Here is a 288,358-nt window from a genome sequence, read left to right as displayed (position 1 = left end):
CAAATGTCTGGCATTTTAAGTTGGTCCACATTAACTGAGCATGGTGATAATCTTCATCAGTAATTTCGGATGCCCTGAGTTCACTATAGAATGCTTTTTGTGGTGGCAAAGAACACTCATCAAATTTAGAAAAATCAGTAACATAGTCATATGGGTATACACTTTTCGCCTAATTAATTTCAAGTCCTGATTTGGAAACATGTTACAAGTAATTTTAAATTGATCATCAGATAATTGTCTGGCCAGAGTAGCCAAGCTAGCCGACAAAATTCTGTATGAATCAAGAAATCTTAAGTGAATAGGAACACCATTAACTTTAATTATCTTGCTAATAACTATATATTTCTTATCATTTTATGCTAAAATATTTAAATTCTGCTTGTCAAACCCCTCGTACCTGATCAGATGATGAAAATCATAATTAGATGCACCATGGCAAAATATCGGGACAAATTTTGGTCTCTGGATCTTAATATTACAGTTATTACACAGAGCCATTAAAAATTTACCATTTGTATGGGAATGGTGTTTTACCTTGATATTTGTATCTGAAAATTTAAAATCACATACCAGACATTTTTTTGCATTTTTAAAATTTTCAATTTGTTCTTCTGTTAAAGACATCATAGGCCTTGATTTTAATAAAATATTAGATGCTATATTATGGCACTCATTTTCAATTCTATGTGCAAATTCTTTGATGGCATTTGGTCCCATGTATAAGTGTGGTTCACTAGCTACACCATCCCGTATAATTATATAACAAAAACTAGAAGGTTCATGTAATTGATATGATGTACTTGAAGATTCCTCAGGATCTGGGCTACAGAATGCAAGAGGTTTCAGGTTTGACTCAAAATCACAGACTATATATGCTGGGTGTTCCAACAAAGCTTCAAATTTTTTGAATCTGGCATTTCAACTTGGCATAGGCATAAGCATATGAACAGGTTTATGATTCCCACAATATTTTAAATGTTCAACTAACTTGTTTTTAGCAATTTCTGCATTCTCTTTACGAACACCATTTACTATTTTTTGACCATCAAATACAGTTAAACATCTTCGGCACAACTTAAATATTGTATTAGATTTATTTATTTGTTTTCTTACTAAAGCTTCAAGATTGCGTATTAAAGTGTAATGGTATGTACCATCCCCTTCAATTAAAAGCAAATCAATCGGAACAGCAAAATCGTCATCAAGTGCACTAATTCTCAGAGGTTCTATCAAGCAATTCCCAGCATCAGTGGAACAAATAAATACATTAATAGATAATGGTTTACCATTGATATCTCTGGCCTTTTTTCAAATTTATCAATATTTTGAACAGACATTGGATATTCTAAGCCCTCCATAGCGTCATCAAAATCGTGTTCATATTTTTTATAATTACTTATTCTTTTTGGATTATCTGAAACTGGATACAAAGCAGCTAAAATACACCACAGAAAACATTTGTCATCATTATTTTCTATGTTAATCACGGCTCTTTTGTTTTTAATATTAGCAGGTAATGGCACATATGTCGAACCTTGTAGTGGGTTAAATTTAGAAATATTAATATATAACTTGTGTGGAGATCCACATAAACTCCATCCGGATTCTTTTGCGGCAAATTCAGAGTGTTTAATAATTAATTGCTCTATCAAATTACTTATTATTTCGTCTAAATTTGTATTTGAATATATAACTACAGTTTCTGTTATGTGTGGGTGTGTAAATTTCGTTCCATTTGGCTTCTTATATTGTACAAATAATTTGAAAGACAGTTTATAAGAGTTATTTTGTACATTTAGAATAGCTTGCATATCAGGATTTATATTGTTTAAAAAATTCTCAATATCACATTTTGGAGCTGATATAAAACGGTAATCACTTAGTTGGCTATTAAAACTACTATGAATAGGTGTATAGCGTGGCTGCTTTGCAGGTTTATAATTAATAGGGGTTTCAAGTTTTCTTTTTAATCCAGATGAAGATGTAGATGGATGTGATAAAGTAGAAAACTGTGCAGAACAATTATTTTTATGTTTATATAAGAAATATTCCAGACTATATTTTCTATGACATTTAGGGCAAATTTTCGTTGGAGTTCTATATTTGTCGGGATTACAATTTTTTTGGTGTCTAGTCCAATTATGGCTAGATATATTTTTATTGCATTGTTTACAATATTTTTGATTTGGCATTTTTGTTATTAGTTATAAAATTTCTTGGGGTTTAAATTAAAACTCTATATTTAATATAAAATATGAATTGGGTTCAGCAGTGTACTTTGTATAATTATTGTATATATTTAATATGTTAATATTATTAATTTTTATCCTAGGTTTATTATATCAGATTTCTCGGGATTTAAATTAAAATTTTATACTTAATAAAACTATCGCAAATTATAATGCCAATGGCTTACGTGCACGAAGGTGGAATAATTATTGATCCACAGGAAAACAGCGACCTTCCTCAATTGCGTGTTAGTACAGGCACGTCGGTGGCAGTGACCCAATAGCGTGTGCTATGTATCGCTTCTGTGGGTCAGTAATTCCGTGGATCAATAATTTGGCAGAGCTTGGTAGAGCTATGTTCTATCCCTCGGTTCCTCTGCTAATCTAGCAAAAGTAGGAAATCCGCACTGTGCTCTGATTTATATAGATTTATAGAGCTAATAGAAATCTTGCTTACTTAAACCAATCAGAAGACACCACGTATAAATTATTAGCCAATCAAAATCTCTGTTTTTTAGCTATCATATTAAAAAAATGCAAAATATCCCAGTTTCAATTCAACCGACAATTCACAAATCCCCATATCACCGTATCTTACCCTATTAGCCTCTTTTGCTGTTGTGCTCAATTAGTTTTCACTAATTGGCGGTCTAATAGAGCAAGATACGGCGGTATGAGACATATGTGAATTAAAGATATTTTAGCAATATACGACGTCTTAAGAAAGGTATATTCGGCTCCAAAGTACTTTGTCTAACGCTTACTACCAATCCCTATTGCTGGCAGAGAGAGTTCAAAATGATGATGTATTGAAAAAAGTTGACTTGTTCCCAAGTGTTCACCGAGTTCAGACATTTGTTCATAGATGGCTCTGTTGAAAGCACAGAGACCCATGTTTGTCATCAACACCTCAAAAAGAAAACAAGTTGTGGTTAATGACAGGACAAACATTAAAATAATCTGTGAATTCCATGATACACTTCCTGATGACACCATATGTAGTGTTATTCTTATAGGTGAAAAATCATATGTTTATGATGTAAGAAATGAGAGAGTCACAGAGCAATTCTAGAAGAGTTTTGCATATTATATTGTGTTTAGTATTAGATAAACAAGTTGAGCCTGGTCTTGAATTAAAATATTTAGAATGTTACAAGTCAACATATTAACATAATAATATAAAAATATTTTGAATAAGTACGAGTAAGTAACATTATATTACAATGTACTACTGTATAATCAAAAAACTCTTAAGAGCATCTTGGATTAGTTTTAAGTGATGCCAAAACAATATCGAGAAAAGCCATATTTTTAACAAATTTATAAACAGCAATTTTAGCAAATTCAGGTTTTGTCACATCAATTTGAGGGGGTCCTCTTTTCTCGGAAGCTTTTTTTTAAAAAAATCGTAGGTTTTACACAGTAACAATAAAATTTTATAGACATTTTGCCTTAGTTTTAAGTATTTCTATTCAGTCAAAACACCTCCTCATTTATCGATTTTATAATACCGTATTTTACACTACTTATGTATGTATGTGTGTGTGTGTGTCCGTTTTGAGAAATTTAGGGTGGAAGGATGTTCCTTCTGACAACTAAATTGTAATTATGAAATTTGCGCCACATTGTGCAGCTTCTGTAGCAGCCTAAAGTTTGTATTTATAGCTTAAATGCTTTCGGAGTCATGGCAGAAATATGCAAATAAAAGCAATGAACATAAAAAAAGCAAAATTCTTAATTGGAAAGCATCGAGTTTCAGGAAAATAGGAAGTTGCTTCACTACTAACAGCTTACGTCAGCATTAATTTTCATTCACACTCATAGATGGCGCATATATACTTGCTTAGCATTAAGGGTAAAATAATTTTCTAATTTCTGACAGCTTGAAACTGCATTTTCAGATCGTGTGACAAATTAATAAAAGGAATAAGATGTTATGTAAATTTGAAAATTGTAATGTATACTGGCGTCATACCAAGCTCATAATTCTTAAAAATTCATGAAATGTTAATGTGGTCTTTAATTTATATTCAACAATGCTATGAAACATTCAAATCCATTTTTATTCTGAGTGTGGGGCTCTCATAATCTCTGTTGCAACCAACACGGGAGTACGTAAATAGTGAAAAAATATCGACGTTTCTCTTCTAGATCCTTCCTCTCTTTGTATCGTTTTGTTCCACTTGAACCGCCGTTGACCCAGACGTGGTATCTCATTAGCGAAGTACACGAGTGCCAGGTCATGAACGAGCCTTACATTCGTAATTAAGAATCAAAAGATGTACTCAGGGGCTGCGTAATGCGCTGGAATCCAGAAGGCATTAAGATTTCCAGAGTAGATTGGTTTCCAGGAAATTTCTCACATAGGCCGCATTGAAACTGGCCGGAGTAGCAACGTTAGGCCAATTAACTCTTGATATCTCAGAATTTGCTTCGGGTATAACTAGTGGCGTGGCCATGAATTTCATTAGGGGGTATTCCGCCCCTCATTTTAGCAGTCAGTCTAAATCTTGACAGTTTCTCGCTTGGCAAAAAGGAAGGCAAGGATTGAGCAGTACTCGGGTACGCTACTTCGTGTAACATTCCAATGTTCCAAGCAGAGGCAAGGGTATAATAAGGATTTGATTTTGGGGATAGCTAAACTTCGACAAATTTCTCAGGTACAAATGTCTTTGACCGCTTCGCAGAAATTTGTTTTAAAAATAGTTGGATTTATTGTTGACAAGCATTCATTGAAGTTACTGCTGTATAACACAATAAGTACATATACTGCAAAATCATGTAGCAATTTAAGCGAAGAGATGTCATTATGTAGGTAGTAAATAACACATACCTACAATAAATATGTTCTTTAACAATAACGCTGACAGTATTTTTAAATAATTTAAATAAGGCTATTTTACGTCATTGAAACCATAAATACATAACATGATGACAGAGGCGGGCGGCGATTGGGTTCCAAAAGTAGGGGGGGCAAGGTGCCAAAACTTTGGGGGTGGGGGGCAAGGACAATTTACATTCCCTTGTTAGATAAGTTAGATAGCATAGTTAGGGAGCTAAAGTGGCAAAAATTGGGAGGGTAAGTGCCCCCACGCCCCCGCCTAATCGCCGCCACTGAACTTCGCTTTTGTGCCACTTTTGGCTAATTTGCGAAGATGGAGATGAGTGATGAGATGATGAAATTGATGAATGGACACTCACAAACATCCACGCCCAGGCCAGGATTCGAACCCGAGACCCCTGGCGTCGTAGCGCGATGTGCTAACCACTCCGCCACGGGGGCCGGCGGGTATGGGATTCAGAGCTGATTTTGGAAGACTTTCTAAGAAACGAAAATTGTTACAAAGAAAACCGATTCAATTTTGACGTCCCTCATCTGCTAATATCATAATCAAGGCCTTAAAATTTGTGTGGGGAGTTCTTCACATCTAATCTTTGTTTCGGAAACAGAACGCTGCAACGTCCATGTCCGCGAAACTCGTGTAACTGCTTTTTTGTCCCCCTTGCGGACACTTCTGGTACTAAAGGAATGGTCATTCGGTGCCAAAGTTATCGCCAGTTTAGAAACTACCACATGGCCTGTAGCGGGAACGTAGATAATTCATCACGGAGTTCAGTTGCAGAAGAAAGAGCTGTTACCTTACCGACAGTAGAAGCTATTAATTACAGCGCAACTGGATCGAGTACTCAGGCCAAGAGTTTTGTCTTGTATTGGAAAAGCTTGTAGTGCAGCTGAAAGCTTACTCAACCTGTTGCCGAGGACAACAATTGGTATTCATCGCGACAATCCCGGTTCACATTGACATTCTTGCATGTAGGCCAGACGAGACTCATTTTGGGATAACTGCATTTGTTCAGTGATGACGCCGACGATTTTCCAATTAAAATGTTGTTGACATTCATGGTTCGAAATGGATGCAATCATGATTTTTCGCTTTAACAAGAGTTAAGGGATTTTTTGGTTCTCGTTGTATGAGAATCGAGCACATAAACTTTCTCGTAAATAAATGCCTATCTGCAATACAGGACATTTTCTAGTCATCTCTGTGGGAAGTTTACTGTTGCTTCTTACATTGGATTCTATTTCTTGACTAATCTTAAGCGGTGTTTGAAGTAATTCGTTACAAAAAACGCTTACTTATTAGAGTAATCTAACTAGTTACTTTTAAAACTAAGTAGCTGTAATAGGGTTACTTTTTGAAGTAAAATTATCAACAGAACATACAGTTCGGTAACGCAATTTTGGCCGTTGTTCCAAAGTTGGCCCAACATGTGCTTCTTGCGTTGGGCCAACATGTGGTTATACGTTAGGCCAATATACTGAAAACTTAAGTATAGCTAGGTTTGTGTTCTGTATACATTATTGTGAAGCCAAATATAAACTCCAGTAGAAAACATTTGTATAAAATATTTTTTTAAAAAATACTCCACTTTCTCATTCACATGGTATCATTGTTTCCATGGTACCTTCAAGTGGCAGTGCAAGACACTTTTTAAAGTTTACATAGCTTCCCCCTTTTCATGGAATTTAGTGTGCACATAATATAGATTTTGAACCACAACAAAAATACTTGTAAGAATGTTCTTCTTCTGCTACAACCAGTGATGTGCGTCTACGCGTAAACAACGATAGTCTACATTCTACACGTAGACTATTTTATACACGTAGATTACTTAACCTATGTAAACAACATGGCGAAAGGTGATAACTTAGCAAAGGGCGTCGTGGAATTAAAGGAAAATTATACTGCGTAACAGTTTCTGATATGTGAGGAGAACTTTTCATACTCTTTCTTCCAAATTCGAACAATTTCTCACCTAGGAAGAAACCTAATATAGGAAATATTCTAGTGTTTTATGGGAAAAAGACCACTATTGCCTCAAGACTGCCATCTGTTGTCTTTTTTGCATACTATATATCTTCATTAACAAAATATTATAATTCCAATATACTGTGACTGAAATATTGAAGGAAAAAAACAGTTACATGTCACTTATTTTACACTCTAGAATTTACAGCATACTCTTGAAAGTTTCCTTAATATGAGAAAAAGTTTTTAAAACTGATTTTGACTCACATTTTCATGGTTGGGCAAACGTTAGCCCAACGTAAAACCAACTTGAATTTGCCAACCAATGTGAATCCAACCTTTCTCACGTAAGTCCTGCAGTTGGCCCAACGGTTGTGGTTACTTGGGTTAGCCGCATGCTAAATTTAAAACTTCCACGCTTAATACCAATTCATTGCTAATTGGGCGCGAAATCTTCAGTCTTTTGTTTGAATTGTTGCATTCACTTGGAACATAGTAGACGAGCTAGAAGGAAGTCATTGTCGAGGGAATTGACTCTTTGTTCCATCAATTATCTGTTGTAATAATATAAATATATGAAGACATATTATATAACACAAACATAAATAAAACACATGAAAGTTTTTATATATGAATTTGATTTATAGTGTGTAACTCATTCGCACGAAAGAAAATTTCCAGTGAAAGTTACTGTAAAAGTAGCTGTAACCGAGTTACTTTTTAACATGAGTAACTAAGTGCAACTCAGTTACTTTCTGAACCAAATAATTGTAACTCACTTACTTTTAAAAAGGAACTTTTCCAACACTAAACTTAAGCAATAAACATTGCCACACTACTCTAGTAGCACGATTCCCAAATCGTAGGTTTGCCAGAGACGTTCTGCATTCTACAATTTGTTTTTATGTCTTGTGAAAGATTGTTATTCCAATGTAATATGTCATTTAACGTGTATTTGAATATATAAAATACATCACCGTTTTGTGCTAGTACATAAAATCTATTTTTACGTTGAGTGTTGTCTATTGGCAAGGCAGAAATGTGGCAACGCTACAAAACTGCCCGCTCTTCTTTGTTGTACTAATAGTCAAAAGTGGAAAAGAGGGCGCGTGGTATACTGAAAGACTATTTTTGAAATTAAAATTTTAGAAGCTCTACGTTTCAATCTTGTTTTCCGTGAAATAGAGCAGATTATTGAATTTTAATGAGTGCATCTTTCAAATTTTATTTTAAATTGCCAGAAAATGTATATTTTTATACAATACACCTGCAACACACTAATGAAAATTAAGAAAGTTTCGTAATAACTAAGTTTTAAGCAAGAAAATTTAAAAACAAAATTGCAGGTTATCTTCGCAGCAATTGTTAATAGGTGTTTAGGCCTTAAAAAAATTAAATGGATCATATTTTCGCGGGTATAACGTCCACCTTTTCCAAAAGTCTATTTAAAAATGGCCTACGGTGCCTGTTATTCATGGAATAAAGCCGACAGCTACGTGAAACTACAAGTAAATGCATGTTTAACGCGAATTTTCACCTTCTTTCGGAGTTTTTTGCGTTACCGAGCAAAACGGTGAAGTTCTGGCGGGAGATCGAAATGCGCACCTACCGTCACCCGGGAACCGTAACATGGGTACTTGTGAGAAATTGTAAAAAAACATCCTCAAAATTAGTTTCCAATATGTGAATCGCGAACAGGCGTAGAACATCTGACTTACAAATTAAAATACTAGTTTTTAAGCACAATGAAGGTATAATTTTAAATATACTTGCCAGAAAAACGTGAATTTTGTGGGAAGTAACACTGAAAAATCGAGGTCTCTATAACTATTTCCCGACTATCTGTGGAGGAAGTGAACGGAAACAAGTCTGCGCAAATAGTGACGCGTTACGGCTCCACCAATGAACACGTGAGAGGGAACTGGATTGCGTAGAGGGGGAGTGTGACTGCAGCCTTTCCAGCAGATTGTACTGCTTCGCTCTGCTCACTCGATCGCTCCCCACCCTTCTCTGCCGTTATGCGCGTCTCTGCTCCAGAGATAACCGTGTTTTTTTGTTGTTTTTTTGCAGAGGAGAGGGATGAGTTGACCTTCATACTTCTTTTACATATTTGGTGACAAAGATGTTCCAGAGGCTAAAAATTGACAGTACGTTCGAGGCAACAAGAGGATCAGCTTCTTTCCGTTGCAAATTAGAATTGCAAGCATCAGATCATAATTACGCGTCCACAACAAAATTTGCACGAACTGAACATGCAATAACTAAAAAAGGCGTTGATAATCTGGTCACACAGCACGTACCGTCCTTCATTACAGTTGCTCAGACCTTGTACCTTTGCGCTGCCCTTCCGCCTACAGAGGGGTCAGGCAGAGGGCTCTAACCCCATCCTCCGTGAGAGCGGCATCACGCGCGGCAGTCGTGAATCTGCGAAAGGGTCACGTCAAAATGATCTGCATTAGGGAAGTCGCCAATCATGTTCGGAGATGGGTAAAAAAACTAGAGGTAGCCACTTATTTATTCTTCATGTTGAGGTGGTTAGGTTCAACTAGCAGGGTGTAATTTCAGTGTTTCCAACTTTTATAACCAAAAAAACACTGTGCGATCAGTGAATCTGATTGAAAGATGGAGCTCTGTTAGCAGTTTTGAGAAAGCTTTCATACCAAAACGACAAGCCACGTGCGACACATGTCGCTTGGGAACGACCTAATCAACATCAACGTTTCACACCGCAGTGACATGACGAGCCACACAAGCTTGGGTTCGGTTGGTGAAATCCTCAAGCGTTGCCTGTCGCTTCTGTGTGAATTCTCACGTTGGAAGATTTCACACCGAAGCGACAAGCGCAACGCGAAAAGCTGCACGTGTCGCTCGTCGCTCGGACTAGGTCGTTTTCTCAATACCGTACATCGTGTCGCTTCTGTCTGTTGGCTAATGCGCGATGAATGTTTTGCGTTAGGAAGATTTCGGACAAGCGGCAGGCGACAAGCGACACGAGAGATGAAGATTTCACACAGAAGCGACAAGAGACATGGGCCCCTCCAGCCTAATGCAAAACATTCACCGCACATGAGCGAACAAAGTTTTCTCTAAACTCTTGAGTAAAAAGAGCTTAGAGAGAAGGAGACTTAGATATTAGTTTATGTATAACATGTAATGATGTGTCGTACCATACACCATACAACATATATAAACATTTATTTTCGCCGATATCAGGCATATGACAGTTTACACACACAGGCACACACAGATACACACAATCTAATTTTAGTTTACAATATCCATTTTCGTTTAAAAATACAACCTTTAACTTTAACTCAGTTTTGCAATAAATTGGTAAAAGATCTTCGCGGTTAGCAACACTGTTAATGAGCATGTTTTGCGCGAAGGTGTGTTTCCTATCATTACTAAACAGGTCAACTCGAATACAGCGTGCAAGAAACACTTTAAGAAAACACTAGGAAGCAAAGATGATAAATCCCCTTGCTTACCTATAAGAAAAAGAGGAATTTTCCAGCGGCCGTTATAATCCAAGGAAAAAGTGTGGATGCAAAAAAAAAAAAAAATGCACTTGTTCGGAACATGGGAGTCCATTCAATATAACGGTTGGGTGTCATAGTTCTTCCTGGCGTTTGTTTAGAGGGGAAAGGGGGGGGTGTCTAGCCGCAGTGATGAAACCAGGGGGTGACCCGAAGGGGAAATCCCCTCCGGAAATAGAAAAGTCCCCCCAGTTAAAACAATAACCTGGTACATATGTAATTCGGAAAATGGCTCAGAAATTTGGCAGCCATGTGTGAGTTTCTTTAATTTGCTATAATTTAATGTACTTTTTTTTTTCGCTTTTCGTAATAATAAGCACCGATTCAATCCTCTTCAGGCCCGTAGCTAGAATTGATCTCTGGGGGGGGGGGGGGTTCACGGGTTGTCAGGGGGTGGCTTTGTAGACCAAGTCCATTTTCAAAAGTTTAACAGTATTAAATGAAGGCAAATTATGTGTGTGTGTTTAGGTGAGGGGGCTCATTAAGTTATATAAAATTTAGAAATATCATACAAATACTACATTTTTCTGTATCTTTCTAAACATCGCTTGCAGTGTTAATTGGCTGCTGCTGAAATCATCCCTTTCTACACACGCCTGATGATACAGATATTTATATAATGCAAGAAAATATTGCACAATATTCAATCATAGTGCCTACAGTACATTCCACCCCCGGTCAAAGCAATGAAACTCCCCTTCGTTCCCAAAACTTGGGAGCTGCTGTTGACCTTTCACGCAGATGCGGAGGGAATTTGCATGATGACGTCCAAGTCACAGATTTCTGTCGAAGCGGGAGATCACAACAGGGGAAGCGAAGAAGCTTTCCTAAAGAACTTTCTTCTAAAGTCCAGAGAATCTTCTAAATTTTTCCATCACTTAGACTTCTGCTCATGGACAAGATGAACGAATGCAATAGGTGCTGTTCATGTTCTGTGAATTTATCCTACACTAGAGTTGTGAGCGGAACGTGATGGTTCCGAGCAAAATTTTCCGTCTAACAGTTTTCCTTCTTATACAGGGTTGACTTTAAATACAGTATAGAGCGCTGCAGGAAATAATGGAAAGACAGATTTACATTTCGCATTACTTATAATGTAGAGTACTAATGCATGTACGTACATGAATAAAAATGCGATACAGTCGCAATAAGCATAGCAGAGATTACAATTATGTAACTACACAACATGTTGGTACACTTTTTACAGTATTGTAAGAACGTACAGTATGTACTTATGTATCTTTTCGAACCCGGGACCCCTGGCGTCGTAGCGCGATGTGCATAGAGGGAAAGAGAAAGATTGAAAGATGGAATATGAGAGGTGAAGAAAGATTGAGATAAAAGTGAAGAAAAAGAAAGACACAAAGAGAGATAACAAGAAAAATAGAAAGATGACGAAAGAACAGAGGAGAAATAGACAAAGAAAAGTGGAGAAAGAGGGTAAGAGATGAAAGAAAGAAACGGAATCGTAACAGCTATGAGTATTGTAGCGCATTCTTTCATATCGTCAATGTTACCGATAAGCGAGTGGCAACAGAGGCGTGTTCCACTTACAGTATTGCATTGTTTTCTTGCTAGCGAAAGAAATAAAATAAGACATTTCCGTCTTACTGAGAATAGAAACATCTCGTTGGTCTTTAAATGGTGTTCCGTTTCCGCGTTAAGAAGGTTTCCGCCTTAAGCAGGTCACCCCCCGGAAGAAAGTGGCTGGATTGAACACTGTCCAGGCACCCCCTCCTCACCGAAAGACTTATCAAGTTTATATTAAATAAGCAAGATGCTTGTTTACTTTTGTAGTATGAAGGTGATTTATTTCCGTATACCTTACATAAGGATTAAATTGTGATTATACAGCTTTGCGTTGACATTGTCTGCGAAACTCACTACTAATAATAATGCACATAAAGATAATGATAGGGACTTTAATCTTCATCAGCTGGACCTAACAATCTTTCTGGTATTCAATAAATATTCAATTTTAAAAATGTTTTCGCATTCATTTATTTGATAGGACGGCTGTTTTTTTACACAAATTTTAGTAGTCTTGATTATATAATGAATAAGTGCTGTTACATCCCTAGTATTTTTATGTGATTTTTTACATGTTCAGGTAATCATATTGACAATAGTAATAAATATTGACATATTTTAATAACACTATTATTGTTATTATTACATGTGCGACACTTGGTTCGACTCCCGGAGTGGGTGATCTGAGGTGGTAGTTTCCATTGCGCATTGCCGTGAAGGCGCACGGATGGATGTATAGGTGGGGCCCCACACGATCTTGGCGATTTGTGAAAGTGTTGTGATCAGCAACACGCTCTGGCCACCTTTACAGCCACAGGTTTACCCCAAGATAACCCATTTAATTAGAGTCTGGGTGAACTCCAGAGCTGGAAAAGTTACCACTTGAAATCACCACCTGCAAGTCGAACTCGGGTCTCCCGCGTGGCAGTCAGACGCCCTATCATTCCTTGCTATTCCCAGCTGTTCTTTCCTTTCGCGAGTTCCTTGATGTTGCTTTATATTGGTCCTCACTTATCACATACATTGGCGCTCATTTTTACCAGTTTGTGAACCGTTAATGCCTATCCGGACCCAAAAAATATAATTATTGTCTTTTTCGGTAACCACGTGCTTATATGAAGCCATTTAGCCAGAAGCAAGGTGAGCGGAATTTCGAATTCCTCGCTTCGAATTCGCAGGGGAAAGCGCTCATTAGATCTGTTAAGTGTAACTCTTTCACTTCTTCCGTTCCACCGAAAGTGCACGTTGCAGAAATAGCGGTAAATGTATTTGCATTCATCAGTGATGTGCGTCTACGCGTAAACAACGATAGTCTACATTCTACACGTAGACTATTTTATACACGTAGATTACGTAATCTATGTAATCAACATGTCGAAAGGTGATAACTTATCAAAGGGCACCATGGAATTAAAAGAAAATGATGTGTGAGGAGAACTTTTCATACTCTTTCTTCCAAACTCGAACAATAGCTCACCTAGGAAGAAACTTAACATAGGAAATATTCTAGTGTTTTATGGGGAAAAGGCCACTCTTCCCTCACGACTGCCATCTGTTGTTGTTTTTCTCATACTATTTATCTTCTTCCGTAGTTGTTAATAGAAGAGAACAAAAATTTTGTTGTAAATAGGGTTATTTTCATTTCGTTAGGAACCAATATAGTTGAAAATGTCACTTTGTTTCCATGAAAGCCTTTAAAAATTAATTTTAATGCACTTTGAATTGTCTACGTAGTCTATGTAAACTAGAACCCTATGTAATCTACGCGTAGATTACGTGTAGACAACGCATGTAGACGTAAACTTATAGTCTACTGCACATCACTGGCATTCATGAGGCAGTTTTCTTGGTTACAGTCCGATGAGAAACACTTTTCTTTTCGCGCTGCATTCCAAACGAAAGCAAAACTGCAAGTGATTCACAAGTCGATCAACTCTGATAGTTAATGACATGGATACCTCAAGAGTACATGCACGCGGTGTGTCTTTGCTCTAATAAGTCTTGTAGATAAAGGAAATTATTAAATAGTTTACTTTGTCGGACAGGACAGGCATTCGTACGTACGTAACCCTTCAAAGCAGTGATGAATTCGGGGGGAATCCCATCCGGGAATAGAAAAGCACCCCCCCCCCCTTCTCCCCGAAAATTTCAATAACGTGACAGAGCATTTGGAAAATAGCTAAGAAATTTGGTAACAATGTTCACTTTAATTTAACGTAGAACATACTTTTTCTGGCTTTTTCGTAACAATATGCACTGATTCAGTCCACTTTATAATTAAAGTCAAAATAATGAACGAATTTAAGTTGTCCGTTTTAAAAACGGCTAACTTCCAAAATGTAATAAAATTCCATTTCGTTGAAGCTCAACAATGGACACTCGTAGAACATCAGGGCTGGTGCAATGTAAGGTTCCATTGTAATAAGGAATTTCAAATTCTTGAAGGTATCTTAAAATAACTAATTAAATTAATTAAAAATAAATAAATTAATGGTTAGTCAATCACCAGTTTGCTTTGGAATGGTGGTGACGTGTTTGTGTAGTCTTATCGAAATTTACACCTAATTTAATTTAATTTAGTTACATATCAAAGGTAAGATCCAATTAAAAAGATATTAGCATTGTTTTTTATTAGCATTATAATTTGATGTCTATGACCCCCCAACCCGTGAAGTTTGATATCACTCCCCGGAGGAAAGTACCTGGATTCAACCAAAGTACAGAGTAAAGTGCGATTCACAAGTATTACAAGGCAAATTGTGCATGACTACATTCATTAATTTTTCTCTCATCGTGTACTTGATTTTAAGTACTGGATTTGTGCTATGTTAATGCACAGGATGTCAGCAGCTCTTTTTGGGCTTTTCTTCTCAATTCTTGAAGTTCTTATTGTGTAAAACAAAGAGAACAAACATTGTGATCGATAATTTCGGTAATATTTATACATTTCACACTACTGTTTTGAATTTGAAATAGAACATCCAAACTCTTTGAAAGTTAATAACTTTGTAGCTCATTAGATGTCACTGGTGACTACTTTAGGTAAAATGATGTCACTCAACTGTTATGCTTAATAAATGTGAAACGAACAAATGTATATTAATAGACTTATTGATCATTGTTTTAAAATTTCCAATGGATACAAAATCAAATCCATGTGTATTCATGTTCAGATCCCTCTACTTGTAGATTTAGTAACTTTTTTGTTTACGCGAGAACTTGGTGATTTTCGTTGTTGAGAACGCCAAGATAGGAGTTAGCACACTGTTTAGTTAGCGATATTTTTATGTTCGATAAAAATAGTGCTTACTTGTCTTGCATTACACGTCTACGTGTATTTATACTTGTAAAACATAGTAGATTGCGTTCAATAATGTTATAATAACGTATTTTAGTCACAATACTGTAAGAAATTGCAGAATAGAATTCCACTATTCATATTCATCCCGAAGTTGGCAGATCCGTTGTTGAAAAATCGTCATTGAAATATTAAGCGACCATTTTAAAACAGGTAAGCTAGCTGTGCATCCATTATATATGAAGTGAATCTTTCAGAAGACAGCATGTCAGTTATTCATTTTATGATACTGTGAAAAACTACGCCTCATTGAAGAGCAATCTTATTGAATAGATTAAAGATAACGATGTTCGTAAAATTATTATCATAAATTAGCTCAAGGTCATAGGTTTGAACACTCCCTTCGAAAGAGGGCTAGCGGAACCTACAGAACAACCCTTTCATATTTATAGTATGTAAGAATGTATTTAGGAGTGCGTGCGTGAGTGTAGTGACAGACACATGAGAGATGCTCAATATTCCGTAACTGATATTATTAACCAATCCTGAAAGAGTTTTCATGTTTTTTTCTTTTTTTCGAATTTCATACTCTCCCCTCGAGTACAGAACAATGTTTTACTTCACAATAGTTACATGAAACTTAGTGTGCTAGTACAAATTGTTATTATGCGAGCGAGGCGAGCCAAGAAAATTTTTATTACATTTGTTTATTCGAAAACTGACAATAATATTTTTAAATATTTTTCAAAATAAAAATAATATTTCAAAAACAGTTTACGTTTCCTTGGTTCGTCACCCTAAACGCCACCACTGCTTTCGTTTGACAGCCAATGAATGGTGCAACAAGACACCAATAAGGTGCTGAAAAACACTAATTTCACCTGAACACCGAAAGATGGTGCTCTGTTATACCAACTTTGATTATATTTGTAAGACCTCCCTTGCTGTTACTTCGCACCACATTTTTTATCATGAAAGTTTAAATAGTAGAGATGTTAATATTGACTATTGCGATTAAAACTTTCATTTCATTTTCTTAACAGATGGTAATCCATAATATCGTAACTTCCTATATCAAACTAAATATTGTCTAGCCCTTTCTAAGACATTGCTATATATCTCTAGAACGTCCTTTGCGTTTCACCAAATTCTTACTGTCTCTTACAAGGATTATTCAAATTACAAAGAAGCTTCTGTTCTTCCTTGTTTTTAGACTGTTTCCAAAACATTCGTTACAACATGAAGGTCCGAAAGTAAGAGCAATAAGGAATTAGAACAAGTCGGTTCTCTCTTTGGGACTCCTTGGGTTTAAAAATTGAAACGCAGCTCAAGTGCACCTTTCACTGTTTTTAAGTGAAAATTCGTGCAACTTTCGGAGACACGAACGTTGAATATTCACGGATATCGTGTCTTTACCCTGCCACTGCTTGCGTGAAAAATTACACCTGTTTTTTCTTGAGTTGGAAACAGAAGGTGTGGCTCTAGATGAAGAATTGCCTCAGATAATAAAGTACAGAATCTAGTGCCAAACTAAATTGCGTTACTGGTCTGTTTCCGTGCCAAGTGAACCGCATAGGAAGGTTATGGAGAATATATTCTTTGTCGGTGTAAGGATTTTGCTTTTTGGAGGGGAGGGGGTTATAAAATTTGGGCCTCTGGGCAATCCTTTGTTTTGGACCCTGCCGTTACTAATATCATTATCATCAACAGTTTTGTTATCATGGTACGTCACTTCCATTGTAAACTTTAAAATATAGACATCTGATTAAAAATTTGACTTAATCTTAAACTTGAACTGTGGTTAAACTTCATACGGTACTGAAAATAGGGTTATGACATAAGAAGTTTTTTAAACTCGAAGAAACCATTCTTCTATCTTCTATCAAGAAATAAGTAAGTAAAAGGACTTGACATGTTGGTTTTTTTGCTATTATCACAATATTAAGGAATTTTAATAGTCTATGGTTTTTGTCATTTCTGGCCAAGTGCGACTGCAGGGGGGGGGGGGGGGCAGGGGAACTTGCCTCCTGAGATATCTAGAAAGACTTCATATACGGTAATTTAAATGGTGAAAGTGTAGTGTGAAAGCACGGGCAAAGGGTACCGTGACTGACAACAGATTAAGTGCCCGTGCAATATATCGTAGTGCTGGGGATGACTTATGAGACTTCTCTTAAGTGGGGGAAAGCAACACTTCACGCCCCCCCCCATTTCAAGCACTGCTCCCCCCTCGCCCAAGAAAAATCCTGGGGGCGGCCTTGCTTGGCAGCCGTCTTGGACTTGTGGCCCTAGGCGATACCCTAGTGGCAAATCCTCTCTTGTCATACATTACTATATTCGGGTGTAAACAGGAAATGTAATACCTTGAACTTCCTATTCGGGAGTAAAAATGAAATGTAATACGTTTCTAGATTGGAGTGCAAATAAGAAATGCTTACGTTAAAAAAAAATGGCACAGGAGAATTGGGGTACAATTGATGTTTATGATATGTTTTGAAAGGTATTCAAACGTGAGCAGAAAATTAGTGGAATAAGACCTACGACAGCGCCACATCGACCTACGGCAAACTTCTCAAGCGTCATATCCACAATGCCATGATGATGATCATTAAAGTGCATCCTGATGTGGTCACTCTTGCAAGTTCAAGCGTTACGTCACCGATTCACGTGTATCGTCTGTAATTTCGTGTTCGGCGACGACTCTTTCCGCAGGAGGAGGGGAAGGTGGAGGGAGCTGGATGCAACTAAAAATTGCCTCGACTGGTTCCTGCCGCCAGCACCGTTGTTTGCGTTCCGCCCATTAGGGTAACTGTTCTCGGCGAAATCGTGACGAGGACAGAGGCAGAAATGCTAGTTTGGAATCCACGACAGGTGTCAATGCACACAATCGATGAAAGCCTGTTGCAAATTCGCGGTAAATTGACTTCAAATTCAATTCCCGATTCGTCACGATTCACGGAAAATGAGTGCCTTCCAATCGACACGTCGGTACTTACTGGTGTCATAGCATAACCTCAAATTTTAGCTTGAGGTAAAATCAAGTTAAAATTGTTCACATTATATGCAATGTTATCAATGATTCCTGGAAGATGGCGCATTAGCTAGCGGCAATAGTTACATGGCAATTTAAGCGGTTTTCTAATAGTAGAGATAATTGATAGTTAATAAAATAATGTTAATTAATATGAGATTTATTATTTTAAATCCTTTGTGCAAATATAACAAGCACAGTGTATATTGTTGTGAATAACTCACATTGTTGCATAATGAATTGGGTTCGTTTCATTTATAAAATTCTTACAAGTGTCTTTATAACAGGTTATTTCATTTGAACTCTCCAGCCTAACTATTGCCTATTTCTGTGGGAGTAGGAAAAGGTTTATTATCCCTTTGCTTTGACTCATCTCACCCAACAGGTCGCTAGGTGCCAGGGCTTCCCCCGAGTTGATAGATGAGGCCTGCTTGAAAAGGTTTATTATCTATTTTATCATACTTGAAAAAAAATTGAAAAAAAATAGAGATGGAAGAGGCGGTAGAGACTGAGAGAAAGAAATATAATTGAAGAGACCTTTTTCCTCGTTCTTTATCTCTCTCGTCATTCTCTCTCTCTATCTCTCTCTCTCAGAGGGGGCAAATAGAAGTACGAAAAGCAGACAGAAGGGTTATAGAAGTTCAAGAAGCAGGGAGAGGGGGAAAATAGGTTTCTCAAAAAAAGCTGATAGTACGAAAGTTAATACTCTTAGCCAAATGACATGCATTATTTTCACAGTTAGAATTCTATATTAATGGAGTAATAAAGCCTACGTTGTTAGGAGGCCAGGCTTGGGGCTGTTAGAAACCCATTTTCGCGACGTTAGCAGCTAGGTTTTCCCCGCACCGGTCAAATGGACTCCATCCGTCAGGTGCAGAGATCGTAGAATTCGAAGTGCAGCAACAAGGGCTGAAAGTTGCAGAGAAGGGTTCTCTTGTAGTTAGAGGGGTGCGAGAAGTAATGTAAAATTCAAATTCAGAGAATTTGAGAGACGGTCCACAGTAGATAAGGATTAATCCTACCCTTCTCCCAAAAATAAGCTGGAACTGAACTGGATAGTTTAATCAACGAGACAACTATTGAACATACATTCGATTACCAAAAACTATCCCACAAAATCTTAATTAGCTTACCTATTTTCAATCGACTGCGGGATTCCGAACTCAACATAAACTTTGTGAAACTTTTTTTATAAAAAAATGTATGAAAACATTTGCTTGGATATACCAGTTCATAATAATAACAATTGAAGAAATAACAATACCATACGACTGCTTCATCAAACACAATTGTGTGCTAACATTCAAACCTTGTATGGTGGCGCCACAGAGTAGTGAAAAGTCAAATGAAAACTAGAGGCATGTAGGTTTCGTAACAATTTTGTATTATTCATGATCAAATAGACATATATTTTGTTTATCCCCCTATTATGGAGACAATTTTCTTTCGGGTGGGATCATATCCAGAAGTGAAGTAAAATTTTCAAGAATCAAGTCAAACTTTTCTTTTTAAGTCTGCTTCATGCTTAGACTGGAGCTGCAGTGAGATCCGAATCACTGTGCAATGTGCATCCACCGAGGATCGAGTCCAGGACCCCTCGGTTTGCTTTGATGGTCATTGTTCCATATCCCTTCATTCTCTTCAAGGGCGTCCGCACTGGGGGAGGGGGAAGGGGGAACTTGCCCCCCCCCCTGAGACTTCACGAAATCCGAATGGTGAAATTGTAGCGTGAAGATATGGACGAGGTATGCCGTGAAGGACAGTGGTGTGGATGCTTCATGAGAAATATCTTAACTGGGGAAAGCATCGCCTCAGTCCTCCCACTTTGAGCACCGCTGCCCGCTCCCCCGCCCCGCCCTTGAGGAAAAAATCTGCGGGAGGTCTTGTTTCTCTCAAGTGCCATCCCGATGGCTAAATGGCAAGTTTGTCGCCTTATCAAGAGGTCGCGAGTTCGATCCCCGGTTGAGGATATTATGCAATCTTATCGAGATAGTAAACCCAGTAAGTCCACCCTCTTCTGACAAAATCACAAATCGCACCCTGCCGTAAATAATTTCGAGATTTTTTTTTGTATATTTTGGCGGGCAGGAGCCCACCGCTGTCCACACAGTGAGGACGCCACTGTCCCAGAAATTACTTTTACGCTGAGACTCAGTGGCGGCAATTGGGTTCGAAAACTAGGGCGGCAAAGTGCCAAAACTGGGGGGGGGGGGGGTACAAAGGCAGTTTACTTTCCCTCGTGGCTATATAAGGTTTTTCATAGTGTGGGAGCCAAAGTGGCAAGAAGTGGAAGGGGTAACAGCCCCTACGCCTTTCCCTAATCGCCGCCACTACTGAGACCAGTGATGTGCGTCTACGTGTAAAGAACGATAGTCTACATTCTACACGTAGACTATTTTATACACATATATTACGTAATCTATGTAAACAACATGGCGAAAGATGCTAACTTAGCAAAGGGCGCCGTGGAATAAAATGAAAATTATACTGCGTATCAGTTCCTGATGTGTAAGGATAACTTTTCATACTCTTTCTTCCAAATTCGAACAATTTCTCACCTAAGAAGAAACCTAATATAGGAAATATTCTAGTATTTTAGATGGAAAAGACAACTCTTGACTCAGGACTGCCATCTGTTGTTGTTTTTTGCATACTATTTATCTTCTTCCATAGTTGATAATAGAAGAGAAGAGAAATTTTGTTGTAAGTAGAATTCTTTTCATTTCGTTAGGAACCAATATAGTTGAAAATGTCAATTTCCTTTCATGAAACCCTTGAAAATTAATTTTTATGTACTTTAGATTCTCTACGTAGTCTATGTAAACTACAACCCAATGTAATCTACGCGTAGATTACGTGTAGACAACGCATGTAGACGTAATTTTATAGTCTGCAGCACATCACTGACTGAGACTCATCACTCGATTTGGGTGTTCTGCTTCCTTACAATATCTACAACCTCACTGGAATTACTAGCTTAACCTTCAGTAATCATATAACTGCAGTTTATATAGGCAGCATAATAGAAACACGACATTGAACTCACTCTTAGCTATTAATGTCATAAATTAGGGTTTGAGGAATAGCATTATAATAAAATAAAAACTTGTCAATGAAACTATGTTGAAGATTTATTAATCGCTTAGCTCCCTACCTCTTTCGTATTAGCTCCGAGGCAAATGACCTACACCTTCAGAGCGATAGAACATTCAGGACAGGAACGAGTTTATTTTTTGCAGACAAAATTAACACAGTGTTAGTGAAACCGTTTCGTGTTGGCTAATGGGTCTGCATAATTCATTCGCACTGTTATTTTGTTGATTATTCTCAGCAGTGTTGCTCAAGCGATGATTGGGGATTTGTCGTTGTGATGTGTTTGTTAGTGTCTCTGTACAGTGGCGCCAGCTTGTGAGAAACACTGGGTGGGCTCAGTTCGGAGTTTTGTCAACTAATGTATGTCATACATAGGCGCCGACTCCATGGGGCTTGGGGGGCTCGAGCTCCCCCCCCCCAATGTTATCGATGTGGAGGCAGAGCCCCCAAATAATTTTGCTTAAGAGAATCTAATGTATTATTTTGCTTCTCTTGTAAAGTTTACTCTGAATTGTGCCACATGAACTTAACTTTAAATACACATTTGAAATGTTCTAGAGCACAACTTTGGGGGGGGGGGGCTATGACCAGAGACAGCAAAACACATGACTTATTACTATATACTAAGTATATAATTATGAGTATTGTTAAAATTTTTACTAAAAAGAGTTTCAAAAGACGATGTGCATGAACTAGGGGAGTGGATGGGACGTTCGGGCTACAAATGGCTCTCATATGACATTCAGAACGAGATCATTGATATATTAGGGAGATCTCTTTTGCGTTCCGTGGTAGCAGATATCAGATATTAAAAGTCGGGAATATTTTGCTATTATGGTTGACGAAATGTGTGACATATCCATCCGTAAACAATTGACATTTTGCATTCAAACTGTAAATGAAAATTTTAATATTTTTGAGGAACTCATGGGCTTTTACGAGATTCCGAACACTGAGGCCAAAACTTAAAAAAGGGAGGGAGTGAGTCATTCATTAATTTATTTCAGTGATCAGAGCCCCCCCTCCCCAATAATTATAACAAGTCGGCGCCCCTGATGTCATATGAACGCTATGAATTTGCCCTAAAATGACTTACTTTGGTTCCTTGGCCACAAAATGTAGGCTTTTTATGTTTAAAAAATATTTATCTGTGTTAGCCATTCGGAATAATGCTGTTCACAGTAATGTGAACCTTGTACGCAGTAACCTGATAAAAAGTATGTGAACTAATTGTACTTTTTGAAGGTAACTTGTCCTATAGTTGCAGTAACGTCTCTGGCTTATTCACATAAACCAATGACTTCAAATATCCCCAAAGGGAAAAATCTGGAGCGGTTAAATCGGGTGACCTGGCCCGCCATGGCAAATCACCAAAACGGGATATTACTTTGTCCGGAAAAGTGTCACGCAATATTGTCACAATTTCTCCACGTTCTTTTGGGGTGTACTTATTCATTTTCGCACACAATAAATTTCAAGAATATCTTCTATTTAACTGACAAAACACTGCTGATATAAACAACAAGATGTCAAAATAAAGGTCAGTCCAAATAGGATGATGACTTTTGCGGCACCCTTTATATTAAGGCACTACCTTTTTGAAAATCTTTCCATTAGAATAGTTATAAAACGTAGCAACGCCCTTTCTTGCAAATTTCAAATATGTTTCCTTGAAATAGATATTATTATTATTATTATCATTATTGTAATGTGTGATTGCTGATATCAATTTTTAATTTCAAAAACGTTAACGGAAAAAACTGTTTTTAAATTCGAATAGTACAGTATGGTGAGATAACTCGCGTCTTAAATTCAGCATACCCCATTGCGATGTACTACAAAATCTGTCACAGAAGTCAGTTTTGTGACGCGTATTTACAATCTCCGTATTTACAATCTCTATAGTGCTGCAGAACCAGAAGTATATAACGCTTTCTTATTGGCTGTGTGCACCGGAAGTGTTTATGTTCCGTGTCCATTGTTCCTTGCTTCTTCATTTACAGCAAAAGTATGGAAAAATAAGCCTTGTGAATATATAGTAATAAAGTTTGTAATCAGATTGTCGAAATTATGTTAAGAAATATACGTTTATATAATAAAATATAATGTTTAAAATGCTATACGTAGGATATACATAATTTTCTCAATAGTCATTGGTAGTTACAATGTTTGCACTGATGTGACTTTAAATAGAAAAATCATTCACTTCAAGAAGAGTTCTGATTTCTGTCTTCTAAAACATTAATTTAAATAATTTTGCTAAAAAATGAACCTTAGTGTAAATGGGTTTCTTATCTAGTTGGGATGGATATCTGAAATCTAAAATCTAAAATCGGCGAAAGGTACACAATCTCACCCTTCTCTATAGGGCAATCAGTTCAAAGGAACCGGCTTATCTCTCGAGCAGATTCTCAATGCTTTCCGAATCACACAGCCTTGACACCAGATCGCGAGGGAGAACTCAACTACTCATCCCACTTCATAACTCAAATTTTTATTCAAAATCTTTCACCGTTTCTACTTCTCGTCTTTGGAACTCACTGCCCCTCGAAATCCGAAACTCATCTTCAGTATATGTCTTTAAGACGCAATTAAAACATTTTTTATTGGGCACAAATAGTTAGCACATTATATTTTAGTGATAAATTGCATACAGTTAAGCGCAGAACAACACTGAAAATCCTTATTCACCTTAATATTTCAAATCCCTGACTACTGTCATGAATATCTGATTGTGTGTGTGTGTGTATGTGTGTGTTTTGTTGTATGTTCGTGTGTATATGTTAGGATTTTATTCCCGTATGTATTTTTTTCTTATCATTTTTTTCTGTATTTTTTTCTTTGTAATTTTATATTTCTCTTTTTATATTTTAAAAATTTACCTTTCTATGTAATGGTTTAAATGTTGTTGTAAACATGGTTAAGTGGTAGAAAAGGCTACAAAGCCTTAACTTCGCCATGGTAAACAAGACGCAATAAATAAATAAATAAAATAAACTGTTATTTCGAACCCTGCCATCTAGCGTTAACTTGAAGGAACGCTGCATCAACTTCCGGAATGGCAGCCAATCAGTAGCCAAATATCGTTGGAGGTTCTGCAGTACTATACGGTTTGTAAATAGGCATACGGGACCTCTGTGAGCAAAAATACCATTGCGCGATTTTCACATGCTTAATCTAAACTTAATGTTATCTAACAGACCTGTCAGACAACCAATCCAGGCTATAACAGTACACAAAGGCCAGTCGAAGTAACTCCCTTGCTAACTGAAGCGTAAATGGTAACGTAATGAGCTCGCCACGCATTTGCATAAAATATCAGGTCATCGTGGGCTTTTTTTATCCTCAATAAAAAGCAAGAGCAACAGGAGAAAGTAGATTTTTATGGAGGAATAATTGATCATTGGTTTCAAGGACTGGATATCTTTCAGTTTTCTCAGCCTCTTATTTATCAGACCATGAAATTATATTTGGGTAACGGCAGGATGTGCTAATGGGTCACTGGCCATGCATTTGGGACATGCGCTATTGTTCTTTCAGTTGCTGCATTGTTCTTCTTTCTGTCTGTATTTATGTTATTCCTTCAGTCTTTGAAATTTTATTCTTTCAGTCCACGCACTGTCCTTCATTCAGATATTTCGGATTCTTATTTCAGTTCTGCATTGTTTCTCTTTCAGACTTGCACTGCTCTTCTCACAGGTACGCACTGCTGTTGTTTTTAAGATTTGCTCTGCTGTCATTTCAGTCCTCAACTGTTGTTCTTTCAGATTTTTACTTTTGTTATTTTGTTTTTATTATTATTACTACCTGATTACCCGTTATTGCCCGGGTATTTATTTATCCCAATCTTCTATTAAAGTTGTCCGTGGGAGAAACATGGCGATCTTAAATGCACTCCGCAGTGATCGAGAAATCAAGTCTCCGTCTCTCTCTCTCTCTCTCTCTCTCTCTCTCTCTCTCTCTCTCTCTCAAATGTCATCGTGAATGTCACCAATTAGCTTAGCGACTCCGAAAACTATGGGTTCGACACTAATGTAGGTCATTTTTTTACATTTTATTTTTCACCCCCTATGCCGATAGGTGATGAACGTGGAGTTGAACGGCATTCGGAGTTCCACCATTCATCTTAGCGACCCGAAAACTATGGATTCCACAGTAATATCGGTCGTTTTCGATTATTTTTACATGTCACCCCTTTCCACCCCCATCCCTAGGGGTGCCAGGGGTGTCTTAGCCCCACAGTATTTCTTTCCAGATTGTAAGTCATGTGTGTACCAAGTTTGGTTGAAATCGCTCCAGGCGTTCGAGAGTTATGCCGGAACAAACATACGTATATACATACACACATACATACATACATCCATTTTTATATATTAGAAGATAGACTACAATATTGAGGAAGCTAATATCAAGTATATTACTAAAAAATCTATGCATATAATATGCTATTTAACTTCAGCATATTTATAATTTCCTTGTCTCTCTCAATAAGTTGCGTTGTGCAATTACCTTAGTATAAGGACATTTTTTGGAGAAGCGCCTCCCCAATGATGTACTGGTAACGTCGTTCCCTTGTAATAAAGAGGTACCGGGTTCGATTTCCCGGTGGTGGCACATAGTGATTCGGATCCCACTTTAAACTATAAGTCCAATCCCGATTAGCCTTTTTGTGCATAAAGTAGACTTCAAGAAGCAAGAATTCAAACTATTTGGAATAGCTACCAATTACATTCCAGATTCCTTCTGACACGTACAAGCCGCCGCAACCGAATTGCGCACACTTTGGATCCAGAATTGCGCACAAAATCTCACTGGCCTGTTTTGCGCACAGATTTTGATTCTTTAGACAAGAAGAGAGAGCGAAAGGTTTGATTAGGTTATTTTAAACACAAGGTTAGGTTAGGTTAGGTTAAACACAAGGTTAGGTTAGGTTAGGTTAGGTTAAACACAAGGATAGGTTAGGTTCGGTTATTTTAAACACTAGGTTAGGTTAGGTTAGGTTAAACACAAGGTTAGGTTAGGTTAGGTTAAACACAAGGTAAGGTTAGGTTAGGTTAAACACAAGGATAGGTTAGGTTCGGTTAGGTTAAACACAATGTAAGGTTAGGTTAGGTTAAACACAAGGTTAGGTTAGGTTCGATTAGGTTAAACACAAGGTTAGGTTAGGTTAGGTTAAACACAAGGATAGGTTAGGTTCGGTTAGGTTAAACACAATGTAAGGTTGGGTTAGGTTAAACACAAGGTTAGGTTAGGTTTGGTTAGGTTAAACACAAGGTAAGGTTGGGTTAGGTTAAACACAAGGTTAGGTTAGGTTCGATTAGGTTAAACACAAGGTTAGGTTAGGTTCGGTTAGGTTAAACACAATGTAAGGTTAGGTTAGGTTAAACACAAGGTTAGGTTAGGTTCGATTAGGTTAAACACAAGGTTAGGTTAGGTTAGGTTAAACACAAGGATAGGTTAGGTTCGGTTAGGTTAAACACAATGTAAGGTTGGGTTAGGTTAAACACAAGGTTAGGTTAGGTTTGGTTAGGTTAAACACAAGGTAAGGTTGGGTTAGGTTAAACACAAGGATAGGTTAGGTTCGATTAGGTTAAACACAAGGTTAGGTTAGGTTCGGTTAGGTTAAACACAATGTAAGGTTAGGTTAGGTTAAACACAAGGTTAGGTTAGGTTAGGTTAGGTTAAAATAACAGAAGTGAGAACGGCTTGAGAACATTTTACATCTGACAACATCGCCTCATTTTTTGTGCGCAATCCTGTACATTGTGACAGCTTGTCAACGGCTTTTCAGATACCACTGATAAAACCGGAAAAGTGTGCGCAATCCCGCTGTAGCCCGTACAAGCTAGGGAACTCTTTGGGTAGGAGAAACATGTTCAGACATTTGAAAATTACTTTTAGGAATGACGTCCCCATTGGACGTCCCCACCTTGTAGGCAAACTCTTCCGCGAATAGAATTAATAGGATGTCATGCTTAATCCTCAAGATGATATCCCGACCGCCTACATCAACCAGTTGACCAAGAAGCGGGCAAAACACGTATGTAGATTGTCGGGACTTTCGCAGAATCAGGAATGTCAGGAACGTGCCTGGATTACAGGAGCAGAGGCAGAAAAACCGGAAGTTAGTCTTGTAACATCGTGACAAGACCTTTACGGTAACAGGACAGCAAAACATTTCGGATCATGTAACACATTTCCATTCATACAGCACATGGTGACGGGCTCAGAATAAGAAATCAGCTCGACGAAACTTGTTATTATGTTGGCAATGGATTAAATTGCATTCAATGTAGTTTTGGCTGCTTCGTTGTGTTCTTCTTCATCTTTCGGTCAATCGAGGGGATGAACGATGATCCATTCATCATTGATCGAGTTGGGATTCAAACGATAACCTTCGAAGGTGAGGTCATGATGTCTGACACAAACACCCAACTCGCTCGCCCCGTCTACTGTCGGATTAAAAATTATAGATACTCGAGTTTGGACTTCGATTAAAAATTAACCAGTAGACCTACAAACAAGGCGTATATAAAATTCACATAAGAGGGGTGGGGATTACTTTTGTTATGATTAGGGTTGCTTTATTCCATAAGTAAAATCCAGGGCACTTCTGACTGGAAGCTTTTTGCGGAGAGGGGGTGGGGGCGGGGTATTGGACCCAACAAAGTTGTGTGTATGTAGTCACTAAGTCACGCTGCTTAGTATTGATACTTTTCTGTTGATCTTGTGTAAAATAACTTGAGAATGTTAACGATGTTTACCTGGTATTTTTTGCACTGTGTTTTCAAAAACCGTATTTCTTTTAGAAGACTCGAGGGGAAAACATTATAACTTATTTGACAGTGCTAATGTAGTTTCTTATCGCAGATATTCCGAAACGTTCAGGAAATTGTAGACATTTGATCTGCAGTCCCATCTGGTGTGTGGAATTACGTAATTTCCTTCCCATCCATACCTTGTCATACACGTCTCGAATTTAGGAAAATAAAAATAAGTCCGAAGAAATTTTTATTAATAAGCGGATACAACAGGTAATCTGGTAATTTTGCTGAACCAAAGAGGGGGGGTTGGACCCGTTTAGCCCCCCCTTAAATACGCCCATAGTTACACCAAAATTTAGCTAATTCAATTCTGCGTTAATCTATGGTAACTAAGTTTTTCTCGAGTCTGCCTTCTACTCTTTATCATCGTGAGAACAAAATAAGCAGGGGGCCCACAGGGGGGGATTATGGCGCAGATTGCGCCATCGAGATTGGGGGGGGGGATTTTTTACCTTCAAATAATACAAAAATCAACATTTATATATTTTCCAAAATATATGTAAAAATTGTACACCTTAAATGCACCATATTTAATCCATTAGATGAAGAAAAGAAAGTGTTCAAGGGTATTATCGAATGGGTATTAGGCCTTAATTGACACGTGGATTCTGGGGGATCCTGAATTAAACGCTGGGGGGGGGGGGAGGCAGTATACAATTATAGGTCTTAGATTATGGTGGATATTTTAGTTAGCATTAAATTGAAGGGAATATCCAATTCTTGTGTATTACTATTGTCTCTTACTTTGCGAAAATTCTGGTGTGGAGACTGAGAATTAATTTTTTTGAGGAGGCAATATCCACTCTTCAATATCAACAGTAGTCTAAAATAGGAATGGAAATTTTTGTGGGAAGATTGAGTATTAAATTTAAAGGGAAGATAGGAAGATCTTGATAAAGTGTTAAATCTTAGATTGTAAAGGGATTTCTGTAGTGGAGAGAGTGTTCGAACATTAAATTTTGGAGACTGTATTTAGCGATATGGTATCCACATTTTTTCGACCCGGAACGTGTCAAAAGAGAAGATGGAAAATACTAGGTTAAATATCTCTGGATCCTAAGAAAGTATTGACACCCATTAAATTAATATTCTTGAAGGCCTGCAAAGAAATGGATGTAATAATTTTCTTGCTCGCTTCGCTCGCAATAATGGGTTCCGTGAATGCGTGTTTGGCGCAATACTAAAGTGAATGTGAAGTTTTATACTATAACTGCATTACAAGACATAAGCAATATTCTCGGTGTTAATTAATAACATCACTTCTTAAGATATAATGCTTTGGTTAGTATGCTGCTTAGTTTATAGCAGGTGCATCATCGAATCCGCATTTCTAACTTCATGTCACAGGAAAATTTTACTTTAACAAGTTACATTTGCACTGAAGATAAAATCCGCTTAATTATTGTTATGAGTTACTAAAATATATTTACCCCAAGAAAATGAGGGTGAGGGGGGGGATGAGTTCTTTGAAAGAAAAACCGTATTATGTTATTGCCCTGAGCTTAAGAATTTCTAGCTAGGGTTCTGTAATTTCTTCCGAAATCGAATCGGTCATGCGGCTGGAGCATGTTATTTGGTTTGCCAAGGTTGAATTGGAACAAGTTGCGTTAAATACTTCAATTGTGAGTTTTATTAACCCACTCACATACACTATTTATTAGCATACTAGCTGATTACCCTCCTCTCACCCCCCCGCCGATAGGTGATGAACTCGGAGTTGAACCACATTGGGAGTGTCACGAAAATTATGGATTCCATTCGCAACACAGCCTGAATGTTAGACAACCCGAGAGACACTATCGTTGTGCGGATTGCATAGAGTCACGGATGTCCGTTTGTGCGGAATTTAATATCGGTGGTTCTCGACTATTTTTACATGTCACCCCTTCCCACACCACCCTTAGGGGTGCCAGGAGTGTCTTACCCCTACAGTATTTATTTCCAGCTTGCAAGTGATGCGTGTACCAAGTTTGGTTGAAATTGCTACAGGCGTTCGAGAGTTATGCCGGAACAAACAAATATACACACCCACATACACACACACACACACACGCATACATCCATTTTTATATATATATAAAAATAGAAATTTACATTTAATTTACTACATTTAACCAATCAATGTGGGGGCCTCCCCCATGGCGCAGTGGTAGCGTCATTGCCTTGTAATCAAGGGGTCCCGGGTTCGATACCCGGTGGAGGCACAAGTGGTTCGGATCCCACTTTAAACTGTAGGTCCAGTCCCGATTAGCCTTACTGTGCATAAAGTGGACTTAAAACACCAAATCAAACCAAACCAATCAATGTGTTAGCTTTAAGTTTTTCGAAAATCGAACAATAAAAAAATATGGACAGTTCAACATGGTATTTCATTCAAATAAACATAATTTATTATGTATTCAACAAAAATATTTTGTGGGGATTACGCTGTCGTAATTAAATACTCTGTGGGGATTAGGATATGGTTTGAGTGCATGAATGATATGATTTTTGCGGTGGGGGAGACACATGATATGATTTGGGGGGATCGCATGACATGATTTTTGGGGGGATTAGTCATTGACCTTGGGGGGATGGACACCTTTGAAAATAAGTGCCGTTTTTTAGTTTAGCAAACGATTGCTCTTTTGGAAATCCTATAAATAAAAAAACAGGTTTTTCGATCGTGATGAAATTTTAATACGGTGCAGGCAGAAATTCTTAATTTTCATATTTTTAAAATTTGTGAAAAAAAACGTTCTTATCAAATTTCCCTTGGTATTGGGTAGTCCTACAAATACGATGTTGGCCTTGTTTTGAAGCTCTTTAAATCTGTTTTTATAATCCATTGTCATTGTCAATTCATATTGAGAGACCGAGTTTTTACAGATTTTTATACGTTGGAGTAAAGATCTACGTGAAACGTGGCAACGCAGCACGCACTGACTCGCAGTGACAACCCGCAGTTTCCACGGTTCAACGGATATCGCTGTGTGCCGTATTGAAGTGGAAATATTCTGATTAATTGGAATTTTTCTGACCGAAATGGAACATGCCAATGAAAATCAGCGCTAACGAAATTAATGATATTGGCCAAGGGAAATTAAAAGATTCCTTTAGAGTCAGTCCTTGTCATCTAATTTAAACCAAATTTATATTTGTCAACGAGCTTATAATCGAACTAATTATGTCATAATTCATTTATTAATATTACTACATTTCAAAGGTACATATTAATTAACGTATAAAGTTTTGCAAAAAAATGTGAAGCTATTTAAGTGTAATATTGTTGGGATCGGCGCATCGACTTAAAAAAATGAATTTACAGGGTCGCGAGCTCACGAAGGTTGAGAACCACTTGTCTAAGGCTACGGGACTCGTGCAGGTTCTAGTCTCCTGGGGAAAGCGTAACAACTCTTCTCCTGAGATTTCGGTCTGCGTATGGGACCACGCACCATCGTGAGGAAATTGGGAAGCTAGGAATTAGTAGCGTAACCCGGTCACGGAAACATACAACAACGACCGGGGGTTCGTCGTGCTGACCACACGTCACCCTGTAACTGGTTGGATGATCCCCCGCCTCTGCATGTGGGAGTGAGGGGGCAGTCGGGCCTTTGCCCTCAAGGGCTGTTGCGCCACGAGTTATTTTTTGGAAAAATCTAACTTATCGGGACAGTAACACTATGTAACATAGTCACTTGGTAGCAAGTTCCATACAGTTACCTGGTAATTACTCAGCCACAAGTTGGAGCATGACTTTTCTTCCATCTCACTGTCAGCTTTCTCCCACCACTCCCTTCGTCCAACACAATTGTGGTTTGGCTTTCAGTGCATTCACATCTCATGTTATCTTCACATGTGATCCACTTACATACAATTAAACTCTACCACACACGCGGTCCCGGTGTCGTTGTCTTCTCACAGGGTCTAGGTCACGTGATGACGGTACACGGAGCCATAACCTTGCCTCCAACATTGGAAAGCAGGCGTTATGGCGCTATTGAACGTTTTATTATGGCTGTTGACAAGGTTTAGATCTGAAGGCTTTTCCAGTTTCCCACAAGAAGGCGAATTTGCATGCAGTTCTTGGAAATTCCAAGTGGAATTAATTTCCACGCGAAAACAACATTGCATCTTTCTTTTCTTTTTCGTTACACTTGCATCGATATGTGCAATCATGTCTCACGAAATACATGACAAAGGTTATTTCACGTCGCTTTTCTACCTATTGTGATAATCGCGTCAAAGAGGATGACTTGCTGAAATAGACAATGGGGCAAATACAAATACAAACACACATCGACCAGGGTTCGAACATAGGACCTCTCATTTCGTAGAGCGTTGCGCTTAACACTCTGATTGGAGTTGAGTTTGTGTTTTATGTCCGCTTTATGCACAGTAAGGCTAATCCGGATCCGAACTTCCATGTGCTTCCACCGGGAATCGAACCCGGGACCTCTTGATTACAAGGCGGCGACGCTACCACTGCGCCATCAGGGAGGCAACCGACTGATTGAAATTGAAAAGAACATTACATCATTTGGTGGGTTCTAAACAGATATATAATTTTTCATAAGATTAGACAAGAAATGAAACTTTCTCAGGAAGTTCGAAGTATTTGAATGGAGCAGACATAAATTAAACTTTTCACCGTATTGAGTCAGAGGAAATATAAAATATTGATGGCGCTGAACAAAAAAATTGAAAATAAAAAAATCATTTGTAATCAGAATAAATTCAAACATTTGATTAGAATAAGCATAAATGAAACCATTTTGGTGGTTTTGAATCGGATAAAATACAAAACTTTGATCGGATGGACAAAAAGTAAACGGTTAACGATTTGTAATAGTGTCAAATTCAATTTATTTGGGTGCCGATCTCCGTGGTGAAGTGGTTAGCACATCGTGCTACGACGCCAGGGCTCACGATTCGGCCAATGAGTGGACCTTTATAATTTTCAACACAGATGTCCTCATCGTCGCGATTAGCCTAAAGTAGCAGAAAAGCGAAGTAAAATAAAATAAGTTAATTGCTAAATATACAGAAAAGTGAAATTGTTGTTCATTATTTATAACTGAAATAAATACGAAAGTTTTGTAGAAAAATATAAAATTTTACATGATTTTCACTGTGAACAAAGATGAAACTTCGATAGGAGTACATGAAATGAAACTTATTCATGATTTTTGAGACGAAAGAAGATAGGAGTACATGAAATGAAACTTATTCATTATTTTGAGACAAATTAAGATAGGAGTACATGAAATGAAACTTATTCATGATTTTGAGACGAAAGAAGATAGGAGTACATGAAATGAAACTTATTCATGATTTTGAGACGAAATAAATAATTTCTTTGTAATAAAGTTAGAGGTAAATATAATATTTATATAATTTGCAATAAATATTTAAATAATATTTTTCAGAATACGTATTTTAAGTTGCGTTAGGTGCTCGAAGTGTGGGGAACGTGGGGGCTCTTTCCTCCAGTTAAGAAAATTGTCATAAAGTTTCACCCCGCAGGATAATTTGCATGAGCATACCGCACCTACTGCATTGGCTACATTGCATGTTAATCCATACAAGCACCCCTCCATCCTATCCCCAACTTGACCAAGCATCACCCCAGCTAGGAATTTCCACTTTGAGCACCGATTACGTTTGTAAATCTTTGATTTGTAGCTGTGAGTTAGTCTGGAAGATCTCAACGTATCCACAGAGGTGCAAGCACGATTTTTTTCTGGGGGGGGGTGCGAGCACCAGAATAAACGTATCGATAATCTAATAATAATAACAAAAACAACAATAATGACACTATTATTATTATTATTACTACTACTAGTAGTAGTAGTATCAAAGACGTTATTATCCTCATAAATTACGGTGCTAAAGCATTTTGTTTGGAACAAACTATTTGAAATATTTTTTCAACACGTTCAATTTCACATTAGCTAATAATGGAAAACAAGCACACAAACTATATTTTTGAATGGCAGAAAATGAATGATTGATTGGTGTTTTAAGTCCACTTTATGCACAGTAAGGCTAATCGGGACGGGGCCTACAGTTTAAAGTGGGATCCGAACCACTATGCGCCTCTACCGGGTATCGAACCCGGGACCTCTGGATTACAAGGCGACGACACTACCACTGCGCCATCGGGGAGGCCCTAGAAAATGAATGATAAATGCATTTCGAAGATAATTACTTTCGTACATATAACATGTATAAGTTTCATGTACATACGAGATATGTTTTACACATAGCTATGCAACATGGAGCGACATAAAATAAGAAACTACATATGCAACATGCTAAAATTAAGTTCTGTACGTATTCAAAGTTTATTCAGTACATATATACAACACATATTATTTAAATACATTACAAAAAATAATTAAATGTATTGGGAGAAAAGCGAGCAAGAACATTTTTAGATTCAATTTTTGCAACTGAAAGCAATATTGATTTAATAGGGCGCAAATAATATCGCGGGGCGCCATGGCATTCTCTCTTTTACAACTTTTTAAATTTATATCGCTCGGCATTTATGGCCGACTCCCACTGCTCCCTAGCTACGGCTCTGAATTTGATGATACTGAGAAAATTTTACAAAGTGCATTTTTATTTGCATAAAATTTGAAATGGTGGGGGGCAATTGTTCATATGTGCCCTCCTTGCAGGTGCCCTTGCCCGTCAACGTTTGCCCCCCCTAGAATTGACTTCCGTCGAAGGTTGAGGGAAGCAATCCCCCCTGCCCCCCTGTGGTTGCGCCACTGCGTACCCATCAATGTCCATATACCTATCGTAGAAGCAGTATACACAGTGGAAACCGGTTACATCCTTGCTTATGACACTACAATACTTAACAATACAGTTATAAATATTGAATTTATAATAAATGGGTTCTAGTAATAACATTTTAAACATCATATACGCCAAGATGTTAATGTAAGTTGACAGGGCTTGCAATATTGCCTCTGTACTAATCTTTATAATAACCGCAATATCTTTATTGCACATTTCTAGCCTTTGTTTTAAAACAATTCGTGCTCAAGTCATCAGATTTATGTTGTTAATGCAATCATAACAAATATTGGTTTATTTCCTTATTCTTCACGAAAGCAGTTCCTTTCGAGATAAACTTGCTTTGTTATATAACTGTTTATTTTAGACTTCCTCTTTGTGCATGGTGAAATTAGAAAGGGGAATTAATTTCATGTGAGATTGATGCTTGAAATATATTCTATCGTTTATTACCTGAACTATCTTATGATTTGAGATTTGTTTGTATGGAAATCGTACAACGGTCAGCAGAGAAATTAGGTATACCAAGATTCTGATATATTTTGTTTACGTCTTTTTGGTATCTACGAGGGGCGGTCAAAAATAAACTTACTGGCTATTTATATTACGCAATATACCCGGGCAGGGAAATGTAGTGTCCAATATATCGAATTTACAGAAGAGAGGGGCAAATACAGAATATTTCCCTTTGTAGATAAGATTTAGCATAGTGCAGGAGCAAAAGTGGCGAAAATGGGAAAGGGGCAACTGCCCCACCCGCCCCCCGCCATAATCGCCGCCACTGAGTGGAGGTATGTCTATCTGACTATAAACAGAGCTCTTCAGAGGAGATACATTAAAGAAAACCGAAAACAGCATTTTGGAGTTTTGTTCCGTTGGTTCGTAGTTTGGTGGTTATACGACATGTGCTCTGTTTATGGCTTCAATGTGAATAGTTGAGCTGGAATACCCCATCGAGGCTCCGGGTTCGATTCCCAGGGCAGATGATCTAATACAAGTATTTTTTTATATTAATGCTCTTGCATAAGCTGTTCTGGGGCTTATACAGCCTATATCACTGAGTACTGTTGGTAATACTGAGGAGTGAAACGTGACACTGATCACATCATTTTTCATCATGGCTCTGATCGCAAATATATGGGGAGTTGTGTCATCTTGTAGCAATTTTAACTATATTTTGCCATATTTTTCTGCTTTCTAGTACGGTAAATGCCCAAAAGAGGGCAGGACAACAGCGAAAACTTTGAGTAGGAAATAGACTACGGTGTTGTGTGACATTTTTTGGGTTCTATCTACTTTCAATGACGCATATTTCTGTTGTACATTTTAGTATTGCATGCGTATAAAGTTGTGTACTCAAATATCATTCATGGATTTTCAACGACACACCTTCACACGCAAAATATCAAGATAAATGTAACAATTTCCAACAACGCGTTCCTGTGAAAGGTTCATACGAGTGCTAACTTGACGATCAACTAATAACGAAACTGCATAAGTCATCCAATGTGAAGTCAGCCACGGAACGGATCACAGAGATGCTTACTTCGTCACAGTAAGATAAATGTGAATATTTCCAACAACGCGTTCCTGTGAAAGGTTCATACGAGTGCTAACTTGACGATCAACTAATAATGAAACTGCATAAGTCATCCAATGTGAAGTCAGCCACGAAACGGATCACAGAGATGCTTACTTCGTCACAGTTCTGTCGGTTGACGAGGACTCGAGGAGCGTTTCAGAGAGAAACAAAAACAAAAGAGCATCGCGTTACGCAACGAGCAAAGGGAAGCTGAAAGAAAAGAACCATTTTCGTTACCACTTTACCAAGAGACTTACGGAACAACAACGTCATTGTTTACAGCGAAAGTGAAACTCGTTAGGCATTTCTGGCTGCTGGATCTAAATACCAGGGAGTTACAGAAAAATGGATGGTCGTGGACAAAAAAATTCAAATCTCTTGCAACAAAAGACACGGAAGATGCTCAATTGTTCTCTGTTTGTAATGTTGGTTTCATTTTCAAGTGATAGCCTAATTACCCTCTCTGCAATTGCTGTCACGTGCTAACGTAAGCACGTCTGTGTTTGAATTCAAGCTAAAGCAAGCACTCAGAGAGTGTTTATGATATATTCTTTGAGGAGATCGCTTGTTTGTGCAAAGGAGTTTAAACAAAGGTTCGCAAAGAGACAGGAGAAGTGACTAATAAAACAGTAAAATACTATACAGCAACAGAGTATACGGAGATGAAGGAAAATACAAAGTCATATGTAGAGAGAAATAAAATTTGGGTATCGTATTAGATAAACAAACTATGGATGTGCGTTTAAATCGGGATTAAAATATATCCAAATTCGATTTCTCTTGATCCAATATTCGAGTACAGACCTAGGAAACATCGAATTCTGGATACGATATCCGAATCGTAGATTCAATAAGCCTATACGTACACTGGATACTACATCTGAATTTGTTATGGATAAGGTCAGTAACGGCAGGATAAGAATTTAGATATATATTCCTGCCTAGCAAATAGCCAGAAAATGTAAGGAACGAACTGTATAATATCCATGACTAGCAAGTAGCCAGGAAACGCAAGGTACTGTCTGACGAATATTCCTGACTACCATATAGCCACTAAGGTATAAGGTACGGACTGAAAAATATCTCTTTACTAGCAGATAGTCAGGAAACAGCTAAAGACTGAAGAATATACCTGACTATGAAATAGCTACGAAACGTAAGGCACGTGCCAAGAAACGTAAAGTATGGACTGGATAATATCCCTGACTAGAAAGTAGCCAGTAAGTTCAAGGTACCCACTGAAGAATATTACTAACAAGCAGAAAACGGACGGCACGGATTCAAGAAACCATGGGTATTCATACAAGCCAGATCGCCATGTGAGTTCATTTCCCAACAAGAAGTCAGTGACGAACCATACTTACAAAATGCATTTTTCTCGTGAAAAACAATTAAGTGTCAATGTTCTACTTCAAAATTAACAAGCTAGTTTTAAAGTAAAGACTGTGCATATCGTTACTTTTCGAACGCAGGAAAACTTTTCCAATATCGGGCCGAAACAAGTAGCTGCGATCAATACATACCTCGAACAGGCTTCCCAGGGTTCAAAGCTCACTTATCTAAAAATAAGGTGAAATTACAATGTTCAAAACTAGTGGAAATTTAATGTCCTATGAAGTATCTAAACTTATATTATGGCGAGAAGCCCACAAGTGAGAAAATACACAACTGAAATTACTTCAACAGAAATTCCGCCTATTAATAGGGTAAGTCTGGGAGAGATGAATCCTTTTTAAGAATTGCTACAAGTTTGTTATTTGTGGCAATACTGGTGAGAAAATTTAACTACAGTATTTTGGCGACATATGTTAACAATAAGTAATGTTTAAATGTGAAAGGACAAGAAATATTTTTTTAAAATAAAAAAAGTATATGTCAGTGGTCCATCTATCCCATATGCTCTACCGGAGATATGGATAACCGAAAAGTTACAGCAGGAATAGAACTATTAATATCAGTATAGTAGAGTTGAGGTATTTCCTCCACAGAAAATAAAATCTTTGTGACAAAATACAATAGTATGGTCACAATTTTCTGTACATTTGAATTATTTTAGTTATTAAGATTTAGATTCCTTCTTTGCACACAAGTCACATTTATTTTCATACTTTGTGTAATGGACTTAAAGCCGAACGGAACGAACCCATTTTTCAGTGGTACGCAAATATATATACACACACACAAACACGTATTTTATATACACAGAGAAACACATGCGCAAGCGGGCATCCTCCATAGACAGATTAAAGTTATCTTATTATAGAAGACCTTAGACGAACTGTATTACCGAAGTACGTCTCCTGAAAATATACAATTATTATTAATTTGCCGAAAGCTGACTTCTTATGCATATACCAAAAGCACTAAAGGCAAGAGTGCTAACCATCTGCGACCCCAAGTGGGAAAAAACTGGAGTAAAATAAAACAAATGAATCAGGCATCTCTAGCTTAGAACAATAAATCCTGAAACATCATACGTCAGCGCTTGATAAAGCGTTTCACAAGAGCTGTTAATGATACCAAAACGTATTACGCACATTGCTGGTGCATTAGATAGGAATTCCAGAAATGCACAGTGTACTTCATGACGTAAACACTTAATAAATCCCCACCCAGAGTGGCATGGTGACAGTTCTGATAATAGAAGTCTCCAGGACATTTACGCACAATGCGTGCAGTTCCTCATTCCTCTGGAGAAAGGCGGATTGCAGGCAGATGCGTCTGGAGTATTGTATTCTCTACAATTTCACTTCTTTCCTCCATGTTTCGGTTTATCTTAAACATATTCAGTCGCTGCTTCTCCGTCCGACTTTCTACCTTCAACGGACCATTTCGAAGTAGGCCGACTCCCAGTTTTATGGGGGACATTGGAATTCCAAAATATTCATGACATGCGGCTGGAAACAGGGTAAGCGAAATGGTCACCTGACGCTAGCCACAGAAAGTCGAAGGTTAGCTTTTCACCAAAAATGTTCGACTGGGTGAAACGTAACAATTTATACACGCTTTACCACGGCCACTCCATTAATTAAACAATGGCCAGCTTTTTCGTTTACACACAATCGGGTTATTCCATACCAAATCATCCAATGAAGGTTGCATGTCTGTTTTAGAAATATTTCATATTTAGTACATACGTTGGTACATGTTTCTAGATATCAAAACCAATGTTCAAAGAAAAATATTGTCTTCAGTTCTCCTGGGGCATCCAATTTTTTAACTATTGTTAATCAAATTTCTACCATAATTTTTCTTCTTAGGATGAAATTTTGAGCAAAACATACTTGAATATCCTAGAAAGTATGCTTCACTAGCTACGAAATGAATTTTGTTTCAGGTCTCTAGCTCTAATGGTTTTTGACATATTGATGTTTCTGTAAACGGCTATATGAGTAAAAGAAGCCATGCGCCATGTTGGAAAAATGGCTGCCGCAGGAGAATTAAAGGCAATAAATATTTTTGAACATTGGTTTTGATATCTAGAAACATGCACAAACATATGTACTAAAATTATATTTTTTCTAAAATGGTCATGCAACCAATTATTTTAAAGTTGGTTGATTTGGCATGGAATGATCCAATCATTTAGTTCACTAACTTACATCCTTCTATATGTAGTAGTTTCCGAGCACTAGCGTACACAGATTCCGGAGAGGGGTTCAATTACAGCAAAGTTTGCAGCAACGTTTTACATGTTGAGAGCCAAACATACGCGCAGAAAATAGTCCCGCTGAGATGGGTTTTATTCCGATCCAACTGTCTACTTGCAAAATATGAGTTATTTAATGATTGATTGATTGAATTTCAAATTTTGGGTGCGTCAGCACTTAGGCTATTTTGCACCCGTCACGTTATATGGGGTCCAGCCCCTTATCATAACTGAAATATAACTAATAAAACATAACGTAATGTCGAGGGATTAAAACATTCTTCCTTGTGTTAAAAGCTGAGGCTGTGAAGGCACTTAGCACACGTAAAGACAAAACACAGGACAGCACACGCAATCATTTAGTTCACTAAATTTCATCCTTCTATATGTAGTGGTTTCCGAGCACTAGCGTACACAGATTCCCGAGAGGATTATACTGGCCGTAGGTCCAGACGCCAGGTCCTCGTTAGTCTGCAAAATACAGTCCAGCGTGTACTACGTGGAAAGGTAGCTCCTTTGAATCCTACAAATTTGTCAACAGAAAACAAGAGTGCGCGTCAAATCTCCTGCATATGGCGATAGCCAATAGCAGCGCACTGCAGCGGTGCCATATCTTACACGGAAAAGAGACAGCGTGTTTGAGCGAAACGCCTTGTCACGGAGAGCACGAAACTAGGCAACGCCGCACGTCTGTGATTCGCTGGTGCTGCTCAGCCTTTCAAGGCCATATGCAGGAGATTTGACGTGCACTCTAGATATTTCTGTATTCTACACTTGTACGCAGTACATAACTTTTACAAATTGTTTACTGTATTCGATAGTAAGTTATTTCTTTTTAGACATGTACGGTCATAAATTCGTGTTACAAAGTTATCATAACTTAACATAACACAACATTGTAACTTCTGTGCTCGTCACACCTTACATCCCATTATCAGTTATTTGATTTGTAATGTAAAGGCAGATTAAAGCTGTCTATTTCGTCAGCTCGATACGAAATGCATTGTTCTATGGTTCAGGCATGGGCGTCGCCAGAAATTTTTGCAGGGGGGGCAAATTATAAAAGTTGAATATAGAAGAAGAATAAGTATTATTACCACGGTTATAAATGTTATTATACAATAGTAATAAGTATAAACTAACAAAAATAAATTTTATTCGAAATAATATTAATAATAATAATAATAAGGCTTTAAATGTTAGGAGGATTTTCTTTCATAGAATTTGTTGTGTGACCTCTCACCTACAACTGTAATTATTAGAATTTTAAAAACTTTTGAACCAATTGATCTTTGCATGAAATGGTAGAATATAACCTTGTTCGTGTATTTTTCACTCAATGTTTTCGATCCAATGCATTTTTACTTTGATTATTCTGTTCGAATACTAACTAAATGAACTTTATTTCTGTTCTTAACAACAAGAGTAACAACGTTTCGGCTTTCTTGTATCTTTGAATGAACGATGTCAATTTCCAGGGGGGCCCACCAAGCCGTTCGACCCCCCCCCCCTCCCGACGCCCATGGGTTCAGGTACTACTGACAGGAGAGTTGTGCCCCTTTCCGCGCGGATTAATACATAAAGGACTGCTGCAAAGTTAACCTATCTCGGGCTTTGCTGAAAATGTTTCGTAGTTTCCACTAAACTTCATTTTAAAAGTAGTTCCAAGACAAAAATTGTGATGAGGGTACTTTTAAAAGGGTTTCCATTTACCAGTTAGATTTTTTCACGAGTTCTTCACTGCATTATTTGAAAATTTGTATTTTCCAAAAATTTCGTCCCCTTCAACTCCCCTCTGCGTACGCCAATGTTTCCGAACAATTGAGAGACGATGGATAACGTAATGAGAGAAATTCATAGACCGCATTGTTAGAAGCTACCGTAAAAGAATTTACAATATTTTACCGTTAAAATTTAACAGCCTACTTGTTAATCTACAAAAACGGAACGAAAGTGTATTTTTCGTAAGCGCATGCGCATTTATGACGTTACTTCTCTGTTTTGTGGCTAGAATGAGAAGTATAGATGGCATTGGGAACCGATTAAATTATTAAGCAATACATATTCACACATACATGTTTTTAATTATTTGAATGTAAAGATTTTATGTGGAATAATGATAGTAAATTAATATTTATTGTAGTTAGTACAACCAAGATTCAATTTTGCAGATAAACAAAGCTCTGACTTCTGGACATACAGCCAATCCTCTGGGGGACAAGTTAATAGACATCGGCTTTGTATACATGGTGAAGTTAAGGCTTTAATCAATGCATTTTCTTCTACTTAATTATCTGTTTACATCTGTTTTAACTAGTTTTTAACTTACTGATAAAGGAATAAATATTTGTAGAATACATTCTAACGGTTTTTGTGGCCAGTCAACCGTTTTGGAGACAGAACCATTTGCAGTTTTAAGGTGAAATATGGAAACCATTTTGGGTTCTATAACTCACAGAGCATCTTTTATTAACACGAAGAGATGGCACCACTGTTCAAGAATACACTATGGGAGTCATTTTCGACAGACATAGAAAGTTCCTTCCTAATTTTTGGAATAACTAAAAGGTTTTGCTGTTAATTTTTCACTGCAATTTTTAATGTATTTAATAAAACGTGAACACAAAACTCTTTGTTATGCTTAATTTCAAGTATGGGGCTAGAAAATTTTATCGACACAAGTTCAAAGACCAATTTGAAGTATACTACGCTTAATTTAGGTACACGATCTTTAATGGCCAGTAATTACTAAATGTACAAATAAGATGTAGCGAAGTAAACCTACATTTATTCTTCAGTTTTATCATGAGAAGGGAAGAAAAAGGAATTTCAAATGCGAGAAGAAACAGAGGAAAAAACCACAAAACCGCAAATTCTCAGTTTCATTTTGGAACGTGCTTTCAGCTTGCTTGAAGGTATTCCGAACTTCACAGTAATTCTCGAAAGAGTTCGGGTGTTATTCATGTATTCTATACGAGACACATCACAAGTTGTATGTTGGCACATTCATCATATTGAAGTATGTGCCTTGGACCCTATGTTTTGTTTCAAACTCCAATTCAGCCAATTTGAAAACAAAGCAACTTTTGGCAAATTTTGTTCACAGTTACATATTCTAACATTACACTTCGACAGTAACCCTTCTCATATAAACATAGTGTTAGTGAAGGATAAAGTAGACAGTATTAAGACTGCATGATAATAATAAAGCATCATCTCTGAATTTCCGACAGTTTACATTACTATTCATTATTTTTCCAAAGGTAATCTCCTAAGGGATATAGATCTCTGCTAAACTTTTGGCTCCAGAACTACGTGGATCTCATATCAGCGTAGTGGCTACAAGATTGTGTTGACCACGTATCAATCTAGTGGCTACAGGACTGTGGATCACATATCGGCCTAGAGGCCACAAGACTCTGTGGATCACCTATCATCCTAGTGGCTCTAGGACTCTGTGGATCACTTATAAGCCTAGTGGCTACAGGACTCCGTGGATCACCTATCGGCTTAGTGGCTACAAGACTCTGTGGATAACCTATTAGACTAATGGCTACAGGATTCTGTGAATCGTTTATCAGCCTAGTGGCTACAAGACTCTGTGCATCAGATATCAGCCTAATAGCTACAAGACTCTGTGGATCACTTATCCGCCTAATGGCTACAATACTCTGTGGATCACCTATCAGCCTATTGGCTACAGGACACTGTTCATTTTCTATCATTCTAGTGGCTAACAAGATTCTGTGGATCACCTATAGGACAAGTGGCTACAGGACCCTGTGGATTACCTATCATTCTAGTGGCTCTCTGAGACTCTGTGGATCACCTATCAGCCTAGCGGCTACATGACTCTGTATATCACCTATCAGTCTAGTGGCTACAAGAGTCTGTGGATCACCTACCAGCCTAGTGGCTACAAGACTCTTTGGATTACCTATCAGCCTAATGGCTACAGGACTCTGTGGATCACCTATGAGTCTATTGGCTACAGGACTCTGTTGAGTTTCTATCAGTCTAGTGGCTACACGATTCTGTGGATCACCTATTAGTCTAGTGGCTACAGGACTTTGTAGATCACCTATCAGTCTAGTGGCTACAGGACTCTGTGGATCACCTATCGGCTTAGTGGCTACAGAACTCTGTGGATCACCTATCGTCTAGTGGCCACAAAACTCTGTGGATCACCTATCAGCCTAGTGGCTACAGGACTTCGTTGATGTTCTATCAGTCTAGTGGCTACAAGATTCTGTGGATCATCTATCAGTCTAGTGGCTACAGGAGTTTGGATCACCTATCGCCCTAGTGACTACAGGACTCTGTGGATTACTTATCGTCCTAGTGGCTGCAGGACTCTGTGGATAACCGATGATCATAGTTGCTACGGGACTGTGGATCAACCTATCGGCCTAGTAGCTACAGGACTCTATTGATTTTTTATCAGTCTAATGGCTACAAGATTCTGTGGATCACCTATCAGCCTAGTGGTCACAGGACTGTGGATCACCTATCCGCTTAGTGGCTACAAAACTCTGTGGATCACCTATCAGCCTAGTGGTTACAGGACTGTGGATCACCTTTCGTCCAAGTAGCCACAGGACTCTGTGGATCACCTATCCGCTTAGTGGCTACAAAACTCTGTGGATCACCTATCAGCCTAGTGGCTACAGGACTGTGGATCACCTTTCGTCCAAGTGGCCACAGGACTCTGTGGATCACCTATCCGCTTAGTGGCTACAAAACTCTGTGAATCACCTATCAGCCTAGTGGCTACAGGACTGTGGATCACCTTTCGTCCAAGTGGCAACAGGACTCTGTGGATCACCTATCCGCTTAGTGGCTACAAAACTCTGTGGATCACCTATCAGCCTAGTGGCTGCAGGACTGTGGATCACCTTTCGTCCAAGTGGCCACAGGACTCTGTGGATCACCTATCCGCTTAGTGGCTACAAAACTCTGTGGATCACCTATCCGCTTAGTGGCTACAAAACTCTGTGGATCACCTATCAGCCTAGTGGCTACAGGACTTCGTTGATGTTCTATCAGTCTAGTGGCTACAAGATTCTATGGATTGTCTATCAGTCTAGTGGCTACAGGAGTTTGGATCACCTATCGCCCTAGTGACTACAGGACTCTGTGGATTACTTATCGTCCTAGTGGCTGCAGGACTCTGTGGGTGGATAACCGATGATCATAGTTGCTACGGGACTGTGGATCAACCTATCGGCCTAGTAGCTACAGGACTCTATTGATTTTTTATCAGTCTAATGGCTACAAGATTCTGTGGATCACCTATCAGCCTAGTGGCCACAGGACTGTGGATCACCTATCCGCTTAGTGGCTACAAAACTCTGTGGATCACCTATCAGCCTAGTGGCTACAGGACTGTGGGTCACCTTTCGTCCAAGTGGCCACAGGACTCTGTGGATCACCTATCCGCTTAGTGGCTACAAAACTCTGTGGATCACCTATCAGCCTAGTGGCTACAGGACTGTGGATCACCTTTCGTCCAATTGGCCACAGGACTCTGTGGATCACCTATCGGCCTAGTGGCTACAAAACTCTGTGGATCACCTATCAGCCTAGTGGCTACAGGACTCTGTGATCACCTATCAGCCTAGTGGCTACAGGACTCTATTGATTTTCTGTCAGTCTAGTGGCTACAAGATTCTGTGGATCGATCACCTATCAGTCTAGTGGCCACAGGACTGTGGATCACCTATCGGCCTAGTGACTACAGGACTCTGTGCACTCACATTATTTTCTGACATCCTTACGGCCTTACGATTCATGTTACTCTCCTATCACTCTATTGGCCGTACGTCTCCATGTATACCATGGCAGCTATTAGCTTCAGGTCTGTCTCCTTACCGCCTCGTGACACTGTTGCTCTCTTAACCCAGTGAAAAACTAATAGCTGTAACACTCTGTGATCTTCGGGCAGCCTAGTCTACTTTGAGTCTATACGCTACAGAAATATTAAAAACACAGTAATTGAATTTTTAATAGAGATAGACTACCGAAAATATTACCTTGTTCCTGCTCAAAAGGTTAATTTTTAAGAGGATAGACAGAGTCTGGCGCTAGTGTACGGACACTAAATGCTTCCTCAGATTTAATTTACGAATTGTAGGACTCCACCAGCTCTTGTAAAGCACACAATCTGTAAGACTATCATTTGCATCAACACTTTTCCTTTGCGTAACTCACTTAGGAACTTGCAGAGTTTATCACTGCATTGTTGCCAAGGGAAGTTAATTGTTTAGCACGATATGACTGGCATCTTCACGAGATGCGGTCTTTAAAGCATAAAATTAGAGGCAACCAACTCTTTCCCCTACTCTCCTAGCGACAAGAAACTTTCCATCTCGTTGCTGAAGCTCGCAAAAACAAGAGGTACTGTTTCACAATTCAGGCCTTTCAAGCAACGAATGTCTGCATCGTCTGTGAACGTCTACGCTGTAAAGATGACATAAAATATTTTTGGCTAACAAGGAGAGCGCTCGGCTAGGGAAATTGAGTTTGGGACGGGACTTCGTGTAGTTGTATGGTACCCTGTAGGTACTGATATGCCCTTCAAAGTTATCCATTAGCAGCCTCATTTGGCGAATATATTGTCCGACTGCCAAGTAGCCAGGTGGTAGCGCATCAGGTTCTGGGTTCGATTCCCGTTTGGTTGTCCATGCTTTCGCCCCTTTTTTATTTATTATATTATATTTATAATCCACACAGAGTATAAGCGTAAAAGGAACATTCGCAACAGGGAGTAACTGCAACAGAGACATCCGCTACAGGGAATAAGTGCGATAGGAAAATCCGCTACAGGGAATAAGTGCGATAAGAAAATCCGCTACAGCGAAAAAGTGCGATAGGAAAATCCGCTACAGGGAATAAGTGCGATAAGAAAATCCGCTACAGGGAATAAGTGCGATAGGAAAATCCGCTATAGGGATACGTGCGACAAGAAAATCCGCTACAGGGAATAAGTGCGATAGAAAATCCGCTACAGGGAATAAGTGCGATAGGAAAATCCGCTACAGGGAATAAGTGCGATAGAAAAATCCGCTACAGGAAATAAGTGCGATAGGAAAATCCGCTACAGGAAATAAGTGCGATAGAAAAATCCGCTACAGGAAATAATTGCGATAGGAAAATCCGCTACAGGGAATAAGTGCGATAGAAAAATCCGCTACAGGGAATAAGTGCTATAGGAAAATCCGCTACTGGGAATAAGTGCGATAGGAAAATCCGCTACAGAGAATAAGTGCGATATAAAAATTCGGTACAGGAAATAAGTGCGATAGGAAAATCCGATACAGGGAATAAGTGCGATAGAAAAATCCGCTACAGTAAAATAAGTGCGATAGGAAAATCTTCTACAGGGAATAAGTGCGATAGAAAAATCCGCTACAGGAAATAAGTGCGATAGGAAAATCCGCTACAGTAAATAAGTGCGATAGGAAAATCTTCTACAGGGAATAAGTGCGATAGGAAAATCCGCTACATGTAATAAGTGCGATAGAAAAATTCGCTACAGTAAATAATTGCTATAGGAAAATCTTCTACAGGGAATAAGTGCGATAGAAAAATCCGCTACAGTAAATAAGTGCTATAGGAAAATCTTCTACAGGGAATAAGTGCGATAGAAAAATCCGCTACAGGAAATAAGTGCGATAGGAAAATCCGCTACAAGGAATAAGTGCGATCGAAAAATTCGCTACAGGGAATAAGTGCGATAGGAAAATCCACTACAGAGAATAAGCGCGAATGGAACATTCGCAATAGAGAATAAGAGTGAAAGAAACATCCACAGCAGGAAATATGCAATATACCCATAACAGGAAATAAGGGCAAAGAAACATCATGAACAAGAAAAAAACAAAAGAGAAACGGAACATCTACATCGAGAAGTAAACGAGGAAGCAAAACTCACACCACGATAACCCATCCCCCACAAGCGATCGTCCACCGCCAAATATTTTCCCGCCAGAGGTCAGCCGTGCGACCGTAGCTCCTTCCGAAGGTCACAGCGGCGCGGGTAAAGAACCTAAAACATCTCCTCAGGTGAAAAGAGGAGAGGGAGAGATGTTACAGGTTTCAGAAGTAGGGGAGGTAACCGTGAAAGAGAGAGAGGGGGGAGAGAATGTCACGGTTCCTGGCTACGCGCTCACCACAGTCAGTTGTTTTGGTTTCACCAGTGATTCGGCTGCATTCTCGCGTTCCTCCACTTCAACGTCACCGAACCACGAGTGTTGCCAGCAACGTTTTCAAATATTGAATCTTCAATCAGTCCCAATTCTTCAGATCTATTCAGACCGGAACCGGTGCTCGGACTTTGCTTGTAATTTGTGCTAGTTTTACAGCATGTGAACACGGCTCATGTAGAAAGTGATTCCTGCGTAACTTTTTCGATGGTGTATCACATTAACAATGAGACTTTGTGATAAAATACTTGTGTGAAGTGATAGTTCGTGTACAAGCCATAGTTTTTGCTGTTGAAATTAACAATAGAGGGCGCTCTGCCTTCAAGACAATAAAACATTCATTTATAAAGGTAAGTACTTACTTTTTTAAAACAATTATTCGTAAGACTATTGTAAATATGTATTTCTTCTTATCGTAATATTTATTGTTAGCTATAGTTGAGTACTTCCAACACAATCTAGCCTCTTTACAAGTTCTTGCAATCGAACACAAATTATAGCTTTACATATTGGTGACTTATTAAACTTTATTCTGTGGACTGAATTACCCTGCTGGTTTGAACTGAATATCCACCCAGTGCTTTATGTCCAAAATGTAACAAGATACACGATCTGGACAAGACAGGACAATTCACAAAGTTCTATGGGCCTTTCTAAACAAAGTCCTCGAACATGGCAAAGGGAGGTAATCAAAATTGACTTCTTTTCTTAAGTTTTAGTAACTACTTCGGGCATTTTAACTCAGTATTTTGCCATTTCTCTATCACGTTAAGTCCTCCTTCCACAATGAGTGGATTAAGCGTTAAAGATAAAACGTCAATTAGAATGAGATTAAATAAGGACCACCCTCTTAGACATAAAAACGAAACCTCCTTAAAATTATGCGAGGGCTAACTAAAAACCAAACAACAAACTTTGAATGATCCTAGAGATCCTGGACGGAAAGAGGGACCGGGAACCCCCAAACAAAAGAGGTCATTGATCCGCCATTGCCATCTAGGAATAGGTATCATAAGTTTTATCGTTTGATGATATTTCCAGTGGGGCCACAGCCCGATTGTCCATCCTTAAATACGCCAACGAATCTGACCCTAACAGGAACATAATTGATTAATGTTCCGAATGTGCAGAAATTTGCTGAAAACGCCATGGAATGCAGTAGCACAACCTATTGATTCAAAAATTAAGCAGGTTGGGGATGTGCTTGCTAAGTAACTATGCATAACATTGACATATCATCCAGTTTAGCGGTTGAAGATTTATTTACGAAACTGTAACGAGATATAAAAATAAATTGTAAGCAAATGCACTTAAGTATTGTTCATTTCGTTTATTTTACTTCGCTTTTCTTCCACTTTTGGCTAATCGCGAATATGAGGATGAGTGGTATGAAATTTATGAAGGACACTTTCAAGGCCGAGATTCGAACCAGGGACACCTGGCGTCGTAGCATACTGTACTAACCACTTTGCCATGGAGGTCTTCGGCTCATTTTTTAAAAATTATCTTAATCGCAATTTCTCGCACAAAATTTATATACTTTTATCTGTAGGTCAGCTACAATATCGTTTCATATCATTTTTGAAATCCATAGAGACACACGAATTGCAGTTCTTTTAGTTCATGAAGTTCTATCTTTGTATCCATACTGGTTTCCGAGTAATCGCTATCAATATAAGTTTGCTTTTAACTAACTAACTCTCTAGCCTTCGTGAACCCGAAGGTTCATGGCTGCAGCAACACAGGCCTTCCATCTGTCCCTATCTTGAGCAAGATCTATACACTCTTTTCCACCCCTACCGATTTCCTTTGGGTCCATCTCAACATTATCGCTCCATCTTCATCTTGGTCTTTCTACTGGTCTCTTACCATCATGTTTCCAAACAAGACTCCTGTAAACTCTTCTTTCCTGTCCCATTCGTGCCACATGGCCAGCCCACCTAAGTCTTCTTGATTTAGGCATTCTAATAATATCTGGACATGAGTACAAATTATGTAGTTCTAAATTGTGTAACCTTCTCCACTCGCCTGTCTCCTCATCCCTCTTAGGCCCAAATATTTTCATAAGGATCTTATTTTCAAATAAGTTTGCTTTTAGGCTCACTATATACGCATATAGGCTAATCGGGACTGGACCTACAGTTCAAAGCGGGATCTGAAGCACTATGTACCTCCACCGGGTATCGAAGCCCGGGACCTTCTGATTACAAGGCGACGACGTTTACATTACGTCATCGGGTGGCCCCACGAAACGGAGATCGCGTGGTTTTAATGTTGACGTTTTGTAGAATCCCTATTGATATTTAATACAGTAAAACCTCGTTAACACGAATCCCAAGGGACCGAAAAATCAAGAGTTAGTGCTAAAAAAAATCGTGCTAACTAGGGACTCAAATTTTATTGTTGCAATACAGTTCCTTCTACACATTAACCATTTACAATACGTATTATGTATGTCATCATAGAAAACAGTACTACAGTAATTAACTTTTTTAAAGAAAAAAGTACTAACAGATCATTTTCTGGTGAAAAACAGTTCAGTATGTGTTGTGATGACACAGATTCCCAGGATGCGGCGATAGCTTTTATTGTATCAAGCACACTCCTACTTGGGGTTTCAGTCTTCTACGTTTTAAAGAATAGAAAAACACATCTGAACACACAACTTAATTTGTTGGTTAAATAAGTATAAGCTCATTGTTGACGAGGTGATCGCGATTGTTGAGCAATTGCACCCAAGTTTTAATCTTGATGTTACTCGTACTGGCTATGTTTTAAAGAATAGAAAAAACACCTTTGAACACATTGCGATCTGAATCTGTTGGTTACAATACTGTATAAGTTGATTGTTGACAAGATGATAGAGATTGTTGAGCGATTTCTTACATACCTAGCAGAGGAAACGTTCTATAAGATATAATACATCCCTGCCGGGACCAACATTTTGTTCATGTTAACCGAGTCTTCGTCTTAAGCGAGTTTGTGTTAACGAGGGTTTACTCTATATCATTCAGAACACTAAATTACGTATTTTATTTCCTTCTAAGATATGAAAAGGTTAGGCATATTTCAGTTATTGACTTCTGATTCGTAGAGAGCTATGGACACACACACACACAGACACACACTCTGATCAGATCTGTATGATACATTACGTTAGTGTTAGATGTATTTGTCCACCAATGTAGCCACCTTCAGTGCTTTCAGAGTAACCTCTTTGTCTTTATTGACTTCGACTGTTGATCAGAACATTACCAGTTGCGAATATGGCATCAAGTTGATATTTCGGAGGTCCCTTACCTTACCAAATTTCATATTTATAGCAAAAATGGTGTCTGAGATATAGCACGGTTAAGAATTGCCGACTTACACTTGTTTGACCACCATACACATAGAGAACTAAATGCATCATATCGATTGCTGGGGGAAACCCTGGGGGGTAAAGGCGGTCAGGGGCGTGATGCTGATCACATCACCCCCACTCACGACCGGATCAAGAAAGTGTGGGGCGTTACCCCCACACCCCCTATACGCCTTCATGGCGTGGTGCTATGCACAGGGGAACACTTTACCTTTACACCAGAACGCATCCATTGATGCACTAAAGTGTGTTTTATGGCCTCTGCGAAGAATCAGATTCACATTTGATGCATTTGGGTGCATTTTTATATGTCGTAAAAGAAACACCAAAGTGCATCATGTGATGCAAATGAGGATTTCTTTCAGTCGAGATGCACTTTAATGCGTCCGTTGATGCGTTTTGATGCACCTTCATGCATCATCTATAAAGATGCAGGAAGGTGCATCAACGGATGCATTTAAGTGTATCTCGACTGAAAGAAATCCTCATTTGCATCACATGATGCACTTTGGTGTTTCTTTTACGACATATAAAAATGCACCCAAATGCATCAAATGTGAATCTGATTCTTCGCAGAGGCCATAAAACATACTTTACTGCATCAATGGATTCTTTCTCCTGCTTCAATCGATATGATGCATTTAGTTCTCTGTACACAGATGGTCACACATAAATTATATCGCGTGACAATAGCATTAGTCACGTCATGAAATAAAGAAAATATCACATCTTCATATTCACTATTTTCCGATATATCGACAGGACACTTTAATCATAGTTATTTTCCACCCACTGCAAGAGCATCGTCGTATGTTAAGTGGGTCTCCGAAGTGAAAGGTTAGATGAAAACGATATTGGGCCAGAATCTACACGTAATGGACTAACAATTATTTTTGACTGGGCTAACACGGTTTCCGAGATATTCGGTTTCAAAAAATTGAGGGGGGGCAACTTGAGGCGAGCTCCCCAAATGAATGGACTACCAAAACTAAAGAATGGGCTGGATTCTATGTTGAATGAAAGGAATGGGCTAACAAAAATTTTCCATTCGGCTAACACGGTTTTCGAGATATTCGGTTTCAAAAATTCGGGCGTCAAGTTGGTCCTCTATTTTTGGAAACCGAATATCTCGTAAACAGTGTTAGACCAATCAGAAATAATTGTTAGCCCATTACTTGTAGATTCTGGGCCAATATATTTTCCATCTAGCCCATTCACTTGGGGGACCAACTTGACATACGCAGAGCAACGTTAACGTAAACAAAATCTCATGACTTCATGACTTCTTCCGAGAAATACGTAGTTCCTCTATTGCGTGTTATTTCAGGAGTTGCATTGCCAATTGTTAGTAATTGTACAGTTCATGGTAACACTTTACTATAGGGGTGACGGATTTCTTACTTTTTACAGGAGAAAGTACTTACGCAAATCATTTTCTTTAGGGTTGTGGAAGTTCGTGAATGTAGTTTTGATCCATTTCAATGCGAATGCATGTTGTTTTCTGCGAAAATCTCTTTCCTGTCCAACACGCTGTTTCTGCTGCCGCCATTTGCTTTCTGCACGAGAGCACAATGTTCCGTGTGTTAGATAACGTAAACCCCGTAGTCAGTGTTTCAAACTCGCCGTGTTTCACTATAACATGACGTGTCGAGTATTTTTAATTTCTTAATTTTTTTAACTATGCTTGCCTAACCTAACCTAACCTAACCTTACGGAAAATGGTTTGTGGGGTAACGTGAATGTTATTTGGGGCTAACGTCAATGGTTTGTGAGGCTAACATCAATGTTCCGCATTCCAGAATAGTACGTTAGCAATGTAAAAAATTGCGAAATAAATGATTTATAGGTGTCGCCCCTATAGTAAAGTAGTGCCGTTTGGCCTTAGTACGTCCATTGTATTACCACGCGTAATATTCCTCCTTAGCCACCATTAGAACAACCAATACGATTTCTCAGAAACTCTCTCTCTACAGTTGCCATTAATTTGCTTCCTGAAGTAACACGTTACCTTCACTTCACTATAAAGTAAGGACATCTAGCAGTTAACTCAAACATCACAACTGTTCACTGTGGAGCATTGTTTTCTCAGCGTACCATTTCATGCAAAAGTTTCAAACAACACAATTTATTTTAAATTGATGGGGGTAACAAGTGAAGTAACGCAAAGTATCGACGTATATGCAATTACTCATGTATTTTTTGTAACAAGTTACGTTATTTCTTTAGTTGAGCTATTGTAATTTCTGACATGCCGACAGATGGTTCTGCCTTTGCACAAAGAAAATTTTTAACATTCACTAATTATTACTCTGTATTTAGTTAATCTATGCAATAGATAATTTGCAATTTAATTGTTTGTGAAAACACTCAAGACACAAATGTTCCTATGATGTAGACATTAATATAGTATCCTTCTAATTAAGGAGGCCAGGGTTAGATTTTCGGTGAATGCACATTTCAATGGTTCAAATTTTATTTGAAGCTAATCCATTCTATCACACATACTAGAGTTTGGTCCCAAAAAAATTCCCCACCCAAACGTTTTATTGAAAGCACATGAGAATGAAAACTAACCTAATTTAACCAAGAATTTTGAAGTTTACTAATAGAGAATTGCCTATACTTTGTCTTGGGAATACGTGGAGCAAGACCATGTGGTAGTGAAGGTGAGAAAGCGAGTGGACAGAGCAAAGCAGTGCGCGCTGACGCAAACGGATGGTAGCTGCAGACGCACTTTTCCCTCCATGCCATCGCTTCCACTATCATGCGTTAATTGATCAAGTCGGTACTTGTCCAGATGCATGTACACATGCAAGAAAATTACTCTGAGGTGTTGAAATAAAATTGTTTGGCAGAAATAAAAAGCAGAACAACATTGCCATCAAACATGTACGTAATGAAATACAATTCAATTCTTGTGTATGTATGATGTAATTCACGTCGATTATGTGTGTGAAAGGATGTCAATAATAGGCATTCTTATCTACAGTCACCAGTTAATTGATACTTGTTTCTAAATAATATTGGCGTTCCTATGACATTGAAACAGATTTATGTTGAAATATATGAAGAAACAAACATTTATTGCAAGTGGGGATATTTTTTTTGGACCAAACTGTATTTTGATTTTTCGTGATTTTTCTTCGGTTTGATAGTTCTAGTTTGATTTAGCTGTAGGTTTGTATACGTTGGTTTGGTAACACTGTGACCATGGCTAATATAGGAGAAGGTCTAAATATGGGCGAAGGTTTAAATATGGGTTTTGGAGCTATCAGCGCTCCCGGGTGCTGCAGCCTGGTGGTTAGTTTCGGCCTTGGACGCTGTTATAGAATTGCGACCTCCGAAAACTTTTTGCAGGTAAGTTTTAACTCAGCATTTTCTGAATTCTCATCTGCTTTGTATAGGTTATGATATTAGCGGTACATAAAACAAATGTGGGCTTTTATAATGCCATGATTTGTTTGTGAAATATGTACCACAGAGAGCGAAAATAAATTGAAGAAAAAAAATATAATGATGGTCTAAATATGGGCTATGACATGAGGTCTAATGTTGAGATCACATTTTCAACAAATATTTGGATGTTTTTCTTAATTTCGATTTTTCCAATTCCGCGTGATTTTCAAAACAACAGATTATTCATAAATATGAATTTTATAATGTTTTACCGATAAATTACTGTTTTTTTAAAAAAAATAATTGCTTTTTGTGATATTGCCACTAGTAGCCCATATTTAGACCACAATATTGAAATACATCATTTTACCATTTTTTGGAAATTGCTTTTTTTTAAAAAAAAATGGAGACCTTATATACTGTAACATGCTATTACATGCTATTATATATTTCATAGATATGCATTTTAAAGGCAAGTGCTTGATATATTTTTTTTCCTCCGAAAATGACAACATAAAGAGGGGAGGCCCATATTTAGACCTTTTCCTCTAATATAATGTCTCTCTTCTTCTCCATTTCTCTCTCTCTGTGTCTTCTCTCTTTCTTGCATCTCTCTTATACCTATATTTATTTCGATCCTCTTCATCTCCGCCCCACTCCATCTTTTTTCAGGCGAAGGGGGCTCTGGCACCTGGATCACCTGCGGGATAATTCTCTGTGGGGATTTGTGATTTGTCCTGTCTATGTGTTCGTGATTGTCATTTATTTAAAATAATATTGTCACCCGTCATTTCCATCGTCGCGACCTTCCATATTATATATTCTTCACATCTCTATTCCTCCTCTCTATTGCTTTATTTGAATTTGTTCTCTTTCGTTCGTCTATATCTTTTCTCTCCATTTCCCTTTGGTCTCTATCGTTTCTCGGTTTTTCTATTTCTTTGTCTCTCTCTTTTCCGCTCTCTTTTCCCTATTCCTATCGTTTCTCTTCATGCTTCTTTCCTTCTTTTTTTCTTTTTTTCTCTATCTTTTTGTCATATTTTTCTCCCACCTTCCCTTCATTCCCTTTGTTTATCTCTGTCTTCTACGTGTGCCTCTATTATTTAGTTTCGTAAATTTCTCATAGCTATTCGGGTGAACCAGGACAATTTCGCTCATCCTCATTCGTCCAGTACCTTGACGTCACACTCCTCGTTCGAAATTCCAGACGCAGTGAACAAACTTTCATATCATGTTAACTTACCTTGTGGAAAATGGTTTTCAAAATCAAGTCAATGTTTACCTCATTGTCATTCTTTTGAACTATTTTCCTATTATAATGTCAATACCAGAATCGTTCCTTTGAAGTTTAACTGTACAATGGGTGTATTTTATTTCTCGCACTTCCTTTACGAAAAGGCAATTTTCAGAGTGGCCAACTCCAATAGGTTACAAATGCGTGTACATAACGTCAAAGTTCACGAGATGTCGCTGGAAATAACACACTGCAGGTGAGCTTAATATACGCGAAACCACCTGCCGTTGGGAGTGTATTCCCTTTTCGCCTAATGGCTTATCAGTACGCAATAATATGATTTATGACTTATCGCCACTTTAGGCGGAACGGGAATTTCTGTTTCGCCTATTCCCCATCTCCCTTAGTTTAAGCTGAAAGAAAAATACTTGAAGTGAGTTAATTTTGGGAAAACTTGTAGACATAATAAATTGTTCTTTTGAATTTCTTTTTTAATTTTACACTAATAATTGTGTCATGACTGTCAGTTTTTAATACCTAGCAAGAGATTTGTGTATATACACTCACCGGCAATAAAAATGGGACACATATCCTGAAATACTCGCTTCCCTGCAAAGCGTTGTGTGTGTTGCCTAACTCTAAGGGGATAAGTGGATTTTAATAGCAATTATTCAATGGCAACTTCTAACACCGCCATAGGGTGCCACACAGCCACTGTCCGAGACGTAGATGTGTACAATGATATGAAAATAACTGCATAATTGCTACATAATTTTGCAATATACGATTATGTTACGCAGTAACTTCGATAAATCCAATAACAACGAAGCCCCTATCCCACTCACTCATTCACTGACATAGGCGTAACTTAGCGGGGGCAAGTTACCCACCCCCAAAATTTTCGGGTTTATTAAAATTTACAAGCTAGGGTACCTGAGGACCAAAGTAAAAAAGAGTAATATTTGTGATTTCTCAAACGTCACAGTTATTTAGCAAATATTCCTGGATGCTATTTTTATGGGATGGAAAACTTTTCGAGTCTCTTCCCCCACAGTTAGGCCTCAAAATTAGGCCCCATTTAATTCTTCCCCCTCAAAATAAGGCATAGTTTGATTCTGCCTCCCTCAAAATTAGGCCCAGTTTAATTCTGTCCCCTCAAAATTAGGCCCACGTTTAATTTTGCCCCTTCAAAATTAGGCCAACTTTAATTCTGTACTCTCAAAATTAGGCCCAAGTCTGATTCTTCCCCCTCAAAATTAGGCCTAGTTTAATTCTGTCCTCTCAAAATTAGGCCCAAGTTTAATTTTGCCCCTTCAAAATTAGGCCCAAGTTTAATTTTGCCTCTTCAAAATTAGGCCCAAGTTTAATTCTGTCCTCTCAAAATTAGGCCCAAGTTTAATTCTGTCCCCTCAAAATTAGGCCTAGTTTAATTCTGTCCTCTCAAATTTAGGCCCAAGTTTAATTTTGCCCCTTCAAAATTAGGCCCAAGTTTAATTTTGCCTCTTCAAAATTAGGACCAAGTTTAATTCTGTCCTCTCAAAATTAGGCCCAAGTTTAATTCTGTCCCCTCAAAATTAGGCCTACTTTAATTCTGTCCCCTCAAAATTATGCCGTTTAATTCTTCCCTCTCAAAATTAGGCCCAAGTTTAGTTCTGTCCCCTCAAAATTAGGCCCAAGTTTAATTTTGCCCCTTCAAAATTAGGCCTACTTTAATTCTGTCCTCTCAAAAATAGGCCCGTCTGATTCTTCCCCCTCAAAATTATGCCGTTTAATTCTCCCCTCTCAAAATTGGGCCCAGTTTAATTCTCCCCCCTCAAAATTAGGCCCAAGTTTAATTTTTTCCCCTCAAAATTAGGCCTAGTTTAATTCTGTCCCCTCAAAATAAGGACGGTCTGATTCTTCCCCCTCAAAATTAGACCCAGTTTAATTCTGTCCCCTCAGAATTAGGCCCAAGTTTAAATTTGCCCCCTCAAAATTAGGCCCAAGTGTGATTCTTCCCCCTCAAAATTAGGCCCAGTTTAATTCTGCCCCCCTCAAAGTTAGGTCCGAAGTTACGCCCATGTTCACTGACATAAATGTTCTCCATGAAGGAAGCCCAGCAGGCAAAAGAAGCCCCATTACGACTCACCATGAATGCATCGCAGGACAAAGAAAAACATTCAAAAATCACCCCTTTTTTAAGGATGAAAATGCCCTTCTTATATGTCCGTTTCCAGAGGCTAAAATCCGACAATGTTTCTCACAGATCAATAACACATAGATGAATCAACTCCTGGTTAGGAAAGGTGCTTCAAACAACAGTGACATCTACATAAGAAGATTCAGTCCAGATATAGATATCGGTACTCAATACGAAAATATCTACATCGTGCCTGTCTTAATAAAATGCTTAGAGGTACAACAATTATATCGAGTTTTGCCGTGTTTGTTGACCATGGAAACGGACGTTGCTAGGGAACTCAAAGATAGGTTATTTTGGCCCCAGAAACTACGGTGAGTGAGTTATACTTGAATTTTCGTATTTTAAAATTATGAATGACCGGAATGGGGGGGAATCCAATTAAGATTAGAAACGTGAAAATGACAAAATAAGTAAATATTGCTTTTCCAATTTAGTGTCCCTATTGAATTCGTTTACATAAGACATCTATCTACCTATTTTGATACGGATATTATATACCCGGTTTATTATTAGGAAAATAGACAATAATATTTTGAATATTTGTACAATATTAGAGCCTGTGCAGACATAACGTTACGCTCAAAACTTTTGAAATAAGCGAACGTATTTGCTCGTTTCCATTCCTCCAATAATACTAGCGGATATTTTCAAAGGCATTAAGAGTATTGAGGATCCCAAAACGAGGCAAAGGCCACACCGAAAGTGCGCGAATCTTTGTCTACAAAAGTAAAAATCCTTTAAAAACCAATAGACACGCTTTTGTAATCATAAATACGGTTTTGCCGCCCCTCAAGGATGGCGCCCCGGTCGTTCTGGCCTTAAGCCGGCCTTGGAAATGTAACTTGGACAAAAACGCTGTATATTGAAGCGCTACTACATGAAGCCAGTGTACTCCTTTTGCCAAGATCGCTGGACAAGACGTAAAAAGTGAAAGGTTGGAGAAGGAACTGGGGTGTGAATAATATATTGCAATGACTTTCTACCTAATGTGGCACCTCGTGCGTTACACACAACGCTTTATGCGGAAAATGAGAATTGATTGTATAAAGAAGTGGAAAGAAGAAAAGTGCAGCGTCCACGTTGGAAAGTCAGCGAGCCTGTAATTTGATGATTCTTTAAGATAAAGAAGCGTGAGATTCGCTTCTGCCGCCGCACCGCCTACTGTGAAAGCCCAATAAATATACCCACAATGCCTGATTATCACAAATTAACAAGTCTCATTTATTTCAAATCGCAGTTGGTTCCTTGGAGCGCTGTTTTAATTGCGGAACAGTAGGTTTTCACAGCCAATTAGAAGGCAGTAATCTGATGGGGCTACTAGAGTATCGTAGGGATAGTATACGGTGGCGTTTTTAAAAATTTGACCTGCTTTACCGCAACAATGGTTTATTCGCTGTAGTGTAGTCGGTATTGCGTCTGACTAACACACGGGAGACCTGGGTTCGGTTCTTGGGACGAGTGATCCATGCTCGGAATTTTCCCGGCCTTGTCCCTGCATAAAGCTGCTCTGGGACTCACCCAGCCTCAAATCAATGGGTACCTGGGGGCAACCCTGAGGTGTAAAGGCGGCCGGATGGTGCTGATCACATCACCTCCAAAATAGCCGAGATCGAGAATGTGTGGGTTCCCACCCCCACATCCTCTAAATGTACCTTCATGGTACTGTGGTATATGCACGGGGAACTTCATCTTTACCCCTCATGTAGCAACACTGCCTCTGCCAAGCAAGAGATAGAGGGAGAGAAGGGGAATAAAGAAAACAAGAAATATATGGAGGGAGAAAGAAAAATAAAGAAACAAGACTGAAAAAGAAGTTGAAAGAAAGAGAACAAGAAATAGATGGAGAGATAAAGAGAAATAAAGGAACAAGACTGAAAAAGGAGAAAAAATAGATGGAGAGAGAAAGAGAAATAAAGGAACAAGACTGAAAAAGGAGAAAAAAATAGATGGAGAGATAAAGAGAAATAAAGGAACAAGACTGAAAAAGGGGGAAAAATAGATGGAGAGATAAAGAGAAATAAAGGAACAAGACTGAAAAAGGAGAAAAAATAGATGGAGATATAAAGAGAAATAAAGGAACAAGACTGAAAAAGGAGAAAAAATAGATGGAGAGAGAAAGAGAAATAAAGGAACAAGACTAAAAAAAGAGAAAAAAGAAAACAAGAAATAGATGGAGAGAGACAGAGAAATAAAGGAACAAGACTGAAAAAGAAGTTTTAAGAAGGAGAACAAGAAATAGATGGAGAGAGAAAGGTAAGTCAAGAAACAAAACTGAAATAGGAGAGAAAAGAAATAGATGGAGAGAGAAAGAAAAATAAAGGAACAAGACTGAAAAAGGAGAAAAAGAAAATAAGAAATAGATGGAGAAAAAGAGAAAAGAAACAAGACTGAAAAAAGGAAAAAGGAATGAAACAAGGAATAGACGAGGAGAGAGAAAGAGAAATATAGAAACTAGACTGACAAAGAGGGAGAGAAAGAAAACAAGAAATAGATTTATTTATTTCCTTCAACAGAGAAATTATCTCCTTTTACAGAAGGTTGCCAAAAAAAGAAAGAAACACATAATATAATACAGTGAGACAACACAAGTAGAACACATACACAAATATAATGTAATATAAATTACTAAACTATACTATAGAATATTACAAGACCCAATTAGCAATTTAGAAGCGCTGTAGAGAGAGAGAGAGAGAGAGAGAGAGAGAAGAGAGAGAGAGAGAGAGATAAATGAAGGAACAACACTGACAAAATAGGAAGAAAGAAGAGAAACAAGATAAGTGGAGAGAGAGAAAAACAAATCAAGGAACTAGACAAAAAGAGGAAGAGAGAAAGAAAGAAAACAAGGAACGGAAATAAAGATTCAAGACTGAGAAAGAGGGAGAGAGAAAGAGAACAAGAAATATATTAAGAGAGAGAAAAGAAATAAAGAAACAAGACTGAAAAGGAGAGAGAATGAAAGAAAACAAGAAATAGAGAAAGAGACATGGGCGTCCGGAAGGATGGGGGACAAGGGGGGGCCGTGGCCAACCCTGGAAAACGAAAGTCAACCAAAAAATTATATATTTCACACATATAATTTCAGTTCAGCCACAATAATGTGTTGCACGAACATGATAAATTCAAATTTTAGCAATGTTTTTTGAGGGAAGAACAATATTATAGGGGAAAATATGTCATGTTGCTTCCCCTGGAAAAAATACCTTCCTTGCCCCTCCCTGGAAAAAATCCTGCGGACGTTCCTGGAAAGAGATATAAAGGAACAAGACAGACATGTGGACAGAAACACAAAATAAGAGAGAGAGAGAGGAGAGGAAAAGAAATGAAGAAGCAAAACACACACAGAGAGAAACTAAGCAACTATGGCGAGAGAAAGAAGATTCAGAGACACAAAGAGAATGAAATGAGTAAAGATAAGAGAGAATCACAAGAAAAAATTAACAATCAAGGAGTAGGTAAGAAGATAAGAAAATATGCTAGAAAGAAGATTCAATAAATGAACGAAAACTGTCAATCGATGTTAAATAACTAAGTATACAAACAAATATTCAAATAAGGCAAGTAGAACTTACAAGGGAGGTTATCTAAGTGTCCCCCTCCGATTTCCATGAAACTTGGCAGGTGTATAGTGGGGCCCAAAGGAAGAAATACGTGTTTTTTTTTGTTTCGGCTAAAAAACTGTTCTAGTGGGCAACCCCCCCCCCCCTGAAATGTCAAGATGAGGACAAATTGAAGTGGGGATCTGTGTCCCCCTCCGATTTCCATGAAACGTGGCAGGTGTATAGAGGGGCCCAAAGGAAGAAATACGTGTTTTATTTGTTTCGGCTAAAAAACTATTTTAGGGGGCAAAAACCGCCTCAAATGTCAAGATGAGGACAAATGGACGTGAAAATCTGACCCCTGTGTCCCCCTCCAATTTCCATGAAATTCAGGAGGTGTATAGAGGGGCCTATGCCCCCTCTTTCTTCCTATGCCATATTTACATGGTTTCGGGGTCAGATCCCCACTTCAGTTTCTCCTCATCTTGACATTTGAGGGGGGCGGTTGCCCCCCAAAACCGTGTTTTAGCTGAAACACAAGAACACGTATTTTTTTTTACCTTGCGCCCATCTATACAGCTGCCAAGTTTCATGGAAATCGGAGTGGGACACAGGGGTCAGATCCCCGCGTCAATTTGTCTTCATCTTGACATTAGAGGGGGGGAGTTGCCCCCTAAAACAGTTTTTTTTAAGCTGAAACACAGAAACACGTATTTCATCCTTTGGGCCCCTCTATACACCTGCCAAGTTCCATGGAAATCGGAGGGGGACACATGGGTCAGATCCCCACTTCAATTTGTCCTCATCTTGACATTTCAGGGGGGGGGGGTTGCCCACTAGAACAGTTTTTTAGCCGAAACAAAAAAAACACGTATTTCTTCCTTTGGACCCCTCTATACACCTGCCAAGTTTCGTGGATATCGGGGGGGGGGGACACTAAGCGAAATAACACAAAACGTTATAGCTACCTAATGGGTTCAGAATGACAATTTGTAGTTTTCATGAGAAATGCATGTCGAAGGTGTTAACGAACTACCTCACCTCCAAGGTAGTCTCGCGGGGGAAATTGCCTTTTCTGCATTGCATAACGGTGCCTCAAGGTTACCCAATATGCATTTTGTAACAGGTTCCCTCGGCAGGAAAGTCTGCCCTAACCTTGTTAGGAAGGAAATGGATAACATGATCCTCGTAAAGATATGGATTGACACGTTCCGATCGAGCCAACCGCGCATTATGATTCGTGCGCAACAATCACGCTCATTGTTTCTTCATTGTTGTTTATTTCTACAGCAACTGCAACAATAGATGTGATTGTTTTAGGTTGAGTTCTGTGATGCACGTGGAAAAAAGTGGCATGTATACAAAATAATACAGTTTTATTCTTGTAGTATACTGACGCCCTTGCCGGCCTCCGTGGTGTAGTAGTTAGCATAGCGTGTCACGACACGGGTTCGAATCCGACCTGGGCGTTCTTTGTTAGTGAATGAATGAATGACTTAATTAACATTGTTGCAGTGTGGGAAGAGGCCAGCTCTTCTCAAGAAGGTAAGAACATTAGGGAGAACACGTTCGTTATTTCCGAACATGGATGATAAACAGTCGGGAAGATTAACAACAGTTGCTGAATCATGTAGGCCTACAGCTCAATAAACTCTAGAGGAATCATGGCTTCATGTCAATCATTGGCGTACTCAGAAGGGGGCTTATGGGGCTACCCCTTCCGAAATTATGAGAAAAACCATACTTTCTTAGAGAAAGCAGAAAAGAACTCGTGAAAAGATTGTTAAATGCAACCCCCTTAAAGTGAGCTGCAATTACCATTTTGTGTCTTTGAACAACTTTTATAACAAAGATTAAAAATAGTATTTTATTGTAATCCCTTCCCCTCCAGAAAGCCATGTAGTGTCCACCTTTACAACTCCAGCAGCGTAACTTTTGAGAGGGCAGAAAATGAACCTCAGATCCCATAAGGTTAAAACAATACCATTAAAAGGTACATTTTAATAAACCTGCCAATTTTAGGGGGTGAGTTCCGCTTTCCCCGCCAAGCTACGCCTATGGCAGCGCAGTTGTGAAAGAAATCCTGCATACGCTAGTGTTGTCAGCAGTACAAGAAATGTAGTGTATTAAACACCATTGATGCAAAATCGGAATAATGAACAATAAGATAAATCAATGTGGCTAGGAATGTACAGACGCGCAACACATAATGCTGGAATGCCGAAAAAAATGTACAAAGCTTTACATGAACAAAAGGTACAGTTTCCCATAAATTTATAAAGTTTGTTGGTGAATTCAAATATTCAACTAGAATATACAGTGCGTTCGTTTTGGCACTGGTCCCAGATAGCGCATGAACAACTTTGAACAATTCTTATAACACAGTTAGTACTCGTTATGCAATATAAATAGAATTGTCTGCATACGGGACCAAAATGCCGGCATCTGCTAGATGTCACGCGCTATCTCGGCCCAGAGCCAAAACGAAAGCACTATAGTTCGTAAAATGCGGATAACGTTTATATTATTTGGTCTGAATAGGCTTGCTATGACTTCTGTGAAACAAAGATGTAAGAATATATTTACGTAAAACAACGTTGTATTTTCCAAGATGGAAAAGTCCATGGACATGGTTTTCTAAAATTGAAGAAACAATGAATGCCTGGACATATGTGCTTAGTCTAGGAACGAAAAAATTATTCAAATCTCAAAATCTGTAACAATCAAATTCCTTAAAATATGCACTTCTCTTAAAAGTTAAGAAAAAATAGATATATCTGTGGTAAAAGTTGCCCTAAAATTCGAATTTTGCGAAATAATTGTGATTAGACATATTATCCCCTAATTACACTTAAAGAAAAATGCTCCTTAGAAATGTGCTCTTTCAGCTACAGCATGTATTTGCTGAATTATGATTCTAGCACCATCTATTGTCGCGCTTTGAAAACACCGGATCGGCAATGAGTTTAGGATTACTCTCTTGTTTATGTAAGTAAATTGTTAGCGCTTTGCATTGGTGCGAGCGACCCAGGGTTCGATTCCCGCTGGTGACCTCCAAAGTGCAGCGTCCTGAGGATAATTGAGGATATACTTGAAAAGATGTAGCGTGCTCCTGTCTCGAAAGCCAGAAAACAGCGGCGATGGGACTCAATGCGCTGACCGCATGTCAACCAACAAACAGCTGCTTGGCAAGCCCTTTTGCGCTGTTAGGATTTTTTTTTGTTCCGTGCTCTAAACCAAGGAGAAACAAGGACATATTTAATGGGGGTCAAGGTGGCCCTGACCCCCGCCAGAAAGACTTACCAAATACCAAAATTAAATAATGAACATATACTTGTTTAGTTGTAAATCGATGGTTATTAATTTCCACCGAACTTATTGCAAGGCAGGGATTAGATTGGGATCATACGACTTTGAATGGCAGTACCAAATAAGGTTAATGGACAGTGCTACTTGTAATAATATGCATAACATATTAATCGGGAACTTTATTTTTCGTCAACTGGATCTGACATTCTATTATATTATTCAACAAATATTCAATTATTTATCTTTTTTACATGAATTTCTTTGCCAGGACCTTTCTTAACCACACATAAAAGATAAAGACAACGTTCCCCGTGCTGAGTGAACCCCAGAGCCACTTTATGCTAGGAAAAGGCTGAAAGAAACTCCCACCTCATATCACCCAACCCGGAAAACGAACCTGGGTCCCCCGCGGTAGTCAGACTAGAACACCGAGGCTACTAACCACATATAAGCTAGAAAATGAATACGTGCTGTTACATCTATATTCTTATATCGTCTTTTTAAATATTCATGTAATAATAATAAATTAATAACTAATTTACATATTACGAATAGACCTATAAATTATATTAACATATTACTTTAAACATTGTTATTATTATTATTATTTCTGAGATGATTAGTTCGGTCCTCCGTCGAAATATACCGGGCGTTCCAGAAGTCTTTCCCTGATTACAAACTTTATTCATATCCGCTGTATGCAAGGTAGAGATGTGAAAGTGGTGCCAAAATGTCGGAAAACTAACCAAGTTTTTTGTTGTAGGTTTGAGTAACGTGGATGTATTGTAGCTGTGTCAGTGGCCAGAAAACCGGAAATATTCACAAATCAGGAAAAAGCTCAGCATGTCCTCTGGTATCACGAGACCCGGTCACCAATAACAGTGCAGAGGAACTTTCAAATGTACAGAATTCTTTCGTCTAGAATATCTGCCATCAATAAGTTGGTATTTAAAAAATGGAATTTATCTTCATTCCCAAATCCTGTCAAGTCCAAGAAACATTGTATGGAAAGATGCCACCCGATGTCAAGAGCATTAATTCTGGATTCCTTGGCACTGACACTGCTACACTACAGCCACATTACTGAAACATGCAACAGATAAACTTGGTTAGTTTTACAACATTCTGGCACCACTTTCACATCCCTACATTGCATATAGCGGATATGAATAAAGTTTGTAATCAGGGGAAGACTTCTGGGACACCCGGAATTTCTAGATACGTGCCCTGAGGAGAATATATTACTACCCACTCAAATATCCTCATGGTGTTACTAGCCAGAATCGAGCCCTAGATTCACATGGCACCGTGGTTCGGATCCCACTTTAAATCGTAGATCCAGTCCCGATTAGCCTTAATGTGCATAAAGTGGACTTAAAACACCAACTCAAACTCGAGCCGCAGACCGCAAGATAGTAGGCAGGAAGTTGCTTCAGGAGGCATCGTGGTGAGTTAAAAGAACGTCACCCAAATACGCACTCGCACGCATCTGGAAAGAACAGGTGTTGAAGCCCTCGACCGTTAATCTCTCGATTTACTACACAAGAGCCTGCGAACCTTCTACCTTTCAGAGCAAGTTGAGACGTGAAAAAGATAGTCCAGACATGTTGTCGCACCTGTTACTTTCCCTCACACGAGATGGCGCATACCGCTCTACAACCACCATCTCGTTTCGTTCTGCAAACCTTTTATTAATGCGGCGAAGTTACTCGTAATAAAAACGAACAAGCGTTGTCTTAAGCTCGACTGTGGCATCCGGAAGCTTGCAATTAACAGACGAAACGTGGTATTACGAAAGTTGACCTACCTCACGGTGTAAAAAATCTTCAAGTACATCTATACAGGATGTAAGGTAACATCCTCGCTTAAAGTGGCGGAGTTAGAAGTTACAAATAATGTGCAGACATTGCCACATGTTCATGTGTTCGTGTGTAAATTATGTATTTCCTGCAGCAACAATTGCACGCATATAATACGATTTATACCACACTGAGGATGTCTCGATTCAGGATCTGTGGAAATTCCATTGAAAATTGTTTCGATTGGGGATGTGTTCTGTGAACCGGTTTGCTAAAGATTTGAGGTTTTCCTAACTCAGAAAGTCTTCTTGACTGGAGCCCTAGAGTGGGAGTGACTCATAGGGTAGACATTCCACCGCTTGAACATGCACGTGAATGGGAGGTAGCAATAGAACTATATGATTCCCCCCATCCTCCCTAAACTTGTCATGGACCTGTCTTTTGGATCTGATTTTCACTTACATGGAAATTCAGACTACTAATCACTTGTGATTGAGTCCTGCTAGAAGATGGATTACTTGAAGACTGAACGTGGTCGCCCTGCTCTAGTTCACGAAGGCCGTTCCTTCCTAACATAACATAACCTAACCAAGCAATTTTATCTTTTCAAGGTGATTGGGACTATGATCTCCCCTTGTTCCTAAACTTTTACCTTAACTCATGCTCAAATTTACATGACAGAAAGGAGAGGGATGCGTCATCAAGTATATTTTCTGAACTTAGATTAAGCTCGCAGTCAAATTTAGTGACAAAACAACGTTAATGTGCAAATGATTAATTGTTAACGCGTCACGAAAGTCTTCGTACTGCTCTCGTTAATAAATACCTAGAGTATATAGTAAGTGGCTCGCTCTCTCGGTGAAAATCTGAAAGAATGACTTGCACCTTTCCACGAACTGGTAGCTAAAAGGCATATCTTGTTTATTGATTTAGGAACACCACGTGTTGAAGAAGCAATGAATGGGTGTATAATTAAGGCCACATACTGACACCTTAAAGCGACTTGCATGCTGGGAAGAGCGATCAGCCATTCCTTTGCATCATTCATGTATCAGCTAGTTAAATGGCTCAGTGGGGTGTTAATGGCTTAAGAAAGCATTTGACTACAGTGACGCCGACGTGGTTCAATTCTGCAATTATTCTTATTTCAGAGTAGCAGTGGTGTATATTGAGAGGCAGAACAGGTCAAAATCAGAATAATGCTATGTACTGAGAGACAGAAGAAGTGTAAATCAGAATCATGAAATATATGCTGAGAGGCAGAACAAGGGAAAATCAGAATCATGATATATATGCTGAGAGCGAGAACATAGTAAAATCAGAATCGTGATATATACTGAGAGCCAGAACATGGTAAAATCAGAATCATGATATATACTGAGAACCAGAACATGGTAAAATCAGAATCGTGATATATACTGAGAGCCAGAACATGGTAAAATCAGAATCATGATATATACTGAGAGCCAGAACATGGTAAAATCAGAATCATGATATATACTGAGAGCCAGAACAAGGGAAAATCAGAATCATGATATATATGCTGAGAACGAGAACATAGTAAAATCAGAATCGTGATATATACTGAGAGCCAGAACATGGTAAAATCAGAATCATGATATATACTGAGAGCCAGAACATGATAAAATCAGAATCGTGATATATACTGAGAGCCAGAACATGGTAAAATCAGAATCGTGATATACACTGAGAGCCAGAACATGGTAAAATCAGAATCATGATATATACTGAGAGCCAGAACATGGTAAAATCAGAATCGTGATATATACTGAGAGCCAGAACATGGTAAAATCAGAATCATGATATATACTGAGGCAGAGGAAATAAAAATCAGATCCGTGCTACAAACTGAAAGTGAAAATGAAAATCATACTGTATACTGAGAAGAAAAAAACATGAAAAATCAGGATCGTCCTTTATGCTGAGAGGCAGAAGAAAAGAAAATCAGAAGTGCGCTCTATACTGAGAAGAAAAACGAGTAAGAATCAGAATTGTGCTTCATACTGTGGGGCCGGAACAAGTGAAAATCAGAATCGCGCTATGTACAAGTAGTTAGGAGTTGAGCGAGAAAAATCAGAATCGTGCTATAAACTGAGGACATAACAAGTTAAAATGTGTTATGTAATGAAGGTAAGGAGTCAGAGTGAGTAGAATAATAGCAATCATACTCAATATGTATCATTGATGTTACGTTACATGGATCTGTAAGAAACAACCAATGTTTTCACAGCATTAGAACCTCGGTATATACACATTAAGAACCAGCTCATGCCTGTGTCCCAGGTCATCGTAGCTCTCAACTTCTCAAACAAACCTCTTGACGAAGGTTATTCATTCAATGAGCATAAATCCTCAATTCTGTCCCTGCTTGAATCTAAGCGGAGACCAAACAGCTCGTTTTCGCACAGCCGAAAGCACGGGGAAAGACTTACTGTTAATAAATCGCCATCTTCCGGCGTTCGAAGGGACATCCCGCTATGCAGAGAACAGGTCTCTGCAGATTCCCCTCGGGCCATCTGCTACCAAAGAATAATATGCATCTTCTTCTTCTTGCTTCTTTGCCCTCTGGCGATGTGTGGCGTTATTTTTATTTTATGCTCTTAAGTACGCCTTTATGTCCTTTTTCCGTTGCCTTACTCCAGGCCTTGGAAGCACAGAATGTAAATTGCTCCATAGAATTTCCGTACCGAGCATCAGGAATTTCTCACTCCTTGTAAGGGCCAATCAGAAAAGTACCTTGATGTGGACATCGTGCCTATCAGTGTCAGTTATCTGGTTAATTGATTGATTTGATTTGTTTTACTTCGCTTTTCTGGGTAATTGCAAGGATGCAACTGATGGAGGAACACTAATGACCAGGTTGGGATTCGTACCCTGGACCCCTGGTGCCGTAGCGCGCTGTGCCAGCCACGGAGGTCGGCAGGTGCCAATTACGTGATTTCATTCGTTACTTTTTCTGCACTTCGTTAACAGTGGCGACGAGGATGAGTGATGATATAATGAAACTGATGAAGAGACACAAAGTAGCAAATTTACAATACCGGAAGTATCTCCAATTGCTTTGAAATTCGGCATACTCGCTAATTTTGGCCTCGCAATCACGAATCTACACCTTTTGTTTATGAAGAAAACAACTATTTTTTGCAATGATTAGCTTTTAAAAACTATGTTTACGATGACCCTTAATTTTAACTATGCTCGCCTAACCTAACCTTATCGTGATTGGTTCGTTGGGCAAACATGATTTCTTCCACCTTTACGCAAGACGCCATTTCCTCGCATGCAAATGAACGCTCCATGCAACGGGTCTCACTTATTGCACAACACTTGAGCAACGTTGTGTTATGACTACGGTAGCAAGACCGTTGTGCGGAAAGGAAGACGTCTCCGGTTTCCATGTTAGTTTATGGAGAATCATAGCGGTAATTGACAAGCTTATTTTGCAACTTCTAGACTGCAGATTCGTGATTACGAGGCCAAAATTAGTGAGTATGCCGAATTTGAAAGCAATTGGAGATAATTCCGGTATTCTCAATATACGTATACCGACACAAAAATAACACCCATGCTCAGACCGGTATTCGATCCCACGACCATTCTTTCCCGTTCCATTTCGCAGTTGTTCCATTCTTACTCCTTCCATATCGCAGTTATTCCACCGTTGCTCGTTCCATTTCGCGGTCGTTTCTTTTCCCCCCGTTCCATTTCGCAGTTGTTTCATTCTTCCCTGTTCCATTTTGCGGTCGTTCATTTTCCCCCCGTTCCATTTCGCAGTTGTTTCATTCTTCCCCGTTCCATTTCGCAGTTGTTCCATCCTTTCTCCTTCCATTTCGAAGTTATATCATTTTCCCCGTTCCATTTTGCAGTTGTTCCATCCTTGCTCGTTCCATTCAGCGGTCGTTCCCTTTTCCTCGTTCCATTTCGCAGTTGCTTCATTCTTCACTGTTCCATTTCGCAGTTGATCCATCCCCTCTCCTTCCATTTCAAAGTTACTTCACTCTTCCCATTATTTTCGCAGTTCTTCCATCCTTGCTCGTTCGATTTCGCAGTTATTGCACCGTTGTTAGTTCCATTTCGCAGTTCATTCATTCTTCCCTGTTCCATTTCGTGGTTATTCCATTCTTCACGGTTCCATTTCGCAGTTGTTTCATCCTTGCTTGTTCCATTTCGCGATCATTCCTTTTTCCTCGTTTCATTTCGCGTTCGTCCCTTTTTCCTCGTTCCATTTCGCAGTTGTTTCATTCTTCCCCGTTCCATTTCGTAGTTGTTCCATCCTTTCTCCTTCCATTTCGAAGTTATATCATTTTCCCCCGTTCCATTTCGCAATTGTTCCATCCTTGCTCGTTCCATTTAGCGGTCGTTCCCTTTTCCTTGTTCCATTTCGCAGTTGTTTCATTCTTTCCCGTTCCATTTTGCAGTTGTTCCATCCTTGCTCCTTCCATTTCGCAGTTGTGTTCAGGCAATCCAGCCAGTTATCTGTACAGTAGTCATTGTGTTGGCACATGAAAGACTTTCTTCCGTTTTGACGCGCCGGTCGTCGAACTTGGGAAGGCGGCAAAACTGGGTTTGTAGGTTTTTGTCCTCAGAAAGGAAGAAGTCGTTTCTCCATTTTCACCCGCAACACCCGAAAGTGGAGGGGATATCCTGCGTACACCCGATACCATCTGTCCTTGCGTGTTTTTCTGCGTGAACAAAAGCCTGCTAATTGGCAGCATCAGGTCGAGAAAGTGTTTACTCACTTCGTCGCTGCCATCACGAATTACATCAGCTCGATTTCAGCACTTGCAGAGAAGGCAATGTATTTGAGTAAGAGTCAAGGACACATCATAGTTTAGGGCACATTACTTACTTAAAAAAGTAACCGAGTTACAGTTACTTACTTCAAAAAGTAACCGAGTTAGTTACTTATTTTACAAAGTAACTCAAGTTACAGTTACTTATTTTACAAAGTAACTCAAGTATAGTTACTTATTTTACAAAGTAACTAAATTATAGTTAGTTATTTTACAAAGTAACTCAGTTACAGTTACTGGTGCTTGTAAAGTAACTGTAAATTACTTTTAGTTATTTTTTTGAAAAAAAATTTTTACAAGCAACTTACACACAATGATCATTAATTAATAAATGTATGACGACTTATTTAATGATTCTCCTACATAATATAAGTATATTCATATATTTACAATATTACAAGTAATGATACAATAAGGGGTTAGATTTCCTTGCATGATGACTGAATTTACAATTTACAACGAAACAAGTGTTGCGAGTTAACTGTTGATAACGTTATTTTTATTGCAAAAAAAGTATCTCTGTTACAGTAAGAGCTACTTACTTTCAAAAGTAGCTAGTTACATCTAGAATTTCTAAAAAAAAAGTAACATTACTTGCAACTGCATTACAAAACAGATGAAAAGTAACAATAAGCGAATAGCATATTGTTTTTTTGGTTATTTGATGGGAAATATTCAATTCAATTTCTTTTGTCTTCAAAATGTTTGACTACGCGTCACCCAAAGGATAGCTCTTGGTCCTCATTGATTGTTGCACAACAGAGTTTAATTTTACTAATTAGCTGCATCCAAATCTTCTTTCTTCTGGTATTCGCGACTCAGTGGTAAGCTAATGCGTTTGAAAGTCAGAGGTCCCAGGTTTGAAACCTGGATAAGGCATTGGTTGATCATAATATCCATTTGTGTCAAATAGAAAATGTTCGTGGGCCACTGACAGTTGACCAAAGTAATCTGTAGTTTCACTTATCTCACCAAACTCAAACATCTTCTTGGACAAGCGCCGAATTTAATCTTCTGACGTCAGGCTAAATGCTTTCGTTATTATTCTAAATGTAGTGTGTTTATGCTAAGTGATTTAATCCTAACAAACCCAACCTAACCACGAAATCATTTAGCCTGACTTCAGAAGATGAAATACGGCGCTTGACCAAGAAGGTGTTTGAATTTGGTGCGATGAGCCATACCCCAGTAACTGTGATAAGAAAGCATTGTCCGAATTGTCCACCACCGCACATCCCAGTCGTGTTTGGAAAACAAAAATATAGACATTCGAGTAAAGGAAAATTAGGGAAAAACTTTTAACCGAAGACTCTGTACTCAGAATATAATATAATGCAAGTTAATTTTTTAAAAAAATAGGTAATTATATTGCTGTTACAGTACTGGAATTAATGTAACACATGCAACGGAACAACAACACTAGCGCCACCGTGGTAGGTATTCCAACATTAACTTTCGTAGTTTCAGCATTGAGAGAAAGCACTTGAGGCCTATTAATAGAAAGAATATAATATCGTGACGCTCGAATAGCCACAATGAGACACCTCACCCTCCATGGTCACGTAGTTACCCTTGAGAGACCAATCTTGTTTTTATGTCTCCAGATTCGTGCTTACCTCGTTGCCCGGAAGATGTCTCTGGCATAATTTTTAAAGCCCACGCTAAGGGACAATCTCTGGCTTCTTAATACGCTCACAGTATCACGCACATAAGAGTTTGTTTTTGAAAGTAAACATTTTGTAGACGCTAAACTGTGTTTTCTGGTACCTAAAGACAAGGTAAGGGCAATATCGTGCCATAATTCGATGCTTTTTTGTTCCCACAATTTGTCTCTACGTAGAACCGGAAGCTTTAGAGAGGAGCAGTAAGGTAGTGGATTGTGATTTGAATGTAAATAATGGTGCGTAGATGTCGGAGGAAAGGAAAACTCGTCGCTGGAATGTAAGTGCAGTGGCCATGGAACTTTAATCAGACGAAGGATCTCGTTTTAAGTCTTACATCTGCACACGTGTTTACGGAATTGTGTTTTCAGGGCCCAAAGCAAAAAAACTACATGGCGATATGTGAAATTTAACATGTACAACAAGTTTTTATGGAAATAACATGCTATACGGGTATACTTATGGACGGTACGTGTAATTTCCTTTTAGACACGAATTCGGCAACTGGTAAGAAAGCAAAGCATCACTTCAACGTGAGCTCAAGGTAAAAGTTTTATCCGGACGAGGTGTGTTTTTGGCGCCATCCCTAATTTCTACTCTGCCATCCCCTAACTTTGCACCCTGGTGCCTCTATTAACTACCACCCATCAATAAAAAACGATCATGTTATATATTTGCTTTTTTAACGAAGTAAAATAATAGCCCTTTTAAAAATCTTTTAAGTGTTATTATTAAAGGACACGTTTATAGTATACATGTATTTATTTAATAACTACACAATTACATATTGATATGTAATCTCTTAGCATAAATTGCTATGTGATTTTGAAGTATACTTATTATGTTAAGCAGAAGCAGTAACTTTAATTATTTTTTCGCTACACAGATCAAACTATTTCTAAAACAAATGGCTATGCTGATATAATCAGAAATAAGGTTTTGGCGCTCTCGAGAGGAACTTTTGTGCGTTAAGAGTCCTGTGTAAGATTTTCACAAAACACCTAGCGTGATGATATGTTTACAAAACCTGTTAATTTTTAATAATTTCAATGAATTCACAAGTTAGAGTGTCAACTTCTCTGATAAAAGATGGCAACACTGTATGATAATATCAGTAACATTAAAACCATATCAATCAGAAAATGAATGTTTTACGTCTTGTACAATCTTTATGTACGGTTTTTAAGTAAAGAAAGATGTAACAAAGATATAAGTTTTTAACATGCATGTATATTATTATTAAAACTAACAATCAGACAGAGGACAAGGGACACGGAGATTCACATCGAAGGACGCAGCAGTCTTACTGCGCATGCGCAAGCACAAGACGATGACGACACGATGCACGATATAGACAGTCCTAGCGGCGTGTGCAACTTGTCGCGTGACTTCGGTAGGAAAGGTTGCATATTTATTCTGAAGATTGATTTCCAGATGAAACGTGTAACTTCGGTCTGAAAGTTCTTTAAGTAACGCTGCGAAATTGATTAAAGGGAAACCAAAATCCAAAAGAATAACATCAATGTAAATTAAACCGCGAAAAAACATACTTCGCACGTCAATTCCAGCTCCCTCTCCTCCCCGACAAGAACTTCAGTTACATAATTTCTCAGACATCTACTATTTTTATGTATAAACTCATTTTAGACGAAATTGTGCAGTATATAACAGAAAGTCAGTAAAGTATATAAATAACAAACAATAGATGTCGCCAGCCTTTCAAATTTATTGAAAAACATATTTTGGAAAGTAAATGAGTTACACTAACTTTGCTTGTAAATTAACTTAGCTTTAGTTTGATAGTTCTGTAAGTTTGTCTGTTATAGTTACTCTAAATAATATTTTTAAAGTTATTTTATTCCAAATTCTCTATTAATCGTAGGAGGTGTTTAATGTAAGAAATATGAGTGGGCTGTCATTTCTGTACTGTTGATCCCAAGTAATTATACCACCATTGCTTCGTCTAAACAATCCATGTGTTCAAATAGGGAAATTTGGAGATATAAAAATGCTATCCTGCAATCTGTGGAGCAAGGCTGCGCAAAACGGAATAGAAGGGGAGAAAGCGAGTTGGCGGAGCAAAGCTGTGCGCACTGTAGGAAACGGCTGGTAGCTGCATTCACTTTCCTTCTCGCGATTTCATTTGTCGAGCCCTCTCAAGTCACCACTTGCACAGAGACTTGTTTCGTTCGTTCGCTCACATATAGGGAAATTTCCCTATTTACAAGGAAATTTGAAAAAAAAAACCTAACAATTTCAGGGAAATCTGAAGACTTCAGGCTCAAAATTAGTAAAGAATATGTTAAATTTCATTTTCAGTTAATCCTTTGAGTAGAAGCATATATATTTATATTCTTGTTTTGTTTAATGTGCATCGTTTACTTGCATCTTCGGAAATAGCAGCCACGAGGATGAACTATTAATGCCTGGTCAGGGTTCGATGAAGCAGATATATTTGTAATTAACTTGTTTAACATTTTTCATTCATATGCACATGGAACAACGAATGTTGTAGTCGTACTAATACTACTACTACCAGTGGCGGCGATTGGGTTCCAAAACAAGGGGGGCAAAGACTGTATATTTCCCTTTGTAGATAAGGTTTAGCATAGTGCGGGGCAAATGTGGCGAAAAGTGAGGGGCAACTGCTCCTCTCGCCCACCATCTAATCGCCGCAACTGACGACTACTACTAATTATAATTATGATTTCTTTAGGTGAAGGGAAAAATTGATCCAAAAAGGGAAATGTTGCCCCTTGGAAAGGGAAATTATCCCCTCAGGTTATGGCAACACTGCTCCTGAGATTCCCAGAACAGAATATAGACTGGCAAAATCAGCTCCGAACATAATTCGATTCTGTTACTTTATGAAGGACACAGGATGACGCTGCTCTATCAGCAAATAGGAAGTCAGCATTTAGTTCGAAATTACGCTGCCCTTTCCAATACAAGCGAACATAATAAACATGTCTATTTCCTACTTCCTATCTCGCAGACTGGGGCAGAGGGAAAAGTAAAACTGCTTTATTGTCAACAGACGGGCTGGCCGACAGGCGGGCTATGTACAACAAGCACGAAGGAGCAGGAATTAAATCTTTTTGTAAACGTTTGTCGGGGGAAAGGGGGCTGTACAGTACCGAAGCGTGTGAAACGCCGGTGAAGGGAGCTGCCAGGGAAAAACGTGATGTGAAAACGATAGATTTGTTGAAGCGTTTCCCTCTAGTGGTCTATTATGTAGTTTTGTCGTCATGTTGTGAGGTATTCTTGAGAAATCCAGATCGGGAAGCTAAATGGCTCATGCTTCGGGGAGTAACAATGTGAAGTATTGTTGCTGATCAGCCTGTGGGCGCGCAGAAAAGAGGGGTTGGGGAATTGTCACGTCATGTTTGAGTATTGTCATGAGAAAGAGTTTTAGAGAAGGCCCTCAAGATGATGTAGTGACCTTGTTTTCAAGGGACCCCGGATTCGATCCTCGGTGAACGCACATTGCTATGTGTTTCAGACATCACTTTATAAACTGTAGACTCAGTCCTGATTAGTCTATCTGTGGATAAAGTGCGCTTACAACAAAAATTCATATATTATTTACATTTTTTTGAAATTCTCGACGAGACCAAGGCGACATCGGGGAGATAAGAAGCGATTAATAATAATGTAACAAGGAAAGGAAGAGGAATTAAGAAGCCACACATACACACAGAGTGAGAGAGAGACAGAAAGGAAGCTAAGAAAGAGAGTGGAGAAGAAAATAGAAGAGAAATAGCCAGAAAGAGAGAATAAAAGGAGAATTAAGAATGAGAAAGACGGAGAAGAAACTAGAAGATAAACAAAGTGTCAGGCGCAGAGATGGAGATAGAGATAAAAGAAAGGGGAAAAGAGAGAAGGAAGTGGAAGGAAATAGCGAGAGAGGTAAAAAAACGAAGAAAGATAGGCAGGAAGAATCAAATGGAAAAACAAAGAAGTCAGACACAGGAACAGAGGGAAAAAGAAAAATGACAGAGACAAGGAAGAGAAATAGCGAGATAGAGGGAAGAGAAAGGGACGAAAGAGAGAAGGAAAAGCAAATATAGCCTGACAAGTTAAGTCCCGATATGCGCAGATCGCTGCAGAGCACTTCCTATTACGTCATCCGCCCCACCACTCTTCTACGCACTGGTCTGGCCTTGAGAGTACGAGTGGTGCCAACTCAGCAAAATTAAGCTAAAACAAATATGACAAACTATTTTCACTGTCGGTGCCGGCTCATATCAGTTTATTAGTGGCTCATTTGATTTAATCCGGTCTTTGAAAATGCGTGCAGTGCGCGGATCGTAAACTGGTATTACGCATGCGCGTTAACATTTATAACGAGGAGAAACTACTGGGCGAAAGGCTTCATTTTCTGAATGCGACATCGAGAAGTGGCCTGTTTTTTTTGTTGTCGAGTCCACAAGCGCCGCCACGGGAGTATCTAAATGGATGGTTCCTCAAGCATTAAAATAATTATATTGGATTGATTTAGTATTTTAAGTCCACTTTATGCACAGTAAGGCTAATCAGGACTGGACCTACAGTTTAAAGTGGGATCCGAACCACTATGTGCCTCCACAGGGAATCGAACCTGGGACCCCTTGATTACAAGGCGACGAAGCTACCACTGCGCCATTGGGGAGGCCAAGTTTTAAAGAAGGAAAAGAGTCGTTGGCGAAAGGTGAGCTGAATTTCTGTACTCCGACAGGTAGAAAACAGCCCAGGAAAAAGCGAATACAAGTTTCGTTGAAAATCCTCAGACCATTCTGCTCCCTCGAGGTTCCAACACTGCGAACCAACGTTGCTGCGGAGAATGGAGTGGGGAAATGTGGTGTGAGCTGCGCAACAACTATTTGCAGCGTCTTGTTTTTAACTTTGTCAAGTTATAGAAGAGAAATAAAGCAGTCAGGACACACAGAGAGGGAGGAATGACGAAAGGAAAATAGGAACGAAGAAAGAGAGAGACGGAGAAGGAAATATAAGAGAAATAAAGAAACTGCACACGCGCGCGCATACACACACACAAAAGAGAGAGAGGGACAGATTGAAGGGGAAAAGAAGGAAAATAAAGAAACGAGAAAGGTAAGAGACGAAGAGAAATAACAAAAGCACACTGAAAAAACAGGCAAGAATAAAGAGAGAATAAATAAGAAAATGATACGGTTAACAGGAAGAAAAACATTTATAGAAATACTCAAGGAAAGGAAGTAAGTAGTCCCAAAGGAGATTTACACTAAGGAAAGACGTGCAAGAATAGAAAAAGAGGTGCAAATAAATAAGTAAGAAGGGAGCATTTCTTATTGCAAGGGGGCAAAGACCCAAATGACCCTATCTGCTTGTGCCAATGCACTAGTATTCTACCGTAACTAAATTTGATTAATTAGGAACATTGACAATTTAATGAGATCAGAATACGATTAACCTTAAATTGAAGAGAAACCTGTTTTTGTTAGTCTAAACTGTGACATAACATGCACAAAAACATTTCAATAATAATTAACTTCTTTCACATCCGGAATGACTTGAGAAATATTTCTGTAATTAAGAATCGGTTTTTGACAGGTAACTTTTTCATGTGTTTCTTGCAACCACATTAGATTGCCAAAGTTGCACAAGATGGTTGGAGTTGTCAAAGCACATCGCCCCTGTTGCTTACATGTTGAAAAGCGCTCAGCTGCGCTTCGTAACTGTTACGGCACTGTGTCACGGCAAGAAAAACTGTCGGCGTGACAGGAAGCTGAAAGTGTCACTCTCCATGGTGTAATGGTTAGGGTGTTGTCCTAGGCAGGCCGGGATTTACGTATTTTGAAGTTCTAGGGCCAGTAACATCTCGAAACACAGAAATATATGTGTTTTGGTTGATTCATTTGGTTTATTTTACTTCGCATTTCTGCCAGTCTTGGCTAATCGTGACGGGGATGAGTGACGAGATGATGAAATGGATTAAGACACACAAAGAACGCCCATGTCCACGCTGGGCGACGAAGCCGGGAACTCTTCTCTGGTACCGTAGCCAAGGGCGTATCCAGAAATAAAATTTGGGAGGATTCAGCCAGGGGTGTCCAACCCCCAGGTCCAATGGCACGTCCCCCTCTGTAATAGTAGGAGGAAGGTTATCTCGTTTTTCATTTGTTTTTTTTTGTTGGTTGTTATCGTAATTTCAGAATTGAATGTCTGTTGAAGCTTTTCAGGAGCATTTTGAAATATTTGGCTGTACTCTTCGTCTGAAATCACAGTTCTGTAATGTCTCTTGGGTAAGAAAGAGCAGAGGCTAAATTGTGATGAGGACTCTAAATACGTTGAAAACTGTACAGTAAAACTGAAAACGTTTCACAGAAAAAGAGTACAATTATGAAAGTCCTCGTGAAGTGAAGAATGTTTTTCTAGAAATCGAGTTTCACACACTGACAATAGTTTGTTTTCACAGTCTGGTACATAATGCAATATATTTGTTTTTAGTATTTCACCTCTGCATGTATTATTTCTAAAACGAAAAATACTTCACTTACTGTACCAAAACAGGTTCTCACTAAAAAAAATGAGTGGATGTTATTTTCAGAATCCACAAACCGTGCACACAGAGAGAATTTTCTATACCTGCCACATCAAGTGTCTCATCGGAAAGTATGCTGAATCTACGATAGTATTTTAAAAAAGAAGAAGGGAAATGGGGGGGGGGGGTCCTGGACCCCCCGGGCCCATCCCTCGATACGCCCTTCGCCGTAGCCAATGTAAATTGACCACTCGCACACATACCTTGACTGTCTCTCGGTCTTAATTTATGTACACTTTATGCACAGATAGAGAAATCGGGGCTGGACCTACAGTTTAAAGTGGGATCCGAAGCACTGTGCAATGTGCCTCCACCGGAGATCTAACCCGTGAACCCTTGATTACAAGGGGACAGAGCTAGCATTACGGCATAGGGGAGGAGCTTCTGATGTAAAGGAATCAAGTATATGTCAGCTTCCTACTAGGTATGGACTATATCGGTAATTTGATATCGCGATATATAGTCACAGACGATACGATATTTTTTCCGTATCGTGATATCGGCAATATATCCTATCCACGATATATCGTCTATAACCTGTCCCAGCTAACTGTAGAGCAAGGGCCGCTCTTGCCGACAGAGGAGGATGAGAGAAATCGAGTGGTGAAAGCAGACCTTAGTCCGTACGCTAAATGCACGGCTTGTGAAAATTTGCTCTTGCAGTTTTATCCCTAATATTTCGTTAAGAAATTCCAATCGTACGGACCTGGAGACAAAAATACGGTCCGTTTGCCATATGCGTTCGGTATTATCGGTTTCAAAAGTTTGCAACGCTGACAGGGTGAAGCAGGGAAATCGGGTAACTCCCGTCGCCCATTACGCAATCCCGTTTCTCTCACTGTTCATTGGTGGAGCCGTCTCGCGTCACTACTTGCGCAGACACTTGTTCTCGTTCATCTGGTCTACAGATAGCTGGTACAGGGTTATAGTTGATATCTCCTGGACGATATTTTTAATATCGCGATATATCGTCTGGACACATGGACGTCCGCAGGAGGGGCAAGCAAGGTCTTTTTTTCCCAGGGGAGGCAAACGCGGCACATTTCCTCCCATAATAGTACTATCCCCTCAAAAAACATTGCTTCAATTTGAAGTTATCATGTTTATGCAATAATTAAAATATAATCTTCTGTCAGAGATGAAATTATTTTTGAAATATATAATTTTTGGTTGACTTTCGTTTTCCAGGGTGGCGGGACCCCCTTGCCCCCCCCCCCCCTTCCGGACGTTCATGTCTGGACAGTATGTCGCCCAAAACTACTGACATTTTGTGTCATTATGTCATCATCAAATTCATTAGTCCACAATACATTATCATGCGCGATTAACTTGCGAAGGAAGAAAGGTGACGCTTAATAACATATGACGTGTGCACCTGCATGATATTACTCTATTATATCTTAGCCGTCAGCTATCAATGTGACGCACATAAAGTCTGATTTCTCCATGAAGACAAGTTACTGTAAATTACCGGACTCATATGTTTTACCTTGTCAAACAAAATTACCCCCACGTCACCCTCCAATTAGCTGAAAGGCATAAACCAGTTTCGCATGTTCTTGCTAAATGCATTTCCCTCTTTCTCCGGGCAAAGATGTATTTCATACTTGCTCTGCATTAAAATTCACTTTCGTTTATTCATATCTGTCATGCAAGAAACAAGATCAGGATGCGTACAGAAAATGAGAGCGGCAAAGTTGACATGGAGATGTAAATATTAGAAAAATGTCGAGAGTTTTTGAACTGTGAAACCGTACAAAGTTTTGAAAATTAAGGAAAAAAGTATTAAAATTTTAGAATTATTATTATTATTACTGCTGGCAAGGAGTTATTTAAGGGGGTCCATGGGGGTCCGAAGCCCCCCCCGAAAAACTTACTAATTACAGAAATTGTATAATGAAATAATAAAATAACTAATATTACGTGTAAATAATGAAAATATTCTTTAATCGATGTTTATTAATTAACTTTCGTCAACGGATCCAAGAACCTGTTTTATATATTTAATACATATTCAGTTCTTTATCTATTTGACATTAATTTCCTTGGTAGGGCAGTTTTTTTGTACAAATTTTCTCGACCTTAACAACACGTAAGCTAGATTAATAAATACGTGCTGTTATATCACCATTCTTACACCATCCCTTTACCTATTCATCTAATAAAAATATATTAATTAATTGGAATATTTAATTAATACAATTTTAATTAATTTAATATAATTTTTATTTTTGTTAAAACATTATTATTATTATTTTGAGACACTTGGTTCGAACCTCCCCCCCAGAAAAACATTTCTAGATACGTGCCTGACTGCTGGCTATATGGCGGAGTGGTTAGTCCAGCACGCTGCGACGTCTAAAGTGTCGGGTTCGAATCCCGGCATGAACATTGATGTTCTTTGTGATTTTTCCTTCAACAGTTTCATCATATCCTCCTTCGTCCTCATATCCACGACTAAACAAAAGTGGCAGAAAAGGGACGTAAAATAAACCAAATCAATCTTTTCTATACACTTCCATGCTTTGTAGAATAAAATACCAACAAATATAGACACAGTTTCCGACAATCGTGAAAAAAGTATAGTAAAACCTCGATAATTCGGACTAATGCGAGGGGGGGATAAGTTGACCAGTTTTACGAAAGTCCAGATTATCTGAAATAACCGAAAAGAACAGTACAAAGTGCATTAAAACTCCTTTTACAGCAACAAAACAAGTATATTATGGTGTATTTAAAGGGCATAGGCCTAAATGCACTATACAGTACAGTAAGATGTAAAGCAATACTGTACATAGAATGCAGTACGTACGACGAATGCGATTTTTCACTTCTAGTCACATTTATAACCTTGAATTCTGCTTTTTTTCTTGTCTTTTGCCTGTCCGAATTAAGCAAAGTCCGGCTAATCGTTGTACGAATTAATGAGGTTTTACTGTATATGAATTTTGTTTCCTGTAGCGTCTTGTTTCTTGTTGTTGCTTTTACTGCTGTTGCAGTTTCAGTATAAAACGGTTGTTCGGTACCGTATCCGAAACAGGCTTGCCAACTTCAACGAATAGAATTCCGGGAGATTTCATTGCAGCCTTCAAAGCCTTTACATTAAAATATTCAGCAATTAATGAATCTAGGACAATTGCGTGGGCGTACAATTGCGATGAAGCCAAAATCGCGGACAATTGTGATGATTTGGCCTACCGACGGCTCAGTGGTAGCATGGTCGCATTGCAATCAAGACGTCCCACTTTAAACTGTAGGTCCAATCCCGATTAGTCCTAATGCGCATAGAGTGGACTTTAAGCAACAAATCAACCGTTTGCGGTGATTTTGGCGGTGAAGGTCATTTTAAAGTTAATAGTAGCACAATTGCGACGATCAGGATGACAGGTGCACCTAACCTTACATAGGTCGTAATGCAAGCACGTTTACAAGCTATCTTCAGTCTCCCCGATGGCGCAGTGGTAGCGTCAGTGCCTTGTAAGCAAGGGGTCCCAGGTTCGATACCCGGTGGAGACTCATAGTGGTTCGGATCCCACTTTAGACTGTAGGATCAGTCCCGGTTAGATTTTCTGTGCGTAAAGTGGACTTAAAACAATAATTCAATCAATCAATACAAGCTACCTTATCAGTCTCAAGCCTGGAGAAAGTGTGTGAGGAATCAGTGTTCTATTCGAAAATATCAATAATTCACATAATTCTCTTGTAAGAGGTATTGTACGGCGTGTTAAGTCACCCTTCAATTTGATAGAATATTTAAAATGCCATCGCAATTGTCCACGATCTTTCACTTCAATGTTCATCGCAATTGTCCACCCGCCCTTTCACTTCTATGTTCATCGCAATTGTCCACCGGCCCTTTCACTTCTATGTTCACCGCAATTGTCCACCCGCCCTTTCACTTCTATGTATATTGCAATTGTCCACCCGCCCATTCACTTCTATGTTCAACGCAATTGTCTACCCGACCTTTCACTTCTGTGTTCACCGCAATTGTCCATCCGCCCTTTCACTTCTATGTTCATCGCCTTTGTCCACCCGCCCATTCACTTCTAACTATGTTCAACGCAATTTTCTACCCGCCCTTTCACTTCTATGTTCATCGCAATTGTCCACCGGCCCTTTCACTTCTATGTTCACCGCAATTGTCCACCCGCCCTTTCACCTCTATGTTCTCGCAATTGTGAACCCGCCCATTCACTTCTATGTTCACCGCAATTGTCCACCCGCCCTTTCACTTCTGTGTTCATCACAATTAACCGCCATCACAATTGTCCGGCTACCTTCCTAAATACAGTCGTTATCTGATTGTGGTCTTGCTACTATGGATACAAAATTGAATCGATAAAAAAACGATCACAATTTTGTAATTACACAAAACAAAATCAATATTCAGATAACATAGACTATTCTGAAGCTGTAATACTGGAAGAAGATTCTTCAAAATGAAATGCAATACGTTTATTTACACTTAAAATTCAAATTAAAAATTAGCATTTGACTTAATACCTGTACATGAATACTGAAACTCACACAATCCCACTGTAAAATATTACAAGTCAAATCTTTATAATGAAGCAAAATTTGGGGGGGGGGGGATAAAGAAGTCACGAAACTTTGATGTAACAATGCCTTTGTTTTCGTTTTCTGCAGCTCTTGTGTAGCTTCTGGGCAACAATGTATTGCAACAATCCTATTTCCTCTCCTCTTCCAAAACAATGACTCATTTTTCACGAGTCTCCGAAAATAATATTGTGATGTTTAATTGTTTGGTTTGCTGCAACAGTTCTTCGCTCGGTAATTGGACACCGATAGAAAATTAAAATGTAATAATAATAAAATAAAAATAATAATAAATCTTGCTATTCCGGGAGATAACAAACTTCGTTCTGGAGTGTGAGATCAATTCCAGGAAGATCCTAATTTGAAACTAGTGGCGCCAATGATATGAGCCTGTGGGGCTCGAGCCCATCTGATTAATTTGTCTATTCTTACATTTTATGAAATAAAGTCCCAGCACTTAAGAAAACATAATGCATCATCATTATACACATAAAGATTGAGTGTTATCGATTGATTGGGTGTTTTAAGTCCATTTTATGCACAGAAAGGCTAATTGAGACTGGACCTACAGTTTAAAGTGGGATCCGAACCACTATGTATCGAACTCGGAACCCCTTGAGGAGGTCTGGGAGGCCTGGAATGAATGTTATCAAAATATTTCATAATGATTTGTTGCATCTCCAATATTATACTTTTCAGTACCCTATCTATTATTTACGGTATTCGTGCTCACATCTTTATTAGGAAAGAAGTTATGGCATGAATGCACAATATAGACAATGTCTCCAATTTCTTTCCTACTTCTTATACTCACTAAATATGCAGTCATGGTAACGTATCTGGAGTTATGATTTGGGTGTCACGTGTAAAAATTGTACACTTACGTCTATATATGTTGCAAAATTACATTCTTCATTACCGCGATCATGTTTGATGATATGAACAAGTGACGTTCGGCATTCGTTGCGCTGTCTTCAGCGTTGCCACAATGTTCCTTCGTTACTTGGAAAGCATTAGTTGCTGCTTCGTTGAAGAATGGCAATTGTGGACTTTGATTAGAGGTAGGTTTGGCAACGGTGTTCGAGCGTTCTTCTAGAAAAATGGCGTTTTGTGGAGTGAGGAAGCTCGTGCTACAAAACTTATATTTTGTGAAAATATGTGCTCATTGGGTAAAGATTTAACTGATGTCCCCACGAAACTATTTCCGGTAAGGTTAGGGTAAGAAGTATCTTGATTTTCGTTAATATTTGGTAGATTAACTAATTTTGGCCTTCTGAGCGGTACATTATGAACGGGTAGCCCCACAAACCATTGACGGATAGCCCCACAAACCATTGACGGATAGTCCCACAAACCATTGACGGATAGCCCCACAAGCCATTGACGGATAGGTCCACAAACCATTGACGGATAGCCCCACAAACCATTGACGGATAGCCCCACAAACCATTGACGGATAGCCCCACGAACCATTGACGGATAGCCCCACAAACCATTGACGGATAGCCCCACAAACCATTGACGGATAGCCCCACAAACCATTGACAGATAGCCCCACGAACCATTGACGGATAGCCCCACGAACCATTCACAGATAACCCCACGAACCATTTCTGGTAAGGTTAGGTTAGGTTAGGTTAAGCAAGCTTAGTTAAAATTTTGTTCGTAAAACAATGCGATTCAGCTTTAAAAAAGAAAAAAAATCTCAACTTATATCAGCTTTTTTCGCGATTTCCAGACGTGACCCCCGAATTTTAACAACACATTCGTGATTAGAAGGCCAAATTTAGTTAGTATACCAAATATTAACGAAATTGGAGACATTCTCCATATTCTGCATTCGCTCCGAAGTTATAACTATGATATGAATAGAGAGGTAATAAAACCTCTCAAAACGAAGGCAAAACACATAAAATACTAAATAGGCACTTAAATTGATAAACATTGGCAGATTTTTCGTCATTTTCCAAAATTAGGCCTGCTAGAAGCCATTATCTTCCAAATAGGCACTTATGACTAAGAGAACAGAAACAGGCACTATAAAAATTCATAAATGGCCTGAAAGAGATTTCAAAAACACTACATTTTCTGACCATGGAACAAAGAGGAATTTTAGTGCAAATCCTCAGCCTACTTGTGGCATATATTATTGCATAAAATTGCCGACCTCCGAGGCGGAGTGGTTAGCACAGCGTTCAGAGGTCCTGGGTTCGAATCTCGGCCATGGCATGGTGTCCTGTGTGATTGTAGTAGCGTACGCAGGATTTTATCAAGGAGGGTTATTTCTAAAACTTTCTCCAAATTCACATTAACATTGTTTTATTATAATTAAATAATAATACTCATAATTAATTAATTAACTGAATTACTACAAACAATACTACTAATACCACTACTCCTATTAAGTAGTAGAGATCTACATAAGTATAGTATTTATGAAAGCAATAGAACGAAATTACTTTCTAGTCATTCGATTTTTATCAAATTCTGGGAGCATTTTTTTTATTTTTGTTACGAAATAATTGTCTGGTCAACGAGGTGAGACATCAATAAAGAACAAGAAGATCAATAAATACAAGAAAATATATAAAAATAAATTGAAATAATCAAAGTATGGAACTCATCCAAGGAGCTGCGATGGTCTGGTCAGTAGAGCGTCTAACAATCACGCGGGAGATCCGGGTTCGATTCACGAAATTGGTTGGAATTTTTCCGGCTTCTTCCCCAAATAAATGCCCCATATAATTCACATCTGGAGTGTCTCGTTGTTCTTACCAACAAAACATTTTACAATAGTTTATCTTATTGTCGTTCGAATAATTGTCTAGTCAACAAGGTGAGACATTCAAACGTGCTGCGGTGAACAATGGGAAGGCGGACTGGTGACTGTTCTTGTCCGCCTAGCCTTGTCTATACATTAGCCACTTACAACGAACCAATAACTTTATTTAGTTAATTCTCATTGTTCACACACACAAAAAAATACATGTTCATTGAACACTGGCTTACGTAGAGGGGTGGCTGATGGGGTTACAGCCCGTACCGAAATTTTGAGAAAATCAGAATTTTCAAATAAAAATCCGTTAAGAACTTTAAAAAATCAAAATGTGTAAATGCGAAACCTCTTTTAAAGTGAGTCCCGATTACCATTTTTGTCTTTCAATACAATTTTAATCGACTAAAAAGCTCCAAAAATACGAAATATTTTATTATGCATCCTTCCTTCCAAAACGAAGCCATGTGCTATCCACATTTACTATTCCAGCCCCTCCAGAAGAAAAAATCCTACGTACTCCAGTGTATTGAACACTGTTGCAACTGAGATAGAAAACAACTTTTTTCTCTTTTAAATCATAATTGCCCTCATATTTTTGGAATGCTGTGCTTTTCTCCGTGCTGCATGGAAATAATAATTCAAATTAATATTATTATTATTATTTGTAATGTTAGTAGTAGTAGTAATAATAGTAATTGTATTGTCCCAGATCTTTGACTGTGATAAATTGGCCATTTAAATTCTTTTTCCATAGCATTTTTCATAATATTTCACAAGCGCAAGGGGGGTTTAAACCCCGTAATCCCCCCTTTGTGTACGCCACTGTCACACATCCTCATCTTTGCGATTAGCCAAAAGTAGCAGAAAAGCAAAGTAAAATAAATCAAATTAATCATTTAATATTGCATAAAATCACAAAAAAAAAAGAAAACACATCACTGTCTGAAACTTTACGTAAATAAATTAAAAACACATAAGTTTATGCACAACAATTAGTATCTGGGAATGTACAAGGGCGACGAGGAAAGTTCAACGGTGACTTCTTTCTCACTGTGGGAACGCCAACAGTACATGTTGCACAATGCTCGCTTCTTAACTGTCGCAATTAGTCAAAGCTTACGGCTTACTGTCACTGAATGGATGTCGGAAGTAGGCACAAGTGCTAATTGTCTTGTCTATAATGCGCCTCTCTGCCTCAGCCGGTGCTAGCGGTTTCCAATGAAAGTGTGGGAAAAGAAACAGTTGACCTTGAACTCAACTCTACTCTCACCGGCTGAAATCTCCCGTTCCCGTCTCGCGACGAGTGTTATTTACACAGTCACTTACAGGAACGACAGGCTAAATGATAATTAGTTCCATTCCAAGTGTACCAAAATGTTTTTAAGACAGAGCTCTAAGGAAGTGTTTGTGAAGAGCAACAATGTATGTTTACAGCTCCAAAAGATAAGGGATAAAAATAACTGATATAAGCTAACAATAGTGGGTTTTATAATCATGATTATTTGGGGTTCTCTGTGCAATTTTTGGATGGTAGTGATTGCTGCTACAACAGTTCCAAGCATTCCCATTGGCTGGTAGCTTTTTGGGGGTGGTAAATAATCTGTGGTGGTTAGGTTAGGCTTGCTGGACGACGAAAAATGGTTGTAGCCAGGCCAGTACCCAGGGGAGGGGCCATACGGGCCATGCCCCCCCTCTCGAACCATGTAATATTTAAATATGAACCTATAAAATGGTACGAAAATAACATTCAGGATTTTAGAAATTTGAAAAAAAATAAATTTTGTTCTTGCATAAATGAATGTGTTTGTTATGTAGAGAGGCTAACAGAAGTCTGCAATGTGCAATATAGCGTAGTTTTAGTTCTATAACCATTGATGCAAGGCTACCAGACGTCGCATTCACCGATTTAGTCAGAACAGTCCATTACTTTAATCCCTGTCTCGCCTTTCCTCGAACTGCTGTCGTGATGCGAAAATGTCTCTTTATTATTATTATGTGATAACTCACATTTAGAGATGTTCTTTATTGTAATAGTAATTGCGAATGCATAACATTTAATTTATAAATATATTACTTTCTAAACATAAAAATATCATGATTCGTCAATGGCGCTGGTACAAGAAAATTAAAGGAAATTTGAAAACATTGTAATTTGCGGAACACTGAACTATTTGAGCTATTTTGTAACACTATATGCACATTTTCGGATCTGGCCCCTCCTGGGTACGGGCCTGCTTGTAGCAGCAATACCGACCTTTTGTAATAGATGTGAACAAAAGAATCACAGGGAACCATCAGTTATACAACGTTGTATGAAAGAGCGTAACAAAGAAACTGTAAAATGAAAAGGACAGGAGCGACTCAAGATAAAATTTTCACTGTCGAAGTGGGGTTTTGCCCCCTTTCCCCTAATTTCTACCCCACCACCCTCCTAATTTGCCACACTAGTACCCCTACTTTCTACCTCCTCTCAATAAAATATATATTTACGGTTTCGACCAGGAAAAACAATAGCCTTATAATTATTTCTATAATGCCTTGAATATTACTGTTAACGTATCTTGATTGATTGATTGATTTAGTTTATCATACTTCGATTTTTGTGCCAATTTTGGCTAATTTGCGAAGATGGGGATGAAATTGATTAATGGACACTCACAAATCGATGCCCAGGCCGGGATTCGAACCCGGGACCCTTGGCGTCGTAGCGCGAAGTGTTAACCACTCCGCTGTTAATGTAGCTATGTACTTATTAATAACTACATAGTAATCTATTAGCTTAAATGAGCTCACCGATGGCGAAGTGGCAGCGTCGTCGCCTTGTAATCAAGGGGGTCCCAAGTTCGATGCCCAGTGGAGGCAAATAGTGGTTCGGATCCCACTTTAAACTTTAGGTCCAGTCCCAATTAGTCTTTCTGTGTACTAAGTGGAGTTAAAATAAAACAAAAGCCATCTTAGCTTAAATTGCTACATGATTTTGCAGTAGCAGTAACTTCAATTAATTCTCATTTACACGAATTCAATTCTTTTAAAACAAATAAGCACGCTTATACGTATAATCAAAATGAGATTTTGGTGCTACTCAAGAAGGACTCCGCGATTTGGTGCCCCCCCGAAAGCGGCGTGCAGGGCCGCCTCTGAAAGAGGAAAGGTCCTGGTGTAGAAGTGAAGATCGCGTCAAAAGATCACAAGGAACTTAGCAACATTTTACAACGCTGTATGAAATAGCGTAACAAACAAAGTTCAAAAGAAAGGAGGAAGAAGAAATGCCAAGTTGAAGAGAGAGAGCGCTCATCAAAAAGATCATCACACCATAGTATTTAGTTTCTCTCATTTGACACTATTTCATATTCGTTCTTCATACTTTACACTTTAGAACAAACACTAAAGAAAATAATAATATTAATAATTTTAACAACTTGTCTTGAGTTACAATTGCCAGAATTCCACAAACTTTATTAAACTTTTGATCAGCAAACACTTTTTTCCAGTAACCTAAATTCTCCAGGTGAGTCCATAACCGCTAATTTCGGCACATAGGCTACTAGGATTGACGTCATAATACAATAACAATATTTTATTTTAATCCTAGCATTTTCAATGTCCTACTACTCAATGTAACAAATTTTTTGGCCCGAAAAGGACGTTAAAACACCAAAGCCTTTACTCAGAATTTCGGTAACGTAGGAAATGTATAATTTTGTCATATTATCTTAATGTTCTGCACGACATTAAAACTATGTTGAATGGAGGTGGGAAGATATTTTTTTCATTGTATTGTTAGTGACAACGGTAAGAGAAGGAGAGTATAATGAGGTTTAAGATAAGAAGGGAAGAAGAGAAGATCATTACGAGAAAATCTCACCATTTCTCTCAAGGAAGTTGGAGGAAGGAACGAGCATGAAAGATTACATTACAGATGACAGAGTACAATGATAACGGGTTTCCTGTGTTACTGCTATTAATCGAGCTATGTAATGTGTGCGTGTGTCTCTATGTAGAAAGTAATTAACCGTGACAAAAACCCCGTTTGTGAAGTATAGTGTTTCAAAGTTAACAATGTTCTCAGAATTTGACTTCGTCTTCAGTTATTTGGTTTGAATTTCAAGACAACTTTATGTATAAATGGGCTAATGCAGTTTAAATAAGATCCGAACCACTTTGTGAGTCCCAAGCGTATGGAACCCTGGAGCCTTTGATTAGAAAGTGACGGCGCTTCCACTACGCCATAGGTGAGACAGCCTAATCGGGACTGGACCCAGTGATGTGCCGTAGACTATAAGTTTACGTCTACATGCGTTGTCTACACGTAATCTACGCGTAGATTACATAGGGTTGTAGTTTCCATAGACTACGTAGACAATCTAAATTGCACTAAAATTAATTTTCAAGGCTTTCATGAAAGGAAAGTGACATTTTCAACTATATTGGTTCCTAACGAAATGAAAAGAACCCTATTTACAACAAAATTTATCTTCTCTTCTATTACCAACTATGGAAGAAGATGAATAGTATGCAAAAAACAACAACAGATGGCAGTCGTGAGGCAAGAGTGTTCTTTTTCCCATAAAACACTAGAATATTTTCTATATTAGGTTTCTTCCTAGGTGAGAAACTGTTCGAATTTGGAAGAAATAGCGTAACAATCCCTAAGATTGTATGTTTATTTTATTAAGTCTCTCTGAACGCTTCATGTTGACCAGGGCATTCACTTGTTTTTCTCAGCTGTCTCAAGCCTCTTAGGCATGTTTACAATGCATTGTGTTGTGCCATGCAAACCTCCTGAGCATTCAGAAACAGGTAATACTTCTGGTTATGGTGTCAGCGGTTTGAATGGCAGCAATTATATTAAACACACGATTCGGCGATTCGGCATTGAGGAAGAGCTCGATGGCCAGGGAATATAGAGGTGAGACAAGCTGGGAGGTGACTGACTTTGGGGATTGAGTGGAGAGAGAGAAGGTGGTCAGCAAGGCAGTAGGTGAAGAGTAGAACAACGCTCTGGTCGACAAATAGGAGAGAAGCTTACAGAGGACTTCGCTATTTTCATTCAGCTAAAGACTTCAGATAGACAGGTAATTATCCTGCACCCAGCCATGATACAGGTTCAACGGTTCACAAAACCCAACGAGTGACCATTGTCTTTTCAGTAGTTTAATTCCTTTGTGTAATTTGTACCTTTCGCATGCCAAGCGATAACTCGTCATGTCAATGACGAGTGGTCTCATCAAGAGGATGAATGATGAGTAGTTTATATCACCCCATTAATTAACTGGTTAACCTTCTAGGTATTCTTAAGATCCCACGAACTTTAAGGTTCGTTACGTGGTGGAGGTGCGGGGCAACGATCCCAGTACCTCTCGCAAGCCAAGCGAGTCGCCGAATCGTGTGTTTAATATAATTGCTGCCATGCAAACCGCTGACACCATAACCAGAAGTATTACCTGTTTCCTGAATGCTCAGGAGGTTTGCATGGCACAACACCATGCATTGTAAACATGCCTAAGAGGCTTGAGACAGCTGAGAAAAACAAGTGAATGCCCTGGTCAACATGAAGCGTTCAGAGAGACTTAATAAAATAAACATACAATCTTAGGGATTGTTACGATATTCTTACACATCAGCAACTGATACGCAGTATAATTTTTTTTAATTCCACGGCGCCCTTTGCTAAGTTATCAACTTTCGCCATGTTGTTTACATAGATTACGTAATCTACGTGTATAAAATAGTCTATACGTAGAATGTAGACTATCGTTGTTTACGCGTAGACGCACATCACTGACTGGACCTACAGTTTAAAGTGAGATCTGAACCACTATATGCCTACAATTGGTACCGAGCCCGGGACATCTTGATTACAAGGCAACATCATTACCACTACGCTATCGGAGAGCCCTTATGTTCAATTATATACGTACGTAACTATGGTTATAAATGTAATAGATAATGGATTGTTTAGATGCAACGTTTATAAAGACACAGACATATACTGTACATACCAATACAAACACACACACACACACACACACACACACACACACACACACACACACACACACTCATATATATGATTTTGTAATTTAGCGTCACTTTTCTTCTACTGTTTGGCTAATCGCGACGTTGAGAATGAGTGATGAAGGGTCATTCACAAGGAACACCCATGCCCAGGTCGGAGATTGAACCCGAGACTCCTGGCGTCGTAGCGCGCTGTGCTAACCACTCCGCCAAGGAGGTCAGCTTATACAGGGTGTCTCAAAAGTAATAGCGGAAACTGACACAGGTGAAAGTACACGATAATAGAAGCAAAAAAGTCTCAGTAAACATGGGTCTGCAAACGAGCCGTTTTCGAGATAATCGCGAATGTGTGATTACAAGCCGCCACTGACTTCATTGTTTGTAAACATCGTCCTAGTTGGTAAAATGCTAATAATGTGTGCGAATGCGTGGTTAGAAACCGTCACTGATTGCATTTTGTAAACACCGAGTGCTTTACTCCTTGCGCGTGCCGAGGTTTGATCTTTGTTTACAAAACAGAACATTTCCGAGAGATGGCGTTGTAATCAAACAGAACACTTCCGAGAGATGGCGTTGCAATGCAATCAATGACGGCTTGTAGCCACACATTCGCACACATTATTAGCAGTTTACCAACTAAGACGACGTTTACAAAGAAAGAAGTCTGTGGCGGCTTGTAATCACACATTCGCAATTATCTCGAAAACGGCTCGTTTGCAGACCCATGCTTACTGAGACTTTTTTTGCTTCTATTATCGTGCACTTTCACCTGTGTCAGTTTGCGCAATTACTTATGAGACACCCTGTATAGCTATATAATGTTTGTTCACAGAATGGATCGAACTCCACTAGGATTCGTTTCCAGCAAATAGCTACTGTACATATCTACCCATCACGAGTTCATGAAATGACGTAGAAATACTCATTAGCTACAACTAACTTACGTTCTAATAAAGTGTTCTGCAAGAATATTGTCGGTTTCCTTCAAAGGCACATGAGCTAGGACTAATATATCTTCCCCACTCCATCGGCATTAGTGGTCATTTTGCGGTTTCCGTAGAAATTAACAAAGAATGCGGATGGCTACGTCGGAACAATGCTCCATTGAAGATTATTGCAGGGAAACAAAAAATTAAGCGCTTCTTCACGGAACAAGAAATTCTCATGTTCTTGGAATGATCGTTGCTGAATAGTTCCGTTTTCAGAGTGAGTTTTTTTTGTTCATTTCTTTAATGGAAATAGTTGGTTGATCTTAGTGGACATTAACTTCATATGGAACCGTTTTGTTGGATGCAATCGCTCGCGGGCAATTATTGAACACATTCCCGTTGAAACCTGTTCTTGTGGTGTGCAGTCACTGGCGTACGTAGGGGGGAGCTGATGGGGCTACAGCTCCTACAGAAAAAAAGCAAAATGTTTCAATGAAAGCAGAGGAACTCGGGCAAAATCGAAGAGAGGTAAATACAAGCTTCTTGACCTTAAAATCACCCCAATTACTACTTTTGTCTTTGAACAACTTTTAAAACGAAGGCTTAACCCTAGCTTAGCCGTGGCGTGCGAGAAACTTACTTACCTGAGGGAGGGGGGGGTCAGGCTCTCACTTTTTTTATCACTAAGATTCAATGAACCATTTTGTTATTGAATCACTGCTTTTTTGTTGATTCCATAATTGTTCAATTATTTATTAATTATAATGATTACAAAAAAATACTGTCATTAATAAAAAAATATAACCAATTATTGCACGAGTGTCACACACATATTTTACCATTCAATAAAGTTACAAAAGCAATAATAATTTCTTCATTAATACTTTTCTGTTTATAGAGGTGTAGTTATGTATTAATTATAATGATTACAAAAATTACCATCATTACCAGCCAATTGTACACTGGCATTGGTATGAGCAGTGGCGGCGAATGGGTTCCAAAACCGGGGGGCGGCAAGATGCTAAAACTGGGGGCAAAGAGAGTATATTTCCCTTTATATATAAGGTTTACCATAATGCAGGTGCAAAAGTAGCGACAATTGAGGGGGCGGGGGTAACTGCCCCCCTCGCCCTCCCTAATCGCCGCAACTGAGCATGAGTGTGTTGAACGACACACATTCAAAGATGGCGCCTAATAGGCCAACAAGTGCATTTTGCCTCCTCTGTACGTTACATTTATGTTTTTATGAGCAAAAGTAACAGAAATATTGGCAACACCTTAGGGAACAATGTAATTTATTTTAAATTTTCTATAAAGAAAGTCAGAGTTGAAAAATCAAAAAAACTGACAGCTCCCCGAGGGTTAAAACAATAATTATTAAATATTTTATACCGTATCCCCTACCACTAAGAATGCAGCTATACAATTTCCATCTTTACAATTCCAGCCCACCCCCTACAAATATTCCTGCGTACGCCAGTGGACACAGGTGTGTCGATACTTTTTTGTGCAGACTTGCCTTCATTATAAATTGGTATTTTTAAATGGGTTAATATGGTGTAATTTTCCAGAATTTCCAATCTAGAATGAGAGTGGACAGTTAAAAGGTTGTAGAGGGGATAAAAAAAATAATATAGCAACGAAGTGCTGATGAAAACAAAACACAGGGAATGCAATCCCGGGATCCGGCTTCACTGCCGTCCCGAAATTCCGGGATTTTAGCAGAATTTGCTTCATTTTCAATTATTGAATTTGAGTATAAGTCTACAGACAGGCTAACGGGGACTGGACCTACATTTGAATGTAAGATCCGATTCACCAAGTATCGAACCCTGGACTTCTTGATTACAAGAGAACGACGTTACCATTAAGCTATCGGGGAGACTCTAGCATAAAATATTTACTTAATACAGTATGACGAAAGGGCGCTGGAATATGCTTTGCAGGAACAATAGCAGTTTGTAACTCTGTCCCTAGATGGCAACCGATATTACAAAAAAAGAGAACTTGATTTTCTTGATTGTAGAAGCTTGAAACTGGTGTCATTATCTTCTTTTCAATTTGAGGAATCTAAAGTCAAGATGACAGCCATTAAGAAACAAAATCGAGTTGGCTAAATTCGGCGTATGGGCTATTTAAAAGCATGTTTCCTGAGTTGAGACACTGCAAAAAGGGCATTACCTTAACCAGGCTAAAATTTGCGTTTGAAAAGGAGCGGTTTTACCCTCATTAAGATTTTTATTTGTGTCATATTTTTTGTCCCATTCCAGAATATCTACAGAGCGTTCCCTGACATTCGCTGCGAGACTTGGCGGCAACCTGCCCGGCATCAGAGCTTGTCTTTCCCGGTGAAAGCTTGAAATTAAGAAAATAGAAATTTTTGTTAAACGAAAAAACCCTGCCACAAGGCGGGGTAAGAAGAAATCTAAAGCCGTACTTTAAGAAGAGATTTAAAGTCGCTTTAATTATTAATGCATGCAAATATTAATTAATGCCCCAGACTTTATTCTGAATGGGGAATGGCCACATTACTTTATTTAATAGTTTTAGAAAACTTCACGCATACAAGAATTTAATTCTTAAGTAACAAAGTGAAGAAATCGTAACCAGAACTCAGTGCAATGTTAGATTCGCAAATATTCAATTTTATCAAATCTCAGTACAGGTATAGCTATAACAATGTAAATTCACTATACTGTACAAAAACATTAAAAAATCTTGCCCACAAGCCTTGACCTATCTGTTTCTTGACTTTTTCTTGACATTCTTGGTTGGTAGACACCCTGTCTTACCGATTCCCAGCGAGACCGAAAATATTGATTACCACTCAAATTATAAGTATCAGTTTACGATAATTTTACCAGAAAATATTTCAAAATTACATGAGAATGTAAAAAAAAAAACCTATTATGTAATCACAAAATACAATATATTTTATATAAGATTTATGCATAGTGAATGTAAACTTCAAGTTTGGCATAACATCCGGCAATAGCAGCGATTAGGGGGGAGTGGTGGGCAGTTGCCCCCCACTTTTTGTCACTCTTGCCCCCTCCCTAGTTTTCGAAGCTAATCGCCGCCACTGCTTCCGGGATAATTACACTTCTCGAAAGTGTCGCGCGCCATCTTTTGAGGATCCCGCGAACGAACAAAACGCCAGCAAGGTGTTGGTAAAAAAGCCAATCTTAACTTTCCGATGTCAATGTATCTACCTTTTTTTACATTTTTCGGCCCTTTCCCGTCCCAGTCAAGATGGGAGCCTGGGGCTGCGGCGGCCCCCTTAATTCTGCACCTCTACATAGCAGACATCAACATTCAATATGGTTGCCAAAAGCGCGTAGGCAACAAAAGAAAGGTGAGAGTGGTTTGAACTCGAAGCCTTTCGAGTGAGAGTGTGGAACATGCAAAGTCACGGCAAAAGAAATGGAAGAAAATTCCGGCAGACAATTGCACACGATTTTACCGGAAGTGCAAGGCTTTTGTCGTCCTAGGAGAAAATGATAATGTCATCAGGCAAATCATGACAGCGAAGGAGTCATTAATGATTATAGACGGCGATGTCCGTGCTGAAATTTCAGTCACGGTAGGCGAATGGCTGAAATCTGCTTCGTCATTTTTACCTACGATGGATCCCAATTGCTTTTCGAGTCAATTGTTGGGAGTACGTTTTGTTTGGACGTCTGGAACAGTGTTGCCAATTTCTCCAACACGTACAAATCGTAGAAATCAAAGGGACCTATTTTTTGTCTCCTGTGCCCCGCAAGTGCATTTTAAGGTTTCCCGTACATGGTCATGTGCGTAACAATAGGTAATTGTGTTCTACGTGGATTGTTGCAGTTTATGTTTTGTGCGGAGCCCAACAATTGTGTCATAGGGAATGTTACTACTTTGATTTCTAGTTTTTCTTGTGTTGGAATAAGTTCATTGCTGACATTTTTTTTATAAGTTGGCAGGAAATTCTGATGCTCATTCACAATATCAGTCCTTTCGCCTCCCAGATCAATATTTGCATGTCAATGCTAATTTATTTCAATATGTCTCTACGATCTACTGTATGTCCGTACGGAAAACGAAGTTATCGTAGATGTACGATAAGGATCCTGCAGTTGGCAACGTTGATATCGCTCCGGAAGACCACAAACTCGTGCGTATAAAATCCTCTTTAAACCATGATTAACCGCAAAGTTTTTATTTGCGTAACGCAAATGGATGAATTGCTTTAAGATGAAAAACTAATTATGCTGACCAAGGCAGTAATTTATTTTATTAAAAACATAAACTAACGTAACGTTTCAACCTTCTAGCAAGGTCTTCTTTATCAAGTACAAAAGTCTTTTGTACTTGATACAGAGTCTGAAGAAGACCTTGCTAGAAGGTTGAAACGTTACGTTAGTTTATGTTTTTAATAAAATAAATTACTGCCTTGGTCAGCATAATTAGTTTTTCATAATCATGGAAACGAGGCTTAATGTTTTAAGATACATATTAACTGTCAAAGACGTAACACACAACATGCGCCATACATACACAGGAAAAAATGCATCAAGTTTAATTTATTCGCATCAAATGCATAAATGGATACACTTCTTGGTTTGTCGTTGATAGAAACATCTGATCTGATGAATTTTGAATGCATCAAGAGAAGAAAAGGTGTTAATATGAATCAAGCGAAACACTGGAATTATCTCTGAATTGAAACTCAATGTATTTTATTGCATTTATGCATTTTAATGCATCATTAGGTGATACGACTGAAGAACTGTATATTTCGAGAGCTAGAATTTTGTTATGTCCGGAAGCAATTACAATCATTCGAGAGATAACGTAAAACTCATATCTTCAGACCTGAAGTAAAAGCCTTCAGTTCACTGAAGACGAGAGTAGCCGTGAAATGCCTGTAACCTCTTCTTTCTGTCCTGACAATCGCATAAGTCTTCTTCATAATTCATTTAGTGGACATCGCTTACCCAATACCTGAACATGATGCATTGGAGAAAGAAGCATATGCTCATATCCTTTCTCCGCATGTCTACAGTGTCCAATATTTGCCTTTCTTTTTTGACATGGAGAAGAAGAATGGGCCATTCTGGTCTCCAGCGTTCTACTTGCCTGGAGACTCCAGGTCCAGAAGGTTTCTTGACAGCGAGTTTGACCACTCTGGAAGCTGCAGTAATTTGCCGGTGAATGTGCACCTGTCACTAGTTACTTTCACTCGCCAATTATCTGCACAACTTCCCTGATTTTCTGACTTTTAAATCCCTGCCTTTGCAACTGACTCTAAGAGGAAATTAACTGTGTCAACTTCACGTCTTTTTATTCTAACTATAATGGTATTAACCATGAGGGTACAATTATGAAGCAAATACAAAATTTGAAATAGTGTCTTCCTGTAAGAAATATGTACAGGAGTCGCTACTGCCCATACATCTTATGAACAGATATAGCGGTACTACATGACCGTCGAGGAGAAACAAAAGATAGAGATATAGGTGAAAACAAAGAATAAACTAGGTAGAAGCAGAGAAGGAGAAGTTGAGATGTTGACACAAGAAGAGATAGAGGGGCAAAATATAGAGACGGGGAGGGAAGAAATATACAAGAAGAGAAGCCGTGGACGAAATATAGATTTAATTGATCATTGATTTGGTGTTTTAAGTCCACTTTATGCACAGTAAGGCTAATTGGGACTGGACCTACAGTTTAAAGTGGGATCCGAACCACTATGTGCCTACATGATTACAGGGCGACGACGCTACCACTGCGCCATCGGGGAGGCCCTACGAAATATAGAAATAGAGAGTTAAGAAATATTGATACAAAGCTAGAGAGAGGGGGGTCGAAATAAGGACATGAAGACAGAGAGGACGAAGTATAGAAATAAGGGGGAGAGAGAGAGAGAGAGAGAGAGAGAGAGGGGGGGGGGTACAAAATAGCTATAGGCATAAGAGAAAACAAAAGAGAAAGGACGAAATATAGATATGGAAGAATAGAGATAGATAGAGAGAGGGAGAGAGAGAGAGAGAGAGAGAGAGAGAGGGAGGGTACAAAATATAGGCATAAGAGAAAACAAAAGAGAAAGGACGAAATATAGATATGGAAGAATAGAGATAGATAGAGAGAAGGAGAGAGAGAGAGTGTACAAACAGAAATAGAGATAGATAGAGAGAGAGAGAGTACAAACAGAAATAGAGATAGATAGAGAGAGAGAGAAAGAGAGAGAGAGAGAGGACAAAATGTAGAAATTGAAATAGAGAGAGAAAGGGAGAGGACAAAACGTAGAAATAGAGAGAGAGAGAGGACAAAACATAGAAATAGAGAGAGAGAGAGAGGACAAAACATAGAAATAGAGAAAGGACAAAACGTAGAATTAGAGATAGAGAGAGAGAGAGTACAAAACAGAAATAGAGATAGATAGATAGATAGAGAGAGAGAGAGAGAGAGAGAGAGAGAGTACAAACAGAAATAGAGATAGCTAGAGAGAGAGAGAGGACAAAACGTAGAAATTGAAATAGAGAGAGAAAGGGAGAGGACAAAACATAGAAATAGAGAGAGAGAGAGAGAGAGAGAGTGAGGACAAAACATAGAAATAGAAATAGAGAGAGAGAGGACAAAACATAGAAATAGAGATAGAGGACAAAATATAGAAATAGAGAGAGGGAGAGAGAGAGAGAGACAGACAGACAGACAGAGAGAGAGAGGACAAAACGTAGAAATAGAAAGCGAGAGAGAGGACAAAACGTAGAAATAGAAATAGAGAGAGAGAGGACAAAACGTAGAAATAGAGATAGAGAGAGGACAAAACATAGAAATAGAGAGAGAGAGAGGACAAAACAGAAATAGAGAGAGAGAGAGAGAGGACAAAACAGAAATAGAGTGAGAGAGAGAGAGAGATATATATAAAAGAGAGACAGCGAAATAAAGACACAAAGGGAAGACGAAATATAGAAATAAGAGAGCACGAACCATAGACATAAAGAGAGTAAGAGCGATATACAGATACAAGGAGGAACGGAACAGAAAGAAATATAAGCAAAAAGAGATGGGCAGAGAAACAGATGGAGACGGAGATAGCAGGAGAGAGAGAGAGAGAGAGAGAGAGAGAGAGGCAGGAAAATGAGGGCAGGACATACATTAATTTAAGTTGTGTGTGTATATCGTCCTTCATAAATTTACTTGTAGGCATTTTGTAAACATTTTACATGAACAATATTACTTATTATTTCAGTTAAAGCTATATTTTTTATTTTAAGGAGAAAAGTGTGGCAAAAATAGAGGAAATTCTATCGCACAGAACAAGGGGCTGAAGTTTCATTACGTTTCATTCATGTTACATTAGTACAAATTTATTCCAAAAATATTTTTTCCGCGCTAATATTAGTTTACATGCAAGGAGCATTCCACAAAAAGTGGTCACGTGTAAAGAACAAGATGAGTGAATCTTGAAACTATTATTGTTTTTAATTGAATTAATGTTTAGATGTTCACGACTGCATATAATTTGCAAATTTCACACAAATAAATTATTAGCATCTGTAACCTATATGCTTCATAGGACAATTGGAATGAAAAAAATTGCAGACACCACAGAGTATATCATACGAGGGTTGGTATTTATGTATCCGGAATAACAAACAAACAAAAAATATGTATCATTGAAAATGGTTTTATTGTTTTTCAAAATATTCTCCATGATGATCGATGCACTTTTGCATACGTTTGAACCAATTCTCATAGCACTTTGTCCATTCCGATCGAGGTATCTCGAAAACATGCATTTTGAACGCATCAATCGCTTCTTCTGGCGTCGAAAATCGTTGACCACGTAGCTTATTCTTCACGTACGGGAACAAAAAGAAATCATTGGGTGCTAAGTCATGGCTATACGGCGGATGACCCATCAATTCAATGTTTTCACCGGTCAAATACTGAGTTGTTTGGACCGATGTGTGACAACTCGCATTGTCATGGTGAAGAATGATCTTGCATCGCTGGTTGTTTTTCTGATTTCCCCAAAAGACGTCTGGCAAACAAATTGTTGTGTACCATTCAGAATTGACACATGTCCATTTCCCCCAAAAAAACAGGCGACCATTTGCTTCGAAGTGCTTCTTGCACGAACAACTTTTGTTGGGTTTAGCTCATCTTGGAACACCCACACCGTCGACTGCTGTTTGCTTTCGGGCTCATATGCATAGATCCAAGATTCGTCACCTGTACAGATGTTATACACGGCTTTTGAAGCACCACGATTGTGTTTTGTGAGTATTTGTTTGCACCAATCGACACGAGCCATTTTTTGAGCGATTGTCAAATTATGCGGGATCCAACGCGAACAAATCTTCTTCACGGCTAAATGTTAATGCAATATCTTATGTATGCTAGTCATACTAATGCGCAGGGATGCTTCAATCTCACGATATGTCACATGACGATCTTGCATTATCAGTTTTCGCACAGCATCAATGTTTTCTGGCACAACAATCGATTTTGGACGGCCTTCTTTAGATTCGTCCGTGAGCGAACGACGGCCACGATTGAATTCACTAAACAAGTGATACACACTGCTTTTAGATGGTGTTTCATCACCAAAAGTCGAAGTGAGTTGATCGATGAACTGTTTTTGAGATAATCCATGTCGAAAGCCGTAGAAAATCATTGATCGAAAATGTTCTCGAGTTAATTCCATTGTTGGCACCCGATGAAATTTTCAAGTCCCTGTAACAAACAAAAATAGCATCCTTAAGCAGAACGTTCTGGGTACATATACCATAGAAATGTCCAACTTTACGATGGATATATTAGATGTTACCTAGCAACATTAGTGTTGCCAGTTCCGGATACATAAATAGCAACCTATGTAATTCCATGAAATCAGTTCATTATGAATATTTTAATCCAATCTCATGTCTAGAACCTTGTATTTTGTGTGTGAATGTGACACACGTAACTCTTTAATGCCTCAAAACTGACTTGCTAACCTTAGTATAATGCATTTCTCATATTTTATTTACAGGTAAGGCCAGTCTATCGTCATACAATAACTTGCGTAATGAAGAGACAACAGGTGGTAAGTATATCAACATATTCTTCCATTACCAAAACTTTCCCGCGAGAAAATTGTTTGTTTGTTGGTTAATGCCGTTTCTTGACGGCATTATTCCAAAGGTGAAATGTTCATTACAGCCTATTTACAGGCAACTAACAGTAAAAATTCACCATGTCCCCATAATTAGCACTGCACAATGCATATTCGCAAGGTAACACGGCATTTGAAAGACAAGTCTGGTCAAGCAGGAAAATGCAGTTTAACTGTTGTAAAATCCCATGAATGTGGTCGTTAGGGCGTTATTGCATTGCGCCCTAGCGTTTCCGTGGTGCATTAATGACAAGGCGCGAAGCACCATGGTACTTAGCGCTTTTTAATGAATGGCTTCCACAGTAACCGAACAATGCATCCAGTACTTATTCCCTTTCATTGTTTTTGGGAGGGACATGTGCTGTTCCACAGACTGATTTTTAAAGAGTAAGAGAACACACAGTCCATGGATTATACAGTTTCAAGCAAAGTAAATTTAGAGTAATCAATTTCTTTTAAGGTAATTATAAATTAGACAATTTCCATAGTTATTGTTGTTGAGTTGGATTTTCAAAGTAGCTGCTCCTTAGTTGAATTTTCAAAATGGCTAGCTGTAGCTAAATTGCATTTTCGAAATGGCTAGCTGTAGCCTAATTGCATTTTCAAAATGGCTAGCTGTAGCTTAATTGCATTTTGGAAATGGCTAGCTGTAGCTTAATTGCATTTTGAAAATGGCTAGCTGTAGCTTAATTGCATTTTCAAAATGGCTAGCTGTAGCTTAATTGCATTTTCAAAATGGCTAGCTGTAGCGTAATTGCATTTTCAAAATGGCTAGCTGTAGGTTAATTACATTTTTAAAATGACTAGTTGTAGCTTAGTTGCATTTTCAAAATAGCTAGCTGTAGCGTAATTGCATTTTCAAAATGGCTAGCTGTAGCTTAATTGCATTTTTAAAATGACTAGTTGTAGCTTAGTTGCATTTTCAAAATAGCTAGCTGTAGCTTAATTGTATTTTCAAAATGACTAGTTGTAACTTAGTTGCATTTTCAAAATAGCTAGCTGTAGCGTAATTGCATTTTCAAAATAGCTAGCTGTAGCTTAACTGCATTTTCAAAATGACTAGTTGTAGTTTAGTTGCATTTTCAAAATAGCTAGCTGTAGTGTAATTGCATTTTCAAAATGGCTAGCTGTAGCTTAATTGCATTTTCAAAATGACTAGTTGTAGCTTAGTTAATTTTCAAAATGGCTGGCTGTAGCTTAATTGCATTTTCAAAATGACTAGTTGTAGCTCAGCTGAAATTACAAAGTGACTAGATGCAGCTCAGTTGCATTAAAAGGACAATGTAGCTTAGTTTCATTTAAAAAATACTAACAAAATAATGATTGATTGATTTGCTTCATTTTACTTCGCTTTTGTGCCACTTTTGACTAATTTGCGAACATGGGGATGAGTGATGGTATGATGAATTTGATGAATGGACACTCACAAACATCCATGCTCAGGCCAAAATTCGAACTCCGGGACCCCTGGCGTTGTAGCGCGATGCGATAACCAATCCGCCACGGGGACCGGCTAAGTGAATAATGAGTGGTATTTTCAAAATATGTAAGTATAGCTAAGTTACACTTAAAAAAATGGTGGAATCTTATGAATGGATTTACAAATATTATCATTTTACAATTATTGCAGAATTAGTATGTATATTGAGGGAACGAACCCCCCTCCCTTTTCGTCCTCTTACCCTCTCGAAACGTCATAATTACCAAATAATTATATTTGCACCAAATTTATTTTTTAAAGATCATAATTTTATTTTTCGGTTCATAGATGGTGCTTTAACAAAATACAAGTATATAATGGAAGAATGAATGATAAAAGTATTAATTACATTTCATTCTATTCTCTTTCTTACGCAGTTATTAAATGTTATAATAATGCATTTCCTGATGAGGTAATCTTCAAAGAAATACTTTTTTATTTGATAATTAACTGACTCTGACATTAATTTATATTATGATACAAATTTTATAACAAAGACAAATTTGTTTGGGTCAAAATGTTTGGAAATCATTTGAATAGCGATCATGATGAAAAAGGACTTGTAATTTCTCTTTGAAATTAAAATTAAAGCTGAACAACTAGTTTTGCTTTTAATCTGTATGTCCAGGGTAAGTAGTTCTGCGTTTCACTAGCTTTTACTCTCCAAAACATTTTTTGTGGTTATTGATACACTGCTGCTCTTCCCTTCTTCACCTAATTTTTTGTTGATCTCCATTAAAAGATTCAACATGATAGTCAACATTAGAGAAATAGTGAGGACATAAGTGAATTCTCTTTAAATAAAACCACTTGTGCAGCATCTAAACTTTCTCTTTAAATACGGAACGAGCTTGCTAAATATCAATGTGGCAACACTGAAATGAAACGTGCTGCTAACACCTTCCTCAATTAATATTAGTATTAATAACAATAATAAAATCGTGGGAGACCCGGGCTCGATTCCCGGAGTGTGTGATGTAAGGTCGGAATTTTTCCGGTCTTGCTCTGGAGCTCACCCAGCCTCAAATCAATGGGTAATTGGGGCAACCCTGCGGGTAGAGACGGCCGGAGCGTGGTGCTGATCACATCACCTCCAAAATGGCCGAGATCGAGAATGTGTGGGGCCCTTACGCACATCCCCTATATGTGCCTTCATGGCACAGTGCTATATGCACGGAGAACTTTACCTTTAATAATAATAATAATAATGGTAATAAATTCCGTTCTTACAATAGACCCTTGTCTGGGTGATTATTGCAATGAAAAAATGTAATATGTTATAGCCGACCTTCGTGGTTCCGGGGTCGAATCCCGGCCTGGGCATAGGTGTTCATTGTGAGTGTTCCTTCATCAATTTCATCATATCATCACTCATCCTCATCTTCTCGATTATCCAAGAGTGACAGAAAAGCGCAGTAAAATAACCAAATCAATCAATCAAATCTCTACGTCGAAATTAGGAACACGTTATAAGAGTGCTGTAGACACAGAAAGTAAATGCAACATATGCATGAAGTCTCTCAGTTCAAACATTTGAGAGCATAGTCGAGAAAGATGAATTAAAAGTGCATCAATCGATGCATTAATGTAATGTATTTGCATAATACGGTGCACTTTGGCATTACCTTTGCAGACGATATACAAAAATGCATCTAAACTTTAGACCCGACTCTTGACAAGGTATTTTTACATGTACATGAGCAGTCGCCCATCTGTGCCCACTCTTGTCGCAGTCTACACTGCTACCAGTATATAACTTCCATGTTACGAAAGCCGTCCCTATAACTGATAGTGTGTACCAGGGCATCAGTTCGTCTTGTTACTACTAGATGGCATGACGTGAAGAACTTACTACATAGGATATATATAAAATGAAAGATTTTATAGGAAAGTAAATAAACAAACACTTTAGTGCATCAATCTATGAGTTTCGTGTATCAAATTGATTTGATGCATTATGTCTTCTTTGTGTATCACCAAAGTGAAATAACAGAAAGTAATGCACGAGATATTTTTCAGGAATTTCCTTGTAATAAAACGTACCTAATTTATAAACTGATAATTTCTTCATGAAAACCGTATAATTGCATAATTTGTGCACTTTACACGGAACCCAGAATGTTTCAGTTCACAAAAATAGTACACAGTAGCACATTAAAGTGCTAATAATGCATTAAAAATTCATCACAACAATCCAAGTATCTATTTTTCCCCATTATGTAGCACTTTTTCCAAGCAATTTGCTCCGGTTATAGCCTGGAGCTGCAGCCCATCAAGCCCCCTAGAAAGCCTGATCTAATCTTGATCATACTCCATATAATTTTTTCCCTCCTAAGCCTATTAGCTGCTTCTAAATATTATAGATCACAGTTTTTCTTTCAAGAGCTCTGGATATTCGTTCCGCTTTCCAGTTATGGAAGTTGAAAGAAAATCTTGAATTAATTTTATTCAACAGGAAGTTTGCTGAAAATTTCGTAAACTTACTCACTACACGAGTGTTTCCACAAGTAATAGCAAACCTTATTGTGGGAAATAACTTGTGAACTTTACTAGTATCGACAATGCACATGTAAAATGTACATGTATTTAAGACCAGAATATACGTACATATCTATTGAACCAATCACATTTCACTAAGCTTACTACATTTATTGAGTTTGTTCGGGTGAGCAAACTGGGGAACAGGAATTTGAGGGAGAGGCATTCGCCCATCTGTGCCCACTTTTGTTGCCGTCTACACTGCTACCAGTATATAACTTCCATGTTACGAAAGCTGTCCCTATAAGTGATAGTGTGTACCATGGCATCAGTTCGTCTTGTTACTACTAGATGGCATGACGTGAGGAACTTACTATATAGGATATATAAAATGAAAGATTTTATAGGAAAGTAATCTGAAATTATACTATGTTCTTGTATTTAGTACAAAACATATAAATGTACAACCTTCAACCTTACTTCATATCAAAAATGTTTCCACTTGTCATATATATTTAGTTCTAAGCATACTTTTATTTGGGGAAGAAGTTTATATTTTCTGTTAGGTAAAATTAAACACGCCAAATTCTTTTGCCGAATTTATAATCATTGACTTTTTGGAGAAGGGATACCTGATGTCCCTTGTTAAAATAATTAATAATTCGAAACGAATGTTTCACGAGATATTTCCATTAGCCAGCGCACTAGCCAACATACATTAAGTCAATTAAAAATCTTCCCGCATAGATTCACATGGACACATGTGTTCATCAACCTATTGTAAGTGGATATTAAAATAGTCTATTGTAATGTTTCACTTAAGACACCTGCCTAAGTAGAGGAAGTAGGAGTTTCGGGTTCGAATCCCGAGCTGGGCATGGGTGTTCATTGTATCTCTTCATCAACTTCATCATATCATCACTCATCCTCATCTTCGCGATTAGCCAAAAGTTGCAGAAGAGAGAAGTGAAATTAACCTAATTAGTCCCGATTAGTCACTATGAACGGGAAGTGTACTTGAAACAAATTTTTGCATATCGAAGTCAATTTGTAGTAAACATTTTAAATATTTCTCACAAAGTTTGACGCAGGGCACCTGTATTAGCCAGTGTTCATAAAATGAATTACAAACCATTCTCGCAATGTTTCACACAGAACACCTGTATTAACTCTTGTTCACAAAGAAGTGGATTTAAAACCATTCTCAAAATGATTCAAGCAAAACACCTGTATTAGCCGGTGTTCATAAAGTGAATTAATAACCTTTCTCACAATGTTTCACACAGACACCTGTATTGGAAACTAAATATGCTGACCAAGGCAGAAATTATTATAAAACATATATAAAATGTCTTGACATTTACACTTGATGCAGAGTCTGAAGAAGACCTTGCTAGAAGGTTGAAACGTTACGTTTAGTTTATGTTTTATAATAAAATAAATTTCTGCTTTGGTCAGCATATTTAGTTTTTATATCATGGAAGCAAGGCTTAATGGTGTTATACCTGTATTAGCTATTGTTCATAAAGTGAATTAAAAACCTTTTTCACAATGTTGCACACAGGACATCTGTACTAAGCTATTGCCCATAAAGTGAATTAAAAACCTTTTTCACAATGTTTCACACAGGACATCTGTATTAAGCTATTGTCCATAAAGTGAATTGAAAACCATTCTCGCAATGTTTTACACAGACACCTGTATTAGCTATTGTTCATAAAGTAGATTATAAATCATTCTCACAACGTTTCACACAGGACACCTGTATTAACTCTTGTTCACAATGAAGTGGAATTAAAACCTTTCTCAAAATGTTTCAAACGGGACACCTGTATTAGCCAGTGTTTGTAAAGTGAATTAAAAATCTTTTTCACAATGTTTCACGCAGACACCTGTATTAGCTATTGTTCATAAACTGGATTACAAACAATCCTCACAATATTTCACACTGGACACCTGCATTAGCTATTGTTCATAAAGTGGATTTAAAACGTTTATCAAAATGTTTCACACAACACACCTGTATTAACTCTTGTTCACAATGAAGTGGAATTAAAACCTTTCTCAAAATGTTTCAAACGGGACACCTGTATTAGCCAGTGTTTGTAAAGTGAATTAAAAATATTTTTTTACAATGTTTCACGCAGACACCTGTATTAGCTATTGTTCATAAAGTGGATTTAAAACGTTTATCAAAATGTTTCACACAACACACCTGTATTAACTCTTCTTCACAATGAAGTGGAATTAAAACCTTTCTCAAAATGTTTCAAACAGGATACCTGTATCAGTCAGTGTTCATAGAGTGAATTAAAAATATTTTTTTACAATGTTTCACGCAGACACCTGTATTAGCTATTGTTCATAAAGTGGATTACAAACAATTCTCACAATGTTTCACACAGAACACTTGCATTAGCTATTGTTCATGAAGTGGATTACAAAAAAAATCCCACAATGTTTCACACAGGACACCTGTATTAGCCAGCATACATACAGTTCCACAGAGGACTCTCGCCTACTCAAGTGTGTCATTATTACGATTCGGAATTTATATTTCCGCCATCTTTGCCTGAGCAATAACTCACGAATCAAGTCTCTTAGAATCAGCATATTCGTGTCCTGGCATCAAAGCGTAGCAATGCACAGAGTTTTACCAAAGTAATCTCACTTTCCCTCCGTCGCAATTATTTATTTTGCAGTCACGCCGAAGTGGGGCGGGTCTCTTGGAAATACAAAGCATTCAGAGAAAGAAAAAGACAGCTAAAAGTTTGATGGGCTATGAAATTTTAATATCGAAATATGAATGCAAAGAGCTAGCATGTACTTTACGCATGATTGCCAGATAAAAATGAAAGCAACGAGCATTTAATTGTTCATTCGCCGTGTTAATTGAGGTCTTCATTTTGATGGACAATTTGATTGAGTTTTCAGGTTGAGGATTATGACAGGGTTGCCACATAGCAATACTAATGTCTAAATTTCGAAACATGTTTTTAATAAACTCTCGTAGGTATTGTGTCTTAGTAAAAACTTAGGTTATTTGATTAAAAAATTAAATCGTTGCAAAAATAGACGCACTTCCAAAAAATAACAAATACAATGAATATTCAATTCCATTTGCTTGTGTGTGTTGACAAAGAGAAACAGGTTATCAGGTAACAACATATCGACGTGTGTATATATCAGTTTATTGGGGAAATGTCCATAATATTACCTAATGGATAGTATTAACGGTATTTAGCAGCTTCAAGCAGTGTCCACAATTAGGGGCGACGTGCCCACTCTCCCCCCCCCCTTACTATGCTAAGCCTTATATAACAAGAGAAATTAAACTGTTCTTGACCCCTAAAAACCCAATCTCCGCCACTGGCTTCAACTATATATTGCAGTCAGAATAATTTATAAAGAAAGTGAATATGTAATGGGGTTATTTCTTGCATCCTGCCAATCAGTTCATTTCTAATTATTATTAAGTTTTTATTTTAGAATTTTAGCAAATGTTAATATTCAATTTGAAAATATATAGACCATAATCTGAATGTAATATGGAATTATCTAACGTCACTATCTTTCGGGCCAAATTAATGGTCTATGTGGCATATCTCGATACACCAAACATAAATTTGAACCAGTCTACAAGCTGGAGGTCAACGTTACGCATGTTACGGTATATGAAAAAGAAGTTTACATTTGTTCCACAGTAAAAGCGTACTGAAAGAACACTTGAGAATAGGTAAGATAAGCACTGACGCAACAATGAGGTTAACAATCACCATCGTAATGACAAAAAAAGAGAGAGACAAGAATTGGTAATTCACTCCGAGTTCTTAACAATGAAACAAGTTCAATTGGTCTGTTTGTTTTGTCTGGGTCTCGCAATTGTTTGAAATTTATAAACTGGCCAGAGAGAGGGGTAATTCGGTGACCTGTCCATTGTCCGTGACGTCACGTAAAACAATGCGGATTACGCGTAGAGTTTCTAAAAGCTAAGTAGCTATCAAAGCAAGCACAAATATTGCCGCAAAGAAAGAAATGACCAGGAAGTCGTACAAATATATTAAAATTGTTCATAAGGGGAACAGATATTACGTACGTTTTTAGCATTACTTACAGGCACGTAAAGATGTTCTTGCGTGACTTTGTCTTAACTGTTACCCAGTGATGTGCGTCTACGCGTAAACAACGATAGTCTACATTCTACACGTAGACTATTTTATACACGTAGATTACGTAATCTATGTAAACAACATGGCGAAAGGTGATAACTTAGCAAAGGCCTCAGTGGAATTCAAAGAAAATTATACTGCGTATCAGTTGCTGATGTGTAAGAATAACTTTTCATACTCTTTCTTCTAAATTCGAACAATTTCTCACCTAGGAAGAAAACTAATATAGGAAATATTCTAGTGTTTTATGGGGAAAATACCACTCTTGGCTCACGACTGCCATCTGTTGTTGTTTTTTGCATACTATTTATCTTCATCCATAGTTGGTAATAGAAGTGACGAGAAATTTTATTGTAAATAGAGTTCTTTTCATTTCGTTAGGAACCAATATAGTTGAAAATGTCACTTTCCTTTCATGAAATCCTTCAAAATTAATTTTAATGCACTTTAGATTGTCTGCGTAGCTGATGTAAACTACAAATCAATGTAATCTACACGTAGATTACGTGTAGACAACGCATGTAGACGTAAACTTATAGTCTATGGCACATCACTGCTGTTACCTCAACATTTGTCTCTGAATTGAACAATGCGATGCACGATTTTGAATATTTCATATTTAGAGAGTGTAATGAAGTCAGAAAATAAAATTCTTTCTAATATATAGCAACTTTCTTTTAATGGAATTTATTAAAACAATAGTGAAGCTAAAGAAGGGAATCAATTCAATTTTTTGCTTTCGAAAATTACCTTCTATCATCTGTGTTTACCCGATAAAATTATAAAAGGTTTTTTCTCTGAAAGCAAGAGCCATCTATTGGGTGATTTGTTTCTCTTTTGTTTTTAAACTACGTTGTTTCTTTTAGCTTATTTCGACGATGAGGATTAATGGTGATTAGAGCACCCATACCCTGAACAGGACTCGAATCACAACCAAACAATTCATGGTCTAATCTCCAACGATTCGTGCTTCTGGTCACGGTTAGGCCCTCGACGTTACATGGCTTTTGTTCTTAAAGTGTAAATCACCAACCCTGAGATCGTCTGTAAACAAACCGTCTCACCCATTTGATGTATCACTGAACACGGAGACCTTCCCGCACGCATAGAACTCGCCATGTTGAAAGTGGCACTACTTCCTTGCTGTTCACATGATTATTTTTAGAAAATAACCAATGTTATAAAATATCATTATGTACACAAATCTCTACGCTCTATGAAAGTTACAATGCATATTCCTACAAAATGTTCACACTTATCTTGCCTTGCCATGTCACCAAGTTATTTTACGAAGTGCACTATATTTGGCGGAACAAAAATTGTTATTAACATGCTTGTCAAAGTTTCCAACCGCAATAAATTTACGAACTTTCTCTGTCTTGTTTTGATCATCATCATCAATATATTTATTGGACTCACAGCATTGCATATGGCTGTTTATGCATTTTATTCACATAAGATACAATTTAACATAAAATCTACATTCAAATTTCAAATACACTCCTCTCTATATCAAACCTTAGAAATATACATTACCATGTTATATCATTTTGTCTAAGAAAAATGCAAGTAAAATATATTTATTGAATTCGCATGCAAGAAAGAAGCCAAATTTATGGGAAATGATTACTGGTGCAAAGAGTTGACCATAAAGGTGAAGCAGTAAGTACAAAAGAAAGAGCATTGGGTTTAAAGTGAGACGTCATTTGCGGCAGCGTATCCCATAGTACAAATTGGCCGTTGTTTTACCTTACGTAATGAATCCTGTAACAACCCTTGATTTTCGTGTTGATTATTTTACTTCTATGAGTTTGCAATGCTTTCTGCATGCAGGTGGTTTTGTTTACAGAAGGTCTCAGGGTTGGTGATTTGAACTTTAGTTAATTCTTCATTCATCTTCATCGCAGAAACTAATCTTTAGAGGCTAGAAGTAACGTCAAATAACCAAAATAGAATACAAATTTATTGTCGTGTTAGTTCCTCCTATTGCTTTCAATTCTTATTTTACTCCTTTCGTGTTCATTTCTTGTCTTGTATTGCCTAATTTCATTTCTTTATCGTTGCCTGTAACACCTCATTTGCATCTTTCAGTGCCTATTTCGCCACTTTTGTGCCCCCCCCCCTTACAGTGCTGATTTCCCTCCTTGGTTATTTTTCTCTTTGTGCTTTCTCACTTGTTTTATGGTCATTTTCCCTCTTTCTGCCCTTATTCAGCTTATTTTTTGTATATATTCGATGTCAATACCTAGTTCACGCCTCATGTGTTCATTATTTCGATCCTTTGTGTTGATTTTTTTCCTTTCTAAGCTTATTTCTGACTTCTTTTGTATTCATTTCCCTCCTCCTATGCTCATTTTGCTCCTTTGTATTCATTTCAACTCTTTCAGCGCCTATCGTGCTTCATTTGTGTTCTTTTAACGACTATTATGCTCCTATTATGTAATTTCACATCCTTCAGCTACTATTTTTCTCGTACTATGTTCATTTCACTTCCTTCAGCTCCTGTTTTGCTCCAATTATGTTCATTTCACTTCCTTCAGTTACTTTTTGCTTTTATTATGTTCATTTCACTTTCTTCAGCGCCTGATTTGCTCCGATTATCTTAATTTCAATTCCTTCCGCTTCTACTTTGCTTCTATTATGTTAATTTCACTTCATTCAGCTTCTACTTTGTTCATATTATGTTCATTTCACTTCCTTCAGCTCCTGTTTTGCTCCTATTATGTTCATTTCACTTCCTTCAGCTACTGTTTTCCTCCTATTATGTTCATTTCACTTCCTTCAGCTCCTGTTTTGCTCCTATTATGTTAATTTCACTTCCTTCAGCTCCTGTTTTGCTCCTATTATGTTTATTTTACTTCCTTCAGCGCCTGATTTGCTCCTATTGTGTTCACTTCACACCCTTCAGCACGTATTTTGCTCCTATTATGCCCATTTCACTTCCTTCAGCGCCTTTAATGTTTATTTTGCCTCCCCGAGCCTGAAAAGCAAAGTAATGAGTATTTCTTGTAATTTCACAAATCTAACAGTTATTTTGCAAACTAATCCTGGATGATATTTTTATGGGATACGTTAGGTTAGGTTAGCCCCCAAGTTCGATTCTGTCTCCCAAACTTAGGTTGCAAGTTACGTCCATGCTCTGGGGAGAGCTCTTGGGTTTATAGAAGGCTTCTACTTATCAATATCAGCAAATGCAATCTGGTTGTGTGTCATGAACAACCCGCCATCTTAGCCAGATAGCGAGGATGGTAGAAGCTTAAAACCATTCACATTCCCGTCGTAAGCAACAACAATCGGCGCTGCTTTATGGTCGTGTGGTTTCACGCCAAGATAGTGTGGTTGGTACGCAACACACCCACGAGGCGTGGTGGTTTTATGGTGAGCATGCACTCACCGGTGGGAAGGGGGGCCACGCAACGGTGGTCGATTTAAATGGCGAGAATTGGAAAGGATCCTCGCTGCGTAGAAGACAATCGAAGCTTGCGGAAGTGGCACTCATTTACCGTTCATGATGCTCAAATGGACGCTCGTTAGGCCGAGCATGCTTCAGGTGATGCATTAGCATAATTTCCAGATTTGTTACCCTCTTGTGTGGGAAAATGCACTTTTACTTCAGGTATTCAGTCAGTGTCCGTTATTTTATGCTGCTTTCACATTTGTAGAATAGCGTCTTGGAATATGTTGAAGCTGCGGGATGTTGGTAACTTGGGACCTAACGTTGAGGGAAAGGAGGAGAATTATAACAGTTTTTGATCCCATAAAAATAGCGTCCAGGATTATTTTGCTAAGTAAGTACAGTAAATCCTCGTTAATCCGGTCCCCGATAAGCCAGACTTCGCTTAATCCGGACAGGCAAAAGGCAAAAAATAAAAAAAAAAAAAAATGCAAGGTTTTAAATGTGGCTAGAAGTCAACAAGAGAACTTCCCAAAGAAAAGGCAGTTAACCACTGATGAAATTCTGTTTCCCGCAGACTTTGTACTGTACTGTATAGTGTATTTAGGCCTATGCCCTTTAAATACACCATAATAAACGTGTTTTGTTGCTAAAAATTGAGTTTTAATGCACTTTCTAATGTTATTTTAGGTTATTTCAGTTAATCCGGACTTCCGTTAAACCGCTCAACTTACCCCCCCCCATTAGTCCTGATTAACGAGGTTTTACTGTAGTACTTTGCTCCTCAAGCCTCATAAGAGGCACGTATCTAGAGAACTATATTTCGAAAGGAGTCCGAACCGATTGTCTCACATGTAGTAGTAGTAGAAATAATTATAATACCACAGATAAGATTGCTGAATAATTTAATAAGATTGATATGTATATTAATAATAATATTAAACAGAGTAAATTAATAATATTTATTGTTATTATAATTATTATTGCATGCATGGACATGTGCTCAAAATCAAGACCAAGACAGAAAATAATAATAATAATAACAACAGTTACGGGGTAATATGTAGTTAGCACGACGAACCTCCAGTCGTTGTAGGTTTCCATGACCGGGTTACGCTACTCACTCGTAGCTCCCCAATATCCTCATGATGGTGGTTGGCCACCGGTCCCATACACTGGCCGAAATCTCAGGAGAGAAGTTGTTTCGCTTCCCCCAGGAGACTCGATCCAGGGCGCGTCCCGTAGCCCGAGCCAGGGAATTAGAACATACCGAATGGGGCGAGACACGGAATTGCATGGATGGATACCACCGGATAGAAACATTCCAAGCACACTGTGAAATTTCTTACTGGGCTGGAAACTAACTATTGTTGATTTATTACATCCTATGAAACATATATACAATAATAATTTCCTGGCGTGTAGGTATATTTAATACTGTATCACGCTATCTTCAGTTCTCTTAAACAACCTTGACATAAAGAATGATGGATTGCAAGACAATAAATAATAACACAACAATAATTGTTAACGATAACCTAATTTTCTTTCCGATTATTCTAATTGCGAGGATAGTTTACTAAATAACTTGCATGTTGAGCATACAAATTGGGGTCTTGGGAAAGAGGAAGTTAGTTGCATAACCCTTATGCAAATTATGAGAAGTCCATTGCAGGAAACATGTTATTAAGCCGAATGGTGAGGTGTGAAAGGTCAGAGGAAGAACAATGAGACCGCGTAACTCGATTGTTGCGGCCACATCGGCTGTCCAAAACATAATCTCTGCTGGCTTGCGTTACAGTCCTTCGATTTGTATTCCTCATTCAGCTTTCTACTACATTTCATGTCAATCTGATACAACAACCGAAGGTCACGTTGGATGTTAAGAATTGCTTATGAATGGAAAGTGACTCACCACTCTGCCGTGCTGGTGAGTTAAGCGAGGAGAATAAATTTTGCTCGGTTGGTTTAAAGTTATGTGTGCTGTCGTAGCTCCCGGAAAGTTAGCGCTATGGTGCCGGGTTCGATCCCGGTGGGAGATTCAAATTTCGGTGTTGACAATTTGGGAGCAATTTGTAAAGAAGCAGCGTATACATCGTAAAAAGTTTATTGTAGAATGATGGCCTAAGACTGGCAATTGCCGCTGTCTTCCAGCTGTGTAATAAAATGGTCATGACAGTTTTAAAAATATTAACGGATATTACATAATTAACTATAACTAATGTAATAATAATGATTCAGTTTATAAAAATATAGTGCACACAACTGCAATTTATAACCATTATCTATCTTTATGCACAATAAAATATTCAAATTTAAATTGAAAAATGTTTTCTTAAATGTCTCAGTGCCGTGGTATAGATCTACATGCACACACACACACACACATGCTTACTGTCTATATCCTGCGATCACGAAAAAAATAATGTAGCATCCCTTTTTGGTAACTTAATAGGCATCATGTTAAATTCTACGGTAAATTTTATTTAACATTGTGGATGCTTCTCTGAAACGAATAACTTAATCCTTATGAAGTTATTCATTTCAGAGAAGCATCCACACTGTTAAGGGTTACCGTAAAATTTAACAGTGTGGATGCCTATTAATTTACAAAAAACGGAAAGTAAGATATGAGAGTAATGACCTGGTAATCTATCTGTGCGGGCTTAAAAAAAACAGACTTACTTGAAGTTTTTGCAGAAAAATCTGGTACTAAACAATATTTTTTACAAGAAAGTATTTAAAATATATTATTGTATTATGCCCATAAATCGTACTTAACTGTGTTTATAATTATTAGCCACAAGAGTGACATCTATGTTTGAAATTTTAAGATATATCTCAACATCAGAACACAGGATCCGCAGAATTACCAGCAAAGTCAATATTGAACGTAGAAGGACTTTCTCCACATATTTAAGAGAAAGCGTGCAGAACTGCTCACAAACTGAGATTCTTTAAATCAATTCCCCATCAGGTCAGCAACCTGTCGTAAACCAACACTCGCCATTGAAGAACCATAGGAAAACAATAGCTAATAGAAAAAAGAACTGTCATGGAAAGAAAACTACAGGATTTTTGGAATTGAAAGTGAAAGTCCCGTCCACCCCACACAACAAACAGTTCAATGGCTGCCATAATCTTGTGACGTTACTGGAGCGTGCCTGGAAGATGGACATTGCTTCTTCTGTTTAGTCACACTGGAGTGGCACGTTTGAATCATCCGTCTTGCCTTCCAGTTCCTGGTGGTTCTCTGTGTGTGCCTGAGTGCAGTGATCGGAACTGCTGCTCTGTGCACAGACAATACCTGGCTTCTTTTTACTCTGCCTTTAAGTGAAGAATAAGAAAACAATAAACAAGCAACTTCCGCATCTAGGTCGTTCCAATTGCACAAAAAGCTGTTTCAGTCGAAAATCAAAAAGGCTTGTTTCATGTACCCACTCCTTACTGCCTACAAAATCGTTGATTGAAATTAAATTTCTGATTGCGTTGACACTTAGGCTATTTGCTCCCTCATATCGTACAAAGATGGTTAAACATGGTGGAGATAATATGATTATCAAAAACCAAAACGTTATCTGAGATCTAAAATCTTATGCTTGCAAATGTACTAAAATTTGCATACTTTTTTTACGTCATTTGCAATTTTAACAATTTGAGTGCTTTACTGTTGAGAATTGCTTTGTTAAAAAATAATACATAATAATTCCGTACGACTGTAATTTTATTTTCATAGTTGGCATTAAAACCGACTTTTTTACGTGATATCTACATGGTTAGTTAAAATGGTCCTGCATTTTATACATATACATTTATCGTGAAGATTAGCGATCTATAAAATATTTTCTTCTCCTTTACGGCTGGCAACTTATAGAACGTTCCCATTTCCAGGAAAAATAATTTTAAAGTTTTGTAACAAAGAAAAGTGGACGAAATTACAAGGGGAAATGCATACTTAATACAATGAAAACATATGCGAACATTATCTGAGAGGGCATAGTGTATAATAATAAATATCATATATCATTAATACGAGGGTTGTTCGGAAAGTACACTCTATCTGGATTATTTTAATAGCACCAGTAAAGAACAAAGCGCAGTGTCTAATTTAATTGTTTCGTTTTGTGAACCCACAGCAACTGGGAACGACCTAAATGACACCAAGTTTAGTGCACTTTGTGCATAACATACGCTATTTACTTCGTTTAAGTTACCCTGCTGTTACGAATTTAATGTATTAATTCTTAGCTTCACAATTATGTTATTTTCGGAAACTTATGACTCTCTACATTATCCAAAAGGTTTACGTAACATATTTATATTATCGATTTGTACCTGAAACTCTTCACTACGGTGAAAATAACATTTGGATAGCACAGTAAATAGCGATCCAATGTAATGCTTCGGGGAACAATATGAAGAACGAAATTCCTTGCTGACGTCACCACCGGAAAAGTTTGGCAGTGACCAACCCATTGAACGAGCGGCTCGTGACAGGCATAGCAACTTGGAGATACATGCTAAAAGCACCAAACCTGACCTGCCTAACCTACTCACGCACGTTTCTAATAGAAGAAATAAACAAAACCTAACCTACTCACGTGTTTGTCTAATAGAAGAAATAAACAAAACCTAACCTACTCACGTGTTTGTCTAATAGAAGAAATAAACAGAACCTAACCTACTCACGTGTTTGTCTAATAGAAGAAATAAACAGAACTTAACCTTATATGTATATTTCTGCTACTAGATGAATATGTGGGTAGATTAGGCAGATCAGGTTTGGTTCTGTAAGCAGAGGCGCAACCACGAATTTTTGTTTGAGGGATGGGGGGCAAGTACCAGGACGATAAACATGCCAATAATAATAATGATGACATTATATTATTATTATTTACATTTTCTGGTATTTTTTCAACACGTTCCATTTCACATTAGCTAATAATGGAAAAGAAGCACACAAGCTGTATTTTTGTAAGACAAAAATGACGAATATAACTCTTTTTGTACATATAACATGTGTAACTATCATGTAGAACATATGTTTCACGCATATTCAACATGGAGCGACGTAAAATAAGAAAATACATATGCAACATGTTAACACAAAATTGTGCACATATTCAATGTTTCTTTAGTACATATAATATATTTTTAAGTACATTACATAATCAATTCATCCGCCTCATAACAAACCAACCGCAAAAATGATATAAATTGTCACATGTTTGTGCTGATTGTCCTCAAAACAATTGTTCATGCAATTAAAACAAGACTGTTTACCAGCAAAGCAACACTCTGAAGTACATATTTGGTCTTACTTCTTTTTCTAGTAATTTACAATGCATTACAGAAAAGAATGATATTACGAGCGAAGCGAGCAAGAAAATCTTTAGATACAATTTTTGCAAGCTGAAAACAATATCGATTTAATAGGGCGCAAATAATTTCACGGGGCGCCATAGCATTCTCTCTTTTTTAACTTTTTAAATTTAGATCGTTCGGTGCCCAGGTCCGACTCCTACCGTCCCTTGGCTATGGCTCTGAACTTGATGAGACTAAGAAAAGCAGGTATTGCGAGCGAAGCGAGCAAGAACATTTTGCGAAACTTATTTTTAATTGCATAAAATTTGAAATCGAAGGGTTTCAATTGCCCCATCTGTGGCCCCCTGCCGGTGCTCTTGGCCGTGTGGAAGAAAAATGCAAGAAATACATGAAAACTAATTCCTCCTTGAGTATCATTTTGTCCTGCTACCCTTAGATCTATTTATTTATTATCCTGCGCACAACAGGCATCTGCCCTTTTACAGTGCACAATAAATGTCTTACATTTGAGGATTTATACACATAAAAATAATATTTATACACATTTTCAGATACAAAAAAATACATATAGAGGTTATATATATATCATCCTTATACATTACCGCGGATAAAAAATGAATCAAATCTTACACAATTACATTCATATATGTATGGGTATATATATACACATATAGAAGGTAAAATAATAATAATAATAAAAAAACATTAAGTAAGAATGTTGTCCATTAAATAGCGTTTATACTCAGAAAATTTAGCAAACATGTCCAACTGTACACCCCTCTCTAACCATTCAGTATGCAAGCTACACATTCTTCGCAGGGGAGTCATTTCTGCGGATTTTGTACGGGTGTGGGAAATTGTAAAGAGTTGCTTTCTTGATCGCAACTTTGGATGGGGGACATAGAAAGCTATTTTTGAAAGCAGAGAGGAAGAATCCAATTTGTCGTTAAGAAGTTTGAAAAGAAAAAGGAGCTGATGTATGGTTCTTCTCTTTGCAAGGGAAGTAATGTCTAATTTAATTAGTAATTCGTTATAAGGTGTCATCTTTGGATATGCACCATCTATCCTAAAAACTATATAACGAGAGAATTTATTTTGAACTTTGTCAATAAGATCAATTTGTTTACTGGTTTCTTTACTTCAATGTTTGCCCTCCCACCCCCCACCCCCACCTTGCCCCTCCTAGAATTGGTTTTAGCCCAAAGTTGGGGGCGATGTCCCTTCTGTGGTTGCACCACTGGCTGTTAGCATATATGTTTAAGTTTCTATAGACGTCGCTAGGCTCCTCGCCCCCATAGAAGGTGAAAGGGAATCAACCACGATATAACAAAAATTTCATAGCGCCATTGTGTAAAGTTTAGAACAAAGAAGCCAAAGGACACAGCGTGATAGCCACCAAGATAATAGGACAGCAATCTTCAATTTCCATGCTTCATTGACATCCGATCTATCCGAAGCCTTTGACTCGTAGAAGGCAAACGGATACGCGCCATTATCCATAACCCCTGTCACCTCATGGCACGATGATGTCGCCGTTGTTATGGCGATTGGCGTGAAGGCTAGAGGAAACGGAAAAGATCTTCCAGGCTTCTTCCTTTCGCTTTCGGTGGTCCCAGCCTCCTCTCAAGTCAGGCAGAAAGCTCTTCATTCTCCTCAAGATTGCTCTATTAGGATCGTTTACAAGCGGGCGAAATACTTTCACCGATGTCATTCAGTGTTTGGACAGCCTTATGCATAGAGAGGAGCTGGGTGTGTCCGCGATTCCTACAGGCGGACGGGACGGATGCCTGGAGTTACCAAGATATTCTTTTCCGTGAGTACCTCAGTTGTTTTACTCAACTTCTATCTATGCTGGTATTTATGAGGATTCTTCGCATACGTTGATAATGATCGATGGGTATACATATACAAATATTACTGATCTAGTCGAAAATCCAGTCACAACCAGAGAACGAACTCGGTGCCTTGTATAAGTCCTATTGCTCCAACCATTGACCTCTCGAGCCAACCCTAGATGTCACAGGTTTTCTTGCTTTCGCCGTTTCCTTTGCGAGGAGTAATATTAACAAGAAATATTTCCTCCGAACTCTGCTGCCTTAAACACGGATATTTCAACCGTCTCTGTTGCCTTAATCGCGGATATTGCAACGATCTTGCTTACTTAACCAGGAATTTTACAACCGTCTCTGCTGTCTTAATCACAGATATTTCAACCGTCTCTGTTGCCTTAAACACGGATCTTTTAACAGTCTCTGTCGCCTTGATCACGGATATTGCAACCGTCTCTACTGCCTTAATCACGGATTTTGCAACCGTCTCTGTTGCCTTAATCACAGATATTGAAACCGCCTTTGTTGCCTTAATCGCGGACATTGCAACCGTTCTTGCTTTCTTAACCAGGAATAAATATTGCAACAGTCTCTGCTGCCTTAATCACAGATATTGCAACCTCCTTTGTTGCATTAATCGCGGATATTGCAACCGCTCTTGCTTCCTTAACCAGGAATATTACAATCGTCTCTGCTGCGTTAATCACGGATATTGCAACCGACTCTGCTGCCTTAAACACGGATATTTCAACCGTCTCTGTTGGCTTAATCACGGATATTTCAACCGTCTCTGTTGCCTTAAACACGTATCTTTTAACAGACTCTGTCGCCTTAATCACGGATATTGCAACCGTCTCTGCTGCCTTAATCACGGATATTTCAACCGTCTCTGTTGCCTTAAACACGGATTTTTTTTAACAGTCTCTGCTGTCTTAGTCACGGATATTTCAACCGTCTTTGTTGCCTTAATCGCGGATATTGCCACCGTACTTGCTTCCTTAACCAGGAATATTACAACCGTCTCTGCTGCGTTAATCACGGATATTACAACCGACCTTGCTTCCTTAACCAGGAATATTGCAACCGTCTCTGCTGCCTTAATCACGGATATTGCAACAGTCTCTGCTGCCTTAATCACGGATATTGCAACCGCCTTTGTTGCCTTAATCGAGGATATTGCAACCGTTCTTGCTTCCTTAACCAGGAATATTACAACCGTCTCTGCTGCCTTATTCACGGATATTTCAACCGTCTCTGTTGCCTTAAACACGGATATTTCAACCGTCTCTGTTGCCTTAATCACGGATCTTTTAACAGTCTCGGCTGTCTTAATCACGGATATTTCAACCGTCTTTGTTGCCTTAATCGTGGATATTGCAACCGCGTTTGTTGACTTAATCATGGATATTGGAACAGTTTTTGCTTCCTTAAGCAGGAATACTGCTACCGACTCAACTTATTTATGCAGGAAGAGGTTTCGACTGGGACAACTGAAAATATCCCGGTAACACTCTGCCTCCCTAAGGTCGCATACATTAATAACCCTTGCCACAAGAATACCCTAGTTTGTAATCTGTAACTAACATATGCAAATGTTTCTATTTTTATTCATAGATGGCACTGCAACATAATAATTTTTATTTTTATTACAAAGGTCGCGTAAAGCTAGAAATCATAGTTTAATATACTTGTATAAATGGTAATTCATCTCAAAAAATGTTATGTAAAATTAATTTGAAAACAATAATTTCAGTTTTAATCCAGCTCTTGTGAGTGAGCAATGTCTCACGAGTTCATTAAACAATTTCTGATATATGAGAGGGGTCAGTAAAGTGATCAATCGACGATTAACGGATAACCTCATTTTAAATTAGGTCGGACATTTTAATCACCCTGTATAAACTGACCCTGATTAAAAACTAATGCAACGTTCAAGAACGAAGCAACTCCGCGGTGCAGTGGTTAGCACAGTGCGATACGACACCACGGGTCTCAGACTCGAATCCCAGCTTCGACATTGGTGAAGTTTAAGGTTTGATTTTAACTCCACTTTATTCACAGGAAGGCTAACCAGGACTGGACCTACAGTTTAAAGTGGGATCCGAGCCACTATGTGCCTCCGCCGGGCATCGAACCTGGGATCCCTTGATTACAAGACGACAACGTGGACATCAGTGTTCTTTGATAGTGTCCCTTAATCAATTTTGTCATACCATCACTCATTTTCTTCGCGAATGGCCAAAGGTGACAGACATTGGTGTGCCCAAGGGGAGGGGTTGGGGGTTATACCCCCCTTTTGGCCTAATATTCCTAAAAAAAGAACGTCAAAATATGACAAAATGAGGGCTGACTACCAATAAAAAGTGTAATACGTAACCCCTCCCTTTCGAAAATCTTGAGCACGCCTCTGGTGACAGAAAAGGAAAGTAAAAATGAACAAAATCAGTAAAACAACCAATAAATCAAGAAGAACGAAGCGAAACGTGCTATTCTATCATTCGCCGGTTGTAATGTTACGAAGGAGCATAACTACACAGAACATGATCCACGGGCTGTAAATCAGTGGCAATTGTTCTGATTGGATCTGAGTGTTTCCCGATTGCCTGGCGTATCTCATGCATCTTGTGTTTCGCCAAAGGATTTTTTACGGCCGCGTTGAGAATTTGGGCAGGCCCAGCTAGGCTGAGCGTTAGCAGTTCGTTGACCTCAGAGGCACGAATAGTACTTACTCAGGGACTGGTTTTTCGGCAGGCGACAAGTGCGCATTTATTTCGGTGCTACAAAGAATCGCAAGTCGGCTTAAGTACCGCAGATAAGCTGAATATCACAGAGACAAAAACTGGCAGAATTTGCATCTGGCTTCGAGCTGGGAAATACGCAAGGGAATAACATCGCTTCACGCTTCAACAGTCATGACCAAGTAATTGAAGAATTCACAAGGAGGAATTCAATTACAGTTTATATTGAAATAATAGTTATATATCAAAGGAGAAGCATAAGAATGTTTCACACCTAAAATGTACAATATTGTATTACCTGCATCTTGTTTCGTAACTGTTTCAGTTAATTGATTTAATTTATGTTATCGCCTGCCCCCGTGGCGAAGTGGTTAGGACATTGCGGTACGAATCCCGATCTGGGGTATGGATGTTTGCGAGTGTTCATTCATCAATTTCATCATATCATCACTCATCCCCATCTTCGCAAATTAGCCAAAAGTGGCACAAGAAGCGAAGTAAAAATAAAGCAAATCAATCAATTTAATTTATGTTATTGGCGTCGCATTTCTGCTACCTTTGACTAACGCCGATGGGGATTGTTATGTATTCAAGCACACGCAGATTTTGCACTCAAGGTGTCGAGTTGATTTTAAAAGATATGCACCTCGTAATCCAACATTATTTATTTTCCACCAAATTGCCACTTAATAATTTACAACGACCTCAATGTATAAAAGACAAAACACAATCTGTTAGTATGAACATATTTACAATTCATACGCGGCGTCACACACGACAGGGATGTTTCATGACATGATGAAATTGATGAAAGGAGACTCGCAAAGTACACCCATGCCCAAGCCGGGATTTTAACCAGAGACCTCTAGCGTCGTAGCGCGCTGTGCTAACCACTCTACCACAGACGCCGGCTGTCTTGTAACTGCAATATGTACAGTGTGCATTTTCGCAAATGGTCTAGTCGGTAGGGTGCTAACACGTGGGAGACCCGGGTTCGATTCGCTGTGATCTAAGATTGGAACATTTCTGACTTTGTTCCTGTACAAAGCCACTCTGCGATTCAACCAACCTCAAATAAATGGGTACCTTTGGGGTAAAGGTGCTAAAAGCGTAGTGCTGGTCACATCACCTCCAAAAACTGACTTGATCGAGAATGTGTGGACCTTTACCAGTTTATTGTTACCGATAATAATTGCACAGTCATTAAGGGAAACAATTTTTCTTGATAACGTTCTTTTTTTCTTACGCCTTTTTTCAACGCAAAGAGCCTTCCTCACCGGCAATAAATATAGGACGCCTAGAGCCTGAAATACTAACTTCAGTGCAGGGCGTTATCTGTGTTGCCTAACTCTGCGTTGATAAGTGGATTTTAATAGAACATTTTCAGTGGCAACTTATAACATCGACGCAGTGTTAGGCAACACACATAGTGCCTTACAGAGAAGCGTGTATTTCAGGATCTAGGCGTTCAATTTTTATCGCAGATGACTGAACATGTTAACGTCACAACTAGCAGATTTGATTTGATTTTTTAAAGTCTACTTTATACATCAACATTTTTAACCCACACGTATTGTACTCGTTCTTCTTCAGAAATAGAATGGAAATTTTAACTTGGCGAGAGCTCGAACTCGACTGCGTCTGGAGTATTGTGGAAGCGCTATATTCACACAGATATAAGTGAATGCATCAGCTGAAACAAAAATATGCATGGTCTGCAGCTCAGACCAAATTCTTAAGTACATCATTGAGAAAGTTGTATTAATGTACATCTCGACATACGCAGAAAGACATACCCACTTGCATCATGTCATGCACCTTGGCGTTACCTTTACAAACGATAGTGCTACCTCTATTTGGTGGAAGGTGCATAAATCTTAATCTTAAACCACAGTTAGAATATCTACAGGGTAGGATACATTTTAGACAACGAAACCAGACAGGACGCCTTTCAATGGAGACTTTTAAACGAATATATTATATAAACAAGGATACATGGAAATAGAATATTTACATAATGAGCTACTTTTCTCTATAATCCTCATTTACAGTCAATTTTTATCTTTATATATATTTTATTATTATTTCCTTCAATTTGTATATTCTTCTATATGAACATGCTTCTTAATGAACGGTCTGGATCTGGACTTCCCTCTTAATGGACGGTCTGCATATGGACTTCCTTCTGTATTTTCGCTTTTTGAATTGCTATATCTTTTTTCCAACTTTTTCCTTAAGCTTTGGGAATTATACTAATATCTCCCTTGCGGCTGCGATTGAAACGCGACAACACTAATTATGTGCAACAATGTGTATACTTGGTGCCAAACGACTGACACGCGCATCCAAGTAGGTGCTACGGTTGAAACGCGCAACCAAAAGTGTTGTGGGGCATCGACTGGAACGCGCCGCCACTGATGTAAACAAAATTTCCACTATGGGAATGGTAAATGAATCAGACAGATGCAAGATCTGTTAAAGGACAAACTTGTATCAGTGCTTTGACTTCTTTAAGTTTCTTATTAACTTACATATGATCACTGATTTGATTTATCGAATATATACATAATTTATTTCCTTTATATTTATTCTTTATCTTCTTATATTAGATTTTATTGTTTTTCATCTTTCCCATTCGTTTTATTCTTATTTATTTAGTTATTCACGTATATTATGTTCATTCTTAATCTTGCATGCCTGGTGCTGCCATCTCTATTCCGCTTTTGCAAACTATTTACATTATTTGGTCCTATTGGGTACGTAACAATACACAAAATGCACGAAACTATAAACTCGATTCTCGGCCAAGTCCCAAACAAACACACGTTAGTGCGTTAATCGATGCATTTCGTTTTCTGTGTGTACCTATGCGGGACACACCCAGCTTCTACCAAACACTAAAACTAAATGTTAAGAACTCTAAACCTGATCCTCCTAAACTAAACGGAATTGTAGTTTAGGAAGGCCAGGTTTAGACCTTTTAGCATTTAGTATGGGCGTTTGTTGCAAGCTGAGTGTGGCCCGCACTAGACCCACACCTCTGCCCGTCAACCCGTGAGCTTGATAAACATTCTTGAATTAATCCTGATCATTCATCCACGTAATTCTTTCGCACTCTGAACCTACCACACCTCATCTCCATGTCACATAAACCAGATCTACCGGAATATCAAGCTCTCTCTTATTCTCATCTTATTCGAAGTGACAACCGTGATGCATTGGAGCTGTTTAAAACGAATCGAACATTTTTTCCCCTGGATGTGTACAGCGCCATCTAGTAGGTCAAGTGTAAACCGATTGTGTCAGAATTCCGAAGACTGCTCCGTTACTTGCGACATGTTTTTCGTTGCAAACATCTGAATGTTGCGATTCGCACAAGAAGGTTTATACGATTCTGGATATGCAGGAAGTGCGGCTTCCATTTCTGCTTTCTAATAGTCGATTTGTTTTGACTGCTTCTTCATGCTTTGTTGACTTCTGTTTCTTCCGAAACGAGGACATGTGAAAAACTGAAGCGACATGAGTGACGACTGTATATGACACTTGGTTGGGTTGCTTATTTCTATGTGTGAGGAGTACGGTTCCGTGTGGATTAACTGTGTATATCTAAGGAACTATAAACGTACACAACAAGAAGTGCCGGTTCGGTGACCTAGGGGGTTAAATTGTAGACTATCGACCTCGCCACCGAAAGTTCCGGGTTCGAATCCCGGCGTGGGTGTTATTTTGCTCCTTCATCTTATCATAGGTCATCGTCATCGTTGCGATTAGCCAAAATCTGCACAAAGCGACCTAAAATGGCAAGAAATAACTTGATTTCTGTTATGGGCTAGAATAATAATAAGGTTTTTGCAGTTATTTTAAGTTATTTATTTATTGAGATTCAACAGAGATCAGAGATGAACCTCCAATTACAGAAGGTCAAATAATTATATTTTGCACCCCCCCCTCTCTCTCTCTCTCTCTCTCTCTCTGCGTGTGTCTGTCTTTTCTCTCTCCCTCACCGTGTGCCTCTATTTGCCTTCTTTTGTGTGTATGTTAACGGATATTCGGATAATCCGCACATATCGGATATAAGAATATCTGATATCCGGATATTTAAAATCAGGATGGACAATTATCCAATATCCGAATAGGTACGATAATCGTATTATCCGGATTTGGCCATGCCTAGTGCATGTCTATCTCCATCTCTCTCTTAGACTATATCTGCTTGCTTTCTTTCTTTTTTATTTCTGTGTATGTTTTCTCTCTTTTTCTGTATTGTGTATCTGTCTGTCTGTCTCTCTCTCTTTCTCTCCCAGTCCCTGGTTCGATATCCGGTGGAGGCACATAGTGGTTCGGATTCCACTTTAAATTGTAGGTCCAGTCCCGAATAGCCTTGCTGTGCATAAATTGGACTTATGACACTAAATCAACCAACCAACTCTCCTTTTTTCTCTCTCCCTCTCTTACCCTCTCCTTTTCTCTCTCTTTCTCTCTCCCTCTCTTTTTCTCTCTCTCCCTCTCTTTTCTCTCTTTCCCTCTCCTTTTCTCTCTCTTTCTCTCTCCCCCTCTCTTTTTCACTCTCTCTTTCTCTCTCTCTCTTTCCCCCCCTCTCTCTCTCTCTCTTTCTTACCCTCTATTTTTCTCTCTCTCTTTCTCTCTCTTTTTCTCTCCTCTTTCTCTCTCTCTCTCTCTCGATTGTTTATCTACATGTCACTTAGTCTCTCTGTGTAACTATCTTGTATTTCTCTCTCTCTCTCTCTCTCCCCCCGGATGTTTATCTATATTTCACTTCGTCTCTCTCTGTAACTATCTTGTATCTTTATCTTTGTGTGGCTATCTCCCTCTCTGTCTCTGTCTTTCTGTGTGTGTCTCTCTCTCTCTCTCTCTCTCTCTCTCTCTCTTAGTATCGCTCTGTCTCTATCTTCGTTTCCCTCGTCTCTCTCTCTCTCTCTCTCTGTTTATATCTCTTTCCTTCTCGTCTCTCTTATTCTATTTGCGTCTCTCTGTGTGTGCCTCTATCTCTGAGCCTCTGCCTCTCTCTATCTCTTTCCTCTCCTCACACGCACGCACGCATTCACATATATAAAGTATACACACATCTATATTGCTTCACGGTATCGTACGTACTGTAATTTACAATGAACGACACCCTTTCTCTTAAACAACCATCCTTTCTATTCCGAATGACCATTTTTGGGAAATACTCCTCAGCACATCTCGCACCTAAACGGAAAAACAATTATCTCTTAGGAATTTCATCGTGTCTGTTTCTCACCCACCGCACACACATTCTTCCAAGATAACCGTGGACGTTGACCAAGATCAGGAACTCGTGACTGCCATGATGTACACCCGCGGAGGTGAAAGGTCGCCGAAGACCAAATGCCTCGAAGGCACCGACTGGTATCTGTCCCACCTTTGTGTGCCTCCGCGCCGGTTGAAGAGTTCAGCGACCTCCAAATATGGGTCCTTCTGGCTCCAGTGCCGCCTTCACATACCACAAACTCCATTAAAAACTGCTTCCGAAAAGGGACAAACTTGTTCAACAGCTTAGGAGTGTGGTCATGGAGTTTCTTGTTATAAGTTAGCCATGTGTGTTTTCGTTTTCGATTATCTATGTACTAACTCTATAAACAGTGTCCGAATTGAACTTTTTGATTGGTTTATTGACTTGGGTTGTTCTAATTTCAACTTTTCTGCCATTTTTGGTTAATCGTCTTGGAGGTGACGTGATCAGCACCACGTTCCTACCTCCTTTACCTTCCAAAGGGACATACTCAATTATCTGACGCTGGGTGAATCTCAAGAGTTTCTCTATGCTATGCAGCGACATTGCGGGGGAAATCCCCACTTAAAATCACTCACCCCGGGAATCAAACCCGGGTCTCGTGCGTGGCAGTCAGACGCCTTACCGACCACCGCAGGTCTTAAAATACCCTCATAAACGTGCATCCAAATTATCGTGAAAATAGTTTTTCAGCATAAAAAATGCACACACACATTTTCCCGTCATAAACAAAAATACACACTCGCGCGTGCATACAAAATAAACCATGAGAACCTCCCCCCCATAAACAAAAGTACACACACACACACGTGCATGCAAAATCAATCGTGAACAATCATTGTTCTCCTCATAAACAAGCCACTACAGCACACCTTCTGCAAATCTTCCTACTGGAATGTCTAGGGACATTTAAGTCCATTCACAGAACAACAATGCAACAAAAAGCAAGTAATTGTTGAGCTCGTTGGAGTGTCAAATCATTTCTCAGCCTCATTTCAGTTCAAGTTCTCTTATTTTACACTGTTGCATTCCAGTCCCCTCGGCTGATTGGGCAAAATTTACGTCCATTCGTTCTCGGTACTGTTACGCCGAAATGTCCTCTGGCAGCGTAACCCAAGGGGAGGAATCTACACGCACATTTATAGCCAAAGAAATTACTCCAATCAGGGTTGCCACGAGCAGGAAAATTATCGAAAAAATTATATATTTTTGATCCTCAAAATGTAAATAGTTCCTCAACCCGCACACACGCAACTATTATCTGCGATGTCATTTTCCAAGGGCTGCTTATTTGATTTGGTGTTTTAAGTCCATTTTATGCACATTAAGGCTATTCGGGACTGGACCTACAGTTTAATGTAGGATCCGAACCACTTATGTGCCTCCACCGGGTATCGAACCCGGACCCCTTGATTACAGGTCGATGACGCTACCACTGCGCTATTTGGGAGGCCCTCATTTCCCAAGGGAAATATATATATTGTGCTTAAATTCTCTATAAGGCTCTTTATTTATATGTGGGTTACATGCTTAAATCAATATTTCGCTATAATGTTACGTTATTTAAGCACAATGTTAATTTATGTTACAAGGTGTCATTTTGTGGAAAATATTTTAAAAAGTTAAGCCGATCTCCTTGGCGGAATGGTTAGCACAGCGCTATGATGTCAGGGTTCGAATTCTGGCCTAGATATTCAAATATTCAAAATGATATTGTGAAGAAGTAGGGGCGAGGAGGGGCTGTTGCCCTACCACTTTCTGCCTATTTTTCTCCCGCGCTATGCTAAACCATATGTACCAAGGAAAGTAAAATGTCGTTTCCCCCCCTCCCCCCTTTTGGAACCCAATCGCCGGCACTGCAAGTGAATATTGTATTTTTCTATTTCCAGAACAAGGTTATGCACATTTTATTTTAAAAATTTACACCCGTACTTAAACATAGACACACTAAAAAATGCATTACCTGTTGTCGATCGGCCGAACACCTCTCACTCGTTTATATCGTCACATTTTGCATTCGTACTTACCTATTGTGCATTGCGAAAGATTGTTTCAGGTGTGGTTTTGCTTTTCTGACGGAAATAATGTCAATAACAGTAATTATTGTTCGTCCATCTTTCGCTTGCTTAAGACACAATATGGCGGGTGCAGCTTCAGTAGCGTCGATGATTAGTGGGTTTACAGTGTTTCCAACCTTCTTAACCGAAAAATGCCCCACGAACCATTCACGGATAGCCCCAATAACCATTCCCGGATAGCCCCACAAACCATTCACGGTAAGGTTAGGTTAGGTTTGGCAAATATAGTTAAAATTTGGGGTCGTAGTAATATCGGGAATGTATATTTCGTTTTTTCATCCTCTTGGAAAACAAGCGCGTCGTTGGAAACACTGACAGGACGTTACGTCATCAACATCCGGTTTACGTTTTTCGTGAAAAACACATGATTTTCCGCTCCAGTAGATTCTACGATGACAGAAAATACTTCCACGAAGTATCCAAATGCTAAAAGAAACTCATTCCAGTAATTACCAAAAATTCATATATATATAGAGACGCATTAATGTGTATTTGAAGGTTGAACTTTGTACACCCCAGATCAAAAACGTTCCTGCGCCACTGAATGCGAGAGTACTACACTGAAGGCTTTCCTCTGTTTGGTTGTAGGCATTACCATCATCTTGCCATTACCCATAAACCCCTTTTCACCATCAACAAACATTCAGGGGGAAAATAATCCTTATAAAATAAAATGACAAAATTTGTTAGCCACAATGAATTTACACGACTGGCAACATTGTATTCAATGTCCTGGTAGATAGGCACTGCTACAATTAAAAAGTACTTACAAGATTCGCGTTTATAGTAGATACCCAATTGCAATGACCTAGAGGCAGCAGTTGATTTTACGAATAGCAACTGCAATAAGATACATACCGTTAAAGCATTTTTATGCACTACATCTATGATTGTCTTAACAGGATAGGAAAAACACGCATGGCTGAAAGGTACCTCGAGACTAATAAACACACAATCTAATTATGTGTATCAATTTGTTCAAAGTATTGCTAGTGTAATGGTAGCTTGTTTCCAAAGAGGATGCCTCAGGCTTCAACCTCTGTAATATGTGTGAGTGTCTTGGACCGAACGTGGTACTTGGAGGTCAACCTTTATAACAAAAAGCGAGCTAATAAAGAGAATGATGGAATTGAAAAGAGTAGGGAATGGATGAGATGAGGTGGGAAAGGATGGTAAAATGACGAAATGACAAGAGGCGAGAGTGTAAAGAATGGATGAGATGGGAAGAGAAGATAAAAGAAGAGATGAGAAGAAGAGAATGGATGAGATGAAATAGGAAAAGAAGAAATAAGAGATGGAGAGAAGTGTAGAAAGTGAATAAGATGAGACAGAAAGTGAAGAGGAAAGAAGAGATGCGATGGGAAGGGAAGAAAAGAGGAGAGAATGTGTGAGATCAGATGGAAGGAAGTAGAAATGAAGACTTGGTAAGAGAAGATATCACAAGCAAAGAGAAGAGAATGTCTGAGATGAAATAAACTGCATGTGAAGCAGTAAGCTGCATGTAAAATTATACAAATTGTACTTGTGAGAGATACACAAAATTAAATGAATACACAAAGGTTTAACTACAAATACAAAACACAAAACACAGATGGGAAATGAAGAGCAAAGAAGAAAGGGGATGGGATTAGGAAGGGAAAGGAAGAGATGTAATGAGTTAGAAACAGAAGGAAAGAGATGATAAGCAAAAAAATAGGAAGAAAGGAGATGAGATTAGATGGGGAGAAAATGAAATGTAAGAGGAAGGAAACAGAACAGAGGGTAAGGGAAGAATAAGGATGGGTGTGAGAGGATAAGAAAGCAGAGAAGAGAAATGAAAGGGTAGAATAGGATCGGGGAGTGGAGGAGAAGATGAGTATTCGTATGAGGAAAGAAGGAGAAGAGAAAAGAAGAGTTGGGAAGGAAGAACAGGAGAGTGGAATAGTAGAAGGGAGGAGAGAAGGGGAAGACAATTAGAAGTGGAAAGAGAATACAAGTTCTAGGGAACCGTACAAAATCCACTCACCTCCTTCTTTGTAACGTACATGTAGCGTCCCTTTTCCGATATGATCAAGATTGGGATTCGATGCATTGAAAATCTCAAATTTCAAATGTTGTAGACACGGTCAAAATTGTGAGATGCTGTTGGACATGCAGATTTTTTTCAGAATAGTTCTCGCAAATAATTTTCTACATTTTCGGTGATTTTTGAAAACGAGGTTTTCTTACAAAATATATTTTTCTATATATTCTGGCCAATGAAACCCTCAGAAATTAAGGGAAGGTTTGAATGGAAGCAGTTTGACACAGAAGCTAAAGGAACTATAGATATTGGACGTAATATAATCGAAAAAAATGAATAAAATTTATGAAAATTGAAAATGTGATATAGTAAATTTTTGTTATAACTGTGTAAAGTATTTTGCTGAATCTATTTTAAAACAATACAGTTTTATTTTCAACTTTGAAGTTACTATAGCTTAAGTACTGGATCTAAGAGCGCTTACTGGACGAGATGGACTGATTATATAAATAGAACTAGTTTAATTTAATAGAACATGGTGACAGGAGCGGCAAAAATGGAATTGGGGAATATGTGGAATTTTATACCTCAAACAGTTTCTAATATTGTCAATAGATGGAGCTATTCTACTACTTCATTGAATGGACGATTTAACCAGTACAGGTAATTTTGTGATTATCTGCTGTTGTTTTTATACTGTCATTTTTATTATTTCTAAACAACATTGATTATTTGTAACAACAGGAATTGAATGGCAATACAATTTATCATTAAATTGTATTTGCCTCATTTCGATTATTATTCAGTTGTAACTTAACTGAAGAATACAATGTGTAGATGTATAGACTCAAAATAAAAATCAGAAGTTACATTCAATGCTGACAATGAGTTTATACGCCTACAGGACGCTATAAACCTTTTCGAGCAGGCCTCATCTCCAGTTGAGATAGTGATGGGTCATGGCAGTTCCTTTTCGGGAAGCAGTTCACCGGAGCTCGCTCACCGGAAGTCATTCAAAGGAACTACAAAGCCACGGAGCATGCTCTCGGACGAGGCAGTTCACTGGAACTTGCTCGTTGAAGGAGTCGTTCACAGGAGGAGCTACCATACCAACACAGCTCGAAGTTGGTTTCGTTGGGTGGAGGAGGGGATGTGGGAGATTGCTTCTGGAGTGGGTGAAAATAATTAGAGGGGAGGAATCCGCCTTCGCGCACATATTAAACAGCTAATGTATCGACTGACCGACCGAGGTTCGGGAGCTGCTTTCAGGGTGGGGGTGAATGAAAATACATTTTATTGGATTGAACTTTAGCGGACAAAAAGTCCTCATCGGAAAGGAAAAGTTGGACAAGTTATATTCTCCCCTCTTCCTTTCCAAAAATGAATTCCTATCCCTTGTTGCCGCAGTGCATTACAGCGCCTGGTGATAGATGAGGAAAAATAATTGTAAATATTTTAAACATGGACGTCCGCTGTATTTTTTCCAGGGAAGAGCAAACAAGGTATTTTTCCAAGGTGTCAAACGAGGCATATTTTCTTCCAAAATAGTATAATCTACTAAAAAACTTCAGTGTGAAGTTAGCATGCGCCTGTAACGCCCTTCTAAAAATTAACAAATTGAGATTGAAATTAAATCATACATATGTGTAAAATGTACAAATTTTAGGTTGAAATTTATTTTCTAGGGTGGCCTTCGCGGCGTCGCCCCTCCCCACCTTTTCAGACTTTCATGCAATTAAATGGATACATGGTCAAACAAACACCCGTAAGAGAATGGAAGAGAGGACGCTAAATCTTTGACTACGAAGAATGCATTCGTATTTTTCAAGCTCTCTCCGCCTCCCGGCCCCACTTATACTTTGAGAAAATGGAAGAGCACGGAAACGGAACGTTGTCGTAAGTTTGATATGATGATCTTATATCTATCAAGTTCCTTCTACAGTTCCTTGCAATGCGATTTGCGAAAACATGCCACAAAAAGGATTAAAGGTGAATTACTTGCCTATCCCTCCCTCATTGTTGAGCTTCTGCAGCATTACTGTAAACAGAGTTGCACGCATAGCTACGCGGAAAACCGCCACTATCAACAATCGGCAACAAAAGACGGGACCTTGCGGTCTCTCTCTCTCGATGGTTCGTAGGAGTGAGTCATCGACTGGGAGCGTTGGCAACATACAAGCAAAGCTCGCGACTTCTGAGGAACTACCATGGGTCATGACAGTTCCTTTTCGGGAAGCACTTCACCGGAGCTCGCTCACTCAAGCAGCCATTCAAAGGAACGACCAACTCCTCCCGATGTTGGTTTCGTGCAGCTGAAGTGAAGGGGGTGGGGGAGGACTTGCTGGAGTTAGCTTGAGTGAAAAGGATTAGGAGAGAGGGAACTACGCTTACTACTCGACTTCCCACAAGAAAACCAGAGAACATACACAGCAGTAACAATACACGCATAGCTCACGACTCCTGGAATGAGGAACTACCACAGAGGAACTGCTCGTTCACTCCAAAGGAGCGAGCACTTCACAGTTCCCAAGAGGGAGTAGTTCAAAAGGAACGGTTCGTTCACGAACGACCCATCACTACGTTGAGATGAGGCCTGCTCGAAAAGGTTTATAGTATCCTGTAGGCGTATAGACTCATTGTCAGCATTGAATGTAACTTTCTATTTTTATTCCTGGAGATGAGACCCGTTCGAAAAGGTTTATAGTATCCTGTAGGCGAGGCGTATACACTCATTGTCAGCATTAAAGATAACTTTCTATTTCTTTTTTTTAACTTTAGTATACTTCGACACGTTCGGAGCTTGTGCGGTCCACATCCAGCTGTTAACAGTTACTAAAACTTATTCTTAAGAGTTCTAAACCTGGCTCTCCTAACCGAACCACATTTGCATTTTTAGAACTCGGCGGAATTGTAGGTTAGGAATTGTTTAGCTTGAGAGGGTTAAGGTTTAGAGCTCTTAGCAGTTAGTTTTAGTGAGTGTTAGCAGCTGGATGTGCCCCGTACCTTGAAATTAAAAAAAACTACAATAAACAAATTATCGTATAATCATAAGGAGTAATAGTTCGATAATGTCTAGGCTTGTTGAGAAATATAAGTGTTAATAAAAATTATTAAGCAAACTAAAAGTGATCAATTTGTTTACCAGTTTCATACACACGAACATGGACCAATTAAAATATTGCTATTAATATACAATTTATTTTCATAAAGAGAGAAACTGAACGAAAGCGGGAAATTTTGTCACTTGCAAAAGGAAATTTCGCCAGTAGCAAAGAGAAATTTCGCCAGTAGCAAAGGGAAATTTCGCCAGTAGCAAAGGGAAATTTCGTCAGTAGCAAAGGGAAATTTCGCCAGAGCAAAAAGAAATTGTGCTACTTGCAACGGGAATTTTGCCACTAGCAATGGGGAATTTTGCCATTTGTAAAGGGAAATTTTGCTATTAGTAAAAGGGAAATTTTACCACCTCCGAAGGGAAATTTTGTTCTCGGAATGTGATTCAGCCTGGCTATCCTCTGTAACCAGGAATCTGTGGAGCAAGACCGCGCTTAGCATCAGAGAAGCGAGGGACATCGAGTAGGCAGAGCGAAGCAGTACACACTGCTGGGATGGCTGGTAACGGCAGTCGCTTTTCCCCCTCCACGCAATCCCGTTCCCTTGCTTGCTTTCGTTCGCCTGCTCCAGAGTTTTCCGTGACAGGGTATAGTATATATTTTGTGGGATCCAGGAGGTTGCCAGGTGCTTGTGCTTGGCAAGTGTTGATGGCCTCCCATGGAATAAACCCTGGGCATGATACTGTGTTAACATAATGTCTTGCTTACCTACCACGTGACTCAAATAGACAGCTTTAAAGGAAGACTTTTCGCGTCTTATCATCTAACCATATTACCTCCTACACACACACACACATGGTCACCCACATATGACATCTCGAGTCACGGTCTCTCATTAATTATTATAATATCTCCACGAATCTCCATTTCACTTTTTTTTTCATGGAATTTTTTAGACATGCAGCGATGGACACACTGTTTCCCAATGACCTAGAAAATGAGAAAGAGTCATAATCACACTTTTCACGCTACGGGCAACAAAGCACTGCATTTCTCTTTGCAATTGCACCTCTTATTGCCTGGCAACAATAAAAATAGGGTTTGGGAAGGTGGGAGTCATTCTTACAATCGTTCTCACAGCTATTTGCACCTTCATTGTTAAAGTACAATAGAGGTGTGAAGTGCAGTACTGAATTGAAAGTACTTACTGTTGGGTGTACATTAGTATATGCACTTGCATTGTGAATACAGATAAGGTGTCACAAATGAGTATGTTGCTTGTTAATTGTTAGGCCAATGGGAAAGTGCAGCAGGACCACAGGAAAGTCCTGACCGAATCATAGTTGGGAATTGTGTTGTAACTCTTCCATTATGCCAAATGTAACTGTAACAAACAAACAAAAAACGCTCAATATGTTGCTTCAAAACAGGCATTTGAATTAAGAAGTGCCTGTTGTACACTCCCTCAAAGTTACTCGATAAAATTCTTGCGTGTGTTTCTTTTTCGTCCTTCTCTCTCTTTTTCCAATTTTCTCTCTTTTTCTATTTCCATTTCTATTTTCCTCTCCGCCATCTTTCGCCAACTCGTTTCCCTTTCATTTTCACATACTCCGTTTCTTTTCTTTACCACTCCTCAAGTTGTTTTTTTTTTAACCTTCTTCTATCTGTTTCTTTCCCTTTTCATATTTTTCATCTATGTTTTCGTTTAATCTTCATCTGTCCGTTTCGGTTTTCAAATCTTTCATTTTGTTTTCCTCCCCATTTCCTCTCTTTTCTATCCCTCCATCTCTCTCTGTTTTACTCTTTTCCACTTCGTTTTTCCTATTTTCCTCTCCGTCTCTCACACTCTCCCCATTTTTCTGCTTTCCTCTTTGTCACTCTTTCTGTTTTCTTCTTCTTCTCTCTCTCTCTCTCCCTCTCTCTCTGTATCTTTCACATATCTTACCCCAATTTTCATCTTTACTCCTCTTTACTTCTCTCTTCTTCAGCAATATCTGTTGTCTCTCTTTCTCTCCACCTTCTGTATGTTTTCCTTTATCTCCCTCTATATGTTTCTGTTTATCTTTTCATGTCTTTCACTCTATTTTCCTTTTCATTTCCTCGCTGTTCCGTTTTGCACCATCTTCTCATCCCTCGGTTTCTTTCTCAATCTCGTCTCTAGTTTCCTCTACTCTTTCACTTTTCTTTCTCTTTGTGTATTTCTTCCCTCTCCTCCTTCTTTCCTTTCATGCATTCCAACAGATAAGGAAACTCAGCTTAAGCTTTATCTTAGATCTTTATTCATCCCATCTGAAATGGTATGTACTGAAGAGGGCTTCCTGTTTTAATGTGAAAGCTTTATACACTATATTCTTCCACTCATTTCTTTACAAGGTGACCACTGAGTTATCTGAAAGTCTTAAAAGAGTGTTATACGAAACATTCCTCCAGCTTTAAGCTAAAGATTGCAGGTAGCGGAGAACAATGCCTACTCAACATCTTCCTGCGCAAAGAACCTTGTCATTTCCCCAAGTGACAAGTCAAAAAGTGAAGATGCAATCTGTCCACCGTGAGATTAACGCTTGGCTGGCTGTTTGCAGCATGTCACTTACTCCGCACCTTGGGGCAGAAAAAGCGAAACCGGAAGAGCCGTTGCAAATCCCAAATGAAGCGCCATGATTTGGATGAAGGGTGAATCTTCATCTTTTTTATCAGATCGAAGTGCGAAGGTGCGAACTGTTACTTTCTGTGTGATGACTGTCATCTTCGCTTAAAGCCACCGGAATTTTTTGTCGAATACAGGAAGCCACGAAATGGAAAGCAAGTTTTTGAACTTTACAAACCCAGCGATCGTGCAACCTATTTTGCTTTTCATCTTACGTAAAGGTTATATTCTTAAAATTAAATAATAGTTAAGTCAGATTTGTGAAGGAAGCTACTTGTATTGTACCGTGCGTCCATTTCGATCTTCAGCCGAGAGATCGGGAGAAGCGTGGCGGGCGGCGCTGACGGAGCCTGTAATGCCCGCTTATTTTTATGGACATATGCAGACATTTATATAAATATTGCAAAACGAGCAGTAACCTGTGTTATAAGAGTACGGTTTTAATTTTAGTAGCTTAGTGGCTGTATGTTCTGATGATTTTGACACGCCCATCTCCTGTGAAACACAGCGTCGAGGTTTGTTTGGAGAACGTTCTAACGCTGCACCAATATCATCGAGTTTTGCTTCGGTTAGAATCCGTAGTTTTTGCTTAGGTGTTTTAAAATTTAACGATCCAGTTTCTCGTAATTTAAGGACAAGATGTCTAACCGTATCTCTATGTGGAGTTGAAACGCCTGGGAATTTCTGTACAAATTTCCTATACACGTATCGACACGAGTCTGTTTTCAGGTACGTGTCATACATAATAAATCTTTGTTCTAACGTGAACCTTGCGGCTGGCATTCCAATCGTCTCACTGACACAACACACATACACACTGCAATAACACAAACAAGTAACTGCAAGTAACCAAGAATAACACTCTTGCGCACAGTACGAAATTAACACGCTCTTGGTTTAGATTGCTCGCCACTATATTCACAGCTCTGTCTTCATCTAGTCGCGAAGGAACAAAAAAACTCGAGCTCTGAGATTTCGGATTGCAAGGAAGCTCACGAAAACCATTGACTTTTAACGGTTTCGTCTACAGCGTAATCTTGATACAGTGTTGCACATTCGAAACCTCCAAACGATTCCTATCGCCACAAAACTCTTTCAAGGATATAAACTTAAGCAGGACGTTACTGGTCAAAACTATGATTAAAATGTTTTATTATCTGTGGCTCTTAACATCGTTTCTAAAGCGTATTTTTTTGTGTATATAAGGGCAGAACTTGGATGAATTACAGATGATAAATTATAACACAGGTTAGTGCTCGTTTTCCAATATTTATATAAATGTCTGCATATGTCCATAAAAATAAGCGGGCAGGCCGCAAATGTCGGCAAATGTCGCCACGCTTCCCGCCACGCTTCTCCCGATCTCTCGGCTGAAGATCGAAATGGACGCACTGTATTTTTACCATAGCCAGGCTTGGCCTACTTTAAAGTAAGTCATGAAGCTTTCCTGGCGACGAATGATGAAGACATTCTCCCGGGCTATCGACCAGGTGAGTTCTGGAGAGGTTTCCAAGCTTTCGAGAGCTAACGCCACTCCTATCTTCAGGGTAGAAGTGAAGATGACAGTGACGCTAGCTCTCGAAAGTTTGAAAACTTCACAACGTGCCTTGTCAATACCCCAGGGAATATATATTATCGTTTTCCTATTTTGTTCTCGTGAAATCATTCTAGACCTAGTGCCACTTCGGTGGCAGAGCGCTTCGAGTGGTCGCTTCTCGATCTCGCCACCGAAGTTAACGGGTTTGAGTCCCGGCTTGGCAATGGGTATCCTTTGTGAATGCCCCTTCATCAATTTCACCGTATTACTATAGATCAACATCGTCGCGATTAGCCAAGAAAGGAAGAAATGAGACGTTTGATTTGATTTGATTTTTGCTATTTAACGTCTTTTCTCTCCCACTTTTTGCTAATCGCGACGATGAGGATGCGTGATGACACGGTGATATTGATGAAGGGACATTCACAAAGAACTCACATGTACAGGTTGGGTTCCGAACCTGGGATCTCTGGTGCCGTGGCGCGCTGTGCTAATCACTCCACCACGGTGGTCGTCGAATTGCGAAGTAAAATATCAAAAATACACATACAAAAGCACCTAGTATTAGTGCGTATAGGTACTAAAATGCTTGTAAAAGTGGCAGGGAATGGTTTTGCAAATGTAAGAAATTTGTTTCCTATTCTGTAGCTCAGGTTTTCGTAAAGATGTTACCGGGATGGACTTGTATAAATCGAGAGGAGACAGACCCTTAGATATTTATACGGATATTAACAAAAATTCCATGTTGGCAAATGACTCATCAACGAACAGCTTAAACCCATCGATCCAGATACCTGAAAGAATAGGGTGGTCTTCCTCTAATGACGTAAGCATCCACTAAATATGCAATTAGTCCTAGAACAGGAAAATACTTAATTATATTCTCAACAGATGGCGCTGTATGTATATACATCTCGATATGATGGCGAAGATCTATATAAACAAGCAAATATGCACATCAAATACATGAAAATAAAACATATACTGCAAAAATTGGTGTCAAAGGGACATGGACATTGGCCCCACGAGATCAACACCATATTTCGGTCAATGTTTAACCTCACTGGTGTTAAGATGGTGATATCAATATTAATACTACACAGAATAGGGTCACGTGATTAACAGTACCATTAAACAGATTGTCCGCCCTTTTTACGACCACAATTTGGTAGAACCACAACAGTGGCAGGAGTTATAGAAGATACAGTACATCAAGCAATTCACGTTAATAGTTACTTCCGCACAATACCAATAGAAGTCAGGCTATAATGTGACACTTCAAAAACCAACACTCAAACATGAATGAATTAATGGTCCCATGAGGTCTACACCGCATTTTGGTCAAGTTAACCGCAGTGGCGTTAAAAGAACACCATTTTGATATCAATGATGGTAAAGCTGACCAAACTGTAGTGTGGATCTCCTGAAACTATTGCCTATGCCGGTGTTCATCAATGTGTGTTTAACGTGAGACCAGCGGCTCTCGGTTTTCAAGTGTTTGGGCGTGATTAGTGTCTGTACATTATATACATATAAATAATAATTTCATTTTTAACATCACATACATTTCTCAATTGCGAAATATTTAGCTTTCCTTTCTTGTAAAATTACATCACGTGCGTAACACAAATTTCAATAAATTTGAATACAATTTCTATTTCCATCCTTGCAAAGGAATTAGAAAATGTCTGTCTTTTCTCAATTGCTGCCCCAATTAGTTTGCAGCTTTCTGCAAATATAAACAACCCTAACAGAAGAGCATCGAGCGAAACGAAGAATTCGGAAAGGATTTCTCTTTATCGTCAGCACAAAGTATTTTCTTTCTTCTTTTCGGCTGAAAATCCGTTTGCAAATAATGTACCTTCTTCGTTAAAATAGGAAAAACGAAAGTGCAATGAGTCTGCGTCTTTTTAGCTTTCGGTGCTTATGACTAGAGTTGAAGCATGTTTTACTTTCATTGCAAAATGCTTTCTTCTTGGATGAAGTGAAGGGGAAATATTCTGTGATTTCAGCAACTGTGATTTTAGCGCCATCATGCGGAAAAAGGCGTAAGTAAACTGCCCAAGATTCACTATCTATCACGGTTGGTTGTGCTTCACTTACATAAATAACAATCACCAGCACATGACAATGTAGAATCCGTAAATTAATTAAAATTTATGGTTAATTCGGAACTTAAACATATAGGCTATGCAGTATGCACCTATTAAAAATTTGGAGAACGTCCCCTTCAAATGATTCCAGTTTTATTTAAATGTGTAGGGCGTGAATAGCTCTACACAAAACAAACGTAACGCAATAACGGTGTGCCAATACCAAATCATATTTCTTATTCTCAAGGACGTATTTAAGGGGGGCAGGGGGTCCGGACCCCCCGAAAGACTTATTAAGTATAAAAATCAAATAATGAAAATAATGAAAAAAATAAAATTACTAAAATTAAATAATCAAAATATACTTGTTGTTTAATAAAGGGTTATTAGATTCCGCCAAATTCAATGGAAGGCAAGGATTACATTGTGAACATACGACTTTGAATGACACTACCAAAGCAGCTTTATGCAAGATTTATTACTACTTATAACATAACATTTATATAATATCAACAGGAACTTTACATTTCGTCAACTCAATCGAACATCCTATTTTCATATTCAATAAATATTATTATTTTTATTTATTTGACAATTTCCTTGTCAGGGCAGCTTTCTTAATTATTTTTTTTAACAAATTTTGCCGACCTTAACTACATCTAAGCTAGATACTAATGAATACGTGTTGGGAAATCATTATTCTTATACCGACCATTAACCAATTTATGTAATAAAAATATAATTAAAAAATTTGGAAATAATTAATTTGAATATTTTAATTTCAACTATTTTAATTAATTTAGTATAATTATATTTATTTTATTTTAAACATTATTATCATTACTATTATATTATTAATAATAATTTGAGACACTTGGTTCTGATTCCCTCCCGCGAAACCTATTTCTAGATACGTGCCTGCTTATTCTCTATTGTTGTGTAACTTTTCTTCCACTTTTCTTTTCTCTCTCTATTTTCCTATATTTTTCTCTTCCGTTTACTTTGTTTAATTTCTTTTTCTTTATTTCCTTCTCTTCCTCTTTCCTTTCTCTCTTCCGTTTTTCCCGTTTTCTCTCTTTTACTTCTTTCTTTTCCTTTTATCTATTTTCTATTTCTTCTGTCCTTTCCAATCTTTCCTTTTTATTTCTTACTTATTTATTTACTTAAAGTTTCAGATACAGTACTGAAATACCATTTTATACTGAAACTGTAGCAACAAGAAAAAATAAAAATAACAACAACAAAACAAGATGGCAGACGAAAAAAAAGAAATTGTTACATGTACATTCTTCGTGATTGTCGGAAACTGTGTTCTGACAAGAAAATATCAACATTTACAGATAGGTTATTATACAGGGTGTACACAAAAGACTATCCGAATTTTAAATTTATGTAATTCCTCTTGTTTGCTGTATACAATAATAAACCTTACATGAGATGGAAGAATAAGTGCACAAGATTATACAACACCTACTACACACACTACAAGTACTCAATGTGAACACCTTTTTTTACACGGCATACATCCAACCGATAAAGTTCTTCCCACATTCTGGTCAGCTTCTCCGGTTTAACGGATCCAACAGCCTGTACAGTCACGGACATTGCTGGGTTGTAACGATTCCATTGAAAATGAATATATTCATTACAACCCGGCAATGTCCGTGTACAATCCTTCGTCTCAAGCCCCAATGGTCTGATCGCTGGCTGTACTTGCTCGCAAGCTACAGTACACAAACAGATTTCCGCTGAGGAGTCGCCATCATGAACACTGGTGCTGTCACGCGGCAGGGTGAGGAAACAGCTTTTCAGTGTTGCCAGAGAAAACTTCCACAGTTGTTCTTTCATTATATTTAAGCTATAAAAGCGTTCGTTGGCTTTCATAGCTATACGAACTACTTATATCTACGATATTCTTTTGTATACACCCTGGGGAGTCTATAGTAAACACACCGCTGTTGGAGGGAGAGCCTTATAGCGGGAATGTGAAAGAGCTTTAAGTTGCGGGTTGGCCGTGCGGGTACTCGTAGATTAAATTGGTTGACAAGGAATTCGGTTCTAATTTTGCCATTATGATTTTATGCAAATATTTCATGTCTGCTAGTGCGTGACGAGTGTGTGGTGACTGGATGTTCAAAATAGACATAATATCTGTTTTATGGAGGTGTCTGAGAGAAGGAATTCTATGGCTGAGGACAGAATCAATCCTGGAAAGATTAGTTTTAGAGGTTTTGAAGGGAGAGCAGTATTCAAGAATGGGAGAGACAAAGGATTTGAAAAATATGCTAATCGCTGATTGGTTTTGGATTTCAGGGAACCTATACAGCATACCAAGAAGACGCATGGCTCGTTTAGTAGTATAATGTGGTCATTGAAGTTTAGCTTTTCGTCGACGATAGCACCAAGATCTTTTTGAGAGGAAGCCTTTTTGATGGGACTATTTTCGAGCGTATAAAAGGAGAGCACTTTGTTTCTTTTTTAAGGAAGTCATCGGCAAAGAGGAGTACATTTATGGGAAGAGAAGACAGTCTGTCGGGAAGATCATCCATGTAAAGAAGGAACAAAAATGGGCCTAAGACACTCCCCTGGGGGACAGGATGGGTAGAAAGCTGGAAGAGGAGCCAGAGAGGATATCACGCTGCTCTCGTGCGGGCAGATAGTCTTTTAACAAGGATAGAAGTTTGCCATGTATGTGAAATCTGGATTGTCATTTATGAAGAAGGAGATTTATCTTTCCTTCTATTTCTCTCGTTTCCACTCTTTCCATTCTCTTTCTTACATTTCTCTTTCAATTTTCTTCTCTTCGTTTTTATTTTTCTCTCCTTTCTTTTCCGATTTTCATTTTATTTCTTTCCCCTTTTCCTCTTCCGCTTTTTCATAGTCTCTTTCTATCGTTTCTTTTCCATTTTCTTCTTTCTTAACATCTCTTCCCTTTTTCTTTCATTTGTGTTCCCTTTTTCTATATTCTCTTCCCTCCCTTTTCTCTTCACTTCTCTTTATTGTTTTACTCTTCCCTTGTCTTTCTTTTCATCTTCCTCAGCTCTATTTCTTGTCCTCTTTTTACTTTTTCTTCCTTCTTTCTGTGCGCCGAACGTCTCCTCAGCTTACTAGTGCAGCCCCTCCGCAGCAAAAGGGAAACTGTTGCAACAAAATGGATCTTTGAACCAAATATACATTCTTGTATGCTATATAGGTGCATACTAAAAATTAATGTCCCCAAAAATATATCCCACCGACACTGTCCTTCACTACACTAAACTTTATGCAATAAGCCTAATAGATTTTGAACAATATTTGCCGTTTAGAGCACTTAGAATAACTGGAAATCAAATTTTGATACAGTTGCTACGTATCTATTACATTGAAGAACAAACTCACGCCATAGGCATTGCAGGATCTCTTGAAGCAATCTTCCAAAAAGATTGTCCGCCCTGAAGCTTTCAGCCGTCTCTCTTCACGCTTCGCTTTCTCGCGGTTACCAAGCCAACGTAACAACCCCGCTCGCGCCAACAATGCACATCATCGTTCCACCTGGCAACAACGGGCAGACAACAATCACCAGAAACAGAGACAACAATCACACTTTCGCTCTTGTTACAGGACTCGACAAAACGGACATTGAATTTCCTTGTATTGCTTCGATTATGTATGCAGATCTTTTTTTTGTTGAATTTTCGCCAGATCCACGAATTTTTCTTGATGGTTTCTGCTTGAGACGGTCTTAAGATTAAATTGACTTAAAGAGGGTTTTTTTGGAGAAAGTTCAAACTTTCACAATTTAATAAAGAAGGCGGATACATCTGGGATGATATTGTTTAAAGAGAAAGGCTAATTGTTAAGATTCTATCAGCATTGTTTGTTATCTTATCAGAAACTGAATTTCGATTTAGACGAATAACCACAATTTTGAGCTCTTAGATTCTTCAGCGGTAGTAAGATTGTCCACCGACAGAGGGCAGTCACAACACTCATCTTAAAGTTAATGTCTTTTCAGTCTACGGAGAGTTATTCATCTTCTTTTAACTCAGGTATAGTTGTGTTTACTTCAAAGTTATATTTTGTTCACGTTGCGTAACCATTAACACATTCATGCAACAATTGCACACTAGTTTGACAACACTAATCTATTAACAAATACTTGAATTTCTTTCTTTTAAAAAAGTACTGAATTCTAGCTAGTGTGAATAATTTAAATTCATACCAGATTTGAACAAGAACAGTGACAGTCAAACATCGTACACATTCCCTGATGACATGGTGGTTAGGTCATCGCCTAGTAATCAAAAGGTTTCGGGCTCGATGGTGTAGATACCAGCTGAAAATGTTGTTGTATACGTACGGTTCGAATGTGACGTCAGGACGTCAGCATGATTTCACATTCCAGACTTTGAAATCTTGTTCCCTCCTCTTACAGATAGAAATTGTACATGATTATGATTTTACTCCTTCACTGATAAAATTTAAAACGTATTATAGCCTACCTATAGTTTATAATTCGATATCAATCTCGGAAAACATTTTTGCAGGAATTTCACCTGGAAAAGCCAGAACTTCACTTGCAAAACACAGATAAAAGTTAATTCAGTGCATAATTTTTTGATACATTCTTCACAGATTAATAATTTGTTACTTATAATTAAAAGGTAAATTGATATTTCAATTTTTTCAAACTTTCATATGGGACTGAAATAAAGAGGTTTATGCTCTGCCATCTATGGACAATACAGATAAGTTCAAGATTGTAAAAGCGTATATATTTTGTGTAGCTATAAATATGATCGGTTTGGTTAACTGATTTCTTAATCTCGTACAAGGTAGAAGTTACAGGAACACTGAGAGTGTTGTCTAAATACTGGTTAATTTAGTTGTAATGAATACATTTATGAGAGTCTGACTATTGAAGGTTGTGATTGAGCTTAGGACAACTGGTTTCTTACATTCCGATTGACTGTTTCTTCACGATTGCTGAACTGAAGTTTAAAACCAAATCATGTATTAGAACATTTTGCACATCCAAGTAAAGTAGTGCCTAACTATTTTATGGTGGATTGTCTATTTCACCGTCCGCCATGAAATAGTTAGGCAAAATTTCATATTCAATTTTCTCCGACAGGCCTTTTCGCCACTCTACCTAGTTTTCTAGGATCAGCCCAGCAATATCTTATCAAAAGAGTAGTAGATAACTCAGAATACACTGAAATATTGGTATCAAGTTCATTATTTCCCTGTTCTAATGCCATACTCTTTCCTTTCCAGCAATGACGAATAGGAGTGTGCCAGTTTTATGACATTTGGGGACAATGAGGAAGCGACATTTTGCCCAGCTGGTTCTGGTCCTAGCGTTAATTTCCTCATCACTAGGTAAGTCCTACAGAATTATCAGTTACATGTTAGGTTAGTGGTTACTGTAACAGGTTTGCATGTGGCATGTTCCAACGCAACGTTCGTCAGTCCTGCATGGGGTTAAGTAGTATCATGAAATCACGCGACGTTCATTGTTGACACAACGGCAGACGGACAGCGATCGAGATAGAATTTGATGGGTTTATGTGTCCGTCAAGATTTACGGTTGTATCTTTGTTAGTTTCTAAGATTATTGATTGCTGATGAGCAATCAATACCATCCTCCTTTTAAAAGCTCATCAGCGTTGAGAGCTGATAAAGATTATATTTTATGGACAATAGTCCGCCTACTTGTCAGTTCGCGAGACACGATATTGGTACAAAGTAAGTAGATTTTAACTGGGAAAGTTAAGGGTTTGTGAGGATAAAAGTTAAGGAAGAATAGATTAAAATTATTGTGGAAAGCAATGGATGTGTGTCCTATTCTTTGTACGAGTAGAGATATTCGTCCTAATTTCTCATTTCTGGCATCTCTTTGTCTGGGCTTGCTTCCTCTGTTGATATTTTAAATATTTCCTTCATGTGTAAAGTGTTCTCTTCTTCTATTTCTCTGCTTCTATCTATCTCTCTCTCTCTCTCTCTCTCTCTCTCTCTGTGTGTGTATGTGTCGGTATTCTGTTACATATTTTCATTCCTCTATCTTTCTTTCCTTCTGTCTCGCTTCTACATTTATATCCCTTCGTATCTTCTATTCCCCATCTGTCTGTCTCATTTTTAAAATTCTTCCTCTTTTCTTCCCTCTTGCTGCTGTATCTCCTTCATTTATTATATATATATATACATACATACATACTTCTCGTTGCTACATTTCGTTCATTCTTTCCTCTTTTCTCCCCCCCCCCCTTCCTCTCTGTGTGCTGGTCTGTCCTCTTTGGTCAGTATCATTACTTTCTTTCTTCTTTCCCTCTCTGTTATATTACTTTTGTCCTTTCTCTTCCCCTCCTTCTCTCTCTCTGGATGTGTATATGTATCTGTCAATCTTTTGTTGCCCCCTTTCATATGTTTCATTCCTTTTTTTCCGCCTATCGCCACTACATTTCTCTCATTCATTCATTCTCTTTCACACTCTTTCTCTATTTCTCTTCCTTTGTATTCTTTCGACATTGTCTCATTTCTTTCTTCTCTCTCTCTCTCTCTCTCTCTCTCTGCTTCTTTCTTCTCTCCCTGTCCCTTCTTTGTTCCTCTTCTTCTCCCTGTCTGTGTGTGCCTTTCATCTTCATTTCCCTTTCTTCCTATGTCCACAGCTTATTTAATTCTCTTCGTTTATTTCGTTCCCTCAGCCTCTTTCGTATCCTTACTCTGTCTCTAAAAACATTTCTTTCTCATGACTGGGGCGTGCTTCAGTCACTCACATCTCGCTCTAAATTGTCTCATTAATCCCTTACGCGTACAAAGCAGACCAAAACTGAATTCAAGACGTGCATTCGTTCAAAGTTTTTTCTGCGATGTCTTACAATGACGAATGCACCCTTAACCACTATAACGAACAATATTTACTTTCTCCTCGAAGAACTGGAGAAGACCCGTAACTGCACTTAGAACCAAATTTCTACAGATCTCTTCAGGGCAGATGATCCCTAACGGATTGATGCAGTCTTGCACGCTTTCAATGTGTCAAACACCATAAAAATTTCTCCAGGTTTTGGAACTGGAAGGTGGACGATACGGGTTCCATCAGTTGGAACGCTGGGTAGCGAGGCTTGAAAAACTTTGGTTCTACTCGAAAGAGAATTTGCTATCCTGTTCCATCCATTCTTTGCAAATGGACATGTCCAATATCAGATGGAGGGAAATTGAGGTTAAGCGTTTGTGTCTCCCTAGTCGTTTCACACACTTTTTAACTGAAACTGATTCATCTGTATACCGGTAATAATCTGTGATAATTTTCAATGAGATATTTAATTACTGTTCTGCAGAATGAAGGATTCTTTTATGATTGATATTTTTAAAAAGAAAGCGCATTGCCTTCCAAATATTCATACGAAGTTATTATACAGTACTGATCTGCCTAGGGTGAAGAAGAAAATATTGAATGACTGATTTGATTGGTGTCGACATGATCTTGTAATAGTTGGAGAATCATGCAGACCATTTGCTGAATTTAAGCTACACAAATTATAGTTTCATAACGTCAGTGGTACGAGAAATGTAATTGTATTAATTAACATACTGAGATTGGAACATTTATGTACTAGGCAACATTTATTCAAAATTGGAATAACGAACAATAAGACATATTAGTGTAGCTGGGAAAATGCTGAAGTGAAACATATAATACCGGAATACCCAAAATATAATAGGTAGAGAAATACCTCACATAAAATTTTATGTAACTTAAAGGTTTAATTTCCAATTAATTTGTCAAGTTTCGTGGTGAATCTTAAGAAAATGTACCATCCAGTTGTAAAGGAAACCTTTTATATTTTTGTCTACATTTCCCTGTGAAATAAAGGGTGAAAAGATGTAACGAAATTTATAGTGTAAAACACTGGCGTACGCAGACGGGGGCTGAAAGGGACATTAGCCCCTCCGAAATTTTGAGAAACATTTTCAAACAAAAGCATCCGAGGAAGAAACAGAGTGGCAAATTCAAATTCCCTCGATTGCTATTCCTTGAAAGCGGATAGTTTGTAATATGCGAAATGTCTTATTGTTCATGGACAAAAAACATCCTTAAAGCTATTAGGTCCAAAATAAATGAATGAAGGAAAAATGGAAGATTTTTATGATTTATATATTGATAATAACTAACAGGAATTGTTTCGATATCTTAAATATTACGAATTGTAAAGTATTATAAGATGTAACAATGTAAATGTACAAATCTTCCGTGGAGAGAAACTAGCGTCATCTAGGTTATGCAAGCTCTGGGGACCCTTTTCTGGTTCCCTTATGGATCAAAGAAAGGCGGGAAAACTTCTAAACGGTTACCGAAAGATTGGATCCTGTTTATTGACAAAAGAAAAGGGTTATAAGCCTAAGGAGAGTTAATAGGCCTTGGCCTATAAACTCTATCTGATTGAAAGTCTGATAAAAGTATTTGCATATCATGAAACAGCCAATCCATAACCAAGTGATAATACCACTTCAGCAAGTAAAGTTAGTCCAAATACTATTTAAAGAGCATTAAACTGAAGCTTAAAGCCTATATTTTGATGAACTAATCTAAAAATGTTTTAAATTTGCAAATATGCTTAAGTTTTAAGCAAGCCCTCAAGGGACTTTCATGTACCAAAAAGTGGTTAGTTGGAAACACTATCAGGGAACAGCTGAGCAGCTGTTTCCTGCCACAAAAATATAGTGGCAAGAAGCAGCTGATGTGAAATTTCATTTCCTCTTTATTTTGTTTGCAAAATTCATTGTAGTAATCTTTGAATTAAAGCGCTTTGAAGTGCTTGATCACACCCGGAACCAAATTTCTCTTGAAATTTCATTTAAATGATTGGTTGATTTGGTGTTTTTAAGTCCACTTTATGCACAGTAAGGCTAATCGGGACTGGACCTACAGTTTAAAGTGGGATTCGAATAACTATGTGCCCCCAACGGGTATCGAACCCAGGACCCCTTGCTTACAAGGCGACGACGCTACCACCGCGCCATCGGAAGGCCCTGAAAACTAGTAATCAGTTTAAAACCAAATTACATACGAATCAGTGTTATAACTCCCCCCAACATTACTCAAGGCCTATCCATTCTTTGTAGTTAGTTTTAACTGTAAAATAAGGGTTCCTCGTGTGACAAAAATGTATTGTTCCTGGTGTGACTTAACTTCCTTCGGGTTGATTCAATGGCTACATACAAAAAAATTAAACTAACTGGTATATCAATGACAGTAATACTAAGTTCAAAATTTCGACTAGCCAAGATAACTATTTTCTTATTCACAGATGGTTAAAAACTAGTTATACAAATTCCTAATGAAATTCTGCTTACAGTTCTAATTAAGTAAAAGTTTCAGCTTTCGTAGCATCAAATTACATGAAAATTGACTTTTTTACCTCATTGTAAGCATTAATTTGGCATACGAGTATTATATATTCAGAACAACGATACCATATGTCACTGAAAATGGTATAATAGCTTGTATCAGCTTGATTAGAAAGAGAATTTAAAAGCATCAAAGCCTGCAGAGATTATTATCAAGTGTGATATGAACTAAATACAGAAACTATAAAATAGTCATGTCTCAGTCTTGGATACTGCAGATGCTTTTTTTCTCATTCTGAATAAGAATCAGATGATGATGAATCTTATTTTAAGTTCCCAGGTATTGAACCAGATGAAAAAGTGTTGCAGACAGGTGTGTCTATGATCGTTGAATTGATTAGTGTCTTTGTCAGACCAAAAATTTGACAAGGGTGGTATTTCTGGAACAATTTGAAAAATCTTGTATGATTACATTGCTGGTCAAATATTTCACACAGGTCACAGCCGGAACTTTGAGTGGTCACAGACGGAACTTCTATAAAAATTAATACCAGTAAAAACAAGAATGTTTCTAACACATGAGTTGAGAGGCTACAATTTTCATTTCACCAACAAAAATATGATGCATAAAAAAGTCGTCAAAATTCACAGTTTTCAAGTTGCATGGTGGGATATGAGGTTTTTATCGCCCCCGCCCGTTATTCTTGAATTTCCCAAAGACAACGTTGTTCACAGAGCTCACTCTTCAGGGCAGTAGGAATGTCATCATTCTGAATACTATTATGATGATATGGATGAGCTCAATGTCTTCGTTTACAAAATATTTAGATTTGAAGTGTGCGATTGTGATTTCACAATTGCAGTGATTACTAGTCCTAGAATTTTAATTACATATTCTATTTCTTTCTAGATACATACCTTCAACAAGAAAATGTCAACAAATTATGTAACCGACATGATTTTGCATAAGTTTTATGTTACATATTTTTACATATTTTCCAGGATATTACATATTTTACATAATTTACTTTCCATAAAAGAACATATTTTGGTATTGTCTTCCTATCTGGGTCCTTTTTCCTTTATTTTCGAACTCAAACATGATGTAGAAAATTTGTATCTCATGTGATGTCATATTTTCTAATCAATGAGATGCATGCTGCTTACGGTCACTTAAGATTGACTGCCAAGCCAGGCTGAAGACGAAAAACAAACAACGGGAACTGTTATTTATCGACAGACGCTGGAGTTAGTTCCCCCCCCCCCCCGTCCTTCTGGTTACTTATTTTCGTTTTGCTTTAGGCTTATGCAAAGCACCTACAAACTTGGCATTGATGGAGAAGAAGGCTCCATTCCTTTACGTAGCGAGTTACATAATATGTTCCCTTGTACAGAAAGTACAAAAGTAGCTATGTATTTTCATTCGATTGTTCTTGCTGTAGAAGCTTTTTTTTTTATAAAAAAAATACTTGAAAAGTTAAAAAGAGCTCACTTTGCCTCAATGCAGTCGAAAATTTCTTAAATATGTACACGTTGCTATGCTTTTTTGAGTTTATAAATTAGATACAAATTTTAATTTGAACAACTTATGTCCTTAAAAAAATGTTGAATATGTTCAAATAAATTCATGTCTACCGAATTATTGAAATTGCTTCGATACTCTGTTATTATTAATATTGATTGATTGATTTAGTTTATTTTACTTCGCGTTTTGTGCCTCTTGGCTAATTTGCGAAGATGGGGATGAGTGATGAAATGATGAAATTGATGAATGGACATTCACAAACAACCAAGCCCGACCGGGATTCGAACCCGGGACCCTTGGCGTCGCAGCGCGATTATTAATATTACATATTCAGCTACATATCCTTTTGATAATACATATTTAGGTACATATTTCATCAATTATTGTTACATATTTATGTACATATTTTGTACTTTGATATTACATAATAAATAAAATAATGTTGAATATGTTCAAATAAATTCATGCCTACCGAATTATTGAAATTGCTTCGATACTCTATTATTATTAATATTACATATTCAACTACATATCCTTTTGACAATACATTTTAGGTACATATTTCATCAATTATTGTTACATATTTATGTACATATTTTGTACTTTGATATTACATAATAAATAAAATAATGTTGAATATGTTCAAATAAATTCATGCCTACCGAATTATTGAAATTGCTTGGATACTCTATTATTATTATTAATAATATTACATATTCAGCTACATATCCTTTGATAATACATATTTAGGTACATATTTTATCAATTATTGTTACATATTTATGTACATATTGTGTACTTTGATATTATATAAACATCCGGAGTGTAGTTATGACAAGATTGTGAAGTGTGTCAATCCACGTTGGCCGGCGAAATGCTGTTGGAGTATTAGATGTTATGCTATGGTAGTATTGCACTTAGAGCTAAACATACAATTGTAGAGTTGAAATATTATGGTACAAAGTAACGCCCCTCTCCTCCCCCCGACACGACAATCAACAACACAGTCGCTTACAGACAAAGGATGTCACACGGCGTACAACTGGGTGCTAGCTGTTTACAATCATTTCTCAAGACTATTCAATTAGAGTGCGCGTCAAATCTCCTGCATATAGCCTTGAACGGCTGAACAGCACCAGCGAATCACAGACGTGCGGCGTTACCGTGCTCTCCTTGACAAGGCGTTTCGCTCAACCACGCTGTCTCTTTTCTGTGTGAGATTTCGACATGGCACCGCTGCAGTGTGCTGCTATTGGCTATCGTCATATGCAGGAGATTTGACGCGCACTCTAGTATTGTGTTCTGCAGAGTAACAATGGTTTCAAAGTTCTTTTATTTTCTTGTACCAGAACCACTGAATAGCAATGATAATTCCATGTCTAAAAAATAATATATTTATAAATTAAATTTAACGTGTCAGCAATGATTATTGAAATAAAGGACATGTCTAAATATGAGTAACAAAAAAAGAGACATTTTCACATCACAACTGCAGTTCGAAAAGAGTCGGGACGGAATGGACTGACCCGACTAAATGGGGACGTTTGGTGCCCTTACATCCATGGTTTTATGAAACTAAATTTTCCAAATGTTGCAAACTGCAGAGTTCTGGAACCCTCCACAACAAACCCATTCTTTTATGGAAAGACAAAATAGAAATTGTTTCTAAATTTTTTTTAAAAAATGTTGATGTTGTTTTGGTAGGTTTTTACAGGTTCACATTAAAATATTTCATAGCTCAAATGGGGGGGGGGGGGGGCTGGCCCCTACCCTGGGTAGAGTCGAATTACTTTCGGAGCATCTCCAGCGGACTGCGCGAGTCTGTCTAGCGAGCCTAGTGGGCGTGTAGAACCTGAGTAAGGGGCTTAGCGATATGTTCTGGGTTGAGATGACGTCAGCTGCTCGCTTGGTTAATTGGGTGCTTCGAGAGTTGTGACTCGTTCCGAAGCTTCAAATGCATAACTGCCAAAAATGTTACTGAAATAATCTCCCTCTACAGGTCTGAACACCCCGTTTATTGTACATTGCAACATGTAGGAGAGAAAACAGAAAACACGCAGAGACAAAACGTACAGTAAAGAGTAAATTGTCGGAACATTCTAAGAAGACGGTAACGGAAAAATCACATGAGAGGAATGCGTATTACGTGCGGCAGGCGTTTAAGCATTGGTGCTCTCGTGTCCCGGGAAGCGTCACGCTACATATGGACGCTTCAATCACCTTCGCTCACCTCGTCTTAATTGGGGAGAACAGTTACTGCTGCAGGAAACGTGGGTGCACCTAAACGCGCTTTGAGCGGTACCCTTTCGTACCAGCGCTGGGAACATGATGCAATTTTGCAAGAAAAATAGCAAGCAAGTACTGCAAGTTAGTAGAGGATTCGGCCAAGACTATTTCTCTCGCTGTCTTATGTTCCGGATTAGAGTCCTGATCCCGCCGATGGCATGATGGTAACTCTGTCACCTTGTAATCAACAGACCCCGGGTTCGATTCCCGGTGGAGGCACAAAGTGGTTCGGATCGCACTTTAAACTGTAGGTCTAGTCCCAATTTAGCCTATCTCTGCATTAAAGTGGACTTAAATTTAGACTTTGGTTAGAGAGCTCTGGCCTGGAATATTTGAGAGAAACTGAATGTATGAATAAGAGGAAAATCAAAAGATGAGAGAGAGAGAGACAGAGAGAAAAGGCGGCAGAAGAACAGAAACAAGGTGGTAAGGCGAAAGAAAGAAAAGGAAACAAAGATGTAGATTGGAAATGAGAAAAAGTGAGGGGGCAAAGAAGAATTGCGATAGAAGGGGAGAAATATAGAGAGCGGAGAGAGAAGAAAGATGAAGGAGAAAGGGAAAAGATATAGAATGAAAAGAGAAAATGGAAGAGAGTGGGATGAAAAAGAGAGAATATATAAAATTAACAAGAGACAGAGAGAGAGAAAGACAGAAAATGAAGGAGAAGAAGGGAGAAGCAGAAAAGGATGGAGAATACAAAAACAGACTAGAAAAGAAATCAGAAGATAAAACATATAGAATGATGATGAGATAGTCAGTTGAATTGATAGTGAATGAGAGAGAGAGAGAGAGAGATAGAGAGAGAGTGAAAGAGAGAGAGGTTGAGGAATAGAGAGATCGAAAAGGGGAGAAGGAAAGAGAAGCATTCAAGGATAGAGAATGGAAACTAGGGAAGAGAGAAAGCGAAGAAGAAGACAAAGATGTAGAATGGGAAAGGAGATATTGATAGTCTATAAGAAAGAGGGCGAGAAGGAATAGGAGACTAAGATAAACAGGAGAGATGGTGAAGGATAGTTGTTGTTGTTGAGTTGGTGTTTTAATTCCACTTTATGCACAGTAAGGCAAATCGGCACTGGACCTAAAGTTTAAAGTGGGATCCGAATCACTATGTGCCTCCACCGAGTATCGAACCCGGGACCCCTAGATGGTGAAGGAGGAGGAAATGATATATACCTATATCAGTACTTAATTTGATAGAATATTTTGAACGAATACAAAGAGAAATACCATAAATGAAGAGAAGCTACTGGACTGGTGTGGTGTGTGTCTAGAGTTTGGAAATCCACAATTCTTCCACAATTATGCGTATGAATCCTACAATGGTGTGTGTTCATGTGTGTGTGTGTGTGGGCCCCTTCATCTAACCTGTATTTACATGTTTTTTTGTTATTTAGCGTCGCTTTTCTGCCACATTTGGCGACGATGAGTGATGAATAGATGAAATCGACGAAGGAGCAACCACAGAGAACACCCATGCCCAAGCAAAGACTTGTTTCATCTACTCATCATTCATATTCGTCATGAGATCAATCGAATAACGTAGGAAAAGTAAGATGTGAACAAATTTGTAGATAGAGGCACTACGAACCAGTGGTAGCGATTAGAGGGGGCCAGTTGCCCCCCCCCCACTTTTGCCCCGCACTATGATAAACCTTATCTACAAAGGGAAATATACTGTTTTTGCCCCCCCCCCAGTTTTGGCACCTTCCCCCCCCCCCCCCGGTTTTGGAACCCAATCGCCGCCTACGAACCTATGGCAAACAGATATGAAAAGCCAAAAATAACATGCAGTCATATTATCCACAAAATGTCTCATACTTTGATTCATTATTCCTGGCTACATAGTCAACATTTCGTCCATTCATACAGCACAAAAGAAAGACGAAAGTTCGTTAAATACATCAGTGGTGAACCATTTCAACACACCCGTTAGTCCCATTCTACAAACACCTGGGAAATCTTCACGTGCATGGTATAATTGGACACCTTTGGTTGCTTCCGTCAACAATGTCCATCTGCTATTTGTTGACTGCAAGAAATGCGTTGTTCCTCCAGCAAGAAGATGAGTTTTTCTTTGATTGAGGTCTTCGCGGTATTAAACCCTTGCAATTCTTCATCGTCATGATGGACAATCCTATCAGCGCCAACAATGGCGGTCCTGAATATTTTGGCGCTCAAGCTCAACGGCGTTCACGATCGCGATTGGTGGGCTTTCATCGCCAATCAACATACAGGAAGTTAGCCGTTCAGGTAACGCACTGTTCGACGGCTGCCGTACACGATGGTATATGATGTACACACTGGAAGTTTTTGTCAATATTATGACTGTTGATGCTGAAGCGCTGAACTTCGTTTTATTCAATTTATTTGTCTCACTCCTCTCTTCGTGCTAATAGCTAGATATCTAAGGAACTAACAGTGCTAGGTAGATAACAGTTTATGGATATTAGGAAATGATAAATATTAGTTTAGGTTGTCTGTCGTTGACCTTATTTCAGTGATGTGCCGTAGACTATAAGTTTACATCTACATGCGTTGTCTACACGTAATCTACGCGTAGAAAACATTGGGTTGTAGTTTACATAGACTACGTAGACAATCTAAAGTGCATTAAAATTAATTTTCAAGGGTTTCATGAAATGAAAGTGACATTTTCAATTATATTGGTTCCTAACGAAATGAAAAGAACCCTATTTACAACAAAATTTATCTTCTCTTCTATTATCAACTATGGAAGAAGATAAATAGTATGTAAAAAACAACAGCAGATGGCAGTCGTGAGGCAAGAGTGTTCGTTTCCCCATAAAGCACTAGAATATTTCCTATATTAGGTTTCTTGCTAGGTGAGAAATTGTTCGAATTTGAAAGAAAGAGTATGAAAAGTTCTCCACACACATCAGCAACTGATACGCAGTATAATTTTTTTTTATTTCCACGGCGCTCTTTTCTAAGTTATCACCTTTCGCCATGTTGTTCACATAGATTACGGAATCTACGTGTATAACATAGTCTACGTGTAAAGTGTATGTAGACTATCGTTATTTACGCGTAGACGCACATCACTGCCTTATTTTCAAATTATATGTATTGGTTTCGTATTCCCGTTGAGCACCCAGAGATTTCCCCTCGATAGCATTAAAAGTAAATCATGCAAAAGTAAATCAATCAGACCCTCTGTAACAAAACAATTGTTTAGCAACCAATCAAAAGGAGTTTCTTCTAAGCCAATCGCCAACTATTTCGTCTTGTTATATGTAGTTATTCCCTTATGTCAATTAGAAATTATTCATCCTTGCTTATATTATTATTGTCTTGCTTGATATTATCTTTTGAATGTCTCAATTTTTATTATATCAGTATTTAATATGTTAAATAAGTTGCACAACAAATAAAAGAGTTGGCTGTACGTTCACAATATTCTAGTTGATTTCATACATTCATAGATAATTTAACTTTCTTTCAGGTGATTTGCAGTGAATGATAGATACAGCAAATACTCTATCCTATATTACACAAACACCATAAATAATAATAATGATAAGACCATGAATAGTCGTGCTTCTAAAGTGAAACTAGCACTCCACCTTTTAAAATAATCGTAGCACATCTTCCGTAAACTTAGATATCAAATTATAGCGCCATCTGTTACTTTTCTACTCAACATAATCTTGAACAACTATTCATAGCCTACTTTTTATTGCTTACTTTCACCTCTTTCTATAGCCATACACTGCCTGTTTTAAACGTCAACAGTGCTACGTTGTTGCTTAGCTTGCGAATACAGCCCGGGTGTCATTTAAAGTTACGATCTTTTGTCCTGTCCTGTTGCGAAACACTTCACAGCATCGGCGACATATTTCGAGGATGCGTAAAGGTTTCAGTGCGTTCTCCTGTTCCAACGCGGGTCGTTAGCATTGCGTTCCCTTCAGCCACGACCTTCAACTTTTGGGGGTATCGTGGTCCGTTGCGTTTCGCATACAGATGTTCTGGTAAGGAACCGTTTGCGTTTTCGGGGAACGGGTCAATGCGCTCCGGGTAAAAAATGACTCTATGCGATGATCTCATACGCATTGACCGTTCAGCTTCCGCGTCCACGTGTGGCTGTTCGTTGTTGCCCATTGTTGAAAATTGCATTTTAATAATAAAGCTGGCGGTATGATGGTCGATGAAAGGAGAGACAAGCACGAAAATGAGAATGTAATGGGGTGCCATTAATAATGAGAGATTGGAGTTGTTCCTACTATGGGCTCGGTGGGTAGTAACGTAGTACTAATCAGCATTGTCAACGATTCATTTTTGATTGGCTCCAGCACGAACTGATCAAAGAGTACAATTAAATGGTATTTATACCTATCTATAATTACTTGTGAGCAGTGGACTGTACACCGTTAGAGCTAAGAGGTTTGCCTTACAATCAAGGGGTTCCGGGTTCGATCCCGGTGGAGGCATATTGCACAATGGACATTTCCACTATGACATGAAAAACGTTTTAAATCTATTCATGTTATTGATAATGACACCAAAATGAGATGTGCAAAATATCTCGGCGTATTTGGTTTGGTTCTCGAGAAACAAGCCTTCATTGGGTGAGCCCCTTCGTGACGAACAAATTTCATTCAAAACTTTTTTTTTTTTGATCAGATGCGTACTTTTCGAGATTTTTCGTTGTCAAGCTAAAAAACTCACCCGGTATATGTAATAATATAATATAATATATATTACACGTATGTATTTACATATACATATATATATATATATATATATATATATATATATATATATATGATTGGTTGATTTGGCGTTTTAAGTCCACCTTTATTCACAGTAAGGCTAATCGGGACTGGACCTACAGTCTTAAAGTGGGAACCGAACCACTTTATTACAAGGTGACAATTTTAGTTGGTAAAATGGGGTCACTCCACACTTCGTTTTATGCGACTGAACTTTTTTAAAAAAAGCTCTGAACAAAACATATTTTTAATAATTGATGAAAAATTGCCAATGTAAATTTGGACCTTGACAGAAAGAAATGGCCAAATCCACTTTATGATCAGAACAGCTAATCGATACTGCCTACAGTTTTTAAGGTGAGATTTTGACACCCACAGCCAGAAATCTAGTCTGGGATCTAACTTTTGGGGATCTGAATCAAAGCATAACTTTTTTTGGGGGGGAGGCAGAATCAAAAAGTTTTCTACCACATAAAAATAGCGCCCAGGACTACTTTGGTAAATTATTGTTACATTTGCGAAATCATAAAAATTACTCATTAACTTGCATCTGAGAACCCAAAAGCTTAACCCAAGTTCTATTAGCTTATTAATTCTGAAAATTTGTTAGGTTGGCAATGAAAGATAATGTATATGTAACTTCATCACTAAATACATTAAGCCATCCATGCCCACGTAATTTTACATTGTTACATCTCTCATGGGCAACAAACAAAGAAATTCAACACTTTACTACTACCTCCTTCTTGTGTAGATGCACTTGCAGATTTCCAAAACCCATCCTTTGATCAACACAGCCTTCACTGCCACCAGCTTTATCAGATTTCATTCATTTTGATGGCAGATTCCTGATATAGCACAGTCTGGAACTCGTAATGCTCACTTTTGCCACTAACATTCTAGCTTCACAAAGAAATCTAACTCGTTTTTAAAGAAAAAGCACACTGTTCTTTAAAAAATGACTTCGTAAAGGGCTATCGTGCTTGCATCAAAAATTCCATGTAGGCTATCTTCGTGTACTATTGTTCCACTCATACAAATATAGACATTCTGAGGTGACAAGTTCGAGTCACGTGACAACTAAATTGTATATTTCTCATGCATTTTCCTACCAAATTCCGTGGAAAAGGAAAGAGGGAAAGGTGATCTTCAACCCTGCCCACTTGTTTGACAATTCCAGGAGTAGAGCAATGCTTGAGGCCACATCTGTGTTCGCCAAATGGAGCTTCCAGTTGTCCGACAGAAAATGTTGCAATTGAATGGCGAAGTAGGAAAGTAGGAAAAAGTAAGTAAATTGCCAATAATTTCTTGTTTCCCCCCAAACACCATTCCCCCTCCAGGGATAAAAGTTATCAAGCAGAGAGGGGGACACAAGTATCCATAGGGGGGAGTTCCCTCATCCCCCCTTAAAAATACCACACTGAGACTAGAGAATATTATAAATACTTGCAGCTAATAAACAGGATGAATGAATGTAATAGCTGCTGTTCATGTTTTGTGGGTCTACATTTTCACTCTTCACTGCAAACAAATTATGCAAAATAGTTTACCTAATGTCAAATGGGGCTGATGGCTACGGGCCTGGCACAGTTGCCAAAATTTCGCATACTACATGAAGTAACACTCGACCAGAATGCATACAGGGGGTTCACACCACACTTTGGTCAACTTAGCAGCAGACGAATCATGCACCATCTCATTTTCCTTCACAAAATATTAAATAATCACACTGAAGCTCCATTCGCCCTGTCACAGCTGGATTTCTACGTCCCCTCAAGTAAGTTACGACCAAGAAAGCAACTGTTTAGCCTCCAACGCAATAGAACCAGTGCACTTGAAATATCGCCAATTTGGAGGATGCGTATGGCATTTAACGAAATTGCTAAATGTGAAAACAATGTGGATCTATTTTCTTCGACCTCAAAACTAAAAACGACAATTTTAAAACATATGAAAAACAATAGAATATGAGAATTGCATGTTTATTAAATGTGTGTGTCTGCTTTTATGTGTATATATATATATATATATGAATTATATATAGCATTAACTTGAGTTCAAATGTATTACAACTATTGTACAATGAACGCCATAAATATGTAATATACCTGTCGCGTTCTATTGCTTAAATATATATAACGTCAAGTATCACAGATGAGTGGTTGAAATCAACATTTTAACACACCTGAGGGTGACCAATATGTGGTGTGTAGACCACTAAGAGTATAGTTAGAATTCATTTGTACAGCCTAGCCAAAAAATTTGGTAGTACTGTTTAACGTATGTAGCTGGAAGCACATAGTGGTTCGGATCCCACTTTAAACTGTAGGCCTAGTCCCAATTAGTCTATATTATGCATATAAGTTTATTTAAAACACAAACTAAATTGATACAGCGCACTGTTTTTAACGTTTTATAAAATTAATTCGTAAAGTTTTAACTTCCATAAGGAGATTAAAGACTAATTACTCTAAGTAATAGAACATTTCACTTAAAAACAATCGAGAAATCTTGATGTCCGGCGAACTGCTCCTTGGACAAAAATGCTGCATAAAGAAGCCAATTACGGCACTACTAGTGTACGATTTCTATTGCGAACTTGAAAAACTTTAGTCTAGGGTATCCTTAAAACTTCATTGGGGATCGATCCCCCTTTTGGACGAAAAATGGAATTTGTAATATCTAGAAAGTAGATCACAGAAGTAATGAAATGAACGCCCCTCGTATAGATCTCCAGATGCTGGTGAGTTGGATAACCTGTCTGACGTAAGCATTTCTTACGGAACCGCCAATTTGCGGCGCTTCCCATGCGTTCAGACACGAAATTCAATCTCAGCTGACCACTGGATAACACAGTACCATTCCATCAGCATATGAGAACGCCTCTTTCAGAGCCATCTTGCCAGACTTCTGTAAGTTTCCACATCACGCTCGTGATTGGAGTCCCAGAAAGCACGTGCTCCTCGGGGTAGGTCACGCCATTACGAAGGTCAAGGGTATGGAGGTCACTTCCATCCTGGTCTTCCAAGAGGAGTTATTATCCTGTAAATGTATATCCCCGTCTGCACTCTAGGAGGGAGGTGGGTTTTCCTGAATGGTGAATCAAGGCGCACCTGCGATGTAGGCACGATGGGCCGAGTTCTAGGTCAGGCTGTGACCCTTCGGGTTTTTGTTGAAGCTGCGAGGCCGAATCCCTTGCCCCCGCTTGGCGTGACTTGTGCCTCGCAGGTCGCGTCCCTGTTGGGGCGAAGCGGTTTGACCACGATCAGGACAGGAATCTTGTTTCGTGTAACATATCCAAGACGGGCTGAGGAAAAGGTTGAGAGCCAAGTGTCTTGGGTACAAAGTTCGTTTTATGCCAAGAGAGTAATCCGAACCGACATCGGGACAATGAAATGTGAGCCGGTACGCGTATTTACAAACCCTATAGTACTGAAGAACCTCCAGCGATATTTGGCTACTGATTGGCTGTCATTCCGGAAGTTGATGCAGTGTTCCTTCAAGTTTACGCTAGATGGCAGGGTTCAAATTAACAGTGTAGAAATTTGATATTCGTCCCAACAAGATAAGAAACCCATTTACAATAAGGTTCATTTTTTAGCAAAATTATTTAAATTAATGTTTTAGAAGACAGAACTCTTCTTGAAGTGAATGATTTTTTATTTAAAGTCACATCAGTGCAAACATTGTAACTACCAATGAATATTCAGAAAATTATGTATATCCAACGTAAAGCATTTTAAACATTATATTTTATTATATAACCGTATATTTCTTAACATAATTTCGACAATCTGTTTACAAACTTTATTACTATATAATCACAAGTCTAATTTTTCCATACTTTTGCTGTAAATGAAGAAACAAGGAACAATGGACACGGAACATAAACACTTCCGGTTCACACAGCCAATAAGAAAGTGTTATATACCTCTGGTTCTGCAGCACTATAGAGTTTGTAAATACCCTGCCGGGTGTAGATGAACCCTGCACCCTTTGATTACGCGAGCCACGTGCACTGTAAAAAATATGGTTTGGAGAGTGGTGGTTCCAGATGGTCCACACCACATTTTGTACAACGTTTTAATCAGTGGCGTATGCTGAGTTCAAGACCTGGACTATCTCACTATGACACCTGGTCCTAGGCTATGGAGGGAGGGAGAAGACTAGACTCATTCTTGACGTCTTCAAGGAAGCCACGTTGCCATCCCAACGGTAGTCGGGTTGAAAACTTATAAAAATTCAGGTTGCCAACTTCTAAGAATTCAGGTTGCCAACTTCTAAGAATTCAGGTTGCCAACTCATAAGAATTCAGGTTGCCAACTTCTAAGAATTCAGGTTGCCAACTCATAAGAATAAAGGGTGCCAACACCTAAGATTTCAGGTTGCCAACTTCAGAATCGCCATTATCTTCTCTTTCAAATCAGTTTAATTAACACAGTTTCTAAGATATTTCTCTTCAGTATTTTACTTTCTATAGGCTTCAGGCTTCGCAGATAGTGTAGGTAGCCTTGGATATATGCTCATGGTTTCAATACCACAGATACATGGTTGTAATCAACACCATTGTAACACCTGTATGTGTCGCTTTGATACCAGTGCTTTTTCTGTATACATCATGGGTGACCCTTCCACGTAGTATACCCAAATGTTAACCTCACTTCCTCGCAGTAGTAGCGTCGTCGCCTTGTAACCAAGGGGGTTCCGGGTTCGATACCTGGTGGAGGAACATAGTGGTACGGGTCCCGCTTTAAACTGTAGGTTCAGTCCCGATTAGCCTTACTGTGCATAAAAGTGGACTTAAAACACCAACTCAATTAAACAGCCCTTGGAAAATGGCATCGCAGATAATAGTTGGGTGTGTGTGGGTTGAGGAACTATTTAGATTTTGAGGATCAAAAATATATAGTTTTTCGATAATTTTCCTGCTCGTGGCAACCCTGATTGGAACCTCGCTTCCACGTAGTACACCCTGAACTGCATGTTGCAGACTAACGAGGCTCTGGCGACTGGCCCTACGGCCAGTATAATCCTCTGTAGGGGGATGCGTGTGTGTGTTGTCCTTATATACACCGTGTTCCGTTACAGCCTCAGCTTTTAACCCAGGTAAGAATGTTGAGTCCTCCGACAATACAGTTATGTTATGTTGTATCTTAGTTCAGGTAAGGGTCTGGACCCCGTATAATGTGACAGGAGCAAAATAGCCTAAGTGCTGACGCACACAAAATTTCAAATTGAATCAATCATGGGAGTAACTTGGAGCTTGACTTGGGGGGAGGGGGGCAGAATCGAATGGTTTCCATTCCGTATATTAGGACTATTTCGATAAATAACTGCACATCGTGCAACTACAACGCCAGGGGTCCCAGGTTCGAATCCCTGCCTGGACGTGGATGTTTGTGAGTGTCCATTCAACAATATCAGCACATCATTACTAATTCCCATCTTCGCAAATTAGCCACAAGTAGCACAAAAAGCGAAGTAAAATAAGCAACTCATTATTATTATTATTATCAATCGATAAATAACTGTTAAATTGCAAAATACAGTAAAATCTCGTTAATCCGTACTAATGGGGGGATAAGTTGACCGGTTTAACGAAAGTCCGGATTAACTGAAATATCCTAAGAGAACAGTAGAAAGTGCATTCAAACTCCGTTTATAGCAACAAAACACGTTTATTGTGGTGTATTTAAAGGGCATAGGCCTAAATACACTATACGGTACAGTAAAAAGAAAAGCAATACTGTTAAGCAATATGACGAATGCAATTGTTAACTTCTAGCCACATTTAAAACCTTGCATTCTGCTTCTTTTTTTTTTTTTTTTTGGCCTTTTGCCTGTCCGGATTAAAACGAAGTCCGGATTAACGAGGTTTTACTGTAATATAAATTATCTTTATTACTTTACTTTACTCCTCAAGTCTCAGGAGGTAACCGAAGTACCCTTAACTTGTAAATTTTGTGAAATATGAAAATTTGGGCGGGGGGCTAAGTACCCCCATTGCCCCCGACAAGTTACGCATATGAGCATGTATTAACATATTGCTGCCTCACGGTCTAAATACATTTTTGTTGTACACAGTAATTTCACTACACACGTAACCTAAAATGTGTCGATAAGCACGACTCGAATAACAAATGAAAGTAAATCCAAGTAGACTGCGAAAAATGTACTTTTGTTGCATGAAAATGGGCAGAGAGATGCATCAACATTGATTTGATGCGTTTCCAGTTATGTGTAGACAGAGAATTAACAGATACCATTGTTAAATTTAATAACAAAGTAACAACTGTGCAAGTTTCGTAACAATGTCGACTCATTTGCTTTTGGGCAAAATAGAAGTAAGTTGATAAATGCAATATTGACTACCTACACTAAAATAAAAATGTTAAAGTGACACAGAGATTAGTCTCAGGAGGTCCACACCTCATTTAGTGATCGTAGTCAACTTTTAACCTCAGTGTTGTTAAAATAACACAGATAAATGGTTGTAATCAATACCATTTTAACACCACTGAGATTAAACGTTGATCAAAATGTGTTGTGGACTTCCTGGGGCCACTGTCTGTGACACTTTAACACCAAATTGTTTTACAACGTATCCACGTCCAAAAGTATCAAGCTTTAATAACTGTAAACCTTAAAGTTAGTCCATAGCCACTTTTGCGAAATTATAAAATTACTACAATTTACGTTATAACTAGACTTGGGATTTTTAGGTTCTAAAAAGTATGCATTTAGGTTAATAAAATAGGCTCTAAAAGTCCTAAAATAGGTTCTAAAAATCTAAGGATAGGCTCGAAAAATCCTGAAGTAGGTTCAAAAAAACTTAAAATAGTTCAAAATTCCTGAAAAATGCTGATTAGGTATAGTCACCGGCAATGAAAATGGGACACCTATCCTGAAATACGAATATCTTGCATAACGTTATGTGTATTGCCTAACCCTACGGCGATTGCAGAACTTATAGTCGAATTACTTTCGGAACATCTCCAGCGAACTGCGCGAATCTGTCTAGCGAGCCTAGTGGGCGTGTAGAACCTGAGGAAGGAGCTTAGCGATAGGTTCTGGATTGAGATGACGTCAGCGGCTCGCTTGGTTAATTGGCTGCTTCGAGAGTTGTGACTCGTTCCGATGCTTCAAATGCATAACATCCAAAGGTGTTCCGGAAATAATCTCCCTTTCTACCATTGGAAATTTGCTAATAAAATCCACTCTTCGCTGTCGTAGTTAGACAAAAATCGTTTTCCATGTTATCCACAGTCAAACACTGCAATTTTGTCTGTGAAGATCATCTTATAGCTATGTTGAAAGTAATCTTTCAACAAAAACATAGTCAGTGGTGCAAACTTCAATGCTGAAATGTTAATTTGCAAGGCGTGAATCCCACAAAGCACCGAAGTGACGCGATAGTGAGCAAGACCACACAGATCAGACCACTTTGGACTGTACAGGTAACAGTGGCACCAGACATTTTGCTTTGTTTAGAACTTTGAAAAATCACAATGGACTTGGAGGAAGAGAAATCGACAGAGAGTCCGTTTCAAACATGATCGTCATTGAATTTTTTCGTGACCAAACAAAGCAATTGCCTCTGTGTGACATAAAAAATTCTGTAAAACCTTTAAAAATATATAAAAACCTAAAAAAAGGGCTTGATTTAGGCGCAGAAACCTAAAATAGGTTCTAATAAGCAAAATAGGTTTTTTTAGGCACCATAAAACTTCATCAGCTGTTGCATTTTTTAACGAAACGATGACATAACTTATTATTTCTTACATACCTGTAAAGGAAAAAATAGGTTAAAAGCCTAAAATCCAAGATCTAGTTATAACCAGTGGCGTGCCCAATGGGAGGGTAGGTGGGGTCATAACCCCATTTGACAAAGTATTCCTAAAAAAAAGAACGTTAGAGGCATGTAAAGATGACAAAATGCACGTAAGCCTCCTTTTGGAAACCCTGGGCACGCCACTGTTCATAGACTCTTTTAATATTAATAGTTTAAATGTCCAACTACTCAATTATGAATGACCGTATCAACTTAGTGTTTTCACTAATGTGACATTGCAGGTGCACTAATAATGTCCTTTCTTTCTTCCTTGCAGGCTGTCAATTCTACCCACCAGGGGAGTACCTGAGGTTTGTGAGGGTGTCGGAAAGCTTACCAGTTGGTGGCGAGGTGCTGGTGGTGCAGGTGTACCCCAGGCGGAACCTCAGTGTACAGCCGGAGGACAAGGTACTCTTAAAATCTTACGCATCTCTCTCAGTCTTCTGCTAGTATATTTAAAAGTTAACTCATATTGATACACGTCGTTCTAGTTTTCACAGTATAGTCTATGTTTATGATTCATATTTTGGTGATTTTCTGTAATTTCATCACATTTCACAAATATTTTGTTCAAAACACTATGGAAGTTATGAACTTTGTGCTATGAGAGCTGAATTTATTCAGTAACATTCTGGCCATATGTTATTTTATATCAGATACAATGTAAGTTGTCACCCTGCCTAAAAACACGACATACCTTTATTTTATATCCGTAATAATCTTAAAATGTGGTGATCCTTCTTATAAATACATGCTTTAAAAGAAACCCTTCATTTTATATTTCAGCCACAAGATGCGCACTATTTTACGTATAAAGAAGTTAATGAGACTGCAGTAAAAGTGATATTAGCTCAGACGTTAGAAGATCTTGTAGATAACGATGCACCACAGAACGTACTCAAATTTCGTTTAGCCTGCGACAACGGTAACGAATCGGTAAGTAGTTGTAAGAAACGACACTAGATGTCGGGGTTTGCAGAGACTCGCTCTACTGCCTCTGCTGGTAAATTCCTGAACTAACTGCATTCAGCATCCATACATGATCTGTTTTCTGGTAAAAAGTAGAGAAAAATGTTATTTTTTTTGATGGAACTGAACCAAGTCCGTACATTTTTTTATATACAAGAGCAAGCACGGAGACTCATATCAGAAATTGAAATAAATGTCACTCTAGATAAATTAGTTTCGAATCAATATTTATTACTATAATCCTAAACTTTTCCGCTTCTCACATAGAAGAATGGATTTGTTTAAATTAACAAAAAAAAGTTGGTTAAGCTAACCGTTAAAAAAATATCAAATTTAGCATTTTTTTTGTTCTTTCTAAGCAAACTCCTACGTGGCGAAGTGGTAAGTTCAGCGCGCTGAGTTCGAATCCCACCCTAGGCGTGGGTGTTCTTGTTTAGTGTCCCTGCATCGGTTTCATGTCATTCATCCCCATACCCGCGATCAGCAAAAGTGGAAGAAAAGCGGCGTAAAATAATAGGCGAATAATAATCACTTGTTTATAGCTTAATTAAACAAATATTTATTTACGAGGAACTATTTTTGTGTACTCCAAACAGACATTTTCCTCTGTGTAGATTAATCACTCCAATAAGAATGAGTAATGATTATATTCAATGGAGGAATACGGTGTGGTCCATCTGAATAACCGTACGATACTATTCTCTTGACTTAGATATCTCAGGATCTATTACAGCTATAGAGTTTCAGGAGACAACTCATATTAACAAAATCCACTAAGAGGAATCAAATTTTGCAATGCTATTATGACTACTGCGAAATTTTACCTTAATAGTACTTTTGCTATGCAATTTTCTCTTTGCAGATATCTTCCTTCCTATCAGTGACCGTTTACGTGGAGGATGTTAACGACCACGCCCCACAATTTATCGACGTCCCTTATCACGTGACAGTGGACGAACTGACGCCAACAGGTTAGTTAATATGAGAAGTTATTATGTAACACATGAGGTCATGGACGTCGAGGTCAGCCCATTGATAAAAGTTGATTCTCAGAAATAATAACAATAATTATTACCACGGTTATAATTGTTATACAATAACTATTATAAACTAATAAAAATAAACAAGCAGTGACCGGAGAAGGCACCCAAGAGTCAACACCACTTATATTCCTTTCCCGGATTCTCTGGAGTAAGAGAACGCGAACTCGTTCTGTGCGCATGTTGAAGGGTGTTCGCCTCGTCCAATGAACGCGCGGAGGGGAGGGGCATCCACGGAAGGGGGCTCATTCGCGGTCCAAGTCTAGGGGAACTCTGCATTCAGGAAAGCGCCTCATAGTGTTGAATGTGTTCGAGAACAACTTGTTTGAAAAGTTTAAAACACATGGCTTTGTTTTTTTTTTTACAAATGTTTAAAACAAAGTGCTTGGAACATGTTTTTCAGACTTGTTTAAAACACATTTTGATACATGATGTTTCATAGTTTGTGGTTATTTGCATGTTTTTTTAAAAATGTATGTTTAAATTTGTTTTAATTTTTTTCTGTTCTTCGTAGCATCAAAAGACAAATAAACGTGCAATATTATTTGTTATTTGTGTAAACAATACACTGGCCATTGTTAAAAAGAAATTGGCAGCAGAAAGCGTTTTGCTTTACGGCCGTTACGCCGCGCAGCACTTCGTTCCCCAACTGGTCTGGCCCCGCCCACAAGCTTTCCCCTCTGCGCGTCGCTACTCCAGAGAATCCGGAAAAGCAGTATACGTAGTTCGAGAATTCCTATCTCAGAGGCCAACGAGGCTCTGGCGCCTACCCACATCCAGCATAATCCTGTGTGATGGTCATGTTGTCCTGTGTTTGTCCTTGTACACCCAACGGCAAAAGAAGCAGTGGACGAATAGTCCATAAACATTTTCATTCGGCCTCAATTACACAGTGTGATGAAATGAATTGAAATAAAGACGCAGAGGGTAATACCTGCTTCGAATAAACATAATTTCATTCCTTAAAACAACACAGGATGTAGAATGAAAAAAGTAATGAAAATAGCAGCGGACAGTTTGCCTACCATTATCTTTGCCGTTGACTGTACCAGGCGGCCACAATTAATTCTGCCCTACTCAGAGCCTTCTGGAGGCATGGCACATACTGACTTCTGTACCTACATGAACTCAAATTGTTAGTTGTTGTTACTTCAGCGCCACGTTTCCGCCTGGTGGTAAAAGTTTGAACTATTTTCTTTTCTTCAGCATTCGCTTCCCCATGGTCTCCATAGCATCTATACCAAGTTTCACCGCAATCCGTTGCTTCGAACGAGCACGAGAGGGCTCTGAGTGAGGCAAATTTTATTGTGTCCACCTGTTAGTTTTAAAAATTCAGCGAGGAAGTTTTTAACACATATTTATTATTTTTATTTTTGTTAGGGCCCTGTCCTCAGTTTTACTTTAGTTGAGGGGCTTATCCCACAACTTTCATCCTGGACGAAATTACCCTACAATTTTGATATTTTCATAAAACCACCCTTTCACTTAAAATTTTATCTGAATTACTCTTCGTACACGAAATTTCCGCTTCTTATGGCAACACTGTGTCCTGATCCTGAGTGGTAACACTTTTCACTAAGATCAGAGGGGCTCGCATATTGGTTAGGTTTGAAAATTCGTTCCCTACGCTATTTGGGTAGGCAAGAGCCCCTTCGCTTCCTTCATGGGGAGAGAATTTAAAAGGAAAATTGCCAAGACAAACAACGAGAGGAGTACATTTTGTAGTTTCGTTTGTAATGATTAAATTTGAACAGTCCGCCGCCATGTTTGTTCGTGCTGCAGACTAACATAACACGGTTGAACGGATTAGGGGGGGGGGGACGTTGCCCCCACTCCTGAACATACGTGTATTGACTCTGTTCATCTTGCAGGTTTGACCATTTTCCGAGGGATCCATGCTTTCGACCAGGACAAGCCGAACACACCCAATTCGGAAGTCCAATACTCCATCGTTGGAGGGAACGAAGCAGGGAAATTTGCTTTGGAAAGCAGCCACAGGGCGGCGCTAGTTGTCAAGGAGCCGTTGGATTATGACAGCGGAGATGTGGAGTTCCAACTCTCAATCATGGCTTCGGTAAGTACATACGAGCATTCGGAAAGTTTCTTTTTAAAAGTAACTTAGTGACAGTGACGGTTACTTGGTTCAAAATGTAACTGAATTACGGTTACTTGGTTCAAAAAGAGACTGAATTCCGGTTACTTGGTTCCAAAAGTAATTGAATTACGGTTACATGGTTCAAAAAGAGACTGAATTCATGTTACTTGGTTCCAAAAGTAACTGAATTCCGGTTACTTGGTTCAAAAAGTAACTGAAATACGGTTACTTGGTTCAAAAGGTGTCTGAATTCCGGTTACTTGGTTCAAAAAAAGAGTGAATTCCGGTTACTTGGTTCCAAAAGTAATTGAATTACGTTTACTTGGTTCAAAAAGTGACTGAAATACGGGTACTTGGTTCCAAAAGTGACTGAAATACGGGTACTTGGTTCCAAAAGTAACTGAATTCCGGTTACTTGGATCAAAAAGTGACTGAAATACAGTTACTTGGTTCAATAGGTAACTGAATAAGGGTTACTTGGTTCAGAAAGTAACTTACATTACAGTTACTTTGTTTGTTCAAAACGTAACTGAATTACGGTTACTTTCTTAAAATAGAGACTGAAATACGGTTACTTGGTTCAAAAAATAAATGAACAACGGTTACTTGGTTCAAGAAATAAATGAACAACGGATACTTTGTCCAAAAAGTAACTGAATTACGGTTACTTACTTAAAAAAGAGACTGAATTCCGGTTACTGGATTCAAAAAGTGACTGAATTCAGGTTACTTGTTTCAAAATGAGACTGAAATACGGTTACTTGGTTCAAAATGTAACTGAATAAGGGTTACTTGGTTCAAAAAGTAACTGAATTACAGTTACTAATTTTTAAAAGTAATTCAGTTACATTTACTGGTACTTGAAAAGTAAATGTGTTACTTTTACAATTCGTTTCTGCTGGAAATTTTCTTTCAAGCAAATTACACGCAATCAGTGATCATTAACTGTAATAAAATAACTATATGAAGACTTACACGTGTCTTCTGATATATATGTCTATACATATATTTACATTATTACAACAAATAATGCTTGAAGGATGTTAATTCGTCACGCTTAGCCAAAAGATTCCTTAAAGAGATGTATTAACAATAAAAATGCAAAACAATGTAGAAGACATGAGGCATGGACTCGAAGCCAGTTAAACGTATTTTATGCTGATGTACTCGAAACTAAAGAACAGTTTATGCATGTCATATGAATATTGCACAACTTGGGTTAACTTTCCATTTGGGGAGGAGATTTGTGTAACTATTCTTAATTAATGCATATACAGGGTGTTTCCGGGCTGATGATACAAACTTTCAGGGACGATGGAGAAGGGCACGTGTATCTATTTGAGATAAGGAACCCTGGTCCGGAAACGACTCAGTCGAAAGTTATAAGTGAAAATAGGTGTATGAAGATGTTATGCTTTTATTACCTGCACAAGTTTCACAAGCTGCTACATTCACAACTGTTGTGGCGTCCCCCAGCTTCGTTGCAGGCATGACATCGTCGCACAAAGTTCTGGCGTACCCGTTGGAACAACTCAGGGGTCGTTCGAACAATATCACAGGCAGCGAGAATTCTTACCAGGAGATCCTCTTCAGTCTACGGGTACTCCAGAACTTTGTGCAACGATGTCATGCCTGCAGTGAAGTTGGGGGACGCCACTTTGAACACCTGTTGTGAATGTAGCAGCTTGTGAAACTTGTGCAGGTAACAAAAGTATTACATCTTCATACACCGATTTTCGCTTATAACTTTCGACTAAGTCGTTTCCGCACCAGGGTTCCTTATCTCAAATTGATACGTGTACCCTTCTCCATCATCCCTGAAAGTTTGTATCATCAGCCCGGAAACACCCTGTATTTATAAATCGTATATGTAGTACCTCGTGAATGAACAAAATATCAAGTAAATGGGGAGATGTAGTAATCAGAGTCTTAAAGAAATCGAAGATGCCATAAAAAATCTTAAGCCAAAAAAATCCACTGGTTCCGATAAAATTCTGCCTTATATTCAAGAGCGTTCGACTCGATCAATCATGAATTGTTATTGGCCAAACTGTATCACTATGGCGTTACCGGAAACGCCTTAAATTGGTTTCGATCATATCTCGGCAACAGGAAACAACGTGTGAAATATCGGGAACCGGAAGTCACATATTCTAAATGGTTAGTTGTTCAACAAGGCGTCCCTCAAGGAAGTATATTGGGTCCACTACTATACATGATTTACGTAGCTGATTTCGACCGCGCTGTCCAATATTGCCACTACCATCAGTATGCTGACGATTCGCAAATCTATATTCAGTGTAATACAGAAAACTACGATAATGCGATGACCAAACTTCAATTCGACCTTGATGCTATAACAAATTGGTCACGGAGGAACTCCCTTCAATTAAATCCAACAAAATCTTGCTTCATGACCATAGGAACTCATGGTACTCTTAAGAAACTTCACAAAAACGCACCTTCTCCTCCAACTCTTGGCAGTATACCGCTATGCGAAGTGGATACAAGCAAAAACTTGGGGATTGTGTTCGATAGACACTTAAATTGGGAGCCACAAGTCGAATTTATTGTGAAAAACTGTATGGGGAAACTTAAATCTTTGTATCATTTAAAACATGCTCTGGACGCTAATGTTAAAGATCGTCTTATGCAATCACTTGTCCTATCCACGTTAGACTATTGCGCTCCAGTGTACAGTAATATATCCCAGGGCTTAAACTATAAACTTCAAAAAATTCAGAATTGTTGTATACGTTTCATATTTAACCTAAACAGAAAGGAACATGTATCCCCCTATTTAAAGAAACTTTCTTGGCTAAACATTAACAATAGAAGAAAATACTTAACACTCACCTTGATGCACAAAATACTTAAGAGTGGCTCCCCAAAATACTTATCCGATAAGATCTGTTCTCATAGAACATCAGCCGAACATAATATCCGCAACAAGCACAATCTAAAAATCCCCAAACATAAAACCGCCACATATAACAAGTCCATCATTGTTACAGGGATCAGGGAATGGAACAAACTGCCTGCACAATTGACTAACATTATTTGCCATCAAAGTTTTAAGAAAAATCTGAAGAACTTACTATTGTCCCAACAACTTAATTAACCTTCATATGTTAACAATTGCACCTGCACTTATACATCATATAATGCATACCTAACCTACCCCCCCCCCCCCGGCATACACATTGAACTACCGAAGACTTATTACTTATCTTTACTCAACAGTATATATACTAATCTATTCAATGTATTATTTTATCATTGTATAATCTTTATATTATCTTTATTGTATTATCATTATGTGTTTTTTTTCTTTCTTTTTGTTTTTATTCATTTATTGTATCTTTGACAAGGATTGGTTGTAAGAACGGCCCATGAGGCCGAAACACGCCTGCTTAAATAAAGACCATTCTATTCTATTCTATTCTATTCTATTCTATATACTTAAAGGATGCGGCGTGATACTCAAATACCCCACGCTGTTCAATCTAGTGTTCTCGACCGTAACATTTCCAGATATTTGGAAACTATCGAAAATTACCCCGATACCAAAATCAAATTTAAAAAATGACGTAGAGAACTATCGGCCGATAGCAATTCTGGTAGCACCGGCCAAGCTCAAGTTAACCACAATGGATAGCGGAACCCAAGTAGATGTAATACATACAGATTTTTCGAAAGCGTTTGGTACGGTAAATCATTCAGTCTTAATGGAAAAATTGAAATCTTGCAATCTATCGGATCCGATGTTAGAACTATTTCAGTCTTACTTAACAAACCGCAAACAGTACGTCACGTTTCAGGGGATTACTTCCGATGAATTTGAAGCTACATCCGGAGTTCCCCAAGGCTCTAACCATGGACCCTTATTCCTTCTTATGTATATAAACGACCTTCATGAACATTTGAATTAATCGGGTAAGCTACTATTCGCGGACGACTCAAAAATATACAATATACAAAATATGCATTGAGTTACAAGCAGACCTTAACAACCTTGCGGAATGGTGCGAAAACAACAAACTAATCTTAAATAGCCAAAAATGTTACCAAATGTCATATACTACAAAAACACTACCCCAATAAAATACGAACATTTGATAAAAAAGCAAAAAAATAAAACAAGTAGAAACAATCAAAGATTTGGGAGTTCTGTTTGATTCTAAACTTACATTTCGCGCGAAAGTTAACTTTGTAACAAACGAGGCTTACAAACTTCCAAAGTGTCGAAAGCTTAATGATGCTCTATAATGCTTACGTCAGGTCCAAAATCGAATACGCATGCGCAGTATGGCACCCTCAAACCCAGCATGACGTAAACAAAATAGAATGAATCCAGACTAAATTCTTGAGATTTGTAAAATACAAATTACATGGCAGTCACCCTCAAATGGAATCCCGTGAGAGCCTCCTCAGATATTTTAACTTAACAACACTTAGCAGCAGACGAATCATGCACCAACTCATTTTCCTTCACAAAATATTAAATAATCACACTGAAGCTCCATTCGCCCTGTCACAGCTGGATTTCTACGTCCCCTCAAGTAAGTTACGACCAAGAAAGCAACTCTTTAGCCTCCAACCCAGTAGAACCAAAGCACTTGAAATATCGCCATTTGGAGGATGCGTATGGCATTTAACGAAATTCATAAATGTGAAAACAATGTGGATATATTTTCTTCGACCTCAAAACTGAAAAGGACAATTTTAAAACATATGAAGGGCCAGGGGGAAAAACGATGAATGTTCATTCGAGACGATTTGCCAGGAAATGAAAAACAAGATTTTTCTATTCATAAATACGTCAATATATGCCAAAATAATAATGCGTTTTTCAGGCACTTCTCACCGTTTCCCAACCAAGGCCGTTCTCATTCTTATAGTACAGCTTGTGAGATATCAGATGGCGCTCCGATCTCAAAATGGGCGAAAAATCGACATTCATCGTTTTTCCCCCTGAGTCTTCATATGAAAAACAATAGAATATGAGAATTGCATGTTTATTAAATGCAATTTGAGTTAAAATACATTTCAACTATTGTACAATGAAACCATAGATAGGTAATATACCTGTCGCGTTCAATTGCTTAAATAAATAAATTTAAAAAAAGTATTATACCATTCTACCTTGCTCCCCCGTCAAATAGCATGCTGCCGACTGTTTCACATTTATTTATTTATTTGCATGAATTGTTAACTATAGTTACGTTCAAGAGAAACAGATATAATTCTTGGAAATACATTCGGAAGTAATATTACTAATATTATTAATTACTCGAGGTCTGCCTTCAACAGAGCTCAAACATCCCTGCAATAAAAGGAGAGAGGAAAATTTATTAATGAATTAACAATTTTTAAGTTTTAATACTAATTTACATTTGATAGCAGGATATACTAGTTAGAATCAAGTTGTGTATTGGCGACATCTGTGACGAAGTCGTTAGCACAGCGCGCTTTGACGCCAGTTCGAATCCCGGCTAATACATACATATCTTTAAGTTTGTCCTATTGAAAATGAATTGATTTGGTCATTATACTTCACTTCTCTGCCACATTTGGCTAATTGCGAAGATGAGTGATGATATCGAATTGATGAAGGGACACTCACAATCAACACCCATATGCCCAGGCGGGGATTCGAACCCGGGCATCGAATCGCTGTGTGCTAACAACTCCGGCACAGAGGGTCGGCGAAAATTGAAGAGTAAATAGGTTTTTCATTAACGCAGTCGCCTTATAATCAAGGGGTCTCGGGTTCGATACCTGGTGGAGACACATAGTGGTTCGGATCCCACTTTGAACTGTAGGTCCAGTCCCCACGTTCTCAAAATATTGTACTACATTAGAATAATGCATTGAGGTCTCGGAAGGGCTACGGACCCAATTTCCTTTGACATCTCCTAACCTTATTGCTACGTTGCCGTAGGACCAGGCAATACGAACAATAGGTGTAATTCAATCTACTCCAAACATGACGAGTTTTATGTAGTAAACTTTCAATTAACAGTAATTGAAATGCCTTGATACGGGAGAATAGACTGTCACTCATCCAAGAGCTCTCCAGTCTTAACACTGCTTCATTTTCCTTTTCATTAGATTACATTAATAAACTGGCATATTAGATTTGTTTCTTAATAAAGCCTTTAAGAAGTTTAACAATGTTCTTATATGCCTTCTAGGATAGAGGAACGCCGCCCAGGAATTCCACCACAACAATGACTGTGATTGTTCAAGACAATGATGATCTCAGTCCTCGATTCACGCGTGATCTGTACAGAGTGCAAGTCCAAGAATTCTATCCTGTGCTCGTAAGTATTGATATGTGCTAGTTTTTACTATTTATACAATAAAATTATGTGTATGTCTGTCTATAGAAGTCGTTATACCGCGTTTGTTACAACCTGTCCCGGTTCCCGCGCTAGTTGCTCCCTGGCTTTTCTCGGTGCTGGGGAAAGTCAAAGCCAGGCAGCCAATTAAAATACGCAACGTCGCAACAGCGTCTACGTAAGCGCCTCTCTTCTGGCTTCCATTCGCTCCTCGCTGCCCAGCAGACGATTTTTTCCTCGTTTCTCACTGGCACCGAAACTGTCGAGCGCTCCCTAGCGCGGGAAACGGGACAGGTTGTAACAAACGCGGTATAGTAAGGCTCCAGTACATCTTGCGACATTTCCTGATCGCAACTTGTGTACCCACTCGTGTCGAGAAAGAGTGATTAAGGATGCGGGTTTATCCCATCGTGATTTAAGGAGATGTATAGATATTTAAAGGTTCCAGTTATAGAGAAAGAGAGAAAAACAACAAACACAGACAGGAAAATATAGAAAGAAGGGAAAGAGGAAGATAGAGAACAGAAAAAGAACGCTAGGAAGAATTAGAGATAGGAGAGAGAAAGGAAATTATGAAGTAGACAGAGAGAAAGAAAGAGAAGACAGAGAAAAAGGAAAAGAAGAAGAAAGGCAAAGAAGAGAACAGAGAGAGATAAAGGGAAAGATGGGACAACAGAGTGGAAAAGGGAAAGAAGGAAAACAGAGAAAATTGAAAGAAGAGAACAGAGAGGAAAAGGGAAGGAAGAAAACAGAGATAAATAGGGAAAGAAGGAAAAGAAAGAAATAAGGAATGTAGGAGAACAGGTAGAAAAAGAAAGGAAGGAGAACAGAGAGATAACGGGAAAGGAGGAAAACTGAGAGAAAATAGGAAAGAGGAGAACAGAATGATATAGGGAAAGAAGAGATCACAGAGAAATGAAAGAAGGAAAACAAAAGTAAAGAAGGATAGAAGGGGAGAGAAGAAGAACAGAGAAAAGAGAAAGATTGAGAACAGAGATAGAAAGAGAAAAGGACAGAGAAGGGGAACAGCAAGAGATAGATTGATATGGAGAGACAGAGAGAAAGAGAAAGAAAACAGTGAGAAGGTAGAAAGAGAAAAGAGAGAGCGCGCAAGAACAAAAATAGGAAAGAAAGAGAACGGAGAAAGAAAGGCACGAAGAGGGAAAAAGAATGAGAACCTTATCAGATATGGGCCTTGAAACACACTGGACGTAGAGCTTACGTAGGCGTTAGGCAAGATTCGAGCGTCGCTGTCACCCTAACGTCTACATTTGTAGAGACCGATTCGACTGCCAAGGAACATTGTGAAGTTCTCTCACGTTTGGGCGTACAAGGAAGAAGCGTATGTTCTACAAGCAGACAAGCACGAACCATGCCGATAGCCACGTTGCTGTCAATTGCCGATTGTAGATCCGCTATGCTCAACCGTACAGAAGGAAGTCTTGGAGGTTTTTGCCTTGACATATTTGTAACACACTGGTTTCGTGCCCATGTGGCAGACATGGTAGGCGGTCTCCCCCTTTTTATATCACAAGAAATCGGCCTAGAGAGTCATGACTCTCCTCCACAGAGACACTTCTATTGTTGATACTTTACAAAAGAGAGCAGTGGCTACAACCCTAACATAAAAACCCTTTATCTAGTTTAGTAAAATTCATTCATTGTTACAGTAATAAAGAAATGAAACAAACCGCCATTTATTAACAGTGTTTAAGAAACATTTAATATAGTTGTAATAATATGTAATTATCTTAACCATTGTATTATTATCTGTGCGCTAACTGGCCCATAAGTTTAGCTCAATGTTGCAACAAGTAGATATTTTGTGTACAGGGTGAATATTTTGTTATTCTTGCTCCTTTTCATTGTTATTATAATCATTCGTTTCTCATTCAAAATTTTATAATTTTATTGTTGTACTGGCGGTGATAAAGGGGGCAGAGCGAGCCAATGCCCTCTAGAATACCCCAGAGTTTTATTTACAAAAACTATTTTAGCTGTCGATATGTACTGGAATTACTAAACAATATTCTCTAATGACTTTTGAACTTTGTCACTGTGGTTACCACGTATCTTCCCTTGTAATTTTTTCTGACTTTGCTACTGAATATAGACAATTTTCAGTTCCATTCTATAATTTGACATTTCACTCCCAGAGCTCGTTCAAAATTCTGTCACAAGTCCGAATATTTTGAGGCAGGAGAGTCACGTCTGCGAAAATAGTTACGTAACGTTTAGTCGTGTCTAATAACCAATCAGTTTTGCAAGTGGATGACTACTTTCTCCGACAACTTTCATCTCATTGACAGGTCAATAAATAAATAGAGACCCAATTTGCATTAAGTAGCGATTGCTTCGTATTAAAAGGTTATTCTCCATTCCCTGAACGTCAAATTCCTGTTTGCCAAGGAGTTACAACTATCATAAATGTATTTATGCAGCTTGTTTTTTTGCTCCTTGGTAGTACGTCTTGACTTTTTAAGACAAGATTGATTATTTCGGCAGCAACACGTTTATGCAATACTCTTATCAGGAGAAAATATAGGAACATCCTTGGTTGCTTCATCCTTTCACTTCCTGGACAGGTCTTGCTAACTTCAGAAGCTCACTTCAAGATCATTCTACTTTCTATTTTTAAACCATATACTGGAACAACTGCTCTAATCAAGACCTATCTACTCTAAAGACTAATGAACAATTTTCGAACCATCCAATGGAACACCTCAGACCATTATTCTTTCAATACTGATGAAAAACTTTTGAATTTTTCAACTGCTCACTTCAAGACTATTACACTTTCAAGCCTAATGAACAATTTTCAAACCATCTACTGGAACAGCTGCTCACTTCAGACCATTCTACTTTCAAGACTGATGAAAAATTTTCTAATTTTTCAACTGCTCACTTCAAGACAATTCTACTCTAAAGACTAATGAACACTTTTCGAACGATCCAATGGAACAGCTGCTCACTTCAAGACCGTTCTACCTTCAAAGATTAATGAAAAATTTACGATCCATCCAATGGGACAATTGCTAACTAAAGTATACTCTCAAAATATAATAATTTTGCGATAGTTTTCAACACCATCCAATAATTTAATTTTCCGCCCATTTAGAATATTCTAAGAATTGTCAAATGGATGGGAAAAGTAAATTCCAGTAAATTCCCTATTGAGTCCAATGTGATCCGAATCTGTTCACAAAGTTGTCTCTTGTCAAATCATCTTCGGTTGCTTGCGCTACAAACATAAAATTGCTTCCTCAAATTATTGTCATTAGTTTTGTTAAAATTTATTATCTTGTGAACATTAGAACTAAAATAATTCTATAAACAGATTCTAAAAAGCTAGCAAATGTGTCTCTGTAAAGAGCTGGAGCATGCATCAACACATTTGTATTGTAAAACGTAGATGTGTCGAAACATTCTTCTTGTAAAAACCTGAGATGTAACAACACATTTGTATTGTAAAACGTAGTCAGATGTGTCGATGCATTCATTCACACTGTAAAAACCTCACGCGTATGAACTCATTTGTATTGCAAAACGTAGTCAGATGTGTCAATGCATTTGTACTGTAAAAACCTTACACGTATCAACTCATTTGTATTGCAAAACGTAGTCAGATGTGTCGATCCATTTGTACTGTAAAAACCTCACACGTATCAACTCATTTGTATTGCAAAACGTAGTCAGATGTGTCGATGCATTTGTACTGTAAAAACCTCACACGTATCAACTCATTTGTATTGCAAAACGTAGTCAGATGTGTCAATGCATTTGTACTGTAAAAACCTTACACGTATCATCTCATTTGTATTGTAAAACGTAGTCAGATGTGTCGATGCATTTGTACTGTAAAAACCTCACACGTATCAACTCATTTGTATTGCAAAACGTAGTCAGATGTGTCGATCCATTTGTACTGTAAAAATATTCAATTGTATCGATACGTTTGTGTTGTAAAAATAGCCAGATGTATCGATACACTTGGAATGTAACTGTGAAGTGAATCACTACATTTGTAATGTAAAAGCTCTCCCTTGCTTCAACACGTTCTCTTTTGGTTTCAGGGCGATCCTATCCATAAAGAGCTAGACATCAAGCCGCATATCAAGGCGATCGACCAAGACATCGCCATCAACGCCTCAGTGACGTACGACATCGTGGCGGGCAACGACAAGCAATACTTCGAGCTGGACTCCAACAACGGCTCGCTGTTCCTGAAAAAGGAAGTGGACAGGGAGCGGCTGTCCAGCAATTTCTTCACGCTGCAGATACAGGCGTCGCAGAACGACAACCCCTTGAAGACGGGGGTGGCGAGGGTGGAGGTCGAGGTGCTTGATATCAACGACAACCTACCCCAGTTCGAAGTGGAGCTCTACAATATAAGCATCGTGGAAAATCTTCCGAGCGGGTTCAGCGTGCTACAGGTCATTGCAACGGACAAAGATCAGGTGGGTCAACCACACGAATGCTTTCCTAGGATAATTTTTCTTCGTCTAAAATTTTCACATAAAAATTTCCATAGCGCACTGCGCTAGCCACTCCACCACGGAGATCGGCTCTTCACACTTTTATACGTCAATCGAAATAAAACTTTATAAATAGCTAAATCACTTTCAGTTAGAATACCAGACAGAAAATAACTTTAACGTACAAAGCTTGGTTACTTACGTATCAAAAATAAGCATTTTAATATCCAGTTATACAATTTGTCACCACATAGTTATAAAAATATTGAGAGATCCACGATGTTTGAAAGTAAAATGTAACGATAATTGTTGAATAATACTTTATGAAAAAATATCCACCTCAATGATTAAATAGTTGTATGTAGTAAATTTAGGCTGTATACAATATCTAATATTTAACCTTTATATGACTAGTGCACTATAGTGTAAGAAATGAAATGTAAAATTATGTTGTATACTTTCACATTTGCTGTATATCATGTTATATGAATGTTTTAGTACTGGAAAAAGTGTAGTGTTTAAATTATGTACATGTTACGTGCCCTGTTCTATATATTATAATTAATGATGTACACGCACTAGTGCCCCTCATGGGTACTCTCGGTGTTTTCAAATTCAAACCAATTTGGTTCTTCTTCTTTTGAACTACAGGTGGACTGTAGTAGGCTATTTTTTTTTTAAAAAAAAAAACAGAAAATTCATTCTTATGTTGAACAATGTTTGTCACATAATCTTTACAGGTATTGGAGTTTCTTTTATGTTTGTATTGATTTTAATTTGACATTGTTCTTCTACTTCTCTGGGTCAAACATGATGTATCTAATAGGTATCACTTACAGATAGTTTGATCTCAAGTCTTCTATAACTCTTCTAGTTGTCCAAGGCCTGCGAAACCTGTTTACTTCAAAGTAATTGCAACTTGGTTATTTTTGCAATCTTTCTTGTCTTGTTTCAGTCACATTAAAGTTTTCCATCTGCTGAGTAGATTATTTTGTGGGGTCACGAAAATTGGTTGCTCATAGATTTGAGCTTGACATTATTAGACCTAGGCATACAAGTTATTGTAAAGATAATGCATGTGGGTAGGTTAGGCTTGGTGCTCCTAGCTTATTCTTATTGCCACCTGATGGCAGTGCTGTCGTTCTCAACCTGTACAAGGAGACAAATTCCATTTTCTCCGCATTACTATTACCTTTTATTGCTGAAAAGAAACAAAATTTTCGTTTTCTGGTATTGTTGTTTGTTTCCCTATTTGAAACATTAAAAAAAGTTGGAATTTTTGCTTTAGGTGTGCGAATCTTGCACTCATCTTCGTCTCATAAAAACACTTCCCGATTTTCAATTCCAGACGAGTACATTTGTGTGCTATTCTCTCCGTTTTGCTAGACTGGCTTTGAATTTAATGTTGGTTCTTTTAGTGGCGTCTCCAAAGGAGGGTTAGGTAAATAAAGTCTCTCCCAATATTCTTTTCTGTACCATACTTATTTTTTAACTTTATACGTTACTTAATATGTACTTGTTGACAGATATAAGATTAGGTTTAAATTAGTCTCAAACCACTGGATCTAAATACAGTAAAACCTCGATAAGCCGGACTTCGCTTAATCCGGACAGGCAAAAGGCAAAGAAAAAGCAGAATGCAAGGTTTTAAATGTGGCTAGAAGTCAACAACATAACTTCCCAAAGAAAAGGCAGTCAACCACTGATGAAATTCTGTTTCCCGCAGACTTTGTACTGTGCTGTATAGTGTATTTAAGCCTATGCCCTTTAAATACACCATAATAAACGTGTCTTGTTACTATAAACCAAGTTTTAATGCACTTTCTACTGTTCTTTAAGGTTATTTCAGTTAATCCGGACTTTCGTTAAACCGGTCAACTTATCCTCCCCATTAGTTCGGATTAACGAGGTTTTACTGTAATCTCTCGCCGCCCGCGACCCGATAGTGAGGACCACTGAGGTAAAAAGTCATAACCGCCATTCCGACTCCATTTTACTGAAAAAAGTAGGATAATATATTATTGTTTCGTTCCATTTTCCTGTGCACAATTTCATTCATCAGCTGACCGAAGCCCACAGAAAATTCCTGGTAGAGTCTATGAGTGTAATTTCTTGTCTTTTCTAACACAGAGGTCTCCCAGATGTCGCAATGGTACCGTCGTTGTCTTGTAATAGAATGGTCCCCTGGTTCGATACCCGGTTGGACACTTAGTGGTTCGGATCCCAATTCAATGTGTAGGTCCAGTCCCAGTTAGTATTTCTGTGCACAAAGTGGACTTAAAACTAAATTAAACGCATGTTCTAATACATAAAACCTGGACTTTATGCACGTTAAACTGGCTTGTTTAATGCATACGAACCTTGAAGCAAGCGCGCAGTGGAAATTTCCGCCTTAAAGGTCTACTTATTAGCTATGGGGCAGCTATGCTATTCGAATGTACAGATACAACACTGTTCCAAATTATGCGAGTTTATTGACATAATGTGCAAGCACAATTAGACTACACAAATAAATAAAGTTTGTTGGGCGATAAACTCGCTGAAAGAAAAACATGTCTTCTCACTTAGACCAGTTTGATGTATATTCGTTTAACTAATTTGTAACAATGAACTAAATCTGTCTATTGACTGTCAAGTCACTTCTTCACGTAGTATAAAAGAGAAAGATTATGAACAAAATATAATTGAGTGAGCGAGTGCAAGATCGGAACTTAAATCATTACGGAAAGTACTTATCCTTCTCCTCCATATCGTGGTTCCTCTGACACCTTCACAAAGTGTCTACCTTGGGAGAAACAACTTCCTCTCTCTGGGTCAGAATCCAAAATGCGCTGCCTGAAGGGCTGCGAGGTTGCACCGAGGCTTCCTTATTACGTCATTGCGTAACCGATTCTATTGACCTCTGGTGGCAAAATTAATAATGATTCCATCAATCTGGCACAAACTAAACAGAAATATAACAAAATGACGGCTCCGCGAGCACTACGGTCCATAACTTCAATTTAAATTTCTTCCTCTGTCCTAATTTTCAAGAATTTGTCTGCCGGTCTACGTGGCGAAATGGTTAGAATATCACGCTACTACGCCCGGGGTTGCGGGTTCGCATCCAGAACTGGGAATGGGTGTTCTTTCTGAGTGTCCCTTCATCAATTTTTATCATATTATCACTCATCCTCATAGTCGCGATTAACCGAAGTGGAAGATAAGCGATGTAAATTAAACTAAATAAAATCAAACTGTAGGACCATTCCCAATTATCCTTTCTGTGCATAAAGTTGACTTTAAATTCACACAAAGGCAATTTCTAATTCCTAAAACCTGGATTTGAATCTAAATATCTTCTTCTTTTCTAATTTGTACATTATTGAAATATTGTGGCTTTTAAAAGCTATTTTGATTTTTTGAGAAATTTAGTCTGTGACTTTTAAAGGGTGTACAAACAAAATTAAACCTTTTCGTGTCTTTTCAAGGTTAACTCTATGCTTTTCTTTTATTTACGTTATACTGTTTGGTTTTATTTCACTCCAGGTAACAATGGGATAGGAATTCACCAAGAGAAAACAATAAAAACGCAATAATGGCTCTAGAACGTGAAGAATCGTTAATTTATCACTGCGTGGGTACACATGATACGAAACTAATTTCGAACCTGGCAATAATGTATTCGGGCAATAATGCACAATTATTTTAATTCTTCGCAGCGAGCCTTTTTTTAACGACAAGGGTGGAATTTTATGCCAGGGAGATGCACCTTTAATCAAACAGAGACAAGGAATTGGCAGTTTTGGAAGAGGGCGATACGCACAAGACGGCCCCCGTGGGGGGGCTTGAAATTGCTTTTGTGTTGGAGAAGGCCATAAATAAGCGCATTCGCGTGAAATCACTGCCTCGTATGCTGCAACGAGGTCTGCGGCGGGAGATATTCAAAAAGAGGGGGGGAGAGAATGTCATGGCATTTTCCTTAGTTCCTCAAGAAAATAAGAAAACCTAAAGGAAGTTGATCTAGATTGTCGTATATTTTAACCTCGACCTTTCTCTCTTTCTACGGTGGTGGAAGATGCGATCAGATTATCTCGCTACAGTGAGCGGGTGACCTTGTTTGGTACAGGGTGGCTCAAAACTTACGGTCCTCATATTTGGATCTGCTGTACCGGGCGATCGATTCGTGTGTGTTCGGTTGAGCTCGTTTAGTTTCGTGTTGTAAGGTGCCGAACGCCGCTCGCGGGAGCAAAGAAGCGAAGCTCGGAGATATCCCGTGTTGTAAGAGGGGTATCTTCGATGGCGTAGTGGTAACGTCGCCGTATTGTAATCAAGCGGTCCCGGGCTCGATATCCGGTGGAGGCACATGCATTCCGTCTTGGGAATGTGTGGAGCAGCGCCTCGGCTGCAGTGATGTGCCGTAGACTATAAGTTTACGTCTACATCCGTTGTCTACACGTAATCTACGCGTAGATTACTTTGGGTTGTAGTTTACATAGACTACGTAGACAATCTTAATTGCATTAAAATTAATTTTCAAGGCTTTCATGAAAGGAAAGTGACATTTTCAACTATATTGGTTCCTAACGAACTGAAAAGAATCCTATTTACAACAAAATTTCTCTTCTTTTCCATCATCAACTATGGAAGAAGATAATTGGTATGCAAAAAAAAAAACAACAACAGATGGCAGTCATGAGCCAAGAGTGGTCTTTTTCCAAAAAAAACACTAGAATATTTCCTATATTAGGTTTCTTCCTAGGTGAGAAATGGTTCGAATTTGGAAAAGACCGTATGAAAAGTTCTCCTTACACATCAGCAACTGATACGCAGTATAATTTTCTTTTAATTCCACGGCGCCCTTTGCTGAGTTATCACCTTCCGCCATGTTGTTTACATAGATTACGTCATCTACGTGTATAAAATTGTCTACGTGTAAAATGTAGACTATCGTTGTTTACGCGTAGATGCACATCACTGCTCGGCTGGAAAGGTGAGAAAGCAAGTGGGCAGTGTGCGCGGTGCTGCAAAAGGCTGGTAGCCGCAGTCGCTCTTCCCCCTCCACGCGATCCCGCTTCCTCGCACGTGTTCATTGGTCGCCTCCTCTCGAGTCACTACTTCCGCTGAGGACTTGTTTCTTTTTGATCGCTTGCTTCACAAATAGCCGAGACAGAGTGTACTAGTAGTAGACGCCTTGGAAACGAGGCAGCTATCGCTTCGTATGTGCTCGGCTAGTTTCGTTTACCTTCGCGTTGGAAGATGTCGACCGCCGCTCGCGGAAGTATTCAAGCGAGAATTGGAGACATCCAGTGTTGCCAAATCTACTGTAAGCGCATAGGTTCCTCGCTCGTGAGATTTAGTTCTTAAAATGTCTTTTACGAGGCAGCAGGGTAAAAACCGGCCAAAAGTCCTTGTATGTAATGAAAAGGAAACTACAACAATTGAAATGCAGGATATTTCTTATCTACTTCCACAACGTTGCGTAACAACCATTGGCTTTCCAAATGGCGTAGTTTTAATATCGTCACTTTGTAATAAAGAGTTCACAGGTTCGATACCGATGGAGGCACAAAGCGGGTCGGATCCCACTTTAAACTGCAGGTCTAGTATCGTTTAGCCTTACAGTGCATAAAGTGGACTAAAACCTTGAAATATAATGTCCGTTAAGCTACACTGGTGACAAATGTTGAACGACAGTCCAAGAATCAACATCAACTAATTCTTTATAGAGTAAGGAAATTGAGAGGGAAGACCATTTACCGGCGGTTGGACTAAGCAGGTGATATTGCTGCATGATAACGCTAGTCCGCACACGACATAAAGGATCTACGGAGACGATCTATTCATTGGGTTGGGAAGTTCTGCTTCATGCCTCATATTCCCCTGACCTGGCGCCTTCAGACTACCACCTGTTCCGGTGCCTGCAGCGCCACCTAGTGGATTCCCAGAAACCTTCAAGAGGTGGAAAATAAAATTGCTTAATTTGTAGACTCTACAGTCGTTCGAGTCAGGAATTTTGCCAGACGCCCGAAAGATGGCAATAGTGTATAAATTCCAATGGAGATTACTTTGCCGATTAAAATGTAAGACTATTTTCATGAATGTGCATTTTGTTTTTTTATAAAAGGCCAAGAACTAATTTGTACAGTCACGGACACATCTGGGTTGTTGCAATCCCATTCACTTCCAATGAGATCGTTACAAACCAGAAGTGTCCATGTCTGTACACATAATATATACTGCTAGAGATTGCCACCTAGAATTGAGCAATTGTTATCAGCGTTTCACTTTCTTTCAGGGCGACAATGGGGAGTTTGTGTATCAGTTGGACGATCCCAGCCGAGCGTTCAGCATCGATTCCAGGTCCGGCTGGCTAACCGTGAGGGACCAATCTCAGCTGGACAGAGAGAGGCAGGAGAGTTTGTCCATGAAGGTGTTCGCCAGGGAGAAAGTTCCGAACGTGGCCGCTGGGGGCAGCAGCAGCTTCGTATCGGTCGAGATAACGCTGCTGGACGCCAACGACAATAATCCAACGTTTGTGCCCAGCAATCTGTACGAGTTCCAGGTGCTTGCAGACTCCACGGTCGGCGATGTGGTTGGTCAGGTAAGATTTCCATGCCAGTGTTGCCATATGAAGGTACATTTCCCTTCTTGCAGGGGAATTTCTCTCTGCAGGGAAGTTTATCTCTTTGCAAGGACAGAAATTCCACTCTTTGCAGGAAAATTCCCCTCCTTGCAGAGAACAAAATGTTAAGCGAAAAAGTGAAATTCGATTAAAAATACCAAAATTTCAACCACAGAACACACTGTCTCGGTAACGTATGGAGCAAGGCTGTGCATAAAGGTAAAGAGGAAAAATCTTGTGAGCGTAACAAAGCAGTGAGTGCTGCTGCAAACGGCTGGTAGCTGCAGGCGCGTTTTCCCTTCCATGCGCTCACTTCCACCTGTTACGTTCCCGGTTTATATTCAGTGGATCTACTTACAATTAATCCTTTCCGGCGAGCATGAGACGTTTCAGCTTACTATGAGGCCCTCAGGATGTGGGAAACAGTTACGGGTATGTTTACGTAAACTATACTAACTCTCACACAGTTAAAATACCTTTAAATGTCATTTGATGTTAATATCCCACACTTGCACTCGAAATTAAACCTCTTGTTACAAAGAAAACTGTATTAAGATCAAAATTGTTCTTCGAGTATACAAATTAACACATTCACTTTTCAAAATCATTTACATCAACCATCAGAATTCATAATATATCTTACCTAGCAACCCACACCCAAATGTATTAAGGTTAGTCCATAACCATTGTAACAGACTACCAAATTTAACAAATCAAATTATGACGTCATAGACATTTAACATATTAAACACTGAAATTGATAAATTAAGTGGGTGCGTATCACGCCTCTCGCGTGTTCATTGGTGGTGCCCTCTGGAGTCACTAATTCCGCAGAGGACTTGTCTTCGTCCGCTTCCTTCACAGATTCCCGGACAGAGTACACTTACAGTTAGAATCCCAGACGGATAGTGAATTTCCAAGCAGTGAAAATAGGGAAATATTTATGTGTTTAGCTCTTATTTTATGTGGCGGAGATTCAAAATATGAATCACATATGGAGGGGTATAAGGGTAGCCCCTTCCATGTAGTACACCCTGGACTGCATCCTGCAGACCAGCTATAGGCTCTGGACCAGTGACGTGCGTTTACGTGTAAACAACGATAGTCTACATTCTACACGTAGACTATTTTATACACGTAGATTACGTAATCTATGCAAACAACATGGCGAAAGGTGATAACTTAGCAAAGAGCGCCGTAGAATTAAAACAAAATTATACTGCATATCAGTTGCTGATGTGTGAGGAGAACATTTCATACGCTCCCTTCGAAATTCGAACAATTTCTCACCCAGGAACAAACCTAACATAGGAAATATTCTAGTATTTTATGGGAAAAAGACTAATGTTGCCTTACGACTGCCATCTGTTGTTTCTCTTGCATACTATTTATCTTCTTCCATAGTTGACGATAGAAGAGAAGAGAAATTTTGTTGTAAATTAGATTCTTTTAAGTTCATTAGGAACCAATATAGTTGAAAATGTCACTTTCCCTTCATGAAAGCCTTGAAAATTAATTTTAATGCACTTTATATTGTCTACGTAGTCTATGTAAACTACAACCCAATGTAATCTACACGTAGATTACGTGTAGACAACGCATGTAGACGTAAACTTATAGTGTACGGCATATCACTGCTCTGGACTCAAAGGCCAGTATAATCTTCAGGGGGGTTTGTATTGTGTCTTTCATATAGGTGTGTGGTTGTCCCTTCATTTCATCTTGTCACAACTCATCCTCATCTTCGCGATTAGGAAAAGTGGCAGAAAAACGAAGTAAAATTAGTCAAATCAGTCAAACTGATTCGCATGCAGACAGAGAAAATAATATCATCTGCAAGAAATTATAACTGTTTCTGTAGCAAATTGTATTTCGTTGATCGTTTCGACGTAGAGGTGAAAGTTCCCCATTTCCTTAATCTCAAAACGTCTCGTTTGCATTTTATGATAATTTGCCTTTAGAGATCCCACGTTTCGCAGAGTCTAGTCCCGGAATATCCCCGGATCCTAGTTCGTTCAACTTGTACCCGAACCCGGAAGTCAGAAGCGGTTTAAAAAAACCCGGAAACTTTCGAGAAACCTCGAACTTCTGTTCTTCCGGGTGGCAGACGGGGATTTTCGGCCAATCTGTTGCCCTCGGGATAATCTGCTCCTATTACGTCCGATTTGTTACTTTCTACGGCTGATTTGCTGGCAAATGCGAGCGAAAAGTTTATTTTGCAAATTTATCAGGATTGCCAGGAATAGTAAAATTATCAGAGTAAAGCGAAAAGAAATACTGTATTCATGGTTGCCTCTTCCCAATTTTTCCCATCGGCACATCCCTGCTGATCAATTACCTTGCACGATACTTCCTTGCCATGAACGTCCGCTGGATTTTTTCCAGGGAGGGGAAAGGAGGCATATTCCCCTCCCCTCAAAAATACTATTTCAGTCTGAAATTATCATGTTCTTTCAAAGCATTTATAATAATTAACATAAATTACTGTGACTGATTGAGTTTATGTTTTAAGTCCACTTTATGCACAGTAAGGCTAATCGGGACTGGACCTACAGTTTAAAGTGGGATCCGAACCACTATGTGCCTCCACCGGGAATCGTACCCGGGACCCCGTGATTACAAGGGGACGACGCTTGTACCTACTGTGAACGAAATGAAATTATGTGTGAAATATAATTTTTTAAGTGGACGTCCATTTTCTAGAGGGGCGGGCCGTGGGTCCCCCTTGCACCCCCCCCCCCTTTCCGGACGTCCATGTTTCTTTCCCTGCAATAAAGGGTTTGTCTGAAGTCACAGACATTGATTGCTAAAACATGCTGCTATCACCAAATTAACCATCCTACACAACCAACATACCGTCGTTGCCTTGTATTCTAGAGGTCCCGGGTTCGATACCCGGTGGAGGCACATGGTGGTTCGAATCCCACTATAAACTGTAGGTCCAGTCCCGATTAGCTTTACTGTGCACAAAGTTAACTTAAAACACCAAATCAAAACAAAAAAATAAAAAACCAACCAACATACATTATTTTTACAATTACAATTCTTATAATGCTTACGTTGTTAAGTTTGGAGACCAGGTTTTAGGCTCTAGGCAACCTATTTTCGCGTCGTGTTACATAAGACACCAACTTTTCAATAAGTGTCCTGATTATGATACTGCTTCTCAAAATAAGCTGAGAAATTAAAGAAATACCTAACCTCTGGATTCAATATTAATGAATTTGACTTCCAAATTGTGATGATAATAAAGGGTTGATCACTTGCACAGCAAAATCAGATTGGTTTTAACTTAAAAGAGAGCTGGTGCACTTTTCAAGCTATATTATAATTAGAAGCAAGTCTTGAACGTTTCGAAAAGATTCTCTCGGAATATCAACTCACCTGGTTTTTAGCCCGAGAAATATTTTTTTTTATACATCCACTTAAGTTGATTTCCATGTTAAGAAAGATCTCATTACAACGTACTTGTGTACAGCACACTTCTGCTCCATCTACTGTCAAGAAATTGAGTTGTCATTATTTTTAGTAGCATTTTTATTTCGAGTGGGTTTGACCCCCAACCCCTCTTCCCTCTCGGTGCGCCCTTCCTATAAACATTCAATGAACTGTAACAAGGATAATCCCCCGTAGGAATTGTGCTGTGTCGTCCTTATATTGTTGTGACAGTCCCTTCATCATATCGCCATTCGTCATCATCGTCGCGATTAAGCAAGAGTAGAAGTAAAGCGACGTAAAATGAATCATGTACATTATTGGCAGAATGCCCTCGCGGAAGTGGTTATCACAGCGCGCTGCCACGCCAGGGGCCACGGGTTCGAATCCCGACGTGGATGATTTTCTTTTTTTGTGAGCGTCACTTCATTATTTTCACCATATCATCACTCAAATGACATAAACTATACTCTGTCCAGGGTGTCTCTGGAGCAAGCGAACGAAAACAAGCCTCTGCGCAAGTAGTGACGCCAGACGGCACCACCAATGCACACGTGATATGGAACGAGATTGCGTGGAGGGGGGAAGCGACTGCAGTATAGTCGACGCGCTAGCTACGTTAACGACCGCCTGGCTTTGAAGTCCACGGAGCGCGCCCACCAGCTGCAACAATCACATTCAACGCACAGTGTTGCCACACATCTACTCTACGCCACTCTTCCCACGGTCTCCACATTGAAGTTTCAAAGTACGGCAACAGCGTATCCGCAGTCATGTGACTGAGACTCCACGTGGAGTAGACGAGCAGAATGACAGCTATCTCATTGACTGAAGGTTGAGTGTGATTGGACGAAAACAACTCGCCCGCTATTTATATCCACCCACTTTTGTGGCGGCGGCTTTCTTCAGTTCTTCGACGTTAACTAAGTAAGCGCGTGGACTATAACACCCTTCCTAGCAGCGTGCACTGCTTCGCTCTGCCCACTCGATTTCCACCCCTTCTCTGTCGCCATGCGCGGCCTTGCTCCAGAGGTATCCAGCACAGGCTATAGCCATTCATCCTCATCGTCCCGATTAGTCAACAGTAGAAGAAAAGCGACATAAAACAAACTAATTCACCATTGGCTGTTCTTCCATTGCAGGTGGTGGCAGTAGATCCCGACCTAGGACGTAACGGAAAAGTGTTCTACGATTTCCAGAAGACCAACACGAGCAACGCTAACCCTTTCACCATCGAGGCAAAGACCGGACACATCCTGGTGCTGGACAGCCCGTTGAAGAAGGAGCGATACACGCTATTCGTGGAAGCATCGGATCAACCGGCCAATCCCAGCGAGCGTCGATTTTCTTTGGCCGTCGTCCAGATTGACGTTCTCAGGGGGGGAGACCCCGTACCGGATTTCATAGGTGCCCCTTATGAGTTCTGGGTAGGGGCCAACGTGGGGGTGAGCACCAGCGTGGGGCAGATAAGGGTGAAGGATATGGACAAGAAACATGTGGTTTACGATCTCCTACACAGCTACAGGCATGGAGGTGAGTGTCTTTTGTGGGGGAGGGTAACGTAACAATCTATGAGCCGACATTACCTCACGCAACTTTTCAAAGCTTAACCATGAACATTGATGTGAATTTATGGACATATTTACTTCCACGCTATCTCTTATGTATGTCATTCTTTAGTGTTCTCAGTATCTCGCTACATAACCCTTTCTCCTTTTAAACTTTTGCACCCAGTGTTTGTAGCAGGATTAAATGATTTAGTATTCTACGTCGAGGAAACTTGATATTTTGGCAAACTTTGAAACTGCTCTTTCGTTCCAAATTTTATTGTCAATGGTCTCTAGTTCTCTGATGCGCAGTAATGTAAGGCATTAATCTTCAAGTTCAGGAATCTATATAAATTCATTGATTGGAGGAACGCGTTGTGCAAAGAAACTAATGAGAATACTAAGGAAGATTTCACACCGAATGCGGCAGCGACAGGAGACACGTGTCGCTTAAGGATTTCACCAATCGAACGCAGTCTTGTACGTCTTGTTATACCGTTGGGCGGAAGCCAGATTGGTTTCTATCTCCTAATGTTGTACTTGTTTTAGTAGAAGAAAAGGTCTAAATATGGGCCCCCCTTTTTATGTTGTCATTTTCAGAGGAAAAAAATGAATATATCAAGCACCTGCCTTTAAAATACATATCTATGAAATATATATTTAAATGTAATAGCATGCTAAAGTATAGAAGGTATCAATTTTTTGGTAAAATGATGTATTTCAAAATTGCGGTCTAAATATGGGCTGCTAGTGGCAATATCACAAAAAGCAATTAAAATTTAAAGATAACAGTCATTTATTGTTAAAACATTATAAAATTCATACTTATGAATAATCTGTTGTTTTGAAAATCACTCGGAATGGGAAAAATGGAAATTGAAAACATCCAAGTAATTGTTGAAAATGTGATCTCAATATTAGACCTCATGTCATAGCCCATATTTAGACCATCACGCTATTTTTCTTCTTCAATTTATTTTCGCTCTCATTGGTACATATTTCAGAAACAAATCATGGCATTAAAAAAGCCCACATTTGTTTTATGTACCGCTAATATGCAAAGCAGACGAGAATTCAGAAAACGCTGAGTTAAAACATACCTGCAAAAAGTTTTCGGAGGTCGAAATTCTATAACAGCGTCCAAGGCCGAAACTAACCACCACTTTCTCTTGCGAATTGGCGCCGCAACCTTTGTCCTTGACAGATAACCAGTTCCAATAGCCTCTGCCAGGCTGCAGCACACGGGAGCACTGATAACTCCAAAACCCATATTTAAACCTTCGCCCATATTTAGACCCACTCATCTACGAAAGGACCAAATGATTATATTATATACAGGGTGATTCAGAATTCTTATTACACACTTCTAGGGGTTGTAGAGGGGACTGAGTAGATCAAGTTTTGATAAGGAAACCATATCCGGAAAAATACCGTTTTGGTACTACACAGATGACAAGATCACATCATTTCACATCTCCATCATCATCTAATCGGGCAAGAATGGTATGTGATGAAGTGACAAGATGCGGAAAACGCTCTTCATACAGACGTTGCCAGCTCTATCATTCGCCGTAAATTAACAACATGTCGGGGTTCTCGGCAAACGTGTATTCAACCATACTGTACTGTCTTCGCAACTGAAGGTGGAAGCACACCGGATTGTAAGCAGAAGGCGTTGGAAGCAGCACACATCACATCAGGTGACTGAAGACGTTGCCCTCCGTCAATGTGGGTTACCTACCGTGAAGCGGAAGATGTGAAATTATGTGATCTTGTCATCTGTGTAGTACCAAAACGGTACGTTTCCGGACATGGGTTCCTTATCAAAACTTGATCTACTAAGTCTTCTCTACAACACCTATAAGTGTGTAAAAGGAATTCTGAATCACCCTGTATAGTGTAATGAATAATAGGAATAATAATTACTTTAGTGGCAGAAAAGTGCTTTGAATTTGGAATTCAATAATTGGGCTAATCGTACGGAGAGGGTTATTGGTCGGATTTGATTTCTGATTATTTCAAAACATACCTACTATAAATGGTATTAACATGGCAGGCCCCCTTTCTGGTGTGAAACGATGCTGTGAATTGGGTCGCGTGTCGCATCTGTGTGAAATCTCCCTCACGCCGAAGCGACAACCGACAGGGGCCGCTTCAGTCTAAAGCAAAACCATTCACCGCGCATGCGCGAACAATAGACCGAGGCGACACGATGCACTGTGTTGAAAACGAGGCCCATTCCGTACAGCTTGTCGTGTCGCTTAGGTTCGTAAACTTGCATTTATTTCTGAAGGTTGCTTTGCAAGAAGCACGTGTTGCTTGTAGCCTGTCGCATGCCACTTGGAAACAAACCACCATAAATAAATGCACCCTTTCGAACTGTAGGGACACGACAAGCTGCATGTGTCGCTCCACTGAGCCGTTTTCTCTATACAGTGCTCCGTGTCGCATCGTCAGTTGTTCGCGGCTGCGCAGTAAATGTTTTGGTATTGACTGAAGGCGGGCCTGTCGCTTGTCGCTTCGGTGTAAGATGTTCGTGTCGCTTAGATTGAGGTTTTGTTTTAAGACCAATTTTTGCACAGAAAGTCTAATCGAGACTGGACCTACAGTTTAAAGTGGGATCCGCCGGGAATCGAACCCGGGATCCCTTGATTACAAGGCGACAACGCCACCGTGTCTCTTAGAAACAAGCCAATCAACAGCAACGTTTCACACCGTATCGGCATGAGAGTCCGCACAAGCCTGTGCTCGAATGATGAAACACTCAACACGTGTCGCTTCGGTGTAAAATCTCCCTAAGAGACAGAGGAAATAAAAGTGTTGTGACATAAAGTGCGAAGACTGTAGCAGCTCACAGCACAGTATCAAAACGTTGGTGCAGCTCTGGACCACAGAATCACGGGATGGAATCTGATGTAGGAAACTTGTCATCTCAAGGATGGGTGAGAAATTCCCCTCCCTCCTTTACTGTCAGGAAAAATGATGGATTTGGGGTTGCTAATGCGATTCTCCAGGATCTGCTTCCCATCGAATGTTCTTACGAGTCAAGAGGCTCAAGGAGAAATTCCCACCACTCTGGAATATGTCTGACCTTGCAGGCAACCAATAATCACTCAGGAAGTTCAAAGCAAATATAATAAACGCTGTGACGTGCGAAGGAGCCGAAATCAAGAAACAGGATTTTTCAATTAGGTGTTGATGGGATGGGAACTATTTCTGCACTAGGCTGTTACGTATCAAACCCTTCTTCCAACGTCATCCATAAATTTCACCAATGTATTTGGTAGAATGTGCTGCGCTTATGGATCTTCCGTCACGTCTAGAAATTCCATCGTTCTGGAGTATACCAAAACCGTTATGGAACATTATCTTTTGCTACAGTCGTCTTCAATCCCTCACGCAAGATCTTTCAAAACGTATGTGTACCGTCACGGACATATTTGGGTTGTAACAACCTCATTGACTTCCAGTGGGAACATTACAACCCAGAAATGTCAGCAACTGTACAATTGTACATGCATTTCTGCCATAATCATAGTCATTTTCATAAGTATATTAACACTTCCAGCCATTGTGCGAACATTAGGTAACTCGAACAAGTATAGGTTTTTTTCACACTTTCTATAATTGACAAAAACCTGCATTCAAACTTTCAATAAATGACAAAATCTTCGTTCGAACTTTCTATAACTTAAAAAAACTTTATTCTAACTTTCAATAATTGATAAAAAGTTTGTTCAAACTTTTTGTAATTTTAAATCCTTTGAGAAAACTTTCAACCATTGGTAAACATCAGCATTCAGTCTTTTGTGTTATTGACAAAAAGTAATGTTCATGCTATCTGTCAGTAACAAAGTTGAACATTACTTTTTGTCAATAATGCAAAGTTGTGTTTAAATCTCCAGAGGTTCACAAAGCATTTCAAATTTGAATCAATCTGGAGATTCCCCTCCCACATAATTTTAGATGTCCTTCTTAATCAAATGATATTTTCATACTTTTAAATTTCCTTTAGAGTAAGTACTTATACCTTTAAATTTACATTTGCACAAGTGACAGAATGAGGTTTTTAATTTAAATTACTGACGATTAATTAGTTTAATTAGAGTTTAGAAAATAGTTTCTGTATTGTTGTTATTATGAGAGTGGTTGCAGATGCAAAAAGAATCTATCTTGTAGTTATATTGAAGTTATAATTACTAATTCTAGAATGGTTGTTTTTCACTGATTCCAGAAACAGGTTTCAACAGTACACATGTCCTGATATTAGTACCGATTCCAATAAGAAGTTTCAACAGTACACAGGTCCTGATATTAGTACTGATTCCAATAAGAGGTTTCAACAGTACACATGTCCTGATATTAGTACTGATCTCAATAAAAGGTTTCAAAAGTACACATGTCCTGATATTAGTACTGATTCCAATAAGAGGTTTCAACAGTACGCATGTCCTGATATTAGTACTGATTCCAATAAAAGGTTTCAACAGTACACATGTCCTGATATTAGTACTGATTCCAATAAGAGGTTTCAACAGTACACATGTCCTGATATTAGTACTGATTCCAATAAGAGATTTCAAGAGTACACATGTCCTGATATTACAACTGATTCCAATAAGAGGTTTCAAGAGTACACATGTCCTGATATTAGTACCGATTCCAATAAGAAGTTTCAACAGTACACTGGTCCTAATACTGATTCAAATAAGAGGTTTCAACAGTACACATGTCCTGATATTAGTAATGATTCCAATAAAAGGTTTCAACAGTACAAATGTCTAGATATTAGTACTGATTCCAATAAGAGGTTTGAAAAGTACAAATGTCCTGATATTAGTACTGATTCCAATAAAAGGTTTCAACAGTACACATGTCCTGATATTAGTACTGATTTCAAATAAAAGGTTTCAACAGTACACATGTCCTGATATTAGTAATGATTCCAATAAAAGGTTTCAACAGTACAAATGTCCTGATATTAGTACTGATTCCAATAAGAGGTTTCAACAGTATACATGTCCTGATATTAATACGGATTCCAATAAAAGGTTTCAACAGTACACATGTCCTGATATTAGTACTGATTCCAATAGATTTCAACAGTACACATGTCCTGATATTAGTACTGATTCCAATAAGAGGTTTCAACAGTACGCATGTCCTGATATTAGTACATCACAAGTTTGGTTATGTTACTGCGCAATATTTTTGAAACACACTATAGTTATGTGGACATCATATTTTTTTATTTCAGTTCCATTCGCTGTGGAGGAGCGTTCCGGTACCATCACCGTTGTCGACGAACTCTCAAGGTACAATCTTCCAATCTACGACTTCGAGGCGTTTGTGACGGACGGACGGACCACCCTCATCACTAACGTCACTATACACATTGTAGATCCAGAAGATCGGAGCTCGAGCGGCCAGCATGACCCTGTGGAGTTTAGGGTGCGGGAGAACATGCCTGGTGCACTGGTGGGGCAGTTGAGGCTCGCGGAAGCCATGAGATGGAAGAGTGGTACCCTGCAGTTCCTCATCGTGAACCAAGATGCTGTGGACAAGTTCGCCGTGTCCGAGGACGGCACTATATACACCCAGAGAGGGTTGGATCGTGAGGAGAGAGAGGTGTATCAGCTGACCATTATCACCGAGAGTCGAGGGATCATCAAGGGTGAAGGGGTGTACCAGGTGACCATAAGGGTTGAAGACGAGAACGACAACCCTCCCTTGTTCGAGTTCTCCTCGTACGAGGGTCGCGTGAGGGAGAACTCTCCCCCAGGGACACCTGTTGTTATGGACCATCTGATCAAAGCGACAGATGCCGATTCTGGCAACCACGCGATCTTTCTCTTCACCTTGTTCGGTGAAGGGAGTGAGCTCTTCCACATAGACCAGCACACTGGTAAACTGTTCATCAAGGAGCGAGGGATAGATCGTGAGGAAAAGGCGATCTACAATCTGAAGATCGTGGCTCGGGACAAGGGCAACCTAAGCTCTGAGGCTAAGCTGGTCGTCCATGTTGATGACGTCAACGACAATCCTCCCAAGTTTCTCCAAATGGTTGTCCTGGAGACAAGGGACGGCGAGGATGACGACACCACCCACACCGCCCTGCGTGGAGACATTGTCTACACTATGGACCCAGGAAACATGACGGTGAACGAAGTAGTGACGCTTGAAGAGACAACCGCTGTGGGGACATCAGTGATACGTCTTCTTGCAGGTGACAGAGACGCAAACGACAATTCAGCTTTGTTGTACAAGATAAACACCGAACAGTATTATGTAGCAACGAATGGTACTAGCACATTCAAACCAAAGCGGCACATATCACCACGTAGAGACAGGTACTTCTCAATCCATCCGATGAACGGAGAGGTCGCAGTTGCCAAACCTCTGCCACCACAGATGGAGTTCCTCCTTAACGTCACAGCCATGGATCCAGGAGGTCTGAAGTCCAACATGTCCCTCAGGATTCGAGTCAAGGACATCAACAACCACCCTCCAGTGTTCAAGAGGCAGTGGTACAACTTTGATCTCCCGGAGGGCGTGTACGAGATGTACCATGTCGGTAGGGTAGAAGCCGTGGACAAGGATTTCGGTGAAAACGCCTTAGTGTCGTACTCTATCGAGACAGACAATGTGGATATACCGTTCATAATCTCTAAGACCCAGGGGATACTGACCGTCTCAGGAGTCATTGACCGTGAGACAAAGAGCCTGTACGCGTTCAAGGTCATAGCAGAGGATGAGGGTGACCCACAACTACACTCCAGCGTGGATGTTGAGGTTCAGATCCGTGACGTCAATGACAATCCTCCCACGTTCTATGGCTTTGAGAGGATCATTGAAGTCAGCCATGCTAGAAACAGATCCAGGGATGCGTACACTGAAGTGAGCTTCATGCCTGTGTACTACGCTACGATACCCGAGAACGCCTACCCTGGGGACTTTGTGGCCCAAGTGTACGCCAACGATACCGACGATTCTGGGAATGGAAACGGGGTGCTTCTGTTCAGTCTGTCACCACAGCAGAAGAACTTCTTCATAGACTCAAAGCACGGAGTCATCAAGACTTTAGGAAGATTAGATTATGAGACTCGCAGCGTCCACAACCTTACTGTACTCGCTTCGGATCTAGGCAACCCTAGTCTGAGCGCATCTGCGCTCGTCATGGTTACCCTTACGGACGTCCACGATGATGACGACGGCTCAGCAGGTCGAGTGTTTCCGGAACCTTACTACGAGGTTGCAGTTGAGGAGAACGTGGACGTCCCAATGCCTTTGCTCACACTGAACCTCAGCGACACCTACAGAGGGTTGTCGATGGACTTCAACATTATAGAGACTGACGGACCGGAAATGTTCCAGGTTGATCCTCGAAGAGGCACCCTGTATTTAGTGAAGAGTCCAGACAGAGAGAACCAAAACGAGTACACCGTGAAAGTGAGGGCCAATAGGAGCAAGCGAGGGAGGAGCATACCTGTGATCATGTATCCCATATCAATGGACAGGATGAACGATCTAGGTAAGTCACCAGTGCTGACATCTATCGATGTCATTTTATAATCAAAAGGAGTTCCGGATACAAGCGTCTATAAACTTGGTTGATTTGGTGTATTTTCCTACACATTTCTGCCACTTTTGGCTAATCGCGAAGTATATCCACTTGGAGATGTGTTGTCAGCATTGACTGTTATGACGTCACGTGCACGTATATATTGTCAGCACTAACCTAACCTACCAAATCTATTCACATGTTTATTATTACTATTTGAAACATACGTGAGTAGATTAGGCAGAAGCAAAACTTATAAACATAAATATAAAAGTATACTCCATTTGGAATCCTAAATTCGGCGCACAGACTTGCAAATTTAAATATGTAGATATATATTCGATTAAAAAAATGAAATCAATGCACTTATATAGGGATAAAACTGGCTCGTTACACAGTCTTTGAAGAACAAAATTATTGATTGAGTTCATTTTAATTCACTTTTCTGCCACTTTTGGGTATTCGTGAAGATGAGGATGAGTGATGATATAATAAAACTGATGAAGCGACACTAACAAGGAACATCCATTTCAGGCCGGGATTCGAACCCGGACGTTTGAAGAGGAAAACATTACAAAATAATGAAAGGTTCATCAAAAGGATAACTATTTGAAGGCAAATTAATAATATTTAATTTATATTTTTTGATAATAATGCTGTAGATATAAAATTATTATGTTCATTATTTGTTATACGAACCGGCATAGTTCGAATAGCCTTTAATGACATGTAGCGTAGTTTTCACCATTTCCAATACGTTTCATTTTTTTCAATTTCTTTCCAGATGTAAACGAGGTAAAAGTGGTGATCAAAGTAAAGGACATGAACGACAATGTTCCTCGATTCACAATCAACGGACGACCAATCATAGCAGCGATCCCAACTACGGCGAATTACGGATATGAAATAGTACGGTTGCAGGTAAGTCTTTCTTCATAGCTTAAAAATAGCTGCTTTGAAAAAAAACCCTGTGTCACTGTCGTAGAAATTTCAACTCTCATCGAGCGAAGGGAGAGTGGGTGATGCAATCAGCTGCTTGCATGTAATCCTGCCATGCGTTGCCGAAATGTATGGCGTTCTTCAACACTTCGTCGTCACCTTTATTCAGTGATAAATATATAGTAAATTTAATACCAGAACATTAGGGTGCATATAGTTGCTGTAAAAAGCGTCTAAATTAACTGCAGTTATCGTGATTACAGACGTGCCAGCGCTCTCCTTACCTATACACTGCATGTTTAAATTTCTACTACAAAATTAGTAGCTCCACCTGGTGGTAAAAATTTCCACTAATTTATTTTTCTGTCGGCATTCTTTTCCCAATGGTCTGTATACCCTCTATACCACGTTTCACCACAATTAATTGATTCGAAGGTGATCCAGAGGGCTCTGGTGCGGGGCGCACTCAGCTTGCGACAAACGCCAGAACTATTTTGGCCGACCTAACCTATCAACATATGCATTATTAGTAGGGACGTGAAGTTTTGGTTTTATTTCCCCCTAAATATCTATGTTATTTTTTACTCCGATTCGGTGTTATTTTCACATGCATATTTACTGTTCCTTTTATGCTTAAGATTATCACATTATTTTCGATCTGGAAAATTGAGAGAAATTTTAGTTTTAATGACAAACAATATGGCTTACCTTTGTGAGAAATGACCAAATTTATTCTACAGGGTGGCTCAATAAGTCCCTTAACACCCCCGATACTGCTACTGCAGCGCGCAACGTGGAAATGATCACGACCAATCGTTTCCAGGCCAAGGGGGAACCACATTGACACCACCCGCGCGGTCGGCGGCCATCTTGATGTCCGCCATCTTGAATTCAACTTGAGAATTTTAAATGGGAAGGGGGTGATATGATATATCAAATCAGGCTAGAATTTCACGAGAAATGCAATGGTGAAGGTGTTTTTGACGTATCTTCAACCAGTAGAAAGTTATGATTGAATTCCTGTACCAATTTGCTCATTTTCGAGGTGTCAGAAATTAACATTAAAATGTCTTTAGCGCGTTAGTAACGCATCGAGGTCAACGCATCTAGGGAGAGAAGTTCGCATGCCATTGCACACGATTTTAATCGGATACATCCTCGAAGAGCTGCGAATTACGAATGTTGTCTAGAAAACTATTTCATCTCAGCAGCAGCTAAATATGAAATGTTTATTGAATGACAACACCCAAATCTTTGAACACAATCATACACATCACATTTCCATAACAATGCCAAAATATCCTTCTGGGACCTCAAAATACCGTTTTGTGTACACACATACGTACATGCCCCCACGAAATATAACAGGTGCTTCTTCAGAAAAAAAAAATTACTGTTCCTACGAAACTTCCCTTTTGGGAAAATCCCCCCAGGAATTTCAGGACTAGGTTAAACACTGTCAGTCACGTCTGCTCCAAACTATGAAGCGTGACAATCTCTTTTGAATCGAACTATCACCAGATAGACTAAAAATGACAGATCTAATAGCACTTCAGGTGGTTCTTTTTTAACGGAAGAAGTGTTATCCTCAGTTTATTGCATACGTATTTCGCGTTAAAAGTACAAAATTCGTTTTTATTCTGAAAAAATGGCATAGTTCGCATTATTTCACGATTCCGAAACACCGAAAACTTTCTTCCTTAACCTACCCAAATACATTTAAACACTTTATTTTACTTTCCTCAACTTTTTGGTGTTATCGTTAAAACGAAAACTTCACGTGAATTCTACGTTAGGAGGGCCAGGCGTGGAGCTCTTTGCATTTAGTTCTAGAGTTTGGCTAGGCCCCTGAAGTAGTGAAGCTTTAATACTAACCAACTGTAGGCCAAGAAAGTTGGTAAGAATTTGGGGTTCTGAATTTCCCGCCGGTTCCGGGCTCCGCCCCTAGGTTAATGGGTTTGCCGTGTCAAACCGCTACCGCGGCCCCGCCTGCGTTACGCTACGCTACGCTCCGGCTAGCAGCTTCTCTCTATAGAGCCCCTTTTAAAGGCATCCTAGTAGGTAAGTAAATGATTAGATTTTTATAAAAATTTCTAAAAATTACCTTTCGCGCTACTGTGAAGCTCCGTTCCTTAGAACAAAAATTGCTAAAATGTCGATGCACGCTGTGGGGTACCCGGTACCACCTCCAATCAATATAGAGGCCTCTCTCCACCACCAATTTCCAATTGTACCCGGCAAACCACATGTATATTAATGGTTCTAAATCTACAAGAAGTCACCAACTAACGTAATAAGAAAGAGCAAGAATTCCTATTATTATAGTTTGACGTAATACCAGAGGTAATAATACTTTTTAAAAATTATCGAAAACTTCATTCCTGAAGAATACAATATAATGTTCAAATTTGAAATTACCATATCCTCAGCAAAAACGAAGGTATGTATGCCTTATCACTAGTAATAATTTACGTTTTCTCAATTGATTTATTTTTTTCTTTGCCTTACTGGTATTACATAAATAATGCTCGCAGGAATTTATACCGACAGTACCCTCTGGTGTTGAAATGTTTCCCCTGGTCTACCTCCACCCTAACAATTAATATTTCACAGTGTACTCTCTTTAATTCGAACTTGGATAATTCGAATTATTCTGTAATTCGAACAGAAGTATATTACCTTGAAATTCCTATTGAAACCAATGTTAAAAATTCATGTTTAATTCGAACTGTCGAAACTTTAATTTGTGTAATTCGAAGTTAGCTATCTAGAGACAGCTATAGGGAACAGAAGGTTTTCTAATATCTAGTAGATTAATTACTATTATGAGAGGAATTGTTATTGTTTTGTACTATAGGACCACTCATAAAATACGGCCATTTTTACGTTAAGGCGCACTGTTCATTATTTTTGTTGTAGTTTGTTTCAATGATTTCCTTTCATAATGCAGGGTTTTGTTAATTCGATTTTTTTAAACACCTTGAAGTTCGAATTAATAAGAGACCAGTGTACAGGACAATTCCAAAGTCCATTAATACACCCTATAAAATGTAACGGCTGGGTACAAACGGTCATGATAGAAACCGGTAAGGCCTAAGGGGGACCATATTGGTGTGTTACAAGCGGACGTCCGCCATATTGGTTTATCTAAAATTAGTAAAATTTGAGTTGGTTCCCACCCTAGGTCTTACCTGTTCTATCATGAGTCAGCCGTACTCGTTTACATTTTATAGGAGGTTTTAAATGTTAAAGCACTTTTGAATCACCCTGTATAAAATCTCCTTACCCTGTTTCTTTATACAGGGTGTGTCATAAGTAATAGGGCAAACTGACACAGCTGAAAGTACACGATAATAGAAGCAAAAAAGTCTCAGTAAACATGGGTCTGCAAACGAGCAGTTTTCGAGATAATTGCGAATGTGTGGTTACAAGCCGCCACTGACTTCATTGTTTGTAAACGTCGTCCTAGTTGGTAAAATGGTAATAATACAGTAAGAAAAGTCATTGGAGATCTCATTGCTTTTATTGAACATTCTACTTACTTTAACAAACGTTAGTATGTTACATGTTACAATTACTGTACACTCGTACCTGTTACAGGAGGTGTTCAAAGTGTCGTCCTTCCATCTGGATGCAATGCTGTACGCGATTCCGCATTGAGTTTCGAATTCTTTGGAACACCCCGGTTCATTTCGGAATTGGTCACAAGCATGTGCAATTCTCTGTACTGGTTGTATCCATCCTGTTTGGTTACAAGGCCATCTCTCGTAAATGTTGTTTTGTAAACAAAGAGCAAATTTCGGAACGCGCAAGGAGTAAAGCACTCGGTGTTTACAAAATCAGTGACGGCTTGTAACCACACATTCGTAATTATCTCGAAAACGGCTCGTTTGCAGACACATGTTTACTGAGACTTTTTTTGCTTCAATTATCGTGTACTTTCAACTGTATCAGTTTGCACTATTATTTATGATACACCCTGTATGCAGTACCAAGTGGGATATTATTTGATTGTGGGCCTCCCCGATGGCGCAGTGGTAGAGTCGTAGCCTTGTAATATAGGGGTCCCGGGTTCGATCCTCGGTGGAGGCACATAGTGGTTCGGATCGCACTTTAAAATGTAGGTCCAGTCCCGATTAGCCTTACTGTGGACTTAAAATACCAAATCAATCAATCATTTGATTGTTTTAAGTACATTTTCTATTACTTTGCGTAATTAATTTCTGATTCTTCTTAGCGAAACTGCAAACGTTTGAAATTAATTTTGTACAACGTTGTAACGAGTGTATCAGAATTGTGCCCTATATATTATACTGTACTACTATCGTTTATTCTACGCGTTAGAAACAAAGGTCTAGACGCATTTCTCATTGTTTACGCACAACTTTTATCAGCGTCGCTTTCAAGCGTTCCTCGTTTCGCTGTTATCGGGGAGCAGCGTGTATAAATCACACACGGAAGATGGCATAAACGTCACTTCGAATAGGTTGCCCCAATCCTTCTGTGTCAGTAGGGTAACTTGGAGTACGATGACCCACTTCCGTGTCCCAGTTTCCGCTTTTGTCTCTAAGCAAGATATGTTTCTTTCCGGGTGACTTAAAGGCGAATAAAAGTCGATAGCAGAGCCACCTAGAGACGACACTTGGAAGCGTGAGAACAGCGGCAGGAATTGCAGCTTTTAAGTCCCCTTCTGAGAGGGAATGGGTTCGAAGTCTGCGCACATTGCTCGGCTAGGACTTTCACAACGTTTTCGCGCTTGTAGTTCAAGGATACGGGGAAGGAATTCAGGACGCATTTGGGGAGTAAATGGCTGAATCGAAGTGCGCTATTGAGAAGAAGGAAAAGAGATGTCAGACATGTTTTACAGACTGTTCTAAAGCTTCGTTCAGTATGGACAGTGCATTAGTTGGTCCTTCAGGGCCTGCTATTAGGATGAATGCTCTTGTTTTGTGCTAAACCCTATTTAGCACACGAAAGATCGCAAGGCTGCTCAACAAGACTTGCTTTACCTTAAAGACTGACTATGGTTTTTAATATTAATAATAGGGCTTGGAAGATAATGACTTATAAGTTCTCGAAGAAGAGACGTACACTTTATAAGAAATGACCTACATTTAAAAATAATGACCTGTAAAATGACCATTTACGGGGTGTCTCATAAGTAATCGCGCAAACTGACAGGTGAAAGTACACGATAATAGAAGCAAAAAAGTCTCAGTAAACATGGGTCTGCAAACGAGCCGTTTTCGAGATAATCGCGAATGTGTGGTTACAAGTCGCCACTGACTTCATTGTTTGTAAACGTCGTCCTAGTTGGTAAAATGCTAATAATGTGTGCGAATGTGTGGTTAGAAGCCGTCACTGATTGCATTTTGTAAACACCGAGTGCTTTACTCCTTGCGCGTTTGCTCTTTGTTTACAAAACAGAACATTTCCGAGAGGTGGCGTTGTATCGATATAATCAGTACTCAGTCTAGTTGTACTGTGGGAGTTACGTCAGTTGTGCTGGACTGCGTAGTGAAAATGGAAAAGTAAGTAGAATGTTCAATAAAAGCATTGAGAACTCCTGATTTTCCATACTGTGTTATTGGTATTTTACCAACTAGGACGACGTTTACAAACACTGAAGTCAGTGGCGGCTTGTAACCACACATTCGCGATTATCTCTAAAACGGCTGGTTTGCAGACCCATGTCTACTGAGACTTTTTTGCTTCCATTATCGTGTACTTTCACCTGTGTCAGTTTGAGCTATTACTTTTGATACACCCTGTATAAGAATATGACCTGCATTTTAAAAAATATTTTGATTTATAGGAAAATGGCCTATATATATTTTTAAATGATCCTGATTTATGAGATATTAGCCTAAGAAATATGTTTTACAAAAAATAAACAACAAATTTTTAAAAATCTTTAAAACTGACTACCAATTTTTTGAAAGAATTGAACTATAAAATGGCCTTGCTTTATGAGATAACCTACAAATTTTGAAAAATGATGTTGATCATCTTATCAAACATGGAGAAGGATAGCGAGAGAATGAGAGGAATAGGAGGTTAGAGAGACAAAAATTAAGAGAGACAGAAGAAACAGCAACAAAGAAATACATCAGAAACAGGGAAAATAAAGAGATAAGGGGGCAAAGTAAGATAGAGGAACAATGAAAAGTTGATAAGCAGCGGAAGAGAGACAGGAAAGAGTGGAAGAGAGATAGTGAAGAGAGAGATTGAAGAACAGAGTTTGAAAGAAAGACGAGTGTCTGATTGATTGATTGAATTGTTGTTTTAAGTCCACTTTATGCACAGAAAGGCTAATCGGGACTGGACCTACAGTTTGAAGTGGAATCCGAACCACTGTGCCGTGTGCCTCCACTGGGTAACGAACCCGGGACCCCTTCATTACAAGGCGACGATGGGGAGTGTCTGGAAGAGGTGTTGAGTGTAAGGGAAAGAAAGAAAATAATGTAGAGGGAGAAAGGGAGAGAGAGAGAGAGAGAGAGAGAGAGAGAGAGAGAGAGAGATCATGAAAGAGTAGAGAGTGAAAAGGAAGGAGAAAGATTGTGTGAAAGAGAATAGAGATACACAGTGAAAAAGGATAGAGAGAATTGGCAAGAGATGATAAAGAGAGATACAATGAAAGGGAAGGATGTGGAGAGATATAATGATAGAAAGATTGTGGAAGATAGGTAGAGAGAAAGAGGAGAAAGAAAAAGAAATAGTATAAGAGACAAGTGTAAAGACATATTGAGGAGCAGAGAAAACAAAAGAAAGAAAGAAAAAAGAAGAATGACAAAAGGTAGAAATGAAGGGAAAAAAGGAAATTCGATAAACTTCAGTGTCCTTGCTCTTAGAGGAAAAGGTCTAAATATGGCCACCCTTTTAATTTTGTCATTTTCGGAGGAAAAAATAATATATCAAGCACGTGTCTTGAAAATGCATATCTATGAAATATATACTTAAATGTAATAGCAAGCTAAAGTATAGAAGGTCTCAATTTCTTTTAATAAAAAAGCAATTTCCAAAAAATGGTAAAATGATGTATTTCAAAATTGTGGTCTAAATATGGGCTACTAGTGGCAATATCACAAAAAGCGATTAAAATAAAAAAGCAGTCATTTATGGCTAAAACATCATAAAATTCATATTTATGAATAATCTGTTGTTTTCAAAATCACGCGGAATGGGAAAAATCGAAATTAAGAAAAACATCCAAATATTTGTTGAAAATGTGATCTCAGCATTACACCTCATGTCATAGCCCATACTTAGACCATCACGCTATTTTTCTTCTTCAATTTATTTTCGCTCTCTGTGGTACATATTTCACAAACAAATCATGGCATTATAAGAGCCCACATTTGTTTTATGTACCGCTAATATCATAACCTATAGAAAGCAGATGAGAATTCAGAAAACGCTGAGTTAAAACATACCTGCAAAAAGTTTTCGGAAGTCGCAATTCTATAACAGCGTCCAAGGCCGAAACTAACCACCACTTTCTCTTTCGAATTGACACGGCAACCTTTGTCCTTGACAGATAACCAGTTCCAATAGCCTCCGCCAGCCTGCAGCACCCGGTAGCGCTGATAACTCTAAAACCCATATTTAAACCTTCGCCCATATTTAGACCTTCTCCTCTACTGATGCAACACTTTCAAATGTATCTAAATCCTTCTCCTAATGAACTGATACCTGGGGGAAATGAACACTGAACTGAAATTAGAACTAAAATTGTGAACTGTAAAATTACACGTGTAAGGTAATGTATTTGAATAAATTTCTTCTTTCTTTTCAGGCGAAGGACCCAGACGAGGGCATCAACGGGGAGGTTAGATACGACATTCTTTCAAAACTCGACGACGAATCGCATAAATTCGACATCAATCCAGTCACCGGCCAAGTGAGGTCGATCGTGAGTTTCGCCAGAGACGGAGGCAAAGTCTACGGATTCGACGTCAAAGCGACGGACCGCAGAGGGGCGGAGAACGGAAGATCCGCCATCGCGAATGTCTTTGTAAGTGAATTTACGATTTCATGCCTTTGCTTCCTGGTTTAGTGTTTTTCCCGACTATATTTTCTCCATTATGTATTCCTTTTTGCTTCTATTTCTCTATTAATTTTACCTTCTTTTCATTCCTTCTTTTGCTATTTTAAGTTTGCGCAATTTCTTTTTGGCCACTTTGAATTCATCCCGTTCCCTCTTTATGATTACACTAGATGATTGCCCGGCGTTGCCCGGGTATTTATTTATCCCAATCTTCTATTAGACAGTAAAATAATGAATTATAACTATAGTGTTAAATTAACTTGGAGTTGAACGGCATTGCGAGTGCCACTATTCATCTTAGTGACCCCGACAACTATGGATTCCACACTAATGTCGGTCGTTTTCGATTATTTTTACATGTCACCCCCCCTTTCCCACCCACACCTCTACGGGTGCCAGGGGTGTCTTACCCCCACAGTATTTATTTCCAGATTGTAAGTGATAAGTGTTGAAATTGCTCGAGGATATCAATATCGCACCTTCTGTGTAGGCAACCAACTTCGCCGTGCTGTCTTGCAGGAAGCATAACTTGCAGGATATGATACGAAAATGCCACGCAACAGAATGCTATTTTATGTCCCCCTTCCCTCCCCCACCGCTAGGGGTGCCGGGGCTGTCTTACTCCCACAGTATTTCTTTCGAGATTGCAAGTGATACGTGTACCAAGTTTGGTTGAAATCGCTCCAGGCGTTCGAGAGTTATTGCTGAACAAACACACATCCACTCATAGTACATATACATCCATTTTTATATATATAGATTGTAGTTCTTCTGTTTAGGTCTTTCCAATTGAACTTCCTCCTTCTCACTTCCTTACTTCTTGTTATTATATTTATTAGTTTTCAACTGCTCCCTAAATCTCTTTATTCTTTTTTCGTCTCTCCCTGGGGACCCGGGTAGGAATCCCGGCTTAGCCATGGGTGTTCTTTCTCAGCGTCCCTTCTTCATTTTCATCAGATTATCATTCACCCCCATCTTCGAAATGATCCAAATGTGGCAGAAAATTGAAGTACAGGGTGATTCAAAAGTCCTTTAACACGCTTCATAAAATAGAAAGGCGTTAGGTTAGGTGCAATTGGTCATGATATAAACAACTAACTTTACAAAATTGTTAAGTATATTGTCTACTTGATTGATTGAATTACGTTGCTTTTCTGCAACTTTTGGCTAATCGCGACGATGGTGATATGATGAGATGGATGAATGGAAAGCACAACATGACTGTTACAGAGGAATCCTGGATATAGATGAAGGCACCAGATCCTCGTTAGTCTGCAAAATGCAGTCCAGGGTGTACTACATGGAAGTGAGGTTGACATTTGGGTTACTTCCAAAAGGTTACCCCTTACACCCCTTGTCCTCTTGACGCTACACACACAAATATAAAATTTGATGGTAGATTTCTCACTGAATGTGTTACATACTACATAACCTCTCAACATCATCCTGTTTTCTTTTCTGTTCTTTATTTCCTGCACAACGAATGGCCGATACACAGTGTCACCACCTCTGTTCCTTACGCCCTTTCGCAAGATGTTCCCAAGTTGTGTGACCCTGCAATCATATATCTCTTCGCGTGTCGCTGACATCTTCAGAACGCCCACCGAGACGGGCTTTCAAAAGAAAGCGGTTGCCAAATGTCTTTGACCTCTGAATCCAACACTATTTTGTTTTGCTGAGGTTTGAGTAAGTCTTCACGTCCCACACGAAATTCTCATGCTTGTATGTCCATGCTCAAATATGTGCCAAATGTGAAGGAGTACAGATTCTGCTTCGAAACACGTGTCGAAATTGAAATGCTGTACAAATTTTGTTTGCGAAGCGTCTGTTAGATTGAAAGAAATAGGGATTCTGTTTGTGAATCACTGGTCAAAATCATACAGATTTTTTTTGTGAAACGTCAAATTTTGGTGGTGAAACATTAATATATCCTTAATAGAAAAATATGGATGGAATGGGATTTTATCTACCTAGGTATATTGCTATTAATAGAAAGAGGAATATTGAAACCAGTTTTCTGTTTGGGAAGCATGTCATTTTCTTTAATGAATGTAAAACATTGATCCGATTTCGAGGAACGTAGATTCTGTTTGAGAAACATGTGCCAAGCCTAAAGGAATAATATTAGCTAGGCAATCGATTGTTGAAGAGATTAAACGCGATATAATGTTTAGAAAAGCAACTCGAGAAAGATGAAATAACTGTAGTTTTAAAAATAACACATCTCGGAATTCTCCAGCGCCCTCTGTTGTAATCTTTACCAATTTTAATGAAGATCCTTCAATAATATGTAATATGACAATCTGATTTGTATTGCGGGTTGCATACAGATCACGTACTAACACCAAATCTACTTATGGTTCTGACTGTACATGTTTCAGAGGTAAAATAATGGTACATGGATATTCTATGCCAAGTATTTATTTAATGTAATGTATTTTTCTCATTTTAGGTGTATGTTCTCGACGAGCAAAAGCAGTTGGTAATGGTAATAGGTGCAAGGCCGACAATAGTTGAAGCAAACATGGAAAATATCACGCAGTAAGTATTTTAAGTAATTCAGTTAACTGTTTTAATAGATGCATATATTACTTGTCACACTTTCCTCTCCCGACACCGTCATCATGGTGTATTCACCTACCTCTGTATTGTTCGAAGTCTATCGAAGTTCACAAAACTATATCTTACACTTATTCTAGACAGTATATTAATGTAAGGAGAGTAAACAAAAGAAAATGGATAATGGTCATTTAATATTGTCTGATAATAAAGAACCATTGTTACACGTTCAGAGCAGGGAAGAGACGTTAATATAAGGTTTGTAGGCATACATTACAACTAAGAAAATACGGGTTAGTCAAAATTATGTTAACACTAATGGTTTGGTTTATCCCATTTAATGTTAACATAATTATGACTAACCCTGTATATATATATATCTCGCACGTATCCCACAGGGCGAATATTAAAATTTAAATGATAGTTTAGCTTAGTAGTATACTAAATTCATTAATTTAAATGATAGTTTAGCTTAATACTAAATTTATTAGTTTAAATGATAGTTTAGCTTAATACTATACTAAATACATTAGTTTAAATGATAGTTTAGCTTAATACTATAGAAAATGTATGTTTAAATGATAGTTTAGCTTAATACTATACTAAATTTATTAGTTTAAATGATAGTTTAGCTTAATACTATACTAAATTTATTAGTTTAGATGATAGTTTAGCTTAATAGTATACTAAATTTATTAGTTTAAATGATAGTTTAGCTTAATACTATACTAAATTTATTAGTTTAAATGATAGTTTAGCTTCATATATTATACTAAATTCATTAGTTTAAATGATAGTTTAGCTTAATACTACACTAAATTCATTAGTTTAGATGATAGTTTAGCTTAACAGCATACTAAAGTTATTAGTTTAAATGATAGTTTAGCTTAATAGTATACTAAATTTATTAGTTTAAATGATAGTTTAGCTTTATACTATAGTAAATGTATTAGTTTAAATGATAGTTTAGCTTAATACTATAGTAAATGTATTAGTTTAAATGATAGTTTAGCTTAATACTATACTAAATTTATTAGTTTAAATTATAGTTTAGCTTAATACTATACTAAATTTATTAGTTTAAATGATAGTTTAGCTTCATATATTATACTAAATTCATTAGTTTAGATGATAGTTTAGCTTAATACTACACTAAATTCATTAGTTTAGATGATAGTTTAGCTTAATAGTATACTAAATTTATTAGTTTAAATGATAGTTTAGCTTAATACTATACTAAATTTATTAGTTTAAATGATAGTTTAGCTTCATATATTATACTAAATTCATTAGTTTAAATGATAGTTTAGCTTAATACTACACTAAATTCATTAGTTTAGATGATAGTTTAGCTTAATACTACACTAAATTCATTAGTTTAGATGATAGTTTAGCTTAATAGTATACTAAATTTATTAGTTTAGATGATAGTTTAGCTTAATAGTATACTAAATTTATTAGTTTAAATGATAGTTTAGCTTAATAGTATACTAAATTTATTAGTTTAAATGATAGTTTAGCTTAATACTATACTAAATTTATTAGTTTAGATGATAGTTTAGCTTAATAGTATACTAAATTTATTAGTTTAAATGATAGTTTAGCTTAATACTACACTAAATTCATTAGTTTAGATGATAGTTTAGTTTAACAGCATACTAAAGTTATTAGTTTAAATGATAGTTTAGCTTAATAGTATACTAAATTTATTAGTTTAAATGATAGTTTAGCTTAATAGTATACTAAATTTATTAGTTTAAATGATAGTTTAGCTTAATAGTATACTAAATTTATTAGTTTAAATGATAGTTTAGCTTAATAGTATACTAAATTTATTAGTTTAAATGATAGTTTAGCTTAATGGTACAGTAAAATTTGAGTTACGATTGTTGATTGTTCTTTGACGGTTTCTTTCAAGAGCATATTCCATATAAATAAACCCGAAAGTAATAAGTGTCTCTCTCTTTCAGAACATTGTACAACGTGACGGGTTTAGATGTACGAGTCAGGAAGCTGGAACCCCACGTGGAAGGGGATATTGCCGACATTCGGACGTAAGTACTGCAGAAATTTGTTCGATCATCAAATCAACGTACAGGTTGGCAAGGGAATTAACATACGAGTCAATCAATGTCAAATCAACAAGGTCCTCAACCTTAAATTTTTAGATTCATTTGAAATTTGGCATACTGGAAGTAGGGAAATATGCAAAATTGCAGATACAATTTTTTTTATATCCGAAATTACAGGGGTTCAAAATGTGCAATTTTGACCATTTTTTTCAACATATTGTTAACTTTAAATTTCAATATTTCGGCTTTGATGTCTTCAAAACTTTCTTTCGGGTTTAATTAAAATTACAAAATTAAAATATTACAGCCATGTTGCATTTCAAATTAAAGCCCATTAGTCCAGTAAAAGTAGGCAAAATGTCATAAAAGAATGGAAAAAATTCCAACAGAGATAAAAATTGGTAGATATCACCTGTATGGTATTTCAAACAACATACTAAAAGTCCCCGACAATCCGAGTTGTGCTCTGTCCGCCATATTGGAAAATGGCGGATGAACGGTGACGTTTGATCATAATTGCTTTATTAATTAAAAATGGTGAAGGTTAAGCCGAAAATGTGTTCAGACATAAATTAAAGAAAATAAAATTTCTAATAACTGTAAGAAGATAAATTTTTGTGATTTAACCAACCTATCTAATAATGTAGAAAATAAATTTAACTCTGTGGAAACATTTTTACCATAATTTTTTAATCAAATTTGCCTGGTTTTGATTGAAGTTTTACACTTTTATTTCGTGACTTGTAAGGAATAATATATATTACTGACCAAGCTTCTTCTAATCTGCTTCCCCTCATCATATATTCTATCACTCTCATGTACGACATAAGCATGTGGAATCCACCTAGACGAAGGACAACTGACTAGAGAAGCCGCAACAATTTCAGAGGTTTTCAGATATAGAGGTTGGTCGAAAGTAACAATACATGTCTTTTGACCATGTTTCATGCATTCTTCAACTGCGAACACAAGGGATGAGTATATGGCATATGGACTTGTCGGCAGCAGCTTTATAAATGGTAATATACTTATTTCAGAAATGTGATATTCCTTGCTACCTTCGGTGGCAAGCTCCATATAACCACTCCAACTTGGACTTGGTGACAAGGTAAGGTGATTTCCACACATCCATACAAAATCAAGAAGTGATGCAACATGCACTGATGGTGCTACCTGTTTGGTGTATTCAATTTCTTTAATCTTGATTTTCTGCAGGCCACGGACAGCAGGCACAACGTATGTCCGTAATGGAACATTACCAAATTTGGCAAGGTAACATTCTGGTGGTTGCTTCTTCAATCGAACATTTTCTTTTCTGGGATGAACAGATCTTGCAGGAGTAGTGCACATAATGCTCCCCATATTGTGGAAAGTTCCTAGTCCATCCAAGGTCCGAACATTGACGTCTGCATTATCAAAGACAAAGTGATTCAATAATTTCTTGTCAGCAACAATTTCCTCATCACTTAACATTACAGAACTAAGATACAATACGGCTTCACTGTAGGATGCACATAAACCCATGCTTGATAACATATCAATAAGATTTCTTGAACCAAAATGTATATGTAGATGAACTGCAAATCCAATCTGAATCATTGAATTGAATGTCCGTGGTCTTACTGCTGATATAATAGCATGCTCAATACACACATATTTTCTTTTGATGGAGTCTTCATTTCCTTTTATTCGTTTCATAATCACACCCTCTGTAAAGACCCCTAATGTCTCTGGAACCATATCATCAGCTGTCTTCAAGCATTAATGTAGATTTGGATACATATATTTGGCATATGTTTCAGATCGTATATCTTCCCGAATTATTGCGACAGCATATATAACAATTCTAAGTCTTTCGTTCTTTGGATCTTCTTCTTTCTGTGTGTACCAACTTTTGGATAATATTTTATATCCTGCATCACGGAAACATACTGTAGTGGTTTGCCCTTTACGTGTTTTATTATCATGTCTTCTCCATAGTGATCACATAGGCGTTTCTTAAGAGTTTTTTTTTCTGAGACATCAGTATCTTGTGGAAGATATTCCTTCATCTTCGTCATAAGTTGATTCATCGAGTACTGACACTCGTCGTTATCATTTTCAAGGTAGCAGCAGCATAACTGCAGAAATGCTATAGAAATACACTCATCTTCAGGCCTACCACGTTTTCCTGATGTAGGTAAGGATGTGTAAAATTTAGTGAAACAAGGGTGGTAATACCTAGTCTCAACTGCAACTAGATCAATAACGGTGCGAATTCGATCAAGCACTGTCCTTCCCCAATCATTGTTCCTCTTGACGGCAGTTTCAATGATTTGATCCTTGAATATTAAGGATCGAACTTCAAATATTTTAACTCGTCTGTTCACAAGCAATCACGTTTGAAGGAGTATTGCATTTTGTGGCGAACGATTACTTGCAGCAGTAATACTACTCTCGCGAGTATAGTCTTTACGGCACTTAATATGTAACCTCACATTCGTCTCATTTTCCAAATTCTCAAATATTCCATCTTTTCGACGTAAACTGCTGCTCTTTATAGCATTTAAGCCTTTTATCACAACCACAGTGTCACCTTCAATCAACGTTTGTTCACAAATAATACAATATTAGGTTATATCCATTGTTTCCTTGCCAAAAAGGTTATTCAGTTTGTTTTCCGATGATCACATACATTACATCAAAGTTCCACAACGGGCAGCACATGTAAAGAAGTTACATATATTATTAACAGTGAAATGGTTGGTTAAATCACAAAAAATTATCTTCTTACAGTTATTCGAAATTTTATTTTCTTTAATTTATGTCTGAACACATTTTCGGCTCAGCCTTCACCATTTTTAGTTAATAATGCAATTATGATCAAACGTCACCGTTCATCAGCCATTTTCCAATATGGCGGACAGAGCACAACTCGGATTGTCGGGGACTTTTAGTATGTTGTTTGAAATACCATACAGGTGATATCTACCAATTTTTATCTCTGTTGGAATTTTTTCCACTCTTTTTTCTAATTTGCCTGGACTACATTAAGAGATGAAGAGAATTACTCCAATTTGAGCTCTCTAGGTCAAATAATATTTGATCTACAGCTGTTTAAAGATTTCAAAATGTCGTCAAAGTTTGGGAATTTTGTTTTTTTTGAGTAAATAACTCAAAAACTATGAGCCCAAGAAATTTGAAATTTAGCAGTATTCGTCAGCTTTATTGGTACTGCCGCTGTACCAAAAATTTTCAATTTCTGAAATGTCAAGGTTCAAACCATTGCTTAATTTGACATGGAATGACCCACATACACTATTTTTTAATAACTGTACAACGTTTTACAATGGGATGTCAATGGGATCCAGATTTATGTTAGATTTAGATAATGTTAGTAATTTGGAAATAGTGTATGTATGACAATTTTTTCACGTGGAATGGCGGTCGCATGACCGTAACCTTGTAATCTAATTCTTGCAGACGTAACGTACGGTCACAGGCAAAACAAATTGGACACCTAGATCCTGAAATATTAGCTTCCATGCAATGTGCAATGTGTGCTGCATAACTCTACGGCGACAGCAGAACTTCCTATTAAAAAGTTGATATTGTTACCGTATAGTTAGGCAACACACAATTACATATTTCAAGATTTAGGTGTCCCATTTTTTTGCCGGTGATTGTACATGAGAGGAACTTCACAGATTCAGTTCAGTCGACGATCCTTAATACACAGTTTTTAACCAGTTTTGTTTGCTTTCTACATAGCCTTCCCTCCTCCTTACTGGTTTAAATGCGTAACGTGAATCGGTGGACATTTATAATTCTCTGTGCCATACATCATCTGAATACAGCCAGCGAGATTGCACACAATTTTCAATCTCTCTCCATCCACAGAAGTGGTCTGTCACTAACACCCTGCGCCTTGACATTTCTCAAAGAAGCCCCCGCTGCTCCGTCCAATAAGGCTCGAGGACAAAAGGCGCATTGTTGATTTCCCAGCTTCCCCAACAATTAGACGATTAGTCCACATTGTCGTCAAGAACGTGAGACCCATTACTCTTTTCAGTTTCCTGAGAGAGGTTGCTTTGGTGCTACGAACAATGAGAAGCTTCAACGCTTGTCTTCAGCCATTTTGATGCTCTTGGCAGTGTTGCCAATCAACCAAACCAAAATGTCACCAAAATTACTTTATTTGCGGTAAGAGTGGTGAATGTGGCTTGGAATATGCTACGCAACGTATAATATTGAGATGCCTGAAGCATAACACACACAAAAAGGTATATTTTCCAATAAGTTTGACCACAAATTAAATAATGAATCCAATTCTTCGTCTAGGATATAGTTTGTTAGCAGTTTTAAGGAAGTACGAACAAGATTGACTATAGTATAGAAGGAAATGTCTTATTCCATGAGGAAAATATATGTAAGTATATATTTGTAAAATCTATGAATATACTAACAAGTGTTATGGAAAAAGTATTTATTGCTTCAGAGTTCCTAAAAGGCTTGACAATGTTTATTGGTTAGTTCATGAATGTAAATGTATCCAAAATAAAAAAGTAATGTTGATGATATTGTAGTTGTATCGTTTGCTCAACTGCTAGCCTTTCATAATCTATTGAGTCGTGCCATCTACCGGGAGTTAAGAACATCACAGTTCGCTGGTTTTTGAGGAGTGAAAAATTATTTCTCTGAGCAACGAAGACATAGGGGCTTGAAATGGACAGGAATGACGTTAAATAAATTTCATCCCTGAACAATATTTCACTTGTTCAAATTAATCTTAGAAAGTAATATTGAGGATGTGTACATTTAATTTTGAAAAATCCCCAGTTGGACGAACTGACTACCATTCACGATTTCGGTCTATTAAAAAAGGGAAGAAAATTCCAGAAAAATTGTTCACTATTTTGTGTTTATGTAATTTTTAACAATTAATAATTGTAATACAGCACATCATTTCATTAGTCGCTATCTCGTCGCGCTAGTAACCACTGATGAAAAAAAGACAACCTCATGTTGAGGAAAATAAAGCGTTTCGTTTCGTGGAAATCGATTTAGAACCCTGCTTGAAATCATATTTCGGCACACCTTTAATTCTTGGGTGGTATGTAGGTTTGGGTTACTCTTCATTACATAAGTGTGTAATAATGCTGGGTGTCCGGGCTAGAGGTATACAAAAATAACTGCTAACAATGCGAAAAACACTTCTTATATTGTCTCGTAGTGAAGCTCAGTCATTGACCATAGATCCCAGATTTCGGTAGTCCACTTGTACGACCAATCGTGCTGTTGAGTCACGCATGCGCAGACACTGCCTGGCCACGGAGATCCCCAGATTTGTCACCATTACACGTTTTTGCATGGCGCTTCATCAAAGATGTGTACAAGCGGAAAGTTCACGATTTGGGTGATTTGAGACAGCGTATCGTTAGAGCGGTTGCACTACAACGCCTCAAATGCTGGCCAACACTTAGCACGAGCGTGAGTATCGTTTGGATATCTGTCGAGCTGCAAATGGTGCTCACATTGAGGTGTGCCAGTGCATAAAGGCTTTGTACCTTGTACAAAACCGAAGCAAGAAAGTTAATAAACTTTACAATTGAAGGGGTCGGGTGTAAAACATGGTAAGTGACATTTTGGTCATTTCTGACTTCATAAATTGTTTTCGTGTTGTGTTTACCAATTTCACAAGGCTTCACTCAGTCCAATGCAAATTGTATGACATGGCAATTTCACTCGAAAATTGAAGGATGGCACATTTTACTTTCTACAAAACTTTACAATTGCTAAAAAATGTGTGTAATTTTGTATACTTCTAGCCAGGACACTCTGTATATATAGTACACAGGCTTCTGTAGAGAGAAGCCAATGTTTACTTAGGACGTGTAATAGGGTCATGGCTACGACAATGAACTTTTCCCTTCTGCAAAGGGCGAGTTGGGGGGAGTTTTTAGACCTTAGCGCAGACTGGGAGAAGGTCGAAAGAACTCCAAGACCAGAAGCAGAAGATTAATAGAAGGATTAAGTGAAAGACTCACAATCTTCTTTCCCCAAGCTTGGATGAAGACGAATGCCCTTCCAGTAAAGAAACAGATAAGCTTCCTATCTTTCGTGTTTACTCGTTTGCTCGGCTAACTTTCGTCCTGGGGTTGAGTTCCCGTTGGATTCTGTTGGAGACTTTGGTATTGTTACTTGGATAGCCTACTTTTTGGAACACTCAATGCCAACTTTTCTCAATGTTGTACACTGGATGGCCCAGTTTGTACCTGACAACAAGGAACTGATAAATTTCGCGGGAAGACTATTAAAATATAACCTACAGATGGCGCAGTCGTGCTTTTATGTTTTACATGTTGAAGGTTTTGTGGCTTTTAAAAGCATTGCATTGTAAGAATAAGTAGTTTTGCCGAGGATTTTAGAGGTATTTAATTCTGTAATTGGTATTACTTTCTTTTCGAGAAATTTCGAACTGTGTAACATATTTCCATGTAGTATACTGTTACTGAAAGGTTGAAAATAAACTTATTTGCGACAAAAGAATGTAGTTTTAGGTACGAAATATACCACTTAAAAGTGGTACGCCTAACATTCATTCTGGCGTTCACAAATAAATGGGTGGAATCAGATTAATGTAGTTGCCTACACTGAAATATCGCATTACTTGAAGTCACACGTAATTGTTGAGTTGCGTTCGACAGTATAAAAGTGATTGTTTGCGGAGATTGTTGTGCAAAAGTTTTCGGAGAAATGGTGCAGTTTGCAATTGAACACCGTATAGATATTGTTGAATTTTACATAAAGACAGGGTCCATTAAAGAGACTAAAGAAATGTTTGTGGCGAAATACGTCGGTATGAAGCCTCCCACAACCAATGCAATTCAAAAGATGTATAACAAATGGAGGACTACAGGATCCGTTAGTAATGTTTTGAAGAAGAAGCGTCCCACAGTGAAGACCCCGGTGGTAATGGACAGAATTCGCAGTAACATATTGAGAAGCCCCAAGAAATCGATACGAAGATTATCTCAACAAGTTGGTGTATCCCGCACAACATGCCATCGTGTACTAAAAGAGCTCCATTTCCGACCATTTCGTGTGACCGTAGTGCATGAATTGAAAGAACCAGACAAAGCTAAACGAGTTACTTATTGCAACTGGATGTTATCTTCGATTGCTGATGGTTACTTGGATCCTATGCTCTTCTTCATGACAGATGAAGCTTGGTTTCATCTTTCTGGTTACATCAACTCACAGAATTGTAGATTTTGGTCACAGGATAACCCACACGTCGTGCATGAAGAACCTCTTCACCCAGAGAAGATAGGCGTTTGGTGTGCAGTGTCGGGAACACGCATTATCGGACCAATTTTCTTTGAAGAGACTATCAACAGCGAAAGACATCTGCAGATATTTGAGTCGTTCTATGCACAGTTAACAGAAAATGAAAAAAGACACGGCGTCTTTCAACAAGATGGTGCCACTGCCCACACCTCCAACCAGAGTATGACCCGTATAAGTGAAGTGTTTCCCGAAAACAGGCTTGTCAGCAAAAACCTTTGGCCTCCGCGATCGCCGGACTTAACATCTTGTGATTTTTATTTATGGGGAGCTCTGAAAGGAAAAGTGTATGCTAATAACCCTCATACGATAGACCAACTGAAAGAGAACATCACAAACGAGATAAATAACATCTCCCCTGAAGAATTACGACGTGTTTCTCAGAACATTGTACTGCGAGCGCAGCGATGCCTGGATGCTGGTGGATGGCACTTTCAGCATTTGTTATAAACCAGACAGTTTTACAGTTTTACACAGTAAGTGTACCTAACCTAACATAAGATGTGAAAATGTAATTATATGATGACACATGTCTTGAAACTCTGCAGTATATATATATGAAAAAACAATTCAACTAGTATGAAAAGCAGTCAGTGAGTCGTACCACTTTTAAGTGGGACACCCGATACTTTCAGATTGCAATATTGGAATTTAACATGATTCTTAATTCTCTCCACATAATTACCATTTTTATTTTTAAAAGCAGCTCTAAGTTATTTGAACTTTCTTTCTCTTTCGGTTGCTTTATTTCACATTTCTGCCTCATGTGCTAATCGCGACCATTGGACTGTGTGTACAGGGTGTCCATAAAGTCTCACCCCACCCTAGGTATTGTGAGAACGGCTGTAAATAGGAAGAAGTGGCGAAACACGTATTCCATGATGTTCAGGGGGAAACGTTATGAGGCCAACCATTCCCTACCCGGCCCCCCCACAAGGGGGTAGGCTGGGGTCGACTCACTTTTTTTTTTCAAATAGCAAGGGGGGTCGATGAATATGTCGTTTGAATGGTCTTATGATACCAACAATAATACAGCAAATCCGGGGACTCTACGTAGCTCCAATTGACAATGGCGTGAAATCAAATGTGGAACATGACCTGCGTTGGACAGGACTCCAACTCCTACAGTAGTAATCCTAGACAACAGTGGGAGCTGGAAAAATGTTCCTACACTGTAGCATGGTTCGGAGATATCCTAGCAGTGTCTACAAATACGTACACCCCCCCCCCCGAAGAGATGGCAAGCGTCCGTACACAAAACCGGATATCATTGCGCCCCCTGAGATTGCTACCAGGAGGACAAGGACCGACATGCACAATCGCAACTCAAGTCAAATGGTGAAGGAGGCACGGAGTTACATGTACAATGTCAACTGAAGCCACTAAAAGTCATTGAAATCCAAATCATTGTTCCCCGGTTTAAAAATATATGCATGAACAAGGCTTCAATTTGGTGTAAGGATTATATGTGTACCACTTCCGGTTCAAAAGTGTACTATCCCCAACTCTGGGTTGCGATGTAAATGGAACACCCTGTATTTATTGATTTTACTTCCCTGTTCTGCAGCTATTTACTAATGGAGACGATGCGGATGACTGATGCTATGATGAAATCTATGAAGGGATACTCACAAATACACCCATGCTCAGGAGTCTCTGGTGTCGTAGGGCGCTGTGCACACCACTCACTCCCCCAAGGAGGTCGGTGATCATGAGAAAGAGACAAGAGCAAAGAGTAAGAAGGAGAGAGAGAGAGAGAGTCAAAGATGGAAAGAGATAATCAATCAGAGAGATAAAAGGAGACAGACACAGCGAATCAAAAACCAAAGAGGAAGAGACAGGATCAGAGTCATAGAATCAAGAAGTAAAAAATGAAGAGATAGAGAATCAAAAAGTAAATAGAAATAAAGAAATTTAGTCAGATCAAAAAGTGAAGAGTGAGGGATAGAATCAGAGTCAAAGGATCAAATCTTAATGCGAAGAGGGACAATTACGAACCAGTTGTGCATTTATTTCAATATCGTCGGATTGGCCACTGCTATTTTAAAAAGGGTTTAGTGTGCAAGAGAGTATGAATTTCTCTCCATATTGCAAGTGGAAACTGTTTTTCAAGTTGATTAGTAAGCTAGGCACGATGTTTGAAAAATATGATTAATAAGTGTTTACAGAATGCCATGTATTCCTTATGGGAAATCAACTTCAAGTTACGGCTAATCAAATGGGAGTTTCGACGTTTTCTTCTACTATGACATAGTTCTACGGGTGCTTTTCCATCCATGTACTTTTCTACGTCATTGGATGTTTGATATGCCCGAGAGAACGAATAAAATAATTGTTCCATAAACCTAATGCATTTCTCCTTGACTCATACGACCATCCTGGCAGTGTTGCCAAACCTAATGTGCATAAAAGAGCTAAATTTCACCGTGGCTAAAGATGACTTTCAAGGAGCTAGATTAACGAAGGCTGCATAAAGTGCCTCCTAGTGTAATTTTAGGAGTCAAAGGGTGGGAGCGCTGCTATTACCGTTAGCTTTAAAGTGATAGCAATTTATTCTTAGTTTTCACCGCATAGATTTGGCGGCATCACCCATCTCAATAATCCAATGATGCTCATATCAAATTGAAAATAAAGGATTCATGGATACCAATATTGTCATCTTCACCTTATGCACAGAGCAATATTTAAAATTAGCTGGGGAGGTAAGAGGTGACGCAGCCTATATATGAATATCACGTCACGTGCAAAATGTACACTCATGGCAAAAGTTGGTCTTTATGGACCGGAGCCAGTGGTGGCATCATGGTGGGGCAGAGGGTGGGTGCCACAGTTCACAGCCAAACGAGTGCACGAAAGAACCAGATCTGGCTCCAAAAGCGAAGTTGGCAACGGTGATCGGCAGCTGCCCCAGCAAGAAAGACCGAGGGGAAATTGTCCCTCTCCCCCTTAAGAGAAAGATATAGAATCAGACTCAGAAAAAAAAGTAAAGACAAGGATAATCAGAGAATCAGAGAGTAGAAGTGAGAGAGATAAGAAACGGATAGCATGAATCGGCAGGTAGAGAAATTGGGAGTTCGGACATTTCCGACACCGTCATTTGCGACACTAAGCCAAAAACTGTTTTTTTTTTCGTCATAAGCGACACTGCTTGGATTTTCCCCTACGATTTCTAATTTGTTTACCAGAATTAGCGACATTTGCGTACGTGCACTTCTGCACGCAAGTGTTCAAGGCCCGCAGGTGTTCGTCTCAGCGTGTTTCGGTGGTTTCAGGAGCAGCAGTCGACAGTTTTCCCAGTTGTACATCATACACGTTGACATTGGAAGCTCCGCCGAGGAAACTAACAATTATCCCTTTAGTCTATGCTCTCTTACCCAAAAAGGATCAGACTACATTTGAAAATTTCTTCAGTTTGATAAAGGCGAATGGAGATGCAGCAGCAATAGCGTCTCTGAAGAAAGTATTTCCCGAGGCTCAGGTTCAGTGGTTGTAATTATCACTTTAACCAATGTTTGTGGCGAAAGGTGCAGGAGTTGGGACTGACAAACGATTACAAAACAGATCCCGACATGCGGCTGTGTATAAGAATGTGTTCAGCTAGACGTAGACGACGTCTGTACATTACATTAGATGAGAGAATACAAAGAGAGTTTGTCGACTATAAAATGCATAGAGATCTTAAGCGCTTTTTGAGGAGAATGGCGTACCTTCAGAAATTGGAATGAAAATAGTAAGATGTTGGTTGAACTACAAGAGAAACGACGCATTCTACATTTCTACATTGACAAGGGAATGCAGTCTGCTCCTATACTGACAAGGGATCTAAACAATCCGTCATTGACAAAGGATAAATACATCCAGCTTTTAAACACCCAGCTTCCATGATGCCAGTGTGAAGGAAAACTAATAAAGGTTTTCAAAAACACACCAGCTTCCATGATGCTGCCAGTCCTAAGCCTGGATAAAGTGTGAAGGGAAGCTATTTACACTTTGTGTCGCAGATGACGGTGTCGCAACTGTCATGGAATATACGTATTTTCCATACAGTGTCGCATATGACGGCAGAAATGCTAGTGTCGCATACGACGGTGTCGCAAAAGTCCTGGATTCGAGAAATTGAGGCTAGTGAAGAAAGAAGACAAAAGATACAGGTAAAGTGAGAAGGGTATGGACAGTGATGTGTGAGTATACGAATTGAAAAGACTAAGAGAAACAGAGTAAGAATTAGAAATAGGAGAAGAGAACAGAAAGATATTTAGTAATAGGAAGCGAGCCTCGGCGAAAATCAAAACGAACCAACCAACGAAATGGAACATAGAGAACACCATACCGTGCCCATGGTACACAAATCATCCAACCCCACCCGGCAAACTGACGATCCTTGAAATTTACTTTGCAACCCCCCACTCAAGCAACCCCTTCTACCCCAACACTTGAGGTCCGGAAGAGCAATTACAAGATGAGAGTCGATTAATTCAGCAGCATTCAAAGAGCAGAGAAGAACAATTTGGAACAAGGCCAAGAGGAAACGGAAAGAGGGGGAGTGGGGAGGGGACTACCACACTGAGAGAATCTTGCGCGAAAATTTGAGATAACAAAAAATAGCTTTTCCTACTGTTTCGTAAAGGGTACGCACAACTGTATTGTGAAAGAGAAGTTAGAAAAAACTGCTGAAAGTATTGCGTTGGCGTCTAATGCCAGAAATCTTCTCCATAAAGACTTCTTTCCTAGTTTTCTTCCTTGTTTAAAATGTGTTGTCATATCTGGTACATTAAGCGTTAGGGATTTTGTATTCTCTTTATTCCTGTGTAGACCCGGGAAGATTTTTCTTTGTTCTTTTATCCTATTTCTCGCGTTGCTGTCGTCTCAAGAATGCACACTTAGCAATCTCTCTATTTCGCTGTCAGAATTTAATTTCTTTTATTAATTTTCGCTAGTGCTTGCAGTTCTTCAACCTATGCTGCAGGCGTGTAACTCTCTTGCTGATTTATGCATCTGTGAACGAAGACTGTAGCATATATGTCGCTGTCTTCAAAGCCGTAAGCCAAGAGTTATTTACCCAAGTACTTCCGGGGTACTAAGCAATCTCTTGATATGATAATGTAAGATAAACAATATAAGATCTCTCCTCTTCTTATTTTTTTAAAGCAGTGTCGCAGGTACGTCTCTGATGTAGGGGATATAAAAGTTCAACTTCCACGTATTATATACGCCAACCTCCGTGGCGGAGTGGTTAGCGTTGCCAGGAATCGCGAGTTCGAATCCCAACCAGGGCATGGGTGTTCATTGGATGTCCCTTCATCATATCATCACTCATCCTCATCTTCCCGATTAGCCATATATATATATATACACACACATATATATATATAATGTGTGTGGAGGGGTGTTAAAAGATAGAGAGATAATAGGGCGAGTGAGTTTGAATTAACGCTGGTTAAGAATAGAATTTGATTAAGAAATGAATGCATTTACCTGCTTACATCAATGTTTACAAAATTTTGTTTGTTTTTGTTGCAGCACGGACCTCTACTTGTATGCAGTCGACCCTCAAATGAACGTCTTAATCGACATGGATACTTTGCAGCAGTAAGTACGCACGAGGAAGTAAATAATTATTTCCTGCCTGGCTTTGACAAATTCATTTTCCAAACAATACTGTATTACAGCCCGGAGTGTACGACTAAGTGTGGGAATAATAGCTTTCAAATTGTTGCGTGTTTTTTGTTTGTTTTTTGTAACGTGGCTTTCCTTCCTCCGAAGATTAATCACGACGAACAGCGAATTGACGAAATAGGTAAATAAACAAAGATAATGCTTACTTAGCATTTGCCTAAATTCCTGTTGTCGTAGTCACTACAGCACGAAGGCTGGCATATTTAAAAGAGAGCTAAGAAACAAATTTATATATTTATTGAAAATTGTGTCAGTCACAAAATATGTAACAAATCAGTTTGTATTATGTACTTTTAACCTTATTGATGTTTGAGGGGGCGCTAGGGGAAGCCCCGCGAGGAGGGGCGGGGACGTTTGGGGTTTTGCACTACAACTGACCAAAATTCAGCTTTTACGGAATAATTCCTGACATTGGCCTTTTTTTGTCCTTCATTATCTTGGCTATTAAGCCTTTTCCTGCTCCCCCAAAAATAGGCAATAGTTAGGCTGGGGATTTCGATGAACTAACCAATCTCTAACTACGCACTCTGAGCTGGTACTAAGCTATATAATTTACTTCAACGGGCATTCTTGTTATATTAGAAAAACGTAATTATTACGCTGAAATTTAACTATATATGTACAAGTTACATGTTTGCTTCAAAACAGTAAACAGAACGACGCCCTGTGCTTGCTTCCGCCATTGTATACAGATTAACTTCTTGAAGCGGTCTAGCTAAGTTCGAAGATTTGCTTTCGAACAGGCGGAAATGTCCAAAATAACAGCCTGATGCCATCCATCTAGGGACAAAAAATAGAAGCTTTTTCGTGATCGTAAGTGTGTGTTCACAGACAGCTATGATTAATAATTTCTTTGAAGTAGGTATTATTAAGTGCGTGTGTGCATAAAAACACTAACTGAACCTGCAAAATAGTGAAAGAGGATATACCCTTGAGGTAGGACTGAATAAAGAAAAGTTGTTAGTGGTGCTTGTGGGACACAATGAGCAATGTCACGTGGCGGATGGCCTCTTAATGCCCTATCTATACGAAGATAATGTAAACTTTCCTTCCCCCCCCCCCCCGCTCGCAGTTTTGGCGCCCAATCGCCGTCACTGGTAGAGGCGAACCTATAGAGATTTTATTACTTCTAGGAATATTTTAAACATTGCAATTTAATATCAGCAAACCATTATGAAAGTATACATTACGCACTACACCTTACTGAAAATTCCAAATCCAATGTTTTTAACACACAATGGAACATTTTTCATTTCAGGGTTTTCAGCACCAGAGAAGGTGAAATCAAAAAGTACCTGGATAATTACAAAGTAATGGACATACGCAGCGCTCCCTTGCAGAAAAGTCGGCAATATCTGCACGCCATTGAAGTGGGCGTGGTGGTGCTAGGATGCATCGTTTTCATTGGTGCTCTAGCCGCGGCCATTTGTGTCGGTTGCATTAAAAGAAAGCGGTAAGTTTCCTCGAAACTATTTCTTAACTTATCGCTTCGCTTGCTTTCAAAACAAAATCATGTTGTGATCTACGTGCCTGTTGCTTAAAATTCTATACAACTGTACAATGTTTTCTTACGAAGTAATTATTAAAGTTGTTTTTGTTTAAACTTGATGTTTCTGTCTTTTCCGCCAAACTTCCTTTGTTCTGTTCTTTATTACCTACTTAAACATCTAGTTGCTAATTCTTTTAGATATTCAATAATTATAAGAAATGCTTGGTAGGCACTGTTAGTGAAATTGAAATTAAATTTGCATATTTATGAAGGCATTAATGCTTAATAGTATACAAGTAGATTGACCGTAGTTAATATTAATAAAATATATGTCACTAATTGCTTGACAACATACTTTGCTTTCGATTTTCAACCTAACATGCCACACTGAAATTAAGACATATGGTGACTGACAGATGGTGTAATTTTGACATTAAATATTACGTACTTTGCTGAATCGACTGTAATCAATACATTTTGTGGTTTCACATTGTGAAAAATTGTGAATTGTTGGATATAATATTGCAGAAAGAAATGTATCGTTATTAACAAAATTGCAATTCTATGAGCAGGATGAACCCTAAGAAATTTTCAAAAATATGAAGAAATATTAGACATGTCCTGATTATTTATTATTACTGATAAGAAATATATTTACTAACTTTTATGGGTAAATAAAAGCACATATCGTGTTGCATGGAATAAAATAAAACTGAGATTTCCAATGAAAACTGCATGATTTTACTTAACAATTATAATGAAATGTGACTGGTCATTGTTTCATCAAAATTAAGAGATGCATTGTTAAAGACAGAAGTTCCAAATTACAATCTATTTCAAAACAAAAGGTGATTGGGTTCCAAAAGTGGGATGGGGGAAAATACAGTTTACTTTCTCTTGGTAGATAAGGTTTAGCATAGTGCGGGGGTAAAGGTGGCAAAAAGTGGGGGGAAGGGCAACTGCTTGTGAGACTAACTATCGCTATCACATCAAGTCATATTTTATATACTCTAAAACAAATTAAACTTTAGCGATATTGTTTGTATTTGATTGTTAATTTATTATTTTACATCATGTTCTGTTTCTCAATGAAACCAAACTACGTGATATTGTGGTTATGTGTTGTACCCAGTGATGTGCCGTAGACTATAAGTTTACGTATACATGCGTTGTCTACACGTAATCTACGCATAGATTACACTGGGTTGTAGTTTACATAGACTACGTAGACAATGTATACTGCATTAAAATTAATTTTCAAGGGTTCCATGAAAGAAAAGTGACATTTTCAATTATATTGGTTCCTAACGAAATGAAAAGAACCCTATTTACAACAAAATTTATCTTATCTTCTATTATCAACTATGAAAGATAAATAGTATGCAAAAAACAACACCAGATGGCAGTCGTGAGGCAAGAGTGGTCTTTCCCCCATAAAACACTATAATATCTCCTATCTTAGGTTTTTACCTAGGTGAGAAATTGTTCGAATTCGGAAGAAACAGTATGAAAAGTTCTCCTCACACATCAGCAACTTATATGCAGTATAATTTTATTTTAATTTCACGGCGCCCTTTGCTAAGTGGTCACCTTTCGCCATGTTGTTTACATAGATTACGTAATTACGTGTATAAAATAGTCTACGTGTAGAATGTAGACTATCGTTGTTTACGCGTAGATGCACATCACTGGTTGTACCACATTGCAAGATATGGAAACATATTGAAGTGTTGAACGTATGTAGTAAGACTTGTTTGAAAATAATGGAATGTATAACTCCCATTTCATTAGAATCGATTGAATTAAATTAATATTGGGAGTAATGACACACAACATGACAATTATGTAGAAAAATGAAAGAATTTCAGATATTTAATAACAAACTACAAAAAAACTACAAATTATATTAGTTACAACTTTCGTGTTACAAAATAATTACATGCAGATATTAATTAGAATGGAACTACTGTGACCCAGTCGGTAGGGCGTCTGACTGCCGCAAGGAAGACTCGAGTTCGATTCCAGGGGTTGGGAGTACAGGGGCTGAATATTCCCAGCCTTGTCCCTGCATAAAGCAGCTCTGGAGTCCACCCAGCCTAAAATGAATCGGTACCTGGGGGATAAGGCTGGGAGACAAAGGAGGTCGGAGCGTGGTGGTGGCCACATCACCTCCATAAAATCGCCGAGATCAAGGATGTGTGGAGCCCTATCTCCACATCTCCCCTGTCCCTTCATAGTACGGTGCAATGTGCACAGGGAATTTTACCTTACGTTACCTCATTATTAGAATAATTATACATACTTATTTATGCTAGTAGTGAGCTTATAAACACTGGAAGGGGGATAGAGAAGTTTTAATATTATTGAAGTTCATCTGAAGATAAATATAGCATTGCAATAAGAAATATGCGTCAAGACAATTAATTTTTTAGGGTATAATAGAAATGTTGTTATGACGATAATTACGCTTTACATACCAAAAGTTCATCCATCACTTCTGCATTTACATCAAAGAACCTATTTAGAATACGTGTGCGAACAGTCTACGAATCCGACATTGTAACTTGATACCGTATATACCACGAGACGTAAACAACGCACAAACTGATATCTTAGACTTTTGTGACAACTGTTGCTTGCAATCGACTTGCGACTGAAGATAAGTTAATGATACAAACCAACCCATGGAATATATGGACAAAGAAACAGGTATGTTATGAATACAACCTTCCTAACGCAAAAGCACCATAAAAACAGGCACAAACCAAACGAGTTTTATTCAGCTATATCCACACATTTTCCATACTTATATTTGATTGGCATTAAATTTCAACAGTATTAAAGGAACAATATAGCTGAATGAAATTTTCCATCACTGCACAATGTAGTATCTCTCTCCTGTTCTCTAACACGTTGATATTGTATAAATGTACAGCAGATTTTATGATAAATCATTGCTTCGAAACAAATATTAGATTAAAAATGTCACACTATTAAAAATTGAGATTATTTATATTATTGCCTACTCATATATTTACTTTAAATAGGCATTATCTTAAACTTTCAACAAACATCTCAGCACTAAATTAATTGATTAGCACAATCGAGAACTTAAGATTATCCTAATTTTATTTTTCCAAACAAATATTACATACTTTGCGTAAAATACAATAATTAAGTAAAAAAAAAGTATTTTCAAAATTAAGATTTAAATAACTTTTTTGTAAATGTAAACATATAATTATGTAAATTACAATTTCAGTATAGGTCTAGTTACGTGAAATATTTTATATTACATAATTAATTATGATTTATACTTCGTGCATTTATTGAAATAAAGATATTAATGTCTCATTCAGTTTATTTCATTTTTTTATAAAATATCATGAAGCCAATTAAGCATACATTAAATGTAACTCTAAGATTGCATTTTTTTCATAATTTGACAATTCTATACTTGCGTGCAAAGAAATAGATCCACCTCACACTTTTGACATAAAATGTTTACTTGTTCTTACTTATCAGAATAAAGCAATGTTAATAAATTTAGGTTCACTTTAAGCGTTATTAAATGGTCCTTCAAACAACATACTTCATACTTCTTTTATTGTATTTTTTCTTATTTTTTTAAAAAAAACATTTTAAGTCAAAAGTGTGAGGTGGGTCTATTTCTTTGCACGCAAGTGTATATAATGAATATGATTTTAGCTTTATTTTTTAGTGAATATATCGTAATATAATCCTTCACATGCACCAAACACATGTCTTTGGTACCTATAGATTTTTAAAATGTCACTTTACATGTACACAAATGTCAATTGTACAAAAGGAAATTTTTAAGGTGTAGCGATGAGGATAGATACATGGTAATTTGAAAATACTGTTAAAAAGTAGTTCGACACGACAATAACGACTTACTTTATACGTACGATAGAACGAATACGCGGGACGTTTGGAACACTGACACAAGACAATTTACTTGACATCTTACACTTTTAAGTTTTCCGCTTCAATTGCACTCTGCTTTATTTCAAAATGCATGCTACTAATTCTTCTGGCATGAACTTATATTATGTATTTTCCTGATTCAAATATGTAATATATACATAAGAATACTATGTATTAAAATTACTTTTAATAAAGTCACTACATTGCCAGTAATATATAAATGTAGGGTGATTTTGAAGCCCAAAGTATGTTTTAAGAATTTAACGCTACAATGCTTGTTTCTCTTGTTATGACTCGACTGTGTGATGGAAGTAACATTTCTAATACTTGTCTGAATTTTAGTGACAATAATCTCTATTTCCATGCAATCTTAATTGTGTATTATCTGTTGTCTAGTTTTAACCTTTGCCTATTCATACACTCAGAGGACATCTCTAGCATTTTTTTTGTACTTGTCTTGCCAGCAATGATGATCGATCCTAAGACAGCTGCCAATTCTATTGAGATAATTACTACGTGGTTCCTGCATGTACTCCAAATGTAGTTTTCCTGAATTTTCCAGAATTCTCAAACTTTTGCCAGCTACTTAATACCCAGTACATTACTATTTTAAATTTATTTGACAACAGCTTCTTCCATTTCCTCTCATAGCCATACCATCCTCATCTCCTTTTTTTTTTCATTGATACTCAATTAGTATTGACCGATGTAGGCACATTCACTGTCTGATGCCAAAAATAATGCTAAATGAAGACTAAAATGCATATAATTAAGGACTAGGGCCATGGGTTTTGTGAAAGAAACACCTTTTTTAACAATATAAAGTTTCAAAAACATATATTTTCACAATTTTGACAAACGTGAAGTTTTCAAATGGACACAATATCATTTAACCTGTAATGCAAAATAAACACATATATAAAGCATGTATCTTCAAAGCAGCTTGTGTGAAGCAAGTTATTGAAGTTGTAGTTATTAGTACTTATTGGTTGTAATTGTTATTATCAGGAAGTAGGAGCAGTGTTTTTTAGTTCTTCACATGTGCTTCCATGGGACTCACTGATCAATTAGATGATTTTCCATCATATTTTATTTTTTCAAATTCCCTGATATTTCCATTTGTGTTGGAACTCTGCACTAGATACTCTATCAAAACCTAGTGCTAGAATAGGTAAAGTGTGAATCACAATGGGTAAATTTCAGTTAAGTTTGCATGCCAGTAACATTTCTAACAGATGTAGAAAACCTCTTTTCTGCTACATGTTTTTTTTCTTTCAATTAACTTGTGCATGGAAGTGACTTTATAATGCTCACTTGCTCTTCTCTGTCAATCTACATATCTTGACGCCTTTTCTGTATTCGTGGTTGTTCTTAGGAGGCTGAACAGCAAGGTGTTCCCCCCACCACCGCTAGGATTTTCTTTGGACTTCCGCCTCCCAGGTAAAAACCTGTATCCAGCATCATCGTTCTCATCAAGCCCGTACCTGGAAGCCAGCGACGACACTACCGACACCTACATGGAGATGCATTCTCAGTCTAGCTCCTCCAACAGACCGAGTCCGAATTCATGCCAGCATTCGGAATCATGCCGCAATCATCAGCGTCATCACCATCATCGGAATGGCAAGATGGTGAGAAAATCGAGCTCCCTGAATGGTCAGAGAGATGCCGGAGGACCAATCGCACCGCTGGTGTCGTTGCAATCCAGCAGGGACTCGGGTTTCAAAGAGTCCCACCAGGAGACACGGTGTGGTTGCGGTCATTCGAGTCACTCGTCCATCAGCAGCAAGTAAGTCTTCGTCCGACGGCACTGCATGAAGTAACTGAAGCACACCAATTGTTTGCACAGTTTCACACCTACTGGTCACATGTGCATGCACAGTTTCACAGCTACTGGTCACGTGTCCATGCACAGTTTCACAGCTACTGGTCACATGTGCATGCACAGTTTCACAGCTACTGGTCACGTGTGCATGCACAGTTTCACAGCTACTGGTCACGTATGTATGAACAATTTCACAGCTACTGGTCACATGTGTATGGCTAGTATTGGAACATGGCTAGCCCGACATGGATGTTTTCCCAAATGCACACTGCACATGATCACAAAAAGCACCATTTCCTCATGGATATGAATGTGTGTTCGTCATCAGAAATTGGCACACCGCACTTACTCATGAAGAATTATATGAACTTCACATGGTCCTCAAAACCATGTCAAAGGGTAGACATTAGCACGAATTCGCACTGCAAGTTAATATGTAAAGTACACACAGAAAATTAAATACATCATCTGAAACAAAAGGAAATGCATAAATCCTGCAGCTCAGACCAAATGTTTAAGTGTATTATCGAGAAAGATGCATAAAAAAGCAGCAATTGATGCATTATAGTACATATGGAGATGGAAAGAAATACTCACTTGCATCATACGATGCAGTTTGGCTTTACTTTTAAAGACGATATTAAAAAAATGCATCAAACTGCAAACCTCATTCTTGGCAAAGGCCAAAAAAACACACTTTGGTGCATCAATCGACTTGATGCATTTAGTTTTCTGTGTGAGCAAATTCCGAACTCCATATATGTTACTTCACTTAACACAAGCACATAACAAGGTTCTTCTTCCTTTCTCATAGACTACAAACTAATCACAAAGCCTATTGGTAATGTCTTCTTGTCTTCTCACTTTACTCTTTTAATTTTTCCTTGCACACATTTCAACACAGCACATATTAGGTTATGTATTTCAACCACACTATGTAGAACACGATGCTTCTATAATAATTTCACTATTGCACTCTCCATACTTCAGAACTAGGTTATAATCTATGCACAAAAGAAGCACTCCTTTACACACCATAATGTATGTGAATTTATAATATTGTTTAAAATATTTTTCATTATTAACGTTACTGCTTAAAACCATATGCACAATTTGGTTTATATATTAAATAGTCTAACTATATAACAGCAAAAATCGAAAGGAAATGACTTTTTGTTAGTTTTTTAAAATTGTAGACATTTCACAGCTTATATTGGAAACAATTATAAATATTGGTGCATATATGATATGTAAGCGTTGCAATCAATGCTCACATATAATTATAAAGTATTATTATAAAATTAGTATGTTTCCTGTGTTTATTAATAATATTTATATTAACTCTTTTTGAAAAAATGTTTTAAAATAGTTTCCTGTTATGTGTAGGAAATAATATGGACCACACAGAAAAATTCCTTATAGAGATTATAAGGCTATTAAGATATTATAGTATAAAAATAATATGCTAACGAGTAATCATTTCTTTCTTCTCTTATATAATCTGCATAATCATTAGTAATCACTTATAGTTATTAAATTTGTGTAGGCAAATTTGTTCTAGTGTTAGAATAGGTTCTTAATAACCTATAGGCCTACCTTTAAGTAGTTATTATTTGATTGAGATCAAATTCAAATTTCTGTAAGAGAAAAATTTCTAAAAAAAAATAATTTCTGCTAATGTGACTTTAAAATTTGAGCCAGGAATGTAAAGTTTCTTCAGTGTAGCCATATCTAGAATTTTGTGTCCTGAGCTGGTGAAAATTCATTAGGTTTGTATTGTGAATTTTATGAGCACACTTATCATTGCTTTTTCTGGCAGTGCTAGCTACGAAGACTCATTGAAATCGTTGAGGCAGCAGCCCAATGGAGAAGAAACCCCCTCAAAACATAGGCGACGCCAAAGGCAACCCTCGTCCCACGAAAACCATCAACCTTCCCCGGTTCACCAGGCACCTCCGATGCAGAGGAGACCCAGTGAACGGATTCTGATGTGTTCACTAACGAACAAAGCTTCCTGATCATCAGCGGGACTGATCAGATCAATCGGCTAAGTAACTGATTCAAGTGAAACGGTGGATCAATGTGCATGTGTCCATATTTTAACAGCTTTGCATCCATATGATCTATATATACTGAAAGAAACACTGTGGACATAGACATCAGTGAAAACTGAGTTGAGTGATTCTGAATCAAGATAAACACTTATTTTTCCTGAAGTGTAAATGTATACAAATATTTTCTATTCGATACTTTTATTATGTACATATTGTTCAATAACTATGAAAATATTTTGTTGAAGAATATAATCAAAAACGAAAAATCGAATTTTGTAAGTTACCAGATTGTGCATGTGACGTTTGACGTTTTGCATTATATGTGGTCACTTCAATTGCATAGAAGCATTTTTGTTAACGTATTATATTAGTGAGAAAATATCTAATTGGAAAACACTTTATCAGTAAGAAAAACATGAACGTACCATTTGAACTGCAAACTTATTAAATAGTATGGGTTTAAAATTCGACATTAATTAATTCGTTTAAGATGAGAATATCAATTTTGTAATGGTAGAGTGTTATTACAAGAACAGCAATGACAAAAACAACGAAAATCAATCCGATAATGTATCTATAGTTCATTATCATAATGCAGTAAGTAAACTTGAAAGAGATTAATGAGTGGTTGCAGATTGTACAATAATTAATTCACAGTAGCCTACAGATTCAACTCGAGAAACTAATACGTAGGCTTCAAAAAAGTGTTTTTTTCTAAATGCTTCATATGTAATTTTAGCCTTTCCTATCTACAAATCCCTTACATGAATTTCAGATGTTTTTGCAATAATTTTAGGTTAGAATCATGAGTATATAATGATGCCGTTTTTAAAATATCTACTTTAGTCTATCCAAATATTTCACTCATTATGAATATTCAACATTTAACAGACATCTTTCTGAGAACTCAAAGCAAAATGTAAACATGATATATCTCACCCAAACCCCATTTTATAAACCCACGTCACACAATATGAGGTAGACAAAATTGGATTCTGATTCCGTAAATTAATTAAATATGTGAATATTTTGTTGTACATAATCGTTTCTCTGTATTGACCATGAAGACAAATATTGACATGATTTAATTCTTTGGTACGATATGAAATCGAAGCGTTTTTATAAATAGTTCTTGATGGACAAATTAATATGAAGTTTTGTAAAATAAGACAATATGAAATTTTACGAGCATTCATTACAAATTAAAAAAAGCAGCTTGTCAGAAAACACAATTATGGCTGCTGGACAGTTTGTAGCACAGAAGTGACTTGTTTACACATTCAAAGATTTTCAACAAAACCAATACGTAAATTGCCTTATATCGATTTTTACAAATAATGAACAAAGCATATTAATGTTTATATTTAATTGTGAAAATAAAATATGCGATATTGTGATATGAGCTCAGAAGAAACAATACATGACATAAAATATTACATTGATGTGAATTATTGCATTCGAAATCATGTACTTAAAAATATATGTTATATGTAAATAAGTCTAGAAATGTATAATATGTAGCCCTTAATTTCGTTAATAATAAAATGTTATATAATTCACTTCCTAGTTGAAATTTATTTTGAGAACGTACACCATATTTAAAGTAATCAAGGTTACTCTATACATGGAGTGAAACTTTAGTATCTAATAAGTGACTTACTAACACATTTATTTGACCGAAAAGAAGTAACACATCTAGAGATACCCATCTTGGAAAATTATTGCATGTAAAAGATTCTTTAAAACATAACTGTACGTTACTCTTTTGTAGATACTCAACGTCAACGAATTATTAGCTCATAGAATACGAATTTATTAAAAATTATATTTAAATTTTAAAAATCTTGAAACTGCGCATAGGAGTGCAAGGCTAGAAAAGTAAAAAAAAAATCACATTTTATATTCTTAATACATACATAGGTTAATAAGAGAGTCAGCATCTTTGAATTTTACATATATTTTGACACCAAAAGATTATGTCCAGGGGAATACTAACGCATGTATCGACATGATATGTATTTGACACGTGTTTCAGCTTACAAGGTTTCATATTTCTGGCTCTAGTAGATCCTGAGATCCTGGTATGTAAACTCTGTAAAACACTTATTCAAATTTTTCATTTTACTAAATGAGAACGATTAAATGGAAGGACAAATAAAGTTGAAATTGCTATTCGAATCCATGATGTATGTTTCCACGCGACACTACTCTAACCACTACAGCGCGGAGGTTGGCCTTACGACGGTGAAAGTGAAATTTACGTGGAAGGGTATTGCTAACGAACGCCCACGCGCTTTGTAATATTCAGAGCAGGTAGATACATCCTGCAAGTCCAAACATGACAGCGATGCATACAGGAGATTGACGGCGACCTTGGAATTGTGATCCCAGAAGGTATGAGCTTGGAGTCTAAGCTATGGTCTTTGAAGAGAATATCCTCGGTGAGAGAAAAGCTAATTCCACGGCTATGGCATTGAGGATTTTGGGGAACCTGCCAGAGTAAAGCCCCAGAGGCAGGCGGAAGGTACATGAAATGTCATATGCAAAACTGGACGGTGGTACGAGAGATATAAAGATGAAAATTGAAGTCATTTGTAGTGTTCGTGCTACCCTAAAGTGTTGCTCATATGCAAAGAGAAAGAGTGGAAATTTATAGAAAAACATCCAAGAAGAATGAAATAATAAATAATAAAAATGGAAAGGAAAGAGGAATTGTGAAAGCAAGGAAAATCTAAAGGAAATAAAACTCAGCTAGCAAGGAAACAAGGAAGGTACAAAGAAAACTCAACTAGCACTTATCAAAGTAAGGAAAAATACGAAGAAAATAAAACTCAAATCATTATGAGAGAGATAGTGGGGAGTAAAGAAACAAGGAGAGAGATAAAGGAAGTAGCGAGACAGATAGAGAAATAAAGAAGCAAGAGTGAGAAATATAAAGATGAATGAAGCAAAGAGAGAGAGAAAAGAAACGAGAGAGATAGAGAAAAGAAAGAGGGAGAAAAATAAAATGAAGCAAAGAGAACACGAGGAGAGAAAGATGGAAACAGAGAAAAATATAGACACGAGAGAGATAGAGAAAAAGAAGGCAGTGAAAGAAGATAAACAAAAAGGAGTACAGAGTGAGAGAGAGACAGAGAGAGAGAGACAGAGAGAGAAAGAAGGGAAAGAAATGAAGATCGATAGAAAGAGAGAGTGAAGAAGAGAATCAGACAGAAAAATGGAGATGAAAGAGAAAAATAAATTATCAGGAAGAGAGGTAGTAAGCGTGAAAAGAGAGATAAGCATACTAAAAACTAAAAAAATATTAAAAAAACAAGAAACGAAATGGAGACCAAAGGTACACATAAAATGGAGAAGAGAAAAACAAACACGCAACTGTTCCGTACTCCGAGGGGGAGGGGAGTAAAGTACTCCTCCTTGATCCTTGTGCATTACCACTTTCTTTTTTTTAAAAAAAAACAAGAATTGCCAGCTCATGAAATGAGTTCTTGACCAACGATCTCGTCACCGAAGGTTCCGGAAAGAGTCCTGCCCGGTGCGTGTGCGTTCCTTTGTGAATACTACTTCACAGCTTACATATATTAATACTCACTCATGTTTATAATCACGAATAGGCAATAGTTCCAGAAAATGGATACTAAACAACAAAATACAGAACAAAGCTATCATCACTGCTCGCTGAAAATGTATATACTTGTCCCCGGACGACGACAAAGCAATGACCAATTTCACGAATATTGCCTGGAGTTCCTTATTGAAAAACTCAATGTGCTGACCAACGCAGAAATTTATTTTATTTTAAAACATAAATTAAACGTAACGTTTCAACCTTCTAGCAAGGTCTTATTCAGATTCTGTATCAAGTTCAAATGAAACAAGGTACAAAACAGGAAGATATATATAAATATATATACACAAAAATCACTCCCCTCTAGACACAAGATTATTAGAGAGTTGTTTTTTCTGGAACATTCCAGCAGGTGGTCTTCCCTGGTCAACTGTACTTTCACCTGACAGGGGGTTTAACTAAACATATCCTATCATCTAGAAAGTGGTTGGACTCTTTATCTCAAGTTCTTTTTCCTTTCTTCATTCCTCTTCCTTCTTCTCTTCTCTTTCGCTCTTGTCCTTTACACTCTTTCTAACACCTTCTTCCATTCTTTATTTATCTTCAGTCCCGCATTCCAGTTCATTGTGTCTTCCTCCCCTTTCTTCTCTATTTCCTTGGCCTCCTTCCATTTTCTTACTAGTATTCTCTTCTCCCTTCCTATCTGCTTAGCCTCATCCCACTCTATGTCATGTCCTGTTTCTCTCGTGTGTTTAAATATGGCATTTCTCTCTCTCTTAACTCGTACATCATCCCTATGTTGTTTCAACCTGTCTTACAGCCTCTTTTTTGTTCCTCCTATGTACAATACATACTCTGACATTCTTTACACTTCACTTCCTTATTGAATGCTTCGTTGGCTCTTCAAGCTTTTCTAGTTCCTACTCTTACGTTTATTTCCGTTCTAAGTATAACTTTCCTTTCTTTTTAGTACCTATTAGGTTGTTTCTACATGTTTTTATTGTCTACGAACCAGCACTTTATTGCCAACTGAAGATTGCCTTATTGTTATTGGTGAAGTTCGGTAAGATTAAGAGGAAATGTGTTTTCTTGAAGGGGATGGAATATGCGCCGAGGTTGCAGCTACCTGTTATGCCTCGGTAGACATTCTGCGAACTGTCTTCAGTTTTTCTCGAATGGCAAGCAGCGTGAGGTTCTTGGAAGCAGTGGATTACTGGGAAAAGAACTCCTGAAGTGGAAGGTAAATGATCTTCCTTCTTCGAAGACAAACTCTCTTTGTACGTGACAAGAGGTAGAAACGTGACTCGTACATCTCCATTACTACTTTTCTAATATGAAATATGGCACCAGAGGGGGTCGGACCCGGTTCACTAGTCCCCTTCCCATCATCATACAAGAAAACTAAACGCTGACCTCCGTGGCGGAGTGGTTAGCACGTTACGACGCTAAGGATCCCGGGTTCGAATTCTATATGGATGGATGTAGCTCAGATGGTAGAGCCCCGAATGGCTTGCGAGAGTTACCCGGCGCCTCCACCACTAGAATCGCGTAGCTAACCATGATAGTTAGAGCACTTTTGGTAACAAAAGAAGGTAGATGATTTTAACTCTTTACTTGGACCGAACGGAGAATAGGAGGAGAAAGGTAGATGGTTGAGGGATGCGCCAGCATTTTCCTCTGCTTCCTGACGGCGGCACTGGATGCTACTGTCAATGATGAACTCATAAATTGTAATAAAAAAGGAGGCCTGCTACAGGGCACCCTTCGCTTATATAGTAGCCAGTCCGCTGTACTTTGCAACTTCCGGAGCATTCCAGGAGACGAAGGAAACTGGATGTGAAGTACACCAGGAAGCAAACCTTCTACACCCACATCCCCAGCCGTCTACAATATCACCAGTCACCATGTATATTTCTACTCACAGTCGTAAGTAAAAACTGTCAAACTTCTTTACATCTCCCTGATTATACAGTGGATTCGTAACAGGCGAAAATGGTCCTAAAATATCTAAATTTTCCTTATTCTGAATAAAAAAATCTATCACGTTGTACAAACGAATGTAAACAAATGTATTATCTCAGTTTCAGCCATGGGTACAAAAAGCTAAAACTAATTCAGGCGCCAGCCACTTTATCTCAGGAACCAGCTTTTGTTTTTCAAATATGTCCTAAGAATCATAGGCGTGGGCACGGAGGGACAAGAGGGGCAGTTGCCCTTCATAATAATCTCATTTAGAAATTTAGTGTATGGAAATCTTATTATCGTTATTAAACAATATCATTCTCTGAAAAATAAAGTATTTTTAAGCCGACAAAAGTTCCCAGCAACTACGACGGGGTTTTCCCCCTATTTCACTTCGTTCTCCAGCAAATTACTTGTTATTAAGACTCTCACATTTTATTCAATATCCTAGCTGTGTTACACCTATGTGGTCGCAGAATAAATTGGTCACACATTGGAAATGAATAAATATTATGTATAGTTGTTTTCAATCTGCTGTACGAAATCATGTTTATATGTAAATTAGTTTGTACAACAGAGAAGAAAAATAAAGGGGAACAGAACTTTTGTGCCAAAGAGACTGGAATTCTTCTCATAGAGTGATTTTCTGTGGATCCGGACACACTATACACGCCCCTGTTTGGTACTCATCAGTAAAATAAAACAGTGAGATGGATTGAGGTTTTTCTTTCTCCGATTGAACTTTCAACAAGGCTATTGACCCCCTTAATCAGTGGGTCTGCGCACGCCTATGCTAAGAAAGCCATGAACCCAACTAAGGAAAAGCTACAAATTTTGAAACATTATCTTAACACATTTAATTTGTAAATTAAGTCAATATTGGATTAAAAGTAATCAATCATTGCGCCAGAGTGACCTCCCTTAAATTTGGCTAGCAACATTGTAAACATTTATGATGGCATGTTTATTATTCTGATTTAATGATACACATAGCTAATATAGAAAACATACAAACGTAAAAAACACATACTGTACTCATTATATTAAGAAAAAGATATTAGAATTTTCCATAAGTGAACCCGGACCGAGCGCCCTGTATTTTTCAACACTGCAAAACCTATGCAACAGAGTTGCCATTAAAAGTGGTGGTAACAGAACACTTCTTTTGGTGTTAACGCGGAATTGGCGTTGTTTAACTTCATTTCTTGTTTCTTGTTACCCCAATTTGACGTCACACCACACCAAGCATGGATACCTGTAACACTCGATTAGGTGTTGTGCTACACCAATTACAGTGTTACACCACTTTTGGTGGCAACTAAGTTGCATATTGTTTAGAGTGCATCCTTGTTTCCAGCTATCGCTTAATGATTTGGTTTATTTTACTTCGCTTATCTACCACCTTTGGCTAATTGCGAAGATTGGGATGAATGATGATATGATGAAATTGATGAATGGACAGTCACAAACATCCATGCCGAGGCCGGGATTCGAACCCGTGACGGGTTGCGTGTTTCCAGCTGTCATATTGGCAATGACACTCTGATTTTAGGTTTCTAACCTATTTTTTTCCTTTACAGGTATGTAAGAAATAATAAGTTATGTCAGCGTTTCGTTAAAAATGCATCAACTGATGAAGTTTTATAGTGCCTAAGAAAAACCTATTTTGCTTGTTAGAACCTAATTTAGGTTTATGCGCCTAAATCAAGCCTTTTTATAGGTTTTATAATTTTTTTAAGGTTTTACAGGAATTTTATGTCACACAGATGCATTTACTTTAGTCACGAAGAAAGTCTATTTTGCATAACGTTATGTGTATTGCCTAACCCTACGGCGATGGCAGAACTTACCATTGGAAATTTGCTATTAAAATCCACTCTTCGCCGTATAGTTAGGCAACAATAGTTTTGCATCGTGTCCACAGTCAAACTCCGCAATTTTGTCTTTGAGGATCATCTTATATGCTGAAAATAATCTTTCAACAAAAACATAGTCAGTTGTGCAAACTTCAGTGCTGAAATGTTAGTGAATGCTACAAAGCACCGAAGTGGCGCGAAAATGAGCAATACCACACAGATCAGGCCACTTTGGACTGTACAGGTAACAGTGGCACCAGACATTTTTCTTTGTTTAGAGCTTGGACGTGGAGGAAAGGAAATCGACAAGGGTGTAATATGAGTGGAAGTTGGAAACAGTGACTTTTCCGAAATTATTCACTTATGTGACACGCGTAAATGCAAATCCTTGTGCTAGTTCTTCAACAGTCCCGGTGTGCTTGCGTCATTCTCTTTATGGCTTCCAAATAATGAAATCTATATCCACGCACAAACACACGCGTTTCAAACTACTGAAACTCACAGGAATCGCACACACCCAATTGGAAGCGAATGGAAACGAATGTATGGACATAACTTTCCACATATGAACCTAGAACTTCTGACATGACCTTGCGTCACCGGAAACAAGTAACCTGATTAGAAAAAATCGCCCGATCTTTATGCAGACTGTCTTTTTCGCTGACCAAATCATCGACCTTCTTTCTGGGTAATATCTCCGGTCTCGGAGATAGGAAGAAGTAATGGGGGTTTGCGGAGGAAGTCTCAGGGGACAAAGAAGTCTATATGAAGGGTGGGAGAAAGGGGGTGATTCAGTCGGTTGACCTACCTATTTTATTACCTTGAAACGCCGGCAAAGTTGTGATCGACCTACATTCCCCTTTCTTGGAACTCGGTAATGAGGTCTCACTTGATTTTTTTCGGAATCATTTTTTTTTCGTTTTTCGCAAAAGTTGCATTGGAAGTCTCGCGTAACGTTTGATTTACGTCGAGTCATTTTGTCTTGATTCAGTGCTCAAACTCTGAAGGAAAATCTGGTGCTTTAAAGCTAGGACAATTATTAACTGCCATGCAGGCATGGTTCCTGGATGTACAAGGTAGCTAAGCGCCTTTACCCTAGAGAGCTAAGTAACGCTAAAGCCATTTTGATGATCTTCTTCTTTGCTTTATAGGAGTTTTATTGGCAATTAAAATTGGTTAATAATACAACCTGTCCACACAACATTCCGTGATTATAAACGACCACAAAATTTTAATTGTGTTTGTTACGAAATTTATACCTACACCATTCGAAATAACAGCTCAAATAATTTTTGCGGATGTGTAATTGTTGGCGATAACTACAACAATAGCTGTCATAACAACAAAAGAATGAAAAAATGAAAAAAAGGAAAAATCTTTCAATTGTTAATGTGTTATTGTAAATGGCATTGTTGTTAGAAACATCCGTAAATCCTCCGTGTCCATCCATTTCGATATTCGGAATTTTCTAACTGAGAAACTTGAAGGAAGATGGATTGGGCGCTACGGAAACAAAGATGCTGTGTTCTGCAAGTGGCCACCGAGGTCCCCTGACTTGCCTGTCTATGACTTCTTCTTATGGGCTCACATAAAAGATCTTGTATGCGTACCTCCACTGCCTCAAGATCTGGAAGATCTGAAAAGTCGTATCATTGCCGCCATGGGGCCGTCACTGTAGATACGTTGGAACGCGTGTGGGAATATCGCCTTGATGTTTGCAGCGTGACACGAGGAGCACACATTGAGTGCTACTGAGGTAGGTAGTTAGATATTAAAATTCTTGAGTTTCTTCTTCTAATGACACCAATTTTATATAAATATGAGTACCGAGAGCAATGCTATATGTGTTTATAATCACGGAATGTTTCTGTGAACAAGCTGTATAATTTTTTTCTTAGTAACAAAATACAAGTTTTGACATGATTTAACGTTCATAGTTACATTAAAAACAGCAATTTCTTTGGCATTCTCCTCATATTGCTTTGGAACAATGACAGCAAAACATTTTTCCTTTCATGGTTATTACAGGTTATTCGGAAGCAAAATCACGTTTTATTTTTATTTTGCATAACACAATTGATTTTCTCATTGTCGAAACAAGACATACATGTGGCAAATTTGCTTACGTTAAAGCAGAACGAATACGCAGATAAAACAATATCAAATAATTTGTCAACTGGACCCCAATCCAACCCAGACAGTATCAGTCTCTCCACAGTTCAAGGCCAACAGGCCAGGTCAAAGCAAACTATTGTAGATGGCAGCACCCCTGTTGTGACCCCACGCTTTCGATGGGCAATTGTTTTCCCATTTAAATGCATGGGGAATTTGATGAACGTGCTGCTATTACATTAAATTGCAAGTTTAATTTCATCTTAAAATTAGAAATTATGTCGGGACATGATAGATAAATAATCAGTGCTGTGAAACTAAGAACTTTAATAAGACGATCGTCAACAAGAGAAAAGATATCGGAACTCAAAGAAGCCTTAAAATTTGCACAGCACTTGTTTACGTCACTTGCAATTTTCACAATTTAAGTGCTTTATTCTTGTGAATCTGGTAAAGAATAATACATAATAATTCCACGCGACTGTGCTTTAATTTTTATAGTTGTTATTAATAACTTACGCCTTTTTTTACGTGATATCATACTTTTCCTCATGGCTAGTAAATATGGTTCTCTATTACTATTCTCTATTCTCTATTTATACATACACATTTATCGAGAAGAATAGTTACTACAAAAAATATTTTATATTCTGTTTCATGTCTCGCAATTTCTAGGGCTTTATTTTTTACAGGAATTATAATTTTAAAATTGTTGTAACCCAAACAAAAAGGACAAGGAGGAAATGTCTGCTTAATACAAAGAAAACATATGTTAATATTAAGTTATCGGACAGGGCATTGTGCATAATAATAAATATCATGCACTTACTCACTTAATACATTTTTCGTTGTAATTTGGGTAGTTTCTCCGTTTTTTACTCCCGCCGTTGAATTACACATACTCGCAAGTCGCAACAAGAGGAAACATAAAAGCGTAGGGTAAAAATTATAGACCCATGGCAGCTAGGGACGACCAAAATTACGTCACATTTAGTGCTCTTTGTGCATAAACATACTATATTTACCCCGTCTGAGCTACCCTGCGTTGCGCTTTAATATATTAATTCTTAGGTTCAGGAGAATGTAATTTTCGGAAACTTATGACTTGCTACATAATCTTAAAGGTTTGCTAAACACATTTTAGTTATCGATTTACACGAGAAATTCTTACCTTCGTTGAAAATAACGTTTGAATAGCCATCCTATTGCGCTCCAATGTAAAGCTTAGGGCAACCAGATGACGAACGAAATTCTTTAGGGACACAACAGGGGTGGCGCCTCTAGCGGAAAAGTTTGGCAGTAAACAGCCCCATTGAAGGTACTGAGGGTGCGAAGCGCATCATGTGGTAAGAAAGGGTGAGGGATACCTTCTTGTATCTACGAGCCTCAGCTTTCCATGGTCAAACTGAAACCACCTCTATGAGATATCACTCGCTGGAGATTCGCAACTCTTCGTACCCAAACCCTATCTATCTATGACCCTTGATATTTCGGTAAGTGCGATATCGTAAAACAAATGTTCATTTGTTGCAAAAAAAATATTTATGTACGTGCAGTGAGATGTTCAAAACACATTTATCATGCATTCTATATCGCGGAATAACGGGAATCTGGCATCAAATGCAAATTTGTATCGTGTGCATCTTGTAACTATATCACGGAATAAAATACGAATTGGGACCTTGTTCGGTTTGATTTGATTTGCTTTATTTTTACTTCGCCTTTTGTGCCACTTTCGGCTAATTAAGAAGATGGGGATGAGTGATGATATGATGAAGTTAATAAATGGACACTCACAAACATCCATGCCCAGGCCAGGATTCAAACCCGGGACCCCCGCCGTCGTAGCGAGATGTGCACAAGACCTTGTTGGAGCTTTTCAACACATTTTGTTCTCCAAAAACGGAAAATGCCGCGAAAATTAAACATTTCTTGTGTTTTAGCACATTTACGCGTGTATAACGCGCACGTTTTCCAAAATTGTAAAAAAAAAAAGAAAAATAACTATTATGGGTGTTAAATAATTTCGATAGCTACATGAAACGACGTTTCATGCACATTTCACTCGATTTTTAACATTCTATGTGAACGTTTTGCATCACCAAGCAAATTGGTGGGGGTCCTGACGGGAGATCGAGTGTGCATCCCACAATTTTTGCCAGTTTTGCTCTTAAACAATGCTAAACCTTATGTATAAAGGGAAAGTAAACTGTCCTTGTACCCCCAGTTTTGGCATCTTGCCACCCAGTTTTGGAACCCAATCGCCACCACTGTTATTTGATATGTGTAAAAATTGCCATTTTATACGTAAAATAATGTTAAAATAGTTTGATATCGAAAACACCTGGTTTTGTAATCTCTCTATATATAAAAATGGATGTATATGTGTGTGTGTGTGTGTGTGTGTGTGTGTGTGTGTGTGTGTGTGTGTGTGTGTGTGTGGGTGTGTGGGTGTGTATATTTGTTTGTTCCGGCATAACTCTCGAACGCCTGGAGCAATTTCAACCAAACTTGATACACGTATCACTTGCAGCATGGAAATAAATACTGTGGGGGTAAACCACCCCTGGCATCCCTGTGTGGGGTGGGAATGGGTGACATGTAAAAATAATCGAGCACCACCGATATTAAATTCCGCACAGACAGACATCCGTGACTCTATGCAATCCGCCCAACGATAATGTTTCTCGGGTTGTCTAACATTCAGGCTGTGTTGCGAATGGAGTCCATAGTTTTCGTGACATTCCCAATGCGGTTCATCTCCAAGTTCATCACCTATCGGCATAGTGGGTGAGAGGGGGTGAAATATAAAATGCCACAAATGACCTAGATTAGTGTCGAATCCATAGTTTTCGGAGTCGCTAAGCTAATTGATGACATTCACGATCACATTTAAAATTAGTTACATTTTACACTATAGTTAGAATTCATTATTTTCCGGTCTAATACAAGATTGGGATAAATAAATACCCGGTCAACGCCGGGAATCAGCTAGTTAAATATAATGATATAATATATATATAATATATAATATCATATATAATGATAATATAAAAATAATAACCTTCAATATATTTTGCTCCGTGGCAGCGATAGGGTTCCAAAACCGGCGGGGGGGACCTGTCCCCCTAATCGGCAACACTGATTCTGCTTATTGCGCTTAGATAATACTACAAAATATATAAAATAATTGCTTATTAATTGTAATAATGATTATATTGTAATTGTATAGAACACATGTAATTACCACTAAGAAACAAAATTATTTTTTCCAAACCTCTGAAAAGTTTTGGTTATAGACTCAGCGTATTCCAGGCCCGCACCCAACCAGGGTTGTCCCTGACCCACGCACACGCATTTCTTAGAAATGAAACCTTGTCTTGGGGCCAGAAGAACAGTACTTGACGAAATTCTACTACCTCTTTAAGAGCCCGACATGTCCCTTGAACGATAATAGCTGACGCTTAATTTGGCAGAATCACCCAGACCCCTTGTTCTCTGGTATAAAGCAATTTCGGAAAGAGATCATTGAAGTAAGAAACGTTTCGGGACCCAGACAAGGAAAAATGCCATAAATTTGTGGCGGCTGGTAGGAATTAAGGAAGCTGGGACCGGGGAAATTTCGTCCGTAACTCAGAAGGAACATCAAGCAGTTTGAGGAAACTCCAGATGCCGACGCATTCTTGGAACCAGATCGAAGTTTCATTGTTGTGGACAACTTACTGCCACAGCATCTGTATTTATGTACTGTTACTGAGCGGCAGTAAGGGCGAATTTAAGGGCTTAAGCTCCCGTCTGCTATGTTCATGTCCTGAATAGCTGTTAATTCCAGTTATCACATGTTGATGATATTCACACACATACACATATAATAGATACATATGTGCTTCTACATATATATATACTGCTGGACAATGAAAACCGGACACTTTAATATTTGACATCTGAATTGCAATAACAGCTCGCAGGTATATTACAGAATGTTCGGCAGATCATGTAGTACCATATGCACCATTCATAGGCTCGGACTTCGTTTATGCATTCGTACTTAATTCAGTTTCTGCAACATTTAGTTAGCCCTTGTACCAGAGCTTTTATCGACCCATTGCGTTATCACAAAAAATGCAAGTGTCCGGTATATATATATATATCATATATATATCATACTACTCATTTATTTCTATCTATTTATCTATCTATCTATCTATATATATATAATACATACACATTTATATCTACATATATGTCGGCCCTCGTGGCGGAGTGGTTAGCACATCGCGCTACGACGCCAGGGGTCCCGGATTCGAATCCCGGCCTTCATGGATATTTATGAATGTCCATTCATCAATATCATCATATCATCACTCATCCACATCTTCGCAAATTAAAGTAATTATTCTACTGATAGTGAAGCAACATTTTTCTTGCAGAAATATGAAACTTAACACTGTTGATTAACCATTGTTACCCTTAAAAATACTTTCCCAGATTTGTAGCTGTATTGATTGATTGATTGAATTGGTGTCTTAAGTCCACTTTATGCACAGTAAGGCTAATCGGGACTGGACCTACATTTTAAAGTGGGATCCGAAACACTATGTACCTCCACCTTGATTTGTCGCTATATAAGTGAACAATTTTGTGTCACGGGTGAGACAGATAAAACACTGCCTCTTCACTCAATAACAAGTTTATTTGAATTTCTGTGAATTGTCACATGATGAAAAATATTTTTTTTAAGATTAAGAGAGAAGGTAATTGACCTTTTAATATTCTGGTGAAGTTGAGGGGTAAATGTAACAGTTAACGGATAAATTAATTGCTTTTTGTTGTCACAGGTGGGACACAATACAAAACATTACTAAATCAAAAAAGTTAAAATAAAGTAATATGTAAAATACTTTCTATTTTTCAACTTAATTATTTATAATACTTGAATTTTTATCCAACAGACAGTTTTAGATTGTCCACTCACAAGATAGGATAAAGTTGCAGCATTGCATTTAATCTTAAAAATTGAGGTTCAGGGCACTTTCACATGGAATGCTCCATATGCATATATATATATATATATATATATATATATATATATATATATATATATATATATATATACGTATATATACATACTAGCTGATTGCCCGGCGTTGCGGTATATATTTATACCAGTCTTCTATTGGACAGTAAAATAATGAATTCTAACTATAGTGTAAAATGAACTTGGAGTTGAATGGCATTGGGAGTGGCACTATTCATCTTAGCGACCCCGAAAACTATGGATTAAACACTAATATCGGTCGTTTTCGATTATGTCATCCCTTTCCCACCCCTAAGGGTGCCAGAGGTGTCAGGAGTTGAACGGCATTAGGAGTGTCACTATTCATCTTAGCGACCCCGAAAACCATGAATTCCATATTAATATTGGCCCTTTTCGATTATTCTTACATGTCACCCCCTTCCCACCCTCACCTCTAGGCGTGCCAGGGGTGTCATGGATATGAACGGCATTGGGGTGTATCTAATCATCTTAGCGACCCCGAAAATTATGGATTCCACATTAATATCGGTCGTTTTCGATTATTTTTGCATGTCAATCCATTCCCACCCCCACCTCCAGGGGTGCTAGGGGTGTCATGGAGTTGAACGGAATTGGGAGCGTCACTATTTATCTTAGCGACCCAGAAAACTATGGATTCCACACTAATATTCCAGATTGCAAGTGATTTGTGTACCAAGTTTGGTTGAAATTGCTCCAGGCGTTAGAGAGTTATGCCAGAACAAACACACACACAAACATCCATTTATATGTATATATATATACACCGTGCGTTCATTTCGATCTTCAGCCGAGAGATCGGGAGTAGCGTGGCGGGCGGCGCTGACGGAGATGCCGACATTTGCGGCCTGTAATGCCCGCTTATTTTTATGGACATACGCAGACATTTATATAAATATTGCACAACGAGCAATAACCTGTGTTATAAGAGTACGGTTTTAATTTTAGTAGCTTAGTGGTTGTATGTGCTGATGATTTTGACACGCCCACCTCTTTTGAAACACGCCGTAGCGGTTTGTTTGGAGAACGTTCTAACGCTGCACCAATATCATCGAGTTTTGCTTCGGTTAGAATCCGTCGTTTTTAGGCGTTTTAAAATTTAACGATCCAGTTTCTCGTAATTTAAGGACAAGATGTCTAACCGTATCTCTATGTGGAGGTGAAACGCCTGGGAATTTCTGTACAAATTGCCTACACACGTCTCGACACGAGTCTGTTTTCACGTAAGTGTCATACATAAAAATTATTTGTTCTAACGTGAACCTTGCGGCTGGCATTCCAATCGTCTCACTGACACAACACACATACACACTGCAATAACACAAACAAGTAACTGCAAGTAACCAAGAATAACACTCTTGTGCACAGTACGAAATTAACACGCTCTTGGTTTACATCTGCTCGTCACTATATTCACAGATCTGTCTTCATCTAGTCGCGAAGGAACAAAAAAACTCGAGCTCGGAGATTTCGGATTGCAAGGAAGCTCACGAAAACCATTGTCTTTTAACGGTTTCGTCTGCAGCGTAATATTGATAATCTTGATACAGAGTTGCACATTCGAAACCTCCAAACGATCCCCATCGACACAAAACTCTTTCAAGGATATAAACGTACGCAGGACGTTACAGGTCAAAACTATGATTAAAATGTTTTATTGTCTGTGGCTCTTAACATCGTTTCTAAAGCGTATTTATTTGTATATATAAGGCCCGAACTTGGATGAATTACAGAAGAACTCTTGCGTGTTATAACACAGGTTAGTGCTCGTTTTGCAATATATATATAGACGTCTGCATGTGTCCATCAAAATAAGCGGTCATTACAGGCCACAAATGTCGGCATCTCCGTCAGCGCCGCTCGCCACGCTTCTCCCGATCTCTCGGCTGAAGATCGAAATGAACGCACGATATATATATATATATGTGTGTGTGTGTGTGTGTGTGTGTGTGTGTGTGTGTGTGTGTGTATGTATGTATGTATGTATGTATTAGGACTGATCCGATACCACATTGCCGATGCTCTTACTGATCCCCACTGATATCGATGGTTGGAAGTAATAACAATCAAAAGTTGTTCAAAATATTGATTTATATTAGTAGTGAATTTTGAACGCCAATTATAAGCATCAATTTACCATAGTTTTGCTTTAAAATAATCAAATACTACATCAGAATATGAGAATTTGTTTTCGAATAATATTGGCACTATATCAAAGGAAACTTCCACAATTAAATAACTTGCAGGATAATGAGATTCCGGGAAAGTGTCGCCTGGCATTTTTGAGAACTCCGCGAACGATCAAAATGCCGGGCAAATATCGGTAAATAAAACCAAACCGATACTTTCCGAATCCGATACCACCGGTATCGGCATTTTAAATTTAATTTTCATTTTTGATATTTCGCGTCGCTTTTCTGCCACCTTTGTCTAATCGCGACGATGAGGATCATTGGAGATATGATAAACTTGATGAAGGTATGTGCTATGAGCTGTCGTTTTAAGTTTACTTTATGCACAGTAAGACAGGGACTGGACCTACAGTTTAAAGTGGGATCCGAACCACTACGTGCCTTCACCGGGTATCGAACCCGGGACCCCTTGATTACAAGGCAAAGACGCTACCACTGCGCCATCGGGGAAGGGAAGTTGATGAAGGGACACTCACAAAGAACACCCATCCCCAGACCGAGATTCGATCCCGGGACCAACATGAGCGGACGGGGCTTTTAAAGTTAGAATAAGACGTGTGAATATCTGTTACAACATTCATGTTGGTCCCGCATTCGATACCCGGTGGAGGAGCATAGTGGTTCAGAACCCACTTTAAACTGTAGCTCCAGTCCCGATTAGCCTTACTGTGCATAAAGTGGTCCTAAAAGATCAACTCAAATTAAACCAAACAGTCATGTTAATAACAAATAATATTTGAGTTGTGTGATTTTTCAAACCTTACCAGAATTAATTGTCAATCAACATTGTGTTTACCAGGCTGGCAAGGCAACAATATATTTATGTGTTTTCCTCTTCAACCTTGACAAAATATTCAATAAATTGTAGACCTTAAATTAGCTGTTCTGTTGCAGCAAGCACTCAATTTCAAGCACTCAACGGGCTCAGCTACTGTTGTCGCGCCGTATCAAGAGAATACACACAGTGCTGACTATTTACCATGAAAAGTGATTGACAAATATTTGAACAGTTAACCTTCTAAGTAAGTGTTTACCGCACAACACAGATATTGACTTAATATTGACTTAGCTGTTACAATGTATTCCAAATGCTACGTGTACAGTGGGATACACTAGTATTGCTCGGCAAATTGTCCATGACTGTTTTCAATAATTATCCTCTTTCATCCTATACGTTTCTAAGCGAATTTACCATAATTTTCCTTTCATTGTAATATTAGTACAAAATCGAGAGAAGCTTCGACATTTGCATGACTTCCAGGATAACCAGATTCCGGGAAAGTGTCACCTGGTATTTCTGAGGTTTCCGCAAACTATCAAAATGCCGGGAAAGTATCGGTAAATAGAACCAAACCGATAACTCGAATCGGCTTTCTTAATTTTAATTTTTGTCACTTCGCGTTGCTTTTCTGCCATCTTTGTCTAATTGCAACGATGAGGATTATTGGTGATATGACTAACTTGGTGAAGGTATGAGTTATGAGCTGGTGATATAAGCTCACTTTATGCACAGTAAGACTAGTCGGGACTGGACCTACAGTTTAAAGTGGGATCCGAACCACTATCAGCCTCCACCAGGTATCGAACCCGGGACCCCTTGATTACAAGGCAACGACGCTACCACTGCACTATCGGGGAGGCGAAGTTGATGAACGGACACTCACAAATAACACCCAGACTGGGATTCGAACCTGAGACCAACATGAGTGGACGGGGTTTTCAAAGTTAAAATAAGACGTGTTAATATATATTACAACATTCATGTTGGTCCCGCGTTCGATACCCGGAGGAGGCACATTGTTGTTCGGATACCACATTAAATTGTAGGTCCAGTCCCGATTAGCCTTACTGTGCATAAAGTGGTCCTAAAACATCAACTCAAACAAAACCAAACATTCATGTTAATAATAAATAATATTTGAGTTGTGTGATTTTTGAAACCTTACCAGAACTAATTGCTAATCAATATTCACTAGTATCAACTTGTCTGAGCTGTTTGTTGTTGTTTACCAGGCTGGCAAGGCAACAATATATTTATATTTCTTCCTCTTCAACCTTGACAAAATATTCAATAAATTGTAGACCATAAATTAGCTGTTCTGTAGTAGCAAGCACGTCCTCGTTAGTTTTTCCTGCGTCCTCTTTTTTCTTCTGCGAATTCGGGATTTCTGAAGGACATTGCTGACCTATCCCCTCTTCATCAAACCAGAAACTTCCGAAGATAATTTGTTATAGTTTTCCCTCTCTCCTTCCTCTCCCATTGACGTGTTTTTCTAGATTAGTTCAAGAACCTTGATTTCCAGCGAAAGAACCTTCGCGGAAAGAAAATAACAAGGTTCCCTTGGTAGTGAAAGTTATGGTTCATGATGGAAAACGAAGTTCAGAAGTTTCGTACGTGTTTCCAATTAACTGTATTTACAATCTTTCAAAAGATCTACAAATCTAGGTGGAGGTAATAACGAAATGTAACATTTTCAAAGCCAAAAGTTAATATATGACGTAATTATCTGATATCCAAATTCGATATTCGGAAGCAATTATATCGGCGATTTGTAGTTTGATGACGGTACGGATGTAAAATGAAATCATGTAATGGGTGAAGGGACAGATCTGTCAAGAATTCGAACCCAATGCCTCTGGTTTCGCAGCTCGATACGCTCAGAACTTCACCACGAACCTTAGTGGTTAAGATCCCACTTTAAACTGTAGGTACAGTCACGGGAAGATATGGGTTGTAACAGTCTCATTAACTTGCAATGGAATAAGTCAAAAGTTGTCCGTGACTGTACAGTACCAATAAGCCTCTATGAGTATAAAGTGGACTTAAATAAAGCTTTCGATAGTGTTATTGTACGCATTTGTTTTCGACCATTTACAACGTTTGCAGGAAATGTATGTTTTGACTTGAGCCATTCATGCCATCAAAGATCAAAGTCAAAATCGAGTTAATATTTGTTCATGCATATGTTGGAGGAGGCCAAAGGAAGAATATCGTGATCAAGAGTTTCCACTATGTACTTAGATGGTAATGATAGCCTATAGCTGGCGTTTGAAATAAAACAAATGCAGAATTGCATGACATCACAATAGCGCATTCATTGATTTTCTTTCGTTCACATCACGCTAGGGGCCCGGGTTCGAATCCCGGCCTGGGCGTGGATGTTTGTTAGCGTCCATTCATCAATTTTTTCATATCACCACTCATCTCCATCTTCGCAAATTAGCCAAAAGTGACCCAAAAAGCGAATTAAACAAAGCAAATCAATCAATATTTCGTTCATTCGCATTCATTGCACAAATCTGTTGCGACGACATTTCCGGAATGGTATCAAATTGCTAGATTCCAGTAATTATCTTTATACGAGTACATATTCATTTCTTATATCCCATCTCCGTTTCCAATAACCACCCTCCAACTAAATGATGGAACCAAATAACACACATAAACACAAGCAAACCATAGTAATCATTTCTATCGTTATAAGTTAAATCTATATTTTTCTTTTATGTACACATATTCTATATGCTACACCTAAATAATAATTAACGTTAGACATATTGTTCATTATGTAATCCATATCAATATATACCTTGGAAACATTAAAAAACATGCACAAAGCTGTGTAATTATCCTGTATAACTTATTATCATGGTTACAAAAAAATCTTCTTTTCATTCAATATTTTAACATCTCATTCTTCGAAGATATGTATACATATGTAATTTCTCTTATACTAACAAATTGTTCTGGAAACCCGAACAAAATGTTACATGTAACCCCATAAAATGTACACAATGAAAGACTACATTATGATTAGACCAATAAAATACATTAAAAGCACATAAAACTCGGGGAACAATACTTCTGAGTTATTGTTTATTGAAAGGCACTAGAACAAAGATCCAGGGGATTCTGCTGGTATTCTCGTAGAAATGTAAATGAGAAAGCGGAGCTTGCATATAAACAAACATGATACTGTTTGATTCCTCATCTTAGTCTCATCGCACATTAGTGGGCAAGTGGATTGGGTTGTGCTTAAAGGTCTGGTAATAACTGCTTGGAAAAGCATTTTTGTTCCATTCAGCAATTGGTCTTGGATCCTTGTAACGATGAGCTGTACAATATTCATTGTCCTTCAAGCAATTAGAATTGGTTGGTTGGTTGATTTGGAGTTTTAAGTTCACTTTATGCACAGCAAGACAAATCGGGACTAGACCTACAGTTTAAAGTGGGATCCGAACCACTATGTACCTCCACCGGATATCGAACCCGGAACCCCTTGATTACCAGGCGAAGACGCTGCGCCATCGGGGAGGCCCCACAAGCAATTAAGAGTCCTGCAGAGTACAATCAGAAACATACCTCTGACAATATCCAGATTGATTCTAGGCGGTTCACTGGATCAAGCACCGGTGTGCACATAATCCCAAGGCTCTTGTCCATTTACTCAATTTACGAGTACTAGAGGTTATATGTATTGAGATGGGCTTAAACGTGTTTCAAACATTCCCAACTAACTTTTGGTGAGAGTGGTTCTGAGTTCGCTCTCGCGTGGTTGGAGCTCCAACAAATATTTATTGACTAAACATTTTGAGGACAGTTCTAAAGCTATCTGAAGAAAAGAATCAAAGAACTCCGGTCTAAAAAAAAGTTTAAAAAAAGTAAAGTGCTCCCCTGTGCTTTGCACCACGTCATGAAGGCGTATAGGAGGTGTGTAGTTAGGGCCCTAAACTTTCTTCATCACGGCCGAAGGTGTGGGTGATGTGTTCAGCACCACGACCCTGGCCGCCTTCACCCTCCAGAGTTTCCTCCAGGTACCCACTTTGTTCGACGCTGGGTGAGAGGGTGAAAGTTACATTCCTACAAACAAAAGCTCTGGGGATTCCCACTGCCCTCTCTTATCTGCCGTCTGCACATATGTTAACCATAAAAACAATATTTTCAAGAAGAAAAGGGGGACTAGTTATCTGTTGGAATTTCTTATGTAGCAACCACTTTGGTCTTTCTTGGAAAGATTTATGTTAAATTATTGGAGACCTGACTTCGAATTATCCAAATTTAACCTTCAAAATTCGAATTAAGTAGTAATTTTTAACATTGTTTTAGATAAGGGTTTCAAGGGTAATGTGCTTTTGTTCGAATTATTCAATAATTCGAATTATCCAAGTTCGAATTAAAGAGAGCGCACTGTATATCTATATTTTTTTACTGATTGTTTGCACTTTATCTCTATTGCAAGATATGGTAGGGATGTACGGTTCAGGGTTAACTTATTTTCCTCTGACAAAGAGCTTCCTTATTTTTCTACCAATGAAGTGATTAGTAGATGAAATAGAAAGGCAATGCCTATTTCGTGGATGGGACTCGAATATACAACTTTCGTGAGAACTCAGCTACTGTTGTCGTACGGTATCGAGAGAATACACGACGTTGCTTCGTGCTGACTATTTACCATGAAAATTGATTCACAAATATTTGAACAGTTAACCCTCTAGTGTTTACCGCACAACACGGATATTGACTTATAAACAGTTAACCTTCTAATGAGTGTTTACCGCACAACACGGATATTGACTTATGAACAGTTAACTTTCTAAGTGAGTGTTTACCGCACAACACGGATATTGACTTATGAACAGTTAACCTTCTAAGTGAGTGTTTACCGCACAACACGGATATTGACTTATGAACATTCAACCTTCAATGTGAGTGTTTACCGCACAACACGGATATTGACTTATGAACATTCAACCTTCAAAGTGAGTGTTTACCGCACAACACGGATATTGACTTATGAACAGTTAACTATCTAAGTGAGTGTTTACCGCACAACACGGATATTGACTTATGAACAGTTAACCTTCTAAGTGAGTGTTTACCGCAAAACACGGATATTGACTTATGAACAGTTAACCTTCAAAGTGAGTGTTTACCGCACAACACGGATATTGACTTATGAACAGTTAACCTTCTAAGTGAGTGTTTACCGCAAAACACGGATATTGACTTATGAACAGTTAACCTTCTAAGTGAGTGTTTACCGCACAACACGGATATTGACTTATGAACAGTTAACCTTCTAAGTGAGTGTTTACCGCACAACACGGATATTGACTTATGAACATTCAACCTTCAATGTGAGTGTTTACCGCACAACACGGATATTGACTTATGAACATTCAACCTTCAAAGTGAGTGTTTACCGCACAACACGGATATTGACTTATGAACAGTTAACCTTCTAAGTGAGTGTTTACCGCACAACACGGATATTGAGTTATGAACATTCAACCTTCAAAGTGAGTGTTTACCGCTCAACACGGATATTGACTTATGAACAGTTAACCTTCTAAGTGAGTGTTTACCGCACAACACGGATATTGACTTATGAACATTCAACCTTCAATGTGAGTGTTTACCGCACAACACGGATATTGACTTATGAACATTCAACCTTCAAAGTGAGTGTTTACCGCACAACACGGATATTGACTTATAAACATTCAACCTTCAAAGTGAGTGTTTACCGCACAACACGGATATTGACTTATGAACATTCAACCTTCAATGTGAGTGTTTACCGCACAACACGGATATTGACTTATGAACATTCAATTTTCAAAGTGAGTGTTTACTGCACAACATGGATATTGACTTATGAACAGTTAACCTTCAAAGTGAGTGTTTACCGCACAACACGGATATTGACTTACGATTTTGTTCTTGTGTGTGCTGAGCGCCCTTTACAGCCTCAGCTTTTAACAGAAGTCAGAACATTTTAAGCTTTTAAGATTTTACTTATGCAACGTTAGAGTTGTTCTTTGTAAAGATAAGGGGCTGGACCCCGTATAATGTGACGGGTGCAAAATAGCCTAAGTGCTGACGCACCCAAAATTTTAAAATTAAATCAAAAAATTAAAACGAACATTCAACCTTCAAAGTGAGTGTTTACCGCACAACACGGATATTGACTTATGAACATTCAACCTTCAAAGTGAGTGTTTACCGCACAACACGGATATTGACTTATGAACATTCAACCTTCAAAGTGAGTGTTTACCGCACAACACGGATATTGACTAATGAACATTCAACCTTCAAAGTGAGTGTTTACGCACAACACGGATATTGACTTATGAACATTCAACCTTCAAAGTAAGTGTTTACCGCACAACACGGATATTGACTTATGAACATTCAACCTTCAAAGTGAGTGTTTACCGCACAACACGGATATTGACTTATGAACAGTTAACCTTCTAAGTGAGTGTTTACCGCACAACACGGATATTGATTTATGAACAGTTAACCTTCAAAGTGAGTGTTTACTGCACAACTCGGATATTGACTTATGAACAGTTAACCTTCTAAGTGAGTGTTTACTGCACAACACGGATATTGATTTAGCTGTTACAACGTATTCTTAATGCTAGGTGTAATATCTCTGTTTCCATAGCATTAGGCATAGACTTGTAATGGAGTATATACCCTGGACTGGATTTAGCAGATTAACGAGGCTCTGGCGACTGGAATCACGGCGAGTATAATCCTCTGTGTGGGCCTGTGTTTGTGATTGTCGTTTCATCTATTTCATGTCATCATGATTCATCCTCATCTTCGGAATTAGCTAAAAGTGACAGAAACGCGAAGTAAAATAAAACATTCATTGATTGGCATAATGTGTTGCCCATACTGGCATTTACATTGCAAGTGATATCATTGTTGCTATACTTTATGCTCTACTTTTAAAATTTGCATTGGTTGTGTTTCAAGGTTATTAAAAGCTATGTTTATTGAGCTAGGAATAAACTTGTTTTCAGCTCGCCCAGAACCACTCTCACCAAAGGAATGATACCTTGAATTGAAACCAAAATTTGAGTCTTGCGTTCGATGAAATTTGGGCAATACACAAAAACGGATTTGAAAGGGGTGAGAGGAAATTCTCTCCTCTGCATACTTCATCCACCCTTAGGTATCAAAGCTTTTGTCCTTGTGGGGAGGGGGAATTAATATATATAATATCTTGATTCTTCAAAGTAGTTATCGAAATACTCCCCCTTAGAAATTTCTATAAGACCAGATTTGAAATACAAAAATTGTAGACTTAGAATAAAGTCAGAATTTTGAAATTAAAAATAAATAAAAATTAGAATAGAATTTTTAAAAAACTAGATTTATCGTTTTGTTAATACAGTGATGAAACTTGATAGTTAACTTCATCATTCCAGAAGATATTGATGTTATTTGACATAGATTTTTACCTTTCATTTTAAGTTCATAAACTAATTAATATACGAGTATAATAGGCTAATATTATGAGGAACAGTAAAGGTTAAACTGATTACTTGAGTCATATTCTTATCCAATGGTTTGCTAGGTACCAGGGTTTATCCACTGTTGAATGTGCTTCAGTGATTTCTTATTAGTTTTAAGTTTTGAACACTTTATGCACAGATAAGCTAATAGGGACTGGATTTACAGTTTAAAGTGTGATCCACTATGTGTCTCTACCGGAAACGAACCAGGGGTTCCTTGATTACAAGGGGTATCCCTCTGTTGAATCTACCTTAACTTAGTATACAGGGTGTCTCAAAAGTAATATCGCAAACTGACACAGATGAAAGTACACGATAATAGAAGCAAAAAACTCTCAGTAAACATTGGTCCGCAAACGAGCCGTTTTCGAGATAATCGCGAAAGTGTGGTTACAAACCGCCACTGACTTCATTGTTTGTAAACGTCATCCTAGTTGGTAAAATGCTAATAGTGTGTGCGAATGTGTGGTTAGAAGCCGTCACTGATTGCATTTTGTAAACACCGAGTGCTTTACTTCTTGCACGTTCAGAGGTTTGCTCTTTGTTTACAAAACAGAACATTTCCGAGAGGTGGCGTTGTAATCAAACAGGAAGGATACAATCAGTACACAGTCTAGCAATGAGATCTCCAATGACTTTTCTCACTGTATTATTAGCATTTTACCAACCACGATGACTTTTACAAACAATGAAGTCAGTGGCGGCTTGTAATCACACGCGATTATCTCGTAAACGGCTCGTTTGCGGACCAATGTTTACTTAGACCTTTTTGCATCTTTTATCGTGTACTTTCACCTGTGTCAGTTACTAAAAAGCATCAGAGAAGTATTTTATCAATTTTGTCACAAATAAGTGACAAATTCTGCCCAGTAAAGAAAATGTTACTTACAAACCTGTCAAGTAACAATGTACTTTGAAGGATCATTGCGGAGGCAGTATTTGCAAATCGTTGCCAATCAACGATTTAGTCATAATGGTACGATCCTACCAAGACCAATATTTAGAAGGTTTATGTTCAAATTTCACTTTACAAGTGCACCATTTCCACATCAAAGGACGCGTCTCTCTCATTGAACATTATTGTGAATATTCCGACAATGGCTGGATGGATAGATGATTTGGTTTATTTTACTTCGCTTTTCTGCCACTTTAAAGAGCGTAAATTACACACTCGTGGCGTAAAAGTAGCCCAATTGTGGTTGTTTGCATGTCTGTAGACTCGTAACAAGTACAGGCATGAGTAATCAATATTCTCTACAATTTAAGTACATTTTACAAACATTGATGGTCACATACGAATAAATTGAACATGTAGGGTAATCTAGTGAAACGTTAGACATCCACAAAACTTTGAGAAAGCTTGTCTGCAGGTGCGTTTATATAATAATACATTAGATACAAGTATATTTGTTAGAATAAAACAATAGTTAATAAACCATTATTGTAGCATCTAATATGATAACTTGTTAGTATTAAACACTAATTATCAAATCATTTTCAGTAACATTAACACAAGTTGACATCTTAACTGTGTGACTGACACAAATATTCACATTATTGTTTCATTTTGTGTTTAATACGCACGATATATTTATGTTGTTATGAATTTCTATTTTGTTATGTTCGCAAAACGTGATGTATAATTAATTATGATCACATTATTGATAATGTAATATTATGATGTATAAATTTCTATATACATTTTGACCATATCAACGATAAAGAAACAAAACACATTAAATCAATAAGTGATAAAATATATGGAAATTTTAAATAGTGACGTACGAGTTTCATTGAAGTTATCAAAATTGCAATTGCTCTTTGGTAAAGTGAAATACTAGGATGTTTCGTTGAAGTTCAAGTAAAAGGCTTGCTTCAACTGTCATGTTAAGAGAGTTAGTTTTTGCTATTACAAAATATTACACATACTTTATTATTTTCTTTTGGTGATACTAATAAACTTCGAGGTTTCCTAATCAGTGGCGGCGATTGGATTCCAAAACCAGGGGGGGGGGGGGCAAAGACAGTATATTTCCCTTTGTAGATAAGGTTTAGCATAGTGCGGAGGCAAAGTGGAAAAAAGTGGGGGCAACTGCCCCCTTGATATATTAACAATTTATTGGGTTATTTATGAGGGCTTACCGTGTTAAATATTTATGTTATGTATTACAATAAACTCTAAAGATATGAGTGTGTACAATCCGGTCAAATGAGCCAAGGGTTAATCCACGTCTGGTGCACCTTCACAAATTTCAGTGCTTCAGAGAACACGACCAGTACACTTTTTTATTCTTGGCCTTTCCTTTTAAGTACAAAAATCCATCATGAATTAGTTTCTTGACACCGTGAGAGGTATCCACTAATAAAGCCATTTCTAAGTGATGAGGAAGACATTCAGCATATACAGTCACTGAAAGTGAATCAGGGGTAAGAGGTAAAAGTGTATGCAAAAGAAGATAAAAGTGCTAGAAAAATGTATAGTACCAAAATGCTTAGGCACCAAAATTACCTAGCACCAAAAATGTTCGCACCAATATGTCCGAATTCAATCACTTTTAAAAGTAGCTAATGTACAAATTTCAAACGCTCATATCTCCGTTAATATTGAAGATAAAGAAATGATTTTACACTCAACGGATTCAGCCACGTCCATCTTTAATCCGGGGGAGGCCGGAACCTTGAATTTGGCAACTCTGTAAACCGTGACGTCAGCGGGCCAATATTACTCGGAAGAAACATTAGAGAATAAACTTACAGACGTAAAAAAAAGTAATAATTTTATATAGCCTATTCATCCAGTAATCACTTCATTCGCTCTAATTGTATTCGCTAGTGTATTCAACGTTATAAGTAAAGCAGTATGGTATTAAGTTGTTAAAAATATATATATTACATTTGGAGCATTCCGTACTTTTCGCATGTGGCGAATCATCAAATATAATAAATATCCAATATTGATGTCACTAATATTCTTAATTATCATGTGCAAAATAAATTAGCTACGTCGAAGAGCTATAACCATGACATAGAGGCTTAAAACATGTTTACGCAACAAGCAAATTCCACGCTGAGAAAAGTTGTGTGCATGTGGCATCACACGTTAAGCTTTTACTTGTACAAGGGTTAAACTACTACACTCAAACAAGAATTCTGAAAACAATACAAACCCAAACAAACATCTAGAGCATAAAACTGCCTAACCTAACAAAAACAGTAGAACACAAAAACACCAATTCCTTCATTGTAAACACATACATACCTCCGCAAGAGAAAAACAACGGAAATGTAACCCCTTCTAATTTCTAAACCATGCAAAATTATCCACTTTCTCGCACGGAGTACATAGTCTCCAGCACTAGGCATTTTTTAGCCTTGTACATGCATGGGCTATACGTTTATCACATCCCACAACTACTTTGAACGTCTTACTTTTAGAACTTTAAGGCCAGTGTGTTAGGTCATTAAAGTATTTAGTTGTTAAAGAGGTTCGAATGTCATTCGGAAATGCTAGCAAATAAAATAAGGGCAAACTACACAATATTGGAAATTTCCATACTGCGTATGAAATGTAAAGTTGGCCTTGCGTTTTCTGCTTATTTCAAGTTATTTAACAGAAAATGTATATCTCTATTGTTAATGTATGTTTTCTACTTACATCGCAATATCAATCTGCTGTCCAGATTTGGATAAAGAAAAACATTTTACACAGATTCCCTTATTTCTTTAAGACTCAACATCATGCTATGTAGCTTCATGATTAGGCCGGCGAGACAGCGTTGCCAAATTTCATGATTCCGGCCTGCAATGAAGCTGGCCGTGATTCAGCTCGTCGTTATCTTTCTGTTTATACGAAAAATTTTCATTCCTTGTATAATTTGCATGCTTCGTTTTCTTACCAAGCGTGGCAGATTTGTATAAGGCAAAAATTTTGCTTCCTTATACTTTCGCAGGAATTCTTTTGCATTTGTCGCTTTGTAACATGCCAATTATAATAATGTGTGCATCTGGATGATGTATAAGTACCTAGTTACATTAGAATTTCTTGAAAAAGTAGCTGCTACTTATAACTGTGTCAGAAGTAACTACGTAATTCCAAACATTACTATGTAATTACCAAATGTAACGTTCTTGTCAAAATCAACATCAACAATAATGTGTTAAACTTTTTAGAAAACGATATTGCACTTAACGAGAACACGTATGTTGACAATAAATCATTTTCAGGAGAAAACAATGGTAAACAGAAAAGATAACAGCTGGTCCAAAAGTCTGAACCGACAACAAGTCACCAATATACATTTTTTATATCAATTTATCACTTAACGAAGAAAAACCTCAACTTCTGTAAATGGATGATAGCAAAAGGGGATTCCCTACTAGTCTTCAATAATGGACCATGTTCCAATTTCGAGATTATTGGGGTCAATGAATCTGTGTCGATTCTGTTGATATTGCAGGCTCAGACAAGTTATCAAATTGTTTGACATTAATAACTTGATATTGACAATGGCCCACACACAAACTTCTAAATCTCGGAGCGACCTGGTTCCCTAGATCTGGTAAACTGAAACGTAAACTGGAAAATTTGGCAATAAATACAAGAGACAATGAATAGCAGTACTTTAAAAAAATGCAAATCAAATTTGACAAAGAGAATAATCTGATTATGGGTAAAGGTTATTAGGATTTTGATAGCGTTGTACATTTTTCTGATTTTATGTCACTTTTCTGTCTCGTTAGGCTAATCAGAACGTGTTGCTCGTAAGGTAATTACAGCCAGTGATAAAGAGAGCAATAGGAAAATTGTCCATTGCTAATTTCGTTCTTCCTCTTCGTTTAACGTGTTTTTAGGAATGAAACTGTGGTAGAGCAGAGATTCTCCTCTGCGTATTCGAGCTTATTGCTTCAATTCTTGAACTTGAAACTAAAAAGAAACTGGCTGAATGCAAGGACATATTTAGAGAGGGAAAGGGGGTCCGACCTCCCCCAACCCTCCGAAAGACTTTCCAAATCTGATATGAAATCAACAAAATTCTTCTCTTGACTGCTGTGTAAAATAAAGTTGATTTATTACCGTGGACCTTATTTAGAAGTAAGGATTTGATTGTGACAGTTGACAGTGCCTGCAAAAATGTTATGCATGCCACTCACTATTGATAATAATACCCATTAAAACAATGATGTTGGACTTTTCATCAGCTTGACGCCGGCCTCCGTGGCGGAGTGGTTATCACTTCGCGCTATGACGCAAGGCTTCGAGTCCCTACCTGGCCATTGGTGTTCTTTGTGAGTATCCCTTCTTCAATTTCACCTAATCATCAGTCACCCTCATCGTTACGATTAGTCAAAAGTAGCAGAAAAGCGACGTAATAAAGAAGAAATCAATCAATCGATCTTTTCTAACGGCTTATACATATTCCTCTACCAATTTTAGAGATATACCGGGTGATCCGTTTGAGATGTCAGAAATGTAAACCGTTGTGTACAATAGGTTAATGTACGTATCTCTGAGCAGTTTGTTGTAATATATGCAAAAAGGATGTACGTTTTGAGTGAGTGCAGCCATGTGGCTGTACTAGTGTGCATATAACACTCGAAAATTTCACATCCCATATAAGACATTGTGCGCTGTTGTGGCGTGACCACTATACCACTATATTTATCTTTCTGCATATATTACAACGCCACAACAGCGCACAATGCCTCGTATGGGATGCGAAATTTTCGAGTGTTATATGCACACTAGTACAGCCACATGACTGAAGTCTGTTAAACCTGCACTCGCTCAAAACTTACATCCTTTCTGCATATATTACAACAGACTGCTCAGAGACACGTACATTAACCTACACAACGGTTTACTTTTCTGGCATCTCAAACGGATCACCCGGTATTTTCCACTACATTACCGCGTGTCTACGTTTGACGTTAGTGCATACAGAATGATTATTATCTGCGCGTTTTCCTCAGAGGAATACTAGGAGCGATTTTGTTTACAAGGTACACAGAACGAGTTGGAATGCGACAAGGCGACAGACATTAATTCCCATTTGTGAAGTGATAGAACTGTATCGAACGATGATACACACAGATGAATTTGACACAGCTATTATCAACGAGTTCATTACAAACGAGTGTAAATATAGTTCATTTTTATAAACACGTTCGTATGTCTTTGCTTGGTGTTTCACAGCTATCGTGAGATCGGAGATAGATGAAAGCTGGGCGTAGCCGAAGTGACATTTCCTTATATTCGCTGGATCTAACCTCGTTTGTTTCAACTATTAACATTTCACAAGGCAGATCGTGTTTGTATTGTTAGGTGGAAGTTTACTGTTGCGAGTTCAGCGCCATCTGTCCGCAACCACCTGTAACTGACGCAGTAGCTTACTCGATCCTCTTTATGTATTTGTCCTTCCACTGCCAAGAACACTTTCACAGTTTGCTTGGCTGTCTATTCCTTGAACATATTGCCTACGCCTAGTACAGTGGAGTTCGATGTAAGGTAAGTCTGTTGTTAATGTCTGGACCTCTTTCAAGTCATTACTGCCCTTTGTGTGCAGCCAAAGAAAAATTACAAATGCATGATTTTGGGACCGACATACAGAATTTACATGTTACACTTTTCTTTTCAAATTTTGAGTAGATATGCGCTTCGTGTATTTGAAGTAGTCGCACAGTAAAATAGATTTGTTTCAAGTAAAATTTTCAGTATCTTCCCAGAGACTCAAACGTTCCCAAGAATCTCGAACATATATCTCGGTTTCATCTCGAATTTTACAAATGTGTCTCGTTGCAATCCCCCTTGCTCGTCACATGAAAACCTCATAGTTTTGTACTCGCACATACTCATAATGCAATGCTGTAATTGAAAAGAAAATGATAAATGTTTAATTGAAACATTGGATAACAGATGGCAGTAGGCAACAAAATTTCAGGTTTGAGTAAATATCATGTCAATTTAGGAATTTCTTAAAAAAAATTCTCCAATTACTGCATCTAAACATTACGTCGAAAACTGGATTATTTCTTACTTATCTATGATGCATAGAGTGCCACGTAAATGGAATATATTAAGCTTTTTACGAGAATACATTATTTGCTGTTATTAAATATTGTGTTGCTTTAGTGGCATGTTAACTACAGAGCATTCTGTGACATTCACTACGAGACTCGGCCGCAAGCGGCCCGGCGCTGGCCGCTTGCCGCTGAGTCTCGTAGCGAATGTCACGGAATGCTCTGTATACTGACATTTTACCCCATGCCCAGTTTGTTCATGTCTGTCCTCAGGCAAGTTGAGTCTGGACCTACAGTTCAAATTGGGATCCGATTCCGTGTGGAATGTGGGTCCGTCTACACGCGGAGTATGTATCGACACGTCACGAAAATTAGTCATGGTTCAAGTCCTGATCGGAACGTCAGTTCGGTATCTTTGACACAGCTCGAGACAATAATGCATGTTAGTAGGTTAGGGTTTCGTGCTCTTAGCATATATTTATAGTCACGTGATGCAAAGCCCCAGTAGCGTACGCAGGATTTCATCAAGGGGGGGTTATTTCTAAAACTTTCTCCAAATTCACATTACCATTGTTTTATTATACTTTACTTAAATAATAATAATCACAATTATTTAATAATACTTATAATTAATTAATTAGCTGAATTACTACTAATAATACTACTAATACCACTACCACTATTAAGTAGTTAAGTATTATTATTATTATTATTAGTAGTAGTAGTAGTAGTTGTAGTAGTAGTTGTAGTAGTAGTAGTAGTAGTAGTAGTTGTAGTAGTAGTTGTAGTAGTAGTAGTAGTAGTAGTAGTAGTAGAAGTAGTAACAATAATAGTATTGTCCCAGATCATTGACTGTGATAAATTGGCCATTTAATTTTTTTTCCGCAGCATTTTTTATAATATTTCACAAGCTCAAGGGGGGGTTTAAACCCCGTAACCCCCCCTTGCGTACGCCACTGCAAAGCACACCTTGTGAACTGGATCTATAGTTTAAAGTAAGGAACGAACCACTGAGCGCCTCCACCAGGTTTCGAACCTGGTGCACCTTGATTGCAGGGCGACGTCATCACTCGTGCTGTCGAGGTCACCCTTTGCAGGGAAACGAATCCGCATACAAGTAGGTCCATCGGCAATCGAACACGGGGAACAATGAATGCAAGACGACACATCTATACAATGTATATGCTGAATAGTATTCTTTTTATAATACAATTTCCTTTAATTGTTAATAAGTATATCTTTATTTCTACGTTGTAATGATTCTATAGATTATGCTGCTTCTTCTCACATTCCACAGGCTTCTACTTTAGGATTTTAAGATTCTGAAAGGCTTCTTCTTCTTTCAATCAATCATTGGAAACTTCTTATAATGTGTTTGAAAGGCTTCTTCTTCTTTCAATCAATCATGTAAAACTTCTTCTTACAGCATTGAAAGCCTTCTTCTTCTTTCAATCTGTAATTGGAAACTTCTTCTTATAATGTTGAAAGGCTTCTTCTTTCAATCAATCATTGGAACTTCTTCTTCTACTTAATGTTAAAAGACTTCTTCTTTCAATCATTGGAAACTTCTTCTTATAATGTTGAAAGGCTTCTTCTTCTTTCAATCAATCATTGGAAACTACTTCTTATAATATTGAAAGGCTCCTTCTTCATTCAATCAATCATTGGAACTTCTTCTAAATTTCTATTTACAATCAAACATTGAAAATTTCTTCTTTCTACTTACAATCAATCATTGGAAAATTTCTGTTATGGGCATATAACTTGCAATCATGCCATCTTTATATTATCTCCTAAAGATGAGTCTCTTTTCTTCTTGGGCTTTCATCATTGCTTCCTTTACTGTTCTCATAAATGCCCTGTGCTGACGTTGATTCTTCTATAGCTACAAGCTTAAATTCCTTCTCTCTCCTTGATATGTCATATTGGAGACCTAGCGGATCTCGGGTAATAACAGGAGGTTGAATCGTCTCTCCGCCTTCTTGGCGTTCCAAGATGAATTCACGTACTCTTTTGCCAGCTCTCGTCCCTCTTTTCTTTGGCATAACGACCTAGTCAAAGAACTACTCGAAAAGAACATTTTAGGGGCGTCTAATCTTAGAACTAGCTCCGCTTCCTAGGCCAAACCAAAGGGAATATACCACGGATCGCTAACATGAAGCGCTCACACTGGCCCAGTGCTACTGACAGAAAGCGCAGCCGGAAAGTGCTTCGGGGCGACTAACTTATAATAGCGCCTCCGGGGACAGACAACTTTCTCCTTTGCCAGAGGTAAGTAAAACGATTCTGATTCACAAATCAGAAAAGGACACATTTTGATAATCGTTTCCTTGGTTATCAACTTTCCTCAATTTAATTCATGTTAATATATACTTTATCTTAATAGTTTATCATTTACAATCTGTCTATTATTTAAGATACATAATTTTGCATTATTCATTCATTTGTTTCCTAATTATTATTATATATACAATCATCTGTCTTCTCTTCATATCTCTACAATCTATTTCCGCCTTCGTACTGCAGCACGCTGACATCTATTGTCGCTCCCGCGAACTACTTTATCTTGCGACTTGATTGTGTTTACCGTTCTGGCACGTAACAGGGTTTTAAATAAACTAATACAAAGAAGTAAACAATGACAATTTCATTTTTGCGTCAATTCATGCTTTACTGTCCATTACGGCTCTTGTATAGTCCGTTTGCCATAAACGTGACCATTGAGGCCAAGTACGCATGCGCTGACTGGGTGAGTCTATTTGCAAAATAGGGGTTGAACGGATAAGGGAAACAGGTTCCGTGGAAATTATCTGCTGTTCAAGCAATATTGAAGTTTCACAAATAGTTGTTAAAGTACATTTTTGTAAATAAACACTAAATTTATGAAATAAACATTTCGTACAACTGTACAACATGTACAGTCACGGACACTCCTGGGTAGTAGCAATTCCATTAACTTGCAATGTGATCATTACAACCCAGAAGTGTCCATGACTGTACACCATTGCTTCACCACATTATAACAACAAGGTAGTGATTGGTGCTACAACTGTTTTAAGCATTGCCATTGGCTGGTAGATTTTTGTGAAAGTCTCACTTATCGCACAGAACTTAAACACCCATGGTGGTTAGGTTAGACTGGGTGGGTTAGGTTCTCTTAGAAGACGACGACGAAAAATGGTTGTAGGAGCAATAGCGACCTAACAACAGTCACAGAATATAAACTGTTAAGTCAAATCTGGCCTAGACCATTTAGCCATCTTTATACTCTTAACAATAGTAACTTCGCTGTAAAATACATTAAGAGAGGGCGTTAAGAGTTGTAGAAGTCATTGCAAACACAACAAATTGAGCTATAATAAAGAAAAGAACCGAACGCATACAAACGAAACACCGATGTACTGCTTCGCTCCCCCCTCTCGCTTTCTTCCTTCTCTAACGTTGTGCGCGGCCTTACTCCAGAGATACTCGGGATAGAGTATAGTCCATCTCTTCCCCGGTTGGACAGTAGCACGTACACTGGCCTCAACAAGTACCATGGCAGTTTATTTCTTTATACAGCATATTTGCATAAGATACAATTCATTTTACACGTGGATCAATATACGCTGTACAAAACACACCTTATTACTAATTTCGTTGACCCTGACTGTAGTATAGTAAGTATGACTGCATGTTATTATCGGATCAACATTTCTAGGAGTCTGCTATTTCTGTATTACTGAGACTCTCCAAGAGAATTATTTGATTGGTTAATGTCTTTTACTCTGCTTTTCTCCAATCGCGAAGATAAGAATGATATGATGAAGTTGATTGAGATATACTCACAAAGAACACCCATGTCCAGGGCGGAATTCGAACTCGGGACCCCTGGCGTCACAGCGTGCACTACTTATCACTTCCCCACGGAGGTTGATCCCAAAAGAATTCTGATTTCTCATAACTTCAGGTTAACGGCAAATAACTAAAATGGATAAATACAGCAAAGAAGAGGAATTAGCAGAACCTTTACACTACTCGATAGGCCACGGAAAGCAACATTGGATGTATATCTACATCGTTAATGGCTGTAATTAATAACCAACTGAAAGATAAACTGGCCACAGAGAATCTATTTGTATTCCAACACCTCAGATGAAGGGTATTTATTGTAGATCGTTAAGAAAACATTATTTAGTCGATTCTGGCAATCAAGGTTGGTAAAGTGAACGACTATCCAGACAGGTTCGGTTGGACAAGGCATCCGAGTCATTTGTTACGAATTCTGTCATCGTTTTTCCTCGGCTCTGGTCGGTTGTTGTCGTATCTTGTCTTCTTGTGACAACATAACGATATCCGGCTCATTAGTCAATCACTTTCTTATTGGTAATGGAAAAATAACTTTTCCCTTTAGCCTACACACTTCTTTCTCTACAAAGAATACGGGTAAGTTCACATCGATGAGTAGTGCAGTACATTCTGTCGTGCTCATTAGAAATTTGATGTAGTAAATTGTGATTTATAACTGCACAATATGTATTCCTGTCAAGATATTATTAGAATCATTAAATTAAGAAGACTTAAATGGGCAGGCTATGTGGTAAGAATGGGAGAGGAAAGAAGAGTTTACAGGATTCTTGCTGGGAAACCTGATGGTAAGAGACCTGTAGCAAAGCCAAGACGAAGATGGAGGATAACGTTCAGATGGAGCTAAGGAAATCTGTAAGGATGGAAAAGATTGGATTGATCTTGCTCAGGATAGGAACAGATGGAAAGCTTGTGTTGCTGCAGCCATTAAGCTTCAGGTTTAAAAAGGCTAGAGACTTAGTTAAAAATTGTGGCAATTTTCTTGTTTTAGAACTATTGTGTAAGTCTGTTGAAATGTGAAACATTTTTCAATGTTAGTAATTAATGAAATAGTGTAGTTGGAATTGAAGACCCCGGTGCAGGAACCAGACAGCTCCAAATTATAAAAGTTTTCAGGAGACACGAAAAGTAAGGGGTATTCACGTGCAATAGCTAGAAGCAACAGTAACATACATATTGAAGTGTGCGGTTTCGATAGGAACTGCTGCACGCCGCCGAGTGGCCGAACACTGAACTATAGCCGCCGCTGCAAGAACAAGACTGCTCCAGGAGCTGTCTGCGATGATGCGCCGGCAGACACACGCCAGACAACTGCTTTTCCATTCCTAATACGGAACCAATACACTATGTTGCCATTCGTCACCGGACACCCCTCAAAAAGTGCTTGGGATCATCTGTACATGTCATACAACCTATAAAAGGCATTGCCGGTTGAGAATACACTCATACCAGCTACGGCAGTCAATATGGACAGACAACTCGAACTGAGTGAGGCAGAAAAAGGGATGATCATTGGAGCCCACAGGTTTGGGCATTCGACCCGTGAGATTTCCAACAAATTTCAGATACCCCGGTCGACAGTGAGCCATGTTATCGTGAAGTGAAAGCGAGAGGGGGTCATAACATGCCGACCCAGACCCAGTAAACCGAAAATATTAACAGATCGTGACTCTCGATGCTTGAAACGTGCGGTGAAGTCAAACCGGAAGGCGTCGTTACAGATGGTGGCACAGGAGTTTCAATCAGCTTCCAGTAGTGCTGCAAGTGATCGTACTGTCCACCGGGAGATCGTCGCACTTTGTTTTCATGGTCGCTCAGCAGTTCACAAGCCCCATATCACAGCCAGCAATGCGACCCGTGGGTTTCAGTGGTGCAAGGAACGCCGCCATTGGACTCTCGAACAATGGAAATCTGTCGTATGGAGTGATGAATCGCGCTACCAGATGTGGCGGTCCAATGGACGTGTGTGGGTGTGGCATATGCCTGGTGAACGCTGTTTACAGGACTGTATCGTACCCACAGTGAAATTCGGCTGAGGTAGCATCATGGTGTGGTCCTGCTTTTCGTGGTATGGTCTTGGTACACTTGTTTTAGTTCTGGGAAATATGAATGCCGATGCATACCAAAAAGTTCTGGACAATTCTGTGCTACCGACATTGTGGGAACAATTCGGTATTGGCCCATACCTGTTTCAGCACGACAATGCTCCATGTCATACGGCAGGCATTATCAACACGTGGTTCGAGGACATGGGTGTGCAAAAACTTGATTGGCCAGCCCAAAGTCCAGATATCAACCCCATTGAACACCTTTGGGACGAGTTGGAGCACAGCTTGAGAGCCAGGCCATGCCACCCAAAAAACACCACTGAGCTGTTTGCCGCTTTGCAGGAGGAATGGGGCAAAATTCCCGTCGACACGTAACGCAAATTGGTGGAAAGTCTTCCTCGAAGGGTTGCGGACGTCATTGCGGAAAAAAGTGGCCCTGCACGATACTGATGTGGTGCTGAGACCGGATTAACGTACTGGTATGGGGTGTCCGGTGACGAATGGCAACATAGTGTATGTGGAGCTGTCTGATTCTTGCACCACCAGATAGAACATTTTTTTCATGATAGATTACAGCAAAAAAACAAGTTTGACCAAAACGTGGAGCTGTGATTCATATATCAGTATGCAATTTTCTCTTATTGTTCCTTTGTATCAATTCAAAAGTTGAAATTATGGAATGTTTTATACTCGGTACTGATTCTTCATTTCTTTCACTCTTACAGGGTCTTCAGTGGATCAAAGAACATGTTCGCACCACAATATGCACTGTTGTATACTCTTCTGTTGGTCCAGATATGTGGTAAAGTTTTCAGCAAGACACAACAATTAATCAGAAACATAGAAAACAAGGAACATTCTGTGTTAATAGACACGCTACAGCTGATTCTTTCTAAATGTTTCTCAAAACAAGGATTTATTTCAATCAGGTATACAGGTAGTTCATCTGTAGCGTCTTCAAGTTTGGTCAACATACATAGACTCCAACAAGCACCAGCAATTGTTGAAAGCTTAAAGATTAGTAACAAGCAGGAGTTTATGCAAGTACGTAGGTTAGGTAAAAGCAGTGTGAATATATTCTTTGTGGATACAGTAGTAGCTCTACAGGAGATCCTGGATCATGACAAACGTCAGCCATATTGGAATCCTAGAGAAGAATTCTTGTGTGTGTTCACAGCGGCTGTTGATTATGTAACAATAGACACTTGTTTGGAGTTCTACTGGAAGGAAAAGGTTCTGAATGCTTATGTAATGTTCTTATCGTCAGGACTTCAGGATAAAGTGGAAATCAAAACTTACAACCCATTCTCTGGTGTTGCAATACTTACAAGTTACATTGAACGAGATCTTGACTCAAGGTGTACAATCAAGCAGGACAAACTAAGGAATCTTTGGGGTTATCGGTTAGTAACTCCTGGCTACGAGTTGATACCTTTCTTCAGCAAGACGAAGACAAAGGACGGTGAACTAAGATATATAGGGATAGATGGTAAATTGTTTAGAAACATGGTCAAGTTCATGAACTACTCCCCTGTGCACGCCAAGGATGGTTTTGGGGAGAAGATTGGTAACAGCATGCTGCTTCCGAATGGTACATGGACAGGTTTGTTTGGTGATATAGTGTACGGAAGAATAGACTTGTCTCTCAACAGGTTTTATCTCTTTCCGGATCGCTTGGGCATCATGGATTTCACTGAACCAGTTTTCGAGGCACCAATCGCGTTCATGGTCCCAAAGTCAAAGCAAATTCCCTTATGGATGAGTCTCTTTCTGCCAATCCATTCGCTGGTTTGGTTCCTCTTGGTCTGTGCGTTTGTAGTCATGGTGTTATCTTTTCGGCTGTACCTGAAGGTGTCTCCAGAACGCAACAGGAATTCCCCACATATAGGGGACTTGCTATTCCACCTACAGGTTCTTCTTCAAATGTCTACAGGTATCCAACCATCGTCAACTGCTCCTCGTGTTGCCATGATCTTATGGGTGTATTTCTCTCTCGTCGTGTACGCTCTGTATCAAGGTTCCCTCATACACTACCTAACAAAGCCACATTTTTATAAAGACATGGAAACACTAAGTGACGTAGCCGAGTCTAATATACATATAACGAGCTACCCTTCACTAAATGAGGTAATAGTCCAATCCTCACATCCCTCAATTATCAGTTTACAGAATCATTATAGTTGGACGTACAAGCTAGCAGAAATGATAGAACGAATATACACCCAGAGAGATATTGGAGTATTCAGTACAGATGTGTACCTCAAATACATAGCAAAGACTCAGTTCACAACAAAGACAGGCGTTCAGTTAGTTCACATTGTCAAAGAGCCTATAACCAGGCTCTACCAGGCATTTACAATGCCTAAGGGATCCCCTTACCTTACTAGAATCAATGACTATTTTAGCAGGATAACAGAGTCCGGTCTAAGGTACCTTTGGACGGATGATCTGAGAGAGTTTTTAGAAAAACAAAACAACAACTTAGAAAATGACGACAATGGGCAAGAAGTACGGCTAACAATGGCTCATCTGGAAACAGCATTTTATATATTATTGTTTGGGCTCTTTGTTAGTGCAGCTGTGTGTATTGTTGAACAGTTGTCTAGTAAGGGGTGGAAACAAATATATTGTTCTGGTAGCAACGCCATGGGAATTATTAGGTAAAGCACGAGGACGTATGGTTTAGAACTCCTAAACTATTGTTCTGTATTTGGACCGAAACGCCATGCTGCAGAAGGAAGGAAATAGAGTAATAACTGTTTGAAAATGAAATTATAACAAAAATGCTGACTATAAGTGTGTGGGTGAGCTGTTAGTAACTGCACACACACTCTACTCAATTATTTGGTAATTCTGAACAAATGGGTCAGATTACTGAAAAATTGCTAACATGTTGTGTTTTGTATAGGTGCCTACTTTGAAGGGGGAATGGAAGACACTTTCTGCCTCCCCCAAATTCACGTAGGACACATTTTATGTATATTTACATATATAAAGTATTGTTTATGCCGATCTTGCCCCACCAAAATTTATCATAATTTGCCGCCTCTGGTTTGTCAACTGTTTAAAGAAAGGTTTGGTCACTAGTATCTAAGTTACTGGTAAATCAAAAGGAACATTTCTGCCTGTGTAAACAGTTACCATTTTCAAAGGCCTTCACTATATCACTTTCTTTCTGAAGTATATGCAAGGTAGTAAGTGAATGAGTGTAAGTATCATAATACAAGTAATTCAAAGTAACACATTACTAATTATACGAGAATTGTTTAAGAAATAAAATCGTATGTTGAATATCATTTGTCCGTTTAACACAAAGGTAAAACGAAATTTATTCATATGGTGCAACATTTAGAAGGTCGTTTATTCGAAAAAGGTTCGCCAAGGATCTTTGCTTAATTCCTGACAATAATGATGATGATGGTTGACAGGTTCTTTAATCAAAAGAAGATGATTTAACTAAGAGAAGTTCACATGAAAGACTAGAAAGCATTCGCGTGATGCCTCTCAGGGTATGGGATAATATCTCTCTGTTAGTTCGTCAAATAAAATGAAAGTTAAGTTGGCACTAAGAAAAAGGAAGTCTATTTTACTTCTTAGCAAACTAAATACTTATATCCTAACATATAATCCATGTCACTCAAAGAAATTAATTAATTAATTCATTCATTCCTTTATTTGGAACCTAACAGCTTTTATGCCGTTTTTTGTCCATAACAATACACACACAATTGTTTTACAATAAAATTATCAGTCCATTCCCCCTATTTTACAGATATTAGATTTTTTTTTTTGAACATTTTGCCTTTTACAATTGTATGTTACACTTCCTTAAAAATGATAACAAACTATAACCAATTCTCACATCTGGATTAACAACTAAACTTAACAAATTTGTTGGAAATTGAACCTTTAGATTATTTAAAGTTTTATACAAGATATTTCTCTCTCTATTATATTTTGAGCATTCCAGTATTATATGTTGTGCATCTGCACTTTCCCAGCCACATTCACATTTCTTATTGTTCGTTATTCCAATTTTGGATAAATGTTGCCTAGTACACAAATGGCCCGTTCTCAGTCTATTAATTAATACAATTACATTTCTTGTAGCACTTACATGATGAAACCATGGTTTTTGTGTTTTGAATTCAGCAAATGGTCTGTATGATTCTCCAACTGTTGTAAGTTCATTTCGACACCAATCAAACGATTCATTCAGAATTTTCTTCTTTACTCTAGGGAGAAGATCCGTATAGTATAATGATAAGTTCGTAATATTTGGAAGACGCACTGCTTTCTTTGCACATTCATCTACATGAGAATTACCTGCAATATTGCTATGAGCTTTAACCCAAGAAAACTCAATGGTTTTTCCAGATTTTTGTATTGTTTGAACTAATTGTATGCAATTTATAATATAAGGGGATAATTTGTAAAGACTCTTGTACGAAGATTTAAGAGCCTGTAATACACTTTGCGAGTCAGTAAGTATTAAGAACTTTCGTAAATTTAATTTTTGAACATATATTAAAGCTTGGTAAATTGCGTAAGATTCTGCTGTAAATATTGAACAGTCTTGTGGAAGCCGAAATAATAGGTCTGTTTTATGTTGTGGATCGTACACTGCACATCCAACTCCTGACTCACTTTTAGATCCATCTGTGTATATGAAATAAAAACTTGGCCATTGAGTAAAATATTCCGATATGTGCGAATAACGAGGGAAATGAATATTATCCAGAGACTGTTGAGGATAATCTAATGAAAAAACAGGCCGTGAACGCATCTGTAGAACATCCTGATATTCTTGACAAAACGAATTATACAATTCTATCCACATAGCAGATTTTCTGTTTGTTATTTTTCCTGTTTCATATAAGTGTATCATATTTGTTAGTACATTGTTGAAAGGATGCTCACAATATGATTTCACTTTGAAGAGCATATTTGCTGCTAACATCTTCTGTCTACATGAAATGGAACATTCACCCGCTTCCATGTATACTACTACGTTTGGAGTGCTGTTCATAACGCCTAAACATCTTCTCAAGAATTTCCTCTGTATGACATCAATGGAATTCAATTTTCCTTCTGTCAAGTTACACATTGCCAATAGAGAATAATCTATCATAGGCCGAAAATAATTATTGTAAAATAAAAGCATAACTCGAGGATGACATCCCCACTGAGTATTTGCTATTGCTTTGAACAAATTAAACACTTTTTCTGATTTGACTTGTATTGCTTTAATTTGGTCCTTCCAAGTTAGTTTTTCATCCAAGATGACACCTAAATATTTTACTCTGGATGTAATGGGAATTCTTGTTTTTCAGGACATTGAGTGAACTATTGGAGGTGTTCCCTTTTTACTAAAAATTGTAAAATTAGATTTTTCCATTGAAATGGAGAGTTTTTTACTTTCAAGCCACTTTTGCACTTCCAATATTTGTTCCTCTAAAACAGGAAAATCAGTATGAATTTGTGTCGTGGACATATAGATACAGATATCATCTGCATATTGAAGATAATTGACTGTTGGAATTAATTTCCTTTTCATCCCGATCATATGTATGTTGAATAACAAAGGACTTAAAGGACTTCCTTGAGGTAACCCTTTGCAGGCTGAATACGGTCCTCTACTTTCACTGAAAAAGTGGAAATATACGGATCTTTTACTGAGTAACTTCCATAATATCAAAACATAGTTGTGAGGTATTTTTAGCTGTTGTATTGTTTGGATTAGGATATTAATATCTACATTATCATAAGCTGCGCTTACATCTAAGAATGCAGCTAATACAATTCTGTTTCTTTTCAGTGAGTCGAAAATATACGAGGAAAGAGTGATTAATCCGTCTTCGCATCCTAATCCCTTTCGAAATCCTATTTGTTCGATCTGAAATATGTTTTGGCTTTCTAAAAACCATTCTATTCTTTTTTGTATCAGTTTCTCAAATATCTTTCCTAAACCTGACGTCAAAGCTATAGGTCTATATGATTTACCTACTTGAGGGTCCTTGCCTGTTTTCAAAATTGGAATAATCAACTGTTTGGACCAATCTTCTGGTACTTTTCCCTTATTTAAGAATTTATTAAAAATTCTGCACATCGCCTTTAACGCTACATCTGGAAAGTGATTGATCATCGAATACGTAATTCCATCCATCCCTGGAGCAGATTCTTTACTGTTGCCGATGATTTCATAGATTTCCTCTTTTGAAATTGGAGTTCCAAAACCTTTCGCCGAACGTAGTTTTGATGTGTAACTACATAATTCATTTGGTGTTTCAACTACTCCGTCTGACACTGTAGGTATGAGTTTCTGAATAAATTCAGTCTTCCAATTTGATTTCAAAGGGACCACATTTGCTGTACGAGGATTTTTGAGCGACCTAAACTTATTCCACACATATCCTAATTTCATGCTTGGGTGTAAATTTTTACAAAATAATTTCCATGATTTTCTTTTTGCTTTTATGCATAATCTCTTTGATTTGGCCACAGAGTGTCTGAATGCTATCCAGTTCTCCGGATTTGGTTGACGTGCGTATATTCTTGCTAATTCGACTCTATGTAGTTTTGCTTCAGCACACTCTTCTGTCCACCAGTATATCTTTGGGAAGTGTTGCTGACTACTTTTTATCACCCTGGGACAGCTCAAGTCCATCGCAGCCGAAATGGTTTTTACAAACTCCTCGTATGTAATATTATCAGGTTTTAATCCATCATCCTCTGAGAAATAAATATTTAAAAGTTTAGTATAATTAGACCGATTAGCTTTGAATACTTTCCATTTGCGAATAGTTAATATTCTTTCATTTGTTGCATGGCAATAAGCCAGATAAAAATAACATGGATAATGATCGCTTGTTCTCAAGTCCACATCGGCTTCCCATGTAAAGTCTGCACAATACTTTTCTGAAATTAATGTTAAGTCTATAGATGACCGATTACTTCCATTTCTAGGCATATGAGTAGGTGAACCATCATTTATTATAGTTAACTGTTCCGCCTCCATCCATTCAACAAGAGTTCGACCCAACTTATCTGCTGCCTGTCGACCCCACAATGGGTGGTGGCAATTGAAATCTCCAGTTATGATTAATGGAGTCTTGAATGAACTAATCATAGACCTTAAATGTTTCACTGCAATTTTTTGCGATGTATAGGTAGATGGTATATAGATCGAGATAACAGTAAATATTTTATTCAAAATTTGCACTTGTATTCCCACTACTTCCACCCGATATTCTCGAAGAATCACTAAATTGGGATTAAATGATATGGGTTGGAATGCCAGACTTTCATGTACAAATATACCCACTCCTTTTCCGCCTTTTTGATTAATTACTGCATGATAATTTTTTATTTCAATTGAAACTCTTCCATCCCCCCATACTTCACACACACATATAATGAGAGGATGATGCTCTTCTATCAGTTTCATGAGTTCAAGTTTTCTTGAAGGAAACGAGCATAAATTCCATTGAACAAACAAAAACATATTTTGCATGTGATAACTTACTGATTATTATATTTAATGTTGAGCATCTTCATATGATTCAAGCTCTTCAATAAGTTTCAATAACTGTGAAGTAATATTTGTACAATCGACTAGAATATTTTTAATTCTCTGAAGATTATCATCCACAGTTATGTTCGACGTTAGTTTTGCCATAACTTGTAACAAACTAATCATTATTTGCTTTTGAGAGTCATATTGTGGGATGCTAGTTCGTAATTTTCGTTTTTCCGTTGTTGTCACTGACGTTGGACTGATTTGGGAATTTAGTAATACATAATCTGGTCTTTCTTGTTCGTTTTGGGTTTGAGGATTGTCACACGACTTTAGATTTTGCATACCTTTATTTTTCATAACTTCTTTACTTTTACCTATCTTCCCAAATCTTCGATCAGCATAACTATTGTTCATGTTGTAAAGATGAGGTTGAGAAGATTTCCAAGAATATAAGTTTCTTGATGTCCCTGATTCCTCATCTCTTAGAGTGGCCAGCACCTCATATCTGTTACCTGTTGTAATTGCTGAACTTGGAGCTTGTACAAAGGAAGACTCTGCTTTAGTTGTTTTTAACTCTGGGAAATCTTGTAGTATGTTTGCATAAGAATAATCGTCTCTTTCGGTCATAAATGAACTACTAGAACTAACTTTTCTCTTCGCTTCTTGATATGAATAGCCCTCATATGCTATCACCTTCTGTATTTCTCTCTCCTCTTCCCACTTACTGCACGACCTCTCAGTTGCAAGATGATTTCCTGAGCAATTTATGCATTTAGGTACTGCAGCACATATATCATCATGTTCATAATCACCGCACCTAGGACACATCGCTTTGGACTTACAAACATCCTTTGTGTGAGAGAAACGGAAACAATTCCTGCACTGCATCACAGATTTTATTTTAGGTTGTACCTGAAATATGTTACTGAGTAGCTTTACATGCGAGGGCAAACTTTGTGATTGAAACGTTACGCTGATCAATTTGGTCGGTTTGAACACAAATTCCCCATTTTCTTGATAAATCGTCTTCTTCATTCTTTCCATTTTGATTATTGGAATATTTCTCTCAGCCTCTGCTTCATCTTGTACTTCTTCTAAATTTATATGTGACGGTAACACATATATTAGTCCCATTCTGTGTAAAAGACTCTTCGGGATCTTGACATTTACTTTATACTTCTTCTGAAACTCTTTGTTCAAGTAAAAGTCATTTGCATCATTGGATGTTAAAAAGTAAACCTTTGCACGATTAGGACCTGATGCCTTAACATAGTTCACCTTAATTCTATCTTATCTTAAGTGACTACCTAACATAATAGCACTAAAGCTACCAACGTTGTGTTCCGCTCCTTCAACAAGAACAATATATGGGCCATCGTGCCCAGGATAGAATAAGTCATTTTTATTCACATTGTCCTTTGATTGCATTGTACGCTCTAATACGTTTGCTTTGAAAATTTTTGGAGCATTTATAGATTCCTCCTTTCCACTAACTTTTGCTCGATTTCGTTTTGTGTTCTGACTTTTTGGTTGCTTAGCAACCAATTCAACATCCATATTTTCTCCGTCTTTATTTGAAGACGTGTCCTTTTTTACTTCCACTACTTCATTCATCTCCATTTGGACGTCCTCTCTGCTTTGATTAATAATTTCCTCGCTAGACATTTTCCCTCACTTGAAATTAATTTGTTGAATTTCTTACAAGCAGGAAACTTTATCTGGATGGCCCAGAGCCTTCCATGCTATCTAGATTTAACACTGATTTATCTTCTAAATCACAAGATTATTTAATCTTAACTTACGTTTCAATAAATGTACTGTCTTGTAATAACACTGAACACTTTTACAATAAAAACGATGATTAAATCCACAATTTAACCTTGAATTTGTCTGTAACTATACATTACGCAACTAGCTAATATTTCACCACAGACTATCAACCTCAAAGAAATTAAACTTCTTATAATTCAACTTGATCGCTCTATTCAAAAACCGAGCCCGAACTTTCAAAGTCAAGACAAAACACACTCGTAATTGCCATGGCAACAGCTCTTAACAAGATAAGTATATACAGGTTAGTCACTATCCTGACATTATCAGTGATCGGTAAATTACAGATATTAAGATTAAAGAACAATAAACATTTGTACAAGAGAAAAAGTCATTAAGAACAAAAAATATTAGTGCAATGGGAAAGGACGTGTCATGGTGATTATTTATTATTGTTCAATAATGTAGTTGGATTGATTGATTAATTTTGTGTTTTAAGTCCAATTTATGCACAGTAAAGCTAATCGGGACTGGATCTACAGTTCAAAGTGCCTCCATCAGGAATCGAACCCGGGACCTCTCGATTACAAGGCGACGACGCTACTACTGCACTATCGGGGAAGCCCTCAATAATGTAGTGAGAATGAAAAATCATAGATGGCAGAGGTGGCGGATTAAACGTATTGTTCCGACAGTTGACTTGTAAGTTGTCACCAACTATGTTCATTATGCACTACATTTCTAGTTTCTTTAGAAACATGTACAAGACGATGTCCCTATTACGAGTGGTATGATATCTTATGTAATGTTACAGCATAGACAAGCGTGATCCCATGTAGGATAGTAGTACTGTCTTATCTAGAGAAGGGAAAGAATACAATTTATTTTATAACTTTTTTCAGGATTGAAATGTATTAACTGAAAATTTCAAACAATAGATCTCATGAATTAAACTTTCTCGATGCTGAGAAAAATTAGAAAACTGTTGTGTCCAATTTTTGTGGAGATAATCGTGACCAGAAAGTATCCCATAAGCTTTACACAGGCTTCTGGAAACCTTGAAGAGGATATAAGACCCCCTTAAGATTAGATTGACAAAGCTACGAGAGTTAACCTGACCACCGTAAGAGGCAGTAAATATTCAAAATTCACGTCCCTTGTACTTTTGAGCGAGCCCGGATAAATATTTAAGACGCCAGGATGACAAGTGTCGGCGACTCCAAAGAGTCAACATGCGAGAGGTCTTTCTCAAAAAGCTACTGGGGTGCATGGTTGAACACCCAGAGCCGTTCATATTTCATTGTCCCTGATGGCTCTTCCACTCTCCCAGTGACACATGCTGTCACTTTTTTCTTCTTCCTCTACTCGAAATCTTTTTCTCTGGTGAGTCTTCCAAAGAATAAACGACCTTGAACCTTTTCTCTTCATTGATTTTCATGCCGTGAA

General features: G+C 38.3%; 2 protein-coding genes across 2 annotated transcripts; both read left to right on the top strand.

Annotated features, from left to right (window-relative positions):
* Positions 1 to 48,559: 48,559 nt before the first annotated feature.
* Cad89D (cadherin 89D) lies at positions 48,560 to 241,202 on the top strand. The gene is made up of 19 exons (XM_083142133.1): positions 48,560 to 48,925; positions 149,200 to 149,304; positions 169,923 to 170,053; positions 170,432 to 170,581; positions 171,477 to 171,585; positions 173,526 to 173,728; positions 179,947 to 180,075; positions 184,167 to 184,550; positions 190,846 to 191,151; positions 195,750 to 196,140; positions 201,412 to 203,685; positions 204,500 to 204,636; positions 212,450 to 212,668; positions 215,154 to 215,242; positions 217,231 to 217,314; positions 230,179 to 230,247; positions 231,593 to 231,787; positions 237,147 to 237,560; positions 239,416 to 241,202. The coding sequence occupies exons 2-19, from the start codon at positions 149,244 to 149,246 to the stop codon at positions 239,612 to 239,614; spliced, it is 5,544 nt and encodes a 1,847-aa protein (XP_082998259.1). The 5' UTR covers positions 48,560 to 48,925; positions 149,200 to 149,243; the 3' UTR covers positions 239,615 to 241,202.
* Positions 241,203 to 278,661: 37,459 nt separating this feature from the next.
* Positions 278,662 to 280,287, top strand: LOC146003342 (glutamate receptor 3-like). Its single transcript, XM_083141624.1, has one exon. The coding sequence runs from the start codon at positions 278,662 to 278,664 to the stop codon at positions 280,285 to 280,287; it is 1,626 nt and encodes a 541-aa protein (XP_082997750.1).
* The last annotated feature ends 8,071 nt before the right edge of the window (positions 280,288 to 288,358 follow it).

The sequence above is a fragment of the Lepisma saccharinum genome, chromosome 20 (assembly GCF_977018435.1).
Source record: "Lepisma saccharinum chromosome 20, izLepSacc3.1, whole genome shotgun sequence".
Taxonomy (NCBI): Eukaryota; Metazoa; Arthropoda; class Insecta; order Zygentoma; family Lepismatidae; genus Lepisma; species Lepisma saccharinum.
This window is presented reverse-complemented; position numbering and strand designations above follow the sequence as displayed.

What these genes read in the sequence shown, in the direction of transcription:
- Cad89D (XM_083142133.1), top strand. Translation starts at nt 149,244, where the DNA reads ATGAGGAAGCGACATTTTGCCCAGCTGGTTCTGGTCCTAGCGTTAATT. An exon ending in AACTCTCAATCATGGCTTCG is followed by an intron (nt 173,729 to 179,946) that starts GTAAGTACATAC and finishes TATGCCTTCTAG; the next exon opens with GATAGAGGAACGCCGCCCAG. An exon ending in GGTTGCATTAAAAGAAAGCG is followed by an intron (nt 231,788 to 237,146) that starts GTAAGTTTCCTC and finishes GGTTGTTCTTAG; the next exon opens with GAGGCTGAACAGCAAGGTGT.
- LOC146003342 (XM_083141624.1), top strand. Translation starts at nt 278,662, where the DNA reads ATGCAAGTACGTAGGTTAGGTAAAAGCAGTGTGAATATATTCTTTGTG.